This window comes from Cervus elaphus, chromosome 26 (genome assembly GCF_910594005.1).
Source record: "Cervus elaphus chromosome 26, mCerEla1.1, whole genome shotgun sequence".
NCBI lineage: Eukaryota > Metazoa > Chordata > Mammalia > Artiodactyla > Cervidae > Cervus > Cervus elaphus.
In genome coordinates this window covers 33129258-33409543 of record NC_057840.1, presented here as the reverse complement: position 1 = coordinate 33409543, position 280286 = coordinate 33129258, and the positions used below count along the sequence as shown (strand labels likewise).

At 48.0% G+C, this 280286-nt stretch overlaps 7 protein-coding genes, 1 non-coding gene and 8 pseudogenes across 14 annotated transcripts; 13 read left to right on the top strand and 3 right to left on the bottom strand.

Moving 5' to 3' along the window:
- The first annotated feature begins 12674 nt into the window (after nt 1-12674).
- LOC122684461 (UL16-binding protein 3-like) lies at nt 12675-23057 on the top strand. Its single transcript, XM_043888577.1, has 5 exons — nt 12675-12820; nt 19829-20092; nt 20328-20603; nt 21257-21392; nt 22556-23057. The coding sequence occupies exons 1-5, from the start codon at nt 12748-12750 to the stop codon at nt 22698-22700; spliced, it is 894 nt and encodes a 297-aa protein (XP_043744512.1). The 5' UTR covers nt 12675-12747; the 3' UTR covers nt 22701-23057.
- An 11823-nt stretch (nt 23058-34880) lies between these two features.
- LOC122684475 lies at nt 34881-44587 on the bottom strand (annotated as a pseudogene).
- Nucleotides 41892-43679, bottom strand: LOC122684083 (annotated as a pseudogene).
- A 6297-nt stretch (nt 44588-50884) lies between the features above and the next one.
- Nucleotides 50885-145006, top strand: LOC122684462 (retinoic acid early transcript 1E-like). Of its 6 annotated transcripts, XR_006338047.1 has the most exons (9): nt 137632-137801; nt 137979-138057; nt 138887-139019; nt 140275-140364; nt 140595-140661; nt 141404-141584; nt 142200-142463; nt 142789-142994; nt 143661-145006. XR_006338047.1 is itself a non-coding variant. In XM_043888580.1 (6 exons), exons 2-6 carry the CDS (start codon nt 51952-51954, stop codon nt 144236-144238), a joined length of 813 nt encoding a protein of 270 aa, XP_043744515.1. In that variant the 5' UTR covers nt 50885-51034; nt 51866-51951; the 3' UTR covers nt 144239-145006. The 6 variants fall into 6 exon arrangements, 2 of the variants coding, with proteins under 2 accessions (XP_043744515.1, XP_043744514.1); XR_006338048.1 differs by lacking the exon at nt 137979-138057; XR_006338050.1 differs by lacking the exon at nt 140595-140661.
- LOC122684487 lies at nt 63052-71811 on the top strand (annotated as a pseudogene).
- On the top strand, nt 78444-85822 carry LOC122684458 (annotated as a pseudogene).
- On the top strand, nt 106211-114179 carry LOC122684477 (UL16-binding protein 3-like). Its single transcript, XM_043888594.1, has 5 exons — nt 106211-106409; nt 111320-111571; nt 111812-112087; nt 112703-112835; nt 114004-114179. The coding sequence occupies exons 1-4, from the start codon at nt 106337-106339 to the stop codon at nt 112816-112818; spliced, it is 717 nt and encodes a 238-aa protein (XP_043744529.1). The 5' UTR covers nt 106211-106336; the 3' UTR covers nt 112819-112835; nt 114004-114179.
- LOC122684482 lies at nt 107371-108599 on the top strand (annotated as a pseudogene).
- Nucleotides 127844-137550, bottom strand: LOC122684476 (UL16-binding protein 1-like). Its single transcript, XM_043888593.1, has 5 exons — nt 137324-137550; nt 130472-130735; nt 129961-130245; nt 129233-129353; nt 127844-128373 (listed from the first exon to the last, which is right to left on the bottom strand). Exons 1-4 carry the CDS (start codon nt 137394-137396, stop codon nt 129250-129252), a joined length of 726 nt encoding a protein of 241 aa, XP_043744528.1. The 5' UTR covers nt 137397-137550; the 3' UTR covers nt 127844-128373; nt 129233-129249.
- A 10240-nt stretch (nt 145007-155246) lies between the features above and the next one.
- On the top strand, nt 155247-163550 carry LOC122684250 (annotated as a pseudogene).
- Nucleotides 163551-174218: 10668 nt separating this feature from the next.
- Nucleotides 174219-236332, top strand: LOC122684455 (low-density lipoprotein receptor-related protein 11-like). Its single transcript, XM_043888570.1, has 7 exons — nt 174219-175253; nt 190247-190404; nt 212638-212779; nt 219447-219572; nt 220370-220576; nt 232936-233255; nt 235188-236332. The coding sequence occupies exons 1-6, from the start codon at nt 174620-174622 to the stop codon at nt 232947-232949; spliced, it is 1281 nt and encodes a 426-aa protein (XP_043744505.1). The 5' UTR covers nt 174219-174619; the 3' UTR covers nt 232950-233255; nt 235188-236332.
- TRNAC-GCA lies at nt 179670-179740 on the top strand. Its single transcript has one exon. It is a non-coding gene; the product is annotated as a tRNA-Cys (tRNA).
- On the top strand, nt 233204-235156 carry LOC122684249 (annotated as a pseudogene).
- A 10226-nt stretch (nt 236333-246558) lies between the features above and the next one.
- Nucleotides 246559-251625, top strand: LOC122684468 (retinoic acid early transcript 1E-like). Its single transcript, XM_043888589.1, has 4 exons — nt 246559-246941; nt 247558-247822; nt 248070-248351; nt 251297-251625. Exons 2-4 carry the CDS (start codon nt 247558-247560, stop codon nt 251590-251592), a joined length of 843 nt encoding a protein of 280 aa, XP_043744524.1. The 5' UTR covers nt 246559-246941; the 3' UTR covers nt 251593-251625.
- A 3720-nt stretch (nt 251626-255345) lies between these two features.
- On the top strand, nt 255346-279369 carry LOC122684478 (UL16-binding protein 3-like). 2 transcript variants are annotated; one of them, XM_043888596.1, is made up of 6 exons: nt 255346-256116; nt 257499-257889; nt 262796-263047; nt 263274-263549; nt 264171-264303; nt 278505-279369. In XM_043888596.1, exons 2-5 carry the CDS (start codon nt 257817-257819, stop codon nt 264284-264286), a joined length of 717 nt encoding a protein of 238 aa, XP_043744531.1. In that variant the 5' UTR covers nt 255346-256116; nt 257499-257816; the 3' UTR covers nt 264287-264303; nt 278505-279369. The 2 variants fall into 2 exon arrangements, with proteins under 2 accessions (XP_043744531.1, XP_043744530.1); XM_043888595.1 differs by lacking the exon at nt 278505-279369 and adding an exon at nt 265472-266526.
- On the top strand, nt 257902-260241 carry LOC122684082 (annotated as a pseudogene).
- Nucleotides 279370-280286: the final 917 nt, after the last annotated feature.

Here is a 280286-nt window from a genome sequence, read left to right as displayed (position 1 = left end):
GTCTGGGACATGTCCGAAGGCGAGGGCATCACCCCGCCTCTCTAGGGACAGCCCCTCTCTGCTCCTCCCCACGGTGGTTCCACGTTCACTTTGAACCTCCAGGGTCCCAGGCACGGGGTCTTCCCCAGCACCCCTAACTTCACACTGCCTCCCACACGGAATGTCTGTTGTGTATTGGTTTGATCTGATTTCAATTCCGCTTGCTTTTGACTTAAATGAAGTCGATCTACTTCTTTATGACTTAAATGAAATGTTCTAGTCCACTTGTTTATAACAAAAACAAGAAAGTTAGTTTTTCATGGTAAAGTTATTTTGAGACTAGAATAGATGTGGCAGAGTGTCATTGAATCCGTTGTGGTTCATAAGCACTTTTTAGATCACCTGCTGGGAGCTAGTCCAGAGAACACACACATTATGGAGTGTGAGTTCTTTACCTATTCTAGATGTCAGTCACTTACCAGATATATATGTGCTTGTTCTCGTGTTCAGTCGCTTGGTTGTGTTTGACTCTTTGCGACCCTATGGTTGTAGACCCTCAGACTCCCCTGTCCATGGGATTTGCCAGGCAAGAATACTGGAGTGAGTTGCTATGTCCTCCTCCAGGGAATCTTCCTGATCCAGGATTGAACTTGTGTCTCCTGCGTTGGCAGGCTGATTCTTTACCAATGAGCCACCTGGGAAGCCCTACCAGACAAATGACTTGTAAATATCTTCTCTCATTGAAGATAGTCTTTTCACTTTTCATGGTATCCTTTAAAATGCAATTTTTTTTTAATTTTGAAAGTCTTTTTTTTTTCCTGTTGTCATTTGTGTCTATATTGTATTTTAGAAGATTTCTGCCAAATGCAAAGGCAAAGATTCACTCATCTTTTCTTCTAAGACTTTCATAGTTTTAGCTCTTCAATGTGTGTCTATGATCCATTTTGAGTTAATTTTTTATATGGTGTAAGGGGGAGGGTCAACCTCATTCTTTTGCATGTGACTCTCCAGTTGCCCCAGCACCTTTGGCTGAAAACACTCTTCTTTGCCCAGGACTTGACTTGGTAGCCCCTTGAAAATCAATTGACCCTTGTCAACTTAAAAAATAGTCACAACCTAAAAGTTGAGAGCTGTGTTATATTTGGTGGAAATTTTTAAGACATAAGTCCGGGAAGTAGCATCTGAAGTAGCGTCAAGAGAACTCTTCGAGAAGGCGGCGGGGAGGAGTCAGGTTATGTAGCAGTTTGCAACAAAGGGCAGGTAGTCTGAACATCAAAAGTATTTTTGTAAATTAAAGAAAACCAGATATCTCAAGTTAAGGAATTTAGTGCTTTCCTATATATGGGAAGATGCAAGAGTTTGGGCTCACTGAAATCATTGCTTTCATGTGCATCTCAGCTCTCTGAGGCCAATTGTCTGTGTTTTCACCTTCTCAGTTCCTCAGGGCTCCCAGTAGCAAGGGGCTGCAGCCTGATTCCTGCCATATCACACAGGTGTTCTTTTCCCTCCTGAGTACTCTGGAGGGCTGATGACTGTGACATCCTTGTGTACTGACATAGCAGGAAATATTTCATTTCAGTCCTTTCTCTTAGTCTGAAATTTGACCAATATTTGGGAGACACTTCATGACCAATTTTGGTCCCACGGTGCTGGGAGGCTCATCCCAGGTCTGGTGAAAGTTTTCGTTGATATATCACTCCAGGTATTAGTTTCTGAATTAGACCCATTGATAGACAAAAAAGATTTTCTGGATCCTCTGTCTTTTAGCTTATTGTGATCCAGGAGATAGTTCCCTTCTTTTCTTTTCCCACACCTAGAGTCACACTATTATAATTAGAGATCACATACAGAACTAAATATTTGATTGTTTTAAGTCACTGTTAATTTGTTGGAAGCCTGGTTATACATGCTAAGAGACAACAATCTTATAAAATAGACAGAATATATGTAATGTAGTAGAGACACCGGCATAAACAATTTGGAAACGAAAAATAAATTAAAACAAAGATTAGTATCACTAGTTGTAATCAAGTTGCAACAAACCATCAAATCCATAGGAGAGCCAGCTGGAGAATCCAAATTTTGCCAGAATCAGGTAGAGAGAAAAAGTTAAATGTTTCATCTTTGTTTACAAAGGCTTAATATATCAACTTGTGACAGGATTAGAGAGAAAGGTTTACTGGAAAACAGATTCAAGTTAGTGTGTTTCCTAAAATGAAAGTTATACATTATATTTATCGGTTTATTTAGTCTCATGTACTTAATTCCTATTGATCTGCAGGAATTAGTCAGGTTTTCTATTATAGTGTGTCATTGGTTACCCAATTTAGTGGCATTACCTAAAGGCTATCAGAAACTTACATTTGTTTAAACAGGTTCTTTTTATGAGTCTTTTTGAAAATCTCTATTTTGTACAAGCAATGTAAAATTATAATAGTCTATGAAGGACAAATTTAAAATAGTATAGTTAAAAATTTGAATACAATGTAATTAGCAGGAAACTTGGATATTTCTGTAACATGTAACCTTTTAGGATAATAACTAGAATTATGACTGATACCATTATATCAGGACATATCAGATGTTAGGGATAAATTTTGGAATATCTATATTAATGACATTTATCTATACATTACAACCTAAAGTTTACCTGCAATAACTTGACAATGTTTTTGAATTAAAAATAAACTTAATTTAGTATTTCTCTCTGAGATGTCTCAGAGATGTTTTTTTGAAGCATCCCTGAGTCAGCTGGAGACTAAAGGAGCTTTAGTTAGATTTTGCTATTTGGGAAGCTTGTTAGAAATATTTTAAAAAGTTTTAAAACACAGCAGGATCATAGGTGACTGAAACAGCACTTACTCACTTCACCAAAGTCACAAAGCAGTGACCGCAAACATGGCCCACGTAAGGGCGCAGACCCCGCGCGGTCTGCCCTCGAGCAGGAGCGCTCTGAGCAGAGAGAACGGACCCAGCCTCGCGTCAGCTTCCTCGACAGACCCGTTTAGGTAGCTTCTATCTAAGTGTTGTTCATCCTAGCTATGTAGAAAATGTTTTCCTCCTCAGGGTTCCTTTGCATAATCTCTCATCACTGTCTGTATTCATCCTGTCTCTCATTTTCCCATCTAAGTATGATCAACCAGCTAACTTTTTTCCTCCAGAAAATGTAATCTCATTTCTCATATGTTTTTGAACTGAAAACATATTTTACTTCTTCCTATATACTGAAATGTTACTGTATTATTCCTTATAGCTTTACTGACATGTTTAAATTAGAATCCTCAACACTTAAAACCTTAGTTTTTAGTAAAAGCTAAGAATTAAGCAATGAATTGTCTTTTACACTGGCATTTTATAGACTGGTTATCATAAACACCAGTGATAAGTTTTCAAAACTTTTGTTCTCCAATAGAGAACACCTCGATGTGATACCAACATTTTTATTGATATTTCTAAATACCTTTAGTTTTTGTAATTGAGTAATTGATGTCTCAGTATCTTTTATTCAATAAACTTTTGTAACTTAAATTAAACCAGTCCTGGGACTTTCAGTCAGTCAGTCATTTCAGTTGCTCAGTCGTGTCCAACTCTTTGCGATCTCAAGGACTTCGGCATGCCAGGCTTCCCTGTCCATCACCAACTCCTGGAGCTTGCTCAAACTCAGTTATCAAATATCTAAAAAGATTATTTTAGGTAGACATTTCTAAAATATAAGTATTTTAAAGAGTTTATCCCAATGATTTTATCTCATTCACATTTACTTTCAGATTTCATCATATCAAGTCATTTTTCTTAAAACAGATATAGTAAGGTCTTATGTATTAAATCTAGGTACAATAAGGAGTTACATAATTTTGATGACTCTTGACATATCTATATCAATTAGATAAACAAACATTAATACCAGATGTCAACTTAATATTGAATATTTCCCAGTTCACATGAACCTGAAAGTCACTTTAGCCACTGTCTTTAAATGTAAGTGCTTTTAATTAAAATTAAATAGCTATTTATAAATCTAATTTTGATAAAACATTTTAGAAGTAGAGATATCTCATATGTATAATGTGTACACAGAAATATACAGGCAAAACCACAGATCTCATAGCTTCACTTAAAAGCTTAACCATTAATCGGTTATTACAATGTAAACTTACTAGTTTACAAAGAACAGCTGAAATACATTTACATTGTTTGCTCAGATGACTAAGGCTTTGCTATCTGTAAGGTCTGGTTAAGAGAACATTCCCAGCACTTTTAATTTTAAAGCTGCCACTTTTCCCCCTTGGTTTCAGGTCTTGTCTGATGGAGCTAATCTGGCTCAGTCTCAGTCCTTGCAGCTTGTATTTACATTTTGGTTTGTAAGAGATTTCTAAGAGAAAGCAGTTGCTTTTATAGTTTTCCAAAGAACAGTTCTGTCACCTAAAGATATGAAAATCAGTGATAAGATCTTTAACGAAACTGAAATGTCTTTTACTGTCTGTTTTAGAACTTTAGAGTTTAACTTACCATGCCTTCAAAGGTTTATATAAAGTATTTAGCAAAGATCCTTTTGAGTTTACAAATTACACCCAAAGCAAAATCACTATTTTTATGAGTCCTTGTATGTTAGTTCCCAGTTTTGTTTTGTTTTTCTTCACTTGTACGGCTCAGGTAATATTATTGCTTAGTACGTTTAGTTGTTATCTCCTAGGTGACAATCTATATCTCTTAAAATACCAGGCAGAAGAACTATTCTCCAGTGAAACATGTCTATCCCATAGTATAATTAAACAAGAGATTTAACCATTTTCCATAAACCATTTAAATATACCAATTTTATCTAAATTCCATTAACTTTTATACCTTTTAACTTTAGTTTCTATCGTTATTGTTCAGTAGCTCAGTCGTGCCCGACTCTTTGTGACCCCATGGACTGCAGCCCACCAGGCTCCTCTGTCCATGAGATTTTCCAGGCAAGGATACTGGAGTGGGTTGCCATTTCCTTCTCCAGAGGATCTTCCCAACCCAGGGACGAACCCGGGTCTCCTGCACTGCAGGCAGATTCTCTACCAACTGAGCTACAAGGGGAGCCCCCTGGGTATCTCCCATATGTACATGAGGTGTACATGTTAATAAACTTAGCCACCTGATGCAAGGGAACTGACTCATTGGAAAAGACCCTGATGCTGAGAAAGAATGAAGGCGGGAGGAGAAGGGGACGACAGAGCATGAGACGGTAGAATGGCATCACCAACTCTGTGGACATGAGTTTGAGTAACCTCCAGGAGTTGGTGATGGATAGGGAGGCCTGGCATGCTGCAGTCCATGGGGTCTCAAAGAGTCGGACACGACTGAGCCAAAGAACTGAAATGAATTGAAGGAACAGGAGCGTGCGGTCTCCTGTAACCGGTGCCTTGGGCGCCCAGTGTAAACAGTTGGGTCGGCTGGTTTACAGGAAAGCGGGCGCGTGAATGAGGGCCCCCGGTGTGACCGCAAGAGTGCCCCTCCCCGACCCCGGCGCGGAGCCTCCTCGCGGTTACTTCTAGGAAACCAGGGGCGGGGCCTGTCGGCGTAGAGGCTGCCCAGGCAGTCAGCGCCGAGGCGGAGGTCCAGACGCAGCTGCGGGCTAGCGGGAGAGGATCGCGGGTTCTGACTTGGCAGCTTCGCACTCCTGCAAAATTGGAATCCAGGTGGCAAGGGGAGAGATGGGTGGCTCCAAGACCAGTCTTGGCTTCCTCGTTTTGCTTCTGATTGGCTTGTTGAGCGGGACGTCCAGCGGTGAGTTCGGGGATGAAGCTGCGCGGGGGATGGCGGGGGAACGCGAAGAGGTTGGATGGGTTATGACCCGGAAAGGGGATGCGGGTGGTGTACGCCGGGGTTCGCGAAACTTCTTGCAGGGTGTCGCCGCCGCCGCCCCCTCCTCTTTCCCTTCCCTCGGCCCCTTTGCTCCTCGGAGGCTCCTCCCGGCTTCTTGCCGGCTCTCCGGGCCAGAACAGGGGTCCCTTGGGTGAAGTAGTAATGCCGGGAGTTTGAGAGGTGACGCTGGGAGAAGAGGGGGCCAGGACGCGGCAGGAAATGCGGTTGAAATCCCCCAAGGTTCCAGACCGCCCCTGGGAAGTGGGAGCCCTGAAGCCGGGAGGGATGGGACCAGTCGGCCTTCCCGCGGAGAAGGGACCCAGACCCGCCCAGAAAAGCACACCCTCCCGCCCCGAGCTGTGCAACAGAGAGTCTTCTGGTCCCTACTTCTGCCCGGCCTTGAAAGACCAGCGCTCTTTTACGGCCACGTTAAGTTACAAACGCGGAGCGGACCCGGGTGCCCCGGAGGCGTCGGCGGCGCGCTCCTGACCGAAATGTGCTTGATTGCTCTTGTCTGAGCCGCAGCTGCTGTCTCCATCCCCAGCCCCCAGGCCCCGAGGCGGGGCTCCTCCCAGATCCCGGGGCTTGGCGGCGCGGCTCCATCCGCGATCGCCGAGGCTCCTTGCACGGCTACACTCGAGATCCCGGTGCTCCGCGGCTCGGTTCCTTCCCGATTCTGGGACTCCGCTGCGCGGCTCCAACCGGGGCCCCGGGGCGGGTGCGAGCCTCTTCCTGAGCAGGGACCGGTGCCCAGACTCATTGGTCTAGATGCAGAACTTTTTTTATTAGAGAAGTGACCTTGTTGGGCACTACGTCTATCCTTTCACCTGTTAGTACCCAGCGAGACAGCTGTCCTGCCTTTCACTTGGCCTGCAGAGTCCAAGCTGAATATAAGCAGGTTTCCAAGTAGACAGTTTCGTGGACCTGCCCCAGGTCAGCATTTCTGCTTGGTGGGGGTGGGGATGCTAGGGGCACGGGTGGGGGGGTTTCCACGCACTGTATCAGTGATTCGGAAAGTAGATAGTGAGGTTATGATACTAAATGCAGCTCAACTTGACAGTAAATTCTTCAAAACCCTTCTTCAAAAATTTGAAAGGAAGGAAAATGTGCTAACAAAATCTTGAAGTTAAAACTTCGGTCTTGGACGAAACCAGTAACAGAACTATCTGTGATCCTGTCCATGCAGCTCGGCTACTTCTACCCACGTGTTTTATATCAGCGCAGGGGTTTGCCGTGCAGTTATATTTCTTGTAGTGACAATATTAGCAGTTTTGCACCTTCATAGTGTGACAAGAATTGAACTGGAAGACAGCATCAGTGCACATTCCCAAGCATTGTCTCACCCCATCCCAGATGACTCAGGATCTGAGAGGCCACACACCCAACAGTGGTACTTCCGGCCGTTATCCTGCCTTGTGGGTGGGTGGAGGAGTGTCTTGAGAAGCGCCACTCCTTTGGAGGCCAGCGCTAAGGTGAAGGATATCGAAATATCCGAGGAGAGGATAACTGTATCCGCGGAGAGGATGTACTCCAAAAAGGTAGTTTTGGGCATATTTTCCATGGGATTTACGTAGATGAAAAAGATCCAAATAAAGAACAGCAATCATTTGTGAAAACAGAGATTAAGCTTCTGAAATTCAGGTGACAATGATACTCACTAAATGTTGTAAGCTATGAGATCTTCATCACAGAAATCTTCCTCCTATTTCCCTTGTGTGTATAGAAGAAAGAGAAAACCCCTTGTGATATTGCCTTACATGAATTGGGAGAATCCTAAATAGTTTTCACAGCATTGCAAATTGTGTGTCTGTGTGTGTGTTAGTCAGTCAGGCATGTCCAACTCTTGCCACCCCATGGACTGTAGCCCGCCAAGCTCTTCTGTCCGAGGAATTCTCCAGGCAAGAATACTGGAGTGGGTGGCCATTCCTTTCTCCAAGCGATCTTTCCGACCCAGGGAACAAACTCGGGTCTCCTGAACTGCAGGCAGATTCTTCACTGTCTGAGCCACCAGGGGAGCCTGCAGCACCAGTTAGTAGAGGCCAATAACCCGAAGGCGATTTCTCAACAGGACCTGGTCCACAAGGTCAGACTGCCTGTGGAATGAGTTACCTGGTCAGAAGAGAAGTCCTCCACAAAGACCTGGCTGCTAGGAGCTCTGCCGCTGATGACAGCCTCACGTTAAGAGTGCAGATAGCCCCTCTCCAGAGTCTTGTTCCCCATGGACTCTCACTGTCTGGGGGACAATGGAAGCGTGGGATCGATGGATGGCTCATGAACGTGTGGTTAAGAATGAGTTCTCCGGACTACCCTGGTGCTCTAATCACTAAGACTCCGCACTCCCAATGATGGGGCCCTCTTTGATCCTTGGTCAGGGAACTGGATCCCACATGCCGCCATTAAGAAGTCAGCATGTTGCAAGTAAGAGTCTTCATACTGCAAAAAGATCCCAAGTGCCACAAGTAAGACCCAGTACATCCAAAAAAAAAAAAAATAGATATTAAAAAAATAATTTTCTTTAGTTCTCCAGTGCTAGTGATGTGTGGGCCTTCAGAGCTCATGGCTCTGGGTCAAACACCCTACATGAATGTGGACTCTTTAGAGATCTGAAAGAAGGTTACCGTGCACCGCCATGATGGTGGGCAGACCACCTAAGCCATCCCTCAGGTCCTAACCCTTGACCTGCCCCTACCCTCACCCCATATAAGGGAACAGCCTGCCTCCCCCCACCACCCTACCCACCAAGGGAATGAGCAAGGAAACCTGTTGCTTGTGTTTGCTCCCTCACACTGCAGCCCGTGTCCCAGTGAAGCCTCGCCTGAATTTCTCATCTGGCCTCTTATCCACTTCTATTGATTAAGGTTCTCTTTGTGCCCTCCAAGAGTCTATTTCCCCAGTCCAGCTCTTTGGTGGGGTTAATGGTGACCTCTGCCAAGAGGACTTATGCCATACTCAAGTCTGCAGCACCCAGCCATACCCAAGTCTGCTGAACCCAGAGCCCCTGCCCCTGCAGCGTCACTGACTCAATGGGCATGAGTTTGAGTAAACACTGGGAGTCAGTGATGGACAGGGAGGCCTGGCATGCTGCAGTCCATGGGTTCACAAAGAGTAGGACACGACTGAGTGACTAAACTGAACTGAATGAACTGATTGATTCAGGAGGCCAAGAAGCCTGGTCGCTAACATACTCTGTGGCAACCATGAAGGGCTACTGTCCCCTTTCTGCCAGAGCATCTGGGCATCTCTGTGATCTTGGGATACAACTCCCCTGTGGTGACAAGTGGCCACCTGAACCTCGGCTCAGAGTCTCCATGTTTGGTTGCTCTGCCTTCCTGGCCCCTGGGGGCCTTGGGGTCCTCATTCAGGCATCGTGCTCCCCCTCACCCTTTGTCCCTTTCCCTCCTCTATTCTCTCTCCACTTCTCCTCTCTCTGTCCTCTTCTCCCTCTGTCCTATCCTTCTGAAAGAGTGAACCTCAGCAAGGACAGTATCACTCCTCTCAACTTAGGAGACAAAGCTCCCTCTGGCTGTCAATGGCTCACTTTGATGACAAGCTGGTGGGAGAGACCCACTTCATACCCTGCAGCTCTTGGTCCAGCAGGTTCTGCCTCCGAGGAGATTTGTGAGAATGATAGAGGTTCAAACCTCTTATTAGGTACTGGCTGCAAGTCTGATCATACCAATAGTCTCACTTCTATTTTTCTGCCACCAAGAAAAGTCTCGTTGGGAACTCAGTGAAGCGGCAGATTTCTATATGCTGGGTTACGCGTGGTGAGAACCTCATCTCTGGGCTGCAGTCCCACAGCCGATGTACAAGGGGCTGGTTTCTGGGCTTAATCACCCCAGTGGGCAGTGGACAGGGTGCTCCCACCCTCACTGGCCCTTTCTGGAAGCCTGCAGGTTGGTGCCTGAATAAATAGACACCCGCAGGGGACAAGGGTTGAAAAGGCAATGGCTCCCTTTCAGGTTTTCAGTCTTTTCTGCCCCTCCTCCCTTTGCTCTCCCTTGGTCCTCATACCTACACTCCTGTCTTTTTACATCCAACTGACTCCCTGCTGGGTCACCTTTTTCACCACCTGCAAATCTCTGCTACAGTTGTGGGCATCAGTTGCTTGTTGTTCAGTCACTCAGTCATGTCTGACTCTTTGCGACCCCATGGACTGCAACAAACCAGGCTTCCTTGTCCTTCACCATCTCCTGGAGCTTGCTCACGCTCATGTGCATTGTCAGTGATGCCATCCAACCATCTCGTCCCCTGTCATCCCCTTCTCCTCCTGCCTTTAATCTTTCCCAGCATCTTTCCCAGGTCTTTTCCAATGAGTTGGCTCTTCACATCAGGTGGCCAAAGTATTGGAGCTTTCACTTCAGCATCAGCCCTTCCAATGAATATTCAGGACTGATTTCCTTTAGGATGGACTGGTTTCATTTCTTTGCTGTCCAAGGAACTCTCAAGAGTCTTCTCCAACACTGTGGTGTTGGATGCTCAAAAGCCTCAAATCTTCAGTGTTCAGCCTTCTTTATGGTCCAACTCTCACATCCATACATGACTACTGAAAAAACCATAGCTTTGACTATAGGGACCTTTGTTGGGAAAGTTATGCCTCTGCTTTTTAATATGCTGTCTAGGTTTGTCATAGCTTTTCTTCCAAGGAGCAAGGACCTTTTAATTTCATGGCTGCAGTCACTGTTCACAATCATTTTGGAAGACTTTAAAAACAAAACAAACAAAAAAGGGAGCCTGCATTTCTCCCCTCCAAAATGTAAGTCTTCTGCGTGGGTTCTCAGGAACCATCTGATCCATCTGTGGTCCCCCAGAGAGGTGGGGGGGGGGGGCGGGAAATAGCATTTTTAAAACCGAAGCAGTAAAACAAGGAGATCTCTGGTTCTGTCTTTACATGAAAATGAATTTGTAACTGAGCTGGGTATAATTTGGTTAAGGGAAAGTAAGCACTATGTAAATAAACTCTCAGAAATATCAGTAAAGTTCACCAGAACACATTGCTGACACAAGGAAGGAACCTGAGTCAGAATGATTGGCCAGAGATGACTCAGAATCTAACTCCATCACCAAAGAACCTGAAACTACAAGCCATGTGTCAGAGCAGTTCTCCTGGGTTCCCTGACCCTGCCGCTCTCCACCCTGTAGCCCCTTCCCCCAAAAGCCTCTTCCTTGTCAGCATGTGTGTCTCCTGGAACAATTCATTTCCCAGTGTTAGACAAAAGCCCACCCTCAGACCCTGCAAGGAGTCCCCCTTTCTGTAACAGATGGCAACTCCAGTGGGATTTCCTCACTGTGACTGATGCCCTGACCATTCAGGTACTTAAGGACAAGCTTGTCCACTGACTAACCCGACCCAGTGGCAGGAGCAGGGATTTTCTTTTGTCCCTTGTCTCCTCCCAACTCCGAAGACTGGCCTGAGTGCCCCAATCTGAAAAGGAACCAGAGACTTAAGACTGATAAGGAGCAAGGTAAGGAAGAAGGATCATCGAAAAAGCAAGAGAGTCCCAGAAAAACATCTACTTCTGCTTTATTGACTACACCAAAGCCTTTGACTGTATGGATCACAACAAACTGTGGAAAATTTTTCAAGAGGTGGGAATACCAGATCGCCTGACCTGCCTCTTGAGAAACCGGTATGCAGGTCGGGAAGGAAGAGTTAGAACTGGACATGGAACAACAGAGTGGTTCCAAATTGGGAAAGGAGTACATCAAGGTTATATATTATCACCCTGCTCACTTAACTTTTATGCAGAGTACATCATGAAAAATGCTGGGCTGGATGAAACATAAACTGGAATTCAAGATTGCCTGGAGAAATATCAATAACCTCAGATATGTGAATAACATCACCCTTATGGCAGAAAGTGAAGAACTAAAGAGCCTCTAGATGAAAGTGAAAGAGGAGAGTGGAAAAGTTGGCTTAAAGCTCATCATTCAGAAAACTAAGATCATGACATCCAGTCCCATCACCTCATGGCAAATAGATGAAACAGTGGAAACAGTGGCTGACTTTATTATTTTGGGCTCCAAAATCACTGCAGATGGTGACTGCAGCCATGAAATTAAAAGATGTTTGCTTCTTGGAAGGAAAGCTATGACAAACCTAGACAGCATACTAAAAAGCAGAGACATCATTTTCCCAGCAAAGGTCCCTCTAGTCAAAGCTATGGTTTTTTTAGTAGTCATGTATGGATGTGAGAGTTGGACTGTAAAGAAAGCTGAGCGTGAAAGAATTGATGCTTTTGAACTGTGGTGTTGGAGAAAGCTCTTGGACTGCAAGGAGATGCAACCAGTCCATCCTAAAGGAAATCAGTCCTGAATACTCTTTGGAAAGACTGATGTTGAAGCTGAAACTCCAATCCTTTGGCCACCTGATGCAAACAACTTACTCATTTGAAAAGACCCTGATGCTGGGAAAGATTGAAGGCGGGAGGAGAAGGGGACGACAGAGGATGAGATGGTTGGATGGCATCACCGACTCAGTGGACATGAGTTTGAGTAATCTCCAGGAGTTGGTGATGGATAGGGAGGTCCGGCGTCCTGCAGTCCATGGGGTCGCAAAGAGTCGGACACGACTAAGTCACTGAACTTAATTAAATTGAAGGAACAGAGCGTTGTGGTCTCCTGTAACCAGCGCACGTTCACGCCCGGTGTAAACAGGCAGGTCGGCTGGTTTGCAGGAAGGCGGGGGCCTGAATGAGAGCGCCCCGTGTGACCGCAAGAGTGCCCCTCCCCCACCCCGGCGCGGAGCGGCCTCGCGATTACTGCTAGGAAATCAGGGGCGGGGCCTGTCGGCGGAGCGCTGCCCAGGCAGTCAGCGCAGAGGGGGAGGTCCAGACGCAGCTGCCGGCTAGCGAGCGGGAAAGGATCGCGGGTTCTGACTTGGCAGCTTCGCACTCCTGCAAAATTGGAATCCAGGTGGCAAAGGGAGAGATGGGTGGCTCCAAGACCAGTCTTGGCTTCCTCGTTTTGCTTCTGATTGGCATGTTGAGCGGGACGTCCAGCGGTGAGTTTGAGGATGAAGCTGCGCGGGGGGTGGCGGGGGAACGCGAGGAGGTTGGATGGGTTATGACCCGGAAAGGGGATGCGGGTGGTGTACGCCGGGGTTCGCGAAACTTCTTGCAGGGTGTCGCCGCCGCCGCCCCCTCCTCTTTCCCTTCCCTCGGCCCCTTTGCTCCTCGGAGGCTCCTCCCGGCTTCTTGCCGGCTCTCCGGGCCAGAACAGGGGTCCCTTGGGTGAAGTAGTAATGCCGGGAGTTTGGGAGGTGACGCTGGGAGAAGAGGGGGCCAGGACGCGGCAGAAAATGCGGTTGAAACCCCCCAAGGTTCCAGACCGCCCCTGGGAAGTGGGAGCCCTGGAGCCGGGCGGGATGGGACCAGTCGGCCTTCCCGCGGAGAAGGGACCCAGACCCGCTCCGAAAAGAACACCCTCCCGCCCCGAGCTGTGCTACAGAGACCCTTCTGGTCCCTACATCTCCCGGCCCGTGAAGGATCAGCGCTCTTTCCCGGCCGTAAGTTATAAACGCAGAGCGGACCCGGGTGCCCAGGAGGCTTCGGTGGCGCGCTCCTGGCCGAAATGTGCTTGATTGCTCTAGTCTGAGCCGCAGCTGCTGTCTCCATCCCCGGCCCCGGGCCCCTAGGCGGCGCTCCTCCCTGATCCTGGGGATCCGCAGCTGGGCTGCATCGGCGATCCCCTAGACTCCGCCGTGCGGCTACACCCGCGATCCCGGGGATCCGCGGCACGGCTCCTCCCGGATAACTGGGCTCTGCGGCGCGGCTCCACCATCGATCTCCCGGCTCCGCGGCGCGGCTCCTCCCCGATCCCGGGGCTTCGCGGCGCGGCTCTATTCGCTATCGCCGAGGCTCCTTGCACGGCTACACTCGAGATCCCCGTGCTCCGGCGTCTCTGTTCCTTCCCGATTCTGGGACTCCGCTGCGCGGCTCCAACCGGGGCCCCGGGGGCGGGGGCGAGCCTCTTCCTGAGCTGGGACAAGGTGCCCCGGCTCATTGGTCTAGATGCAGAACTTCTTTTATTAGAGAAGTGACCTTGTTGGGCACTACGTCTATACTTTAACCTGTTAGTACCCAGCGAGACAGATGTCCTGCCTTTCATTTGGTCTGCAGAGTCCAAGCTGAATATAAGCAGGTTTCCAAGTAGACAGTTTCGTGGACCTGCCCCAGGTCAGCATTTCTGCTTGGTGGGGGTGGGGGTGCGAGGGGCACGGGGTGGGGGGTTTCCACGCACTCTATCAGTGATTCGGAAAGTAGATAGTGAGGTTATGATACTAAACGTAGCTCAACTTGACAGTAAATTCCTCAAAAACTTCCCTTCTTCAAAAGTGAAAAGAAGGAAAATGTGCTACCAAAATCTTGAAGTAAAAACTTCGGCCCTGGACAAAGCCACTAGCAGAACTATCTGTGATCCTGTTCATGCAGCTCAGCTACTTCTACCCACGTGTTTTGTATCAGCGCAGGGGTTTGCCGTGCAGTTATATTTCTTTAGTGATAATATTAGCTGTTTTGCACCTTCATTGTGTGACAAGAATTGAACTGGAAGACAGCATCAGTGCACAGTAGTTCCCAAGGGTTGTCTCAGTCACGTCCCAGATGACTGAGGATCTGAGAGGCCACACACCCAACAGTGGTACTTCCGGCCGTTACCCTGCCTTGTGGGTGGGTGGAGGAGTGTCTTGAGAAGCGCCACTCCTTTGGAGGCCAGCGCTAAGGTGAAGGATATCGAAATATCCGAGGAGAGGATAACTGTATCCGCGGAGAGGATGTACTCCAAAAAGGTAGTTTTGGGCATATTTTCCATGGGATTTATGTAGATGAAAAAGATCCAAATAAAGAACAGCAATCATTTGTAAAAACAGAGATTAAGCTTCTGAAATTCAGGTGACAATGATACTCACTGAATGTTGTAAGCTATGAGATCTTCATCACAGAAATCTTCCTCCTATTTCCCTTGTGTGTACAGAAGAAAGAGAAAACCCCTTGTGATATTGCCTTACATGAATTGGGAGAATCCTAAATAGTTTTCACAGCATTGCAAATTGTGTGTCTGTGTGTGTGTTAGTCAGTCAGTCACGTCCGACTCTTACCACCCCTTGCACTGTAGCCCGCCAAGCTCTTCTGTCCGAGGAATTCTCCAGGCAAGAATACTGGAGTGGGTGGCCATTCCCTTCTCCAGGGATCTTTCCGACCCAGGGAACAAACTCGGGTCTCCTGAACTGCAGGCAGATTCTTCACTGTCTGAGCCACCAGGGGAGCCTGCAGCACCAGTTAGTAGAGGCCAATAATCCACAGGCGATTTCTCAACAGGACCTGGTCCACAAGGTCAGATTGCCTGTGGAATGAGTTACCTGGTCAGAAGAGAGTCCTCCACAAACACCTGGCTGCTAGGAGCTCTGCCACTGATGACAGCCTCACGTTAAGAGTGCAGATAGCCCCTCTCCAGAGTCTTGTTCCCCATGGACTCTCACTGTCAGGGGACAATGAAAGCATGGGATCGATGGATGGCTCATGAAAGTCTGGTTAAGAATGAGTTCTCCAGATTTCCCTGATGATCCAGTCACTAATGAAGGGACTCCCAATGAAGGGACCTGGTTCGATCCTTGGTCGGGGTACTGGATCCCACATGCCACAACTAAGAAGTTAGCATGTTGCAACCAAGAGTCTTCATGCTGCAAAAAGATCCCAAGTGCCACAACTAAGACCCAATACAGCAAAAAAAAAAAAAAAAGAAAAAAATATTAAAAAAATAATATTTTTTAGTTCTCCAGTGCTAGTGATGTGTGGGCCTTCAGAGTAATAGTGTAGGAACTCATGTCTCTGGTCAAACACCCTCCACAGATGTCAACTCTTTAGAAATATGAAAGAAGGTTATCAAATACCCCAGGCTATCAACTGTCCTGATGAACCATTTGCTGTGATGGCTTGTTGTGGGCCTGAGATTTGGAGGAGAAGCCCAGTTCCAGCAGCTGGCCCGGTGTCTCACAGAGGTCCATGAAGCCCTGGGGGCCTGTGTCTGACTCTCCTCTCTCAGTCCAGCATCAGGAGGACGGTGCCTGCTGAGGCCCACTTGGAGCCAGCCGGTCACATACATCACCCAGCACCGCAGAAGCACACTGTCTTCCAGAACACCGCCTTAGGAATGTCATAGCATCTCAACTCTCTAAGACAGACTTATTGATGTGGAATATTTTCTAGATATCACTTTCATTAGGTTGAACTAAAAATGTTTGTATAAATTTTTTGACCAAGAAAATTTTAAGCAATGTTATAAAATAAATAGTTTTTAAAGATTTTTAGACACAAATAGGTGGACTAGCTTAGTGCCACGAGCTTTGTAGTTTCACTTCCTCAAAGTAATGTAGCTGATTCACCCTAGAATGTGCTCTGCTTAGTTGCTCAGTCGTGTCTGACTCTTTGCAGCACCATGGACTATAGAGTCCATAGAATTCTCCAGGGTTGAATCCTGGAGTGGGTAGCCTCTCCCTTTTCCAGGGGATCTTTCTGACCCAGGGATTGAACTGGGGTCTCCTGCATTGCAGGTGGAGTCATTACCTGCTGAGCCACCAGGGAAACCCTTAAGTTTCTTTCTTTCTTTTTAAAATATTTATCACTAGTCTTGGGAATTATTTGTCTACAAGATGAAATAGTTTGTCTTAGAAATAGAAAAAATGCTGTTGCCTTGTACAGGGAAAGGCAGTGTTGGAGAAAGAAAACTTAAAAGCTAGAAGAAAAAAAGAGAAAAATACAATATAATAATAAAAAATACAATAGAAACAGAAACTGCTCTTTCATGGAAAATTGCCTTTTTAAATTTTTTTTTTTAATAAAGAGGAGTTCTGCCTTCTTACTTTGGGGAAAGTAGGAGTGGGATCCACTGAAACATCTTTAATTTGGCAGATCCTACTATTTCTGAGAGCCAGAAGTGGGTTGGGGGCAGGTCAGTAGTAAACAGTGGTGATTTTATTTGTTTTTACTTTCTGGAAAAGGAGACAACACAATTCCAGAAGGTGCAATCATGTTTTTAAGGTTAAGAATCCCTTTTACTGCACCTAGAATAGTGCTATGCACAGAATGGGCGCCTGAGTTGTGTTGCGTTTAAAAAAAAAGTAAACAGATTTTGTGCTTATCTTCAAGGCTGGCTTAAGTATAAAATGGATTTTTAAAAACACTTGAAAAAATTGAAGGATTCAAATAATTTTTTAAAAAAATTCCATATGCCTCCCCAGGAAGGCGCTCAATGCCTAGCCACTGATCAGCCCCTCCCTGGAGTCAAAGCTCCTCCCAGACAGCTCATGCTGTTGCTAATTGAAGCTGGTTATGACCCAGATACTGCCACTGATGAAGTTAACAAGCGGTGGAAAAGGAAAAGTTGGTTTGTTCAGGAGCCCTGGGAAAATAGTGACCTAACGTCCTCAGACCGTCTCCAAGTTTCCAGGTTAGAGAAGGGGGCGGAGGGGCTGCTGCGGGCGCGTCAGTGTCCTGTGCAGTCAGGTTGTTGGCACAAGGCGGACGTCTGAGCCTCACCAGGCTTATGGTTTCAGCCAGTCTGGGGGTATGTGTGCTTGCAGCCAGCAGTTTTTATGTGCTGGGGGTCTGCTTCCTGTAGAAACAACTTGAGACTTGTGTCAGATCTTTGTTATCTTTCAGGGAACTGGAAATTTCATGACACTGCTACCTGGCTGGTCACAGTCTAAATTGTTACCAGTTTCCCAGCCTAAGGGGTATTCCTTTCTCCATCTTCACATGTCCTAATCCTTAACTCTTAAACCACTGTTTTGAGACTCACAGGAGGCCTGGCTGACTAAAACTTTTCTACAAACAAGAGGCAGACAGAGGCCATGGGGGGATGGGTCTTTCCCTAGACCCATCACTAAGGCCCCCTATAGCCCTTTCAGTTACAAGACCATTTATTACCCATTTTTCCATGATCCCAAGAAGCCCAGGGCCTCCAGCAGCTTCCTATATATTGAAGAGAATCTAAACATGGCCTCTCTCAACTGGCATCTTATCCCTTTGTCTGATAACTCACCCAGCAAAACCCCCCGACCTGGCCCCCAGGACCTAACGTAGGAGGGACGGGAACAGGGTTTCCCAGAGTGTGACACAGGGCTCAAGGGTGAGGCTGGGCATCCCCACTTCTACCCTTTGGTCCCACACTCATATTGTCTAGGAATTGGGACAGTGGCAGCCTATAATGGTTATTGATTAAGACAGGAGTTGATAGATTTTTTCTATACAAGAAAGTAAATCTGGTTGTCTCTTTGGGCCATTTGGTATCTGTCTCTGGGTACAAAAGGAGCTTCCACATTTGTGGAGCACCAGCAGCCAAATATAATGTGTAAATCAACTGAGAACCAGACTTGTCCACTGTCCTGGTTTCTGACCCCGTAATGAGTGACCCATCCTCTAGAGAATCATCCAAGAGCTGCCTCAGTTGTCTGTTTAAGAACCAGAAATTTACCCTGTCCTGCCTTGTAGCTTCTGGTGGTGGGAATGTGATAGGAGGTGGGTCTGGCTGTTGTGAGCTAATGCGACCCCTCTGCTGTAGACTGGCTTCCTTGGTTCCAGGAGCGGTAGGGGACACTGCATGAAGCCACAGGTGTGAGCAGGGGATAGTGGCCCTGTATCAACTCTGGTGTCAGGCCTAGGTCACCTGCTGGTACATCTATGTGTTCCCTGTGGCCCTGCTTATGGCAAGCCACATAATCACATCTATCTTATGATGGCTCGTCTATCTGAACTAATGGTTAGGGGTTGATGAACCCAGATCATGATGGGCAACTCTGACATTCTATGACCAGAGGCCTCATCTCTGCCAGGCCCCAGGACAATACCAGGAGCCAGTTGGTAAAGAATCCGCCTGCAATGCAGGAGACCCCAGTTCAATCCCTGGGTCGGGAAGATGCTCTGGAGAAGGGAATACCCACTCCAGTATTCTTGGGCTTCCCTTGTGGCTCAGCTGGTAAAGAATCCGCCTGCAATGCGGGAGACCTAGGGTCGATCTCTGGGTTGGGAAGATTCCCTGGAGAAGGGAAAGGCTACCCATTCCAGTATTCTGGCCTGGAGAATTCCATGGACTGTATAGTCCATGGGGTCACAAGAGTTAGACACGACTGAGTGACTTTCACTAATCGCTTTGACCATTGTACCAACTTTGCTCCTGACTTAAAACACTCCACCTGGAATCTGATCTTCCCCCATTTTCCATCCCTGTTCCTGACGGAAGCCCACAGGAACACCACTTCTACAACCATCCCTGATCTTCCACAAAAGTCAACCTTGAACTGTTGGAGATGCTTCTCATCCACGCTTTCCTCTCGGGCTCCATAGAGTCCATCAGGCTTTCCCATGGTGCCTGGTGGCCTGGACACTTTCCTGCCCTTTCATACAGTGTCCGCCCTGGCAGATTCACTTCTCTGAGCCCTGGATCCCCTCCTCTACCACCTGCCTCGGAAGTTCTGGACTTTCTCTCTCATGCCATGTGGGCCAAGCCTTTTTCCAGGCTTCCAAGACCCATCCTAGTGGGAGATCACTAGTGTCTCCCCAGCCTTGAAAATCCTGTGACCCCTAATTATAAATTCTTCCTTCTCCAGCTTTGGGTTCTGTGCTCACCTGCCACCTCCTTGCCCCTCTCCCTGTGATCCTGCTTCCTCAGGAGCATCCCCACAGGCCCCCCATCTCTCACAGGACACGGGGTTAGATTCTGACAGTCCTCTGTCATCTAGACTTTTCCTGCATAGCAGCCTGGCCCATCTCTGCAAAGGTTATGATGCTGGGACCTGACCTGGTGGACACGGGGGCACACCCCGGATGAGTGACCTTTTCCAGGCGGGGGCCTCCTCCTTCTCCACGAGGAGGGGGCACTGATGTGTGGTGTTTGTGCGGGGGGGATCATTGCTCTGTCAGCCCAGCCCTGCTCTGTACTCTGCTCTCAAACTGGGGGAAGGGCCTGCGGGTCTTTTTTTCCCCAACCTCACCTTCACTGTGTTTTGCCTTCACAGACGCTCATTCTCTTTCCTATAATTTCACCGTTGATCCTCGGCCCAGAGATGGTCAGCCATGGTGTGCGGTTCAAGGCGAAGTGGATCAAAAGGTCTTTCTCTCCTATGACTGTGATAGAGCTGAGATCAGGTACACGAGTCCATTGGGAGAGGAAGTGAAAAGTATGAACGTCTGGGAAACACAGACAGACACACTCAGAGACACTGGAGACTTGCTCAAGGAGCAAATGCCTGATGTTATCCCGGAGAAAGACACAGACAAGGGTGAGTGAGAAAGTCCAAATGCAGGAGGAGCAAACTGGGGGCTCAGCTGCATCCACTGTTTTCGAGTAGAAGGAAAAAGTTGGATATTGTCCTTCGCTAGTAGTCCAGTGGAAAGAGCAGCTGTTGCAGGAGAGATCAGGGCCAGATTAGCTGGGCCCAGGGGAGGTGGACCCAGGTGGGCAAAGAATCTGTCAAGCCCAGAGGCTGAGCTCTTTCTTTTCTTTGATGGGGTCAGACGTTCTGACCCTGCAGGCCAGGATGACGTGCTGGAGTGAAGACAATGGACACACCAGTGCATCCTGGCAGTTTGGCTTCAATGGAAAACTGTGTCTCCTCTTTGATTCGGAGAATGGACATTGGACAGTGGTTCATTCTAAAGGGAGGCGGATGAAAGAGAAGTGGGAGAAGGACAGAGCTGTGACTGACTTCTTCAAGAAGGTCTCCATGGGAGACTGTCGGCGCTGGTATCAGAATTTCCTGCTGCACTGGGAGAAAATATTGAAAACCACGGGTAAGTGAGAAGGGAGGAGAAAGTGACAGTCCCCTCGTGGTGACATGGACCTTGTGTGTGTGTGTGTGTGTGTGTGTGTTTGAGAAACTGATCCATCAGAAGTGAGTTGTCCTGGGAGACCAATGACCCGGGGATGCTCTGTCATCCTCCTTCCTTTTCCCCCTCCTGACGTCTCTCTTCACAGCACAGGCCTTTCTGCGACTGAACATGGATTTTTGCTGATCCCAAACCTGGAGACATCTTTTTGATTTCTGGGATTTATTTCCCACTGTACCCTCTTTCCAGAGTCTTCTTTTCAATCTCACCAAAAATAAATAAATAAACCAATAAATATCACCAATCCTCCTCCTGGAAATCTGTCAACACCACCTCTGCTGTCAGCTCCTGAGGACTCCATCCTCACGTCACCGTCTCTGATGTCACAGCAGGACTGAGTGGCTGTGTTGGAAACCTTGCTCCCCCATTAGCTGTCAGAGCCCCTGAGGACTGGGCTCCTCCCTTCCCCCATCTCTCCTGAGGACCTGTCACTGGGGCCTCCATGTGATGGGTGTAAACTGTCTGCACAGTACGGGTACCTGAATCGGGGTGGGGGTGAGGAGGCATCTGCCGAGTTTGGGGTCTGGACAAGGGCGTCACTCTTGCTCTCCTTGCAGCATCACCGACCTCGGGCCCCCCTGCAGTCCAGCCCACGGCCACAGCCATCAGTCACACCGCCTGGATTGCTCCTGTGGCTCTCACCAGTTTCGTCATAATGGGCATCATAATAGCCTGTATCCTTTACAAGAAGAGGTACTGAGGGCAGAAGTCAGAGGGAAGGCAGGGGCACAGGGCCTGGTGTGAGGACAGGGAAGTTAAATCCCAGCCAACCCCTGACCCTCACTGAACCTCCTCATCCTGGAAATGAGCCGGTGAATAAGACCCCATACCACCTGAGAGAAAGAACTCAGACAAGCTCAGGCCTCAGTTCTGATAGCACCTCAGTGTGAGACGACACTGGGACGTGGGGGGTGACTGGGGGCCTGTTGAGGTTAAAGGGTTTAGCCACGTCCCCTGACTGAGCACAGACCACTGGCTGGCAGGGCCCAGGGTGGGTGGTGTGAGAACAGCAGGCGCTCAGGGCGAGGGCAGGACTCCCGGGGCTGAGAGCAGCATGGGGGCTCCTCATGACGTGTCAGCGGGGAGGGGACCCACCCAGGGGCCGAGATGACAGGGGCCGGGCTCTCAGCCCAGGAGAAAGGGCAAGAAGGCCTTTGCAGACTCAACTCCAAAGGCCTGTTCTCACTGGAAGTGGCTTGGGCCAAGCAGGCAAGGCAGGAGCCCCACAGGAGAGACTGTGGGAAGGGGCGAGGCCAGGCCTGTGCTCCTGGGGCAGCAGCAGTTCTGACTCAGCCTGTGGCCTGCCCGTCACTAGCCTCCTGGGACCCAGAGCCTCCATCACTGAGCGGCCCTGCCTTGAGCAGAGGTCCTGGGGATGGTGGGCCTGAGCTGGGGTGGAGGCGCCCAGCTGGGCGGGACCAGGAAGAGATGGGGGCAGGGACCCTGGTCCTGAGAGCTGTGTGTGCTGCTGGCTCAGAGGCTGGAGGGGAGCGAAGGGAGGAGGTTTGCCTGCAGCCCCCCAGGGCTGTCAGGAGGCAAGGCCCCTCCTCCAGGGACCTGCTCCCTGGTCCTTTAGGCCCCCTTCGGGGAGGATCCAGACCTGAGTAAAGGGAGCAGGTTGATTCCTCACTGGCTCCAGTCCTGAGCCTGAGCAGGGGGTGTCAGGGCCTGGGGTGACTCTGTGATGCAGGAAGGGAGGAGGAGGGGACAAGAGGCTGCTGGGCCTGGGGTGGGGGTGGGGGACATAGGAGCCCCTCAGTGAGGGCGGGGCTGGGGGGGGGCTGGGGAGGGGCAGCCCCAGGAAAGTGACAGGATTTCCTCAGCCTCCTGGACCACCACCTCTTTCTTTTCTGCAGGAAATGCTGCTCCCAGGAAGCCCCTGACAGGTGGGCTGTTGGCCTCAGGACTCAGTCTTTGCTTGGCCGCCTTTGTTCTCCTGCTGTTCACTTTAGAACCAAGAAGTCAGACCTTCAGAATCCCAAATCTGTCTACCAGTTATGATGACACAGTGGCTGCACCATCTCGTGTCTCTTGTCGCATCTGATGAACATCCTCCTCAACCTCTTTATTTTTTTTATATCTCCTTTCCCACTTTCTGTTGGTGTTGAGTGAAGCAGTCTCTGCACTGATGCTTTCAACTACTTGAACAAGAGATCGCCACAAACATAGCACTTTCAATCTTCTAGTTTTTGGAAAATTAGACATTTCCCTGCATCATGACCTTATTCTTAAAAATTATGATATTGCTGGAAAAATACATCTGCTATTACAGGACTCAGGGACTTTTTTTCTATATCCAGAGAAACAACTTTGTTATATTTTCAAAGGAATAAAATTTTACATTGGCTTGTTCCCTTCATAATTTATTACTCTCTTGGTGCTGAGTTGTGTTTGACTCTTTGCGACCGCAAGGACTCTAGGCCACCAGGCTCCTCTGTCCATGGGATTTCCCAAGCAAAAATACTGGAGTGGGTTGCTATTGCCTTCTCCAGGAGATCTTCCTGATCCAGGGATTGAACTCATGTCTCATGTGTCTCCTGTACCTCATTCGTTGGCAGGCTGATTCTTTACCACAAGCACCACCGGGGAAGCCTTTATACTGATTCTTAAATCAACATCTCTATATTGCAGAAATGTAAGTACTTCATGCCTGTTTTCTAATCCAGGATAAAAGTCACGGTATTTCACCTTTCCTCCACATTATGAGATTAAATAAAACCAATGATAATGCTTTATTTCTTGTGGAAACAGAGAATTTAAGGATCACTCCTAAAGTAACATGCAGTCTAGCTGTGAAGTGATCCTTACCTTCTCTGGATTTTTAAATGCATATTTCACCATATCCCAACAGTACGATTCATTAGGGAAAAATAATTTTGGCCCAGAACCCAACCGTCTTACCTCTGTTTATATGCCATTGGCCAGAGCTGAGTTACATGACCACCCCTAGCTGAAGGGAAGTCAGGAATTCGGTGACCAGATTGTCCTGACTGTCTTAGCCTTATGCCATACTTGATTCATCACCTGGGAGGGCAGCCTCACACAGAAGCAGGACTGGGTTAGTAAAGACATAACAGTTAAAGTTAACAGTGTGTTCAAATAACCTAATCTTCACCACAAGGCTGTGGGGTCAGTTCGACTGTTATACCCATTTTACAGGTGAGACAGTTAAGGCCCAGAGTAGTTAAGTAAACTGTGCAAAGTCACACAGCAGAGCCAGGATTCAGACCCATACAGTCTGACCCTGAAGCCCACACCATAACTGGTGAACTTCTGCTCCAAGGCTGTCTGGATGAAATCCAGTTACAGCTGCCCCTTGCCATAACTGGACATACAGAGAGGCATTTTCCTCAATCTGTATATATCCAAACAAGTTGGCCAGCAGGATTTCTGAGTAAGGGGCTGTAAGCAAGGGACGTTTAGGTATGTAGCCGCCTCCTCTGGAGAAGGCAATGGCACCCCACTCCAGTACTCTTGCCTGGAAAATCCCATGAACGGAGGAGCCTGGTAGGCTGCAGTCCATGGGGTTGCTACAAGTCGGACATGACTGAGTGACTTCACTTTCACTTTTCACTTTCACACATTGGAGAAGGAAATGGCAACCCACTCCAGTGTTCTTGGCTGGAGAATCCCAGAGACGGGGGAGCCTGGTGGGCTGCCGTCTATGGGGTCACACAGGGTCGGACATGACTGAAGTGACTTAGCAGCAGCAGCAGCAACAGTAGGTCACCCTAGTACGCAGCCATCCGAGTGTTAGTTCCAGGCTGGAAAACATAGACCAAAAGCCATGTAGATAGAGGCCAACCTCAGAGATATTGTGGGCTGGGTTCCAGACCAGGGCAATAAAGTGAATTTCACAATAAAGAGAATCACACAAATTTTTTCATTTCCACTGCACGTAATATTATGTTGACATGGAAGTCTGTTAAGTGTGCAATACCTTTATGTCTAAATAAACGATGTACAGACTTTAATACACAACACTGTTTGTAAAATAAAATACGTTGGGCATCATCTGAGCCTCCAGGGAGTCACCATCTTTTTGCTGGTGGAGGGTCCTGACTCAGTGTCTGTGGCTGCTGACTGATCAGGGCGGTGGTGGCTGAGGGTTGCGGTGGGTAGCGCAATTTCTGAAAAATAAGACAACAATGAAATTTGCCACATCATTTGACTCTTCCTTTCACAGAAGAATTCTCTTAGCATGCAATGCTCTTTGACAGCGTTTTTTTTTTTTTTTTTTTAATTTTTTATTAGTTGGAGGCTAATTACTTCACAACATTTCAGTGGGTTTTGTCATACATTGATATGAATCAGCCATAGATTTACACGTATTCCCCATCCCGATCCCCCCTCCCACCTCCCTCTCCACCCGATTCCTCTGGGTCTTCCCAGTGCACCAGGCCCGAGCACTTGTCTCATGCATCCCACCTGGGCTGGGGATCTGTTTCACCATAGATAGTATACATGCTTTGACAGCGTTTTACACATAGTAGAACTTCTATCAAAATTGGAGTCAATGCTCTCAAATCCTCCTGCCTTTTCAACTAAATTTATTCTAAACTTAGAATATTCTAAGTCCTTTGTTGTCATTTCAACAATCTACACAGAATCTTCACCAGGAGTAGATTTTATATCAAGAAACCACTTTGTTTGCTCATCCATTAGAGTCAACTCTCATTTATTCCAATTGTGTCATTAGATTGCAACAATCAGTCCCATGTTTACATCAGGCTCCACTTCTAATTCTAGCTCTCTTGCTATTTCCGCCACATCTGTAGTTACTTCTTCCAGTGAACTCTTGAACCCCTCAAAGTCATTTAAGAAGGTTAAAATCAACTCCTTCTAGATTTCTATGAATGTTGAAATGTCACCCTCTTTTCATGAATAACGAATGTTTTGGGTGGAACTTATAATCATGAATTCGCTTTAGGAAGTTTTCAATTGACTTTGCCCAGATCCATCAGAGGAATCACTAATTGTTTCAGCTATAGCCTTGCAGAAACTCTTTCCTAAATACCACGACTTGAACATCATGACTACTCTTTGATCCGTGGGCTACAGAATGGATGCTGTGTTAGCAGGTGTGAAAACAACATGAATATCATTGTACTTCTCCATCAGGGCCCTTGGGTGCTTTCTCAATGAGCAGTGATATTTTGAAAGGAATCCTTTTTTGTGAGCAGTAGGTCTCAACAGTGGATTTAATATTTTTGGTATTAGTGTTGTAAACATATGTCATCTCGACTTTGTTGTTCCATTGGCAGAGCACAGGCAGAGTAGATTTAGCATAATTCTAAAAGTCCCTAGGATTTTCAGAATGTAAGTGAGGCTTGGCTTCAACTTCAAGTCACCAGCTGCATTAGCCCCTAACAAGAGAGTCAACCTATACTTTGAATCTTTGAAGCCAGGCACTGACTCCTCTTTGCTAGCCATGCAAGTCCTCGGGGGCATCTTCTTCCAATAGAACACTCTTCTCTACACTGGAAAGCTCTCATTTAGGATAGCCGTCTTCAGAGATGATTTTATTAGATCTTCTGGATGACTTGCTGCAGCTTCTGCATCAACCCTCTCTCTTCCACTCTGCGCTCTATGTTAGGAAGATGGCTTCTTTCCTTAAACCTCATGAGCCAACCTCTACTGGCTTTCAACTTTTTTTTCTGCAGCTTCCTCACCTCTTTCAGCCTTCATAGAATTGAAGAGAGCTAGGGCCTTGCTCTGGATTAGGCTTTGGCCTAAGGCAGTGTTGTGATCTTTCGTCCAGTCCACTGAAAGATTCTCCATATCAGCAGTAAGGCTGTTTTGCTAGCTTCTCATTTCTGTGTTCACTGGAGGAGCACTTTTGATTTCCTTTAAGAACTTTTCCTTTGTGTTTACAATGTGACTATTTGGGGCAAGAGGCCTAGTTTCTGGCCCATCTTGGCTTTGACATGCCTTCTTCAAAAGCCTAACCGTTTCTACCTTTGGATTTAAAGTGAGAGAGGCGTGATTCTTCCTGTCAATGGGACATGTACAGGTAAGGTTATTAATTGGCCTAATTTTGATATTGTTGTATCTCAGGGACTCAGGAGTCTCAGGAGAGAGACGGATGGGTCAACGGAGCAGTCAGGATACACACACATATCGGATGGCAATGTGCACATGATTCCTGGCACCCCAAAACAATGACAAGACAAACAGGAAAGATCATTGATCACACAAAGGCAAAATCAAGATGGCCAAGTAGGAAGTCCTTAGCTTCGCTCTCCCATGAACACACCAAAACTACAACCACATATAAAATAGCTCTCTTTCCGAGAAAATGACCTGAATCCGGCAGAACATCCCCTCTACAACCAGCATAGAGAAAGAATCACACTGAGAAAGGCAGGGGCAGAAAAGAAGGGATCTAGTTGGGACACTTTGGCCAGCTACTCTCAAACGGAGGGGTCATCAAAAACTGGAGTGCCGGGGTCCAGCCCCAGCAGGATCCAGGGGAACCCTCAGGATGAACGGCGTCGGCGAGAGAGAGACACGTAGGACCGGCCTTGATAGGGCCAAGTCTGCTAGGGAGAGAGAGAGAGAGAAAGAAAGAAAGAGACCAGACCAGGAAGGTGCGGCAGAGTCTGGCAGTTGCTTTATTTTTCACCGTAGCCTTTATACCCTAAGTTGGTACATTTCTAAGGGGCAGATAAGCATACAGACTTAGTTTAACATTATATAGGCTCGTCCTTCACGAAACCCAGTGTGCTCTGTATATTTTTTGTTTATGAGCGTTTTTTCCCATAGATTTTTTGTACATTATCTTCTGGCCTTCAGGTTAGCAGAAAACAGAAAATTGGCAGTCTCATGGTATAGCAAGTCGCAATATAATAGAAATACAATCCTGTTAACATAAAGTCAGTCTTTTTGCAGAAATTCTCAGCTAAATTTATCTAAAAAGTTTAACACACAAAGACTCTGTGGCTCTGGTGAGGCAGCCCCTGTTTAGCACTCCTGGTTAAAATTAACAATTATCTTATTGTTATTACACTAGGGCTAAACTCTTATTTTACTATATCTTTAACTATACTAACAATAGTTTCCCCTGCACAACCTCAGCACATTAACATCAATCAAACATTGATCTAATAACAACTTTTAAAACAATATTTTTTGTATTCTCTAATAGGGCTTCCTCACCCCCCAAAGGGCTCTGTGCCTATTAGGGCCTTTTTTATTGTTAATCTCTATGTATAATATTTTTTGGCTTTCAGGCCTGTTAACAATTTATGGCTTGCACCTGGTGCAACTTTAAGCAACTTCAGTAGCCGACCCTGTCTTATTTGTGGTTAATCTATTTTCTTTCTATTAGGTGTCATCTCCAAGGGAACTAGATAGGATTACATTTTTTACAGAACAGAAATGCAAAGGATTTCAAAAACAGCAGATATGGCACAAAACAGGCTCTTAGTCTAAAAGTCAATTACCTGCAAGAAGTCGCCAGCTAATCTCTACCTAAACTATTTTCTATTAGGCACATTTGTGGCTATAATATTTGTGGAGCTTTTCTCACCCTGCGAAGGGGCCTATGCTTAATAGTTTCTTTTGTTAGCGTACTATGTTTAGGATGTTTAGAACAATCAGGAGCATTTTGTGCAATGAGAGCAGACATCTATCAAACAAGCCAGAATGCCAGCTAAAGGGTTTGAACTGAAGCATTTCCTTCATCCCTGGCCCCTTCATAGGGTACCAGTATCCAGGAGATTTATCTATTAGGGTTTTAAGTTGGTTCTCATTCAGTGAAAGAGGAGCAGGAGAGCTCTCGGCAGGCAACACAAGAATCCGCAGCAGGGCAAACAAGAACAAGAGCAGAAAAGGGGGGAGGATATAGGGTAGGGTAGAGGCTGAGGCCAACCTGGAGGGTCCCTTATCCTAGACGGCCTGGCCTGTCAGGTATTTTCCTCATGACCTCGTCATGGATGGGGTCCCGGACGGCCTTGCTGCCCGGTATTTTCTTCATGACCTCGTCACGGGTGCGACCTCCCATAATGGCTCCCGACACTGGAGCATTCTGCCTAAGGAGCAGGAGGTTTTGGCCCTACATCAGGCTCCCCAGCCCTGGTGCAGAGCTCAGAGAAGCAGCCCCATGACCCCACTCCCCGACTCCCATTTTGAAAACCAAGAGGATTTATGATCTGGAGCACTGGAGGACTGTGGGAAACGGAGATGCCACTCTTAGAGACCATGGGCACAGAATTGCTTGCTCCCTGTCCCAGCACAGAGTCAGCAGATTGCAGAATGTCTGGTGCTCTGGCCAGCATTTGGAGACCATGCCTAGCATTGGCTGGGTCTCACAGCCAACAGGGCCCCAGACAGGAGACTCTCTGCAAACCGCCACCCCCCCACCAACATACACACACACACACACACACACACACACACACACGTGCACACAGGCAGGAGCCGAAGCTTGGCTCCAGCCATCCCTCAGCCCTGCCCCGCCTCCCTGTGACCCCAGCCCAGGCTGAGACAATCGTCGCAGGTCCCCGGGGTCCTGATGAGCCGTGTGACTGCATGGCCACACGCAGGCTCATCTGGCAGAAGCCCTGACTCTCATCCCACCACCAGGCTCCACCTTGGGGTCACCCAGCTGCCGCCCTCGGAGAGCAGCAAACTCTGTGAGTCAACAGGTGCAAAGGAGGCAGGAAGGTTCTCAGCGGACTCACTAGACTCTCTGTGTGGGACGGACCTGTGCGGGGAGGCCAGTTGGAAGACAAGAGACCCACAAGGGTGGGCAGGACTCAGGGCTGGGTGGGACAAGAGCTTGGTGGGACAAGAGCTTGGTGGGACCAGGCGACCTGTGGGGGAGAAACTCCACTATGAAGGGCTGGGGGCGGGAGACTGAATTGAATCCCCCAGAGGAGGCAACCTGGAAGCCCCTGGTAGACCCAGACCACAGGGAAGAAGGACTGGGAGAACAGGAGGAGGTCAGAAGGCTGCCATCAGAGATGGGTCAGGTCGGCCCGGTGTGAGGAGCGTGGGCCCCAGGGATCTGGGCAACCAGACTCATCTCATGCATGCCCCTGATCCCCAGCCTCATCCCAGATCCCCAGACATGAGGTCAGAGTGGAGGGCTGGGGATGCTGGAATTAGCACCTGAAGCAGTTTCATGGATGTGGACTATAGATACCTCCAGAAACAGGAATCTGGACAAAATTCTGACTGTGCTAGTTTCTTCATCTTGCCATGCCTCAATTTACACATTTGTAAATGGGAAACGCTACCTAAGGGAATGAATAGAGGCAAAATATTCATTTAGGACCTGAGGCGATCATGCAGATAACCCAAATTTGTATATGCTGAGGACTCACCAACCCCTGTCTCAGGAGTTGTTGTTGTTTAGTCACTAAGTTGTATCTCTGTGATCCTGTGGACTGTAGCCCACTAGCCTCCTCTGTCCATGGGATGTCCTCAGGCAAGAATGTTGGAGTGGGTTGCCATTTCCTCCTCCAGGGGATCTTCCCCATCCAGGGATGGAACAGACATCTCCCACATTGACAGGTGGATTCTTTACCACTGAGCCACCTGGGAAGCCCCTTATCAGGTGTTTCTACCCCTAAAGATACACAAGGAACATGGGGATCCAGAGAAGGGGATGGACAGAAGAAAGGTGAGGCACAGATGATTGAAATTTTGAGGAACAACAGTCTCACAGAGGGTGTGGGGAGCCTGGGGGGAGCCCCCAGGAGAGATTCCGTGGGAGGACTCTGGGGACTCATCCCCTCCTCCACTGGCCAGCCAGGCTCCTCCCCACGGTGGGTCACCCCGGGCTCCAGGTGGCAAGGGCTGCTGGCACCAACATCAGTCTTGCTTCCTGGTCCTGCTTCTGCTGCCCAACTGTGTCCACGGAGCGCAGGGTGGTGAGCTCCTGGTGAACCTGCCGGGAGAAGGCGGGGTGATGACCAGAGAGCGGACCTAAGCTGGCCTTGGTTAGAGAGCCTACGGGAGCGGGGTTGCCTCCACCTCCTCCTCCCAATCCTTAGGTGAGCTCCTTTCCTTCTTGGCAGCTGCTGGGCTGGTTGGCCACTTTCAGGCCAGCAAAAGGGCAAATTGGTTGAAAAAGCAATGCTCAGACAGTGAGAGGTGGGGCGGCGAGAGGCCAACGAGAGAGCATGGAGGGAAGACTGCTATCCCCAAGCTCCCAGCCCCTCACCCACGCCCCCAGGAGTGCGAGCCCCCGTGACAGGGCTGGGCCAGACCACCTTCCGTGTGGGGGGAGCCCAGACACCCCTAAGAAGCACAGCACTGACTTCATCTGTTCACACAGACCCTTCTCCTCCACACGCCCCCCTGCCCTTGAACTCCCAGGCCGCTTTACCAGCCATAAACCACCCTTGCCGCCCCAGGCTCTCACTTCCCCAGACACATCCCCTTAGTGGTCACAGCTCCTCCCCTGCAGCTCACTAAGTTCATTCCACATTTCTGCATCCTGAGAAGCCCAGGGCCGCCAATACCTTCCCACCTGAGAAGGGACCCGAATCACACTCTCCACCACATGGCATCTTATCCCCTTGCCTGAGGACTCACCCCAGCAAAAGCCTCCCTGCCTGGTCCCCAGGAGGGTTGGGAGCCCAGTCCCCCAAAGTGTGACATGGGGCCTGAGGGTGAGGAGGGGCAGCCCCACTTCTACCCTTTGGTCCCACATTCATATCATCCAGAGACGGTGGAGATGGCAGCCTATAATGGTTATTGATTAAGACAGGAGCTGGAGAAATCTTCTACAGAAGATGAATCTGACCCACTGTATGGGTCTTCAGACACGGTGATATCCCTGTAAGCAGGACGCAGGCCAGTTATGTATTCAATTTCCTGCATCTCCTGCATACATTAATAACAGCAGGGCCGTGACGATGCTTCAGATCCCTGGACATGATGTCAGTCACACACTGGGTCCATAGGAATGTGGGGCTGGCTTCTGCATCCCAGTGTGCACTTACCTGAGTCAATGGCCATGTGGCTTCCAAGGATGAGGAAGGCCAGAGACTGCTGCACTACGCTTGCCATGGTGATAAGAGGGCCTTCCTGCTGGAAACTGGCATCTCTCTCTAGTCATGGATTCTGGGTTCTGATAACTGGCTCAGTTCTAGAAACTGGACCAAGTATCCAGACGAGCTGTGGCAATGGCTGTTTTCAGCATCCTGATCATCCAGCTTGTGTTTTATTTTCTTTTCATTTCTGGGGTTTTTTGTTTTTCGGTCGGCTGCCTGGATTTTGGGATCTTAGTTCCCTGACCAGTGATCAAACCCGGGCACCTGGCAGTGAGCCCGGGGTCCTGACCAGTGGGCCAGCAGGGAATTCCTTTGTTTCATTGCTTTCCATCGTGCAGGTGTATCTAGGTTGGCCGCCCATCCAGGCTGTCTGCCTCTAGGGTCACCGTGTGCTGTGAACCAGCATCATAGTCTCTGCAGTCAGGACCCGGCGGGCCTTCCCGTCTCTCTGCTCATGTCAGCCACTGCGCCTGCTCTGTTCCTGACACCGTGCACCCCACCTGGAATCTGCATGTGTTCAATCCCTGTTTTTGCTGGAAGCCCACTGGAGACACCATCTCCAGCCAGCATTCTGACCTTTAGCCAAAGTCCTCCTGTGTTACCCGCCAGAGTTCTTGGACTCGATCAATAGAAGTTGATAAAAGGCCAGACACAGATTCGGGGGGGAAAACAGATTTATTGGGACTCATGAGGGAACAAAAAGAAGTAACATGTTCCCTTGCTGGCTCCAGAGCATGGGGAATGCGGTCCCACATATGAGATGAGGGTGGGGGCGGGTCCTGGGTTCAGACCAGGGTGGTGACCTGGGTGGTTTGTTCCCCCTTGGTGGTGCTGTGTGCCGGGACCATGACCAAGTACCTGCTTTTGCTCCTGGCTGCTCTGAAATCGCCTTGGGTTTTTGGTCTTTTTGTGTCTTGGTGCTAATTATTTGCCCCAACTGCACATGAAAGCAATTATTTTTAGCCCCTTATAATTTCTTTATATTTTGATGCTTGATGTGACTTTTGTCCAGGTACACTCACTGCAGCAAACTGTCCCAGCCTGTCTCATTACCCACTGAGGGGTTCTACACCCTTATTCTGAAGGGTTAAGGGGCCAAAGCTTTCTTCTATCCAAACTTCTCCCTGCTGGACAGGGACCACTGACCTGAGCCTCCCCTCAAGGTGCAGAAGTCCCTCACAAGGACCTATATGGATCGATCTGGGCCACCCTCCACTGGAACAGGCTATATTCCTTGAGCCACCATGAGTGTTATTTCAAACTGGTAGATCCTACAGACACAAAGTCAATCAAAAGATTAAATAAACAAGGATTAGAAAGGAAAGAACAATAGCCATTAAAGGGCCTAGAGAGGGAAAGAACCAGGTTAACTTTGAGAGGACTTTCTTTTTTTTTTAAACTCTCGGTGTCATTTCCCATGACAAACCTGTGAAGCCCCTCTACCTGTAAATTTAAGGTGCATATTTACACCTTAATATAAGGTGTATAGCTCCTTAATATTGATCTCAGAGAGGCAGCAGTGAGCTGTGCTAAAGAGGGACCTTAGTTTCCTACTCAGGAATTGAATCTGGGTAGCTTGGTGTAAAACAAGGAATTCTAGACACTGAACACCAGGAGCGAGATGCAAAGTTCCCTTGGCTCTTACCATCTTTGACAGCAAGCATGTTTCAAGGAGGCAAAAACTTTAAAAACAGTACCAAAGTAATTACTGGAGACATACAGAGAAACAGTTTGTTTATTTAAGATGGAAGCAAAGTGGAAATATACACACAGGGAGGAGTGTAGGAGTCCTGAATGAGCAGCACAAAGAAGCTAGGCTAGGGATTTAACATACACATACATGTCTCTATCTTCCCTGGTGATTCAGCTGGTAAAGAATTTGCTTGCAATGCAAGAGACACGGGTTCGAACCCCAGGTTGGGAAGATCCCCTGGAGAAGAAAATGGCAACACACCCCAGTACTCCCTTGCCTGGAGAATCCATGGATAGAGGAGCTGGCAGCTTACAGTCCACAGGATCCCAAAGAGTCAGATATGACTGTGCAACTAACCTTTCACTTTCACTTCCATACATGCATCTATTCTTCCCCGACTCCCCTCCCATCCCCACCCAGGCTACCACATAACATTGAGTAGAGTTCTATGTGCTACACAGGAGGTCCTTACTGGTTATCCATTTTAAATAAATCAATGTGTACATCTTGATCCCAGACTCCCTAACTATCACCCCCCATCCGTTCCCCCTGGCAACCATAAATTCATCCTCTAAATCTGTGAGTCCCTTTATGATTTGTAAGTAAGAGCACTTGTGTTACGACTTTTTGGATTCCACGTATAAGTGATGGCAAAAGGTGTTTCTGCTTCTCTGTCTGATGTATGTCGCTCAATATGACAATCTCCAGGTCCATCCATGTTGCTACATATGGTGTTATTTCATTCTTTTTGACGCTGAGTAACACTGCACTGGATATATGTCCACATCTTCTCTCTCCATTCATCTGTCAGTGGACACTTCTGGGCATACACACTGAGGAAACCAGATCTGAAAGAGACACGTGCACCCCAATGTTCATTGCAGCACTGTTTATAATAGCCAGGACATGGAAGCAACCTAGATGCCCATCAGCAGATGAATGGATAAGGAAGCTGTGGTACATATACACCATGGAATATTACTCAGCCCTTAAAAAGAATTCATTTGAACCAGTCCTAATGAGATGGATGAAACTGGAGCCCCTTATACAGAGTGAAGTAAGCCAGAAAGATAAAGAACATTACAGCATACTAACACATATATATGGAATTTAGAAAGATGGTAACGATAACCCTATATGCAAAAGAGAAAAAGAGACACAGAAATACAAAACAGACTTTTGAACTCTGTGGGAGAATGTGAGGGTGGGATATTTCAAAAGAACAGCATGTATACTATCTATGGTGAAACAGATCACCAGCCCAGGTGGGATGCATGAGACAAGTGCTCGGGCCTGGTGCACTGGGAAGACCCAGAGGAATCGGGTGGAGAGGGAGGTGGGAGGGGGGATCGGGATGGGGAATACGTGTAAATCTATGGCTGATTCATGTCAATGTATGACAAAACCCACTGAAATGTTGTGAAGTGATTGGCCTCCAACTAATAAAAAATAAATAAATAAATAAATAAATAAAAGAAAATAGGCTGAGGTGATTTCTCCAGACACAGAAAGAATCCCTGAGTCCTATAATAGCAGATGGTATTTTTCTTGCAATATCATTTGCAAGAACGAGGTCACGAGGCAGAGTCTAATTATCCACAAACTAGACTATGATGAAAAATGTCCTGTTTGGGGAGATTTCTTCAAGTACCTGATTATTTCAGTGTAGAAATTCCATCGCTTAGCACCAGAAGAAAGTGGTGAAATAGTTTCTGTTTTTTTTTAAAGATGCTGAGTAGGATTTTGTCAAACGTGATAAAACCCATGAGATGATTCATCTACTGTGTCATTGTAACCGGAAAACAGACTCAGGATCCATGGGGTGTGATCTCCTGGATCTAAAGTGAAGAGCAGAAGAAAGGCAGACAGAGCACCTGTGGGCTTCTTGGGAGCACCGTCTCCTGCAGAAAAGAAAGAGGCCTTGGTCAAGGGGGTGGAGGAACTCCTGTCACTTTCCTGGGGCTGCCCCTCCCCAGCCCCCCTCCAGCCCATCCTCACTGAGGGGCTCCTATATCCCCCACCCCCACCCCAGGCCCAGCAGCTTCCTGTCCCCTCCTCCTTCCTTCCTGCATCACAGAGTCACCCCAGGCCCTGACACCCCCTGCTCAGGCTCAGGACTGGAGCCAGTGAGGAATCAATCTGCTCCTTTACTCAGGTCCAGATCCTCCCCAAGGGGGGCCTAAAGGGCCAGGGAGCAGGTCCCGGAGGAGGGGCCTTGCTTCCTGACAGCCTTGGGGGGCTGCAGGCAAACCTCCTTCCTTCCCTCCCCTCCAGCCTCTGAGCCAGCAGCACACACAGCTCTCAGGACCAGGGTCCCTGCCCCCCATCTCTTCCTGGTCCCGCCCAGCTGGGCGCCTCCAGCCCAGCTCAGGCCCACCATCCCCAGGACCTCTGCTCAAGGCAGGGCCGCTCAGTGATGGAGGCTCTGGGTCCCCAGGAGGCTGGTGACGAGCAGGCCACAGGCTGAGTCAGAACTGCTGCTGCCCCAGGAGCACAGGCCTGGCCTCGCCCCTTCCCACAGTCTCTGCTGTGGGGCTCCTGCCTTGCCTGCTGGACCCAAGCCACTTCCTGTGAGAACAGGCCTTTGGAGTTGGGCCCACAATTATTGCTCTCAGGTGATATGGGGTCTTATTCACCTGCTCATTTCCAGGATGAGGAGGTTCAGTGAGGGCAGAGGTCAGCTGGGATTCACCTTCCCTGTCCTCACACCAGGCCCTGTGCCCCTGCCTCCCCTCTGGATTCTGCCCTCAGTACCTGTTCCTAGAAAGGACTCAGCCCAGGAAGACAGTTATGATGAAACTGGTGAGGACCACGGGGAGGATCCAGGTGATGTGCTTGATGGCTGCGGCCGTGGACTGGACTGTAGGGGGGCCTGTCGTCGGTGATGCTGCAAGGAGAGTGAGGGTGAATCCCTTGTCCAGATTCCAAACTCGGCAGATGCCTCCTCACCTCCATGACCCAGGTACCCCTACCCCTCCACCCACACGTGGAGGCCCTTGTGACAGGTCCTCAGGTGAGATGGGGGAAGGGAGGAGCCCCTTCCTCGGGGCTCTGACAGCTGATGGGGGAGCAAGATTTCCAACAGAGTCACTCAGTCCTGTTGGGACATCAGAGATGGTGATGTGAGGATGGATTCCTCAGGAGCTGACAGCAGAGGTGGTGGTGACAGATTTCCAGAAGGAGGACTGGTGACATTTAACAGAAGATTCTGGAAAGAGGGAACAGTAAGAAGGAGATTGGAATCATAGAGATGCTCTCATGTTTAGGATCAGTGAGAATCTATGTTCAATCGTGCAAAGGCCTGTGCTGTGAGGAGAGACGTCAGCAGGTAAAAGAGGAAAGAGGATGACGGAGCATCCCCGGGTCACTGTTCTTTCAGGAGCAACTCACCTCTGATGGATCATTTTCACACACACACACACACACACAGAGGAGTGGGTCCATGTCACCATGAGAGAACTACCACTTTCTCCTAATCTTCTCACCTACCCGTGCTCTTCAACATTCTCTCCCAGCGCACCAAGAAAGCCTGATACCAGGCCCGACAGTCTCCCATGGAGACCTTCCTGAAGAAGTCGGTCACGGCTCTGTCCTTCTCCCACTTCTCTTTCATCTGTGTCCCTCCAGGATGAACCACTGTCCAGTGTCCATTCTCCGAATCAAAGAGGAGCCACAGTTTTCCACTGAAGTCAAACTGCCAGGATGCACTGGTGTGTCCGTTGTCTTCACGCCAGCATGTCATCCTGGCCTGTAGGGTCAGAGGTCCTGACCCCACCAAGAAAAGAAAGTGCTCAGTCTCTGGGCTTGACAGATTCTTTGCCCCACCTGGGTCCACCTCCCCTGGGCCCAGCTAATCTGGCCGTGGTCTTTCCTGCAACAGCTGTTCTTTCCACTGGACTACTAGTGAAGGACAATATCCAATTTTTTTTTTAATCCAAAAACAGTGGATGCAGCTGAGCCCCCAGTCTGCTCCTCCTGCATTTGGACTTTCTCACTCACCCTTGTCTGTGTATTTCTCTGGTGTAATGTCAGACACTTGCTGCTTGAGCAAGTCCCCAGTGTCTCTGAGTGTGTCCGTCTTATTTCCCAGGCGTTCATACTTTTCACTTCCTCTCCCAATGGACTCGTGTACTTGATCTTAGCTCTATCACAGTCATAGGAGACAAAGACCTTTTGATCCGCTTCGCCTTGAACCTCACACCATGGCTGTCCATATCTGGGCCGAGGATCGATGGTGAAATTATAGGAAAGAGAATGAGCACCTGTGAAGGCAAAACACAGTGAGGGTGAGGTTGGGGAAAAAAAGACCCGTAGGCCCTTCCCCCAGTTACGAGAGCCGAGTACAGTGCATGGCTGGGCTGACAGAGCAATTACCACCACCACCACCCCGACACAAACTAGTGCCCCAAGCCTCGTGGAGAAGGAGGAGCCCTGTCTGGCAAAGGTCACGCATCTTGGTGTGTCCCCGTGTCCACCAGGTCAGTTGCCAGCATCATAACCTTTGCAGAGATGAGCCAGGCTGCTATGCAGGAAAGGTCTAGATGACAGAGGACTGTCAGAGTCTAACCCCGTGTCCTGTGAGAGATGGGGAGCCTGTGGGGATGCTCCTGAGGAAGCAGGATCACAGGGAGAGGGGCAAATAGGTGGCGGGTGAGCACAGAACCCCAAGTTGGAGATAGGAGACTTCACAATTAGGGGTCACAGGACTTAACAAGGCCGGGGAGTCACTGCTGATCTCCCACTAGGATGGGTCTTGGAAGCCTGGAGAAAGGCCTGGCCCACACGGCACAAAAGTCCAGAACTTCCAATGCAGGTGGTAGAGGAGGGGATCAAAGGCTCAGAGAAGTGAATCTGCCAGGGCGGACATGGTGTGAAAGGGCAGGAAAGTGTCCAGGCCACCAGGTGCCATGGGAAAGCCTGATGGACTCTATGGAACCCGAGAGGAAAGTGTGGATGAAAAGTATCTCCAACATCTCAAGGTTGATTGCTGTGGAAGATCAGGGATGGCGGTAGGAGACCATGTTCCTGTGGGCTTCCAGCAGGAACAGGGATGAAAAATGAAGGAAGATCAGATTCCAGGTGGAGTGTTGTATGTCAGGAGCAAAGTTGGTATAATGATCAAAGTGATTAGTGAAAATCGCTCAGTCATATCTGACTCTTGGGACCCCATGGACTATACAGTCCATGGAATTCTCCAGGCCAGAATACTGGATTGGGTAGCCTTTCCCTTCTCCAAGGGAGCTTCCTGACCCAGGATTTGAACTGGGGTCTCCTGCATTGCAGGCGGATCCTTTACCAACTGGCTCCTGGAATGGTCCTGGGGCCTGGCAGAGATGAGGCCTCTGGCCATGGAATGTCAGAGTTGCCCATCATGATCTGGGTGCATCAACCCCTAACCATGAGTTCAGATAGACCAGCCGTCATAGGATAGAAGTGATTATGTGGCTTGGCATAACCAGGGCCACGGGGAACACATAAGATGTACCAGCAGGTGACCTAGGCCTGACACCAGAGTTGATACAGGGCCACTATCCCTGCTCACACCTGTGGCTTCACGCAGTGTCCCCTACCGCTCCTGGAACCAAGGAAGCCAGTCTACAGCAGAAGAGGCACATTAGCTCACAACAGCCAGACCCGCCTCCTATCACATTCCCACCACCAGAAGCTACAGGGCAGGACAGGGTAAATTTCTGGTTCTTAAACAGACAACTGAGGCAGCTCTTGGATGATCCTCTAGGGGATGGGTCACTCATTACGGGGTCAGAAACCAGGACAGTGGACAAGTCTGGTTCTCAGTTGATTTACACATTATATTTGGCTGCTGGTGCTCCACAAATGTGGAAGCTCCTTTTGTACCCAGAGACAGATACCAAATGGCCTAAAGAGACAACCAGATTTACTTTCTTCTGTAGAAAATTCTGTCAACTCCTGTCTTAATAAATAACCATTATAGGCTGCCACTGTCCCAATTCCTAGACAATATGAGTGTGGGACCAAAGGGTAGAAGTGGGGATGCCCAGCCTCACCCTCGAGCCCTGTCTCACACTCTGGGAAACCCTGTTCCCGTCCCTCCTACGTTAGGTCCTGGGGGCCAGGTCGGGGGTTTGCTGGGTGAGCTATCAGACAAAGGGATAAGATGCCAGTTGAGAGAGGCCATGTTTAGATTCTCTTCAAGAGATAGGAAGCTGTTGGAGGCCCTGAGCTTCTTGGGACCATGGAAAAATGGATAATAAATGGTCCTGTAACCAAAAGGGCTCTAGGCGGCCTTAGTGGAAAGACCTGCCCCCCATGGTCTCTGCCTGCCTCTTGTCTGTAGAAAAGTTTTAGTCATCCATGTCTCCTGTGAGTCTCAAAACAGTGTTTTAAGAGTTAAGGATTAGGACACATGAAGATGGAGAATCGAATACTCCTTAGGCTGGGAAACTGGTAACAATTTAGACTGTGACCAGCCACATAGCAGTGCCATGAAATTACCAGTTCCCTGAAAGATAACAAAGATCTGACACAAGTCTCAAGTTGTTTCTACAGGAAGCAGACCCCCAGCACATAAAAACTGCTGGCTGCAAGAACATGACCCCCAGACTGGTTGAAACCATAAGCCTGGTGAGGCTCAGACGTCCGCCTTGTGCCAACAACCTGACTGCACAGGACGCTGACGCGCCCGCAGCAGCCCCTCCGCCCCCTTTTCTAACCTGGAAGCTTGGAGACGTCTGAGGACATTAGGTCACTATTTTCCCAGGGCTCCTGAACAAACCAACTTTTCCTTTTCCACCACTTGTTAACTCTACCAGTGGTAGGATCTGGGTCATAACTAGCTTCAATTAGCAACAGCATGAGCTGTCTCGGAGGAGCTTTGAACTCCAGGGAGGGGCTGATCAGTGGCTAGGCATTGAGCGCCTTCCTGGGGAGGCATATGGAATTTTTTTAAAAAATAAATTGAATGCTTTAATTTTTTCAAGTGTTTTTAAAAATCCATTTTATACTTACGCCAGACTTGAAGACAAGCACAAAATCTGTTTACTTTTTTTTTTTTTTACGCAACACAACTCAGGCACTCATTCTGTGCATAGCACTATTCTAGGTACAGTAAAAGGAATTCTAAATCTTAAAAACATGATTGCACCTTCTGGAATTGTGTTATCTCCTTTTTTAGAAAGTAAAAATAAATAAAATTACAACTGTTTAGTATTGACCTGCCCCACGCCCACTTCTGGCTCTCAGAAATGCTAGGATCTGCCAAATTTAAGATGTTTCAGTGAATTCCGCTCCTACTTTCCACAAAGTAAGAACTCCTTACTTTGTGAACTCCTCTTTATTAAAAAAAACATTTTAAAAGGCAATTTTCCATGAAAGAGTAGTTTCTGTTTCTATTGTATTTTTTATTATTATACTGTATTTTTCTCTTTTTTTTTCCTTCTAGCTTTTAAGTTTTCTTCAATACTGCTTTATCCTGTATAAGGCAACAGCATTTTTTTCTTTTCTTAAGACAAAGTATTTCATATTATAGACAAATAATTCCCAAAACTAGTGATAAATATTAAAAAAAAAAAAAGAAACTTAAGGGTTTCCCTGGTGGCTCAGCAGGTAATGACTCCACCTGCAATGCAGGAGACCCCAGTTCAATCCCTGGGTCAGAAAGATCCCCTGGAGAAGGGAGAGGCTACCCTCTCCAGGATTCAACCCTGGAGAATTCCAGGGACTCTATAGTCCATGGTGTCGCAAAGATTTGGACACGACTGAGCAACTAAGCAGGGCACATACAAGGGTGAGTCAACTACATTACTCTGAGGAAATAGAAACTAAAAAGCACATGGCACTAAGCTAGTCCAAGTATTTGTGTTGAAACAATCTTAAAAACTATTTATTTTATAACATTGTTTAAAAATCCCTTGGTCAAAGAATTTATACAAACATTTTGAGTTCAACCTAATGAAAGTGCTATCTAGAAAATATTCCACATCATTAAGTCTGTCTTAGAAAGTTTAGATGCTATGGCATTCCTAAGGCACAGTGTTCTGGAAGACAATGTGCTTCTGTGGTGCTGGGTGATGTATGTGGCTGCCTGGCTCCAAGTGGGCCTCAGCAGGCACCTTCCTGCTGACGCTGGGGGACTGAGAAAGGAAAGTCAGACACAGGCCCCCAGGGCTGCATGGACCTCTGTGAGACACCGGGCCAGCTGCTGGAACTGGGCTTCTCCTCCGAATCTAAGGCCCAGCACAAGCCATCACAGCAAATGTTTCATAGGACAGTTGATAGGCTGGGGTATTCGGTAACCCTCTTTCAGATCTCTAAAGAGTCCACATCCATGTAGGGTGGTTTTTTTTTTTTTTTTGATGTACTGGGTCTTAGTTGTGGCACTTGGGATCTTTTTGCAGCATGAAGACTCTCAGTTGCAACATGCTGACTTCTTAGTTGTGGCATGTGGGATCCAGTACCCTGACCAAGAATCGAACAGGGCCCCATCATTGGGAGTGTGGAGTCTTAGCGACTGGATCACCAGGGAAGTCTGGAGAACTCATTCTTAACCACAGGTTCATGGGCCATCCATTTTCCCACGTTTTCATTGTCCCCCAGACAGTGAGAGTCCATGGGGAACAAGACTCTGGAGAGGGGCTATCTGGACTCTTAACATGAGGTTGTCATCAGTGGCAGAGCTCCTAGCAGCCAGGTCTCTGTGGAGGACTTCTCTTCTGACCAGGTAACTCATTCCACAGGCAATCTGACCTTGTGGACCAGGTCCTGTTGAGAAATTGCCTGTGGATTATTGGCCTCTACTAACTGGTGCTGCAGGCTCCCCTGGTGGCTCAGACAGTAAAGAATCTGCCTGCAGTTCAGGAGACCCGAGTTTGTTCCCTGGGTCGGAAAGATCCCTGGAGAAGGGAATGGCCACCCACTCCAGTATTCTTGCCTGAAGAATTCCTCAGACAGAAGAGCTTGGCGGGCTACAGTCCATGGGGTGGTAAGAGTCGGACATGCCTGACTGACTAACACACACGCAGACACACAATTTGCAATGCTGTGAAAACTATTTAGGATTCTCCCAATTCATGTAAGGCAATATCACGAGGGGTTTTCTCTTTCTTCTATACACACAAGGGAAATAGGAGGAAGATTTCTGTGATGAAGATCTCATAGCTTACAACATTCAGTGAGTATCACTGTCACCTGAGTTTCAGAAGCTTAATCTCTGTTTTTACAAATGATTGCTGTTCTTTATTTGGATCTTTTTCATCTACATAAATCCCATGGAAAATATGCCCAAAACTACCTTCTTGGAGTACATCCTCTCCGTGGATAGTTATTCTCTCCTTGGATATTTCGATATCCTTCACCTTAGCTCTGGCCTCCAAAGGAGTGGCACTTCTCAAGACACTCCTCCACCCACCCACAAGGTAGGATAACAGGAGGGAAGTACCACTGTTGGGTGTGTGGCCTCTCAGATCCTCAGTCATCTGGGACGTGGCTGAGACAACGCTTGGGAATGTGCACTGATGCTGTCTTCCAGTTCAATTCTTGTCACACTATGAAGGTGCAAAACTGCTAATATTATCACTACAAGAAATATAACTGCACGGGAAACCCCTGTGCTGATAGAAAACACACGGGTAGAAGTAGCTGAGCTGTATGAACAGGTCACAGATAGTTCCGCTAGTGGCTTTGTCCAAGGCCGAAGGTTTTACTTCAAGATTTTGGTAGCACATTTTTCTTTCTTTCAAGTTTTTGAAGAAGGGTTTTGAAGAATTTACTGTCAAGTTGAGCTGCATTTAGTATCATAATCTTATCATCTACTTTGCAGAAAAGGAAAGCCAGAGCCGAATCACTGATAGAGTGCGTGGAAACCCCCCCACCCGTGCCCCTAGCATCCCCACCCCCACCAAGCAGAAATGCTGACCTGGGGCAGGTCCACGAAATTGTCTACTTGGAAACCTGCTTATATTCGACGTGGACTCTGCAGGCCAAGTGAAAGGCAGGACAGCTGTCTCGCTGGGTACTAACAGATTAAAGGATAGACGTAGTGCCCAACAAGGTCACTTCTCTAATAAAAAAAAAAAGTTCTTCATCTGGACCAATGAGCCAGCGCACCTGGTCCCTGCTCAGCAAGAGGCTCGCACCCGCCTCCGGGGTCCCGGGTGGAGCCGCGCAGCGGAGTCCCAGAATGGGGAAGGAACCGCGCCACGGAGCACGGGGATCAGGAGTAGAGCCGTGCAAGGGGCCTCGGCGATCGCGAAGGGAGCCGCGCCGCGAAGCCCCGGGATCGGGGAGGAGCTGCGCCGCGGAGCCATGTTATCCGGGAGGAGCCGTGCCCCGGAGCCCCCGGATCGCGGGTGCGGCCGCACCGCGGAGTCTCGGGGATCGCGGATGCAGCCGCGCCGCGGATCCCGGGGATCTGGGAGGAGCCCCGCCTCGCGGCCTGGGGGCCGGGGTTGGAGCCAGCAGCTGCGGCTTAGACAAGAGCAGTCAAGCACATTTCGGCCAGGATCGCGCCGCCGACGCCTCCTGGGCACCCGGGTCCGCTCTGCGTTTATAACTTACCCGGCCGGGAAAGAGCGCTGGTCTTTCAAGGCTCGGCAGAAGGAAGGACCAGAAGGGTCTCTCTTGCACAGGTCGGGGCGGGACGGTGTGCTTTTCTGGGCGGGTCTGGGTCCCTTCTCCGCGGGAAGGCCGACTGGTCCCAACCCGCCCAGCTCCAGGGCTCCCACTTCCCAGGGGCGGTCTGGATCCTTTGGGGGGGAGGGTTCAACCGCATTTCCTGCCGCGTCCTGGCCCCCTCTTCTCCCAGCGTCACCTCCCAAAATCCCGGCATTACTACTTCACCCAAGGCACCCCTGTTCTGGCCCGGAGAGCCGGCAAGAAGCCGGGAGGAGCCTCCGAGGAGCAAAGGGGCCCAGGGAAGGGAAAGAGGAAGGGGCGGCGGCGACACCCTGCAAGAAGTTTCGCGAACCCCGGCGTACACCACCCCCGTCCCCTTTCCAGGTCATAACACATCCAACCTCCTTGCATTCCCCTGCCATCCCCCGCGCAGCTTCATCCCCGAACACACCGCTGGACGTCCCGCTCAACATGCCAATCAGAAGCAAAAGGAGGAAGCCAAGACTGCTCTTGGAGCCACCCATCTCTCTCTTTGCCACCTGGATCCCAATTTTGCAGGAGTGCGAGGCTGCCAAGTCAGAGCCGGCGATCCTCTCCCGCTAGCCGGCAGCTGCGTCTGGACCTCCCCCTCTGCGCTGACTGCCTGGGCAGCCGCTCCGCCGACAGGCCCCGCCCCTGGTTTCCTAGACGTGACAGCAGGGAGGCTCCGCGCAAGGGTCGGGGAGGGGCACTCTTGCGGTCACACGGGCACCCTCACTCACGCGCCCGCTTTACTGTAAATCAGCCGACCCAACTGTTTACACTGGGCGCCCGAGGCACTGGTTACAAGAGACCGCAACGCTCTTGTTCCTTCAATTCAGTTCAGTTCAGTGGCTCAGTCGTGTCCGACTCTTTGCGACCCCATGGACTGCAGCATGCCAGGCCTCCCTGTCCATCACCAACTCCTGCAGTTTACTCAAACTCATGTCCACTGAGTCGGTGATGCCATCCAACCGTCTCATCCTCTCTAGTCCCCTTCTCCCGCCTTCATTCTTTCTCAGCATCAGGGTCTTTTCCAATGAGTCAGTTCCTTGCATCAAGTGGCTAAGTTTATTAACATGTACACCTCATGTACATATGGGAGATACCCAGGGGACTCCCCTTGTAGCTCAGTTGGTAGAGAATCTGCCTGCAGTGCAGGAGACCCAGGTTCGATCCCTGGATTGGGAAGATCCCCTGGAGCAGGAAATGGCAACCCACTCCAGTATCCTTGCCTGGAAAATCTCATGGACAGAGGAGCCTGGTGGGCTGCAGTCCATGGGGTCACAAAGAGTCGGGTACGACTGAGCAACTGAACAATAACGATAGAAACTAAAGTTAAAAGGTATAAAAGTTAATGGAATTTAGATAAAAGTATATAAAATTGGTATATTTAAATAGATTTATGGAAAATGGTTAAATCTCTTGTTTAATTATACTATGGGATAGACATATTTCACTGGAGAATAGTTCTTCTGCCCCGTATTATAAGATAAGAGATATAGATTGTCACCTAGGAGATAATAACTAAATGTACTAACCAATACTGTTACCTGAGCCATACAAGTAAAAAAACAAACAAACTGGGAACTAACATACAAGGACTCATAAAACTAGTAATTTTGCTTTGGGTCTAATTTGTAAACTCAAAAGGACCTTTGCTAAATACTTTATATAAACCTTTGAAGGCATGGTAAGTTAAACTCTAAAGTTCTAAAACAGTAAAAGACATTTCAGTTTCGTTAAAGATCTTATCACTGATTTTCATATCTTTAGGTGACAGAACTGTTCTTTGGAAAACTATAAAAGCAACTGGCTTTCTCTTAGAAATCTCTTACAAACCAAAATGTAAATACAAGCTGCAAGGACTGAGACTGAGCCAGATTAGCTCCATCAGACATGACCTGAAACCAAGGGGGGAAAGTGGCGGCTTTAAAGTTAAAAGTGCTGGGAATGTTCTCGTAACCAAACCTTACAGATAGCAAAGCTTTGGTCATCTGAGCAAACAACGTAAATGTACTTCAGCTGTTCTTTGTAAACTAATAAGGTTATATCGTAATACCCGATTAATGGTTAAGCTTTTTTTTTTTTTTTAATCCATCATATTATTATTATTATTTTTTTCCAGTGGGTTTTGTCATACATTGATATGAATCAGCCATGGATTTACATGTATTCCCAATCCAATGGTTAAGCTTTTAAGTGAAGCTATGAGATCTGTGGTTTCACCTGTATATTTCTGTGTACACATTATACATATGAGATATCTCTACTTCTAAAAAGTTTTATCAAAATTAGATTTATAAATAACTCTATTTAATTTTAATAAAGAGCAGTTACATTTAAAGACAGTGGCTAAAGTAACTTTCAGGTTCATGTGAACTGGGAAATATTCAATATTAAGTTGCTATCTGGTATTAATGTTTGTTTGTTTATCTAATTGATTTAGATATGTCAAGAGTCATCAAAATTATGTAACTCCTTATTGTACCTAGATTTAATACATAAGACCTTACTAGATCTGTTATAAGAAAAATGACTTGATATGATGAAATCTGAAAGTAAATGTAAATGAGATAAAATCATTGGGATACAAAAAAGAAAAAAAAATCATTGGGATAAACTCTTAAAAATAATTATATTTTAGAAATGTCTGCTTAAAATAATCTTCCTAGATATTTGATAACTGAGTTTGTCAAGCTCCAGGAGTTGGTGATGGACAGGGAAGCCTGGCATGCTGCAGTCCATGGGGTCACAAAGAGTTGGACACGACTGAGCAACTGAAATGACTGACTGACTGAAAGTCCTAGAACTGTGTTAATTTAAGTGACAAAAGTTTATTGAATAAAAGATACTGAGACATCAATTACTAGATTAAAAAAAACTAAAGGTATTTAGAAATATCAATAAAAATGTTGGTATCACATCGAGGTGTTGTCTATGAGAACAAAAGTTTTAAAAACTTATCCCTGGTGTTTATGATAACCAGTCTATAAAATGCCAGTGTGAAAGACAATTCATTGCTTAATTCTTAGCTTTTACTAAAAACTAAGGTTTTAAGTGTTGAGGATTCTAATTTAAACATGTCAGTAAAGCTATAAGGAATAATACAGTAACATTTCAGTATATAGGAAGAAGTAACTTTCTGGAGGAAAAAAATTAGCTGGTTGATCATATTTAGATGGAAAAATGAGAGACAGGATGAATACAGACAGTGATGAGAGATTATGCAAAGGAACCCTGAGGAGGAAAAAAGTTGATACATAGTTAGGATGAACAACACTTAGATTGAAGCTACCTAAATGGGTCTGTCGAGGAAGCTGACACGAGGCTGGGTCCTTTCTCTCTGCTCAGAGCGCTCCTGCTCAAGGGCAGACCGCGCGGGGTCTGCGCCCTTACGTCAGCCATGTTTGCTTTCACTGCTTTGTGACTTTGGCGAAGTGAGTAAGTGCTGTTTCAGTCACCTATGATCCTGCTCTGTTTTAAAACTTTTTTAAAATATTTCTAACAAACTTCCCAAATAGCAAAATCTAACTAAAGCTCCTTTAGCCTCCAGTTGACTCAGGGATGCTTCAAAAAAACATCTCTGAGACATCTCAGAGAGAAATACTAAATTAAGTTTATTTTTAATTCAAAACATTGTCAAGTTATTGAAGGTAAACTTTAGGTTGCAATGTATAGATAAATGTCATTAATATAGATATTCCAAAACTTATCCCTAACATCTGATATGTCCTAATATAATGGTATCAGTCATAATTCTAGTTATTATCCTAAAAGGTTATAAGTTACAGAAATATCCAAGTTTCCTGCTAATTACATTGTATTCAATTTTTTAACTATACTATTTTAAATTTGTCCTTCATAGACTATTATAATTTTACATTGCTTGTACAAAATAGAGATTTTCAAAAAGACTCATAAAAAGAACCTGTTTAAACAAATGTAAGTTTCTGATAACCTTTAGGTAATGCCACTAAACTGGGTAACAAATGGCACACTATAATAGAAAATCTGACTAATTCCTGCAGATCAATAGGAATTAAGTACATGAGACTAAATAAATCGATAAATATAATGTATAACTTTGATTTTAGGAAACATACTAACTTGACTCTGTTTTCCGGTAAACCTTTTTCTCTGATCCTGTCACAAGTTGATATATTAAGCCTTTGTAAAGAAAGATAAAACATTTAACTTTTTCTCTCTACCTGATTCTGGCAAAATTTGGATTCTCCAGCTAGCTCTCCTATGAATTTGATGGTTTATTGCAACTTGATTACAACTAGTGATACTAATCTTTGTTTTATTTTTCGTTTCCAAATTGTTTATGCCTGTGTCTCTACTACACTATGACTCTGTCAATCTTGCTGTTAACAGCTACATTACTTATATTCTGTCTATTTTATAAGATTGTTGTCTCTTAGAGTGTATAATCAACAAATGTAACAGTGACTTAAAACAATTAATCAAATATTTAGTTCTGTATGTGACCTCTAATTATAATAGTGTGACTCTAGGTATGGGAAAAGAAAAGAAGGGAACTATCTCCTGGAACACAATAGGTTAAAAGACAGAGGATCCAGAAAATCTCTCATTGTCTATCAATGGGTCTAATCCAGAAACTAATACCTGGAGTGATATATCAATGAAAACTTTCACCTGACCTGGGATGAGCCTCTCAGCACCGTGGGACCAAAATTGGTCATGAAATGTCTCCCAAATATTGGTCAACTTTCTGACCAAGGGAAAGGACTGAAAAACGGAACATTTCCTGTTATGTCAGTAAACAAGGATGTCACAGTCATCAGCGATTCCAGCCCTCCAGAGTACTCAGGAGGGAAAAGAACACCTGTGATATGGCAGGAATCAGGCTGCAGCCCCTTGCTACTGGGAGCCCTGAGGAACTGGGAAGGTGAAAACACAGACAATTGGCCTCTGAGAGCTGAGATGCACATGAAAGGAATGATTTCAGTGAGCCCAAACTCTTGCATCTTCCCATGTATAGGAAAACACTAAATTCCTTGAGATATCTGGTTTTCTTTAATTTACAAAAATACTTTGGATGTTCAGACTACCTGCCCTTTGTTGCAAACTGCTACATAACCTGACTCCTCCCCGCCGCCTTCTCGAAGAGTTCTCTTGAGGCTACTTCAGATGCTACTTCCCAGACTTATGTCTTAAAAATTTCCACCAAATATAACACGGCTCTCAACTTTTAGGTTGTGACTATTTTTTAAGTTGACAAGGGTCAATTGATTTTCAAGGGGCTACCAAGTCAAGTCCTGGGCAAAGAAGAGTGTTTTCAGCCAAAGGTGCTGGGGCAACTGGACAGTCACATGCAAAAGAATGAGGTTGACCCGCCTCCTTACACCATATACAAAATTAACTCAAAATGGATCAGAGACATACACTGAAGAGCTAAAGCTATGAAAGTCTTAGAAGAAAAGATGAGTGAATCTTTGCCTTTGCATTTGGAAGAAATCTTCTAAAATACAATATAGACACAAATGACAACAGGAAAAAAAAGACTTTCAAAATTTTTTTTAAAAATTGCATTTTAAAGGATACCATGAAGAAAGTGAAAAGACTATCTTCAATGAGAGAAGATATTTACAAGTCATTTGTCTGGTAGGGCTTCCCAGGTGGCTCATTGGTAAGAATCAGCCTGCCAATTCAGGAGACACAAGTTCGATCCCAGAACAGGAAGATTCCCTGGAGGAGGACATAGCAACTCACTCCAGTATTCTTGCCTGGCAAATCTCATGGACAGGGGAGTCTGAGGGTCTACAACCATAGGGTCGCAAAGAGTCAAAGACAAAGGAGCGACTGAACACGAGAACCAGCGCACAGATATCTGGGAAGTGACTGACATCTAGAATAGATAAAGAACTCACACTCCATAATGTGTGTGTTCTCTGGACTAGCTCCCAGCGAGGACCCATGGCAGGTGATCTAAAAAGTGCTTATGAACCACAACGGATTCAATGACACTCTGCCACATCTTACATCATTCTAGTCTCAAAATAACTTTACCATGAAAAACTAACTTTTTTGTTTTTGTTAAAAACAAGTGGACTAGAACATTTCATTTAAGTCATAAAGAAGTAGATCGACTTCATTTAAGTCAAAAGCAAGCGGAATTGAAATCAGATCAAACCAATACACAACAGACATTCCCTGTGGGAGGCAGTGTGAAATTAGGGGTGCAGGGTCCCCCAGCCTGGGACCCTGGAGGTTCAAGGTGAACGTGGAACCACCGTGGGGAGGAGCAGAGAGGGGCTGTCCCTAGAGAGGCGGGGTGATGCCCTAGCCTTCGGACATGTCCCAGACTTGATCACAGACCTCCTGGAAGGGCGGTGGGAGTAATGGAACAGTGGGAAGAATAAATGGCCTGGTGCCATGTATTTTATTTACCTCATCTCTTTATTTAGCTGCCCTTATAAGGAATGCCATCCAAGAAGGACTGACTTGTGGCAGCTGGTCAGGTGGCCAGGGAAGAATCGCTTTCGGACCCGCAGGAGAGGATAGTAGAGAGAAGAGAGTGGCGGGGCCCGAGCGCCGGGAACCTCGGCCCCCGCAGGACCGAGAAGTCGCCCGTGGCTCCTCGGCCGGCACCCCCGTCCCAAGTCCCGCGTCCGAAGTCACTCCGGCTTACCGGAAAGAGCCTCGTCATCACCCCGCACCCCGGGCACTTCCTTACAGAGACTCACTCGCGGGCCGGGCGGGCCTCCCGGGGGCGCCGTCCCGCTAGCGCGGCACCTCCGCCGCGCCCGCCCGCGGATCCCCGCTCCAGCGACGCTGCTCCGAACGCCGCCGGCCGAGCTCCCTCGAGCCGGGGCCGCGGGGCGTCTGGCCGAGATTCAAAGAGCGATTCAAACAGAAAACCCCGAGGAGAGTTTCGGAACGTCTCTTGTGGTTGCGAACTGTAGAGTTTCAACCTGCGCTAGAGAGACCTTGGCTGGACCGGGCAAGCGAGAACCGCGTCCCGCCGATCGCAGGAGCCGGGTGCGGAGGAGGAGTGGGCGGTGAGAACGAACCCAGGGCGGCTCCCCCAAATGTTCTGTCTTCTCCCGCCACCCCGAAGCCAACACCCGGGAGAACGCGAGGTTGAGCCACCTGCGCGGCTGACATCCTGCGGGAGACGCGTAGCGCAGGGGAGGGGGCTGGGAAAGGCGGGAGGGGCCGCTGCTGCTTGACTCGGGAAAATCCGTCAATGTTTGGCGGTGAGCTTGCTCTTCCGGGGCCCTAGGAAGACTTTGCAACTTGCGGATGAGCAAACGGTAATAAATTACCGACTATTCTGGAGCTCGGCTCCAACAGGACGATTGGACTCTTGCACACCCTCCTCCGATATGGCAGACCTGGGGGGGATCGGCCGCTGCTGGTTTGATTAACAGAAGGGAATGACAAGCCACTCCAGTATTCTTGCCTGGAGAATCCCATGGACAGAGGAGTCTGGCGGGCTCTACAGTCCAGGGGGTCGCAGAGTCGGACACGACTGAGTGACTAACATGGAGTGAATCGTAATCATCACAGAGAAAGGTTAGGATGGAAAGTGGATGGAGGAGAAAAGAAGGGACAACTGAGCAGGAGACGGCAGCGGCGGTGGGGCGGGGGTGAGGAGGAAGTGAGTTCAAAGATGTGAGGAGGAAGTGGCTCATGGAGTGAGCAGGAGAGCCAACAAAACGTGGGCTTTTCTTGCTCACACCAGAAAAGGGCTTTTTTGGAGGCAGGATAGTTGTTCAAAGTGAATTTGGCTTTGTAATGTCATGAGTATGTTTTTTTTTAATGAGTAATTACATTTGAAACTTGAGAAATACTTCCTGGGCCTGAGTGTTACTTTTCTTGTTTTTCAGCAGGGCTTCCTCAGTCTAGGACTGAAGGCTTTGGGCGGTGCCAGGAGGCAGAGGTATAGACACACCCCAGGCTATGTTTTCTGGTCATGCTCCTAAAACTGCAGGGAGGAAAGTCACTGTCTCACACCACAGGTCATCTTTTGCTGATACTGCTGCTGACTGAAGCTGGGAAGACTCTGGGCAGTGAGTGTCCTGGATCTGGGGCTCTGGTGCGGGAGTGGGGGATGTGAGAAAACGGGGAGGGAAGGGGCTCCACCCTGGTGGGCGCCTGTCCACCTGCTCTTAGGATGGTGAGGGTGTGGTTTGGCTGGACTGGCTGCCCAGGAGGTGACACCCTGCCTTCCGGGACCCCGCCCAAGGCAGCGTGCCTGGGCCTGTTCTCCTGTAGCAGCTTTCCCTCTCCTGGCAAGTCCCACCTCCTACTCCAGTAAAACTTTCCCAATGCCTAGGGACCCATCGATAATGTGCAATGTGTCCTATGACATGTTTGTTCCCATTCTGTTGAAAGTCTTGTCTGTTCAGATAGATTTTAAGTCTCTAGAAAGCAGACACTGTCTTCTATTTTGCTACCTCACAAGCTGGCGTGTGCCTGCTTAGTCACGTAGGTGTGTCTGACTCTTTGACACCCTACGCTGGACTGTAGTCTGCCAGGCTCCTCTGTCCATTCTCCAGGCAAGAATCCTGGAGTGGATTGCCATTTCCTTCTCCAGGGGTTTGAACCTGGGTCTCCTGCATTGCGGGCAGATTCTTTACTGCCTGAGCCACCATATATCAGAGAAATCTTTCTACTACTAGTACATGGACAGAAAAGATCCACGGTGGCATCAAAGTGTTTAACTAAAGCTCAGACAGTTAAAGGTGAGACAGGACTGAGGATGCAGCAGAGGAGGGGGTCTGGGATAGAGACCCCTCCTTCTGCAACCAGGCCCTGGAGGGGAATATCCCAGACGCACCTGTGGTTTTCTCTCACAGATGCCCACTCTCTGTGCCTTGACCTCACTGTCAAAAAACAGTCCAGACCGGGCCAGCCCTGGTGTCAAGTCCAGGGCTCCGTGGACACAAAGCCTTTCCTCCAGTTTGACAGTGACAGGAACAAGGTCAGACCTTTGGGTTTCCTGGGGGAGGAGGTAAACGACACCAAAGCGTGGACTGAACTGAGCCAAATGCTGGGAGAAACAGGAAGAGAGCTCAGGATGGTCCTGCCTGTCATCAAACTGGACAAAAAGGAGATGAGGGGTAAGTATGGGAGGGGGTGGGGAGCTGGAGACAGCAAGAGAGGGGTAGGGGCGGAGTGCGTGCAGGGAGGTCCTTTCTGTGAAAAGACTGAATGTGATCCAGCCTTAGAGACCCGGTGGACCTGATGGGTAAGAGGGGGAGGTCATGGTCAGAAGACCACAGGCCGCTAGATGTGCAGACACACTTTACTGACTGGGGAGGATGGACTGTGGACAGTTCAGAAGGATTCACTGTGTGAGGGGTGCAGGTCCTCCCTCCCTGCAGGTCAGGCTGTGGTGTCAGCGTGAAGCCGAGCAATGCTCTGGTGGGTCCTTGCTCTTCAGCCTCAATGGACAGACAGCCCTCCTCCTTGACACCATGAGCATAACCTGGACAGTCATCGATCCTGGAGCCACAGGCCTCAAGGAGGAGTGGGAGAACAACCAGGAACTGGCAGAGTATTTCAGGAAGATCTCAACGGGAGACTGCAGTTATTGGCTTAGGGAATTCCTGGAACACTGGGAGAACATGCTGCTCCCAGAGCCACAGGTAACTGAGTTGGGTGTGGGGGAGGTGGTAGCTCTCTTCAAAGGTCTAGTGCCTTCATGTGTGGATATGAGCACATATGTTTGTGCAACTGAAAATATGATGGATGGAGAGAGTGACTGATCTCTTGGTGGACTTCCTGTCTGGAGAGTCAGTGATGGGCATAGCACAGAACTTGCCAGCATCCTCCTTTCCCAGCCCACCTCCCTCAGCACAGGAGCCCCCTTCCTCATTAACCAATGACCCAGACCCCCGGCACTGCTCAATGGTCCCCGAACTATATATGCATTATGTTTCCAGGCCTTCTCTCCCCTCGGTTGTACTGATACTTTAACCAACTCTAATGTCACTTAATGAAGCCCTTATCCCTTCCCAGACAGAATTAAATACCCCCAATGTGTCCTCCTCAAAAAGGACTCCTCACAATAAACATGTCCACCTGAAAGGTAATCAGATGGACATTTGCTGTCCCAGTGACTCAGACAGTAAAGAATCTGCCTGCAAGGCAGGAGAACCGGGTTCAATTCCTGGGTTGGGAAGATCCCCTGGAGTAGGAAATGGCAACCCACTCCAGTATTCTTGCCTGGAGAATCCCATAGACAGAGGAGCCTGGTGGGCTCCAGTCCATGAGCTCGTAAAGGGTCGGACATGACTGAGCAACTAACACAACTCAGGAGAAATATTAGCTCCACGATGACAGAGCACAAGCCCATTTGTCTTTCCACACCCGGACCTGCAGAGTGGCTTCACCTGAGTCAGTAACTATATGGGGAACGTGTGCTGTCTAAGGACAGCAGGTGCTGAGGAAGGTGTATTCTTAGATTTGACAAGGCTTTTGCTTTGTCATTTTAGAACCACTAATAATGGCCCCAGATATCAGCCAGTCTGCATCCATCCGTTTGGTCACTTGCATTATCCTATTGATCATCACCCAGTTAGTTCTAGTTGGTTCATCGTCATGAATCTTATGAAGAAATCAGGGACCACAGCAGGTGAGAAACTGGCTGGCCTCTGGCTCCTAGGCAGGTTTGTTCTGGTCAGGACTTGGGAGAGGTGAGCCTCGGGTCTCACCAAGGCCCTGTCCACTGGACCCATCTTTACCTAGATGATGTTCTCTCTTGGTCTTGGGCCCCCACACTTCCCTGTAGGGTTGGGAGCACTCTGTTGTTGGGGTGGAAGAGGCTGGTGTGGGCAGCAGGACAGTGCAGTGGGAGTGGGGATGAAAACAAGTGTCTTCTCCTGTGGGGGCACTGGGTACAAGATGTAGACATGGTGAGGTGGGGTGTTGTCCTGAGATCTCACTCAGGCTTTCCCAGCCCTTTGATGAAAAAAACCTTTTGTTCTCTGATGATAGCATTATCTAGTTCAACATTTCCCCCAATGTTCTAACAGCTATTCCATCATCTGGATGTTTCTCCCTGGACTATGAGAAGGTACAATATTAAACCAACTCTGGGTGGCAAAAACTGACCCTTGATGACAATCTGGCTGTTGATCTAATACATGACCTTCTGCTCAGAGTGGGGTTTAACAAGAAGCTAAAGAAGCTCATGCTTAAGAATTCCTTCACTTTCCACGACTGTTGATGGGCCTTTAAGATGTATTGACTTGGTCATTTTGAGGATTTGCGAAAAGTCAAATATTTGCTCAAAATCAGTTAAGACTTCTAGTTCTATTCTTTCCATCAGACTTCCCTTCATGTGGGGTGGAATCAGGGCGGGGGGCGGGGGTTGGCATTTTAAAAATTCTCTTAAGAGGGTAATGCATTAGGGATATACTTATGTGATTTAATGAGACATAATTTATGTGTTCACACTCACTTTCATGTATAGTTAAGTTACCACATGGTTTTATGGGCTGATTGTGTTCTTCTCAATTCATGTGATAAAATCCTCACTTCCAGGAAGTCTTGTTGAAACCACTCAATCGGTGGTGTGTGGTGACAGTCTGTATTGTGATACAGTAGGAAGTATACGTTTGGTTGGAGTCCTGGTTCCTGGAGCAGACTTTCTAAAACCCACATTTTGGTGTCATATTTCATGTTCTGAGTATAGAACAATAGCTTTTCTTTAGAGACCTAGCAGACTAATACATACGCAGAAACCATAGTCAAGTGCTAACTGCTTAGATGTATACAAAAGTATGAGTCTACCAGTTAAATTATCATGTAGATTAATATATGTATTAACATACTGACATGTTAATGCGTAAAAATGTATCCAGGACAAAAGAAAGGATAAACTGTGATATAGCCATAAATGGAACACTATAACCCAATAAACAAAGAATAAATTACCACAGTAAAACCATAGAAGCCTCATAAAAAAGATTTGAGAGGCAAGTGCTGGACACAAAAGAATACTCCTTTTTGTTGTGTTCCATTATTGTCAAGTTTAACTGAATTATTTTTTTAAGATGTATTTATTTCTGGCTGTGCTGGGTCCTCATTGCTGTGTGTTGGCTTTCTCTAGTTGCTGCTCTCTAGTTACGGTGCAAGAGCAGCTCCCTGTGATGGCTTTTCTAGTAGCAGAGCGCAGGCTCCAGGCTGCGGGCTTCAGGAGTTGGGCACACAGGCTCAGTAGATGCTTCCCCAGGCTCCAGAGCACAGCCTCAGGACTCGTGGCCCATGAGCTTAGTTGATTTGCAGCATGTGGGATCTTCCCGGACAGGGATTGAACTCACGTCTCCTGCATTGGCAGGCAGATTCATCACCAAGGAGCCACCAGGGAAGCCCCTTACTGAGTTATTAAAAAGACATTCTGAGCTCGATTCTAAATCTCAGTAATTTATGGATGAAGATTAGATGTTCCATGACTCACAACCAGGAAATTATGCATGCTGGAAAAGATATTATTTAAAGGACTATCCACCACCTAGATGGACCCTTATCAGGTGCTCTAAACTAGCTCATGCACAGCAAAACTGAAGAGAATTAACTCTTGGATTAATATTTCCCACTTAGAGTAACTACAGTGAACTTGCTAACAGAGAAGACTCCTGACCTCAGAAACACCTAAAACAATGCTTAAAACAAGGGGATGTTTGAGCTCATACATTCATACCAGGATGAGAAGAAAAGATCGGAAAAAATTTTAACCTTTCAGTTTTCATTAATGTCTGGACAAACTTGAAGTTTTCTCCTGTCAGGAATATATTCAGTGATGCAGATAATTCAATTATACATTGTACGTTTTTTGCCAAATGAGAATCACATGAATGTTTATGGAAGGTCCTTTATTTTAGGGGCTCAAATGTGTTGAAGTCCTTACCATTAGGTGAAGGAGACCTCACCTGGAAATAGGGTGTGTGCAGATGTAATCCAACCAAGGTGAGGCCAGGGTGGATTAGGGTGGGCTCTAATCCAGTGACTGGTGCCTTTACCAGGAGAGAGAAATGTGGACATGCAAAGAAGAGACGGATACAGGGAGACAAGACCCACGAGAAGAGTGTCATGGAAGGACAGAAATAGACACGAGCTCCGCAACGCCAAGGGTTTCCGGGAACCACAGAGCTGTGCACGGTCCCTCGGTCGTGTCCGCCTCTTTGCAGCCCCATGGACTGCAGCCCACCAGGCTCCTCTGTCCATGGGATTCTCCAGGCAAGAATACTGGGGTGGGTTGCCATTTCCTTCTCCATGCAACCACCAGTAGTCAGGAAGAGACAAGATGGAGCCTCCCTTAGAGCCTTCAGAGAGGGCCCTACTGACACCTTGATTTCTGACTTCTAACCCTCACAACCTTGAAAGAATAAATTTTGGTTGTTTCAAGCCATAGCGTTTGTGGTAATTCTTTATGACGACTTCACTGTCCCAGCCAAGCCTGCGGGGGCTTAGGCTGCATTCCCAGCGCAAAGGGAACTGGTGAGCAAGAAGGAAGGCAGGAGAGCAGTTTTAGAAAAGAGCCAAGAAACAGACCCAGGGACGTCTACAACATGACACCTAGTGGACGAGGTAGGAAATACCAGCGATGCAATACATGACACTGATGCAATATATGACAATGGAAGAAGTGGCTAATCCTGTAACTATAAAGGATTTCTATTTAGCACAATACACAAATGTTCATTTTAGGTCGATTAATGCATGAAGGTGACTGTTCGTGGGGGCTCGGGTCTGTATGCCAGTAGGGGCATGTTTGGTGAGTAGTTTTAGATATGGGGCTGGAGCATTAAAAAGGAGAAGGCACCTTTCCAGGTAGGACCCAGACAGAGACCTAAAATTTCTGGCTCAGCCCTGGGGCAGAGTCCTGGCAGCCAGCCCCTTCCCAGAACCACCCTGAGCTGTGTGTGGCTTTGGGGCAGCTGGAAGGCCCAGTATCTTGGGGAGAACTGGTCAGTGTGACTGTGTGTGTGTGTGAGAGAGAGACAGAGAGAGTGGGTAAGCGTGAGAGGAGGAGGGCAGAAGAGAGGAGTGACTGTGTTAGCTGCTCAGTCATGTCTGACTCTTTGCGACCCTGTGCACTGTGGCCCTCCCGGCTCCTCCGTCCATGGGATTCTCCACAAAGGAATACTGGAGTGGGCTGCCATTTCCCACTTAGGTGTGTGTGGGGCAGTGACACTAATTTGTGATAAGAAGGTGAATGTGAAGAGAGTGAGGGAATGCTGGGAAGAGTGTGTTGGATGTGTAGGGAGCAACCACAACTAGTGTGTGAGAATGTTGGGACCCTTGGTGTGTGTGTGTGTGTGTGTGTGTGTGTGTGTGTGTGTGACTGTGGACAGGTGAGCCTGGGACAGAAGGGGAGTGGACAGTATGCGTATGCAGAGGGCCTGGGAGGGGATCCCCTGGGGGACCCAGAGAGGAGGAGGAGAGTGAAGGGAAATGGCCATGAGGGGGAAGTTTCTGGATGGCAGCGGAAGTAGATGGGAGCCTTCTGTGTGGAATTTGTGTGAAGCAGTGTGTACAGACAGTGTGAGGAAGCCAGGGTCCCTGTGGGAGGGGAACGCGGTGTGACTTTGCAGAGAGTGGAGAGCCAGTGGGGCAGGCAAGCAGGCACTTGTGTGTGAAAGAAAGTGTGTGGGGGTGCGGGTGGGGTGTGCACAGAGGGAAGGGGGTGTGAGGAGACCTGCATGGACAGTTTCAGGAAGGGTGACGTGCGCAAGCGTGGAAGGATATGAGTGAGAAGCATGAAGCCTGTGTGGGGAGCACGTGTGTGTGAGGGGGGCTGTGTGGGAGGCTGGAGAGTCAGGGGGGCTGTGGGTGACAGAGGGCGCTGTGGACGCTGAGGGGGCTTGTGTGTGTAACTGGGGCTGAAGTGTGGGAAGACAGGTGTGCATGGAGAGTGTGGGGTGAACAGTGTGTTAGGACTGGTGCTGAAGAGGCCTCAGTGGTGACTGGCTCCCCAGCTTCTCCCTTCTCTGGGCCTGGATTCTCTGGCCTGCATATCATCACCCCGAAGTCTCAAGGGAACCAAACATTGGCAGGGACAGGGAAGAAGCTGTTACCCCTGTCATTTACTTTGTCTTTTTCTAGCTTGGAAACACCACACAAAGATATCTGCCTTGTGACAGGTGTCAACCGGGGTCACCAGCCTTCACCAGCTGATGCCTCCCCCAGGCCCAGGGGCTGAACTGCGTTCCCTCCCTCAGCATCTAGTCAGCCTGGGCCTCCCCTGATAGCTCAGCTGGTAAAGAATCCACCTGCAATGTGGGAGACTTGGATTCAATTCCTCGATTGGGATGATCCCCTGGAGAAGGGAAAGGCTACCCACTCCAGTATTCTGGCCTGGTGAATTCCATGGACTGTATAGTTGGACACAACTGAGTGACTTTCATTTTGGAGCCTCTGAGGAATAGGATTCCCTTCAATCCCCTCCTGCCTACTCAACTCAGGGGGAGGGATGCCTGTGGGGGGCCCAACCGGTTGGGGAGGGGACCCAACACTCTCCAATGCGCCCCTCCCACCTCTCCAGGCCCAGACCCCTCACTGTCCCCCAACTCCTTCCTCCCCACGTCGCCCTTCTCCGCACCTTCCCTCATCTCTTGTCGCTCATCACAGGTGTTCCCAGGTCTGTCCAGAAGCTCAGGTGGGAAGCTGAGTGCCAAAGAATAGATGCTTTTGAACTGTGGTGTTGGAAAAGAGTCTTGAGAGTCCCTTGGACTGCAAGGAGGTCAAACCAGTCAATCCTAAAAGAAATTAGTCCTGATTATTCTTTGGAAGGAATGATGCTGAAGCTGAAGTTTCAATACTTTGGCCACCTGATGTGAAGAACTGGCTCATTGGAAAAGACTCTGATGCTGGGAAAGATTGAAGGCAGGAGGAGAAGGGGACTACAGAGGATGAGATCATTAAAAAGCATCACCAACTCAATGGACATGAGCTTGACCAAGCTCCAGGAGTTGGTGATGGATAGGGAAGCCTGGTGTGCTTCAGTCCACGAGGTCACAAAGAGTCGGACATGACTGAGAGACTGAACTGAACTGAACGGAACACACACTTCCCACATACCCATCTTCCGAAACCATCACATTCAGGGCCAAGGTTGCAACAGACGAATTTTACAGGGCACATGAAGAGTGAGTCAGCACTCCCCATGCCAGCTAGCACCTGAGTTCTCTCACAGACACTTAACTTGGCTACAACTTCATTGTCACTCCAGCCCTGATGTGAGATGGAGGCTCCACGGGGGCACTGGAGAAATAGACTTTCCTTCATTGTGACAGTAACAGGCCCAAACCCTTGCTTCTCTTGGAGGAGAATTAATGCCTTGAAGGCCTGCTCAGAACAGACCCAGACCCTGGGGGAGACATGGGGCAAGGACTCAGAACCTGAGGCCATTCAGCTGGAGAATTGTGGGCCCAGGGTCAGAGGTGGGAACCCGGGCCTGGACACTCTCAGGGGAAGGAGAATGTGTGTGTGTGCTTAGGGGCTCAGTAATGTTCAACTCTTTGCGACCCCATGGACTGTGGCCCACCAGGCTCCTCTGTCCATGGGATTCTCCAGGCAGGAATACTGGAGTGGGTTGCCATGCCCTCCTCCAGGGGATCTTCCCAACACAGGGACTGAACCCAGGTCTCCCGCATAGCAGGCAGATTCTTTAAGGTCTGAGCTATTGAGACGCCATAAAAGCAGCTTAAATGACAATCAACAAATGAATGGATAAAGAAGATGTGGCGGGGGCTTTCCGGTGGGCCAGTGATAGGAATTGGCCTGCCAGTGCAGGGGACACAGGTTTGACCCTGGTCAGGGAAGGTCCCACTTGCCCCTGGACGACTGGACCCTGAGCTGTGGGAGCCCAGGCGAACCAGAGCCGGGGCTTTGCGACAGGAGAAGCCTCTGCAGCGAGGCCTGTGCGCACCAACCCTGCTCTGTCCCCAAAGTCTGTCCTTGTTGCCCACTAGGTTCCCTGGACCCTGGGGCTGAGACAGGTTATCTTTACTCCTCATTCTCTGACATTTGTTCTCCTTCCCCCTTCAGGGAACCTCACACTGGTCAGAATGGCCATGCTGAAAAGTCTAAGACTTTGAGGATGCTCCGGGACTTAGTGATGGACAGGGAAGCCTGGCATGCTGCAGTCCGTGGGGTCACAATATTCGGACATGACTGAGCAACTGAACTGAACTGAACAAACAATAAATGCTGGAGAGACTGTGGAGAAAAGGGAACCCTCCCACACTGTTGGTGGGAATGTAAATTGATGCACACACTTTGGAGAATGGTATGCACATTCCTTTCGAAACTAAAAACAAGGCTACCATGTGGTGGTGATTTAGTTGCTAAGTCCTGTCCGACTTTTTGCCACCCGAGGGACTGTTGCCCACCAGGCTTCTCCGTCCATGGAATTCTCCAGGCAAGAATACTGAAGTGGGTTGCCATTTCCTTCTCCAGGGGATCTTCCTGACCCAGGGATTAAACCCAGGTCTCCTGCATTGCAGGCAGGTTCAGAGCTACCATAGGATACAGCAGTCCCACTCCTGGGCATATATCCAGAGGTGATAGGTGATGGAGAGAGATAAACTGGGAGGTTAGGGTTGACACATACTCACTACTATACTTAAAATAGATAACCAACAAGGACTTATTCTGTGACATAGGGAACTCTGCTCAATATTCTGTAATAGCATAAATGGGAAAAGAATTTGTAAAGAAAATAGTCACATGTATATGTATAATTGAATCACTTTGCTGTACACCTAAAACTAACACACATTTTTTATCAACTATATACTCCAATATATAATAAAAATTTTAATTAATTAAAAATAATAAATATTGATATTGAGCATCTTTTCACGTGCCTACTGGCCGTGTGTATGCCTTCTTTGGAGAAATGTCTATTTAGATCTTCTGCCTATTCTTTGATTGGGTTCCCTGTTTTTATTATTGGGTTGTAAGAGCTTTTCATATATTTTGGAAATTAAGCCCTTGTCAGCTGCATCATTTGCAAATCTTTTCTCCCAGTCTGTAGTTTGCCTTTTTTGTTTTGTCTATGGTTTCCTTTGCTGTGCAAAGGTATATAAGTTAGATGAGGACCCATTTCTTTATTGCTTTTTCTCATCTTTTTGTTTTCTGTTTCTACCAGAGTAGAAGCCATCTTGAATTGGCCTTCTTTCAGGAAATTTAATTCCTCCTGGATGGTTGCTGGGAGGAAGAGAAAGTTGTTTTTTTTTTGTTTTTTGTTTTTTGAATGACAAATAATACTGGATCATTATAACCTATGTAATTTTCAAAGGTTGTACAATTATACAAAAAAAAGGGAGGGGCAAACAGCATGTGGAATTAAACAGAATCCTTCTTCAAAATGCACTGGCATGGAAATTTTGAAGGAAAAATAAACAAATGGGACCGAATCAAATTTGCAGAGTGATGAACTGGCTTAATTTCAATATTGTTGTGTCTCTGGGACTCAGGAAGCCCAAGGAGAGGGAGAGAGATGAGGGAAGAGCAGGTCAGTGGAATGGTCAGGACACAGAGGACATTTATCAAGTAAGTTTGCCACCTGAACTGGCACCGGAAACAGTAACTGGGCTGGCTGAAAAGTTCCTTCAGGTTTCCATAAGATGGTGTGGAGAACCCTGAGGAAACTCAGTACAGTGACAAGGTCAGTGATCATCCAAGGCAAGCTCAGGATGGGGAAGGAGGAGGCCCTGAGCTCTCCCCTCCATGAGCTTCTTGCCAGAAATTCTTTCCTGACCTCTGATCAATTTCTATTAATTAGGGAGAGCAAAATGACACAATGATCTAACTAGGAAGATTCTGGCTATCAGCCCAAGCACAGCTGAAGTACAGCTCCAAGGGTGGGAAGAGGAGGCAGTGGCAACAGCCAGGCGGCAAGCAAGCAGGGAAGTCCCGACCAGGCAGCGACGCCAGCGCAGGCCTCTGGTCAGAGGACCGCAGGCAGCCACAAGAAGTGCAGAGCAACCTCCCCTTAAAGCATCCGCTCTGCTGACCTGGCATCCTCCTCTCCTGCAAAATTGAGATCCAAGTGGCAAAGAGAGAGATGGGTGGCCCCGAGACCCGTCTTGGCTTCCTGGTCCTGCTTTTCATTGTCTGGTTCAGCGGGACGCCCGGAGGTGAGTTCGGGGATGAACCTGCGGGAGGGCACAGGGAAGATGGGTGTGTTACGACCTCAACAGGGTGGTGGTGTGCGCGGGGGTTCGCGAAACTTCTTGCGGGGTGGCGCCGCCGGCCCCTCCTCTTTCCCTTCCCCTGGCCACTTTGCTCCTCGGTGGCTCCCACGGGCTACTTGCCGGCTCTCCCGGGCAGAACGGGGGTGCCTTGGGTGAAGCAGTAATGCGGGGAGTTTGGGAGGTGACCCTAGGAGAAGAGGGGGCCGGGACGCTCCAGGGAAAGCTGTTGAGGCCCCACCGGGCCCAGCCCGCCCCTTGGGAAGTGGGAGTCCTGGAGCCCGGCGCTTTGGGACCCGTCGGCCTCCCCGCGGGGAAGGGACCCAGAGCCGCCCCGAAAAGCACAAGCCCGCGATCTGCGCACAGAGCCCCTTCTGGTCCCTACTGCTGTCGGCCCTTGAAGGACCAGCGCTCTTTATCACCAATCAGTTAACACCTGCAGGGCGGCCGGGTCGAGGAGAGCTCCGCGGCCATCCCGGGCTCAGGCGGGGGTGGGGGGCGGCGGGTGGCCGAGCTTCTCCTGGGCGGTGGAGACGGGAGCTCCGAGCTGGACGGATGTGCTGGCCCGTCTCCCGGGGACGCGCATCCCAAAGGCCGCCGCTGGTACCGCTCGGGTCCGCTAGGCTGCCTGCCGCCCGGCGCCCCCTATCCCTGGACTCCCACTCACTGTTATCAGTGTTGGGCTCGAGCTGTCCTGTTCTGGCAAAGTAGATTCTGAGGTTATGATAGTAAATGTAGTTCAACTTGACAGTAACTTTAAAAAGCTTCACAGTATTAGAGTTGAAAGGAAGGAAAAGTTGCCATCCAGAAATTGAGGAAGTAAAACTTCAGTCTTGGACAAAAGACCACCAGAGGAACCCATTTATGATCCTGTACATGCAGCTCCAGCCGTGTCTACACGTGTGTTTTGTATCAGCCTAGGGATTTGCTATCCAGGTATATTTCTTGTAGTACTAGTATTAGCTGATTTGCATCTTCATAGTGTGAAAAGGATTGAACTGGAACACACCATCAGCGCCAGCAGTAGTTCCCAAGGGCTGTCTCAGTCCCAGTCGTTCCCAGATGTCTCAGTATGTGAGAGGCAACACACCCAACAATACAGCCCCCATCTCCAGTTATCCTCCCTTATGAGTAGAGGAGTAGGACTTGAGAAGTGTCACTCTTTTCGAGGCCAAAGCTAAGGTGAATGATATCAAAATATCTATCCAGGGAGAGGAACTCAAAAGACGTACTCTAAGAAGGTACCTTTTGGTGTACTTTCCATCGGATTTATGTAGATGAAAAAGATCCAGATAAAGAGCAACAAGCATTTGCAAAAAGAGTTAGAGATCAAGCTTCTGAAATTCAGGTGACAATGATGCTCCCTGAAAGTTGTAAGCTAGGAGATCTTCATCACAGAAATCTTCCTATTACCTACATGTGAACAGAAGAAGGGGAAAAGTCCATGGTGGATTGCCTTACATGAACTGGGGGTACATTAAGTTGTTTTTATGACAGTGCAAATATGTAGAGGGCAATAGTCTGCAGGCAACTTCTCATAAAAACTAGTTCACATGGCTGCTCAGATTGCCTGTGGAATGAGCTACCTGGTCAGAAAGAAGTCATCCACAAAGACCTGGCTCCTAGGAGCTCTGTCATTGAATAACTTCAAGTTAAGAGCAAAGCCAGTCCCTCTCCAGAGTCTTGTTCCCCATGGACTCTCACTGTCTGGGGAACAACAAAAACATGAGATCGATGGATGGCTTTTGAAAGTCTGGTTAATAATGAGTTCTCCAGCCTTGCCTGGTGATCCAGTGGCTAAGACTCCACACTCCCAATGCAGGGGCCTGGGTTCCATCCCTGGTGGGGGAACTGGATCCTGCATGCCACAACTAAGAAGTCAGCATGCTGCTACTAAAGAGCCCAGGTGTTTATGACTCTGACCATTGCCCTAAGTGGACATCTACCCGTTTGATGTGGCCGAGTACCTGATAGAGGGTTACCAAATAGCCCAGCCTATCAACTGTCCTGATGAACCATTTATGTGATGGCTTGTGCTGGGCCTTCGATCCAGAGGAGAGGTGCAGTTCCAGCAAAGGGCCCAGTGTCTCACAGAGGTCCATGCAGCCCTGGGGGCCTGTGTCTGATCCTCCTCTAACAGTCCCCCAGCGTCAGGAGGAAGGTGCCTGTCGAGGCCCACTTGGAGTCAGCCAGTCACATGCATCACCCAGCACTGCAGAAGGACGTTTGTCTTCCAAAACACCATGCCTTAGGAATGGAGTAGCATCTCAACTTTCTAAGACAGACTTAATGATGTGGAATACTTTCTCAGTATCACTTTTATTATGTTTAACGGAAAATGTTTGTGTAAATTTTTTACACATAGTTGCCTTTGAGGTATAGGTATATTCTTACAAGAGTTTTAAAATTGTTTAAACACACATATTTGAACTAACAATGTTACTACCAACTGCTTTTTATTTTCTTAACTTCTACAAGGTAATGCAGTTGATTCACCTTTAAAGTTTTGCTTTTTTGGACTAGTTTTGGGAATGATTTATCTTCAACATGCAGTCCTTTTTCTTAGGAAAATAAAAACCGTCCAGCAGTTATGGGCTAATGCCCCCCTCTCCTTTATTACAGAGTAGCTACCTTGGTCCAAAGTGCCATAGGGGAAGCCACAGATGTGAGCAGAGGATAGTGGCCACATAACAACTCTAGTGTCACATCTAGGCCAGCTGCTGTTGGGTCTTGTTTGTTCCCTGTGGCCCTGCTTATACCAAAACACACAGCCACTTCTATCCTATGACGGCTGGCCTACCTGAACTAATGATTAGGGGTTGATGAGCACACATCACGGTGGGCAACCCCAGTCCATGACCAGAGGCCCCATCTCTACCAGGCCCCAGGACCACACCAGGAGCCACGTTTAAATGCTGTGACTTTCCCCACTGCAAGTGGCATGGCCTAGCTTCAGGACACTCGGGGTCTGTGTTATGAGCCTTCAAGTAGAAAATGGCACGTAGCACCTTTCTGACCACAGACACCTGTGATGTCACGGTTTCTGCTGGGTCATCTGCCCAGGAAGCAGCTCCAGCCATGCTCATTGTTCACCAATTGTGACTGCTTTTGTGCTGAGACAGCAGATTGCAGCAGAGACGTAGGGTCTGCGAAGCCCAAAATATTTCTTATGTACCATTCCAGGAAACCTAAGGCCACAGTGGTAGTTAAATGGAGATACGAGAGGGACCACACCCCTGCAGCCCTCGGGCTATTGTAGACTGGTACTTGTCTCTGTGTTTTTCCAGGATATTGTGTACACGGACTATTGGCGGATGGGAAGGTAGGGTCTGAAGTTTGAATCTGGAATTCACTAATACGGTAGCCTTCACCCCACGTTAATTTACTAGCTACTCAGGTCTCCATGAATGTCACAAGTCCAGGGCATGTGAAATGACTGCTGTGTGGTCTGTGGACTCAGTGGTAACCACTGTAAGCAGAACCTGGAGTGCTGTCCACTGATGGCCTGGTACTCCAAGCTTTGCTTCAACAATTGGGGGACCATGATGAGGCTACGGTTCCTGTGCATGATACTAGAAACACTAGGTGCAGTGTGAATGTGAGAGTAGTTTCTGCTTCTGCAGGTTCACTTACCCCAGCAAATAACCATGTGGCTCTTTGGGAAAGAATGGAAGGACTTTCACACTAGATGTGGTGATAAAGGGGCCCGCCTCTTTAGAACTTGGCTTCTCTCTTTGGTGGCTTAGATCTAAGAACTGGCTCAGATCCGGAAAATGGGCCTGGATCAGATGTTTGGTAGGGATGGCTGCTTTTGGCTTCCTGATCATCCAGCCTTGTGTTCTGTCTCTCTTTAATTCTTTCAATGGTACAGTTTGTATCTAGGTTCCTGCCCATCTGTTTGCCTTTAGGATCGCCCTGTGCTATGAGCCAGCATCATATTCTCTGCAGTCAGGCCCTGGCTGGCGCTGAGACTCTCTAATCACTTTGACCCCTTCACCTCTTTTCTGCTGACCTAGAGCACCCCCACCTGGAATCTGATTTTTCCGCAACTTCCATTCCTGTTCCTGATGGAAGCCCACAGGAACACCATGTCCTACCACTATCCCTGATCTTCTGCAAAAGTCATCCTTGAGCTATTGCAGATGCTTCTCATCCATGTTTTCCTCTCAGACACCATAGAGTCCATCAGGCTTTCCCATGGAGCTGGTGGACTGCACACACTCCTGCCCTTTCACACCGTGTCCGCCCTGCAGAGTCACTTCTCTGAGCCTTGGATCCCCTCCTCTACCACCTGCCTCGGAAGTTCTGGACTTTCTCTTTCGTGCCATGTGGGCCAGGCCTTTCTCCAGGCTTCCAAGTCCCATCCTAGTGGGAGATCAGCAGCATCTCCCCGGCCTTGCTAAGCCCAGTGACCCATAAGTATAAACTCTCCCTTCTCCAGCTTTGGGTTCTGTGCTCATCCTCCCCACCCACACCCCCACTGGCTGTGACCCACTTCCTCAGGAACAGCCCCCTTACCCTCTGCATCTCCCACAGGACACTCAGAGAGAACCTGACATCCTCTGGGTTTGGGCCTTTCCTTCTGAACCAGCCTGGCCCATCCCTGGAAACGTATGTGTCGGTTAATGCCCGGGTGGAGCTCGTGAGCAGAGTGGAAACGGGGCGTATCCAGGGCTGTGGGGTTTCTTGTCTGCCTGAGGCTTCGTCGCCTTCCTCAGTCGTGCCTGGTGAGGGGTGGGGGGCAGGCGGGGGTCCTGCTCTGTCAGCCCAGCCCGCAGCCTTCCTCTGCTGTCACAGACCTGGGGGAGGAGGCCTACGGGTCTTCTTCTCCCACCCTCACCCTCTCTGCGGTTTGCCTTCACAGACGCTCACTCTCTGTCCTGTAACTTCACCATCGATCCTCAGCCCAGACCTGGACAGCCGTGGTGTGAGGTTCAAGGCCAGGTGGACGGAGAGGTTTTCCTCTCCTATGATTGTGGTCATGCTAAGATCATATTCACAAGTCTGTTGGGAGAAGAAGTTAAAACCATAACGGCCTGGGGTACACAGATCGAAACACTCAGAGACATCAGGGACCATCTGCGTGACTTTACACTGGAGAAACCCACGGTCACAGGTAAGTTAGAAAGTCCAAGTACAGGAGGAGCAGATCAGGGCTTAAAAATGCTGTTGGATGTTGGTCTTTCCCTAATCGTCTATTGGAAAGAGCAAGTGTTGCATGAGAGGCCAGGGCCAGATTAGCTGAGGCCAGGGGACGTGGACCCAGGGGAGGTGGACTCAGGCGGGGCAAAGAATCTGTCAAGCCCAGAGGCTGAGCTCTTTCTTTCCCACGGTGGGAGCAGACCCTCTCACCCTGCAGGCCAGGATGACATGTCGCTGTGAGGATGACAGACACATCAGTGGATCCTGGCAGTTTGGCTTGAATGGACTAATGAGCCTCCACTTTGATTCGGAGAATGGACACTGGAGAGTGGATCACCCTGGAGGCAGATGGATGAAAGAGAAGTGGGAGAATGACAGAGCTGTGACCGAGTTCCTGAAGAAGGTCTCCATGGGAGACTGTCCGGCCTGGCTTCAGGATTTCATGGTGTGCTGGGAGAAAATGTTGAAGACCTCGGGTAAGTGAGAAGGGAGGTAAAGTGACAGTCCCCTCACGGTGACATGGACCCACCCCTCTGTGTGTGTGTGTGTCTGTGTGTGTGTGTTTGCAAAACTGATCCATCAGAGGTGAGTTGTCCTGGGAGACCAATGACCCGGGGATGCTCTGTCATCCTCCTTCCTCTTCCACCTCCTGACGTCTCTCCTCACAGCACAGGCCTTTCTGGGACTGAACATGGATTTTTGCTGATCCCAAACCTGTAGACATCTTTTTGATTTCTGGGATTTATTTCTCACTGTACCCTCTTTCCAGAGTCTTCTTTTAAATGTTACCAATCCTCCTTCTGGAAATCTGTCAACACCACCTCTGCTGTCAGCTCCTGAGGACTCCATCCTCACGTTACCGTCTCTGACGTCACAGCAGGACTGAGTGGCTGTGTTGGAAACCTTGCTCCCCCATTAGCTGTCAGAGCCCCTGAGGACTGGGCTCCTCCCTTCCCCCCATCTCACCTGCGGACCTGTCACTGGGGCCTCCATGTGATGGGTGTAAACTGTCTGCACAGTAGGGGTACCTGAGTCGGGGTGGGGGTGAGGAGGCATCTGCCGAGTTCGGGGTCTGGACAAGGGCATCACTCTTACTCTCCTTGCAGCATCACCGACCTCGGGCCCCCCTACAGTGCAGCCCACGGCCACAGCCATCGATCTCACCACAGGGATCGCCGTCGGGGTTCCAGCCAGTTTCTGCATAATGGGCATCATAATAGTCTCTATCCTTTACAAGAAGGGGTACTGAGGGCAGAAGTCAGAGGGAAGGCAGGGGCACAGGGCCTGGTGTGAGGACAGGGAAGTTAAATCCCAGCCAACCCCTGACCCTCACTGAACCTCCTCATCCTGGAAATGAGCCGGTGAATAAGACTCATATAACCTGAGAGCAAGAACTCAGACAAGCTCAGGCCTCAGTTCTGATAGCACCTCAGTGTCAGATGACAGTGGGAAGTGGGGGGTCCCTGGGGGTCTGTTGAAGTTAAAAGGGTTTAGCCACGTCCCCTGACTGAGCACAGACCGCTGGCTGGCAGGGCCCAGGGTGGGTGGTGTGAGAACAGCAGACGCTCAGGGCGAGGGCAGGACTCCCGGGGCTGAGAGCAGCATGGGGGCTCCACATGACGTGTCAGCGGGGAGGGGACCCACCCAGGGGCTGAGATGAGAGGGGCCGGGCTCTCAGCCCAGGAGGAAGGGCTGGGAAGGCCTTTGCAGACCCAACTCCAAAGGCCTGTTCTCACAGGAAGTGGCTTGGGCCAAGCACGCAAGGCAGGAGCCCCACAACAGAGACTATGGGAAGGGGCGAGGCCAGGCCTGTGCTCCTGGGGCAGCAGCAGTTCTGACTCAGCCTGTGGCCTGCTCGTCACCAGCCTCCTGGGACCCAGAGCCTCCATCACTGAGTGGCCCTGCCTTGAGCAGAGGTGCCTGGGGATGGTGGGCCTGAGCTGGGGTGGAGGCGCCCAGCTGGGCGGGCCCAGGAAATGATGGCGGGCAGGGACCCTGGTCCTGAGAGCTGTGTGTGCTGCTCAGAGGCTGGAGGGGAGCGAAGGAAGGAGGTTTGCCTACAGCCCCCCAAGGCTGTCAGGAAGCAAGGCCCCTCCTCCGGGGACCTGCTCCCTGGTCCTTTAGGCCCCCCTCGGGGAGGATCCGGACCTGAGTGAAGGGAGCAGATTGATTCCTCACTGGCTCCAGTCCTGAGCCTGAGCAGGGGGTGTCAGGGCCTGGGGTAGGGGTGGGAGTGAAGGACATAGGAGCCCCTAGTGAGGGTGGGGCTTGGAGGCTGGGGAGTGGCAGCCCCAGGAAAGTGATGGGATTCCTCAGCCTTCTGGACCAATACCTCTTTCTCCTCTGCAGGGGATGCTGCTCCCATCAAGCCCCTGACAGGTGCTCTGTCAGCCTCAGGATTCAGTCTTTGCTTGGCCACCTTTGTTCTCTTTCTGTACACTTTAGAGCCAGGAGATCAGACCAGTATGCAGAGTCTGCCTTCCAGTTGTGCTGACCCAGATGCTCATTGTCTTCTGACCGGCCATACGGTGAACAGCCTTCCCAGTCTCTTTTTTTCTTCCCATTCTCTTTTGCCTCTTTCTCTTGGTGCTAAGTGATGGAATCCCTGCACTGAAATATTCACCTTCCTGAATAAGAAATCTCCTCAAACAGGACACTTTCTGTCTTCTCCTAGTTTGTGAGAAATCAGATTCTTCTCTGTATGGCAATCTCTTTGTTGGAAATGATGATAATGGAAGAAAAATGCCATCTGCTATTACAGGACTCAAGGGTTCTTTCTACGGGCAGAGAAACAACTTCAGAGTATTTTCAACAGAATAAAATATTATGTCTGAATGTCTCTTTTAGTCATTTTATTTCATATAGTAATATTCAAGTCAGTATTTCGCTATTACAAAACATATAAATACTTCAAGCTTCTTTTTCTAATCAAGGAGGCAACTCAGGACATTTCACCTTTTTTCCACCTTCTGGGATTAAACAGAACTGATGATTGAGCTACATTTATTGTGGAAGCGGAGAATAAAAAGAAAGCTCTTAAAGTAACATGCAGTCTAGCTCTCGATCCCAACAGTATCCTGATAACCTGGATCCAAAGATCTATTCTGGAACTTGAGCAATAAAATCGTTGTTTATTTCATCGAGATCTGCACCCTCAGTGGTGACTCTGCTCTGTTCCTCTATGCCTCCTCCTCTGCAAGGAGGAGCCAGACTTCACCACACAAACTATGTCTGTTTTGAAAAGTAGGTTTATTTCCCCATTGTCAGAGGATCATATTCAGAATAGATCAGGAATTACTACAAATAAAGAAGATAAATTGTAACTTTTTGGCCACTGATTGAGCGGTTCACATATGGTGAATTGTTGTTCAGTCGTTAAGTCGTGTCCAACTCTTTGCGGCCACATGGCTGCAGCAGATGAGGCTTCCCTGTCTCTCAGTATCTCGAAGAGTACTGTCAGACTCATCTCCATTGAGTCAGTGATGCCATCCAACCATCTCATCCTCTGTTGTCCCCTTCTCGTCCTGCCCTCAATTTTTCCCAGCATCAGGGTCTTTTCCAATGACTTGGCCCTTCACATCAGGAATCAAAGTATTGGCGTTTCATCTTCAGCTTCAGTCCTACTAATGAATATTCAGGGTTGATTTCCTTTAGGATGGACATGTTTCATCTCCTTGCAGTCCAAGGGAATCTCAAGAGTCCTATCTAGCACTACAATTCAAAAGCATCAGTTCTTTAGCACTCAGCCTTCTTTACGGTCCAACTCTCACATACGTGCATCACTACTGGAAAATCCATAGCTTTGACTGGACAAACCTTTACTGGCAAAGTGATGTCTTTGCATTGCACATCCTACTCAGCATCTTTCTTTTTTCTTCTCAAACCAATTTTATCACTTGACTTTGATGGTCAGTTTTGGTTTCTTATCATGCATGTGTTCACTAGAGGACCATTTTGGTTTCCTTTAAGTACTTTTCCTTTGCTTTCACAACTTGACCAACTGTTTGATGTAAAAGGCCTGGCTTCTGGCCTGTCTTGGCTTTTGACATGTCTTTTTCCAAAGCTTCATTAGTTCTACTCTTGGATTTAAAGTGAAAGGTGTGTGATTCTTCCCCTCACTCAGACATGTAGAGGCCACTGTAAAATTATTTTTTTCTTTTCTTTAGCTTTTCATCCAAGGAGCAAGCACCTTTTCATTTCTTAATTAAAATTAATTTTCATTGAATGGCTGCAGTCACCTTTCACAGTGATTTGGGAGGCCAAGAAAATAAAATCTGCCTCTGTTTCCACTATTTCCCATATTATTGCCATGAAGTGATGGCCCCAGATGCCAAAATCCTAGTTTTTCAAAATTGAGTTTTAAGTCAGCATTTTCACTCCGTTCCTTCACCTTCCGTGAGAGGCTTTTTAGATCCTCTTCACTTTCTGCCATTCGGGTGCTATCATCTGCACATCTGAGGTTGTTGTTATTTCTCCAGGCAATCTTGATTCCAGCTTGGGATTCATCCAGCCCAGCATTTCACACAATGTACTCTGCATAGAATCTGAATAATCAGAATGACAACATACAGCCTTAACTTGCTCCATTTTTGAGCCAGTCCATTGTTCCATGTCTTGTTCTGACTATTGCTTCATGTCCTGCATATAGGCTTCTCAGGAGACAGGTAAGCTGGTCCCGTATTCCCATCTCTTTAAGAATTTTCCACAGCTTGTTGTGATCCACACAGTCAAAGGCTCTTGCATAGTCAATGAAGCAGAAGTAGATGTTTTCTGGAATTGCCTTACCTTTTCTGTGATCCAGCGGGTGTTGCCAATTTGATCTCTGCTTCCTCTGCATTTTTAAATCCAGCTTATACATCTGGGAATTCTTGCTTCGCATACTGCTGAAGCCTAGCTTGAAGGATTTTGGGCATGACCTAGCTGTGAGATGTGTATACTGCTATGGTAGCTTGAACATGAAAACTGACCATTTCCAGTCCTGTGACCATTGTGGAGTTTTCCAAATATTGAGTGCCTATTCAGTGCAGCATTTTAAGAGCATCATCTTTTAGGATTTTAAATCATTCACCTGGAATTCCATCACCTCCACTAGCTTTGTTCTTAGTAATTCTCCCTAAAGCCCACTTGACTTCACACTCCAAAATATCTAGCTCTAAATGAGTGACCACACCACCATGGTTATTGGGGTCATTAAAATCTTTTTTGTACACTTCTTCTGTCTATTTTTGCCACCCCTTTTTCATCTCTTCTGCTTCTGTTAAGTTCTTGCTGTTTCTGTCCTTTATTGTGTCCATCTTTACATGAAATATTCCCATGGTATCTCCAATTTTCTTGAAGAGATCTCTAGTCTTTCCCTTTCTATTGTTTTCCTCTATTTGCATTGATCATCTAGGAAGCCTTTCTTATCTCTCCTTGCTATTCTTGGGCATTCTGCATTCAGATAGATAGATCTTTCCTTTTCTCCTTTTCCTTTCGCATCTCTTCTTTTCTCAGCTATCTGTAAGGCCTCCTCAGACAACCATTTTGCCTTCTTGCATTTCTTTTTCCTGGGGATGGTTTTGGTCAGCACTTTCTGTATGACGTCATGAACCTGCATCCATAGTTCTTCAGGCACTCTGTGTACCAGATATAATCCCTTGAAGCTATTTGTCACTTCCACTGTATAATAGAAGAGATTTGATTCAGGTCATAGCTGAATGGCCTAGTGGTTTTTCCTACTTTCTTCCTACTTTCTTCAATTTAAGTCTGAATTTTACCATAATGAACTCATGATCTGAGCCACAGTCAGCTCCCGGTCTTGCTTTTGCTAACTGTATAGAGGTTCTCCACCTTTGGCTACAAGGAATATTACCTGTCTGACTTCAGTATTGACCACCTGCTGATGTCCATGTGTAGAGTCATCTCTCGTTTTATTGGAAGGGTGTTTTTCCTAGGACTAGCGTGTTCTCTTGGCAAACTCAAATAACCTTTTCCTTCCTTCATTTTATACACCTAAGCCAAACTTGCCTGTTCCTCCAGGAATCTCTTGACTTCCTACTTTTTCATTCCAGTCCCCTATGATCAAAAGGACATCTTTTTTGGTGTTAGTTCTAGAAGGTCATGTAGGTCTTCACAGAAGTGTAAACCTGTGAAAGGTTTGAACATATCCTGAATAGTCAACCTGACAAAAAAGCTGCTGGGATATCCTCACATATTGATATAAATGACAGCCTTTTTAATAAATCAGGATCAAGGGGTACCAGAAATGCAATAACAGGAATTTTCTCACATCGTTTGGAGGAGTAAAATTGAATAATGTCCTGAGATGTCTATTTCACTGTATCTCAACGGTAGATCATTCACTCATCCTACTACACAGTCAACCCAGTGTTAGTTCCAAATGGAAAATGTGGACCAAAAGCCATGTAGATACAGCAAAACCTCAGAGATAGTCCAGCTTGGGTTCCAGACCAGGGCAATAAATTGAATATCATAATAAAGAGAATCAAACAAACTTTCATTTCCCACTTTGTATATGGCTTTGTTGACACTGTCTGAGTCTGTTAAGTGTGCAATAGCTTTATGACTAGATAAATAATATACTGAGTTTAATCAACAATGCTGTGTTTCTAAAATAAAGTTGTTTGAGCATCATCTGTGCTTTCACGAGGTAAAATGTTTTTGCTGGTGGAGGGTCTTGTCTCAGTGCCGATGTCTGCTGCCTGATCAGGGTGGTGGTTGCTGAAGGTTAGGGTGGGCAGGGCAATTTCTGAAAAGAGGACAACAATGAGGTTTTCCACATCCTATGACTCTTCTTTTCACAGATTTATCCGTAGCATGCAGTACTCTTTACCAGTGTTGGCATCCATGAAAATAACATGGATCTCATTGTACTTCTCCATCAGATTCTTGGATGCTTTGTCAATCAGCAGTAATATCTTGAAAGGAATCTTTCTTTCTGAGCAGTAGATCTCCATCGTGGACTTGAAATATTTGGCCACCAATGTTGTAAACAGATAGGCTGTCATCCAGGCCTCATTGTTTCATTTACAGAGCACAGGCAGAACAGATTCAGCCTAACTCTAAAGGGTCTTAGAATTTTCCAAGTGATAAATGACCATCGACTTCCAGTAATCTGCTGCAAACAGTCCTTGTCAAGAGAATCAGCCTGTTCTTGGAATCTTTGAAGCCAGGCATTGACTACTCCTCTCCAGGTATCAAAGTCCTGGTGGGCATCTTCTTCCAATAGGTGGCCCTTTTGTCTGCACTGCAAATGTCTAACTTAGTAGGTCACCTTCATAGATTATCTCAGCTATATCTCTTGGATAACTTGCGGCAGCTTCTCTGTCAGGTCTTGTACTACACTCTGCACTTTATTTTATGGAGATAGCTTCTTTCCATAAGCTTCATGAACCACGCCCCTGCTATCTTCAAATTTTTGTTCTGCAGCTTTTTTACCTCTCTTAGCCTTCATAGAAATTAAGAGAGTTAGGGCTTTGATCTCAGAAAATATTGTTGCTGGTTGGATCTTCTATCCAGACCCACAAAACTTTCTTCATATCAGCAATAAGGATGTTTTGCATTCTCAGAAACAGACTCCCATATTTAAAGAGTGAACTTTCAGTTGCTGGGGGAAGGAGGCAGAAAGGGATAGTTAGGGAGTTTGGGAAGGTCATGTACACACTGCTCTACTTAAAATGGATAACCATCAAGGACCTATGTATGGCATATGGTGTGTCTGTGTGTGCACACTCTGTGTGTCCAACTCTTTCTGTCCTCATGGAGTGTACCCTGCCAGCTCCTCTGTCCATGGAATTTTCCAGCAAGAATACTGGAGTGGGTTGGCCTTTCCTTCTCCAGGGATTTTCCCAGTGCAGAGATCAAACCCACAACTCTGTTCAGTGTTATGTGGCTGCCTGTCAGGAGCGGAGTCTGGGGAGAATGGATACATGTATGTACACGGCTGAGTCCCTTAGCTGTTCACCTGAAACTATCCCAACACTGTTTGTTAATCAGCTACACCCAATAAAGCATAAAGTCTTTTAAAACTAGACTGTCTTTTAGTTGAGTATTTGGAGCAAATTCTGGGGAAAAGATGAAAGAGAGATGAAAAACCCAACTGCCACTTTTGAAGAGCCCAGAGCAAAAGCAGCATGCCTCACATGCCCCCAGCACACAACAACATTTAAGGGATCAGCAGGTCACCTAAGCCACCCCTCTGACTGACCCCTGGGCACACCCCTCCCCTCACCCCATAGAAGGAACCAGCTCGCCCCACCACCTTGGGGAGCGAGCAAGCAAGGAACCTGTCATTTGTTCTCGCTCCCCTCTGGTGCAGCAAGAGCCCCAATAAAGCCTTGCCTCAATTTCTTTTGATTAAGAAGTTTGATTTATTTCTATCGTCTTTCCTCTGATTGATTTCTATTGATGAAGGAGGCCAAGAGCCTGGTGTGTAACAATTTGGGGACAAGAGACACATGGGGGCTGGGAGGAGGACTGGACACAGGCTTGGGTGGGGCAGCAACTTGGTGGGTTCAGGTGATGGATGTGTCAGGGAAAGACTCTCATGCATAGGCCTGGGGGACAGGGGCCTGGGTTTAATCTCTGGAAGAGGCAACATGGGGAGCACGTAGCCCCAGTGGAGGAGGCTGGTGAAGAGGCAAGTGACTAGGAGAGCAGGAGAAAGACAGAAGGACAGCGTTAGAGTCCTGGTCAGGACAGCCAGGTGGGGGACGACGGGCCTCTCTGGACAGGCCTAGCCACCCCAACCCGTGCGGCTCCTGCCACCTGGACACAGAATAGACCCCAGATGGGAGTGGAATCAACAGGAGGTGATTTTAATGAGTGTTGACAAGGAGCATACTTCCAAGAACATGAAACTCCACCTGATTGCTCTTGTTACTTCCCTAAAACTCTGCTGGCATCCATTTCCACATCTGTCAATAGGGAAGCCAGCCTCACTCAGTGACAAGACATGAAATGGAGCATGCCCGTGCTGAGGGGTCAGCACGACCGTCCGAGGTCAGGGCTCAGTCACCCCTGAAGCTAGCAAAGGCCAAGAGCCCCATGATAACAGAGAGATGGGGCACTCTGTCACAGACGTTGACCTCTCAATGTTATTGGTAGACCCACTTCCCAAGAATTAGGAGGTCTTGTCAGTCCCAACGAGTGATGGATGATCTCACTCTTCATCAGCGGATAGCCCTGAGATTTGAACGTGAGATGCTCAATGCTGCTTGGACACTGCCTAAAAGTAAAGTATGAGGGGGAAGAAAATGGATCACACAGGCTACCAGTGTAGATCCCCTGGAGGAGAGCATTGCAGTCCACTCCACTATTCTTGCCTAGAGAATCCCCGTGGACAGAGGAGCCTGGCGGGCTAAAGTCCATGGGGCACTAGGACTCAGACAGCTGAAGCAACTTAGCTTGCAGAAACGCATCCGAGTAGAACAAGCAGCCGGAAGAGACCGCCAGGGGGCGCCCGGGGGCAGCACAGGCTCCCTGTCTCCACGGGAACCTGGAAAATCGGGTTCTGGCCTCAGTCCTCAAACTTCTTCTAATGAGCAATTACCTCGGCTCACAAAAGGTCTAGGACTACTCTGGGACAGAAACTACTAGAAAGTATATTGCTGATGACACGGCAGTTAAGGGCTGTCTCCAGGCCCTTTCAAGAGACCCGCAGAGTTCTCCGGTGGGGGTGGCGTGTTTGGGGCGGGGGCTGGAGGGGAATCTTGAGTCTTTGAAGAAAAGCAGGGCTTCCCTCGAAGCTCAGTCAGTAAAGCCTCTGCCTGCAATCCCAGGGTCCGGCCTCGATCCCAGGGTCAGGAAGACCCCAAGGAGGAGGGCATGGCGACCCACTGAAGGACTCTTGCCTGGAGAATCCCCACGGACAGAGGAGACGGGCGGGCTCCAGACCTCCGGGTCGCAAGAGTCAGACACGACTGAGCGACCACAGGAAGACTGCAGGCGGGAATGGGCAGGAGGGCTGAGGGGCCGGAAGGACTCGGGGGAGATAAAAAACGCTGAGGGACAGGAGGAGCAAGGAGTGCGTCAGGAGGGGGCGCTACTGCCGGCGTCAGTGACCCGGGGAGGAGGCCCGGGCGAAGAGTGGACTGAAATGCGGGGCGAGCTATACACAGCTCCTCGCGAAGTCGGATCCAGCCAGTTTCCAGGTGGGGATGGACTGGACGGCTGGACCCGGAGCGCCTCTTGGTTTCCCGGCTCTGGTTCTGCTCCTGCCTCTCATGTTCTGCCCGGCGGGAGGCGGTGAGTTCGGGGATTAACCTGCGGGGAGCGGACACGGGGCCTTAAGACCCGAGAGGGATGGGGGTGTCCGAGGCGGTTCGGGGAGCGCCGCGGCGGGGCCGCCTCCTGCTTTTAAAGCTCCGCGCGCTCCTTTCCCGCTGGGCTCCTGCTCCCCGCCCCCACTCGCGTCTGGTGCCGTCCCCCGGCAGGGAAGAGACAAGATCTGGGTGAAAAAGGAATCCCAAGAGGAAAGGAGGGGAGGCTGGAAGACGTGAGAGCCAGGGCGGCGTCACGGAATGCTGCTGCAGCCTCTCGACCCCCACGTGGAGAATTCGGAGCCACTGAAGCGGGTGCAGGAAAGGTGGCGGCCGCTTCCGAGGGACAGAACCCACGGGGTTCCAGGGAAGGCCGGGAGGAGTCTGACCAGTTGCGTTGGCCGCAGGGGAGGTGGGGGCAGAGATGGACAAGGGTCTATGGAGTCCGACACCTGGGCGGGGGAGGGGGGGTCAGTGCAGGAGGGAGGGGCGGGGAGATGGGTGGAGTCTGGCCTAGGAAGCCTCCTTAGAGTCCTGCTTGGTTACAACACTATTTTTTCATATCCCTCCCCGTCCCAAGAACTTCAGGGCCTCCAACAACTTCCCATCTGTGAAGGGATCCTAAGACTGCCCTCTGTCAACTGGCACCCTATCCTCTTGCCTGAGAATTCACCCCAGCAGAAGCCTCCCAGCCTGGCCCCCAGGACATAAAGCAGGAGAGTTGGGAGAAGAGTTTCCCAAAGTGTGAGACACAGGGCACCTTCTACCCTTCGGTCTGACATTCATCTTCTCTGAGACTATGGAGACAGTGGCCTATAATAGCTATTATTTAAGACAGGAGTTGGAGAACCTTTTCTTCAAAAGACAGTAAATCTGTTGGTATAGACAGGTTCTTTGGTGTCTGTGTGCATTATACATCTCCACATTTGTGGTACAAGAGTAGGCAAAGACGACATGAAAAAACCAAAAGAACCATGTGACTGCCCTGGGTCACAAAACAGTAACAGATGACTCATCCCCCACGGACTAGTGCAAGGGATGCCTTAGCTGCCTGTTGGGGAAACAAACACTTGCTCTGTCCTACCTTGTAGGTTCCGGGTGGTGTGAATGTGAAAGCGGTGTGCGTCCAGCAGATATGGGCTAATATCCCCTGACAGCCTCTGCTCTAGAGTGGCTTCCTTGGTCCATGGAGATACAGGAGACACTGCATGAAACCACAGGCATGAGCAGAGAGTAGTGTGTGCACGCTAAGTCGCTTCAGTCATGCCCAACTCTTTATGATCCTGTGGACTATAGCCCACCAGGATTCTCTGTCCAAGAGATTCTCCAGGCAAGAACACTGGAGTGGGTTGCCATGCCCTCCTCCATGGGATCTTCTCTCACCCAGGCATAGATCCCACCTCTACTCCAGGTCCGAAATTGCAAACAGATTCCTTACCGCTGAGCCACCAGGGCAGGCCCTGGAAAATATTAGTCCTAAACAATTCTGATGTCAGGGCTAGGCCACCTGCTGCTCTCTCTTTTTTTGCTGCCTCTGGCCCTTCTTATGCCAAACCACAATATCACTTCAATCCTATGATGGTTGGTCTATCTGAACTAATGATTAGGGATTGATGAACCCAGATCATGATGGACAATGATGGACATTTAATGACCAGAGGCCTCATCTCTACCAGCACCCAGGACCATACTAGGAGCCACATTTATATGGTGTAGTATTCCCCACTGCACATCGCTTGGCCTTGCTTCAGGACATAAAGGGTCTGTGTTGTGACCCTCCAAGTAAAATGCCATATTCGGCACATAGCGCCTTTCTGACCACAGATACCTCTGACGTCACAGGTTCTGCTGGGTCATCTGCCCAAGAAGCAGGTCATCGTTCACCAATTGTCTGTGACTGCTTTTGTGCTAGGACAGCAGTTGTAACAGAAAACTATGGTCTTCAGAGCCTGAATTATGTCATATGTACAATTATAGAAATCAATGGCCACACTGGGAATTAAATGGAGATAGGATAGGGATGATACTCCTGCAGCCCTGGAGAGGTTGTAGGTTGGTACTCCTCTCTGTCATTTTCTCCAGGATATGACATTGTTTACACATATTATTGGGGGATAAAGGTCAGTGTCAGAAGTGTGAACTTGGAAATCACTTCTATGTTAGCCCTCATGGTAATTTACTAACTGTGAAGATTTTTCATTCATATGAAATGCAGTGGATGTGAAATGAGCACTATGAGGATCGGTGGATGGGTGACACTCCTGTGGGCAGCACGTGGGACAGATGTGTATTCCTAACCACAGACCTCAGGCACCACAGTAATCACAGGCGGCCATGATGATGTTTCAGATTGCTGGACACGATGTCAGCCCCACTCGAGGTCCTTATGAACGTGGGGGTGGCTTCTCTGCCAGGTATACACTTACCCCAGTCACTGACCATGTGGCTTCCAAAGGCCAGAAGGACTTGTGCACTCGCTGTGGTGATAAGAGGGCCCTCCTTCCTGGTGCCTGGCATCTCTGTCTCTAGTAATGGATTCTGAATATAAGACCTGACTCAGTGCTGGATAGTGCACAAATGATCTAGACATTTTGTTGGGATGTCTGCATTCAGCTTCCTGAACATCCAGTCTTGTGTTTGTTTCTGGTTTTTGCTTTTTTTTTTTAATTTTTCCTTTCCATCGTGTAGTTTTAAACAGTACTCGCTGCTCATCCGTTTGCCTCTAGGGTCACCCTGTGCTATGAGCCAGCATCGCACTCTCTGCAGTCAGGCCTGGCTACACTGGGACTCTCTAGTCACTTTGACCACTGCATCTACTGTGTTTCTGAAATAGAGCACTCCCCCTGGCATCAGCTCTTTCCACCTTGTCCATCCTTACTCCTGTTGGAAGCCCACAGGTACACCATCTGCTACCACCATCAGTGACCTTCAGCAAGAGTCATCCTGGAGCTGTTGGAGATGCTTCTCATCCACTCTTTCCTCTCGGGCTCCATAGAACCTGGTGGACTGCACACCTTCCTGCCCTTTCATACCATGTCCGCCCTGGCAGATTCACTTCTCTGAGCCTTTAATCCCCTCCTCTACCACCTGCCTCAGAAGTTCTGGATTTTCTCTTTCAAACCAGGTGGGCCAGGCCTTTCTCCAGGCTTCCAAGACTCTTCCTAGTTGTAGGTCAGCAGCATCTCCCTGGCCTTGCTAAGTCCTGTCACCCCTAATTGTGAATTCTCCTTTCTGCAGCTTGGGGTTCTGTGTTGGCCTTAGGAGCAGAGTAGAGATAATGCTATGTGGTTTCTCTGCTTGCTCAGCCTGTAGGTGGTGTTGGGGGGCAGGGGGGCCATCCTGCTCTGCCTACCCAGCCCTGCAGCTGTACTCTGCTCTCATATAAGTGGGGGAGGAGGTAAGGGGTGTTCTTCTCCCAACCCTGCCCTCACCTGTGTTTTCCTTCACAGACGCTCACTCTCTTTGCTACAACTTCACCATTGATCCTCAGCCCAGACCTGGAGAGCCGTGGTGTGTGGTTCAAGGCCAGGTAGATGAGAATGTTTTTCTCTCGTATGACTGTGGTGGTGCCAAGATCCAATCCACAAGTCCATTGGGAGAAGAGGTGAAAGCTACGCACACTTGGGAAATACAGACAGAAACAGTGAGAGACATTGGGGACTTTCTCAAGGGGCAATTGTCTGACGTCATACTGGAGAAACACACAGCCAGAGGTGAGTTCAATTCAGTTCAGGTCAGTCGCTCAGTCGTGTCCCACTCTTAGCAACCCCATGGACTGCAGCATGGCAGGGTTCCCTGTCCTTCACCAACTCCCAGAAGTTGTTCAAACTCATGTCCATCAAGTCAAACTCATGTCCATTGAGTCCAGGGGTGAGTTAGGATGTCCACATACTGAAGGAGCAGACTGGGGGCTTAGCTGCATCCATTGTTTATGGGTGAAAAATTCAATTGGATATTGGTCCTGCCCTAGTAGTCCAGTGGAAGAAGAGGGCCTTGGAGGAAACAACAGGGCCAGATTAGGCGGGTCCAGGGGAGGTGGACCAAGGTGAGGCAAGGAATTTGTCAAGTCCAGAGGCTGAGCTGTTTCTTTTCCTTGGTGGGTCAGGCCCTCTGACCCTGCAGGCCAGGATGACATGCCAGTGTGGAGAGAATGGACACATCAATGGATCCTGGCAGTTTGGTTTGAATGGCCAAATGTGTCTCCTCTTTGATTCAGAGAATGAACACTGGACAGTGGTTCATTCTGGAGGGAGGCGGATGAAAGAGAAGTGGGAGAATGACAGAGCTGTTACCGACTTCTTGCAAAGGGTCTCCATGGGAGACTGTCGGGCCTGGTGTAAGAATTTCATGGTGCGCTGGGAGGAAATGCTGAAGAGCACAGGTGAGACGAGTATAAGGACGTGGCAGTCCACGCAAGGTGATGTGGACCAAACCTCTGTGTGTGTGTGTGTGTGTCTGTGTGTATGTGTGTGTTTTAGCAAAGTGATCCATCTAAAGTGAGCTGTTCCTGAAACATGGATGGCCCTAGAGAGTCTCATATTGAGTGATGTAAGTCAGAAAGAGAAGGAGAAATATCATATGACATGCCTTATATGTGGAATCTAAAAAGAAATAGTACAAAGGAACTTACAAAACAGAAAGAAACTCACAGACTTAGAAAACAAGCTATGGTTCCCCGGGCGAAGGCATAGTTAGGGACTTTGGGAAGGTCATGTACACAGTGCTATATGTAAAATGGATAACCAACCAGCTCCCACAATATAGCACATGGAACTCTACTCAATGTTATGTGCCAGCCTGGATGGGAGAGGGGTTTAGGGGAGAAGGGGCACATGTATATCTATGGCTGAATCCCTTCACGGTTCACCTGAAACTATCATGACATTGTTAATGGCTGTACCCCAATACACAATGTTTTTGGTGTTAATAAACATAAAATAAGAGAATGTAAAAAATAAATTAATAAAGTGAGTTGTCCTGGGAGAACAATGGCCCCGGATGCTCTGTCATCTCCTTCCTCTTCCACCTCCTGACGTTGGTCCTCAAAGCACAGGCCTTTGTACTACTGAACATGGATTTTTGCCGATCCCAAACCTGTAGACATCTTTTTGATTTCTGGGATTTATTTCTCACTGTACCCTCTTTCCAGAGTCTTCTTTTAAATGTCACCAATCTTCCTTCTGGAAATCTGTCAGTACCACCTCTGCTTTCAGCTCCTGAGAACTCCATCCTCATGTCACCGACTCTGATGTCACAGCAGGACTGAGTGGCTGTGTTGGAAACCTTGCTCCCCCATTAGCTGTCAGAGCCCCCTGAGGACTGGGCTCCTCCCTTCCCCCCATCTCGCCTGAGGACCTGTGACTGGGGCCTCCATGTGATGGGTGTAAACTGTCTGCACAGTAGGGGTACCTGAGTCAGGGGGGTGAGGACGCATCTGCCGAGTTCGGGGTCTGGACAAGGGCGTCACTCTTACTGTCCTTGCAGCATCACCGACCTCGGGCCCCCCTGCAGTCCAGCCCACGGCCACAGCCATCGGTTTCACCATAGGGATCGCCGTCGGGGTTGCAGCCGGTTTTGGCATTATCATCTTAGGATGGATCATTTACAAGATGAGGTACTGAGGGCAGAATTCAGAGGGAAGGCAGGGGCACAGGGCCTGGTGTGAGGAGGGGGAAGGTGAATCTCAGTCGACCTCTGCCCCTCACTGACCCTCCTCATCTTGGAAATGAGCAGGTGGATAAGACCCCATATCACCTGAGAGCAGAACTCGGACAAACTCAGCCCTGAGTTCGGAGAGCTCCCCTGTGTCAGGTGACATTGTGAAAAGGGAGGGGCCTCACTAGGCTGAGGGCCTACTGATGCTGAAAGGGTTGAGCCACGTCCCCTGACTGAGCACAGACCGCTGGCTGGCAGGGCCCAGGGTGGGTGGTGTGAGAACAGCAGGCGCTCAGGGCGAGGGCAGGACTCCCGGGGCTGAGAGCAGCATGGGGGCTCCTCATGACGTGTCAGCGGGGAGGGGACCCACCAGGGGCCAAGATGAGAGGGGCCGGGCTCTCATCCCAGGAGGAAGGGCTGGGAAGGCCTTTGCAGACCCAACTCCAAAGGCCTGTTCTCACAGGAAGTGGCTTGGGCCAAGCAGGCAAGGCAGGAGCCCCACAGCAGAGACTGTGGGAAGGGGCGAGGCCAGGCCTGTGCTCCTGGGGCAGCAGCAGTTCTGACTCAGCCTGTGGCCTGCTCGTCACCAGCCTCCTGGGACCCAGAGCCTCTATCACTGAGCGGCCCTGCCTTGAGCAGAGGTGCCTGGGGATGGTGGGCCTGAGCTGGGCTGGAGGCGCCCAGCTGGGCGGGACCAGGAAGAGATGGGGGGCAGGGACCCTGGTCCTGAGAGCTGTGTGTGCTGCTGGCTCAGAGGCTGGAGGGGAGTGAAGGGAGGAGGTTTGCCTGCAGCCCCCCAGGGCTGTCAGGAGGCAAGGCCCCTCCTCCGGGACCTGCTCCCTGGTCCTCTAGGCCCCCCTCGGGGAGGATCCGGACCTGAGTGAAGGGAGCAGATTGATTCCTCACTGGCTCCAGTCCTGAGCCTGAGCAGGGGGTGTCAGGCCTGGGGTGACTCTGTGATGCAGGAAGGAAGGAGGAGGGGACAAGAAGCTGCTGGGCCTGGGGTGGGGGTGGGGGTGGGGGACATAGGAGCCCCTCAGTGAGGGCGGGGCTGGAGGGGGCTGGGGAGGGGCAGCCCCAAGAAAGTTTCAGGATTCCTCAGCCTCCTGGACCAACACCTCTTTCTTTTCTGCAGGTGATGCTGCTCCCAGGAAGCCCGACAGGTGCTCTGTCGGCCTCAGGCCTCAGTCTTTGCTTGGCCGCCTTTGTTCTCCTTCTGTTCATTTTAGAGCCAGGAGATCAGACCCAGGAGTTCGGAGCCTGCCTTCCCGTTGTGATGACAAGTGGCTGCGCTGTCTCGTGACTTGTCACATCTGGTGAAAAGACTCCTCAGTCTTTTTTTTTCCCAAGCTCTTTTGCCTCTTTCTCTTGGTGCTAAGTGATGGAATCACTGCACTGAAATGTTCAACTACTTGAACAAGAAACCTCCACTAATAAGACACTTTCTTTCTTCTAGTTTGTGGAAAATTAAACTCGTCTCTGTATGGCAATCTCTTTGTTGGAAATGATGATAATGTGAGAAAAATACCATCTGCTATTATAGGACTCAGGGATTCTTTCTATGTTCAGAGGAACAACTTCAGACTGTTTTCAACAGAACAAAGTATTATGTCTGAATGTCTCTTTTAGTCATTTTTATTTCATATAGTAATATTTAAGTCAGTATTTCACTATTGCAAAAAAATATAAATTCTTCAAGTTTCTTTTTCTAACCAAGGAGGGAACTTGGGACATTTCACCTTTACCCCACCTTGTGGGATTAAATAGAACTGATGATTCAGCTACATTTATTGTGGAAGCAGAGAATAAAAAGAATGCTCTTAAAGTAACATGCAGTCTAGCTGTCGATCCCAAACAGTATCCTGATTACCTGGATCCAAAGATATATTCTGGAACTTTTGCAAAGACATCATTTTTTATTTCATCGAGATCTTCACCCTCAGTGATGACTCGACTGTGTTCCTCTATGCCTCCCCCTCTCCAAGGAGAAGCCAGATTTCACAGCACAAGCTATGTCTGATTTGAAAAGTAGATTTATTTCCCCATTGACAGAGGATCATACTCAGAATAGGTAATGAATTACTAAAAATAAATAAGATAAATGGTAACTTCTTGGCCACTGCTTGAGCGGTTCACATACATGAATTGTTGTTCAGTCGCTAAGTCATGTCCAACTCTTTGCAACCACGTGGTTGCAGCACACCAGGCTTCCCTGTCTCTCACTATCACCCAGAGTTGCTCAAACTCGTGTCCGTTGAGTTGCTGATGCCATCCAACCATCTCATCCTCTGTTGCCCCATTCTCCTCCTGCCCTCAATCTTTCCCAGCATCAGGGTCTTTTCCAAGGACTTGGCTCTTCACATCAGGAATCAAAGTACTGGAGTTTCATCTTCAGCTTCAGTCCTTCCAATGAATATTCAGGGTTTGTTTCCTTTAGAATGGACTGGTTTGATCTCCTTGCAGTCCAAGGGACTCTCAAGAGTCTTATCTAGCACCACAGTTCAAAAGCATCAGTTCTTCAGCACTCAGCCTTCTTTATCATCCAACTCTCACATAAGTGCATGACTACTTGAAAATCCATAGCTTTGACTGGACAGACCTTTATTGGCAAAGTGATGTCTTTGCATTGTACATCCTACTCAGCATCTTTCTTTTTTCTTCTAAAACCAATTTTACCACTTGACCTTGATGGTCAGTTTTGCTTTCTTATCATGCATGTGTTCACTGGAGGAGCACTTTTGATTCCTTTTAGTACTTTTCCTTTGCATTCACAACTTGACCAACTGTTTGATGCTAAAAGGCCTGGCTTCTGGCCTGTCTTGGCTTTTGACATGTCTTTTTCAAAAGCTTAACTATTTCTACCCTTGGATGTAAAGTGAAAGATGTGTGATTCTTCCCCTCACTCAGACATGTAGGGGCTACTGTGAGATTATTTTTTCCTTTAGCTTTTCTTCCAAGGAGCAAGCATCTTTCCATTTCTTAATTAAAATTAATTTTCACTGAATGGCTGCAGTCACCTTCCACAGTGATTTGGGAGGCCAAGATAATAAAATCTGCCTCTGTTTCCACTATTTCCCATATTATTACCATGAAGTGATGTCCCAGATGCCAAAATCTTAGTTTTTCGAAATTGAGTTTTAAGTCAGCATTTTCACTCTGTTCCTTCACCTTCCCTGAGAGGCTTTTTAGTTCCTCTTCATTTTCTGCCATTCAGGTACTATCATCTGCACATCTGAGGTGGTTGTTATTTCTCCAGGCAATATTGATTCCAGCTTGGGATTCATCCATCCCAGCATTTCACACAATGTACTCTGCGTAGAATTTGAATAAGCAGAGTGACAACATATAGCCTTAATGTACTCCTCACATTTTTGAGCCAGTGCATTGTTCCATGTCTTGTTCTGAGTATTACTTCTTGTTCTGCATACAGGTTTCTCAGGAGACAGGTAAAGTGGTCCAGTATTCCCATCTCTTTAAGAATTTTCCACAGGTTTGTTGTGATCCACACAGTCAAAGGCTCTAACATAGTCAATGAAGCAGAAGTAGATGTTTTGTGGAATTGCCTTACCTTTTCTGTGATCCAGTGGGTGTGCCAATTTGATCTCTGCTTCCTCTGCCTTTTTAAATCCAGCTTCTACATCTGGGAATTCTTGCTCCACATACCACTGAAGCCTAGTTTGAAGGATTTTGAGCATGACCTTGCTGTGAAATGTGTACACTGCTATGGTAGTTTGAATGTTCTTTATTTTGGGATGAAAACTGACCGTTTCCAGTCCTGTGACCACTGCTGACTTTTCCAAATATTGAGTGCATATTCAGTGCAGCATTCTAACAGCCTCACCTTTAGGATTTTAAGTCACTCACCTGGAATTCCATCACCTCCACTAGCTTTGTTCTTAGTAATTCTTCCTAAGGCCCACTTGACTTCACACTCCAAGATATCTGGCTCTAGATGAGTGACCACATCACTGTGCTTATCCAGGTCATTAAGATCTTTTTTGTGCACTTCTTCTATTTTTGCCACCCCTTTTTCATCTCTTCTGCTCTGTTAAGTTCTTGCTGTTTCTGCCCTTTATTGTGTCCATCTTTGCATGAAATGTTCCCTTGGTGTCTCGAATTTTCTTGAAGAGACCTCTCATCTTTCCCTTTCTATTGTTTCCCTCTATTTGCACTGCTCATCTAGGAAGCCTTTCTTATCTCTCCTTGCCATTCTTTGGCATTCTGCATTCAGACGGATAGATCTTTCCTTTTCTCCTTTTCCTTTCACGTCTCTTCTTTTCTCAGCTATCTGTAAGGCCTCCTCGGACAACCATTGTGCCTTCTTGCATTTCTTTCTCTTGGGGATGATTTTGGTCAGCACTTTCTGCACAATGTCATGAACCTGCATCCATAGTTCTTCAGGCACTCTTTGTACCAGATATAATCCCTTGAAGCTATTTGTCACTTCCACTGTGTGATAGAAGAGATTAGATTCAGGTCATAGCTGAAGGGCCTAGTGGTTTTTCCTACTTTCTTCAATTTAAGTCTGAATTTTACCATAATGAGCTCATGATCTGAGCCACAGTCAGCTCCCGGTCTTGCTTTTGCTAACTGTATAGAGGTTCTCCACCTTTGGCTACAAGGAATATTACCTGTCTGACTTCAGTATTGACCACCTGCTGACGTCCATGTGTAGAGTCATCTCTCGTTTTATTGGAAGGGTGTTTTTCCTAGGACTAGCGTGTTCTCTTGGCAAAATTCAAATAACCTTTTCTTTCCTCCATTTTATACTCCTAGGCCAAACTTGCCTGTTCCTCCAGGAATCTCTTGACTTGCCACTTTTTCATTCCAATCCCCTATGATGAAAAGGACATCTTTTTTGGTGTTAGTTCTAGAGGGTCATATAGGTCTTCACAGAAGCATAAACCTGTGAAAAGATTGAACATATCCAGGATAATCAACCTGTCAAAAAAACTGCTGGGATATCCTCACATATTGATATAAATGACAGCCTTTTTAATAAATCAGGATCAAGGGGTACCAGAAATGCAATAACAGGAATTTTCTCAAATTGTTTGTAGGAGTAAAATTGAATAATGTCCTGAGATGTATTATTTCACTGTATCTCAAGAGTAGATCATTCGCTCATCCTACTACACAGTCAACACAATGTTAGTTCCAAATGGAAAATGTTGACCAAAAGTCATGAAGATACAGCAAAACCTCAGAGATATTCCAGCCTGGGTTCCAGACCAGGGCAATAAACTGAATGTCATAATAAAATGAACCACACAAACTTTTCATTTCCCATTTTGTATATAGTTTTGTTGACACTGTCTGAAATCTGTTAAGTGCGCAATAGCTTTATGACTAAATAAATAATATACAGAGTTAAATTAACAATGCTGTGTTTCTAAAATACAGTCGTTTGACCATCATCTGTGGCTTCATGAGTTAAAATGTTTTTACCGGTGGAGGGTCTTGTCTCAGTGTCTAGATCTGCTGACTGATTGGGGTGGTGGTTGCTGAAGGTTGGGGTGGGCAGGGCAATTTCTGAAAAGAAGACAACAGTGAAATTTGTCACATCGTCTGACTCTTCCTTTGACAGATTTCTCTGGAGCATGCAGTGCTCTTTAACAGCGTTTTTACCCACAGTAGAAGATCTTTCAAAACTGGAGTTAATCCTCTGCAGTCTGCTGCTGCTTTTTTCAACCAAGTTTATGTTATGTTCTAAATCCTTTGTTGTCATTTCAACAGTCTTCATAGCTTCTTCACCAAGAGTAGCTTTTGTCTCAGAAAACCACTTTCTTTGCTCATGCATGAGAATGAACTCTCATTCACTTCAGCTTTATAATGTAATTGCAGCAATTCAGCCACATCTTCTGGCTCTACATCTAACTCTAGTTCCCTTCTTATTTCCACTACATCTGCAGTTACTTCCTCCAGTGAATTCTTGAACCCCTCAAAGTCATCTGTGAAAGTAGGAATCTACTTCTCCCAAACCTGCATTAATGTTGATATTTCAATCTATTCCCTTGATTCACTGTTTTCAGTGGAATCTAGAATCATGAATCCACTGTAAAGGGCTTTCCCTGTTGCTCCAGGGATGAAGAATACACCTTGCAATGCAAAGAATGTTGGCTTGGTCCCTCTTCAGGGAAATAAGATCCCACATGTTGTTGAGCAATTAAGCCCACATGTCTCAACTACTGAGTCCAGGCAACACAACTATTGTGTCTGTGTGCTGCGATGAAGTATCGTGCATGACCCAACAAAGATCCTGCGTGCCTCAACTAAGACCTGGGAAGCCAAAGAACTAAATATAAAAATTTTTATAAAAAGACTATATCCTTTTTTGAAATAATGAATTCAGTCTGGAAAGTTTTCAGTTGACTTCACCCAATCCAACAGAGGAATAACTATCTATGTAGTTATAACCTTAAAATGTATTTCCTAAATATTATGACTTGAACATCATAATTACTCCTTGATCCATGTGCTCCAGAACCGATGTTGTGTTGGCATCCATGAAAATAACATGGATCTCATTGTACTTCTCCATCAGATTCTTGGAAGCTTTGTCAATCAGCAGTAGTATTTTGAAAGGAATCTTTCTGAGCAGTAGACCTCCATCGTGGACTTGAAATATTTGGCCACCAGTGTCGTAAACAGATAGGCTGCCATCCAGGCATCATTGTTTCATTTAGGGAGCACAGGCAGAACAGAATCTGCCTAATTCTAAAGGGCCTTACAATTTTCCAAGTGATAAGTGACCATTGACTTCCAGTAATCTGCTGCATTAGTCCTTGTCAAGAGAATCAGCCTGTTCTTGGAATCTTTGAAGCCAGGCATTGACTACTCCTCTCCAGGTATCAAAGTCCTGGTGGGCATCTTCTTCCAATAGATGGCTCTTTTGTCTACACTGCAAATGTCTAACTTAGTAGGTCACCTTCATAGATTATCTCAGCTATATCTCTTGGATAACTTGTGGCAGCTTCTGTGTCAGGTCTTGTATTACATTCTGCACTTTGTTTTATGGAGATGACTTCTTTCCTTAAACTTCATGAACCACCCCCTGCTATCTTCAAATTTTTCTTCTGCAGCTTTTTCACCTCTCTCAGCCTTCATAGCAATCAAGAGAGTTAGGGCTTTGATCTTGACTAGGCTTTGGGTTCAGAAAATATTGTTGCTGGTTGGATCTTCTATCCAGACCCGTAAAACTTTCTTTTTATCAGAAATAAGGGTGTTTTGCATTCTCAGAAACAGAATCCCATATTTAAAGAATGTACTTACAGTTGCTGGGGGGAAAGGATGTGGAAAGGGATAGTTAGGGAGTTTGGGAAGGTCATGTACACACTGCTCTACTTAAAATGGATAACCATCAATGACCTATGTATGGCATATGGTGTGTCTGTGTGTGCACACTCTGTGTGTGTCCAACTCTTTCTGTCCTCATGGACTGTACCCTGCCAGCTCCTCTGTCAATGGAATTTTCCAGGCAAGAATACTGAAGTGGGTTTCCCTTTCCTTCTCCAGGGATTTTCCCAGTGCAGGGATCCCAAACCTGTAGACATCTTTTTGATTTCTGGGATTTATTTCTCACTGTACCCTCTTTCCAGAATCTTCTTCTCAATATCACCAATCTTACTTCTGGAAATCTGTCAATACCACCTCTGCTCTCAGCTCCTGAGGACTCCATCCTCATGTCACCGTCTCTGATGTCACAGCAGGACTGAGTGGCTGTGTTGGAAGCCTTGCTCCCCATTAGCTGTCAGAGCCCCCTGAGGACTGGGCTCCTCCCTTCCCCCCATCTCACCTGAGGATCTCTCACAGAGACCTCCATGTGATGGGTGTACACTGCACAGTAGGTGTACCTGAGTCAGGGGGGCGAGGAGGCATCTGCCGAGTTTGGGATGTGGACAAGGGCGTCACTCTTACTCTCCTTGCAGCATCACCGACGACATTTTCCCCTACGGTGCAGCCCAGGGCCACAGCCATCGATCTCACCACAGGGATCGCTGCTGGGGTTCCAGCCAGTTTCGGCATTATCATCCTCAGTTCAGTCAGTTCAGTCACTCAGTCGTGTCCGACTCTGCGACTCCATGAGTCGCAGCATGCCAGGCCTCCCTGCTCATCACCAACTACTTACCATCCTAGCCTGGATCATTTAAAAGAACAGGTACTGAGGGCAGAATTCAGAGGGAAGGCAGGGGCACAGGGCCTGGTGTGAGGACGGGGAAGGTGAATCCCAGGCGACCCCTGCCCTCACTGACCCTCCTCATCCTGGAAATGAGCAGGGGGATAAGACCCCATGTCACCTGAGAGCAGAACTCAGACGAGCTCAGCCCTGAGATCTGAGAGGTCCCCACTGTCAGCAGACATTGTGAAAAGGGAGGGGCCCTCCCTAGGCTGAGGGCCTATTGATGCTGAAAGGGTTTAGCCACGTCCCCTGACTGAGCACAGACCGCGGGCTGGCAGGGCCCAGGGTGGGTGGTGTGAGAACAGCAGGCGCTCAGGGCGAGGGCAGGACTCCCGGGGCTGAGAGCAGCATGGGGGCTCCACATGACGGGTCAGCGGGGAGGGGACCCACCCAGGGGCCAAGATGAGAGGGGCCGGGCTCTCATCCCAGGAGGAAGGGGCGGGAAGGCCTTTGAGACCCAACTCCAAAGGCCTGTCCTCACAGGAAGTGGCTTGGGCCACGCAGGCAAGGCAGGAGCCCCACAGCAGAGACTGTGGGAAGGGGCGAGGCCAGGCCTGTGCTCCTGGGGCAGCAGCAGTTCTGACTCAGCCTGTGGCCTGCTCGTCACCAGCCTCCTGAGGGCCCAGAGCCTCCATCACTGAGCGGCCCTGCCTTGAGCAGAGGTCCTGGGGATGGTGGGCCTGAGCTGGGGTGGAGGCGCCCAGCTGGGCGGGACCAGGAAGAGATGGGGGGCAGGGACCCTGGTCCTGAGAGCTGTGTGTGCTGCTCAGAGGCTGGAGAGGAGGGAAGGAAGGAGGTTTGCCTGCAGCCCCCCAGGGCTGTCAGGAGGCAAGGCCCCTCCTCCGGGGACCTGCTCCCTGGTCCTTTAGGCCCCCCTCGGGGAGGATCCGGACCTGAGTGAAGGGAGCAGATTGATTGCTCACTGGCTCCAGTCCTGAGCCTGAGCAGGGGGTGTCAGGGCCTGGGGTGACTCTGTGATGCAGGAAGGAAGGAGGAGGGGACAAGAAGCTGCTGGGCCTGGGGTGGGGGTGGGGGTGGAGGACATAGGAGCCCCTCAGTGAGGGCGGGGCTGGAGGGGCTGGGGAGGGGCAGCCCCAGGAAAGTGACAGGATTCCTCAGCCCCCTTGACCAAGGCCTCTTTCTTTTCTGCCTCAGACTGTGTTCCCAGAATGCCCCTAACAGGGCCTCTGCTGGCTGTGACTCAGTCGTGGCTTGGCCGCCTTTGTTTTCCTTCCGTTCACTTTAGAGCCAGGAGTTCTGAGCCTCCCTTCCTGTTATGATGACGCAGTAGCTGGGTTGTCTCACGTCTTTTGTCACATCTGGTGAACAGACTCCTCAGTCTCTTTTTCTTTTTCCAATCTATTTTACCTTTTTCTCTTGGTGCTAAGTGATGGAATCCCTGCAATGAAATGTTCAACTACTTGAACAAGAGACCTCCACACATGGGACACTTTCTGTTTTCTTCTAGTTTGTGAAAAATCGGACTCCTCTGTGTGGCAATCTCATTGTTGCAAATGATGATAATGCAAGAAAAATACCATCTTCTATTACAGAACACAGGGATTCTTTCTGTGTTCAGAGAAACAACTTCAGTGTATTTTCAACAGAAGAAAATATTATGTGAGTGTCTCTTTTAGTCATTTTATTTCCTAATACTAATACTTAAGTCTGTATCTTGTTATTGTGGAAAACATAAATTCTTCACCTTTTTTTTTCTTCAAGGTGGGAACTCGGGACATTTCACCCTTTTTGTTCCTTATGGGATTAAATAGAACTGATGATTCGGCTACATTTGTTGTGGAAGCAGAGAATAAAAAGAACAGTCTTAAAGTATGCAGTGCAGCTGTCGAGTTGGCAGCATGCCAAGAAGCTATAAGGTCTAGTTCAGGCCAAGGCAGAAAAGGAAAGACGACCTCAACAGAAGTAGGTTACCTTTATGCAGGCAAGGAGGGGCGACAGTCGGCCTAACTACCAGGCTGAGCGCCAAGAGGGATCAGAGAGGCTCCATATTTATAGGGAGGCTTGTGGAAGCGATAAGGGAAACGTTAATCAGGCGGGATATTTTGAGTATTCTTTAGTTGAGATTGCATTTGTGGTTGGGCAGGGGGTGATAAGTCTTCTGGGCAGGTGTAGGGGGTGGAAGGTTTCTGGACAGGGGGTGATAAATCCCAGATAGATGCAACCAGCCTGGAGCATCAGGGGGGAACTGAAGTTCTGTTTTGTTTTCTCCGAAGTTAGATGATTCAGCAAGGGCCTTTGAGACTGTTGTTTTCTTTTCTAGGGCCAAAAGACTCCTTCAAAAGCTATTTTAGTTACTGTCAGGCCTCTCTGGAGTCTTGGCTCCAACACGACTCTTGTACACACGCCTTCCATTGTAGACCACGTGTGGTCGCCTGCGACCAGTCGGATTAACACTGGGGTGCATTGGGTGAGAGTGGATCTTGATCACTGAAGACAAAGTCCGCCAGGTTAGGATGGAGAAGGAAGTAAGGGAAGTAAGGGATGACTGAGCAGAAGATGGAAAAAGAAGCAAAAGAGGCAACTGGGAGGCGGGGGTGGGGTGGGGGGAGCTGTTGTCGGAAGGAGGGGAGAAGCCAACATGACCCAGAGCATTTTGTTCACAAAAGTTAAGGGGTCTTTGAGGGTGGGGTATTTAAAGTGAATTTTGCTTTTAATGTCACCGCTGTTTTTCTGTGGTTGTTGTTGCTGTTTTTAATGAGGAATTACGTTTGGATACTTGCAAGATACTTCCTCGGTATAATTGTCCTTTGCATTGTTTTTCAACAGGACTTCCTCAGTCTCTGACTGAAGACTTTGGGTGGTGGGCGGAGGCGGAGGTGTAGACACGCTCCAGGCTATGATTTGCCCCTTACTCTTCTAAAACTGCTTGAAAGAATGTCTCTAGCTCACACCGCAGGCCATCTTTTGCTGATACTGCAGCTGATAGAACCCAGGAAGACTCTGGGCAGTGAGTGTCCTGGGATCTGGGGCTCTGGCAGAGGGAGTGGAGCAGGGGAGGAGGGGAAAGAAAGGGGCTCCACCCTGGTGGGGGCCTGTCTTCCAGCTCTTAGGATGGTCAGGTGTGGTTTAGCTGGACGGGCTGCCCAGGAGGTGACACCCAGTGTGCAGGGACTCCAGCCCAAGACAGGGTGCCTGGGCCTGTGCTCCTGGAGCACTTTTTCCTCTTCTGCCAACCCCACCTCCTTCTGCAGTAAAAACCTTCCTGATGATTAGGGGCCCATTATGAACATAGCTTGTGTTCTGTGGTCTTTTTTTCCATTCCTGTTGAAAGTCCTGTTTGTTCAGATGGATTTTTAAGCCACTAGAACACAGACACTGTCTTCTGTTTTTGCTGCCTCAGAAGTTGGTACATGATGGTAAAAAATGTCTCAGATAAATCTTCCTGCTAACAGTATTAGACCCAAAGGATCCACAGTGGCATCCAAGAGATTAAAGCTCAGACAGTTGAAGATGAGGCAGGACTGAGGATGCAGCAGAGAAGGGGGTCTGGGATAGAGACCCCTCCCTCTGCAACCAGGCCCTGGAGGGGAATCTCCCAGACACACCTGTGGTTTTCTCTCACAGATGCCCACTCTCTGTGCCTCGACCTCACTGTCAAATCTCAGTCCAGACCTGGCCAGCCCTGGTGTCAAGTCCAGGGCTCCGTGGACACAAAGCCTTTCCTCCAGTATGACAGTGACAGCAACAAGGTCAGACCTTTGGGTTTCCTGGGGGAGGAGGTAAACGACACCAAAGCGTGGACTGAACTGAGCCAAATGCTGGGAGAAGCAGGAAGAGAGCTCAGGATGGTCCTGCCTGTCATCAAACTGGACAAAAAGGAGATGAGGGGTAAGTATGGGAGGGGTGGGGAGCTGGAGACAGCAAGAGAGGGGTAGGGGCGGAGTGCATGCAGGTCCTTCCTGTGAAAAGACTGAATGTGATCCAGCCTTAGAGACCCGGTGGACCTGATGGGTAAGAGGGGGAGGTCATGGTCGGAAGATCACGGGCCCCTAGATGTGCAGACACACTTGAGTGACTGAGGAGGATGGACTGTGGACAGTCCAGAAAGATTCACTGTGGGGGGGGGGGGCAGGGCTCAGGTCTTCCCTCCCTGCAGGTCAGGCTGTGTTGTCAGCGTGAAGCCGAGCAATGCTCTGGTGGGTCCTTGCTCTTCAGCCTCAATGGACAGACAGCCCTCCTCCTTGACACCATGAGCATAACCTGGACAGTCCTCGATCCTGGAGCCACAGGCCTCAAGGAGGAGTGGGAGAACAACCAGGAACTGGCAGAGTATTTCAGGATGATCTCAATGGGAGACTGCAGTTATTGGCTCAGTGAATTCCTGGAACACTGGGAGAACATGCTGCTCCCAGAGCCCACAGGTAACTGAGTGGGGTGTGGGGGAGGCGGTAGCTTTCTTCAAAGCTCTAGTGCCTTCATGTGAGGATATGAGCACATATGTTTGTGCAACTGAAAATATGATGGATGGATGGAGTGACTGATCTCTTGGTGGACTTCCTGTCTGGAGAGTCAGTGATGGGCATAGCACAGAACTTGCCAGCATCCTCCTTTCCCAGCCCACCTCCCTTAGCACAGGAGCCCCCTTCTTCATTAACCAATGACCCAGACCCCCGGCACTGCTCAATGGTCCCCGAACTATATATGCATTATGTTTCCAGGCCTTCTGTCCCCTCTGTTGTACTGATACTTTAACCAACTCTAATGTCACTTAATGAAGCCCTTATCCCTTCCCAGACAGAATTAAATACCCCCAATGTGTCCTCCTCAAAAAGGACTCCTCATAATAAACATGTCCACCTGAAAGGTAATCAGATGGACATTTGCTGTCCCAGTGACTCAGACAGTAAAAAATCTGCCTGCAAGGCAGGAGACCCGGGTTCGATTCCTGGGTTGGGAAGATCCCCTGGAGTAGGAAATGGCAACCCACTCCAGTATTCTTGCCTGGAGAATCCCATGGACAGCGGAGCCTGGTGGGCTACAGTCCATGAGCTTGCAAAGGGTTCAGAATTGACTGAGCGACTAACACAACTCAGGAGAAAAATGAGCTCCACGAAGACAGAGCACAAGCCCATTCATCTTTCCACACCAGGACCTGAACAGTGGCTTCACATGAGTCAGTAACTATATGGGGAACATGTGCTGTCTAAGGACAGCAGGTGCTGAGGAAGGTGTATTCTTAGATTTGACAAGGCTTTTGCTTTTTCATTTTAGAACCACTAATAATGGCACCAGATATCAGCCAGTCTGCATCCATCTGATTGGTCACTTGCATTATCCTATTGATCACCACCCAGTTAGTTCTAATTGCTTCATCGTCATGAATCTTATGGAGAAATCAGGGACCACAGCAGGTGAGAAGCCAGCTGGCCTCTGGCTCCTAGGCAGGTTTGTTCTGGTCAGGACTTGGGAGAGGTGAGCCTTGGGTCTCACCAATGCCCTGTCCACTGGACCCATCTTTACCTTGATGATGTTCTCTCTTGGTCTTGGGCCCCCATACTTCCCTTTAGAGTTGGGAACCACTCTGTTGTTGGAGTAGAAGAGGCTGGTGTGGGCAGCAGGACAGTGCAGTGGGAGTGGGGATGAAAACAAGTGTCTTCTCCTGTGGGGGCACTGGGTACAAGATGTAGACATGGTGAGGTGGGGTGTTGTCCTGAGATCTTACTCAGCCTTTCCCAGCCCTCTGATTGAAAAAAACCTTTTGTTCTCTGATGATAGCATCATCTAGTTCAACATTTTCCCCAATGTTCTAACAGCTATTCCATCATCTGAATGTTTCTCCCTGGACTATGAGAAGGTACAATGTTAAACCAACTCTGGGTGGCAAAAACTGACCCTTGATGACAGTCTGGCTGTTGATCTAATATACAACCTTCTACTCAGAGTGGGATTTAACAAGAAGCTAAAGAAGCTCATGCTTAAGAATTCCTTCACTTTCCACGACTATTGATGGGCCCTTAAGATGTATTGCTTGGTCATTTTGAGGATTTGCGAAAGTCAAATATTTGCTCACAATCAGTTAAGACTTCCAATTCTATTCTTTCCATCAGACTTCCCTTCATGTGGGGTGGAATTGGGGCAGGGGGCGGGGTTTGGCATTTTAAAAATTCTCTTAAGAAGATAATGCATTAGGGATAACATTATGTGATTTAATGAGACATAATTTATGTGTTCACACTCACTTTCATGTATAGTTAAGTTACCACATGCTTTTATGGGCTGAATGTGTTCTTCTTAATTCATGTGATAAAATCCTCACCTCCAGGAAGTCTTGTTGAAACCACTTCGTCGGTGGTGTGTGGTTCCAGTCTGTATTGTGATACAATAGGAAGCATACGTTTGGTCAGAGTCCTGGTTCCTGGAGCAGACTTTCTAAAACCCACATTTTGGTGTCATATTTCATGTTCTGAGTATAGAACAATAGCTTTTCTTTAGAGACCTAGCAGACTAATACATACGCAGAAACCATAGTCAAGTGCTAACTGCTTAGATGTATACAAAAGTATGAGTCTACCAGTTAAATTATCATGTAGATTAATATATGTATTAACATACTGACATGTTAATGCATAAAAATGTATCCAGGACAGAAGAAAGGGTAAAGTGTGATCTCACCATAAATGGAACAGTATAACCCAATAAATAAAGAATAAATTACCGCAGCAAAACCATAGATGCCTCATGAAAAGGATTTGAGAGGCAAGTGCTGGACACAAAAGAATATGGACGCTGTGGTACTCCTTTTTGTTGTGTTCCATTATTGTCAAGTTTAACTGAATTATTTTTTTAAGATGTATTTATTTCTGGCTGTGCTGGGTCCTCATTGCTGTGTGTGGGCTTTCTCTAGTTGCTGCTCTCTAGTTACAGTACAAGAGCAGCTCACTGTGATGGCTTTTCTGGTGGCAGAGCGCAGGCTCCAGGCTGCGGGCTTCAGGAGTTGGGCACACAGGCTCAGTAGATGCTTCTCCCAGGCTCCAGAGCACAGCCTCCGTACTCGTGGCCCATGAGCTTAGTTGATTTGCAGCATGTGGGATCTTCCCGGACAGGGACTGAACTCATGTCTCCTGCATTGGCAGGCAGATTCATCACCAAGGAGCCACCAGGGAAGCCCCTTACTGAGTTATTAAAAAGACATTCTAAGCTTGATTCTAAATCTTAGTAATTTATGGATGAAGATTAGATGTTCCATGACTCACAACCAGGAAATTATGCATACTGGAAAAGATATTATTTAAAGGACTACCCACCAACTGGATGGACCCTTATCAGGTGCTCTAAACTAGCTCATGCACAGCAAAACTGAAGAGAATTAACTCTTGCATTAATATTTCCCACTTAGAAAGGGTGACTGCACTGAACTCGCTAACAGAGAACACTGCTGACCTCAGAAACACCTAAAACAATGCTCAAACCAAGGGATGTTTGAGCTCATACATTCATACCAGGATGAGAAGAAGACAACATCAGAAAAAATTTTAACCTTTCAGTTTTCACTGATGTCTAGACAAAACTTGAAGTTTTCTCCTGTCAGGAATATATTCAGTGATGCAGAGAATTCAATTATACATTGTACCTTTTTTTGCCCAATGAGAATCACATGAATGTTTATTGAAAATTCTTTATTTTAGGGGCTCAAATGTGTTGAAGTCCTTACCATTAGGTGAAGAAGACCTCACCTGGAAATAGGGTGTGTGCAGATGTAATCCAACCAAGGTGAGGCCAGGGTGGATTAGGGTGGGCTCTAATCCAGTGACTGGTGCCTTTACCAGGAGAGAGAAATGTGGACATGCAAAGAAGAGACAGATACAGGGAGACAAGACCCACGGGAAGAGTGTCATGGAAGGACAGAAATAGACACAAGCTCCGCAACGCCAAGGGTTTCCGGGAACCACAGAGCTGTGCACGGTACCTCGGTCGTGTCCGCCTCTTTGCGGCCCCATGGACTGCAGCCCACCAGGCTCCTCTGTCCATGGGATTCTCCAGGCAAGAATACTGGGGTGGGTTGCCATTTCCTTCTCCATGCAACCACCAGTAGTCAGGAAGAGAAAAGATGGAGCCTCCCTTAGAGCCTTCATAGAGGGCCCTACTGACACCTTGATTTTTGACTTCTAACCCTCACAACCTTGAAAGAATAAATTTTGGTTGTTTCAAGCCATAGCATTTGTGGTAATTCTTTATGACAACTTCACTGTCCCAACCAAGCTTGCGGGGTCTTAGGCTGCATTCCCAGCGCAAAGGGAACTGGTGAGCAAGAAGGAAGGCAGGAGAGTAGTTTTAGAAGAGTCAAGAAACAGACCCAGGGATGTCTAAAACTTGTCACCTAGTGGACGAGGAAGGAAACACCAGCGATGCAATACATGACAACGGGAGAAGTGGCTAATCCTGTAACTAAAAGAGGATTTCTATCTAGCACAACACACAAACGTTCAGTTTAGGTTGATTAATGCATGAAGTTGACTGTTTGTGGGCACTCAGGACTGTATGCCAGTAGGGGCATGTTTGGTGAGTAGTTTTAGATATGGGGCTGGAGCATTAAAAAGGAGAAGGCATGATTCCAGGTAGGACCCAGATAGAGACCTAAAATTCCTGGCTCAGCCCTGGAGCGGAGTCCTGGCAGCCAGCCCCTTCCCAGAACCACCCAAGCTGTGTGTGGCTTTGGGGCAGCTGGAAGGCCCAGTATCTTGGGGAGAACTGGTCAGTGTGACTGTGTATGTGAGAGAGAGACAGACAGAGAGAGAGTGTGTGCGTGAGAGGAGGAGGGCAGGAGAGAGGAGTGATTGTGTTAGCTGCTCAGTCATGTCTGACTCTTTGCGACCCTGTGCACCGTAGCCCTCCTGGCTCCTCCGTCCATGGGATTCTCCACAAAGGAATACTGGAGTGGGCTGCCATTTCCCACTTAGGTTGTGTGGGGCAGTGACACTTATTTGTGATAGGGAGGTGAATGTGAAGAGAGTGAGGGAATGCTGGAAAGAGTGTGTTTGATGTGTGGGGAGCAGTCACAACTAGTGTGTGAGAATGCTGGGAATCTTGGTGTGTGTGTGTGTGACTGTGGACAGGTGAGCCTGAGACAGAAGGGGAGTGGACAGTATGCGTATGCAGAGGGCCCGGGAGGGGATCCCCTGGGGAACCAGAGAGGAGGAAGAGAGTAACGGGAAATGGCTGTGAGAGGAAGGTTTCTGGATGGCAGCGGAAGTAGATGGGAGCCTTCTGTGTGGAATTTGTGTGAAGCAGTGTGTACAGACAGTGTGAGGAAGCCAGGGTCCCTGTGGGAGGGGAATGCGGTGTGACTTTGCAGAGACTGGAGAGCCAGTGGGGCAGGCAAGCAGGCACTTGTGTGTGAAAGAAAGTGTGTGGGGGTGGGGGGTGGGGTGTGCACAGAGGGAAGCGGGTGTGAGGAGACCTGCACGGACAGTTTCAGGAAGGGTGACGTGCGCAAGGGTGGAAGGATATGAGTGAGAAGTGTGAAGCCTGTGTGGGGAGCACGTGCATGTGAGGGGGGCTGTGTGGGAGGCTGGAGAGTCAGGGGGGGGCTGTGGGTGATGGAAGGGGGCTTGTGTGTGTAACTGGGGGCTGAAGTGTGGGAAGACAGGTGTGCATGGAGAGTGTGGGGTGAGCGGTGTGTCAGGACTGGTGCTGAAGAGGCCTCAGAGGTGACCGGCTCCCCAGCTTCTCCCTTCTCTGGGCCTGGACCCTCTGGCCTGCACAGCATCACCCCAAAGTCCCAAGGAAACCAAACATTGGCCGGGACAGGGAAGAAGCTGTTAGCCCCTGTCATTTACTTTGTCTTTTTCTAGCTTGGAAACACCACACAAAGATATCTACTTTGTGACAGGTGTCAACCGGGGTCACCCACCTTCACCAGCTGATGCCTCCCCCAGGCCCAGGGGCTGAACTGCATTCCCTCCCTCAGCGTCTCGTCAGCCTGGGGCTTCCCTGATAGCTCAGTTGGTAAAGAATCTGCCTTCAATGCTGGAGGCCCTGGTTCCACTCCTGGGTCAGGAAGATCCCCTGGAGAAGGGAAAGGCTGCTGCTGCTACTGCTAAGTCACTTCGGTTCTGTCCGACTCCATGGGATCCCTTAGACAGCAGCCCACCATAGACGGCAGCCCACCATAGACGGCAGACCACCATAGTCGGCAGGCTCCCCCATCCCTGGGATTCTCCGGGCAAGAACACTGGAGTGGGTTGCCATTTCCTTCTCCAATGTGTGAAAGGGAAAAGTGAAAATGAAGTTGCTCAGTCGTGTCCGACTCTTAGTGACCCCATGGACCACAGCCTACCAGGCTCCTCCATCCATAGGATTTTCCAGGCAAGAGTACTGGAGTGGGGTGCCATTGCCTTCTCCGAGAAAAAGGCTACCCACTCCAGTATTCTTGGGCTTCCCTGGTGGCTCAGCTGGTAAAGAATCCACCTGCAATGTGGGAGACCTGGATTTGATTCCTCGATTGGGATGATCCCCTGGAGAAGGGAAAGGCTACCCAGTCCAGTATTCTGGCCTGGAGAATTCCATGGACTGTATAGTTGGACATGACTGAGTGACTTTCACTTTGGAGCCTCTGAGGACTAGGATTCCCTTCAATCCCCTCCTGCCTACTAAACTCAGGAGGAGGGACTCCTGTGGGGGGCACAACTGGATGGGGAGGGGACCCAACACTCTCCACCGCGCCCCTCCACCTCTCCAGGCCCAGACCCCTCACTGTCCCCCAACTCCTTCCTCCCCACGTCGCCCTTCTCCGCACCTTCCCTCATCTCTTACCGCTCATCGCAGGTGTTCCCAGGTCTGTCCAGAAGCTCAGGTGGGAAGCTGAGTGCCGAAGACTTGAGCTTTTGAACTATGGTGTTGGAGAAGAGTCTTGAGAGTCCCTTGGACTGCAAGGAGGTCAAACCAGTCAATCCTAAAAGAAATTAGTCCTGATTATACTTTGGAAGGAATGATGTTGAGACTGAAGTTTCAATACTTTGGTCACCTGATGTGAAGAACTGACTCACTGGAAAAGACTGATGCTGGGAAAGATTGAAGGTAGGAGGAGAAGGGGACGACAGAGGATGAGATCATTAAAAAGCATCACCAACTCAATGGACATGAGTTTACCAAGCTCCAGGAGTTGATGATGGAAAGGGAAGCCTGGCATGCTGCAGTCCACAAGGTCACAAAGAGTCGGACATGACTGAGAGACTGAACTGAACTGAATGGAACATATCAATCACTTCCCACACACCCATCTTCCGATACCATCACATTTAGGGCCAAGGTTGCAACAGACGAACTTTGCAGGGCACATGAGGACTGAGTCAGCACTCCCCATTGCCAGCTAGCACCTGAGTTCTCTCACAGACACTTAACTTGGCTACAACTTCATTGTCACTCCAGCCCTGATGTGAGGTGGAGGCTCCACGGGGGCATTTGGAGAAATAGACTTTCCTTCATTATGACAGTAACAGGCCCAAACCCTTGCTTCTCTTGGAGGGAATTAATGCCTTGAAGGCCTGCTCAGAACAGACCCAGACCCTGGGGGAGACATGGGGCAAGGACTCAGAACCTGAGGCCATTCAGCTGGAGAATTGTGGGCCCAGGGTCAGAGGTGGGAACCCGGGCCTGGACAGTCTCAGGGGAAGGAGAATGTGTGTGTGCTTCGTAGCTCAGTCGTGTCCAACTCTGTGACCCCATGGACTGTGACCTACCAGGCTCCTCTGTCCATGGGATTCTCCAGGCAGGAATACTGGAGTGGGTTGCCATGCCCTCCTCCAGGGGATCTTCCCAACACAGGGATTGAACCCAGGTCTCCCGCATAGCAGGCAGATTCTTTAAGGTCTGAGCTATTGAGACGCCATAGAAGCAGCTTAAATGACAATCAACAAATGAATGGATAAAGAAGATGTGGCGGGGGCTTTCCGGTGGGCCAGTGATAGGAATTGGCCTGCCAGTGCAGGGGACACAGGTTTGACCCTGGTCAGGGAAGGTCCCACTTGCCCCGGGACGACTGGACCCTGAGCTGTGGGAGCCCAGGTGAACCAGAGCCGGGGCTTTGCGACAGGAGAAGCCTCTGCAGCGAGGCCTGTGCGCACCAACCCTGCTCTGTCCCCTAAGTCTGTCCTTGTTGCCCACTAGGTTCCCTGGATCCTGGGGCTGAGACGGGTTAGCTTTACTCCTCATTCTCTGACATTTGTTCTCCTTCCCCCTTCAAGGAACCTCACACTGGTCAGAACGGCCATACTGAAAAGTCTATGACTTTGAGGATGCTCTGGGACTTAGTGATGGACAGGGAAGCCTGGCTTCCAGTCCATGGGGTCACAAAATTCGGACATGACTGAACGACTGAACTGAACTGAACAAACAATAAATGCTGGAGAGACTGTGGAGAAAAGAGAACCCTCCCACGCTGTTGGTGGGAATGTAAATTGATACACACACAATGGAGAAAGGTATGGAGATTCCTTTCAAAACTAAAAACAGGGCTACCATGTGGTGGTGATTCAGTTACTAAGTCCTGTCCAACTTTTTGCCACCCAAGGGACTGTTGCTCGCCAGACTCCATCCATGGAATTCTCCAGGCAAGAATACTGAAGTGGGTTGCCATTTCCTTCTCCAGGGGATCTTCCTGACCCAGGGATTAAACCCAGGTCTCCTGCATTGCAGGCAGGTTCAGAGCTACCATATGATACAGCAATCCCACTCCTGGGCATATATCCAGAGGTGATAGGTGATGGAGAGAGATAAACTGGCAGTTCAGTATTGACATGTACTCACTACTATACTTAAAATAGATAACCAACAAGGACTTATTCTGTGGCATCGGGAACTCTGCTCAATATTCTGTAATAGCATAAATGGGAAAAGAATTTGTAAAGAAAATAGCTACATGTATGTGTGTAATTGAGTCACTTTGCTGTACACCTGAAACTAACACACATTGTTCATCAACCATATACTCCAATATACAATAAAAATTCTTAATTAAATAAAAAATAATAAATATTGATATTGAGCATCTTCTCACGTGTCATTGGGCCATGTGTCAGCCTTCTTTGGAGAAATGTCTATTTAGATCTTCTGCCCATTCTTTGATTGGGTTCCCTGTCTTTATTACTGAGTTATAAGAGCTTTTCATATATTTGGAAATTAAGCCCTTGTCACCTGCAAGGGTGACATCATTTGCAAATATTTTCTCCCAGTCTGTAGTTTGCCTTTGTTGTTTTGTTTATGGTTTCCTAGCTGTGCAAAAGCATGTAAGCTTGATGAGGACCCATTTATTTATTGCTTTTGGCTCATCTTTTTGTTTTCTGTTTCTACCAGAGTAGAAGCCACCTTGAAATGGCCTTCTTTCAGGAACTTTAATTTCCCCTGGATGGTTGCCACGGGAACTAGCATCAGAAACAGTAACTGGGTTGGCTGAAAAGCTCCTTCAGGTTTTCATAAGATAGTGTGGAAAACCCTGAGGAAACTCAGTACAGTGGAAAGGTCAGTGATCATCCAAGGCAAGCTCAAACTGGGAAGGAGGAAGCCCTGAGCTCTCCCCTCCATGACCTTCTTGCCAGAGATTCTTCCCTGACCTCTGATCAATTTCTATTAATTAGGGAGACCAAAATGACAAAATGATCTAACTAGGAAGATTCTGGCTATCAGCCCAAGCACAGCTCAAGTACAGCTCCAAGGAGTGGGAAGAGGCGGCGGCAACAGCCCTGGCAGCGGCGAGTGGGGCGGGGCAGAGTCCAGAACATAAGCGGTTTCACTAGGTGACGCCAGCGCCCGCCCGGCCCCGCCCCGGGGTTGGCCTCAGCGCAGAGGAACTCCCGGCTGCCACAGAAGTGCAGAACGTGCCCCCGAGGAAAGGATCCGCTCACCTGACCTGGCATCCTCCTCTCGTGCAAAATTGAGATCCAGGTGGCAAAGGGAGAGATGGGTGGCCCCGAGACCTGTCTTGGCTTCCTGGTCCTGCTTCTGATTGTCTGGTTCAGCGGGACGCCCGGCGGTGAGCTCGGGGATGAAGCTGCGGGGGGGTGCGGGGCGCGTGGAAGTTGGGTGAGTTACGACCTGAACAGGGGTGGTGACGGCGCGGGGGTTCGCGAAACTCCTTGCGGGGTGGCGCCGCGGCCCCCTCCTCTTTCCCTTCCCTTGGCCCCTTTGCGTCTCGGTGGCTCCCACGGGCTACTTGCCGGCTCTCCGGGGCAGAACAGCGGTGCCTTGGGTGAAGCAGTAATGCGGGGAGTTTGGGAGGTGACGCTAGGAGAAGAGGGGGCCAGGACGCTACAGGGAATGCTGTTGAGGCCCCTCAGGGCCCAGTCCGCCCCTTGGGAAGTGGGAGTCCTGGAGCCCGGCGAGCTGGGACCCGTCTGCCTCCCGGCGGGAAGGGACCCAGAGCCGCCCCGAAAAGCACCAGCCCGCGATCTGCGCGCAGAGCCCCTTCTGGTCCCTACTGCTGTCGGCCCTTGAAGGACCAGCGCTCTTTATCACCGATCAGTTAACATCTGCAGGGCGGCCGGGCGAGGAGAGCTCCGCGGCCGTCCAGGGCCCTGGGCGGGGGTGGGCCGCAGCGGGCGACCGAGATTCTCTTGGGCGGTGGAGGGTAGAGCTCCGAGCGACGGATGTGCGGGCGGGTCTCCCCGGGACGCGCATCCGAAAGGCCGCCGCCGGGACCGCTGGGGTCCGCTAGGCTGCCTGCCGCCCCGGCGCCCCCTGCCCCCGGTTCTCCCAAGCACTGTATCAGTGTTTGGGCTCCAGCTGTCGTGTCCTGGCAAAGTAGATTCTGAAGTTATGATACTAAATATAGCTCAACTTGACAGTAACTTCAGAAAGCTTCACAGTCTTAGAGTTGAAACGAAGGAAAAGTTTCCATCCAGAAATTGAGGACAGAAAACTTCAGCCTTGGACAAAACGACCAGCAGAGGAACCCATTTATGACCCTATACATGCAGCTCCAGCCGTGTCTACACGTGTGTTTTGTATCAGCCTAGGGATTTGCTGTCCAGGTATATTTCTTGTAGTACTAGTATTAGCTGTTTTGCATCTTCATAGTATGAAAAGGATTGAACTGGAAGATAGCATCAGCGCCAGCAGTAGTTCCCAAGGGCTGTCTCAGTCCCAGTCCTACCCAGATGTCTCAGTATGTGAGAGGCAACACACCCAACAATACAGCTCCCATCTCCAGTTATCCTCCCTTGTGGGTAGAGGAGTAGGACTTGAGAAGTGTCACTCTTTTGGAGGCCAAAGCTAAGGTGAATGATATCAAAGTATCTAACCAGGGAGAGGAACTCAAAAGATGTACTCTAAGAAGGTACCTTTTGGTGTACTTTCCATGGGGTTTATGTAGATGAAAAAGATCCAGATAAAGAGCAACAAGCATTTGTAAAGACAGTTAGGGATCAAGCTTCTGAAATTCAGGTGACAACGATGCTCCCTGAAAGTTGTAAGCTAGGAGATCTTCATCCCAGAAATCTTCCTATTACCCATGTGTGAACAGAAGAAGGGGAAAAGCCCATGGTGGATTGCCTTACATGAACTTGGGGGATCTTAAATTATTTTTATGACAGTACAAATATGTAGAGGCCAATAGTCCGCAGGCAACTTCTCAACAAAAGCTAGTTCACATGGCTGCTCAGATTGCCTGTGGAATGAGCTACCTGGTCAGAAGGAAGCCCTCCACAAAGACCTGGCTCCTAGGAGCTCTGTCATTGAACAACTTCAAGTTAAGAGCAAAGCCAGTCCCTCTCCAGAGTCTTGTTCCCCATGGACTCTCACTGTCTGGGGAACAGCAAAAACACAGATCGATGGATGGCTTTTGAAAGTCTGGTTATTAATGAGTTCTCCAGCCTTCCCTGGTGATCCAGTGGCTAAGACTCCACACTCCCAATGCAGGGGCCTGGGTTCGATCCCTGGTTGGGGAACTGGATCCTGCATGCCACAACTGAGAAGTCAGCATGCTGCTACTAAAGAGCCCACGTGTTTATGACTCTGGCCAAACACCCTAAGTGGACATCTACCCGTTTGATGTGGCCGAGTACCTGAAAAAGGGTTACCAAATAGCCCAGCCTATCAACTGTCCTGATGAACCATTTATGTGATGGCTTGTGCTGGGCCTTCGATCCAGAGGAGAGGTGCAGTTCCAGCAAAGGGCCCGGTGTCTCACAGAGGTCCGTGCAGCCCTGGGGGCCTGTGTCTGACTCTCCTCTCACACCCCAGCATCAGAAGGAAGGTGCCTGTCAAGGCCCACTTGGAGCCAGCTAGTCACATGCATCACCCAGCATCAGAGAAGCAGATTTGTCTTTCAGAACACTGAGCTTTAGGAATGCTTTAGCATCTGAACTTTCTAAAACAGACTTAATGATGTGGAATGCTTTCTCAATATCACTTTTATTAGCTTGAACTGAAAATGTTTGTGTAAATTTTTTACACATAGTTGCCTTTGAGGTATAGGTATATTCTTACAAAATAGTTTTTAAATTGTTTAAACACACATATTTGAAATAACAATCTTACTACCAACTCCCTTTTATTTTCTTAACTTCTAAAGACGATGCACGTGATTCACCTTTAAAGTTTTGCTTTCTTTCACTAGTTTTGGGAATGATTTGTCTTCAACATGCAGTACTTTTTCTTAGGAAAGTAAAAACCGTCCAGCAGTTATGGGCTAATGCCCCTGCTCCTTTATTACAGAGTAGCTACCTTGGTCCAAAGTGCCATAGGGGAAGCCACAGGCATGAGCAGAGGATAGTGACCACATAACAACTCTAGTGTCACATCTAGGCCAGCTGCTGGTGGGTCTTGTTTGTTCCCTGTGGCCCTATTATGCCAAACACATAACCACTTCTATCCTATGCTGGCTGGTCTAGCTGAACTAATGATTAGGGGTTAATGAGCCCACATCACGATGGGCAACTCTGACATTCCATGACCAGAGACCTCATCTCTGCCAGGCCCCAGGACCACACCAGGAGCCACGTTTCAATGGTGTGACTTTCCCCACGGCAAGTGACATGGCCTCACTTCAGGACACTCGGGGTCTCTGTTGTGAGCCTTCAAGTAGAAAATGGCTTGTAGCACCTTTCTGACCACAGATACCTCTAATGTCACTGGTTCTGCTGGGTCATCTGCCCAGGAAGCAGCTCCAGCCATGCTCACCGTTCACCAATTGTGACTGCTTTTGTGCTGGACAGCAGATTGCAGCAGAGACCTAGGGTCTGTGAAGCCTAAAATATTTCTTATGTACCATTACAGGAAACCTATGGCCACAGCGGTAATTAACTGGAGCTAGGATAGGGACCACACCCCTGAAGCCCTCCAGAGGTTGTAGCTTGGATACTTGTCTCTGTATTTCCTCCAGGATATTGTGTACACGTACTATTGGGGATGGGAAGGTAGGGTCTGAGGTCTGAATCTGGAGTTCACTAATACAGTAGCCTTCACCCCACGTTAATTTACTAGCTACTCAGGTCTCCGTGCATGTCACAAGTCCACGGCATGTGAAATGACTGCTGTGTGGTCTGTGGACCCAGTGATAACCACTGTAAGCAGAACCTGGTCTGCTGTCCACTGATGACTTAGTAGTCCGAGCATCGCTTCAACAATTGGGGGACGATGATCATATGGTTCCTGTGCATGATATCAGAAAACACACTAGGTGCAGTGTGAATGTGAGAGTAGTTTCTGCTTCTGCAGGTTCACTTACCCCAGTAAATAACCATGTGGCTCTTTGGGAAAGAATGGAAGCACTTTTGCACTAGATGTGATGATGAAAATGCCCTCCTCTTTAGAACGTGGCTTCTTTCTCTGTTGATACCTTCTGAGAAGTGGCTTAGATCCGGAAAATGGGCCTGGATCAGATGTTTGGTAGGGATGGCTGCCTTTGGCTTCCTGATCATCCAGCCTGTGTGCTGCCTCTCTTTAATTCTTTCAATGGTACAGTTTGTAGCTAGGTTCCTGCCCATCTGTTTGCCTTTCGGATCACTCTGTGCTATGAGCCAGCATCATATTCTCTGCAGTCAGGCCCTGGCTGGCATTGAGACTCTCTAATTGCTTTGACCCCTGCACCTCTTTTCTGCTGACCTAGAGCACCCCCACCTGAAATCTGATTTTTCCACAACTTCCATCCCTTTTCCTGATAGAAGCCCACAGGAACACCAAGTCCTACCACCATCCCTGACCTTCTGCAAAAGTCATCCTGGAGCTATTGGAGATGCTTCTCATCCACGCTTTCCTCTCAGGCTCCAGAGAGCCCATCAGGCTTTCCCGTGGAGCTGATGGACTGCACACCTTCCTGCCCTTTCACACCGTGTCCGCCCTGGCAGATTCACTTTTCTGAGCCTTGGATCCCCTCCTCTACCACCTGCCTCGGAAGTTCTGGACTTTCTCTTTCATGCCATGTGGGCCAGGCCTTTCTCCAGGCTTCCAAGTCCCATCCTAGTGGGAGATCAGCAGTGGCTCCCCGGCCTTGCTAAGCCAAGTGACCCGTAATTATTAACTCTCCCTTCTCCAGCTTTGGGTTCTGTGCTCATCCTCCCCACCCACACCCCCACTGGCTGTGATCCGCTTCCTCAGGAACAGCCCCCTTACCCTCTGCATCTCCCACAGACACTCAGAGAGACCCTGACATCCTCTGGGTTTTGGCCTTTCCTTCTGAACCAGCCTGGCCCATCCCTGGGAAACGTATGTGTTGGTTCGTCCCACGTGGGAAGCTTGTAAGCAGAGTGGAAACGGGGCATCTCCAGGGCTGTGGGGTTTCTTGCCCGTCTGAGGCTTCGTCGCCTTCCTCAGTCGTGCCTGGTGAGGGTGGGGGGCAGGCGGAGGTCCTGGTCTGTCAGCCCAGCCCGCAGCCTTCCTCTGCTGCCACAGACCTGGGGGAGGAGGCCTATGGGTCTTCACCCTCTCTGCGGTTTGCCTTCACAGACGCTCACTCTCTGTCCTATAACTTCACCATCGATCCTCAGCCCAGACCTGGACAGGTGTTGTGTGAGGTTCATGGCCAGGTGGACGGACAGGATTTTCTCTCCTATGACTGTGGTCATGCTAAGATCATATTCACAAGTCCATTGGGAGAAGAAGTGAAAACCATGAAGTCCTGGGACACACAGATCGAAACTCTCAGAGACATCAGGGACCAACTGCGTGACTTTACACTGGAGAAACCCACGGTCACGGGTAAGTTAGAAAGTCCAAGTACAGGAGGAGCAGATGGGGCTTAAAAACACAGTTGGATATTGGTTCTTCCCTAGTTGTCCAGTGGAAAGAGCAGCTGTTGCATGAGAGACCAGGGCCAGATTAGCTGAGCCCAGATGACCTGCAACGAGGGGACGTGAACCCAGGGGAGGTAGACCCAGGTGGGGAAAAGAATCTGTCAAGCCCAGAGGCTGAAGTCTTTCTTTCCCACGGTGGGAGCAGACCCTCTCACCCTGCAGGCCAGGATGACATGTCGCTGTGAGGATGACAGACACATCAGTGGATCCTGGCAGTTTGGCTTGAATGGACAAATGAGCCTCCACTTTGATTCGGAGAATGGACACTGGAGAGTGGATCACCCTGGAGGCAGATGGATGAAAGAGAAGTGGGAGAATGACAGAGCTGTGACCGAGTTCCTGAAGAAGGTCTCCATGGGAGACTGCCGGGCCTGGCTTCAGGCTTTCATGGGGCGCTGGGAGAAAATGTTGAAGACCTCGGGTAAGTGAGAAGGGAGGAGAAAGTGATAGTCCCCTCGTGGTGACATGGACTGACTCCCATGTGTGTGTGTGTGTGTTTGAGAAAGTGATCTGTCAGAGGTGAGTTGTCCTGGCAGACCAATGACCCGGGGGTGCTCTGTCATCCTCCTTCTTCTTCCACCTCCTGTCATCTCTCCTCACAGCACAGGCCTTTCTGCGACTGAACATGGATTTTTGCTGATCCCAAACCTGTATACATCTTTTTGATTTCTGGAATTTATTTCTCACTGTACCCTCTTTCCAGAATCATTTTTCAAATGTCACCAATCCTGCTTCTGGAAATCTGTCAATACCACCTCTGCTGTCAGCTCCTGAGGACTCCATCTTCACGTCACCATCTCTGTGTCACAGCAGGACTGAGTGGCTGTGTTGGAAACCTCGCTCCCCCATCAGCTGTCAGAGCCCCTGAGGACTGGGCTCCTCCCTTCCTCCATCTTATCTGAGGACCTATCACTGGGGCCTCCATGTGATGGGTACAAGCTGTCTGTAGAGGAGGGGTACCTGAGTCAGGGGGGGTGAGGAGGCATCTGCCGAGTTTGGGGTCTAGACAAGGGCATCATTCTCACTCTCCTTGCAGCATCACCGACCACGGTTCCCCCTACGGTGCAGCCCAGGGCCACAGCCATCAAGACTGAAGCCTGGATCCTCCCTGTGGTCCTCACCAGTTTCATCATAACTGTCTTCCTGGGCTGAGTCCTTTCAAAGAACAGGTTCTGAGGGCAGAATCCAGAGGGAAGGCAGGGGCACAGGGCCTGTTGTGAGGAGGGGGAAGGTGAATCCCAGGCGACCCCTGCCCCTAACTAAACCTCTTCATCCTGGAAATGAGCCAGTGGATAAGACCCCATGTCACCTGAGAGCAGAACTCGGACAAGCTCAGCCCTGAGTTCTGAGAGGTCCCCAGTGTCAGGTGACATTGTGAAAAGGGAGGGGCCCTCACTAGGCTGAGGGCCTATTGATGCTGAAAGGGTTGAGCCACGTCCCCTGACTGAGCACAGACCGCTGGCTGGCAGGGCCCAGGGTGGGTGGTGTGAGAACAGCAGGCGCTCAGGGCGAGGGCAGGACTCCCGGGGCTGAGAGCAGCATGGGGGCTCCACATGACGTGTCAGCGGGGAGGGGACCCACCCAGGGGCCAAGATGAGAGGGGCCGGGCTCTCATCCCAGGAGGAAGGGCAGGAAGGCCTTTGCAGACCCAACTGCAAAGGCCTGTTCTCACAGGAAGTGGCTTGGGCCAAGCAGGCAAGGCAGGAGCCCCACAGGAGAGACTGTGGGAAGGGGCGAGGCCAGGCCTGTGCTCCTGGGGCAGCAGCAGTTCTGACTCAGCCTGTGGCCTGCCCGTCACCAGCCTCCTGGGGACCCAGAGCCTCCATCACTGAGCGGCCCTGCCTTGAGCAGAGGTCCTGGGGATGGTGGGCCTGAGCTGGGGTGGAGGCGCCCAGCTGGGCGGGACCAGGAAGAGATGGGGGGCAGGGACCCTGGTCCTGAGAGCTGTGTGTGCTGCTCAGAGGCTGGAGGGGAGGGAAGGAAGGAGGTTTGCCTGCAGCCCCCCAGGGCTGTCAGGAGGCAAGGCCCCTCCTCCGGGGACCTGCTTCCTGGTCCTTTACGCCCCCGTCCAGGAGGATCCGGACCTGAGTGAAGGGAGCAGATTGATTCCTCACTGGCTCCAGTCCTGAGCCTGAGCAGGGGGTGTCAGGGCCTGGGGTGACTCTGTGATGCAGGAAGGAAGGAGGAGGGGACAAGAAGCTGCTGGGCCTGGGGTGGGGGTGGGGGACATAGGAGCCCCTCAGTGAGGGCAGGGCTGGGGAGGGCTGGGGAGGGACAGCCCCAGGAAAGTGACAGGAGTTCCTCACGCTCCTGGATCAACCTCTTTCTTTTCTGCAGGAGATGGTGCTCCCAGGAAGCCCAACAGGTGCTCTGTCTGCCTTTCTCTTGTTCTTCTCTTTAGATCCAGGAGATCAGACCCCATGAATCCTGAGTATGTTATCCGGTTGCTGTGACACAGTAGATGCATCATCTCATGGCCTTTATCACATTTGATGAAATCCTACTCAGCATCTGAAAAAACAAAAAAAGAAACAATTTATTTCACCACTTTTTTTTGGTGATACATGATGGAATACCTATACTTAAATATTCAAGTACTTGAAGAAATCTCCAGAAACAGGACATTTTTCATCTTATTCTAGTTTGTGGATAGTTAGACTCTTCTGTGCCTCGTTACCTCATTCTTGCAAGTGATATTGCAAGAAAAATGTCATTTGCTATTATACAACTCAGGGATTCTTTCTGTGTCTGGAGAAACCACCTCAGCCTATTTTCAGCTGAGCGAAGTTTTATTTATGACTGTCTCCCTTAATAATTTATTATGCTGAAAGTGAAAGTGTTAGTCGCTCAGTCCTGTCCGACTCTCTGCGACCCCGTGGACTGTAGCCCGCCAGGCTCCTCTGTCCATGGGATTCTCCAGGCAAGAACACTGAAGTGGGATGCTGTTTCCTTCTCCAGGAACCTCTCCAACTCAGGGATTGAACCCGCGTCTCCTGTGTCTCCTGTATTGACAGGCGGATTCTTTACCATCTGAGCCACTGGGGAAGCCCATTTATTATGCTGCTGCTTTTTAAATCAAAATCTCGGTACTCCAGAAAACTTGAAGTATTTAAGGTTCTCTCTCACGAGAGAAGTCATGATGTTTCACCATTTCTCCACCTTATGGATTAAATGTACCTGGTGCTTCTAAGAAAACGTGGTCTGAGCGGATGCATGCACCCTGTGTTCATGGCAGCGCTGTTCCCAGCAGCCAGGCCTGGAAGCCACCTCGTGTCCACTGACAGATGAATGGAGAGAGAAGATGTGGACATATATCCAGTGCAATGTTACTCAGCGTCAAAAAGAATGAAATAACGCCATATGTAGCAACATGGATGGACCTAGAGATTGTCATATTGAGCGACATACGTCAGACAGAGAAGCAGAAACACCTTTTGCCATCACTTATATGCGGAATCCAAAAAGTCGTGATACAAGTGCTCTTACTTACGAAAGAGACTCAGAGCCTTAGAGAGTGAATTTATGGTTGCTGGGGGAAAGGATGGGCGGAAGGGATAGTTAGGGAGTCTGGGATCAACATGTAGACACTGATTTATTTAAAATGGATAACCAGCAAGGACCTCCTGTGTAGCGCATAGAACTCTGCTCAATGTTATGTGGCAGCCTGGGTGGGGATGGGAGGGGAGCCGGGGAAGAATAGATGCATGTACGGAAGTGAAAGTGAAAGAAAATTAGTTAAACAATCATGTCTGACTCTTTGGGATCCCATGGACTGTAAGCTGCCAGTTCCTCTGTTCATGGATTCTCCAGGCAGGGGAGTACTGGAGTGGGTTGCCATTTTCTTCTCCAGGGGATCTTCCCAACCTGGGGTTCGAACCCGGGTCTCTTGCATTGCAAGCAAATTCTTTACCAACTGACCCACCAGGGAGGATAGAGAAATGTATGTGTGTGTGAAATCCCTCGCCTAGCTTCTTTGTGCTGCTCATCAGGATGCCTGAACTCCTCTCTGGGTGTATATTTACGCTTTGCTTCCATATTAAATAAACTGTTTCTCTGTATGTCTCCAGTAATAACACTGGTACCTATTTTTACAGTTTTTGCCTCCTTGAAACATTCTTACTTTGAAAGACAGTAAAAGCCAAGGGAACTTAGCATCTCGCCCCTGGTGTTTAGTATCTAGAATTCCTCATTTTACACCAAGCTACCCAGGTTCAATTCCTGGGCAGGAAACTAAGATCCTTCTTTAGCACCGCTCACTGCTGTCTCTCTGAGATCAATATTAAGGAAATATGCACCTTACATTAAGTTGTAACTATCCACCTCAAATATACAGGTAGAGGGGCTTCACAAGTTTGTCATGGGAGATTTTGCCTCTGCAGAGAGTTTAGAAAAAAAGAAAGTCCTCTCAAAGTTAACCTGGTTCCTTCCCTTTCTAGGGCCTTTAATGTCTATTGTTGTTCTTTCCTTTCTAGTCCTTGTTTATTTAACGTTGTGATTGACTTTGTGTCTGTAGGATCTACCAGTTTGAAATAACACTCATGGTGGCTCAAGAAATATAGCCCATTCCAGTGGAGGGTGGCCCAGATCCATGTAGGTCCCTGTGAGGGACTTCTGCACCTTGAGGGGAGGCTCAGTTCAGTGGTCCCTGTCCAGCAGGGAGAAGTTTGGATAGAAGAAAGCTTCGGCCCCTTAACCCTTCAGAATAAGGGTGTAGAACCCCTCAGTGGGTCATGAGACAGGCTGGGACAGTTTGCTGCAGTGAGTGTACCTGGACAAAAGTCACATCAAGCATCAAAATACAAAGAAATTATAAGGGGCTGAAAATAATTGTGTGCCTGTGCAGTTGGGGCAAATAATCAACAACAAGATACAAAAAGACCAAAAACCCAAAGCGATTTCAGAGCAGCCAGGAGCAAAAGCAGGTACTGGTCATGATCCCTGCACACAGCACCACCAAGGGGAACAAATCACCCAGGTCATCCCCCTGGTCAGAACCTAGGACCCGCCCCCACGCTCATCTCATATGTAGGACGGGATCCCCCACGCTCTGGAGCCAGCAAGGAAACATGTTACTGGTTTTTGCTTCCTCATGAGTCCCAATGAAGCTTCTTTTCCCCTGAATCTGTGTCTGGCCTTTTATCAGCTTCTATTGATCGAGTCCAGGAACCCTGGCTGGTAACACAGGAGGACTTTGGCTAAATAAAGGTCAGGAATGCTGCTTGGAGATGGTGTCTCCAGTGGGCTTCATCAGAAACAGGGATTGAACACATGCAGATTCCAGGTGGGGGCTCACTGTGTCAGGAACAGAGCAGGCGCAGTGGCTGATATGACCAGAGAGATGGGAAGGCCAGCCGGGTCCTGACCGCAGAGAGTGTGATGCTGGTTCACAGCACAGGGCGACCCTAGAGGCAGACAGCCTGGATGGGCGGCCAACCTAGATACAACCTGCACGGTGGAAAGGAATGACACAAAGGAGTTCCCTGCTGGCCCACTGGGCAGGACTCCGGGCCTTCACTGCCAGGTGCCCGGGTTTGATCACTGGTCAGGGAACTAAGATCCCAAAAGCCAGGCAGCCGACCAAAAAACAAAAAACCCCAGAAACGAAAATAAAACACAAGCTGGATGATTAGGACGCTGAAAAGAGCCATCCCAATAGCTTGTCTGGATACACTGCCCAGTTTCTAGAACTGAGCCAGTTATCAGAACCAAGAATCCATGACTAGAGAGAGATGCCAGTTTCCAGCAGGAAGGCCCTCTTATCACCATGGCAAGCGCAGTGCAGCAGTCTCTGGCCTTCCCCATCCTTGGGAGCCACATGGCCATTGACTCAGGTAAGTGCACACTGGGACGCAGAAGCCACCCCAACATTCCTGTGGACCCAGTGTGTGACTCACATCATGTCCAGGGATCTGAAGCATCATCACAGCCCCACTGCTATTAATGTGATGCATGAGATACAGAGTATTGAATACATAACCGTCCTGCATCCTGCTTACAGGGGTATCATGGTGTGTGAAGACCCACACAGTGGTTATTTCCCATTCTGTGGATTTGAACCAGTGATGGAAAAGTCTCTGTGGTTAGGAATGGGGTGAAGGCTGCCATAGTTGAGAAGTACGAGTACATTCTCATATTGTCTTTCCTTTGCTACAAATAGAATGTTGCAAGACCACCTTTTTCTGGGTAAAATGACAGAGATTCTTTAACAATCATAACCTGAAAGCATGCAGGGCTGTGATTCCTTCACATCTCTGTTTTATATCTGCCTGGTCTAAAGCATTTCTATCAATGGCCGAACTCTAAATATTTCATAATTTGAAGACCAGAGGCCTCTGCAGAGGCATGCTCAACTCAGCTGTGGAAGGTGTTCATGGAAAGGACATGAAGGCATGAGTGTGGTGGGATCTGCTACTAGGACACTAGGACCCTGTAGCACCCATGACACTGAAGTCCGTCAGCGGGGAAATCGTGCCGGGGGTAACCTGCCTGCCTGCTAAGTCACTTCAGTCGTGTCTGACTCTTTGTGACCCTATGGACTGTAGCCCACCAGGTCCCTCTGTCCATGGGATTCTCCGGGCAAGAATACCAGAGTGGCTTGCCATGCCCTCGCCAGGGACAGCTTGTGACATCCTAATCAGAGCATCACAACCCAATCCCACAGGGTCAGAGGCACAGCCACGCCACATGTAGTGGGGAAACCGATCATTTAAACATGGCTACTGATAGGGTCCTGAGTCTGGTGGAGAAGGGACCTCTGGTCTGGATGAACTGGTCTCATCCACTCGGTAATCGTTACAGAGAGGCCAGCTGTCCTAGGATGGAAGAGACTGTGTGGTTTGGCATAAGCAGGGCCACAGGGAACAAATAAGATGACCAGCAGGGGACTGAGCCCTGACCCCAGAACTGTCGTACCTCCCCTATCCTCTGCCACTTCTGCGGCCTCACACAGTGTCCCCGTGGCCCCTGGGACCTAGGAAGCCAGTCTACAGCAGAGGAGGGGCGCTAGCCTGTAACTGCAGGACCCACCCTCCTGTCACCTCCCCACCACCAGAGGCTACGAGGCAGGACTGGGCAGGGTTGAGATTCATGAACAGGCAGCCGAGGCAGCCACTGGATAATTAATTCCCCAGGTGATGAGTCACCCAGTGCTGGGGTTCGCAAACCAGGGCAGTGGTCAGAGGGATTCCTTTGGTTTTTCACATTGTCTTTGCCTGTTGTCACACCACAAACGTGGAGGTGCACAGAGACATTCGCCAAAAGGCCTGAAGAGACGAACACATTTATTGTTTTCTGCAGATTTCGCAGCTCCTGTCTTAATCAATAACCATTATAGGTTTCCATCTCCACAGTCTGTGGACGATATGAATGTGGAACCGAAGGGAAGAAGTGGGGGTGCCCCTCCTCACCCTCAGGCCCCATGTCACACTTTGGGGGACTGGGCTCCCGTCCCTCCTGAGGACCAGGCTGGGAGGCTTTTGCTGGGGTGAGTCCTCAGGCAAGGGGATAAGATGCCAGTTGGTGGAGAGTGTGATTCGGGTCCCTTCACAGGTGGGAAGGTATTGGCGGCCCTGGGCTTCTCAGGATGCAGAAATGTGGAATGAACTTAGTGAGCTGCAGGGGAGGAGCTGTGACCCCTAAGGGGATGTGTCTGGGGAAGTGAGAGCCCGGGGCGGCACGGGTGGTTTATGGCTGGTACAGCGGCCTGGGAGTTCAAGGGCAGGGGGCCGTGTGGAGGAGAAGGGTCTGTGTGAACAGATGAAGTCAGTGCTGTGTGCTTTTCAGGGGGTGTCTGAGTTCCCCCCACAGGAAGGTGGCCTGGCCCAGCCCTGCCACGGGGGCTCGCACTCCTGGGGGCGTGGGTGACAGGCTGGGAGCTTGGGGATAGCAGTGTTCCTTTCATGCCCATGCTTGGCCTCTCGCCGCCCTAGCTCCCATTGTCTGAGCATTGCTTTTTCAACCAATTTGTCCTTTTGCTGGCCTGAAAGTGGCCAACTAGGCCAGCAGCTGCCAAGAAGGAAAGGAGGTCACCTAAGGATTGAGGAGGAGGAGGTGGAGGCAACACTGCGCCCGTAGGCTCTTTAACCAAGGCCAGCTTAGGTCCGCTCTCTGGTTATAACGCATCACCCCGCCTTCTCCCGGCAGGTTCACCAGGAGCTCACCACCCTGCGCTCCGTGGACACAGTTGTGCAGCAGAAGCAGGACCAGGATGCAAGACTGATGTTGGTGCCAGCAGCCCTTGCCACCTGGAGCCCGGGGTGACCCACCGTGGGGAGGAGCCTGGCTGGCCAGTAGAGGAGGGGATGAGTCCCCAGAGTCCTCCCACTGGAGTCTCTCCTGGGGGCTCCCCCCAGGCTCCCCACACCCTCTGTGGGACTGTTGTTCCTCAAAATTTCAATCATCTGTGCCTCACCTTTCTTCTGTCCATCCCCTTCTCTGGATCCCCAGGTTCCTTGTGTATCTTTAGGGGTAGAAACACCTGATAAGGGGCTTCCCAGGTGGCGCAGCGGTAAAGAATCCGCCTGTCAATGTGGGAGATGTCTGTTCCATCCCTGGATGGGGAAGATCCCCTGGAGGAGGAAATGGCAACACTCTCCAACATTCTTGCATGAGGAAATCCCATGGACAGTGGAGGCTAGCGGGCTACAGTCCACAGGATCACAGAGATACGACTTAGTGACTAAACAACAACTCCTGAGAGAGGGGTTGGTGAGTCCTCAGCATATACAAATTCGGGTTATCTGCATGATCTTCTCAGGTCCTAAATGAATATTTAGCCTCTGTTCATTCCCTTAGGTAGCGTTTCCCATTTACAAATGTGTAAATTGAGGCATGGCAAGATGAAGAAACTAGCACAGTCAGAATTTTGTCCAGATTCCTGTTTCTGGAGGTATCTATAGTCCACATCCATGAAACTGCTTCAGGTGCTAATTCCAATCTCCCCAGCCCTCCACCTCTGACCTCATGCCTGGGGATCTGGGATGAGGCCGGGGGTAGGGGCATGCATGAGGTGAGTCTGGTTGCCCAGGTCCCTGGGGCCCATGCTCCTCACACCAGGCCGACCTGACACATCTCTGATGGCAGCCTCTGACTTCCTCCTGTTCTCCCAGTCCTTCCTCCCTGTGGTCTGGGTCTACCAGGGGCTTCCAGGTTGCCTCCTCTGGAGGACTCAACCCAGGCTCCCACCCCCAGCCCTTCATATGGCACCTGGCCCCACCAAACTCCTGTCCCACCCAGCCCTGAGTCCTGCCCACCCTTGTGGGCCTCTTGTCCTCCAACTGGCCTCCCCGCACAGGTCTGTCCCACACAGAGACTCTAGTGAGTCCGTTGAGAACCTTCTTGCCTCCTTTGCACCTGTTGACTCACAGAGTTTGCTGCTCTCCGTGGGCGGCAGCTGGGTGACCCCAAGGTGGAGCCTGGTGGTGGGATGTGAGTCAGGGCTTCTATCAGATAAGCCTGCGTGTGGCCATGCAGTCACACGGCTCATCAGGACCCAGGGACCTGCGATGATTGTCTCAGCCTGGGCTGGGGTCACAGGGAGGCGGGGCAGAGCTGAGAGATGGCGAGAGCCAAGTTTGGCTCCTCTGTGTGTGTGTGTGTGTGTTGGTGAGGGGGTGGCTGTTTGCAGAGAGTCTTCTGTGTGGACCTCTGTTGGCTGTGAGGCCCAGCCAATGCTAGGCATGGTCTCCAAATGCTGGCCAGAGCACCAGACATTTTGCAATCTGCTGACTCTGTGCTGGGACAGGGAGCAAGCAATTCTGTGCCCATGGTCTCTAAGAGTGGAGTCTCCGTTTCCCACAGTCCTCCAGTGCTCCAGATCATAAACCCTCTTGATTTCCAAAACAGGAGTGGGGGCGGGGGGCGAGGGGCTGCTTCTCCCAGTGCTGCACCAGGGCTGAGGTGCCTGATGTAGGGCCAAAACCTCCTGCTCCTTAGGCAGAATACTCCAGTGTTTGAGAGTAGCTCCTCTGTTTGAGAGTAGCTGGCGAAAGGGTCCCGACTAGATCCCTTCTTTTCTGCTCCTGCCCTTCTCAGTGTGGTTCTTTCTCTATGCTGGTTGTAGAGGGGATGTTCTGCCGATTTCAGGTCATTTTCTCAGAAAGACAGCTGTTTTGTACGTGGTTGTGGTTTTGGTGTGTTCATGGGAGAGCGGAGCTCAGGGCATCCTACTTGGCCATCTTGATTTTGCCTTTGTGTGATCAGTGATCTTTCATGTTAGTATTGTAATTGTTTGGGGGTGCCAGGAACCATGGGCACATTGCCATCCAATATGTGTGTGTGTCCTGACTGCTCCGTTGACCCGTCCATCTCTCTCCTGAGACTCCTGAGTCCCTGAGACACAACAATATCGAAATTAGGCCAATTAATAACCTTACCTCTATATGTCCCATTGACAGGAAGAATCATGCCTCTCTCACTTTAAATCCAAAGACAGAAATGGTTAAGCTTTTGAAGAAGGCATGTCAAAGCCAAGATGGGCCAGAAACTAAGCCTTTTGCCCCAAATAGTTAGTCAAGTTGTGAACGCAAAGGAAAAGTTCTTAAAGGAAATCAAAAGTGCTCCTCCAGTGAACACACAAATGAGAAGATAGCAAAACAGACTTACTGCTGATATGGAGAAACTTTCAGTGGACTGGACGAAAGATCACAATGCTGCCTTAGGCCAAAGCCTAATCCAGAGCAAGGTCCTAGCTCTCTTCAATTCTATGAAGGCTGAAAGAGGTGAGGATGCCGCAGAAAAAAAGTTGAAAGCTGGTAGAGATTGGTTCATGAGGTTTAAGGAAAGAAGCCATCTTCCTAACATAGAGCGCAGAGTCAAACATTGAGGGTTGATGCAGAAGCTGCAACAAGTCATCCAGAAGATCTAATAAAATAATCTCTGAAGACGGCTATCCTGAATTAGAGCTTTCCAGTGCAGAGAAGAGTGCTCTATTGGAAGAAGATGCCGCTGAGGACTTGCATGGCTAGCAAGGAGAAGTCAGCCTGGCTTCAAAGATTCAAAGGACAGGCTGACTCTCTTGTTAGGGGCTAATGCAGCTGGTGACTTGAAGTTGAAGCCAAGCCTCACTTACATTCTGAAAATCCTAGGGACTTTCAGAATTATGCTAAATCTACTCCACCTGTGCTCTGCAAATGGAACAACAAAGTCGAGATGACAGCATATCTGTTTACAACACTGATTACCAAAAATATTAAATCCACTGTTGAGACCTACTGCTCCCAAAAAAGGATTCCTTTCAAGATAACACTTCTCATTGAGAAAGCACCCAAGGGCCCTGATTGAGAAGTACAATGAGATTCATGTTGTTTTCACACCTGCTAACACAGCATCCATTCTGCAGCCCACAGATCAAGGGGTAGTCACCATGTTCAAGTCGTGGTATTTAGGAAATAGTTTCTGTAAGGCTATAGCTGCCACAAATAGTGATTCCTTTGATGGATCTGGGCAACATCAATTGAAAACTTTCTAGAGTGAATTCACGATTATAAGTTCCACCCAAAACATTCGTGATTCATGAGAGGTTGAAATAACAACATTAATAGGAATTTGAAGAAGTTGATTTTAACCTTCTGAGATGACTTTGAGGGGTTCAACAGTTCACTGGAAGAAGTAATTACAGATGTGGTGGAAATAGCAAGAGAGAATTAGAAGTGGAGACTAATGTAAAACGGGATTGATTGTACAATCTAACGATAAAATTGGAATAAATGAGAGTTGACTCTAATGAATGAGCAAAGAAAGTGGTTTCTTGATATAGAATCTACTCCTGGTGAAGATTTTGTGAAAATTGTTGAAATGACGACAAAGGACTTAGAATATTATAAGTTTAGAATAAATTTAGTTGAAAAGGCAGCAGGTAGGTTTGACAGGATTAAGTCCAATTTTGAAAGAAGTTCTAGTGTGGGTAAAACGCTGTCAAAGAGCATTGCATGCTAAGAGAAATCTTCTGTGAAAGGAAGAGTCAAACGATGTGACAAAGTTCATTGTTGTCTTATTTTCAGAAATTGCGCTACCCATCCCAACCTTCAGGACCACCACCCTGATCAGTCAGCAGCCATAGACATTGAGACAAGACCCTCCACCAGCAAAAAGTTGGTGACTCCCTGGAGGCTCAGATAATGCTCAGCATATTTTATTTTAGAAAAAAAGTGTTATATATTAAGGTCTGTACATTATTTATTTAGACATAAAGATACTGAACACTTAACAGACTTCCATGTCAACATAACATTATATGCAGTGGAAATGAAAAATTTGTGTGATTCCCCTTATTGTGAAATTCACTTTATTGCCCTGGTCTGGAACCCAGCCTCCAATATCTCTGAGGTCAGCCTGTATCTACATGGCTCTTAGTCCACATTTTCCAGCCTAGAGCTAACATTGGGAATGGCTGCGTAGTAGGGTAAACATATGACCTACTGTTGGGATATGGTGAAATATACATTTAAAAATTCAGAGAATTTAAGGATCACTTCACAGCTGGACTGCATGTTACTTTAGGAGTGATCCTTAAATTCTCTGTTTCCACAAGAAATAAAGCATTATCATTGGTTTTATTTAATCCCATCACATGGAGGAATGGTGAAATACCATGACTTTTCTCCTGGATTAGAAAACAGGCATGATGTACTTAACTTTTTGGCAATATAGAGATGTTGATTTAAGGATCACTGTAAAGGCTTCCCAATCCCTAAGAAAGGCAATCCCAAAGAATGCTCAAACAATTGCACTCATCTCACATGCTAGTAAAGTAATGCTCAAAATTCTCCAAGCCAGGCTTCAGCAATATGTGAACCGAGAACTTCCAGATGTTCAAGCTGGTTTTAGAAAAGGCAGAGGAACCAGAGATCAAATTGCAAACATCTGCTGGATCATCAAAAAAGCAAGAGAGTTCCAGAAAAACATCTATTTCTGCTTTACAGACTACACCAAAGCCCTCAACTGTGTGGATCACAATAAACTGTGGAAAATTGTGAAAGAGATGGGACTACCAGACCACCTGACCTGCCTCTTGAGAAACCTGTATGCAGGTCAGGAAGCAACAGTTAGAACTGGACATGGAACAACAGACTGGTTCCCAATAGGAAGAGGAGTACGTCAAGGCTATATATTGTCACCCTGCTTATTTAACTTATATGCAGAGTACATCATGAGAAACGCTGGGCTAGAAGAAGCACAAGCTGGAATCAAGATTGCTGGGAGAAATATCAATAACCTCAGATATGCAGATGACACCACCCGTATGGCAGAGAGTAAAGAGGAACTAAAAAGCCTCCTGATGAAAGTGAAAGAGGAGAGTGAAAAAGTTGGCTTAAAGCTTAACATTCAGAAAACTAAGATTATGGCGTCTGGTCCCATCACCTCATGGGAAATAGATGGGGAGACAGTGGAAACAGTGTCAGACTTTATTTTTTTGGGCTCCAAAATCACTGCAGATGGTGACTGCAGCCATGAAATTAAAGATGCTTACTCCTTGGAAAGAAAGTTATGACCAACCTAGATAGCATATTAAAAAGCAGAGACATTACTTTGCCAACAAAGGTCCGTCTGGTCAAGGCTATGGTTTTTCCAGTGGTCATGTATGGATGTGAGCATTGGACTGTGAAGAAAGCTGAATGCTTAAAAATTGATGCTTTTGAACTAGGTGTTGGAGAAGACTCTTGAGAGTCCCTTGGATCACAAGGAGCTCCAACCAGTCCATCCTAAAGGAGATCAGTCCTGGGTGTTCATTGGAAGGACTGATGCTGAAGCTGAAACTCCAATACTTGGGCCACCTCATGCGAAGAGTTGACTTATTGGAAAAGACCCTGATGCTGGGAGGGATTGGGGGCAGGAGGAGAAGGGGACGACAGAGGATGAGATGGCTGGATGGCATCATCTACTCGATGGGCATGAGTTTGAGTAAACTCCGGGAGTTGGTGATGGACCGGGAGGCCTGGCGTGTTGCGATTCATGGGGTCACAAAGAGTCAGATACGACTGAGCGACTGAACTGAACTGAACTGTAAAGTCTTCCCAGGTGGCACTAGTGGAAAAGAATCGGCCTGCCAAGGCAGGAGATACAAGAGACATGGTTTGACCCCTGGGTCAGGAAGATCCCCTGGAGAAGGAAATAAGAACCTTTCCAGTATTCTTTCTTGCCTGGAAAATTCCATGGACAGAGGAGCCTGGTGGGCTGCAGTCCACGGGATCAGAAAGAGTCGAACATGACTCAGCACCCATAGGGTAATAAATTATGAAGGGAACCAGTCAACATAAAATTTTGTTCCACTGAAAATACAGTGAAGTTGTTTCTCTGGAGATAGAAAATATACCTGAGTCCTGAAATAGCAGAAGTATTTTTGGAAAATTAGACTTTTCCCTGCATTGTGATCTTATTCTTAAAACTGATGATATTGCTGGAAAATACTTCTGAACTGAGCCTCCCCTCAAGGTGCAGAAGTCCCTCACAAGGACCTACATGGATCTGGGCCACCCTCCACTGGAACGGGCTATATTCCTTGAGCCACCATGAGTGTTATTTCAAACTGGTAGCTCCTACAGACACAAAGTCAGTCAAAAGGTTAAATAAACAAGGACTAGAAAGAAAAGAACAACAATAGCCATTAAAGGGCCTAGAGAGGGAAGGAACCAGGTTAACTTTGAGAGGACTTTCTTTTTTTAAAAAACACTTGGTGGAGGCAAAATCCCCCATGACAAACTTGTGAAGCCCCTCTACCCGTATATTTAAGGTTCATAGTTACACTTCAATATAAGGTGTAATAATATAAGGTGTATATTTCCTTAATATTGATCTCAGAGAGACAGCAGTGAGCTGTGCTAAAGAGGGACCTTAGTTTCCTGCCCAGGAATTGAATCTGGGTAGCTTGGTGTAAAATGAGGAATTCTAGACACTGAACACCAGGGGCGAGATGCAGTTCCCTTGGCTCTTACCGTCTTCGAAAGCAAGAATGTTTCAAGCAGGCAAAAACTGTAAAAATAGGTACCAATGTTATTACTGGAGTCATATAGAGAAAGAGTTTGTCTATTTAAAATGGAAGCAAAGTGGAAATATACACCCAGAGAGGAATGTAGGCGTCCTGAATGAGCAGCACAAAGAAGCTAGGATAGGGATTTAACATACACATACATGTCTCTATCCTCCCTGGTGGGTCAGTTGGTAAAGAATTTGCCTGCAATGCAAGGGACCTGGGTTCGATCCCTGGGTAGGGAAGGTCCCCTGGAGAAGAAAGTGACAACCCACTCCAGTACTGCCTTGCCTGGAGAATCCATGAACAGAGGAGCTGGCAGCTTACAGTCCACAGGATCCCAAAGGGTCAGACATGACTGTGCAACTAAGCTTCTTTCACTTTCACTTACGTACATGCATCTATTCTTCCCCGACTCCCCTCCCATCCCCACGCAGGCTGCCACATAACATTGAGCAGAGTTCTATGCGCTACACAGGAGGTCCTTGCTGGTTATCCATTTTAAATAAATCAGTGTCTACATGTTGATCCCAGACTCCCTAACTATCCCCCCATCCTTTCCCCCTGGCAACCATAAATTCATTCTCTAAATCTCTGAGTCTCTTTCTGTTTTGTAAGTAAGAGCACTTGTATCACGACTTTTTGGATTCCACATATAAGTGATGGCAAAAGGTGTTTCTGCTTCTCTGTCTGACATATGTTGCTCAATATGACGATCTCCAGGTCCATCCATGTTGCTACATATGGCATTATTTCATTCTTTTTGACACTGAGTAACATTGCACTGGATATATGTCCACATCTTCTCTCTCCATTCATCTGTCAGTGGACATGAGGTGGCTTCCAGGCCTGGCTGCTGGGAACAGCGCTGCCATGAACACAGGGCACACGCATCCACTCAGACCACGTTTTCTCAGAAGCACCAGGTACATTTAATCCCATAAGGTGGAGAGATGGTGACACATCATGACTTCTCTAGTGAGAGAGAAACTTAAATACTGCAAGTTTTCTGGAGTACTGAGATTTTGATTTAAATAGCAGCAGCATAATAAATGGGCTTCCCCAGTGGCTCAGATGGTAAAGAATCCGCCTGTCAATACAGGAGACACAGGAGATGCGGGTTCAATCCCTGAGTTGGAGAGGTCCCTGGAGAAGGAAACAGCATCCCACTTCAGTGTTCTTGCCTGGAGAATCCCATGGACAGAGGAGCCTGGCGGGCTATAGTCCACGGGGTCGCAGAGAGTCGGACAGGACTGAGCGACTAACACTTTCACTTTCAGCATAATAAATTATTAAGGGAAACAGTCATAAATAAAACTTTGTTCTATTGAAAGTAGGCTGAGGTGATTTTTCCAGACACAGAAAGAATCCCTGAGTCCTATAATACCAGATGGTATTTTTCTTGCAATACCATTTGCAAGAACGAGGTCACGAGGCAGAGTCTAATTATGCACAAACTAGAATACGATGAAAAATGTCCTGTTTGTGGAGATTTCTTCAAGTACCTGGACATTTCAGTGCAGAAATTCCATCGCTTAGCACCAGAAGAAAGTGAAATAAATTGATTCTGTGTTGTTTTTTTTCAGAGATGCTGAGTAGGATTTCATCAAATGTGATAAAGCTCATGAGATGATGCGTCTACTGTGTCACAGCAACCGGATAACATACTCAGGATTCATGGGGTCTGATCTCCTGGATCTAAAATGAAGAGCACCTGTTGGGCTTCCTGGGAGCACCGTCTCCTGAAGAAAAGAAAGAGGCCTTGGTCCTGGAGGCGGAGAAATCCTGTCACTTCCCTGGGGTTGCCCCTCCCCAGCCCCCCCCAGCCCCGCCCTCACTGAGGGGCTCCTATGTCCCCCACCCCCACCCCCACCCCAGGCCCAGCAGCGTCTTGTCCCCTTCGCCTTCCTTCCTGCATCACAGAGTCACCCCAGGCCCTGACACCCCCTGCTCAGGCTCAGGACTGGAGCCAGTGAGGAATCAATCTGCTCCCTTCACTCAGGTCCGGATCCTCCCCGAGGGGGGCCTAAAGGACCAGGGAGCAGGTCCCCGGAGGAGGGGCCTTGCCTCCTGACAGCCCTGGGGGGCTGCAGGCAAACCTCCTTCCTTCGCTCCCCTCCAGCCTCTGAGCCAGCAGCACACACAGCTCTCAGGACCAGGGTCCCTGCCCCCCATCTCTTCCTGGTCCCCCCCAGCTGGGCGCCTCCACCCCAGCTCAGGCCCACCATCCCCAGGACCTCTGCTCAAGGCAGGGCCGCTCAGTGATGGAGGCTCTGGGTCCCAGGAGGCTGGTGACGAGCAGGCCACAGGCTGAGTCAGAACTGCTGCTGCCCCAGGAGCACAGGCCTGGCCTCGCCCCTTCCCACAGTCTCTCCTGTGGGGCTCCTGCCTTGCCTGCTTGGCCCAAGCCACTTCCGGTGAGAACAGGCCTTTGGAGCTGGGCCCGCAATTATTGCTCTCAGGTGATATGGGGTCTTATCCACCGGCTCATTTCCAGGATGAGGAGGTTCAGTGAGGGCAGGGGTCGGCTGGGATTCACCTTCCCCGTCCTCACACCAGGCCCTGTGCCCCTGCCTTCCCTCTAGATTCTGCCCTCAGTACCTGCTCTTGGAAAGGACTCAGCCCCGGAAGACAGTTATGAGGGCCACGGGGAGGATCCAGGTGACGTGAGTGATGGCTGGGGCCGAGGACTGGACTGTAGGGGGGCCCGTGGTCGGTGATGCTGCAAGGAGAGTAAGGGTCAAGCCCCTGTCCAGACCCGAAACTCGGCAGATGCCTCCTCACCCCCCTGACGCAGGTACCCCTACCCCTCCACCCACACGTGGAGGCCCTTGTGACAGGTCCTCAGGCGAGATGGGGGAGAGGAGCCCCGTCCCCATGGGACTCTGACAGCTAATGGGGGAGCGAGGTTTCCAACAGAGTCACTGAGTCCTGCTGTGATGTCAGAGACGGTGACATGAGGATGGAGTCCTCAGGAGCTGACAGCAGAGATGAGGTTGACAGATTTCCAGAAAGAGGATTGGTGACATTTAAAAGAAGATTCTGGAAAGAGGGAAGAGTAAGAAGGAGATTGGAATCATGGAGATGCTCTCATATTTAGGATCAGTGAGAATCCATGTTCAATCGTACAAAGGCCTGTGCTGTGAGGAGAGACGTCAGCAGGTAAAAGAGGAAAGAGGACGACAGAGCATCCCCGGGTCATTGTTTTATCAGGAGCAACTCACCTCTGACGGATCATTTTCTCACACACACACACACACACACACACAGAGGGGTGGGTCCATGTCACCATGAGAGAACTACCACTTTCTCCTAATCTTCTCACCTACCCGTGGTCTTCAACATTCTCTCCCAGCGCTCCAAGAAAGCCTGATACCAGAGCTGACAGTCTCCCATGGAGACCTTCTTGAAGAAGTCAGTAACAGTTCTATCTTTCTCCCACTTCTCTTTCATCCATCTCCCTCCAGGATGAACCACTTTCCAATGTCCATTCTCTGAATCAAAGAGGAGGGACAGTTTTCCATTGAAGCCAAACTGCCAGGATCCATTGATGTGTCCGTTGTGTTTACTCCAGCACGTCATCCTGGCCTGCAGGGTCAGAGGGCCTGACCCCACTGAGGAAAAGAAAGAGCTCAGCCTCTGGGCTTGACAGATTCTTTGCCCCATCTAGGTCCACCTCCCCTGGGCCCAGCTAATCTGGCCCTGGTCTCTCCTGCAACAGCTGCTCTTTCCACTGGACTGCTAGCAAAGGGCAATATCCAGTTGTTTTTTTAACCCGAAAACAGTGGATGCAGCTGAGCCCCCAGTCTGCTCCTCCTGCATTTGGACTTCTTCACTCACCCTTGTCTGTGTATCTCTCCGGGGTAACGTCAGACACGTGCTCCTTGAGCAAGTCTCCAATGTCCCTCAGTGTGCCAGCCTGTGTTTCCCAGGCGTTCATACTTTTCACTTCCTCTCCCAAGGGACTCAAGTACTTGATCTCAGCTGTACCACAGTCACAGGAGACAAACACCTTTTGATCCACTTCGCCTTGAACCTCACACCATGGCTGACCAGGTCTGGGCCGAGGATTGATGGTGAAATTATAGGAAAGAGAATGAGCGTCTGTGAAGGAAAAACACAGCGAGGGTGAAGTTGGGAAAAAAAGACCCACAGGCCCTTCCCCCAGTTATGAGAGCCGAGTACAGTGCAGGGCTGGCTGTCAGAGCAATGACCCCCCCACACACACACACCACACACCAGTGCCCCCTCCTCGTGGAGAAGGAGGAGGCCCGCCTGGCAAGGATCACTCATCCGGGGTGTGGTCCCTCGTCCACCGGGTCAGGTCCCAGCATCATAACCTTTGCAGAGACGTGCCAGGCTGCTACGCAGGAAAAGTCTAGATGACAGAGGACTGTCAGAATCTAACCCCGTGTCCTGTGAGAGATGGGGAGCCTGTGGGGATGCTCCTCAGGAAGAAGGATCACAGGGAGAGGGGCAAGGAGGTGGCGGGTGTGCACAGAACCCAAAGCTGGAGAAGGGAGAGTTCACAATTAGGGGTCACAGGACTTAGCAAGGCCGGGGAGACGCTGCTGATCTCCCACTAGGATGGGTCTTGGAAGCCTGGAGAAAGGCTTGGCCCACAGGGCATGAAAGAGAAAATCCAGAACTTCCGAGGCAGGTGGTAGAGGAGGGGATCCAAGGCTCAGAGAAGTGACTCTGCAGGGCGGACACGGTGTGAAAGGGCAGGAGTGTGTGCAGTCCACCAGCTCCATGGGAAAGCCTGATGGACTCTATGGAGCCCGAGAGGAAAGCATGGATGAGAAGCATCTCCACAGCTCAAGGCTGACTTTTGTGGAAGGTCAGGGATGGTGGTAGGAGTGGTGTCCCTGTGGGCTTCTGGCAGGAACAGGGATAGAAAATGGGGGAAGATCAGATTCCAGGTGGAGTGTTTTAAGTCAGGAGCAAAGTTGGTACAATGGTCAAAGCGATTAGTTAAAGTCGCTCAGTCGTGTCTGACTCTTGTGACCCCATGGACTATACAGTCCATGGAATTCTTCAGGCCAGAATACTGGACTGGTTAGCCTTTCCCTTCTCCGGGGGATCTTCCCAACCCAGGGATTGAACCCAGGTCTCCCACATTGCAGGTGGATTCTTTACCAGCTGAGCCACAAGGGAAGCCCAAGAATAGTGGAGTGGGTAGCCTATCCCTTCTCCAGTGGATCTTCCCGACCCAGGAATTGAACTGGGATCTCCTGCATTGCAGGCGGATTCTTTACCAACTGGCTCCTGGTATGGTCCTAGGGCCTGTCAGAGATGAGGCCTCTGGTCATGGAATGTCAGAGTTGCCCATCATGATCTGGGTTCATCAACCCCTAACCATTACTTCAGATAGACCAGCTGTCATAGGACAGAAGTGATTATGTGGCTTGCCATAACCAGCGCCACAGGGAACAAATAAGATGTACCAGCAGGTGACCTAGGCCTGACACCAGAGTTGATACAGGGCCACTATCCCTGCTCACACCTGGGGCTTCACGCAGTGTCCCCTACCGCTCCTTGAACCAAGGAAGCCAGGCTACAGCAGAAGGGGGCGCATTAGCTCACAACAGCCAGACCCACCTCCTATCACATTCCCACCACCAGAAGCTACAGGGCAGGACAGGGTAAGATTCTGGTTCATAAACAGACAAGTGAGGCAGCTCTTGGATGATTCTCTAGGGGGTGGGTCACTCATTACTGGGATCAGAAGCCAGGACAGTGGACAAGTCTGGTTCTCAGTTGATTTACACATTATATTTGGCTCCTGGTGCTCCACAAATGTGGAAGCTCCTTTTGCACTCAGAGACAGATACCAAATGGCCTAAAGAGACAACGAGATTTACTTTCTTCTGTAAAAATCTATCAACTCTTGCCTTAATCCATAACCATTATAGGCTGCCACTGTCCCAATTCCTAGACAATATGAGTGTGGGACCAAAGGGTAGAAGTGGGGATGCCCAGCCTCACCCTCGAGCCCTGTGTCACACTCTGGGAAACCCTGTTCCCGTCCCTCCTATGTTAGGTCCTGGGGGTCAGGCCGGGGGGGTTTTCTGGGTGAGTTATCAGACAAAGGGATAGGATGCCAGTTGATAGAGACCATGTTTAGATTCTCTTCAAGAGATAGGAAGCTGTTGGAGGCCCTGGGCTTCTTGGGACCATGGAAAAATGGGTAATAAATGGTCTTGTAACTGAAAGGGCTAAAGGGGGCCCGTCCCCCCATGGCCTCTGTCTGCCTCTTGTCTGTAGAGAAGTTTTAGTCAGCCAGGCCTCCTGTGAGTCTCAAAACAGTGGTTTAAGAGTTAAGGATTAGGACATGTGAAGATGGAGAAAGGAATATTCCTTAGGCTGGGAAACTGGTAACAATTTAGACTGTGACCAGCCACGTAGCAGTGTCATGAACTTACCAGTTCCCTGAAAGATAACAAAGATCTGACACAAGTCTCAGGTTGTTTCTGCAGGAAGCAGACCCCCAGCACATAAAAACTGCTGGCTGCAAGCACACAGACCCCCAGACTGGCTGAAACCATAAGCCTGGTGAGGCTCAGACGTCCGCCTTGTGCCAACAACCTGACTGCACAGGACGCTGACGCGCCCGCAGCAGCCCCTCCTCCCCCTTCTCTAACCGGGAAGCTTGGAGACGGTCTGAGGACGTTAGGTCACTATTTTTCCAGGGCTCCTGAACAAACCAACTTTACCTTTTCCACACTTGTTAACTTCACCAGTGTTAGGATCTGGCTCATAAACAGCTTCAATTAGTAACAGCGTGAGCTGTCTAGGGAGAGCTTTGACTCCAGGGAAGCGCTGATCAGTGGCTAGGCAATGAGCGCCTTCCTGGGGATGCATATGGAATTTTTTTTTTTTTTATAAATTGAATCCTTTAATTTTTTCAAGTGTTCTTAAAAATCCATTTTATACTTAAGCCAACCTTGAAGATAAGCACAAAATCTGTTTACTTTTTTTTCTTTTACACAACACAACTCAGGCACACACTCTGTGCAAAGCACTGTTCTAGGTGCAGTAAAAGGGATTCTTAACCTTAAAACATGATTGCGCCTTCTGGAATTGTGTTATCTCCTTTTCCAGAAAGTAAAAATAAATAAAATTACAACTGTTTACTATTGACCTGCCCCAAGCCCACTTCTGGCTCTCAGAAATGCTAGGATCTGCCAAATTTAAGATGTTTCAGTGAATTCCGCTCCTACTTTCTGCAAATTAAGAAGGCAGAACTCCTCTTTATTAACAAAAAAAATTTAAAAAGGCAATTTTTCATGAAAGAGTAGTTTTTGTTTCTATTGTATTTCTCTCTTTTTTTTCCTTCTAGTTTTTAACTTTTCTCCCTCCAAGACTGCCTTTTCCTGTACAAGGCAACACCATTTTTTTCATTTTTCTTTTCCTAAGACAAAGTATTTCATCTTATAGACAAATAATTCCCAAGACTAGTGATAAATATTAAAAAAAAAAAGAAGAAGAAGAAAAGAGGAAGAAGAAAGAAAAGAAAGAAACTTAAGGGCTTCCCTGGTGGCTCAGCAGGTAATGACTCCACCTGCAATGCAGGAGACCCCAGTTCAACCCTGGGTCAGAACGATCCCCTGGAGAAGGGAGAGGCTACCCACTCCAGTATTCTTGAGCTTCTCTGGTGCCTTGGATGGTAAAGAATCCACCTGCAATGTGGGAGACCCGGCTTCGATCCCTGGGTTGGGAAGATCCCCTGGAGAAGGGTAAGGCTATCCACTCCAGTATTCAACCCTGGAGAATTCCACAGACTGCATAGTCCATGGGGTCGCAAAGAGTCGGACGCGACTGAGCAACGAAGCAGGGCACATTCAAGGGTGAATCAACTACATTACTTTGAGGAAGTAAAAACTAAAAAACACGTGGTACTAAGCTAGTCCAAGTATTTGTGTTGAAACAATCCTAAAAACTATTTATTTTATAACATTGTTAAAAAAATTTCTCAGTCAAAAAAATTTATACAAACATTTTCAGTTCGACCTAATGAAAGTGATATCTAGAAAATATTCCACATCACTAAGTCTGTCTTAGAAAGTTGAGATGCTATGGCATTCCTAAGGCACAGTGTTCTGGAAGACAGTGTGCTTCTGTGGTGCTGGGTGATGTATGTGACTGGCTGGCTCCAAGTGGGCCTCAGCAGGCACCTTCCTCCTGACGCTGGGGGACTGAGAGAGGAGAGTCAGACACAGGCCCCCAGGGCTGCATGGACCTCTGTGAGACACCGGGCCAGCTGCTGGACCTGGGCTTCTCCTCCAAATCTAAGGCCCAGCACAAGCCATCACAGCAAATGGTTCATCATGACAGTTGATAGGCTGGGCTATTTGATATCCTTCTTTCATATTTCTAAATAGTCGACATCCATGTGGGGTATTTGACCCAGCGCCATGAGCTCCTACACTATCACTCTGAAGGCCCACACATCACTAGCACTGGAGAACTAAAAAAAAATATTTTTTAATATCTTTTTTTTTTTTGCTGTATTGGCTCTTAGTTGTGGCACTTGGGATCTTTTTACAGCATGAAGGCTCTTAGTTGCAACATGCTGAGTTCTTAGTTGTGGCATGTGGGATCCAGTTCACCAACCAATGATCGAACTGGGTCCCTTCATTGGGAGTGGGGAGTCTTAGCGACTGGATCACCAGGGAAGTCCGGAGAACTCATTCTTAACCAGACGTTCATGAGCCATCCATCGATCCCACGCTTCCCTTGTCCCCAAGACAGTGAGAGTCCATGGGAACAAGACTCTGGAGAGGGGCTATCTGGACTCTTAACTTGAGGCTGTCATCAGTGGCAGAGCTCCTAGCAGCCAGGTCTTTGTGGAGGACTCTCTTCTGACCAGGTAACTTATTCCACAGGCAATCTGACCCTGTGGACCAGGTCCTGTTGAGAAATTGCTTGCGGATTACTGGCCTCTACGAATTTGTGCTGCAGACTCCCCTAGTGGCTAAGACAGTAAAGAATCTGCCTGCAATTCAGGAGACCTGAGTTCGATTCTTGGGTCGGAAAGATCACCTGGAGAAGGGAATGGCCACCCACCTTAGCGCTGGCCTCCGAAAGAGTGGCGCTTCTCAAGACACTCCTCCACCCACCCACAAGGCAGGGTAACGGCCGGAAGTACCACTGTTGGGTGTGGCGCCTCTCAGATCCTGAGTCATCTGAGTCATCTGGGAAGAGGCTGAGACAGCCCTTGGGAACTACTGTGCACTGATGCTGTCTTCCAGTTCAATTCTTGTCACACAATGAAGGTGCAAAACAGCTAATATTATCACTACAAGAAATATAACTGCACGGCAAACCCCTGCGCTGATACAAAACACGTGGGTAGAAGTAGCTGAGCTGCATGAACAGGATCACAGATAGCTCTGCTAGTGGCTTTGTCCAAGACCAAAGTTTTTACTTCAAGATTTTGGTAGCACATTTTCCTTCCTTTCAAATTTTTGAAGAAGGGAAGTTTTTGAAGAATTTACTGTCAAGTTGAGCTGCATTCAGTATCATAACCTCATCATCTACTTTGCAGACAAGGAAAGCTAGAGCCTATATAGTGCGTGGAAACACCCCACCCCGTGTCCCTCGCACCCCCACCCCCACCAAGCAGAAATGCTGACTTGGGGCAGGTCCACGAAACTGTCTACTTGGAAACCTGCTTATATTCGACTTGGACTCTGCAGGCCAAGTGAAAGGCAGGACATCTGTTTCGTTGGGTTAAAGGATAGACGTAGTGCCCAAGAAGGTCACTTCTCTAATAGAGTTCTGTCTAGACCAATGAGCCGGGGCAACTGGTTCCCGCTCAAGAAGAGGCTCGCCCCCGCCCCCGGGGTCGCGCGTGGAGCCCAGAGGCCGGGGGTGGAACCCGGAGGCCGGGGGTGGACACCTGCCCCGGAGGCCAGGGGCCGGGGCTGGAGCCGTGACGCGGCGCCCCGGGGGCAGTGGGGGAGCCCGGGGGCCGGGGGTGGAGCCGTGCCGCGGCGGCCGGTGGCCGGGGGTGGAGCCCGAGTGCGGGGGGTGGAGCCCAGGGAAAACCGTAGGAGCCGCGCCGCGGAGCCCGTGGGCAGCGGCTGGAGCCAGCAGCTGCGGCTCTGACAAGACCAACCCAAGCACGTTTAAGCTGGGAGCGCGCCGCCGAAGCCTCCTGGGCACCCGGGTCCACTCTGCGTTTATAACTTACGGCCGGGAAAGAGCGCTGGTCCTTCAAGGGCCGGGAGATATAGGGACCAGAAGGGTCTTTTGCACAGGTCGGGGCGGGAGGGTGTGCTTTTCGGGGCGGGGCGGGTCCCTTCTCCGCGGAAGTCCGACTGGTCCCTTACCGCCCGGCTCCAGCGCTCCCACTTCCCAGGGGCGGTCTGGACCCTTGGGGGTTTCAACCCTATTTCTGCCGCGGCACGGCCCCCTCTTCTCCCAGCATCACCTCCCAAACTCCCGGCATTACTACTTCACCCAAGGCAGCCTGCTCTGGCCCGGAGAGCCGGCAAGAAGCCGGGAGGAGCCTCCGAGGAGCAAAGGGGCCGAGGGACGGGAAAGAGGAGGGGGCGGCGGCGACACCCTGCAAGAAGTTTCGCGCACCCCCACGGACACCACCCCCCTCCCCTTTCCGGGTCATAACCCATCCAACCTCCTCGCGTTCCCCCGCCACCCCCCGCGCAGGGTCATCCCCGAACTCACCGCTGGACGTCCCGCTCAACAAGCCAATCAGAAGCAAAACGAGGAAGGCAAGACTGCTCTTGGAGCCACCCATCTCTCCCTTTGCCTCCTGGATCCCAATGTTGCAGGAGTGCGAGGCTGCCAAGTCAGAACCCGCGATCCTCTCCCGCTAGCCCGCAGCTGCGGTCTGGACCTCCGCTCCTGCGCCGAGTGCCTGGCCCGCCCATCCGCCGACAGGCCCCGCCCCAGGTTTCTCAAGTAACCACTAGGAAGGCGCGCGCCGGGGCCTGGGCGGGGCTCTGTTGCCAGCTGGCTCGCTTTCTCGCCAGGTTTCCCTGTGTACTCGCCTGCCCACTTGCCTACGCGGTGCCCGACTTGCGCTGGTGATAGGAGACCGCCGAGTTCATGTTGCCGAAGATGAAACTCCAATACTTTGGTCACCTGATGCGAAGAACTGACTCACTGGAAAAGACCCTGATGCTGAGAAAGATTGAAGGCGGTAGGAGAAGGGGACGACAGAGGATGAGATGGTTGGTAGGCATCACCAACTCGATGGACATGAGTTTGAGTAAACTCCAGGAGTTGGTGATGGGCTTGCAGTCCATGGGGTCGCAGAGTCGGACACGACTGAGCGACTGAACTGAAGGCTCTAGCTCCTCACTCTGTTCCTTATCAGATCGGGCACCCAGGCCAGTCATCTGAGTTGGGAGGAGACAAGGGACAAAAGAAAATCCTTGTTCCGGCCACTGGGTCAGGTCAGTCAGCCGACAAACTTGTCCCTAAGTACCTGAATGGTCAGGGCATCAGTCGCAGTGTGGAAATCCCACCAGAGTCGCCATCTGTTACGGAAAGAGGGACTCCTTGCAGGGTCTGAGAGTGGGCTTTTGTCTAACACTGGGAAATGAATTGTTCTGGAGACACACATGCTGACAAGGAAGACGCTTTTTGGGGAAGGGGCTACAGGGCGGAGAGCATCAGGGTCGGGGAACCCAGGAGAACTGCTCTGACACATGGCTTATAGTTTCAGGTTCTTTGGTGATGGAGTTAGTTTCTGGGTCATATCTGGCCAATTAGTCAGACTCAGGGTCCTTCCTGGTGTCAGAAGTGTGTTCTGGTGAGCTTTATTGATAATTCTAAGAGTTTATTTATATAGTGCTCACTTTCCCTTAACCCAATTAAATCCAGCTCAGTTACAAATTCATTTCCATGTAAAGACAGAACCAGAGATCTCCTTGTTTTACTGCTTCGGTGTTAAAAATGCTATTCTCCCCACCCCACTCTGGGAGACCACAGATGGATCAGATGGTTCCTGAGAACCAGGGGAAAGACTTATATTTTTGGAGGGGAGAAATGCAAGCTCCCTTTTTTATTTGTTTTGTTTTTAAAGTCTTTCCCGCCATTAGCTGTCAGAGCCCCGTGAGGACTGGGCTCCTGCCTTCCCCCCATCTCGCCTGAGGATCTATCACAGAGGCCTCTATGTGATGCGTGTAAACTGTCTGCACAGTAGGGACCTGAGTCGGGGGGCGAGGAGGCATCTGCCGAGTTTGGGGTCTGGACAAGGCTTCACTCTTACTCTCCTTGCAGCATCATGGACCATGGACGCCCCTAGATTCCAGCCCAGGGCCACAGCCATCAAATCCAAAGCCTGCATCCTCCCCGTGGTCCTCACCAGTTTCATCGTAACTGTCTTCCTGGGCTGAGTCCTTTCCAGGACCAGGTACTGACGGCAGAATTCGGAGGTAAGGCAGGGGCACAGGGCCTGGTGTGAGGAAGGGGAAGGTGAATCCCAGCTGACCCCTGCCCTCACTGAACCTCTTCATCCTGGAAATGAGCAGGTGGATATCGCCTGAAAGCAGAACTCGGACAAGCTCAGCCCTGAGGTCTGAGAGGTCCCCAGTGTCAGGTGACATTGTGAAAAGGGAGGGGCCCTCCCTAGGCTGAGGGCCTATTGATGCTGAAAGGGTTGAGCCACGTCCCCTGACTGAGCACAGACCGCGGGCTGGCAGGGCCCAGGGTGGGTGGTGTGAGAACAGCAGGCGCTCAGGGCGAGGGCAGGACTCCCAGGGCTGAGAGCAGAATGGGGGCTCCACATGGCGTGTCAGCAGGGAGGGGACCCAGGGAGGGGACCCACCCAGGGGCCAAGATGAGAGGGGCCGGGCTCATCCCAGGAGGGAGGGCTGGGAAGGCCTTTGCAGACCCAACTCCAAAGGCCTGTTCTCACAGGAAGTGGCTTGGGCCAAGCAGGCAAGGCAGGAGCCCCACAGGAGAGACTGTGGGAAGGGGCGAGGCCAGGCCTGTGCTCCTGGGGCAGCAGCAGTTCTGACTCAGCCTGTGGCCTGCTCGTCACCAGCCTCCTGGGGACCCAGAGCCTCCATCACTGAGCGGCCCTGCCTTGAGCAGAGGTCCTGGGGATGGTGGGCCTGAGCTGGGGTGGAGGCGCCCAGCTGGGCGGGACCAGGAAGAGATGGGGGGCAGGGACCCTGGTCCTGAGAGCTGTGTGTGCTGCTCAGAGGCTGGAGGGGAGCGAAGGAAGGAGGTTTGCCTGCAGCCCCCCAGGGCTGTCAGGAAGCAAGACCCCTCCTCCAGGGACCTGCTCCCTGGTCCTTTAGGCCCCCCTCGGGGAGGATCTGGACCTGAGTGAAGGGAGCAGATTGATTCCTCACTGGCTCCAGTCCTGAGCCTGAGCAGGGGGTGTCAGGAACTCTGTGATGCAGGAAGGAAGGAGGAGGGGACAAGAAGCTGCTGGGCCTGGGGTGGGGGTGGGGGACATAGGAGCCCCTCAGTGAGGGCGGGGCTGGAGGGGCTGGGGAGGGGCAGCCCCAGGAAAGTGACAGGATTTCCTCGGTCTCCTGGACCAACATCTCTTTCTTTTCTGCAGGAGACTGTGTTCCCAGGAAGTCCCTTACAGGGGCTCTGCTGACTTTGACTCAGTCTTTGCTTGGCCACCATTGTCCTCCTTCTGTTCACTTTAGAGCCAAGAAGTCACAGCCAGGAGTTCTGAGCCTGCCTTCCTGTGATGGTGACACAGTAGCTTCGTTGTCTCATGTGTCCTGTTACATCTGGTGAGCAGACTCCTCAGTTTCTTTTTTTTTCCAACCTGTTTTACCTTTTTCTCTTGGTGCTAAGTGATGGAATCCCTGCAATGAAATGTTCAACTACTTAACAAGAAACCTCCACACATAGGACACTGTCTGTCTTCTTCTAGTTTGTGAAAAATCAGACTCTCCTTTGTATGGCAATGTCATTGTTGCTAATGGTGATAATGCAAGAAAAATACCATCTTCTATTACAGGACTCTGGGGTTCTTTCTATGTTCAGAGAAACAACTTCAGAGTATTTTCAATGGAAGAAAGTATTATGTGAGTGTCTCTTTTAGTCATTTTATCTCCTAATACTAATACTTAAGTCAGTACAGTGCTATTGCAAAAAACATAAATTCTTCAGCTTTCTTTTTCTAATCAAGGAGGGAACTCAGGACATTTTACCCTTTTTCCACATATTGGGATTAAATAGAACTGATGATTCTGCTACATTTATTGTGGAAGTAGAGAATAAAAAACACTCTTAAAGTAACCTGCAGCCTAGCCATCGAGTTGGCAGCGTGCCAAGAAGCTATTTTTGTTACTGTCAGTGGAATCTTGACAGCAACACAACTCTTGTACACACACCTTCCATTGTAGACCACGTATGGTCGCCTCGGCCAGTCGGATTAACACTCGGGTGCATTGGGTGAGAGTGAATCTTGATCCCTGAAGACAAAGTCCGCCAGGTTAGGATGGAGAAGGAAGTAGGAAAAAAAATGCAGGATGACTGAGAGGAAGATGGAAAAAGAAGCAAAAGAGGCAGCTGGGAGGCAGGGGTGGGGTGGGCGGAGCCTTTGTTGGAAGGAGGGGAGAAGCCAACATAACGCTGAGCATTTTGTTCACAAAAGTTAAGGACTCTTTGAGGGTGGGGTATTTAAAGTGAATTTTGCTTTTTAATGTCACTGCTGGTTTTTTTTTTTTTTTGTGGTTGTTGTTGCTGTTTTTAATGAGGAATTACATTTGAATACTTGCAAGATACTTCCTCGGTATAATTGTTCTTTGCATTGTTCTTCAACAGGGCTTCCTCAGTCTCTGACTGAAGACTTTGGGCGGTGGGCAGAGGCAGAGGTATGGACACACTCCAGGCTAGGATTTGCCCCTTACTCTTCTAAAACTGCTGGAAGGAATGTCTCTAGCTCACACCACAGGCCATCTTTTGGTGATTCTGCAGCTGATAGAACCCAGGAAGACTCTGGACAGTGAGTGTCCTGGGATCTGGGGCTCTGGCAGGGGGAGTGGAGCAGGGGAGGAGGGGAAAGGAAGGGGCTCCACCCTGGTGGGGGCCTGTCTTCCAGCTCTGAGGATGGTCAGGTGTGGTTTAGCTGGACTGGCTGCCCAGGAGGTGACACCCAGTGTGCAGGGACTCCAGCCCAAGACAGGGTGCCTGGGCCTGTGCTCCTGGAGCAGCTTGCCCTCTCCTGCCAACTCCACCTCCTTCTGCAGTAAAAACTTTCCTGATGATTAGGGGCTCCTCCTGAATGTAGCCTGTGTTCTGTGGTCTTTTTTTCCCCACTCGTGTTGAAAGTCCTGTTTGTTCAGATGGATTTTTAAGCCACTAGAAGGCAGACATTGTCTATTTTTGCTGCCTCAGAAGTTGGTACATGATGGTAAAAATATGTCAACTAAATCTTCCTGCTAACAGTATTGAACCCAAAGGATCCACAGTGGCATCCAAGAGATTAAAGCTCAGACAGCTGAAGATGAGACAGGACTGAGGATGCAGCAGAGGAGGGGGTCTGGGATAGAGACCCCTCCCTCTGCAACCAGGCCCTGGAGGGGAATCTCCTAGACACACCTGTGGTTTTCTCTCACAGATGCCCACTCTCTGTGCCTTAACCTCACTGTCAAATGTCAGTCCAGACCTGGCCAGCCCTGGTGTCAAGTCCAGGGCTCCGTGGACACAAAGCCTTTCCTCCAGTTTGACAGTGACAGCAACAAGGTCAGACCTTTGGGTTTCCTGGGGGAGGAGGTAAACGACACCAAAGCGTGGACTGAACTGAGCCAGACGCTAGGAGAAGCAGGAAGAGACCTCAGGATGGTTCTGCTTGTCATCAAACTGGACAAAAAGGAGATGAGGGGTAATATGGGAAGGGGGTGGGGAGCTGGAAACAGTAAGAGAGGGGTAGGGGCAGAATGCATGCAGGGAGGTCCTTCCTGTGAAAAGACTGAACACGATCCAGCCTTAGAGACCCAGTGGACCTGATGGGTAAGAGGGGGAGGTCATGGTCGGAAGATCACGTACCTCTGGACGTGCAGACACACTTTACTGACTGGGGAGGATGTACTGTGGACAGTCCAGAAAGATTCACTGTGTGGGGGTGGCGCAGGTCCTCCCTCCCTGCAGGTCAGGCTGTGTTGTCAGTGTGAAACTGAGCAATGCTCTGGTGCATCCTTACTCTTCAGCCTCAATGGACAGACTGCCCTCCTCCTTGACACCATGAACATAACCTGGACAAACATCGATCCTCGAGCCACAGGCATCGAGGAGGAGTGGGAAAACAACCAGGAACTGGCAGAGTATTTCAGGAAGATCTCAATGGGAGACTACAGTTATTGGCTTCGGGAATTTCTGAAACACTGGGAGAACATGCTGCTCCCAGAGCCCACAGGTAACTGAGTGGGGTGTGGGGGAGGTGGGGGAGGTGGTAGCTCTCTTCAAAGGTCTAGTGCCTTCATGTGTGGATATGAGCACATATGTTTGTGCAATTGAAAATGTGGTAACTGGATGGAGTGACTGATCTTTTGGTGGACTTCTTGTCTGGAGAGTCAGTGATGGGCATTGCATAGGATTTCCCAACATCCTCCTTTCCCAGCCCACCTCCCTTAGCACAGGAGCCCCTTTCCTCATTAACCAATGACCCTGTTCCATAACCCTGCTAAATGGTCCCCAGATTTATATACATACTGTGTTTCCAGACCTTCTCTCCTTCCTGTTGTCCTGACCCTTTAACCAGCTCAAATGTCACTTAGAGAAGCCCTCACCCCTCCCCAGACCGAATTAAGCACCTCCCCAGCTGTGTCCTCCCTAAAAAGGACTCCCCACAGTAAATGTGTCCACCTGCAAGATTGTCAAATAAACGTTTGCTCTCTCCCTCAGTAGAAATAGGAGCTCTGTTATGAGGACAGAGCCCAACTCCATTCATGTTTCTGCCCCAATGGCTTCACGTAATGAGCCAGCATCTATGTAATTGGACAGGTGCTGTCTGGGGACAGTAGATGCTGAGGAAGGTGGACTCTTAGATGTGACAAGGCTTGTGCCTTTTCGTTTGTTTTAGAACCACTCACAAAGTCCCCGAACAACCACCAGCCTGCATCTATCCTGTTAAATAAATGCATCCTCCCATTGATCTTCATCTTCATCATCTTCATCTGCCTAATTGTCATCATCGTCAAGAAATGTATGAAGAAATCAGGGACCACAGAAAGTGAGAATCAGGCTGGCCTCTGGTTCCTGGGCAGGTTTGTTCTGGTCAGGACAGCAGAGAAGTGAGCCACGGGTCTAACCCAAACCCCTCTCTACTGGTACCTAGGAGGGTGCTCTTTCTTAGTCTTGGGCCCCCACGCTTCCCAGTAGGTCTGAAATTACTCTTTTGTTGGGGTAGAAGAGGCTGTGTAGGCACTAAGATAGTGCAGTGAGCAGAGGGAAACCAAGTATCTAATTCTGTGGCAAGGAGGGGAGAGGCAGGGTCTAAACTTTAAAAGTCTGGGGTGGAGTGTTGTCTTGTTGAGATCACACCCAGGGTTTCCCCAGTTCTTTGACGAAAAAAAAAAAAAATGTTTCTTTTCTGACAATACCATGATTCAGTTCAACAGTTTACCTAATGTTCTAACAGCTCTTCGTTCCATCATCTGATGTTTCTTCCATTGATCATGAGAAGGTGGAAATGTTAGATGAGCCCTTGGATGAAGAATCTGATCCTTACTGACAGTCTGGCTGCCAGTCTAGTATATTCTCCTCTACTCGGAGTTGTGTTCACCAAGAAGCTAGAGAACTCCTGACTTTCCACAGCTGTTGATGGGCCCTTCCTATGTATTGACTTAGTCATTTTGAACAATTTGCTAAATAAGATATTTGCTCCTAATCAGTTAAGGATATCAGCTTTACCTGATGCTTTTCTATGAGTTCCCTCCATTTTAGGTGGAATTGGAGAGTTTGTTGGCACTTTTAAATTCCATTAAGAGGAAAATGAGTTAGGAATAAATATATGTGGTTTAATGAGATATACTTCATGTGTTCATGTGTTCTCACTTTTATGCACAGTTACTTCATGCTTTTATGGCCAGAATTGTATTCCCCTGAATTCATGTGCTAAAACCCTAAACCCCCAGGACCTCAGAATATGACCATATTTAATGACAAGGCCTTTATAGAAATAATAAGGTTAAAATGAGGCCATTAGGGTCTACCCCTAATCCAATCTGATTGGTATCCTTATTAGAAAATGGAACAGACCTGGTATGTTACATGGAGGGCCATGTGAAGACATGGGGATGAGATGTCCGTCTGCAAGCTTAGAGAGTCAATTCCTAGGCAGGATTAAAAGAATTCCAGGGACCCTGAGGAGGAGAAAGGGGTCTGGCGCTCTCAAGGAGGAGATAGGGGTCTGGAATTCTCAAGGAGGAGGAAAGAACAAACTTTTTTTCTACATTCCTTAATAAGGACAGAGGATGAGATGGTCCGGGAGTTGGTGATGGACAGGGCTATCTTCTCACAGCTGCTCCAGTGCATACCATCTTACTGGGGTTTCTCTGACCTTGGACGTGGGGTACCTCCACATGGCCGGTCCAGCAAAGTGCAGCCAATGCTCCTGACCTTGGACGTGGAGTACCTATTCACAGCTGCTTCAGTGCCAAGCAGCCGCGGCTCAACCAAGATTGCTGGGAGAAATATCAATAACGTCAGATATGCAGATGACACCACCCTTATGGAAGAAAATGAAGAAGAACTGAAGAGCCTCTTGATGAAAGTGAAAGAGGAGAGTGAAAATGTTGGCTTAAAGCTCAACATTCAGAAAACTAAGATCACAGCATGTGGTCCCATCATTTCATGGCAAATAGATGGAGAAACAGTGGAAACAGTGGCAGACTTTATTTTGGGGGGCTCCAAAATCACTGCAGATGATGACTGCAGCCATAAAATAAAAAGACGCTTACTCCTTGGAAGAAAAGTTATGACCAACCTAGACAGCATATTAAAAAGCAGAGACATTACTTTGCCAACAAAGGTCCATCTAGTCAAGGCTATGGTTTTTCCAGTGGTCATGTATGGATGTGAGAGTTGGACTATAAAGAAAGCTGAGCGCTGAAGAATTGATGCTCTTGAACTGTGGTGTTGGAGAAGACTCTTGAGAGTCCCTTGGACTGCAAGGAGATCCAACCAATCCATCCTAAAGGAGATCAGTCCTGGATGTTCACTGGAAGGACTGATACTGAGGCCGAAACTCCAATACTTTGGCCACCTGATGCGAAGAGTTGACTCATTGGAAAAGACCCTGATGCTGGGAAAGATTGAGGGCAGGAGGAGAAGGGGACGACAGAGGATGAGATGGTTGGATGGCATCACCAACTCAATGGACATGAGTTTGAGTAAACTATGGGAGTTGGTGATGGACAGGGAGGCCTGGAGTGCTGCAGTCCACAGGGTCACAAAGAGTTGGACATGACTGAGTGACTGAACTGACTGACTGACCATTTATTGAGATTTGTGCACTCAACTGTAGGGGTGTCATTTTTCAACAATAAATTAATATCGCAGTTTTCACTATATCTAGACATATTGGAAGTTTTCTCCTTCCGGAATAAAATCAGTTAATTCAATTATGAAGATGCTGTACATTTTCTTTTCTGATGAGAATCACAAGTTTTTATTAAAACTCCTGTATATCAAGGACACAAATTATTTCAGACTTCTATTTTCCACAGCTGCCAAAGAATAAATTTTGATTGTTTTAAGCTGTCGGGTATGGTAATTTTTTATGAAAGGACTTCACTTCCAACCCAGTCCGCATCGGCTTGAGCTGTATTTCCAACACCAAAGGTAGTTGGTGAGTCATAATGCAGACAGGAGACCAGTTTTAGAAAAGAGCAAAGAAATAGACCCGGGGATGTCTAGACACTTGACATCTAGTACATGTGGCAAGAAATACCAGTGAAGGGTGTACTGATCAGTACATAGGGAAGGGATAACTGGTTAATGATGTAAATAGAAAGGAATTTCTATTTGACACAATATACAAAAATTAATTTTAGGTTGATTAGTACATGAATATGACTGTTCATGGGGTCTCAGGGCTGTACGCTAGTAGGAGTGGATTTGGTGAGTTCCTTTAGGTATGGAGCTGGAGCATTAAAAAAGAGAAGGCACTGTTTCAGGTAGGATCCAGGTTGTTGTTGAGTCACTAAGTCATGTCCGACTCTTTGTGACCCCATGGACTGCAACACACCAGGCTTCCCTGTCCTCCGCTATCTTCTGGAGTTTGCTCAAACTCATGTCCATTGAGTCAGTAATGCTATCCAGCCATTTCATCCTCTGTTGCCCCACCCTCAATCTTTCCCAACATCAGGGTCTTTTGCAATGAGTCGGTTCTTTGCATCAGGTGGCCAAAGTATTGGAGCTTCAGCTTCAGCGTCAGTCCTTCCAATGAATATTCAGAGTGACTTAGTTTAAGATTGACTGATAGAGACCTAAAATTCCTGGACCAGCCTGGGGGCAGAGTCCTGGCAGCCAGCCTCTTCCCAGAACTACCTCGAGCTGTGTGTGGGCTCTGAGGCTGCTGCAGAGCCCCCTGTCTTGGGGGAGGACTCATCAGAGTATGAGTGTGATTGTGTGTGTGTGTGTGTGTGTGTGTGATAGAAAGGAGGTAATGCCTGAGAGGAGAAGGGCAAAAGAGAGGAGTGTGTGTGTGGCGGTGACACTTATGTGTGATGAGGAAGGTAAGTGAAGAGAGTGAGGGACCACTGGGGAGAGTATGTTGGGTGTGAGGGGAGTAACTACAACTCATTACTATGGCAGGATGTTGGGTGTTTGATGTGTGTGTGTGTGTGTGTGTGTGTGCCTGTGACTGTGGACAGACAGGTGAGCCTGGGACTGAAGGGGAGTGGACAGTATACATATGCAGAGGGCCCAGAGGGGGATTCCCTGGGGGACCCAGAGAGGAGGAAGACAGTGAAGGGAAAAGGCTGTGAGGGGAAAGTTTCTGGATGGCAGTGGACGTAGACGGGAGCCTTCTGTGTGGAACTGTTAGGTAGTTAGAATAGGGAAAAAGAGTCCAGAATGGCTGTGGCTAAAAGACCTGGAAGGGAAAAGCCAGCGAAAATAGAACAAAGGAAGGTCGAGGACCGGAATGAGAACCTCAGGTAAAACAAACAGCCCTCCTGGCTGGCCCAATTTACATGGGATAGGCCCAGGGAGAGAAAAACATATAAAAAGAGGAGCCATAGCTAGCTCTCTCTCTCCCGCGCGCTGGGGCGCTCTTCTCTTTGTGTCTTTGGGTCAACATGGCCTCACACCTCGAAGATGGATTTTCCTGCTATCTTCTAAATGAAATAGAGCTGTAACACGGAGCTGTAACACTGATTTATCTAAGAGCTGTAACACGGTCCATTCAAGACTGTGAGCTATAACACGGTCTGTCTAAGACCCGAGAGCTGTAACACGCCGAGGGGGCTTTAATGTCCGTCACTCCAAATCTTTGTTGTGACGAGACAGAGAACCGAGGAGCATACACTTGCCTGACATCTATGGTGCCGTGACTCGGGTTTAACCTTGCTGAAACAACCTCCACGCGGAAGAGGCCAAGCGCCGCAGTAACCCAACTCAGCGAAGCTCCCGCGTTAGAAGCAGAAGGCGAAGAAAACCCAGTGCAGGGGAAGGCCCGTCGTGCTGGAAACCGGGGCTGCGAAAAACGAACTCAGCAGAAAGCCCACGTGGCTCAGCCTCAGATTCCAGAAGACCTCTGGTTAAGGTAGGAGGTCCTCGCTCCTATGGCTGGAGGGACATATGCCTAACAAAATCTTAACTCCTTTACAATCTCTCGTTTCTTGTTTCCTCGAATCCCCTGTGAACAGGCGGGCGGCAGTGGGTGCAGTTGAGGGACTCTGGAGAGGCTATTCTTTGGTATGTGCCAAAGGCACTATCTGCTGGGCCCCAGTAGCTGTTACAAAAGCCGGTGGGGGTTCTTCTGTCCTTACTCTTTGTGTCGAAGATCAGACCAATGAAAACTGAGCACCAGTCAGATATTTAGCAAATTTCCTAGCAGGCTATGAAGGGGATTCCTTGGTACGTTTTTCCCACTGCTTTTTCCTCCTTTCCTTCAGCTCTTTCTCCCGGGACTCAAGCCCAACCAAAACTCAGGATGCCTGGCTTCAGGACCTAATGAAGCTTAGGCTCTGATATCTCATTGCAAAAATTCAGTGACAGACAAAGCTATAGGTAGCAATGAGGTGGATTTGTTAGGATTCAGAGAGAAGTGCCCATTCTACAGGGTACAGGCCATGGAATGTGGCCTGGCTAGGTTTTTCCAGCGGGGTTAATTCATACGCTAATGAGTGGAAAGATCATCCCAACCATTGGGGAACCACCCACTCCTCCATCTTTCAACAGTGCCTTAGAGCTGTCCTGCCACTTCTGGGTTTGTCTTTTGGCTTACAGATTGGGGATTAAGGTTTACTTGAATTTGACTTGTCATCTTGGACCCAACTGATTTTAATCGGTTTATGTTATACCCTCCTGCTATGTCACTCTTTCAAAGGTTCTGCTCTGTCTCCCCCCTTCCCCCCTCCTCCCCGGTTTCATGCTCCTCTCCTAAGCCCCATCTGGGCCCACAATGTTGCCTCTACAATCTTCTAGAGGGATAACCAGAAAATAGCTGGCCTTGGGAGGGAAGTACTATATAACATCCAACCCCTTAATCCTACCAAGCACTGGTCACGCTGGAGACCTTGGGAATGTCCAAGCTCCAGCCCGGGGGTCCCAGGAGGTCATCACGCCTTGACCTGCCTAGGGATCTGGTCCTCGAAATGTTGTCATGCCTCAACCTGCTCAGAGATCCGCCAGTCCCACGGGTCCCAGGAGGCCGTCATGCCTCGACCTGTCCGGGGATCTGCACCCTAACCGGGGACACCTGGCTCTCAGGTTGCAACAGTACTGGGTAGGATAAACTTCAGAAAGCCTATTAGTTTTTTGTTTTTGTTTTTGTTTTTCTTCGTTTTCCTCCCTAACATGACTGTATTTCAGACGGGAAATAACCGATCCACTTCCCGGCAGATGCCCTTGAGATGCATCCTTGATAACTGGATGATCCTGAACACATCTGGGAAGGAGATCATTTTCTAATCTGTGTGAAGACAGGACTAAAAACAGCTCAACAAAAAGTAATTAGCTATGCCTGGGTCTCAGCAATAACTCAGGAGCCCAATGAGAACCCCATTGCCTTTCTGGAAAGGCTAAAAGAGGCCCTCCAAAAGTTTACCATTTGGACTTAGACGCTTACAAGGGACAGGTGATTTTAAAGGACAAATTCCTGTCCCAATGTGCATCAGATATCAGAATTAAGTTACAACAGCTACAGCAGCAGGACTCTGCTGCCTCTTTAGATGAGATGATCCAGACAGCCACCAATACCTTTTATAGCAGAGAACAGGAGAAAGAGGCCAAGGCCCAGGAGAGGGAGAAAAAGAAAGAGACAAGGCATGCCCGGGTGCTGGCCGCCCTCCAGGGAAGCCCTAGGGCACACCCTGATTCCTTGAAGGACAAGGCACGAGGCAAATGCCTCATCTGTAGACAGGCTGGGCATTGGGCCAAAGAGTGTCCTAACCGTGACAGATCTAGAACGGCTTGCCACAAGTGCCATCAACTGGGACATTGAGTGGCACTCTGCCCTGGGGACCCAAGAGCCTCAAGGTCAAGCGGCAAGCCTTCCCTCACGATGGTTCAAGAGGACTGAAGCGGCCCGCTCCAGCCAGCCCACCTGTCACAGATAACCATCATGGGGCTGGAGCCAAGGGTGCAATTGGATGTGGCAGGTAGGTCCAAGAATTTCTTGGCTGACACAGGGGCTACCTACTCTGTCTTGATCTCCTACTCCAGAGCCTTCTCCTCCCAAACCTGTACTATTTTGGGTGCTACAGGAAAAGCAACTACTAAAAGATTCACCCAAGCACTTCTTTGTTGCTGGGATGGACAGATATTCTCCCACCAGTTCCTGGTGGTCCCTGAGTGTCCTACTCCCTTAATGGGAAGAGACATACTCACTAAACTGTGGACCACCCTTGTGATGGGAAGCTTTTCAGCCCCTAGGGCCCTACAGCTTCTGGTTACTACTGAAGAACCCATTACACCTTCTTCAATAGACAGGGACCAAAAACTATGGGAAGACAAAATTAATCCCCAGGTGTGGGACCAGGGGATTCCTGGACGAGTCCACCTGACTGAACTAGTCATCATTGTCTTCCAAGATCCCACACGGTTTCCTAACTGAAAACAATATCCCCTCAAAACAGAGGCTCGAGAGGGACTACAGCCTTTAATAAATAAATTCCTTGCTTGTGGGCTATTGGTCCCCACCAGTTCGCCATGTAACACCCCAATCCTCTCAGTAAAGAATAAGGACGGAACCTGGTGAATGGTTCAAGATCTCCGGATCATAAATGAAGCTATAGTCCCCCTCCATCCCACAGTACCCAATCCCTATGTAATCTTGGGAGAGATCCCACCCAGTGCCAAGTAGTTTACAGTCTTGGATCTCAAAGATGCATTTTTTTGCATACCACTGGCTAAAGAATCCCAGTATCTTTTTGCCTTTGAGTGAGAGGCCCCAGGAGAAAAACACCAACAGATGACTTGGACAGTATTACCTCAGGGATTCAGAGATAGCCCCCACTTGTTTGGACAGGCCTTTAGCCGGGATCTCCTAGATATGCACCTGGGACCTAATGGGGAAATACAACAATATATAGATGACCTACTAATCTGCTCTCCACTTGAGAAAAGTGCCCAACAATATGCAATTCAGGTTCTAAACTTTTTGCCAGAATGGGGATATAAAGTATTGTGTGCTAAGTCACAGATGGTCGAGACAAAGGTCACTTACTTGGGAGTTCAGAATACACACGGGTCTAGGAGGCTGTCCTCTGAGCCGGTACAAGGAATCCTCCAGTTGCCCTCCCCCATGACTTGAAAACAATTGCGAGCTTTCCTGGGGCTAACTGGGTATTATAGAATCTGGATACCCAACTATGGTCTAATTGCCCAGCCCTTATATGAAAGCTTGAAGGGACGAGATGATTCAATCCCACTGATGTGGGGAACTCCTCAAAAGAAGGCAGAGGCTACACTAAAACAGGCCTTAACTCAGGCACTTGCCTTGAGGCTGCCAGACCCAGAAGAAGCATTCCAAATTTATGTCCATGAAAGAGAGGGAATAGCCTTGGGAGTGTTAACTCAAAGGTTGGGATCTGAGCCCCAGCCTGTAGCTTATTTATCCAAGAGACTCGATCCAACCACCCAAGCCTGGCCCCCCTGCCTTCGAAGTCTAGCAGCTATTGCAATCATGATAGAAAATGCTTTAAAACTCTCCTTTGGGGGCAAACTAACTATTTTTACCAGCCACCAAGTAAAACAACTCCTAAATGGGAGAGGCCATTTATGGATATCTGGTTAAAGAATCCTCAGATATCAAATAATGCTGATGGAAAATCCAGACCTCACTATATTCCCTTGTGAGGTTCTTAACCCAGCCGCCCTCCTGCCTACCCCCGAGGGCTCTCTCCCCTTTCACTCCTATCTAGAAACCTTGGACCCCTGGACAAAACCCCGAGATGGGATGGATTGTCGGAAGATCCTCTGAACAATCCTGAGGAAATCTGGTACACTGATGGAAGCAGCTTTGTCTTGGATGGAGAAAGAAGAGCCGGGTATGAAGCCAGGTCTCCAGTTTTGAGACCATAGAGGCTAAGCCTCTGCCACCAGGTACTTCAGTCCAATTAGCTGGGCTCATAGCCCTGACTCGAGCTTTAGAGCTGGGAAAAGGAAAAAGAAGAGCCATTTACACTGACTCCAAGTATGCCTTTCTGGTGCTACATGCATATGCTGCTATTTGGAAAGAAAGGGGCCACTTGACCACCTTAGGGTCCCCAATCAAATATGGTGATCAAATCCTTAGGCTTCTGGAGGCAGTCCATCTGCCCACTGAGGTTTCAGTCTCCCACTGTAAAGGACACCAAAAAGGGAGCACAGAAGTGGCACGAGGGAGCCAAGCAGCTGACCAGGCAGCTAAGAGAGCAGCATTACAGAACCATGACCTAGTAGGGGTTGCCACTTTAGTTCCACAGACTAATTTGCCAGAAACTCCTTCATATACTGACGGTGAGACTCTTAAAGCTAAGAGTGAGGGCTTTCAAGAAGATCATATGGGGTGGTTTCAAAAGGAGGGACTCCTTTTTCTGCCTGGGAACCTCCAATGGAAGTTGGTTAACTCCTTACATGCCACCACTCATTTAGGAGAAAAGGCCCTCCAAAGATTACTAGAAAGGTCCTTCAGAGGAACAGGCTTCCAAACAACTATAAGACAAGTGGCCTTCTCTTGTCCCACTTGCCAATTAAACAACCCCCAAGGAGCTCGAAGATGCCAGCTGGCCCAGTCCGTCCAATGACGTGGGGCCTATCCAGGAGAGGACTGGCAGATGGACTTCACCCAGATGCCAGTTTCTCAAGGGTATAAATACCTATTAGTCATGATAGATACATTCATAGGATGGATTGAAGGCTTTTCCACCAGGACTGAGAAGGCTAAGGAGGTGGTAAAAAAAAAACTGCTCCATGAAATCATTCCAAGATTTGGTCTGCCCAGGTCATTACAAAGTGACAATGGGACATCATTTACTTCTAAGGTCACCCAAGAGGTCTCTAAAGCATTGGGCATTACTTATTATCTCCATTGTGCCTGGAGGCCTCAGTCTTCAGGAAAAGTAGAAAGAGCCAACCAATTCTTAAAATCAGCAATAAAAAAGATAACCCAGGAGACCTCCCTGGGATGGAAGGAGGCTCTGCCAATAGCTCTCTGTACCCGTATTGCCCCTAAAGAACAGGTTGGTCTTAGTCCTTATGAGATGCCATATGGGAGGCCTTTTGTTTATGTCAATGACTTCTTCCTAGATTCAGAGGTTCAGACCCTCCAGCCTTATACCATGGCCATTGGGCATTTCCAACAGGACATACGCTTGTGGGCTATGAACCAGGACCCAAAAGACTCTAAGGAGTCACCACTATATGCTCCAGGGACTCAAGTCCTAATTAAAGTCTGGAAAGATGGGTCCCCAAAGGCTCAACTCCAGCCCACATGGAAGGGCCCCTACCCTGTAATACTTTCTACCCCCATAGCAGTCAAAGTGCCAGGACATGGCTCCTGGATTCACTACTCACGAGTCAAGCCATGGGAAAAAAACAAAAGAGGACACTCAATACAACTGTGAGCCCCTGGGAGATCTCAGATACCTATTCAGAACTACAAATGAGTACCATTCTAATGAACAACCCCAAAATCTGGTCTCTGGGGATAAGATTTCTCAGGACAGCTCTAAAGAGCCAACACAGCTTGACAGGGATAGCACTCCAAAACAGACAGGAGATAGATCTTCTAATCCCTAAACAAAGAGGGACTTGAGCCATCCTGGCAATGTAAATTTGAAATTGGCTAACGCCCCCACTAGTCCTCGTCATGCCATGCTGCTGCTGATGATGACTGTCCATGTACTGTCAGGTGTCTAACCTGTCTTGTCTCTGCCCAGGTCGAGCTGCAACATGCAGCGCCAGTTCAACAAAGGTGTAAAACTACAGCCGACCACGGATATCACTCACCCTTGGATGGACACTGCTATGAGGACTCTGAGTCTTGAACTAGCAAGAGGGGGAGGCCCAATGCCCCTCGCCATCCCAGTTCAGCAGGAAGTAGCCAGAGAGACCTCGACGTCCCTATTCCCCAAGAATTGGGCCTTCCATCTCTTGAGGGGGGAACGTTAGGTAGTTAGAATAGGGAAAAGGAGTCCAGAATGGCGCTGGCTAAAAGACCTGGAAGGGAAAAGCTCACGAAAGCAGAACAAACGAAGGTCCGAGGACCAGAGTGAGAACCTCAGGTAAAACAAACAGCACTCCTGGCTGGCCCAATTTACATAGGACAGGCCCAGGGAGAGAAAAGCATATAAAAAGAGGAGCCAAAGCTAGCTCTCTCTCTCTCTCTCCCGCGCGCAGGGGCGCTCTTCTCTTTGTGTCTTTGGGTCGACATGCCCTCACACCTCGAAGATGGATTTTCCTGTTATCTTCTAAATAAAATAGAGCTGTAACATGGAGCTGTAACACTGATTTATCTAAGCGCCATAACACGGTCCATTCAAGACCTGAGAGCTATAACACGGTCTGTCTAAGACCCGAGAGCTGTAACACGCCGAGGGGGCTTTAATGTCTGTCACTCCAAATCTTTGTTGTGACGAGACAGAGAACTGAGGAGCATACACTCGCCTGACAGAACTTTGTGTGAAGCAGTGTGTACAGACAGTGTGAGGAAACCGGGGTCCCTGTAGGAGGCGAGCCCGGTGTGTCTTGGCAGAGAGTGGAGAGTGTGGAGGGCAGGCAAGCAGGCACTTGTGTGTGAAAGAAAGTGTGTGGTGGGGGTGGGGTGTGCAAAGTGGGGAGAGGGTGTGCGGAGACCTGCACGGACAATTTCTCGAGGGCTGGTGTGCACAAGGGTGGAAGGATATAAGTGAGAAGCATGGAGTGTATGAGGGGTGTATGAGTGTGTGGAGCTGGAGAGTCAGGGTGGAATATGAGGGGGCTTGTGTCTGTGACTGTGGGGGCTGTGAGAAGAAACATGGATGGGGAGTATGGAGCCAAGGCGGGTGATGGCTGTTGTTGGAGTGGTTGCCATAACGACCGACTCCCTCTGGCTGTCCTTTCCTTGGCCTGGACTTTGGAATAAATTAACAGGCTTATTCCTGGCCTGGGCCTTAACTGAAGTTGTAAGGGAGCCAAAATGGGCGGGGATAGTAAAGAAACTGACACCCCCGTGTCACTTCCTTTCAATCTTTTTTTCTTTTAGCTTGGAAATGCCACACAAGAGTAGCTGCCTGGGGACAGGTGTCAGCTGGGGTCACCAGCCTTCACCTGCTCATGCCTGCCCCAGGCCCAGCGGCTGAACTGCATCCCTCCTTAAGTTTCCAATCAGCCTGTAGCCTCTGAGCAATTGTATTCCCTTCAATCCCCTCCTGCCTACAAAGCTCAAGGGGAGGGACTACTAGGGGTGCAACAGGTGGGAGTGGGGACACCAATGGAATTGGTTTTTGTGTGTGGAGCGGGGTTGGCCCCAAGGGATGGGCAGTGTGGGGCAAAGATGGGAGGTGGAGAGAAGCAGAAAGAAGAGGCGGGGTGGGGCGTGAACCCTCTACCACTCTGCCGTGCCCCTCTCCAGGCTGGGTCGCCCTCACTGTCCCCTAATCGCTGCCTCACCTTCTCTTCTCCCTTCACCTTCCTCCTCACCTTTCCGCCTTTCCTCTTACCCCCCCCATCCCAGATTTTTCCAGCTCTCCCCCGGGTCTGTCCAGCAGCTCAGGCAGGAAGCAAGGAACCTGCACAGCGACACCCACCCCACACCGGCCCCACCCTTAGACACCCACGGCCACATGTGTCCTGAACACTTTCCAGCAGCAGCAGAAGCAGTTTCAGGGGCAACAGAGCTCAGGAGCCCGATCCAGTTTCCTGGAAAACACTCCACCCCACCCACAGCATTGACTCCAGGAATTCTCTACTTCCAGACTCTTCTACTCCTGGTATCCTCCCAGGCTCCATACAAGGACTTTATCTTGACCAGAGGCCACCCTACAACTGATCGTATCATAATGTTTCCTTCCCACAGATGGTTTTTGTTTTTTCAGCTGGGTTGTTAACTGCAGAACTCAGACAGGATCAGACAGGATCGTGTGTTTTTTGTCTCAGGTCACTTGGCAATCTCCTCTTCACACGGCTGACACCCTCCCCAATATGTTAGGGTTACTGTACTGGCATCGGCATGTTCCCTGGGGAAGTCCTCAGCCATCCATGTGGCTGTGTCTACAGCACATCAGGGGTTAAATGGAGACACCAGTGAGGATGGGGGAAGGCGAGGGAGGTTGTAAGGGAACCAAAGAAGGGCAGGGACAGGGGAGAAACTGACAACCCCTGTCATTTCCTGTCAATGTTTTTTTTTCTTTTAGCTCGGAAATGCCACACAAGAATAGCTGCCTGGGGACAGGTGCCAGCTGGGGTCACCAGCCTTCACCTACTGATGCCTCCTCCAGGCCCAGGGGCTGAACTGCTTTCCCTCCCTCAGTTTCTAGTCAGAAAATAGTGGCTGCTTGTGGTAGAGGAGCAGTACATTTGCAAAGAACTAATATTTTTATTAATACCTGATGCTGGGAAAGATGGATGGCAGCAGCAGAAGAAGACATCAGAGGATGAGATGGCTGGATGGCACCATCGATGCAATGGACATGAACTTGGGCAAACTTCAGGAGATGGTGAGGGGCAGGGAGGCCTGGCTGCAGCCCATGGGGTCACAAAGAGTCAGACATGACTGAGCGACTAAACAACAGCAGTACTTTTATCAGTGGTTCGGCAGTAAAGAATCCACCTACAATGCAGGAGACATGTGTATGAGACACTGGTTCGATCCCTGGGTCAGGAAGATCCCCTGGAGAAGGAAATGTCAACCCACTGCAGTATTCTTGCTGGGAAATCCCATGGACAGAGGAACCTGGCAGACTGTATCCTCGGGGTCACAAAGAGTCAGACACCACTTAGTGGCTAAACAACAACAAAATATTTTTATTAAACTGAAGACAACAGCATCTGGGAACAACATCTGCTCAGAATAGAGGTAAAGATGAGGATTTTTATCTTCTATTCCTTTTTCAACAGTATCACACACCTCCACCAACCACTTTATGGTGGAGTCATAGACTCCACGAAGTCATCTCAGCAAGCCTCTCTCACCTGACTTCAACTTGGTCACAGTCATTGGGAGGGCAGCAGGTACTCTGGGCAAAGACAGGAGGGCAAGCAAGGGAGGGATCCCTGCCTGCTGGAGAGTATGACCTCATTTAAGAATCAAGACATTTTTTTTCCTTTCTCTAGATTGGGCTGGTCTCTCCTGTTATCTGACAGTTGATTCCATTCATTCCATCTTCTTAATTCTTTTACACCTGGAGATCTTCACCTTTCTCTAAGCTCTTCTACCTAGATTCTTAAGCCTGGACTCTTCCTACCATCTAGCTCACAGGTTTTTTTTCCTCTCTGCTTCAACTCCACAACATGAGTGTGGACCCAGCCTGCTTGGTCCCAAAGCATCCAATTCCAGGGACTCTTCACCAATTTCTGAAATTTCTGGGCCTGAAGGAAACCAGGTGTCCTTGCAAGGATCATCTGCTGGGACCCTCAACAAGGAGACTGGACAGTCCTGATTCTTCCACAAGCCCCAGAGTAAAACTATTGCCCAAACTTGCAGAGAAGAGTGCAGCGAAGAAGGAAGAGACAGACCTAGGTAAGAAACAGAAGATCAGAACCATGTTCACTCAGACCCAGATGTCTGTGCTCAACGACAGACTTCAGAGGCAGGAATCAGTCTCCAGCAGATGCAAGAACTTTCCAATATCCTGAAACTTAGCTACAAATGGGTGAGGCCCTGGTTCCAGAATCAGAAAAACAACTGACTGAGGAACAGTGACTCTGTGACTCAGGGCTCAACAACCACAGAATTACTGGGTTTCTATTCCTGGCACAGGACTGCTTGGTGACCTCTTCTGGAAACCTGCCTATATGGAGTGAACGGACCTAGGATATCCCACCTGGGAGCAGCCAGAGCTGGAACAGTTGGTCTTGAAGCAACCACCCCAGAAAGAGTCAGAGCTGGTATCCCCAAGCCTACAAGAGCCAGACTTGGAACAGTCAGTTCAACAAATGTGTCGAGGAATTCCTGCCGCCCCAGATCCAGGTCCAGCAAAACTGTCCTGTCAGCGATGTGGAAGGCACTTTGGAGACTGCTGGAGAAAGCTATAGCGTAACATAGCAAACTGCTAAGTATTTGAGTTCCCAGCAGCAAATCATGGATTTATTCCCAAATTACACTATAAATGTAGAGTCAGGATTTTTATAGATAGCTATATTACTCTATCTTTAATATGAGCAGTGACTGTATTCTCTGGAATTTTTCTTCTTTTAGAATTTTGTACCTTTCTACCTTGGAGTTTCCCAGGTGACTCAGTGGTAAAGGACCCATCTGCCTGTGCAGGAGACACCAGTTTAAGCCCTGGGTTGGGAAGAGCCCCTGAAGAAAGAAATTGCAACCCACTCCAGTATTCTTGCCTGGAAAATCCCATGGACAGAGGAGCCTGGCAGACTACAGTCCCTGCAGTCACAAAAGAGCTGGTCGGGACTTAGTAATTAACATACACAAGAGACAACTTTACACATGGGCATCACCAGATGATCAATACCAAAATCAGATTGATTATATTCTTTGCAGCTGAAGATGGAGAAGCTCTATACAGTCAGCAAAAACACCACCAGGAGCTGACTGTGGTTCGGATCATGAACTTCTTACTGCAAAATTCAGGCTGAAACTGAAGAAAGTAGGAAAAACCACTAGATCATTCAGGTATGACCTCAACCAAATCCCTTATGATCCTACAGTGGAAGTGACAAATAGATTCAAGGGATTAGATCTGATAGATAGAGTGCCTGAAGAGCTATGGACGGAGGTTCATGACACTGTATAGGAGGCAGGGATCAAAACCATCCCCAAGAAGAAATCCAAAAAGGCAAAATGGTTGTCTGAGGAAGCCTTACAAATAGCTGAGAAAAGAAATGAAAGGTAAAGAAGAAAAGAAAAGATATATCCATCTGAATGCAGAGTTCTAAAAATTAGCAAGGAGAGATAAGAAAGCCTTCATAAGTAAGAAAATAAGCAAAGAAAACTTCTTTGCTTCATAAGCAAAGAAAACTTCTTTGCTTCATAAGCAAAGAAATAGAGGAAAACAATAGAATGGGAAAGACTAGAGATCTCTTCAAGAAAATTAGAGATACCAAGGAAATATTTCATGTAAAGATGGGCACAATAAAGTATAGAAACAGTATGGACCTAACAGAAGCAGAAGATATTAAGAAGTGGCAAGAATACACAGAAGAACTATACAAAAAAGATCTTCACAACCCAGATTACCACGATGGTGTGATCACTTACCTAGAGCCAGACATCCAGGAATGTGAAGTCAAGCGGGCCTTAGGAAGCATCACTACAGACAAAGCCAGTGGAGGTGACGGAATTCCAGATGAGCTATTTCAAATCTGAAAGATGATGTTGTCAAAGTTTGTTCAGTTCAGTTCAGTCGAGCAGTCGTGTCTGGCTCTTTGCAACCCCATAGAACACAGCACACCAGGCCTCCCTGTCCATCACCAACTCCCAGAGTTTACTCAAGCTCAGGTCCATTGAGTCGGTGATGCCATTCAACCATCTCATCCTCGGTCATCCCCTTCTCCTCCTGCCTTCAGTCTTTCCCAGCATCCGGGTCTTTTCAAATGAGTCAGTTCTTCACATCAGGTGGCCAAATTATTGGAGTTGTTGTCAAAGTATTGAACTCAATATGCCAGCAAATTTGGAAAACTCAGCCATGGCCACAGGACTGAAAAAGATCGGTTTTCATTCCAAGCCCAAAGAAAGGCAATGCTAAAGAATGTTCAAACTATCACACAATCGCACTCATTTCACACGCTAGCAAAATAATGCTCAAAATTCTCCAAGCCAGGCTTCAATGGTACATGAACCATGAATTCCCAAATGTTCAAACTGGATTTAGGAAAGGCAGAGGAACCAGAGATTAAATTGCCAACATCTGCTGGATCATAGAAAAAGGAAGAGAATTCCAGAGAAACATCTACTTTGCTTCATTGACTATGCCAAAGCCTTTGACTGTGTGGATCACAACAAACTGTGGGAAATTTTTAAAGAGATCGGAACACCAGACCACTTGACCTGCCTCCTGAGAAATCTGTATGTAGGTCAAGAAAAAACAACCAGACATGGAACAGACTGGTTCCAAATGGGGAAAGGAGTACGTCAAGACTGTATATGGTCACCCTGCTTATTTAACTTATATGCAGCGTATATCATGCAAAATGCTGGGCTCAGTGAAACACAAGCTGGAATCAAGATTGCCAGGAGAAATAACAATAGCCTCAGATACGCCGATGACACCACCCTGATGGCAGAAAGTGAAGAAGAACTAAAGAGCCTCTTGATGAAAGTGAAAGACGAGAGTGAAAAGGCTGTCTTAAAACTCAGCATTCAGAAAAATAAGATCACGGCATCTGGTCCCATCACTTCATGGCAAATAGATGAGGAAACAATGGAAACAGTGAGAGACTTTATTTTTCTGGATTCCAAAATCACTGCAGATGGTGACTGCACCCATGAAATTAAAAGATGCTTGCTCCTTGGAAGAAAAGCTATGACCAACCTAGGCAGCATATTAAAAAGCAGAGACATTACTTTGCCAACAAAGGTCCATCTAGTCAAAGTTATAGTTTTTCCAGTAGTCATGTATGGATGTAAGAGTTGGAACATAAAGAAAGCTGAGCGCAGAAGAATTGATGCTTTTGAACTGTGGTGTTGGAGAAGACTCTTGAGAGTCCCTTGGACTTCAAGGAGATCCAACCAGTCTATCCTAAAGGAGATCAGTCCTGGGTGTTCATTGGAAGTACTGATGTTGAAGCTGAAACTCCAGTACTTTGGCCAGCTGATACAAAGAGCTGACTCATTTGGAAAGACCCTGATGCTGGGAAAGATTAAGGGCAGGAGGAGAAGGGAATGACAGAGGATGAGATGGTTGGATGGCATCACTGACTTGATGGACATGGGTTTGGGTGGACTCCAGGAGTTGGTGATGGACAGGGAGGCCTGGCGTGCTGCGGTTCATGGGGTAGCAAAGAGTTGGACATGACTGAGTGACTGAACTGAACTGAGGACATTCTGCTAAGCAAAATAAGACCGTCACAAAAAGACAAATATTGTGTTATCCCACATGTACAAGATTCTTAGAGTATACAAAATCACAGGACAGAAAGTAGAATGGTGGTTTTCTTGGGTCAAGGAGAAGGTGAAATGGGCAGTTAATGTTTGATGGGTACAGAGTTACAGTTTTGCAGTGATAAGATCTATGGAGGAAGATGGTAGTGATGATTATACAACAGTGTGAATGCATTTAATATCACTGGACTGTACACTTAAAAATATTTAATAGCTAAGATGGGATTTCCCTGTTGGTACAGTGGATAAGAAGCCAGCTGCAAATGCAGGGGATATGGGTTCAGTCCCCGGTCCAGGAAAAGTCCATGTGCTGCAGAGCAACTAAGCCCATGCGCCAACAACTATTGAGCCTGCATGCCACAACTACTGAAGCTGGCATGCTTTAGAGCCCTCACCTGGCAACTACTGAAGCCTGTGTGCCTAGAGCCTGTTCTCCACAGCAAAAGAAGCCACTTCAATGAGAAGCCCATAGCCCATGCACTGCAACAAATGTTCTAGAGAAAGCCAGTGTGCAGCAACCAAGACCCAGCATAGCCAAAAATAAATTAATTCATTAACTTGAAAAATTAGCTAAGATGGTAGATTCTGCTATGTGTATTTTAACACACACAAAACAGTTAAGGGTGCACAATTCTGGCTCATCACTGGTCCTACACTCCCGGCAGCAGGCCTCAACCCTGACCCCTCCTGCACCTGATTTCTGCTCTGAGTACCAACTGGTTTACAGCAGGAGCAGCTGCAGAGAGAGGCCATGCCCAGGTGATGATGACGTGGGTGTTTGCCGCTGAGCTGGGCTGGAAGGGTAGGGAAGGATGGGGGCAGCTCTGAGAGCCAACAACAAGGATCTGAAAACGTGGACCTGGGACATTGCCTAAAGCTGGAAGACCCCTCTTCCTGGTGTGAGTTGCCCAATAGTTTGCCCTGCTCTTCAGGGCCTGAGAAAGGGTAGAAGATTGTGTACTGACACTTTACCAGAACTCCCCAAAACTTTTTGCAGGGACTGGAATTAACTCCTGATGGAATGGAAGAGAAAGAAGGTACAAGCCAATGAACAGAGAGGCAATGGGAAAACAGAAGAGTCAACCCTCTCCACAGAGAGGTGAAGAGTCCACCTCTGGGCTGAAAACCTGTGTGACCTTTCTGGCTGGCCTCACGTGGAGAGCTGCCCTCCTCACCCCAGACTGCTGACAGCTGGGCACTGCAGCCTCTCTCAGGGCCCGGGCCTGAGAGATGTTCTCACTCCTCGCACTTTCTTCCTTCCTAGTCTCGTTTTCTGAGGCCCTGGGCCAAGGTTCCCTTGTGGTACCTCTGCTAAGGCCTCCATAAGAGAAGAGAATGGAGAAAGCTTGAAGACCCCTGTCCCCACCCGACTCAGGCCCAGGGCTCTCTACACTGAGTTCCTCCCCTACCCCCACCTCAGGGTCCTTAAAGCTGCTGGAGCCTTTTGCCCTGGGCTCTCTGAACAGGGAGGCGGGCTCCACGCAGGCCATCGCACTGGGGAAAGTGAATGACAGCCGCACTTCCTCTGGGTTCAGACTCCGGCCTGTGTTCTCACATAAGGGTGTTAACTTGGGTGTCTCTCAGCTCAGCTGAGCTCCTAATAAGGAGAGATGGGGGTGTGGTCACGGATCAGGAGAGCCTGGGGACTGGGCTAATCTTGACCAGATCCAGGTTGCCTCAGGTTGAAGAAGCCAACAGGCGAGGTCAAGTAAGGTGGTGTGAGCCACTGCGGGGATTGCCTCAGTTTCAAAACACCCACAGGAAGCAACACTCAGCCTGGTATGAGCCACGTGTGCCCCAGGAGCTGAGGGTTTTGCCTGGCAGCCGCTGCTCTCTCCCTCACCCTCACCCTCGACCAAGAGGACGTGCACACCCCAAGCCCATGGCAGAGGGCGCCATCAGCCAGGCGAGCTGGGCGGGCGGCCAGGCTGCCGCCTGGGCTGTCGTGGCTGCTCCGCGGGGCTCACCCAGAGCTTCCGCGGTGTCCAGAGAGATTTCTCCCTGAACTACCCCCAACTTCACCCTCTGCGGACGCTCCTCCACACTCATCTGCAGCGCTGACTCCACTTCCTACTGTAGTGAGTGTCCTGTGTCAGAGGTGCAAAGCGCGGAGGTGAAACAAAACTCAAGCCACAGTCGGAGCTGCCCACCCTTCCCCTCATGACTCCTTTCTGACTGCTGAGCTGGGTGAGTGGGCAGCCTCGCTTCACCTCAGTTTCTTCCTCAGTCGCTCAGGGAGAGAAGCAGGACCACTCTCACCAAGGAGTGAGGAAAAAGCGAGGTCACATTTGCCAAGCCCTGGGTGCCCAAGAGCGGGCTTCCCTGATAGCTCAGCTGGTAGAGAATCTGCCTGCAATGTAGGAGATCCCGGTTCAATTCCTGGGTCGGGAAGATCCGCTGCAGAAGAGATACGCTACCCATTCCAGTATTCTCGGGTGTCCCTTCTGGCTCAGCTGGTGAAAAATCCGCCTGCAATGCAGGACACCTGGGTTCGATCCCTGGGTTGCGAAGATCCAGGAGAAGGGAAAGACTACCCACTCCAGTATTCTGGCCTGGAGAATTCCGTGGACTGTATAGTCCACGGGGTTGCAAAGAGTCGGACGAGACGTTCGCTTTCTCTAGGTGTCCAAGAGATGCTCAACAAATATCAGCTCTCCTCCTTGACTGAAGAAGCTTCAGTTACTTTTAAACTCTCCAGGATCCCCCAGAGAGAAGCCCTCTACTCCCTTCTGACTAGAGAACCCCAAATCTCTCCCTTTGCAGAAATGCTGACTTCCTTTTCTTAAGCAATTTTTTTCTTTATTCACCTCGGCCCTTTTTCTTCTTGATGGACTCAAAATACTTTATTATAAACATCATATTTTAAAATACTAAATATGCACATGGTAACACAATGCACTGTTTCTTTGTGCTAATAGTAACTTATATTTTATTTTTAATTTAACAATGTTATTGAAGTGTAGCTGATTTATGATCTTTTGTTAGTTTCAGGTATACAGCAAAGTGATTCAGTTGTACATTATACATACGTATACATACCATATAGATTATTACAAAATACCGGGTAGAGTTCCCTGTGCTCTACAGTAAGTCCTTGTTGTTTATCTACTTTATATATAGTAGTGTGTGTATGCAGTAGCTTATATTTTAAATGCAAACTCTGAGCTCCACATAAAGGAGACATGGACATTTTTTTTTTCTTTCTTTGGTTGCACCTTGTGGTTTGTGGGATCTCAGTTACCTAACCACGGTTTGAAGCCGAGACATGGCAGTGAAAGCCTAGGAACCTAACCACTAGGTCAGCCGGAAACTCCAAAGAAAAATACATAATATTTTATATATAAAATATTATATATTTATATATAAAATAGATATATAATAAATATATTATTTTATATTTTAATATATATTTTATATATATTATATATATACTTTTTAGCTAAACTCAGATTTAATAAATTAATACATTATTTACTCAAAAAAAGAATAAGTCGATGACAAATTCACACTCAAGTAGTTTTGACTGTTGAGGGAAGTAAGTAGCCTATCATTTGAAACCTTAGCAGCAAACATAGCATACACATAGGTTACACACATTTTGCTATTTGTTAAATATATAGGCGTATAGATAAATATATTTACATCCTTCAGTAAGCTGTAAGAGCACAAAACTAGAGAATAGATCTTTCCCATATTCAACTTATTTGACCTGAAAATAATATACTTTCCAGCTTTTAACATATATTCTAATTTCTTACCATGCCTTAGAAAGTAAATTTACACAGTTCAACCTGTATTATTTCCATGCTAAATACTAGTTGCATGCGTTTATTAAACAGGAGCATCCTTATGAGGGGATTTATGAATTTGTTCTGGGACAGAAAATGAGAACCAGATAGTGATTTCATCACCTTAAACTGAATTCCTTAGCATCCCCTCATGATAATGTATGGCAAATCTTTAACTATAAAGTACATTCTGGGCCTTGTGTAGTTCAAAGTGCTAGGACAAAATCATACCATTCTCACTACCTTTGAAAATAAACAGAATTCTTATACTTACCTTAGATCTTGTTTGAACATTCCATTCAATTTATTGGAATTTTAAAAAATGCTGCATTACAAATGTAATACCGAATGAAGAAAACAAATCTTATTAAATTTAATCTTATTCAAAGCAATTATCAGTCTAATAACATCAGTAAAAAAACAGAACAAAATGGTACTTTTAGTCAAGGCATGAAATACACATAAAATCTAGCTATTTTCCTATTATTCTTTGAGCACTTTCAAGTTAGAAAATACATTATAAAAAACTGAAAGATTCTGCTAAGTTTACTCATTGAGTACTTTTGACACTGAAAATAAGAGAAAGATTAATACCACAGTTATAACCACTGGGACACAAGAATCACTAAATGATAGGATTGAGGACTTCTCTGGAGGTGCAGTGGTTAAAATCCGCCTACCAGTGCAGGGGACACGGGTTTGATCCCTGGTCCAGGAAGATCCCACATGCAGTGGGGCAACTAAACCCATATGCCACAACTACTGAAGCCCTGGCTCCTAGATCCCACGCTCTGCAACAAGATAAGTCACCACACTGAGAAGCCAGCACACAACTAGAGGGTAGCCACTGCTTCTCACAACTAAAGAAAGCTGGCATGCCACAATAATGATCCAGTGTAGCCATAAATAAATCAATAAAATGAAAGTTTTTTAAAGAATGATTTTTTTTTAATTTGGGATTTTTTATTTTATTATTTAAATTTATTTACTTTTGTTTTAATTGGAGGCTAGTTACCTTACAATATTGTGGTGGTTTTTGCCATACATTCACATGAATCAGCCATGGGTTTACATGTGTTCCCCATCCTGACCCTCCCTCCCACCTCCCTCCCCATCCCATCCCTCAGGGTCATCCCAGTGCACCAGCCCTGAGCACCCTACCTCATGCATCAAACCTGGACTGGCGATCTATTCCATATATGATAATATACATGTTTCAAAGCTATTCTCTCAAATCATCCCACCCATCCTGACCCTCCCTCCCACCTCCCTCCCCATCCCATCCCTCAGGGTCATCCCAGTGCACCAGCCCTGAGCACCCTACCTCATGCATCAAACCTGGACTGGCGATCTATTCCATATATGATAATATACATGTTTCAAAGCTATTCTCTCAAATCATCCCACCCTCGCCTTCTCCCACAGAGTCCAAAAGTCTATTCTTTACATCTGTGTCTCTTTTGCTGTCTCACATATAGGGTCATCGTTACCATTTTTCTAAATTCCATATATATGCGTTAATATATTGGTATTTTTCTTTCTGACTTACTTCGCTCTGTATAATAGGTTCCAGTTTCATCCACCTCATTAGAACTGATTCAAATGCATTCTTTTTAATAGCTGAGTAATATTCCATTGTGTATATGCAATACTACTTTCTTATCCATTCATCTGCCGATGGACATCTAGGTTGCTTCCATGTCCTGGCTATTGTAAACAGTGCTGCAATGAACGTTATTTACATGCATACATACATACAAGAGTCAGGGCTCATTAAAATTATTTCCTTGATAAAAATAGGGGTACCTGCAAACCAGTCTTTCTTTCCATTGTGGTTTTCAAATATACCTATTTTCCCACCCTGAATAGAAAAACAAACTTAATATAGGTTGTAGCATGCAATTTTTCCTTTAACAAAGGAAGGAGAGTAGGTATGTTTTCAACACATAAGGTTTCACTGTACATACGCTGCTGCCTCATCTGTGTGTCACTTGATGATGTACTTGGGAGACACACAGTGCTGAGTATTCCAAAACATGTTTCTACCAAAATTTATTTAAGCATCTCTCACTTGGGTATATTCAGGGTGTTTCTAGCTATTGCTTTCACAAAAAAAAAAAAAAGAAAGGAAAGAAAAAATCCTGCAATAACCATCTGTACATACATCTTTCCAAACTTATATTAATATATTTGCAGAATAACTTCCTGGAGTTAGAATTACTGGGAAGATGAGAATATTTTTAATTTCAACAATTTCAAAAACTTTTCCAAATTGACCAAATATTATAAAATGTGAGTCCTCAGTTTGGCTGGGTATGGAGGACCTAAGGTTAGCAGGAGTAAAGCCTGGTTCTGGAGGATATTTTGGCAAAGTGTATGAAAAAACCTCTAAAATGTCCAAGCCTAACCAACAGACTCTAGGGTAATAGTCTCTTATTTTGAGTCACTACACTTTGTGCTAATTTATTACAATAGCAATAGAAAACTAGACAGACACTATCAAAACTCCTCAGACAACAGAAATGGACAAAAGATAGATTTTGCAAAACTTGTACCTAAAAACAACCCTGGATTAAGAAAGATTGTACAAAGAGCTTTTCTGGGCCTATTGGAGAACTCACAGGAAAACGGTGCTCATCAGGATGGTAAGTCGCTTACTGCATTTTCCAAGGACTTGTATCCATCTGTTTAACTTGGCGTTGTAAACTGGAAAGTATGCAAATACAGCGTACTGCAATTCCAAGTCACTTGACAAGCTCTCATGATATGTTTGGAGAAAAGATGGAGAAATTTGGCTGAGCAAGGGCACCTGGGTGGATGAGTAACCTAATAATCATAGCCAAAGGGTTCAAATTAGTGAATCCATGTTAACCTTGGGGTAGGAGTACCTCAAGCCTTCCTCCTTAGCTTTCCTACAGTCCATCATTTAAATCAATTTCTTGGATAAGGACGTAGGACACTTTACAGATGATTCAAAGCCAGGTGGGATAGAAGGTGTTAGGTTTCAGGATCAAGATCTAAAGGGTTCATGCTAGGATGTATGGATCTGTGGACGGACAGCAGGACTGAGTAGCCAACAGGTACTGACCCTCTCTCTCTAGGGCTGGCCGTTGTGGCGGGTGTTTTCACTTAAACGTCTGGACAACCCTGGGAAGTAAGGTTACACAATCACTTGCCCCAGGCTCACAGTGCTTTTAACACTGTTGAATCTCACAGGCAGAGTTGTTTGCAGGCTAAAATGGCAGCTTTTAAATATATGAAGAACCATCACTTGAGACAAATTATAGATTGCTCAAACAGACCTCAAGAAAATAAACTACAAAAAGTGTGTGGAAACTACACAGCCGACTGTAACTGAACATAAGGAAGAGCATCTAGTGAAGAGAAAGGCTGACCTGAGGATGGACTCCCCGGACGTGTGAAGTCTTGCGCTCCCAGCCAGGACGAGATGGGGACAGTACTGGTACATGGTGTGTGAGGCTGTGGTAAGTCAATGATCAATGTTTGTGCTGAACTCAGAGTATTGACTGGCCGTCCGAGCACAGGCCTTTTTAAAGTGTCTCTTAAATTTGCAATAAAAATGAATAGAAGTGTTTAAGCAAACGCTAGGCATTGCCTTAGTCAAGTAGAAGACAACCTCTGGGGCCTCCCCTGGCCCCTCACTGCTCTTTTCTCTCACTCTGCCCTCAGCGGGGAGAGGCAGTGCTCCTAGCCACGCTTGTGGCTCATGCCCTCTGCACCTCATGCCCTCTGCACCTCATGCCCTCTGCACCTGGGCACCCAGGACCCAGCTGGACTCCTAACAGCTTCTCCTGAACCACAGTCCATGGGCGCAGTTTCTGTGCATTGCGGGAAATTAATGTATGGTAACCACAGGCTTTGTATATGGAGGGCAGAAAACATCAGCCATTGAGAGAAACAGGACTTCTGTGTTCAGGGGGATGGAGATGCAAGACCACCGGCCCAGGAGGAAAGCAGCCTCTGGGGACCAGCTGCCTGGCTGAGGGTTTCCGCCCTGGGATCCCGGCCCCCTTTCTGGCTGGCGACGCTTCCTGCCCTGCCCATAAGTGGCATCTCTCACATGCCAAAGCTCCCTGGTGCTTTTCCTCAGGCCACTGTGCAGTAGGCTTCTGTTGTTTGCAACTCAGAGAGATTTGTTTTTTCCTGGCTGCGCTGGTCTTCACTGATGTGTGTGAGCTTTCTCTATGTGTAGGGAGTGGGGCTACTCTCTGATTTGGGCTTCTCGTTTTGGCGGCTTCTCTTGCTGCCGAACACCATTTCTACCCTGCTCAGGCTTCAGTAGTTGCGGCCAACGGGCTTAGCTGCTCTGTGGCGTGTGGGATCTTCCTGGACCAGGAATTGAACCCATGTCCCCTGCAATGGTAGGTGGATTCTTAGCCATTGGACAACCAAGGAAGCCCAATCTACAAAGATTTTACCATGACAAACCCCATCACTAAGCAATGATATATACAAGTTTGTGCAGAGAATCCAAGGAGGAGGCCAGGGAGGTGCCCAGGGAAGCTGCTGGGATGAGAAAGTTGTCAGGCAGCCCCTGCCTTCACTCTCTCAGGACTGCATGTACCCCATGCTCTACAGGTGCCCCCTGCACCCCCTCAGCTGAGCAGATTCTCTGCTCCATCACCCCACACAGGACCATGTGCCCCCCACCACCACTGGCCTCCCAGCTTCACTTCCCTCACTGACTCCATTGTTCCTGGATTCTCTGCCCTTGGGAGACAGTGTTGGTTGCTGGGCTCGGGCCAGGAATTCATTATGGTTCCATCAGCAGTGGACGAGCTGGGTCACCTGGGAGCTGGGGCTGCCCCTCTGGGCATGTGCCCAGAGCAGACGCTGTGAAGGGAGTGAGGATGGGGACGAACCTTAACGATATAACTACTGGGCGGCAGGTTGTAGGGGATTCAGGCTTCAGCTAGTTGCACATCTTCTAATCTTGGGGAAGCTCCCTCATTTCTCTGGGACCTGGTTTTTTCCTGTAAACTTAAAAGGTAGAACAAGAAAGAATAATTATTATTATTTACTGAGCATCTTCCATGTGCCAGGTGCCCTTGTAAAGATCTTACATGCACTAGTTTAACTTGTTTATTGCCTGTAAAGCATTTAAGACAGTCACTAGAATGACAACCTCGTTCCAACCTTCAATAAATTGATGCATAATGTGCAACTCTCAATTTGCTGGACTTATACCCTTAATGATCTTATAAAACAGAGAAACATCTCCATCTATTCAGATCACAGTCCTGACATCTATATCCTCACATAAAATTTCTTCTGTCCATTCATAAGGATTTGTTTAGGCTTTCAAATCAAAGCTATCTTATTTCCAAAATAATGGAAATGAGTTTATTTATTTTAGAAATGATAATTTATAAATATGTTTATGAATGATAAATACATTACTTCTGTTATAGTTCAGTCGCTCAGTCACGTCCGACTCTTTCCAACCCCAAGGACTGCAGCATGCCAGGCCTCCCTGTCCACCACCAATTCCCAGAGTTTACTCAAACTCATGTCCACTGAGTCAGAGATGCCATCCAACCATCTCATCCTCTGTCGTCCCTTTTTTCTCCTGCCTTCAATCTTGCCCAGCATCAGGGTCTTTTCAAACGAGTCAGTTCTTCACATCAGGTGGCCAAAGGATTGGAGTTTCAGCTTCAGCATCAGTCCTTCCAATGACTATTCAGGATTGATTTCCTTTATCACAAGTCATAGCAAAAAATTCAATCAATACAAAACCTTATAAAGTAAGAAAGTGAACATTCCCCTTCACTGCTCCTATCTTGACCCTAGAAATAACCATTCTTAGTGGTAAAAAAAAAAAAAAAAGAAATAGAAAAAGAAAAGTCATTTCCACTTTTCTCAAAAATATTGAGAAGTTAGCAACGGGGGAAACTATGTGGGTGCTGTAAGGGCTTGGACTTGATGCCACTGAGCAATGCGGTCCCACCGCCCTCCCCCTCCTCATCCCACCACTCTCCCCCACCACGGTGGAGCAGGTGAGCTAGGGGGGTCGCACTCTGTGCTGACTCTCACTGTCTCCAAGACGAGTGGTGTCACCTGTCCAACTAACAGTTTCGTGAAGGCTGTGTGATATCGTGTGTTTGAAAGTGTTTTCAAACCAAGAAATCATATACAATTATTAGTTATTATATCATACATGTTGATATATTATATCATACATGTTGGTTTTTAATACTAATCATTATAATAATAGTTTTAGAAGGTTTGATGATACTTCTGGAGCCATTCTTATTACATGTGGAATGTTCTCCTCATAGCAAGCTTTTTCAAGCTCTGAGGTTTAAACAAAACTGGAATTTATGTGACTCTCAGGGCATCTGAAAGTGGCTGTGGTCATGTGGGGTAAATATCTCACAATGGAAGAAACTGCAGCCCAAAGTGCTCCAGCCCAGACACAGCCTTTGGGGCTAAGAGATTTTTTTTTTTAAGCTTCAACATCACTCAAATATGCATACACACACACAATTTTAAAATTTCTCCTTTTCGTCAAATGGCAAAAAAATACTAGATTAATTTTTTTTTCTTTTTTTCTCTATGTTTAGTTTCCGATTTCACCTCCTACTCTGTTCTTTATTTGAAAGCAATAGGTTCCTAACTGTCAGCTGTGAAAATAAACTACAGCAGAGACCTATTTTCCTATCCAGTCATTTATTCATACCCTCCTAAAAATCTAGACATTTAAAAATGTAAAATTCACGATCCTCAAGTTTCTAGTGAAAAAAAAAAAAATTTCTGGATGTGCTAGGAACAAGAAAGTGTGATTCATAATCATGAGAAAAATGAATCAATAGAAACAGACTCAGAAGTAAACAGCACAGCAGCAGCTTACAGGCAGCTAGAACTTTCAGGTGTAGCCTTTCTTGGGTTGGACTTTTTCACAGGGGTATAGGTCATAAAGTAGCCCATACTTTACTAGGTCACATAAAACAATTCCTCTCAGTCTTATAACACCTCAGCCAAAGGCCTCTGTGCGCACCGTAGAGTGAACTTTGTAGCTCCCCTAAGTGACTGTGCTCAGGTTTCTAGTTAAGTTTGTAGAACATTGAATGAATGGGACCACTGTTTGTGTCTTTTCACAGCACTGCCTGTCTTCTCTTACCAAGTGCATCTTGGGGAGCTAAGGTGAAAACAGTCATGGACACGGGAGGTGAAGGGCTGATGATGGTGCCAGATGGTTCTCCAGTGGAGCACATCCCTTCTCTAGAGTGGCCCTGAGGTCACAAGGATTTGTGGAGACACCCCCTCCCCTCCTCTCCAGGAGCCCGCGTCGCATTGAGAAGACAACAGAGCAGGTCTGGATGGTTAATAATGATATTATAATGTGATATTTATTCTTAATATAATATATGATACTTATTTTTCACATATGATATTTATTTTTCTCTTTTTGACTTACTTTACTCTGACAGACTCTAGGTCCATTCACATCTCAAAAATGATCCAGTTTTGTTCCTTTAAATGGCTAAACAATATTCTCTTATATATATGCACCACATCTTCCATTCATCTGTCAATGGACACTTAGGTTGCTTCCACGTACAGACATATAGCTGATTCACTTTGCTGTGTATCAGAAACTAACACAATACTATAAAGCAATTATACCTCAAGAAAAAAAAAGGTAAAACATAAAATAAAATCATGTCTTCTCCCTGCTACTAGAAAAAAAGAATAATGATTTAAAAGAATACCTGTGTTTATCTCCGAGGGTGTACTGAAATGCACCTGGAGTCAAAAGGCAATAAATTACTAACTGACAAAAAGATTTTTTTAATTAAAAAAAAAAAATAATAAGCCCAGCATGCTTGGACCAGAATGTCCGCCCAGAAGTGGAGGCCGGTGGGAGAGGCGCTAGACCCCTCTGGGGCACCACCTTCTTTCCATGGCTACCTTCAGTTCAGATCAGCTCAGTCACTCAGTCGTGTCTGATTCTTTGCGACCCCATGAACCACAGCACGCCAGGCTTCCCTGTCTGTCACCAACTGCCAGAGTCTACCCAAACCCATGTCCATTGAGTCGGTGATGCCATCCAACCATCTCATCCTCTGTTGTCCCCTTCTCCTCCTGCCCTCAATCTTTCCAGCATCAGGGTCTTTCCAAATGAGTCAGCTCTTCACATCAGCTGGCCAAAGTGTTGGAGTTTCAGCTTCAACATCAGTCCTACCAAAGAACACCCAGGACTGATCTCCTTTAGGATGGACTGGTTGGATCTCCTTGCAGTCCAAGGGACTCTCAAGAGTCTTCTCCAACACCACAGTTCAAAAGCATCAATTCTTTGGCGCTCAGCTTTCTTCACAGTCCAACTCTCACATCCATACATGACCACTGGAAAATCCATAGCCTTGACTAGACGGACCTTCGTTGGCAAAGTAATGTCTCTGCTTTTTTTTTTTTTTTTCTATTTATTTTGATTAGTTGGAGGCTAATTATTTTACAATATTGTAGTGGTTTTTGTCATACATTAACATGAATCAGCCATATGTCTCTGCATTTTAATATGCTGTCTAGGTTGGTCATAACTTTCCTTCCAAGGAGCAAGAGTCTTTTAATTTCATGGCTGCAATCACCATCTGCAGTGATTTTGGAGCCCAGAAAAATAAAGTCAGCCATTGTTTCCACTGTTTCCCCATCTATTTGCCATGAAGTGATGGGACCAGATGCCATGATCTTAGTTTTCTGAATGTTGAGCTTTAAGCCAACTTTTTCACTCTCCTCTTTCACTTTCAAGAGGCTCTGTAGTTCTTCACTTTCTTCCCTAAGGGTGGTGACATCTGCCTATCTGACGGCTACCTTTCCGGCCGCCCACAAAAAAAAAACAAAAAAAGAATGCGGGCGGGCCCGAGCTTGCGGGGGGCGGGGCCGAGGCTGCAGGGGCGGGCCCGGAGGGGCGGGGCGGGCCCGGAGGGGCGGGGCGGGTCGGGGCTTGACACGCCCCACCCCCCGCGGCCGCTGTTCACCACGGAGTGCTGATCCGTTAGACGCGGCCTCCTTCTCGCCCTCGATCTGACCCGGGCCCCTGGCAGAGAGACGCCGTCGCACCCGGGCTTCCGGGAAGGGACGAGGAGCGGCGCCAGGGCGACGGGCCGGCTATGCCTCCAGCCGCTACGATTCCAGCCGGCGACCGCGAGCCTGCGGCCTCGGGGACGCAGCGGGGCCCCGGGGAGGCCGCGCTTTGAGGTCCCCGGCTCCCAGCGCCCGCCGCGGCAGCGCCGGAGCATCCCAGGGCCGGCGCTCGCCCGTTTCCGTCTCCCTCGCACTCTGACGCCCAGCGTCGCCTCACTTCCTCCGCCGCCGCCCGCCATGGCCTCCGCCGCCCGGGAGGGCGCTGGCTCCGGGCGCAGGCGCCCGCCGCCGCGCCGGGCCCTGCCCGGCCTGTTGCTGCTGTGCTTGTGGCTGCCCGGTGGCCGCGCGGCCGGCTCGCCCTCCGCGCCGCTGTCCGAGCTGCACGCGCAGCTCTCGGGAGTGGAGCAGCTGCTGGAGGAGTTCCGCCGACAGCTGCAGCAGGAAAGGCCGCAGGAGGAGCTGGAGCTCGAGCTGCGCGCGGGCGGCGACCCCCAGGAAGGCTGCCGAGGCCCCGGGGGCGGCGGCTACAGGGCCAGGCCCGACGCCATCATCCGCACCAAGGACTCGATCGCGGCCGGCGCCAGCTTCCTGAGCGCGCCGGCGGCCGTGCGGGACTGGCGGCAGTGCCTGCAGGCTTGCTGCCTCGAGCCGCGCTGCTCCGTGGCCGTGGTGGAGCTGCCCCGGAGACCAGCGCCCCCGGCCGCCGCGCTCGGCTGCTATCTCTTCAACTGCACCTGGCGCGGCCGCAGCGTCTGCAAGTTCGCGCTGCACCGAGGTTACAGCAGCTACAGCCTCAGCCGCGCCCCAGAGGGCGAGCAGGAAGGCCTGGAAGCCGGAGCCCTGGCCCTCGCCCGGGCCTCGCCTCGGCTGGGTAAGCACTCCACCCGAGGCCCGGGCCTGGTCGCTCGGGCCCTGCTGTCTGTCCTTGTACCTATTGGTGGCTGCGTCTGGCAGACCTACCTAGGCAGGACCGCTGGGCCCTCCTCAGTCAAGTCAGAAATGAAACATCCGGCTTTGATATCTCAGTCCTAGGGATGGTTTTTGAGAAACCCCCAGTAGATTGGGTGGAAGCGGGCAGAGTGGACTGCTTCTGGAATTTTTCTAAGTTTAGGGAGGAATACTGATCTGAAAGGATTCACGGAAATTCGCTTTAATGGAAGAGAAAAGTTCAGGGGGGAAAGTCTATTTTAGTCTCAGAGGTTCTTATAAGGTATGGTTTGTGTCAAGTAATTACAAGAGCAAAATCTAATTAGATGCCAGATTGCTCACAGCACACCCTTATTTCTTAGCTTGGCTCTCAGGATTCATGATTCCACCTAAAGTTGCTTTCATCAGACAAAATTGGGAAGGGAACAGGTCAGGTTATTTTGAAGTGGGTCTAACTATTTTCTATGAACTATGGTTCTCTTTTTTAAGGAGTCGGGAGAAAAGGAACTCGATTAATTGAAAATAAAGTTTAAAGCACCTCTCTTCGAAGAGGAGCTAAGAAGGATGCTTTTCGTTTGATGGTTTTTATTCTGGGGATGATCAGAATGAGAATTAAGACCCAAACAGGAGGCAAAAAAGAAAAAAAAAAAAATGTGGCAGTTGGAGACAAGGTCTCAGGAAATAAAAGCTTGATTGGGCCTGCCTGTGTTCAGCTGCGTGTGTTTGATTGCAGTCTGTTGCTGTTTGCTTTATGATGATGCAAGAGTGAAACCAAAACAAGACTAGAGGGGCGTAGCCTCAGCCACTTTGGAAAGCTGGAGTCTCCATGACCTTTAGGTCCAAAGAGAAGGGTCTGGAAATCTGTGTCCACAATGGCCCACCTCCCTTCCCACCTCCAGTGGAATAAACATCCAAGGTCACCCGAGATTTCTAGGCCTTGAGGCACACACTGCAAAGGACCCCAAAGTTTTCTCCCTGAAGTGGAGGCGGGAGGCACTTTCACCATGCATCCCATGGCTGTTTCACACACATCTTTCCTCTGCCCAAGCAGGGACTCAAAAACAAATTCCACCACCAATGAAACAAAATCCCTTTCCCTTCTCACTGCACAACTGGAGGAAACCATCATTGCCAAATGGAGCTTTCTCCTAAGCCAGTGAAACAGAAAGGAAAGTGGAAACCAGGAAAGAATATATCCACCATGGAGGGTAGGGGGGACTTTAGTTTACTGTAGAAGTTTCTGAATCATTTTTTCTTCTACTTCCTTTTTTGAACTTCCTTTCTCTGGGCGAGGGGGGCGGGGGTTGTCTAGTAATTCACTTTGGAGATGCTCCAGGGTACACCCAGATGACCACTGGGCTTGGTCCTTATTCAGGAAAAGAGCTGCTCTGCTCACAAGTTCTTTGGATCCCAGGAATGTGGACACATGGAAGGGTGCTGCTTGGCCCAGATGCCCTCATTCTGTCTGCAGAGAGGGCAAAGGTCACCCTACCCGATGTCTTGTGTTTTTCCTGCCCAGATCCTTAACCTCCTGAAGTTCTCTGTGCTTCTGAGACTAAGTGGTTCCTTCATGAATGTTTTTTTGCTTTTCCGAAGCTCATGAGCACATGTCGTTTAAGGCTAAAGGAGCATGAAAGTGGTTTCAAATTTACAGAAAATGTTTTAGGGTCCATTTGAGGTGAATACAAGGATCATGAAAAAAGAGCAGGGGGCCAGGTGGAATTACACAGTACACACTTTCAGCGGACCCATCAGCCATTTGCTGTTACAGTGATCCCCGTCAGCCCTGTTTTTTTCGGACATTTATTGAGTTTGATAAACAGCACTGCTATAAGCTCCTTAGACACGTGAACTCACTGTGTCCTCACAAATCTGTCCTTTCCAAATCTAGGTTCTCTTGTAATCCCCAGGGTACTTGAAGGCTTGGTGAGAGAAAGTAACCTGCCCAAAGGTCTCATAGCACCTGCTTTGTGGAGCTATGCATTGTAAGTTGTGAGCTGTGCTTTGTGAGTTGTGACCTGTGTTTTGTGGAGCTGTGAGCTGTGAGCTGTGCTGTGTGAGTCGTGAGCTGTGCCCTGTGAGTTGTGGAGCTGTATTGTGGGGCAGCTTGAATGCTTTCTCCAACAGCATCAGGCCACCTGGAAGTAGAGATGCCCGCTGTCGAGTTTCCAGGGTGAGACTGACCAAGCAGCCACCTGGGATGATGGGAGAAGGTGGGAAGGAGTGGAGGATGCTGGAGAGAGAGGCGTGCTGACTTGACACAATCTGCCTGCAGTTGTGTGCAAAAGGCAGGGCAGGGGGCTTTTGGCCTCAGTCCTGAATTTGAAAGCCAGCTCTTCTCCATGAGGGTCTCTGTTCATCCTCTTAGGACCTGAGTGCTGGCCTTGCCTCCCAGCTGGGCTGTCATGGGATCAAGGGTGGACATGCTTTGTGAATTAGAACGGTGGTTCCCACGCACCCGATGTCACTATGGGCCCTTGGCTGGGTTGTGTGGCTGACTGGAGGGACTGGGGTCTATGTTTTCTGATGAAAGTGAGGAGCAGCAGGGAGGAGGGAGTGCAGCAGTTAGGACCTCAGAGGACCCGGAGAATACGGTCTCCAGGAGCCCAAGGGCCCGCACCTTTATGCTCTTTCCACTGGATATTCAGCCTGAAAACCAGGATCTCTGGGCAAATGCAGGGTGATCTGAGAAGTCAGGCTTGCGTCTGTATCAGGGAAAGTTGGTGTTGGACAGCACTCTGCCGTCCCCTCTGCAAACCCATGCATAACTATCCCTGGCCTCTCTCTCATCTACTCCAAGGGCAAAGGAAAGAACTGACCTGGGAAGGTTCAAAGCTCATCCCTCCATGAGTGCCTGACCTATTGCATGTTTCTCACATTTTCAACCTCTCCCTTTTGTGGTATAAATAAATATCACAAAAGAGTTGCAAATAATTATGTAATACTATTGAGATAACCAGTGAGACTATATTGAGACCTGCAACTCTGATCACACAGAAATTCCAAATGGGTAAAAGAATTAAATAGTTTTTTAAAAAATTAGGCCATAGGTTACTCCATACATAGAAGATTTGAAGAAAATAAATTCACTATTACACGTCTGGGGGGAAGATAACTTTAATCAATTAAAGAGATCACAAAGAGAAAGGATGTAGTATACACATGTTTCTTAAAAACTTCATTATGTCAAGAAACAAAAGAAATTGCAAATAGGAGTCTGGGAAGATATGAGACCAATGTATTTATTATATTAATAGTAAGCTTATGTGAATCAGGAGCTTCCCTGGTAGCTCAGCTGATAAAGAATCTGCCTGCAATGCAGGAGACCTGGTTATGTGAATTAGTAAGAAAAACAAAAAGAAGTAGGCAAAGGATATGAACAGTTTCCAGAAGAGGATATTTAATTGATAAACATGGAAAAATGCTCAACCTTAGAAGTAATCAGAGAAATGCAAATAATACCAGATTACTGTTCCCAGGTGGCACTAGTGGTAAAGAACCCTCGTGCTAATGCAGGAGACCTTAGAGACTCTTTCAGTCCCTGGGTCAGGAAGATCCCCTGGAGAAGGGCATGGCAACCCACTCCAGTATTCTTGCCTGGAGAATCCCATGGACAGAGGAGCCTGGCAGACTACAAGTCCATCGGGACACAAAGAGTCAGACAGAACTGAAGCAACTTAGCACACACACATGCACTGTTATTACATTGGCAATAATAAGTTTACTTAAGAGTTACATTGGTATGCATGTGGAGAACTTATAATCATACATGGTCACTGAGAGTGTACATTGAAATGTCTCTTTTGGAAATCAATCAAGAAAGATATCAGAGAACATTAAAATATTCATTCTCCTGAGATATGTTTTAAGGAAAATGATCCATGCTAAAGAAAAGTATAAGCAAAAAAATTATTGTGGCATTATGTATGATGATGAAGAAAATTGGTAACAAAGTAATGTCCAGTAGTAGAGGCTAGGGACTTAAAATGACAACTGTGAAGTTTATACAGTGACACAAGCAATGGTAGGATATATGAATAAATATCAATAAGTAAGAATACATCAATAAGTTAGGTTAAATTCAGGATGTAACTTTATATTTACTGTAACTAGAATACATGTGAGTGCTCCCAAAGTATAGTGGGATGAGTGGAGCCTTTCAGTTAGACAGATCTGAGCTGATATCTCAACTGACAAATTTATCACTTGTGTGGTCTTAGGCAACTAAGTTAGCCAATCTGACCTAGTTTCCTGAGAGCCTTGTGAAAATTGGGTGAATTGATGGCTCAAAAATGCTTCGTGTGATGCCTGGTACAAAGAAATCACCCAATAAACAGTAGCTGTTACTTATTATTGGGCTTCCCTGGTGGCTCAGTGGTAAAGAATCTGCCTGCAATGCAGAAGGCCCAGGTTCGATCCCTGGGTGGGGAAGATACTCTGGAGAAGGGAATGGCTGCCCACTCCAGTATTCCTGCCTGGGAAATCCCATGGACAGAGGAGCCGGGCGGGCTACAGTCCATGGGGTAATAAAGAATTGGACGCGACCGAGCAGCTAAACACTACCATCACCAATATTAATTACTATTATCGGCAGCTCAGATAGGGAAAGACAAACAATACATGCCGAAAATGAAGATAATTATATTGGGGTTGTATATAATTTTTTCCTGACATGTTGCAATTAAGAAAAACGCACAATGAAGAAAACAGATCACAAAAGCAAACAAACCAAAAAAACCAAGATGGATTTTGACCTTTAATATCTAAGCCTCCTCTCTTAGTCTGGCCCCACTTCCATATCCTCAGCCTTGGCTATTATTGGCGCCCACGCAGTAAGACCCAGATTCCTATTTCTTGTCATTAAGGCATTGTTCAGAGCAACATGTCGAAAATCAGAGTAGTTAATATACTTCTCTGCGTAGAGTGCCACCTTGATATGCTCCATCAAGATGGGTATGAGTTTTATTTCATCTCTGTGGATCATACCAAATATGCTTAATCTTCAAAAGAAATCAGTGTTTCCAGAGTACTGCACGTTGGCTTATTACCTCTGATTAACAAAAATTTAAAGTGACATTTATGCTTGTTTTTGATCAAGTCAAATTTTTTTTGAATGACGGCATACTCCTTTCCTCTTTTTGTTGTCATTTGTTTATTTTTAAGACCTGTTTCTGGCCTAAGTCGCCTAAGCCAAATCGCTCTGGGTTGTCTTATTTCTAAGATTTTATTTATTTATGTGTTTGTTTATGGTTGCATTAGTCCTTCGTTGCTGCACGCGGGCTTTGTCTAGTATCCATGCACAGGCTTCTCATTACGGTGGCGTCTCTTGTTGCAGAGCTCGGCCTCTAGCGCATGGCGGCTCAGTTATGGTTCACGGGCTTAGTTGCCCCACTGCTTGTGGTGTGGTAGCCACGTGTTCCGGGACACAAACTCACTCAGAAGGACAATGCAGATAGTGGAGTTCAGTTTATTACACCAGCGGGCCCCAAGGCAGAGTCTCCTCTTAGCCAAGGACCCCGACCAGTTTTTGTGAAAACCTTACATACCCTAAGTGTACGTGCCCAAACCCACCTCCCCAAATTCCCTGAAACTAGTCTGAACAAAGGAAAAGAAAGACACAGAGTTAACCTGTCATTCATATGCCTTAGGCCTCCGTAGTTAACAGCCGACAATTATCAATAGGCCTGTGGTCATACCTGATAAGTGTAATAGAATTTATGTTTCTATTCAGTTACACAGACAATTAGGGTATTCTTTTAGGCGATGGAGAGTCTAGGTACGAGCCCTGGGGCTCTTCCATGGGGGGGGGGGGGGGGCAGGTCTGGTTTTCCAGTTGGTATGTCCTTTCCAGAGATACCGGGCACATAGCTCAAAGTCCACAGTCCAGCCCGAGATGGAGTCCTGCTTTCAAGACAGAGCCTGTTGTGTCTGTTTCCTCCTTCTGTGGGATCTTAGTTTCCAGACTAGGGATCAAACAGTGTCCTCTGCCTTGGCAAGCGGATTTTTAACCACTGGACCACCAGGGAAGTCCCAGCTCTGACTTATTTTTAAATACATTATGCAGTGTAATTTGCCTGGACTTAAACCGAGTAGGAAATACAGCTCCATTATTTCTGATACAGCGACCAATTTAGGGGACATGAAGATTTCACTGCATTCATAAACCATATCTTTAAGCTTCCCTAAAGAAAAGTAAATGACTGGAGTGATGATTTTTTTTTCTTCCAGGAGGGCAAGGATTAGTTTTACAATATATGCAGTATTTCCAGGCATACCTGGTTTTTCCATCTGAAATATTTTTGGTTAAATCTTTGAGGGCCTGGGACTTCCCTGGCAGTCCAGGGGTTAGGATTCCGCTCTTCTTCCACTTTGCAATGGGCGAGTGTTCAATCCAGGTCGGGGAACTAAGATCCCACAAGCTTTGCAACAAGGCACAAAAGATTCCAGAATTGTAAAGTAGTAAACCATTGTGTCAAAAGTGATGAACCTTGCAGAAGCAAAGGAAAGTTCTCTATAAAACTAAAGGAGGGCCTATTAGTAATGCAGTTGTCATCTCTCTGCTTCCCTGGGAGAAGCAGAATAAAGTCTTCAGGCCCTGGACCTTTGCTCAAGGGGAAAGAAAGAGACCAATTGTCTTCTAAGGCAGAGGTTGCTTGTGTGGCATAATTTGATTAGCAGTCCTCATTGTTTTACATGACTGTGAACATGGGACTCATTTTCTCAGTAGGAATATGTACCCTTCGGCAACAGCAAGTGTGCAGATTCCTTGTGTTAGTCACTGAGTCATGTTCAGCTCTTTGTGATCCCATGGATTGCCACACGCATCCATGCATGCAGTGGTGGGATGTCCTCCACCATCTCCTGGAGTGTGCTCAAACTAATGTTCACTGAGTCAGTGTTACTATCTAATCATCTCATCCTCTGCTGTCCGCTTCTCCTCCTGCCCTCAACCTTTCCTAGCATCAGGGTCTTTTTCAATGAGTCAGCTCTTCGCATCAGGTGGCTAAAGTTTTGGAGCTTCAGCTTCTGCATCAATCCTTCCAATGAACATTCAAAGTTGATTTCCTTTCCGGTTTGCTGGTTTGATCTCCTTGCAGTCTGAGAAAATAATAGGATTACCGCTAGCTTCAAATGTCAGGCTGTTGCAGAAACCAGTACTCGAGAAAACAAGCACCACACTTGGACAGTTGGAGAACCCAGGTTTATTATGCCAGCGGGCCCAGAGGAGTTAACACTCTAAGCTCTGAGCCCTGAACAAAGGGATTACAGAGTTTTTATAGACAGACTGTAGTGGGCAACACTAGCTGTTAATAGGCTGGTTTAAACTAAGGAGTTTCACACATGGGGGAACAGTGGTCAAGATGGGGAGGGGGATGCCTGACCTGGACAGGCATGATTAAGCAGGTTTGCAGGGCCTGGGTGAATGCAAAGAGCAGGACAAGGGTGAGTGAGATAAGCTCCAGTTCCTAGCATTGCAAGTCCCCACTTTCTGAGACTATGTGACCTACATGATCTAGACTTTGCAAGGGGCAAGCTGAGTTACAGAGGCTGAGTTATAGAAGGAGGTTATGTAAAATTTTAACTTTTCCTCTTCAAGGCAGTGAGTATCTGGATTGGCCCTTAGATGTTTACTTTAGAGGCAACTTCAGCTGTGCAGAAAGAGAGCACTGTCTTAGCAACATCATTTAAAATAAGTTAAGGTAATCCAGGCCAAAATTTTGATGAAGTTTTGGTGCTAGAGTGTTATAGCCACGCTTTCTGGGAAACAGACTCACTCAGAAGGACAATGCAGATAGTGGAGTGCAGTTTATTACACCGGCGGGCCCAAGGCAGAGTCTCCTCTTAGCCAAGGACCCCGACCAGCATTTGTGAAAATCTTTTATACCCCATGTGTACGTGTCCAACCACCACCCCAATTTCCTTGAGACTTACATAAACAAAGGAAGGGTAAATACAACTACAATAACCCCATCATTCACATGTTATGTGTTCAAACAGTTAATAATCAATAAGCCCGCAGTTACATTCCAAACAGTTAATAATCAATAAGCCCGTGGTCACGTTCAAACCAGTTAATAATTGATAAGCCTGTGATTACATCTTGATAGATATGGGGAAAAATTTATGACCTGTCCGGAGACAGGGGTGATTACGGCATGTTTCCTCTTAGGCGATGAGTAACATGGCTGTGATCTTCAAGATTCCCCTGCCCAGAGGGGGTCTTATCCTTCCACTGTCATTCCCACAGGCGCTAAGCACAGAGTTCAGAGTCCACTGGAGAGGCAGCCGCGCACGCCCAGCAGGACAGGCCCGAGATGGAGTCCAGGCCTTATGGATTCCGTCTTCATTCCCCCCTCTTGGTGCTCTTAGTTTCCGTAAGGAGCATCATTCATTGAGATATATTGTACCTTAGCCCTCCTGCCACCCATATGAGAGAATGCTATCAACCTCTGGGTTACAAAATTCACAAGGCATCGTAGGAAGCAGGATGATTAAGCTGTATGATTAAGATTACTATAACAACAGTTACAATGGTTTTCCACCAGTCTCCCTTTACCCAGGAGAGGACTGAAGTCCAAAAGGGAATATTTTCATTAGACATGGCTTTTACCTGGTTTTTCATGTCATCTAAAGCAGTTGATACATTGTCAGATAAGTCAGGAATGTATACACAACATTCAACCTTAATTATAGCACAGGTCCCTCCTTGAGCAGCTGTGAGTATGTCCAAAGCCATTTTATTATGAATTACTGCTTTTCTCATTTAGATTTGCTCTTCATTTAAGGCTTGGATGGCTTCTGTTTTATCTAGGAGGGCCCGTTTGTGAAATTAGTCAAGGCCTCTACTTTAATCATAATATTTGTTGTCCATATAGAGGGTACCAAAAAGGCAGCAATATACTCATACCATTGAAACACAGATCTTGTCCACCTAGAATGTAAATAAGGTAGATTTACTGGCCCTTGTTGTAGGTTAGGCTTTTGTTACACTGGCATTTATATCAAATGTAACCCCATGACCCGAGTCTATTGACTGTAGGTCTTACACCAAGACAGCAAGGAGAGGTTATGATTGACAAGAGAGAGGAAAGTCTCTTTTTCTCATCCCAGAAAAGAGCAGAGTGGTTTAAAATCTCCTTGGCAGAGTGGTGACACCCACCAAGGAAGTCCATCCATCACAGACAGAGGCATAACCCCACATACCCAGCAGTTGTAGGTGTTGTGGAAGTCCGCGTAGGAATGTGCCCATGAGATGAAAACATTGTCGGAAGTTAAATTCAAAATCACGTTGATGAGGCCAAGCAGCAGGAGTTGATTGTGCGGCTTCATCCTGAGGTGGGGCTCGTCCGGGATCTTCTTTTCCCTCTTCTTAAGGATGGTCTTAGTCTCTCGAGGGTCAGTGGGGTCCCTCTGTGCAGTCCACTCAGCGTTTTCTGGGCCTGCATTGTGTGCTGTCTTCACCATCGTATGATGGATCCAAGGGACAATACCTGCAACTTTAACTGCAGTAGGGGTAGTTAGAATAACATAAGGGCCCTTTCACCAAGGGGCTAGCAAATCATGTTTCTAATCTTTGACCCCTACTTGGTCACCAAGTGTAAACTCATGAATCTGTTCCCCAAGGGGGAACAGCACCCTTTCTTGTATAAACTTAGTTACCCGATTTATTACCTTACCCATTTCCATCTGCTGTGAAATCCTATCCCCCCTTACCTGAGGCAATTTTGTTGACACCTGTTTTATTATGGGAGGAGGCCTCCCATACACAATTTCATATGGAGAATAGCCTTGGGTCTGTGGGGTCATCCTGAGTCTGAGCAGAGCCGTCGGAAGCAAGTCCACTCAGGAGCAGTCAGTCTCTATGATCCACTTGGAGAGTCTCTTTAAGTGTCTGGTTGGTTCATTCCACCATCTCAGAACCCTGGGCCTATATGCAGTGTGCAGTTTCCATTTGATGTTTAAAGTTTTGCTTACTTGTTGTACTAAATCAGCTACAAAAGGCGGGCCATTGCCTGATCCAATGGTGGTAGGAAATCCAAATCTGGGAACTATTTCCCTAAGCAGGCACCGGGCTACTTCTGATGTTCTTTCAGTCCAGGTAGGAAAAGCTTTTGCCCATCTCAGGAACGTACATACCATGACCAGCAGGTAACGGTAGTGTCGGTGAGGTTTCATTTCAGTGAAGTCCACTCCCAGGTGTTCAAGAGGCAGTGTGCCTTTCAGCTGAATACCTGGAGGTTTTTGTCTGAATACCCGAGAGGCAGCATTCACCTGTGAGCAGGCAGCATGGTCTAGGTGGGTCGCTAGGTGTGTTTGGCTCACCAGAGTGTGTGCCAGGTCCTCCGGTACCAATAATTTGCCACTTGGCAATTCCCACCATCTCTTTTCAGTCTTGATGGCCCCTTCCGCTCTGGCTAACCTGACAGCCATTGTCCCTGTTGTATCAGGCGAGTGCCATCAGTATATAGGACCCAATTAGGGTCTGGAACCTTGAGCCCGTCCTTAAAACAAACCCCAGATACCTTACCTCCTCTTTGTAGATCTGTTCCTTTTTCTTCTACACCGGGTAACCTGCTTCCATCAACAGCTGGAGCAGTGCATTTGTCCCTTTCCAGAATGTTTCCTTGGTCTCAGGCAGCCAGCAGCAGGTCATCCCCATATTGTAGGAGCTGACATCCATACTCTTCCAGATGGAATCAGTCCAGGTCAGAAGCCAAGGCTTCCCCAAAGATGGCTGGGGAGTTTTTAAACCCTTGTGGGGGAGTCCAGATGAGCTGTTGTTTGGTGCTCCCGACTGGATCTTCCCATTCAAAGGCAAAGATGGGCTGTGACACTGGGGCAAGGCTTATGCAGAAGGCATCCTTGAGATCTAGGCAAGTGTAAACTTTAGTCCTCGGCGGGAGGAGGCTAAGTAAGGTATAGGAGTTTGGAACAGTGAGGTGTAAAGTCACAGTAGCCTGGTTGACTAGCCTGAAATCTTATTCAGGCCTATAATCCTGTCCTCCTTCCTTTTTGACTGGCAGGATTGGCGTATTCCAAGCCGACTGGCACTCTACGAGAATGCCTGCTTGTTTCAGTCTATTGATGTGGGGCAGTATGCCGGCCGAGGCCTCTATCGGTAGCGGGGTCTAGTTTGAGTTCTATTATCTCTGGGGCGTGATGTTTAGCCATACTGGGGGGAGGGGGGGTTGCCTTCCACCCAGACCTCAGGGAATAATTGAGTTAGCTCTCTCATGCTCTTCTGGCCCACCCAGTTCTTCCTTCAGAGGCTCATGCAACCTCCACTCACCTTGGGTGGGTGGGGGGGGGGAGGTATTGAGAGAGAGGGCAAATAAGCCATAGAGTCCGTCCAGAAGGTGGGCCTCTCCTCAGGGGAGAAAGTCACTTGTGCTCCTAGTTTGGAGAGCAAGTCTCTTCCCAACAGGGGTACTGGGCACTCAGGAATGCAGAGGAATTCATGAATCACTTGGTGCCCCCCCATTCTGACATTTTCTGGGCTGGCAAAACGATTTAATCATCTCTTCTCCCGATACCCCAGTTACAGCGGTAGTCTTTTTGGACAGTGGTGCCACAGGTTTTGTTACTACCGACAGTTCTGCTCCTGTATCCACCATGAAGTCAATGTTTTGGTCCCCCACTTTTAAGGTCACCATGGGCTCTCGGGGACCTGATATCTCTGAGCCCTGGCAGCCCTAGTTAATTTCCAAATCAGCAAGCCCCACAACTGTGGGAGCTTCCTCTTCCTTCCTTGCCTTAGGGCATTCATTCTTTCAGTGGCCAAAAGCTTGCACCGGGCACACTGGTTTGGTGGTAATGGGCCCGGGGCCTCCTTTGGGACCGGCTGAAGGACTGTCCTGTCCCTGGGGCAGATGAGGTGTTCTGGAGGGCCCGAGATAGACTTTCCCAGAGCAGCAGCTAGCACTGTAAGTCTCTTGTCTGTTCTCTTTCGTTCCCTCTGGCTCTCTGGCAGAGCACAGTCTCTGCCTAATTCCAACGTCTCCCTCCCCTTCTTGTCAGTACTCACCGGGAGAGGCGGGTATAGCTTGGACAGTTCGGTTGGAGCTGGATCCGGGAAGTGTTGGCCAGAGGCTTCTGTCACCGGGATCGGGATCGAGCCTGCCAAAACGGCGACTCTATGAACTCCGGGAGAGCTAGCGGAAGAGCAGCGGCTGCTGCAGGAACTTCACCTGGCCCTGGATCGGGCATTAAGGCGGCCTCCGGTCCTGGTGGAGCACTGGGAGGCAGGCACATCATTATCCAGTATGGGGGAGGGGTCAGGTCATCCCCGTCCAAATCCTGTAGAACTTTCTTTTTTATCATCCGTCAATTTTTGTGCCAATAATATTTTTCCCTTTCCCTTCTGGATACAGAACCTTGTCCAAGTAGGAGGGTCTCAAGCTAACCCTAGCCATGAGTCAATAGATGGATATTGATCCAGGTGACCTGGCTCTCCTGTGACTACTGTATAGATTGCTTCCACTATTTTTGAGTTCATGGTGTTCTCTGGTGGCCATCCTACTCCCATAGGGAGCCATTCAACCTCACAGAGTATGTGGAGGTGGTTAGGCTTCATCTTCACCCCATAGCCTCTTTTTAATCTCTTCTTTAAATTTTTAATCATGCACTCCAATACAGTTGCCTTAGATTCACTTCCCCACATCTTGCTTACCTTCTCGGACCTTCTTCTACGTTTCCTTTTCGTTCTGTCTACAAAGTTCTCAGTACCCTATGTACTTCTGATATTTCCACTCCGTGACACTTAAATTGCCATTCTGCCTCCTTCCTAATTGGGGTGAGAAGAGCCTTACCTGCCAGATCCCAGAGGGAGAAGGGGGATCGGCCTGTCTTCACCCGCCGGTCAGCACAGCTGAACCAGAACATCACATGGTCCAAGTCTGTTCTGCCTTGGTGGGCTTGATCAGGTGCAGATGAAAACACAGATGGGTTAAATATCCCATGTCCCAGGCCATCTCTGGAAAAGCCAATTTATACTCACTTCTGTATCCCCCTCCTTCTAGCCTAACAATTTCGAGAGGGTCAAGAATTTCACAGCAGACGGGACACCTCCTGGGGGAGGGCAGAATACGAGCATACAAGGACCAGTTTCCTATCCTAAAAATCCCCTGGCGATCGCTTGGTAATAATTTTCCCCAAGATGGCGTGGACACACCTCCTAAATGACCTTCACCAATTTCCTTCCTAAACCCTAGCACTCTCCTCGACCTGTGTACCAAGCAATCGCTGCTGCCTGCCTATTCCAGGCTCCTGTGGGTCCCTGCTCCTTCTAGTCCCTCCCAGGGGGGTGATCAGGCCCCTCTTCCACTGTGCCGGGTGGGTTCCTCCTCACCTGAGTGCTCAGTTCCCTGCTGCCGTTCACTATCTGCCAAAGCGAAGAAACCGCTTTGAAAGGCTGAATTCTTTCAGAGGGGCGAGGCGCCTTCCCCCCTCTAGGAGATTCAAGCCACAAAGCCTTGGCGTGGCCTCAAATGAGCCCTGTCTCCTCAAAGTGAGGAGTTTCCCGGCCCATGCACCAAATGTTATAGCCACGCTTTCCGGGAAACAGACTCACTCAGAAGGACAATGCAGGTAGATAGTGGAGTGCAGTTTATTACACCGGCGGGCCCAAGGCAGAGTCTCCTCTTAGCCAAGGGCCCCGACCAGCATTTGTGAAAATCTTTTATACCTCATGTGTACGTTTTCAAACCCACCACCCCCATTTCCTTGAGACTTACATAAACAAAGGAAGGGTAAATACAACTACAATAACCCCATCATTCACATGTTATGTGTTCAAACAGTTAATAATCAATAAGCCCGCAGTTACATTCCAAACAGTTAATAATCAATAAGCCCGTGGTCACGTTCAAACCAGTTAATAATTGATAAGCCTGTGATTACATCCTGATAGATATGGGGAAAAATTTATGACCTGTCCGGAGACAGGGGTGATTATGGTATGTTTCCTCATAGGCAATGAGTAACCTGGATGTGATCTTCAAGATTCCCCTGCCCAGAGGGGGTCTTATCCTTCCATTGTCATTCCCATAGGTGCTAAGCACAGAGTTCAGAGTCCACTGGAGAGGTGGCCGTGCAGGACCAGCACAGACAGGCCTGAGATGGAGTCCAGGCCTTAGGAATTCCTTCTTCAAGAGGAGGAAGAGATAGTGGATGCCAACAAGGATGTATTACAAAAGCCTGCAGAGTTTTTTCCCAGCTAAATTACTGTTTCTGGGACTTCCCGGGTGGCCCAGTGGTTAGGACTTCACCTTCCAGTGCAGCAGTGGGGCCGGGGGGTGCAGGTTTGATCCTTGGTTGGGGAGCTAAGATCCGACATGCCTCATGGCCAAAAAACCAAAACATGAAACAGAAGAAATACTGTAATAAATTCAATGGAGACTTTAACAATGGTCCACATCAAAAAAGAAATTACCAAGCTTCATCAAAATATATGTGGATATGCATAAGTTTACTAATAACATGCTTAAATCAAGTAAAATATCCACAATTCTGATCTTAAGAATGTTTTCTGTATCTGATGGCGTTTATCAACCATCCCTGGAGCAGCTGTTAATCATGTTTAATATTTAGTGGACACAGTGAGACTTACCATGAAGGAGAAAAGCTAAATATCAGTACACACTTGTTTGCTATTAATATTTTAGGATATCTCAAATTCTCTGTCAGATTCCCTTATAAAAACTAGTAAGAAGCTGTGAACTTCTATTTTCCTAGATGAAAATTAGATTCCAAGAATTTCTATGTGAATTTTATGTGAATCCAAGAACTTGCCTTAACTTTCCAGATTTAATTTATTGCAATGAAAATAAGAAAATAATTTTCAGTTGCTATACATCCTCTTGGCAAAAATACCTCTCATAATAAATGAGAAAAAATAGGGAATCATCTCGCTTATGAATTATTTATTTTCTTTCACAGAAAAGGACGAGCCTCCACTCAGCAAGGCAGGGCAGGATGTGGTTTTGCATCTGCCCACAGATGGCGTGATTCTGGATGGCCGAGAAAGCACAGATGACCACGCCATCGTCCAGTATGAGTGGACACTGCTGCAAGGTGACCTGACAGTGGACATGAAGGTAATTCATGTTGTAATTGTAAAGAAAACTAATGTTTCAGCAAAATGATCTTTCTACTTACTTTCCCCAAATGTCTGTAAATTGGCAGAAGTGTAAAATGAAGAAAGCATAAAAATGATTGTTGAAAAGGTGTCTTATTATATGAATTTACTTTTCTTCTGAGTAAACAGTGATCCTGACCATGTGTTTTGTTCTTATTTTATTTATTTATTTATTTATTTTTGGCCACACCATTCAGCTTGTGGGATCTTAGCTTCCCAACCAGGGATGGAACCTGGGCCCTGGACCACCAGGGAAGACCCTGGCCATGTGTTTTAAAGCTTACCTTCATTCTTGCTTTTTTGTCGACTTCTCCAGTGCACATAAAAGCTGCTTCAAGGGAAAAGACTCATGCTTTGTTTTGTTGACTCAGAATAAAACATGTTTTTAAAACATTTAAGAAATGTTAAAAGCATTATATGTTTTCCTTTCTTCTTTGTTTCAGTTTGGAGCCCAAGCAGAAATTATGAAAAATACAAAAGAGCATAAAGGGGAAAAGAACAACAAAATGAACTTACTCTTCATAGGATCCAGAAAGCAAGCGTCTCACTTAGCATTAGGCCTACCTGAGTTAGTTGAGTTAATTAAGTGAGGGGAGTTTGACATCAAGGGCTCCTAATCAAGTGCTCCTCACTGATTTTCATAAGGCTTACCTGCGCTGGAATTGCAGCCGATGGGAATGAGCCTCTTGTCCACTGGCTACCTACACTCAGTTAAGATGTAACTGACATGCAACATTATATCAGTTTCAGATGTAGGACATAGTGACTTGATATACGTATATATTGTGACATGATCATCACAGTAAGTCTAGTTAACATCTGTCACCACACAAAGTTGTAAGTTTTTTTCTTGTGGTAACAACTGTTATGATTTACTCTCTTAGTAACTTTCAAATATGAGACAGTGTTGTTGACTAAAATCACCATGCTGTACATTACATCCCACGACTTATTTATTTTATAACCGGAAATGTATACCTTTTGAATCCTTGCACCTAGCCCTACCCCATGCCTCTGGCAACCACCAGTCTGTTCTCTATATCTCTGAGCTTGGTTTGGGCTTTTTTATTGGTTTTAGATTCCATGGAAGTGTGAGATCATACAGTATTTAATTTTTCTGTCTGGTTTATTTCACTTACCATAATGACCTCAAGGACCGTCCATGTTTTTGCAAATGGCAAGATGTCCTTCTTTTTGTATTCCGTATTTTCTTTATGCTTTTATCAGTTGATGGACGTTTAGCTTGTTTCCATATCTTGGCTATCATTAAGTAACACTGCAGTGCATATGGGGTGCATATATCTTTTTAAAACTTTATTTATTTTATTTTTGGCTGCTCTGGGTCTTCCTCGCTGTGCACGGGCTTCCTCTAGCTGTGGCAAGCAGGGGCTGCTCTCTAGTTTTGGCGCGAGGGTGCTCCTTGCAGGGGCTTCTCTTGTTGTGGAGCGCAGGCTCTAGAGTACCCGGCTTCAGTAGTTGTGGGGTGGGCTCAGTTTGTGGCCGCATGGCACGTGGAATCGTCCTGGACCAAGGATCGAACCCTCGTCCCCTGCATGGCAGGCAGATTCTTAACCACTGGACCACCAGGGAAGTCCTATATGTCTTTTCAAGTTAGTGTTTTTGTTTCCTTCAGATAAATACCCAGACATTGAATCGCTGTATCAGCAGCGTCTACAGTTGTTAGGAAAGTGACTTTTTGTTTTTTTTTTTCCTGCCGAGCCTCTTTGTAGATAAGAGTATTTCCTGGCTTAGGCAGATAAACTTCATCCAAATCACTCCACTCAGAGAAGGTGGAGAAAAATCTGTGTTGGTTTGCCAGGGTTGCCATAGCAGAGTACCACCGACTGGATGGCTTAAACAATGCATTTCTCACAGTCCTAGAGGCTGGAAGTCCAAGGTCAAGGTGTCAGCAGTTCTGCTTTATTCTAAGGCCTCTCTCCTTGGCTTGCAGGCAGCTGTCTTCTCTTTCCTACATGTTCACAGGCTCTTCCCACTGTGAGGAAACACTGATTTCTGTTCTCTTAGGATGAAAACAAGAACAGTAATCAGCTAGCCCCTCGAGACTGATATAAGCACGTTGACTTTTCCAAAGACTATATAGTCTTAGAATTGGACCGGACCTTCGACCAGCATCTTACCCAGTCTCCTATCCATACAAGAGCCCCTGCTTTCGCCTCCCTTCTAGTGGTCATCCAGTCTGCCTGGTATTTCAAGAGATGAAAGCTCGCTAGTTCGCATCATGTCCTGTGACATCTTTAATCAGCTCTCATTACTGGGCCAATAGGATGTGCCTCCCTGTTATTTCAATGCATCTATATTGGGTCTTCCTTTTGGAAAAGCACATCTTATTTCTATGCAGCAGCAATTAAACTTTGTTGTTGTTTTTTATGAATGTCACCACTGAAAATGGTCTTCTCAGAACTCAACACTCCCAGTTCTTATAACATTCCTCATATGAATTGGCTCTTAGACTGTCCACCATCCAGCTGTTTTTAGATTTTCTCAGGTTCATCCATGCCGCTCTTAAAATCTGACCCCCCCCCCCCCAATTGAATCCCATACTTAAACTGTGGTTCTTCCTGACAGACTATTACCTCCTGTGATCCAGGCATTGTCTCACTTCTATTAATGAAGACTCATTTACAGAAACTATTTTAGTATCTGCTTCTCACTATAGGTTCATGTTGAGCTTTCCATCAGAAACTACAAATATGCATGCTGAGTCATGTCCAGCTCTTTGTGACACCACGGACTGTAACCCACCAGGCTCCTCTGTCCATGGGATTTTCCGAGCGAATGCTGGAGTGGGTTGCCATTTCCAGCTCCAGGGTAGGTTCATGTTGAGCTTTCCAGTAGAAGGAACACCTAAAGCCTACTTTATCTTTCCACACAAATTGCCATCTTGAGGTCTCCCCCATTCTATGTTTGTGTAATTGATTTATTGAACCTGACTGCAAGGCCATATGTTTATCCTTTTTATACTTCAGTGTAGTTTTCAACTACAACAGAAATAATTTTTGAACTTTGAGTATCATCCATTATATTGGGCTTGGAAAAAAAGTTTGTTCATGTCTGGCTGAGTCCCTTCACTGGTCAGCTGAAACTATCACATTGTTAACTGGCTAATTACCCCAATACTAAATTAAAAGTTTAAAAAAATTTTTTGTTTGGGTTTTTCTGTAAGATGTTAAACCTGATGAAAAACTCAAATGAACATTTTGCCAACCCAGTGTTTATTATTCTTCTGTGCACTGTGTCAGCTGCAAAATTAATACATTTTTACTGAAATTTCTGAGAATTAAGATTGATCAGAGGGCTTCCCTGGTAGCTCAGATGGTGAAGAATCTGCCTGCAGTGCAGGAGACCCAGGTTCAATCCCTGGGTCAGGAAGATCCCTTGGAGAAGGGAAGGACAACCCACTCCCACATTCTTGCCTGGAGAATTGCATGGACAGACCATGGGGTTGCAGAATTGTACACAACTGAGTGACTAACACTTTTCACTTTTACTTTCAAGATTGATCAGAAAAGGTGCATGAACAAGCCACTGATCAGACCTCTGTGAGAGTTACGGCACTCATGGATATATTTGTTCAAGCAATTGCAAATCTGTCTCTATGATCACCTAGATTTTCACACTTGCTATGAAAAGCTTTATTCTGTAGATTATGAATTGTGTGTATGAATGCTAAATAAAAATAATGCTTATGATTCAGTATTAAATTTACTGAAGGTGTTTATAAAGAAGTAACAAAATTAGGCTTTTAAGGCTGACTGAAGAGGAAAATGTGTGGGGCTTCCCTGGCAGTCCAGTGCTTAAGACTCTGCACTTCCACTGCAGGAGGTGGGGATTCCATCTCTGGTCAGGAGAACTAAGGAAAGAAAAAAGAGGAAATTGTGGACCAATTCTCCAGCCAAGTTATAACAGTGATAGCACATAGACCTAAAACTATAAAGCCACCATCTAGCAACAAATCCTGCAATAGGGGAGCGATTTGCTCTCAAACTGCAATTGTCTTATAGTGGTTATTAATAATTATTTATAAATAATTTTATATAAATATATTATATATAAATATAATAATATATTAATAATTTTATTAATTTATACAATAAATTGTTTATATAATTTATATAATATAATTTAATATAATTATATTATTAATTATATAATTATAATATAAATTATAACATGGTTTATAATAATCAGTTATGAATATAATATATTGATAATATTAATATATCACATAATAAGTATAATAAGTATATTATATATAAATAATATATAAATATATCTTATGTTTCATATCATAATATTAATTAATTAATATAATTATTATTATATTATTATCATTACATATTATATATTATAATATATTATTATAATATATTAATATATTTATCAATAATTATATATATTTATATTTTATATTTTATATATGTATTATATATTAATATAAATATAATATATATTATGTATTAATATACTGTATATATAATATAATGTATTATATATATTATTTTATATATGTATATATTTATATATGTATAGAATATGTTTATGTATATATATTTATATATGTATATAAATATGTATATGTATATATATGTGTGTAATATGTATATATACATATATAAATAGATATAAATGTATAATGTATATTATGTTTATATACTATATAAATATATACTAATATATTAATATATTGATATTTATAATTATATATTATGTATAAATATATAAGTATTTATATAATATATAATATTAACATATAATATATAATATTTCATATATTATTATAATGTATATTATATATAATATAATATAGGTATTATATATTGTATTTTATTATATATTTTATATATAGACATTCACGAATGCCCTCAAAGTTAACTCAACGCTCATTGGTCTGGCTTTCCGCTGAGTGCCTATCCCCACCCCTTCTTGAGCCCTCCCCTCTCCTCTCTTCATTATCTGCAGAATCCTCACCCCCTTCTCTCATCTTCCATGGTGCACTAGTCAACCTCACTTTGTTTTGCAATATTTTATGACCAGTTTCTAAGACCTATCCTTTCATATCCAAATCACCCATTCAGGTCTCCAAAAAACAAAAATAGATGAGGTTCTCCATCTTAAGAAGAATTATGCTGCCACCTTAATTATGGTAAAATTAATAGCTAACCTTATTTTAGCATCTAGGGTGTGCCCAGTATTGTTCTCAGGAACAATCAACTAAGCATCAGGAAAAGCTCATGCTCTTATGGAAAAGCTCATATGGTTTCCTCATTTATGAAGGAAGTGAGTAAGAGATGACCGGCCATGACCAAGAGGATCTGTTTGTTTTGTTTTGTGCTTTGGCTGACCCATGCGGCTTTCAGGATCTTAGTCCCCTGACCAGGGATTAGACCCAGGCCACAGCCGTGAATGTGCCAAGCCCTAACCACCGGACCACTAGGGAATTCCCAAGAGATTTCTGATTTTAAAGTCACATATTTTCTGTGCTCTAACAGGATATTCTACATCCATTTAACTGAATAGTATTCTATAACACATTCTCAAATGTAAGAAGACACTTTTTTCAGATAGTCTATTATATGTTGCTGAGTTTCATGACTATTTAATGTAATACGTTAAATCTGAAGTCAGAATGTAAAATATGATACAGAGTATGACAATGTTCAGGGAGATTTGAAATTCATAAATCTGTAGATTGATTTCCATTCATCAGATGTGGAAAATTGAGCTAAACTGTCTTAAAATACCATGTGTGAAAGTTAGTCGCTCGGTCGTGTCTGACTCTTTGTGACCCCATGGACTGTAGCCCGCCAGGCTGTCTGTCCATGGGGATTCTTCAGGAAGAATACTGGAGTGGGTTGCCATTCCCTTCTCCAGGGAATCTTCCCCACCCGTGTCTCCTGAATTGGAGGTGGAGCCATATGTAACGGAAGCCTACTAAAGGATGGATATTGTTTACACTAATAACTTCATTATTAACTTAAAACCAGTTGCACACAGGTGTGTCTGCTATAAATAATTAATTTTTACAAACAGATAGGTGTATTATCATTGAAACATGTTTGGGAAGTGGAAATAATTACACCAGGACCAGAGATACACTGAGACTGTCTTGAGCAAACAGATACATAGGTCCCTCTTGATAAAACTCAAGTTTCGTGAGACTGAATGATTGGTCTCCTCATTAATCTCATTTTTAGATCCCCTTAAATGAATTAAAATAGTATTTTAAAACTGAGGCTTAGAGAAAAGGTTTTCTGGGAAAGGAACATAAATAGAAGAACACTGATTTTTTATCCTAGGGGAAAGAGAACGCAAAATAAATGTTGAATTTCAAGTTGCCTTATGTCTTATGTAGGAGATGTTTTGTGGTTTACCCCTCCTCAGTCAGATTCCCTGGGATATAATCTGGGTCAATACTGAAAATGACCACAAAAGAAAAGAATCATATATATTAAGGAGAGTATTAAAAAACATATTGAAAGACTTTCTAAACATTTAGTTAGCAGGGTTTTTAAGGCAGCCTGGGTTGTTTAACCAATACACAAAGTTCCAGAGAACCCATGTGATCTTTGAAGAGTAAAGGCTATTAATAACTATATTTGTCTTCTGTTTTTCATTTATGTTTGTTGATAACAGGTCAAGAAAACATATAAAATATATACTATCACAACAGAATTTATAAGGATTATGAAGGATTCCTTTAGAGTTATTTTCAATGAGGGACCGAGTGATGAATGGAATAGGGATTTCAATCGTCTGGATGCTGCCAGGATTTCTCCCCCTTCCTCTTTCCCTCCCCTCACTCCTCTCTTCCTTCCTCCATTTCTTCTTCCTTCTCTCCTTCCTCTTCCTTCTCATCTTTCTTTCTTCCTTTATTAATATTTTTTCCCTTTATCTCCTGAAGCCTAGAACTATATATACCTTATACTCACTAGGATGCTAACACTCACTGATTGATCTTTTTATTTTAAAAAAAAAAAAAGATTGACTATTTTGCTAACCTTTGAAAAACTTCCATTTTAACCCTCAAATTTTTATCATCCTTCCTAGCAAGACGAGCAGGTCAGCATTGTCCCACACTCTGGCCTCACACTGATGTTAGGAAGGGCCGCTAAGAGCTATCTAACAATTACTTTGCATCTCATCAAAGGAGATCCTAGACACATATCACCTATTGTTTTTTCTTGGCTACTGGACAATATCTTGTCTTCATGAAACAAACTGTAAATCCCTTTAATAAAAGTTACCCGAGATATTCTAGGCCATGGGGTAGGGGTAGAGAAGTGTAGTAGACTTTCTAAATTTTAAAAAGAGAAAGGATATTAATAACTGAGAAAGCTTCCTATCACATTTCAACTATTTCCTTCCTCCCTGAGTGATTCAACAACAGTGAATGAAAGAGAAAATCTAACACAGCCTCTGCTTGGCTTTGGTTTTTGAATCCTCGATTTGCCACTTCCCTGTGCCAGATGGGGTAACAAAAGCCCTCTTTCAAGGTATTGCTGTTGCATGAACAGGGACAGCCTTCCATGGCCCAAGGCTGGGCTCTTGTCTAACACTCGGGCAGAAACGTTCCAAGGAGACACGGGTGCTGACCAAGTAAGAGAACTCCCTGGGAGGGCGCCCGGGCGGAGAACAGCAGGATGAGGGGCGCCGGGAGAACTGCTCTGCCGCTTGGCTCACAGTCTTGGCCTTTATGGTGATGGGATTCGTTTCCAGGTTGTCTCTGGCCAATCATGCCGACTCACCGGCCCTTCCTGGTGGCGCACGCATTTCTCAGCCAAGATGGATTCCAGCGAGAAGGATTCTGGGAGGTTGGGAGGACATAGTGGTGAAGAACCTGCCTGCCGGTGCAGGAGGCATAGAGAGACACTGGTTGGATACCTGGGTCAGGAGGAGCCCCCGCAGGAGGGCATGGCAGCCCCTCTAGTGTTGTTGCCTGGAGAATCCCAGGACAGAGGGGTAGGCAGGCTGCCGTCCGCGGGGTCACACAGAGTCGGAGACAACTGAAGTGACTTGGCGAGCGCGCGTGCACACACACACACACCACACACACACACACACACACACACACACACAGTGGGACATGTGGACTGGCATCTGCTCTCTCCTTCTGACCTGTGCCGAATTCTCTCAGTTGGAGGTAGTTCAGTAGGTTCCACGTTCCTTACTACCGCAGGGAACTCATGCAAGTGCTTACTGTGAACACGGCCAGAGTGAGTGGGCAGTTTTAGTCAGTGGTTCTCCTAACATTATTACTGTGATGAAAGGATGAAATGCAAATGCAAATAAGACCCCTGGACCAGTGAGCAGCAAGAGTAAACAGTCAAAAAGCATGTTATTCTGAGATCGTCTTTCCTTCGATGGTATCCACGTGGTCTCTGGTAGCCCTGTCTTGCACCCAGACAGACTATGTTGGTGCCTGGGTAATGTTCTCTTAGAGATTCTCCCAAGGAACCCCAAATACTTACTCCCTGTGTTCAGCAGTGCCCAGAAGGCCTTTAACAGGGAACAAAACCTCATACCTCCAGTGCCTGTGGAGGAAATCCTCCAAACTCTGGTCTTGAGGTAGGAGATAGATGGACGCCCCACCTCATGCCCCCCACCCACACCCAAGGTGAGCGTTGGAGTTTGTTCCCTGTGGGCAGAAACTCGAAAATATCATAACGGGACCATCGAGAGAGGAGGCTGGGCCCCTGCTCAGATAAAAGATCAAAGACCACATATTACATATTTCTCATTCTCGAAATTAAGGAGACCCTCCTGACTAGAAAGCTCCTTGGAGGTCAAAAGCGGAGTGATGTCAAGTCTACCCATACTCCTCTTTAGTGGAATCCATCTTGCCTGAGAGATGTGTGTGCATGCATTGGAGGATACTGAAATATTCTTAATACGGATTCTGAACCAGGCAAATCAAAATGATCGGCCAAAGGACACCCAAAGGAAGAAATGTCTCATAAAAGTGATTCAGACTGCCACTAGGGCCTGACTCTCTCTCTCTGAATCCACCCCTGTGTCTGTCCACATATACTGTATTCTTTTTCCTCCTAATAAACACTTGTTTCACTACTTCCTCTCTTTGTGGGAGTTCTTTTCTGCCAAGCCAAAGGGCCAGGGCCTTGTCCCTGACCTCTGGTCTAGTGTCTAGGATTCAGCTCTCACTGCCATGCCCCGACCTCAGTCTCTGGAACCAAAGCCCCCGATTGCAGGTGGAAGCCACCCCAGATCAGTCTGGGTCAAAACAGTGTGGTGTTTCACCCCCTCCCCTTTCAGAGATACAGGATAATGTGTTTATTTCAGAATTACTTAAATTTAGTAACCTTAACAAACAGTGAGTTTGAATGTAACAGTGACACTTTTGTAAGTCGCATTCAGGCCCTATTTGTATTGACTCAAGGAAACAGTTACAGTTCCACTGATTCATTTCCTGGGCACCACCAGTTTTCCACTGGTTTCCAGACACTCTCCCCGACCGCCCCACACACACACACACACCCCTCTGGGGATCCAAGGATAATATGTTTCTTTTGGAATTACTTAACAGATTTGGTAAGTTTAGAAGTAACAATGGCACTTTTAAAGCCCCACACAGTCCCCTTTTGTAATCACCCAAGGAAACAGAGTTCTACTGATTCGTTTCTTGAGGACCGTCATTTTCCCACTGGTTTCTGGACAGTGTTTCTCTCTCTCTCTTGTTTCTAAACAGGACTTTTTTGAAAAGTGCAGTTCTGTTTTTTTTAAGACATTTATTTTATGTGTGGGCTCCTCTTCCTTGCGGTGCTTGGGCGTCTCATTGCGGTGGCTTCCCTTGTTGCTGAGCATGGGCTCCAGGGTGTGCGGGCTTCAGTCGCTGATGTGTGTTCTCAGTAGTTGCAGCCTGCAGGCTCTAGACATGGGCTTAGTAGTTGTGGCACACAGGCCAATTGCTCTGAGACATGCAGGATCTCCCCAGACCAGGAATTGAACTCGTGTCCCTTGTATTGGCCCTGGAGAAGGGAATGGCAATCTACTCTAGTATTCTTGCTTGGAGAATCCCATGTACTGAGGACCCTGGGTCCATGGGGTTGCAAAGAGTTGGATACGACTGAGCGACTAAGCACCCTTGCACTGGTAGGCAGATTCTTAACCACTGGATCATCAAGGAAGCCCCCCAGAAGTGCGGGTTTTAACAGTGAAAAACCAGAGAATAGTGGTTTCCTGGGGGTGAGAGCAAAGACAGAGGGGAGGACAGGGAAGCAAAAAAAAAAACAAACCACCATATGTCAGGGCACCAAAACAGATAGGGACCTCGGCAAAATTTCTTCTACATTACTGCCTCTCAGCTATTTTATTCACCTGAAGATTTTAATAAAGGACAAAAAAAGTTACAGCAGCCCACAGGGCATTTTTGAGACACAGCAGATTATCAAGGCTGCAAATTTCCTAAGAAACGTCTGGGGTTAAGTTGGTGTACATGTATGAATAGTCTGTGGTGGCTTTAAGGATTTCTTTGTATCTTATTTCAAGAATGAAGGGTGATGTCAGTCAGTTAAAAAAAAACCACATCCTACCCCCAGTGCACAGCAAATCCTAGGATTTACTGTCCCAGTTAAATAGTAAGATACATGAGAGCATGATAGATGAATAATTCATACCTGTTTTGTTTCAAAGTTAACTTGGAGCCTTGAGGTAGACTACTCTTTAGGCATGAATTTTTTTTACACAGTAGCTCAAGGCCTTCAATATTTAACTGCTTTTTATTTTTTCTTTAAGAAAAAGTACTTATTAGGAAAGGTTGAAAAATAATCTCCCTGGGGGAAAAAAAGCCCTCATGAAAAATAAATCTGAGTAAGCTGAGTTGTGAAAGCGCTACTCCGATAGCAGCAGGAGCTTTGAAGTCTCTTTCCTGTTCAGGAACACTCAACTTCGGAGACAATAAATTTACAGCACAGTAGGCTTCCGGCATCACAAAATCTGCAGTCAATCTGGGCTTCCAGGTCCTCTTGCATTTAAACCCGACTTCCTGTCACTCTCCCTTCAAAGGTCCTGGCACTTCTATTTTGGGATGGGTAGTGGGGTGAGGGTGGGGGTGGGTGAGAGCTTTCAGAGGTTTTAAAGGACTATGTGTGTGTGTGTGTAAGGAGTATGTGACTTTTTCAGGCCACAACAGGTAGCTGCTTTGTGCATGAGCTGTGGTTCAGGTCTTTCTAAGAAAATGATTCTGGAATAATAACCCAGAAGGCTTAAAGCTCTGCTAACTGGGAGGTAGGAGTCTCCAGTGACTCCGAGCATGGACTTTGGAATCATATGCTGTGTTGTGCTGGGCTCAGTCGCTCAGTCATGTCCAGCTCTTTGTGACCCCCATGGACTGTAGTCCACCAGGCTCCTCTGTCCATGAGGATTCTCCAGGCAAGAATACTGGAGTGGGTGGCCATGCCCTCCTCCAGGGAATCTTCCCAACCCAGGGATCGAACCCAGGTCTCCCACATTGCAGGCAAATTCTTTACCATCTGAGCCCCCAGGGAAGCCCCAGAATACTGGAGTGGGTAGCCTATCCCTCCTCCAGGGGATCTTCCCAACCCAGGGATCAAACCCACATTGCCTGCGTCTCCTACATTGGCAGGCAAACCCTTTATTTTGGGCTACGCTGGGTCTTCATGGCTGCACAAGGGCTTTCTGCAGTTGTGGCAAGTGAAGCCTGCTCTTCGTTGTGGTGCCCAGGCTTCTCACTGCAGCGGCTTCTCTCATCTTAGAGCATGGGCTCTAGGGCTCATGGGCTGCTGTAGTCACGGCATGAGGGCTCAGTTGCCCCGTGACAAGTGGAATCTTCCCGGACCAGGGATGGAACCTGTGTACCCTGCATTGACAGGCAGATTCTTAACCACTGGACCACCAGAGACATCCCCATTTCCTCTATTTCTATGTTTGCATGTGTTTTTACACACTGTCACCAGCTAACTTTGCTCAACCCCTTAGATTTATATGCTGCTTCTTCGCACCCCTAGCCCTAAGTTTTTAAGAAGATGATTCTTCTCTGATTGGGCTGAGATAGAGGCAAAGAGTTGGACACGACTAGGCAACTACCACTTTCACTACTCTTTTTTTGACTAGGAAAATCCAGACAATTGAATTCATTTTGCTTCTTTTATGAAATTTTGGGTCATATCTGTGATGAAAAGTAAATAGAAAGAGGAACACGTAACTAAAGAACAGAACCTAAGCATGTTCACCTGAAATACCTAGACAATTGTATTAATAATAGCAGTATATGTTCTGGCCTCTGTTGGTCAGTTTAGCTGCCCCTGTGTCTCCTTCAGCCTGTGTGTGTGCTGGGAGATGGCATTGGATTACAACAAGGATCTTAATGGTAGCCTTCAAACCACTAACAGAGTTCTCAGTTTTGTAAGTTGACACGAGGCAGAAAGCTAGCATGCCTTTGGGTTCATTGGTTCAGTGGAATTTCTTACTGAAATATTTTGTGTGATGTTGTCGTATCTTGTCACTGCTTATGACAATATGCCCAATGCCTTATATACTTTAGAAGCAACTGTGGGGGTGAGGGGAATAGAGAGGTAGTACTCATTTTGTAACCAAGTGTTCTACTGATAATCATGTATGTATATATGTGCGGTATATAAACAAATGCAAATGTATGTTCCTTGCCACTAAATTACTATTTTAGGGAGGTGCAGTGGAGCCAGAACAACAGACTGAGTTATACATTGATTTAGCCATGTTATAGCCATGCTTTCCGGGAAACAAACTCACTCAGAAAGACAATGCAGATAGTGGAGTGCAGTTTATTACACCGGCGGGCCCAAGGCAGCGTCTCCTCTTAGCCAAGGGCCCCAACCAGCATTTGTGAAAATCTTTTATACCCCATGTGTACATTTTCAAACCCACCACCCCAAATTCCTTGAAACTTACATAAACAAAGGAAGGGTAAATACAACTACAATAACCCCATCATTCACATGTTATGTGTTCAAACAGTTAATAATCAATAAGCCCGTGGTCACGTTCCAACCAGTTAATAATTGATAAGCCTGTGATTACATCCCGATAGGTATGGAAAAAATTTATGACCTGTCCGGAGGCAGGGGTGATTACAGTATGTTTCCTCTTAGGCAATGAGTAACCTGGATGTGATCTTCAAGATTCCCCTGCCCAGAGGGGGTCTTATCCTTCCATTGTCATTCCCATAGGCGCTAAGCAGAGAGCTCAGAGTCCACTGGAGAGGTGGCCGTTCATGACCAGCACGGACAGGCCTGAGATGGAGTCCAGGCCCTATGAATCCCTTCTTCATTCCCCCCCTTGATGCTCTTAACTCATATTATGAGCATCATTTATAGGGATATATTGCACCCTGGCTCTCCGACTGCCAATTTGGGAGAATGACATCAACCTTCGGGTTACAAAGTTCATAATACATTGTAAAATTCAGGATCCAGAAAGCAGAACTATCAAGGCAACTATAAGTGGTAAATATAGTTTTCACCGATCGCCCTTCACCCAAGGTAGGACCGAAGTCCAGAAAGGAATGTTTTCATTTGACATTGTTTTTACCTGGTTTTTCATGTCATCTAAAGCAATGAATACATTGTCAGATATATTGTCAGATAAGTCAGGAATGTATACACAACATTTAACCTTAATTATAGCACAGGTCCCTCCTTGAGCAGCTGTATGTCCAAAGCCATTTTATTATGAATTACTGCTTTTCTCATTTAGATTTGCTCTTCATTTAAGGCTTGGATGGCTTTTGTTTTACCTAGGAGGGCCTGTTTTGTGAAATTAGTCAGGGCCTCTACTTTAATCATAATATCTGTTGTCCCTATAGAGGGTACAAATAAGGCAGCAATATACTCATACCACTGAAATACAGATCTTGTCCACCTAGAACGTAAATAAGGTAGATTTACTGGGGCTTGTTGTAAGTTAGGCTTTCGTTACACTGGCATTTATATCTAATGTTACCCCATGACCCGAGTCTATTGACCGTAGGTCTTACACCAAGACAGCAAGGAGAGGTTATGATTGACATCTTTGTCATCCCAGAAAAGAGCAGAGTGGTTTAAAACTCCTTGGCAGAGCGGTGACACCCACCAAGGAAGTCCATCTATCACAGACAGAGGCATAGCCCCACATACCCAGCAGTTGTAGGTGTTGTGGAAGTCCGCGTAGGAATGTGCCCATGAGATGAAAACATTGTCGGAAGTTAAATTCAAAATCACGTTGATGAGGCCAAGCAGCAGGAGTTGATTGTGCGGCTTCATCCTGAGGTGGGGCTCGTCCGGGATCTTCTTTTCCCTCTTCTTAAGGATGGTCTTAGTCTCTCGAGGGTCAGTGGGGTCCCTCTGTGCAGTCCACTCAGCGTTTTTTAAGTCTGCGTGGTATGCTCTCTGCACTCTCGTATGATGGATCAAGGGACAATACCTGCAACTTTAACTGCAGTAGGGGTAGTTAGAATAACATAAGGGCCCTTTCACCAAGGGGCTAGCAAATCATGTTTCTAATCTTTGACCCCTACTTGGTCACCAAGTGTAAACTCATGAATCTGTTCCCCAAGGGGGAACAGCACCCTTTCTTGTACAAACTTAGTTACCCGATTTATTACCTTACCCATTTCCATCTGCTGTGAAATCCTATCCTCCCCCTTACCTGAGGCAATTTTGTTGACACCTGTTTTATTATGGGAGGAGGCCTCCCATACACAATTTCATATGGAGAATAGCCTTGGGACTGTGGGGTCATCCTGAGTCTGAGCAGCGCCATCGGAAGCAAGTCCACTCAGGAGCAGTCAGTCTCTATGATCCACTTGGAGAGTCTCTTTAAGTGTCTGGTTGGTTCATTCCACCATCTCAGAACCCTGGGCCTATATGCAGTGTGCAGTTTCCATTTGATGTTTAAAGTTTTGCTTACTTGTTGTACTAAATCAGCTACAAAAGCCGGGCCATTGCCTGATCCAATGGTGGTAGGAAATCCAAATCTGGGAACTGTTTCCCTAAGCAGGCACCAGGCTACTTCTGATGCTCTTTCAGTCCAGGTAGGAAAAGCTTTTACCCATCTCAGGAACGTACATACCATGACCAGCAGGTAACGGTAGTGTCGGTGAGGTTTCATTTCAGTGAAGTCCACTCCCAGGTGTTCAAGGGGCAGCATGCCTTTCAGCTGAATACCCGGAGGTTTTTGTCTGAATACCCGAGAGGCAGCATTCACCTGTGAGCAGGCAGCATGGTCTAGGTGGGTCGCTTGGTGTGTTTGGCTCACCAGAGTGTGTGCCAGGTCCTCCGGTACCAATAATTTGCCACTTGGCAATTCCCACCATCTCTTTTCAGTCTTGATGGCCCCTTCCGCTTTGGAATACCCGAGAGCTGTTGTCCCTGTTGTATCAGGCGAGTGCCATCAGTATACAGGACCCAATTAGGGTCTGGAACCTTGAGCCCTTCTTTAAAACAAACGCCAGATACCTTACCTCCTCTTTGTAGATCTGTGCCTTCTTCTTCTGCACCGGGTAACCTGCTTCCATCAACAGCTGGAGCAGTGCATTTGTCCCTTTCCAGAATGTTTCCTTGGTCTCAGGCAGCCAGCAGCAGGTCCTCCCCGTATTGTAGGAGCCGACATCCATACTCTTCCGGATGGAATGAGTCCAGGTCAGAAGCCAAGGCTTCCCCAAAGATGGCTGGGGAGTTCTTAAACCCTTGTGGGGGAGTCCAGATGAGCTGTTGTTTGGTGCTCCCAACTGGATCTTCCCATTCAAAGGCAAAGGGGCTGTGACACTCGGGCGAGACGTATGCAGAAGAAGGCATCCTTGAGATCTAGGCAAGTGTAAACTTTACTCCTCAGCGGGAGGAGGCTAAGTAAGGTATAGGGGTTTGGAACAGTGAGGTGTAAAGTCACAGTAGCCTGGTTGACTAGCCTGAGATCTTGTCCAGGCCTATAGTCCTGTCTTCCTTTTTTTTTCTTCCCCTCTTTCCTTTTTGACTGGCAGGATTGGCGTATTCCAAGCCGACTGGCACTCTACGAGAATGCCTGCTTGTTTCAGTCTATTGATGTGGGGCAGTATGCCGGCCGAGGCCTCTATCTGTGGCGGGTACTGGCGCTTTCTAACCGGGATGGTGCCTGGTTTGAGTTCTATTATCACTGGGACATGACGTTTAGCCAGCCTGGGGAGAGGGGGAGTTGTCTTCCACCCAGACCTCAGGGAATAATTGAGTTAGCTCTCTCATGCTCTTCTGGCCCACCCAGTTCTGCCATCAGAGGCTCATGCAACCTCCACTCATCTTGGGTTGGTATTGAAAGAGAGGGCAAATAAGCCATAAAGTCCGTCCAGAAGGTGGGCCTCTCCTCAGGGGAGAAAGTCACTTGTGCTCCTAGTTTGGAGAGCAAGTCTCTTCCCAACAGGGGTACTGGGCACTCAGGAATGCAGAGGAATTCATGAATCACTTGGTGCCCCCCCATCTGACGTTTTCTGGGCTGGCAAAATGATTTAATCATCTCTTCTCCCAATACCCCAGTTACAGCGGTAGTCTTTTTGGACAGTGGTGCCACAGGTTTTGTTACTACCGACAGTTCTGCTCCTGTATCCACCATGAAGTCAATGTTTTGGTCCCCCACTTTTAAGGTTACCATGGGCTCTCGGGGACCTGATATCTCTGAGCCCTGGCAGCCCTAGTTAATTTCCAAATCAGCAAGCCCCACAACTGCGGGAGCTTTTTCTTCCTTCCTTGCCTTAGGGCATTCATTCTTCCAGTGGCCAAAAGCTGGGCCCAGGGCCTCCCTTGGGACCCGCTGAAGGACTGTCCTGTCCCTGGGGCAGATGAGGTGTTCTGGAGGGCCCAAGATAGACTTTCCCAGAGCAGCAGCTAGCACTGTAAGTCTCTTGTCTGTTCTCTTTCGTTCCCTCTGGCTCTCTGGCAGAGCACAGTCTCTGCCTAATTCCAACGTCTCCCTCCCCTTCTTGTCAGTACTCACCGGGAGAGGCGGGTATAGCTTGGGCAGTTCGGTTGGAGCTGGATCCGGGAAGTGTTGGCCAGAGGCTTCTGTCACCGGGATCGGGATCGAGCCTGCCAAAACGGCGACTCTATGAACTCCGGGAGAGCTAGCGGAAGAGCAGCGGCTGCTGCAGGAACTTCACCTGGCCCTGGATCGGGCATTAAGGCGGCCTCCGGTCCTGGTGGAGCACTGGGAGGCAGGCACATCATTATCCAGTATGGGGGAGGGGTCAGGTCATCCCCGTCCAAATCCTGTAGAACTTTCTTTTTTGTCATCAGTCAATTTTTGTGCCATTAGTATTTTTCCCTTTCCCTTCTGGATATAGAACCTTGTCCAAGTAGGAGGGTCTCAAGCTAACCCTAGCCATGAGTCAATAGATGGATATTGATCCAGGTGTCCTGGCTCTCCTGTGACTACTGTGTAGACTGCTTCCACTATTTTTGAGTTCATGGTGTTCTCTGGTGGCCATCCTACTCCCATAGGGGTCCATTCGACCTCACAGAGTATGTGGAGGTGGTTAGGCTTCATCTTCACCCCATAGCCTCTTTTTAATCTCTTCTTTAAATTTTTAATCATGCACTCCAATACAGTTGCCTTAGATTCACTTCTCCACATCTTGCTTACCTTCTCAGACCTTCTACTTTTCCTTTTCGTTCTGTCTATGAAGTTCTCGGTACCCTATGTACTTCTGATATTTCCACTCAATGACACTTAAATTGCCATTCTGCCTCCTTCCTAATTGGGGTGAGAAGAGCCTTACCTGCCAGATCCCAGAGGGAGAAGGGGGATCGGCGTGTCTTCACCCGCCGGTCAGCACAGCTGAACCAGAACATCACATGGTCCAAGACTGTTTCTCCTTTAAAGTCCATTCTGCCTTGGTGGGCTTGATCAGGTGCAGATGAAAACACAGATGGGTTAAATATCCCATGTCCCAGGCCATCTCCAGAAAAGCCAATTTATACTCACTTCTGTATCCCCCTCCTTCTAGCCTAACAATTTCGAGAGGGTCAAGAATTTCACAGCAGATGGGACACCTCCTGGGGGAGGGCAGAATACGAGCATACAAGGACCAGTTTCCTATCCTAAAAAATCCCCTGGTGATCGCTTGGTAATAATTTTCCCCTAGACGGCATGGACACACCTCCTAAATGATCTTCACAAATTTCCTTCCTAAACCCTAGCATGCTCGTCGACCTGTGTACCAAGCAATCGTTGCTGCCTGCCTCTTCCAGGCTCCTGTGGGTCCCTGCTCCTTCTAGTCCCTCCCAGGGGGTGATCAGGCCCCCTCTTCCACCCTGCCGGGTGGGTTCCTCCTCACCTGAGTGCTCAGTTCCCCTGCTGCCGTCCACTACCTGCTGACATGAAAGGTCTGGGCGTTGAGAAGCAGAATCCTTCCACAGGGGCGAGGCGCCTTCCCACCTCTAGGAGATTCAAGCTACAAAGCCTCGGGTGGCCTCAAATGAGACCTGTCTCCTCAAAGTGAGGAGTTTCCCGGCCAATGCACCAAATGTTATAGCCACGCTTTCCAGGAAACAAACTCACTCAGAAAGACAATGCAGATAATGGAGTGCAGTTTATTACACCGGCGGGCCCAAGGCAGCGTCTCCTCTTAGCCAAGGGCCCCAACCAGCATTTGTGAAAATCTTTTATACCCCATGTGTACATTTTCAAACCCACCACCCCAAATTCCTTGAAACTTACATAAACAAAGGAAGGGTAAATACAACTACAATAACCCCATCATTCACATGTTATGTGTTCAAACAGTTAATAATCAATAAGCCCGTGGTCACGTTCCAACCAGTTAATAATCGATAAGCCTGTGATTACATCCCGATAGATATGGAAAAAATTTATGACCTGTCCGGAGGCAGGGGTGATTACAGTATGTTTCCTCTTAGGCAATGAGTAACCTGGATGTGATCTTCAAGATTCCCCTGCCCAGAGGGGGTCTTATCCTTCCATTGTCATTCCCATAGGCGCTAAGCACAGAGTTCAGAGTCCAGTGGAGAGGTGGCCGTGCACGACCAGCACGGACAGGCCTGAGATGGAGTCCAGGCCCTATGAATCCCTTCTTCAGCCAGAGGCCAGCCATCAAAGCCTCTGTTACTACAGAACAGATCCTGGGCAGAGATTAGATTTCTTTGTTTTGTTAAAGGTAATGTACCTTTCAAGTTACAAATTGGGTGTGTTGTGGCACTTCCCAGCAGCTAAGACTCAGAGCTTCCAATGCACCAGGTGTGGTTTGATTCCTGGTTCGGGAATCCCAGATGCCCAGGGGCTTGGCCAAAAAAAACAAACAAAAATAGGATATGTTGCATATAATCTGTGTGTATGTCTGTGTGTGGTAAAAAAAAAAAAAAAACAAGATTAAAAAAATAATCAAATCAAGTTATTGTTTTTGCCTTTTATGGCTTAAAAACCTGAAAGAATTTTCTGTATCCGGGAAATAAAACCACAGAGCGAAAAAAACAACGTGAAATGAGGAAATCCAAAAGTCAAAGTGTTTGCTTCCTTTTCTCTCTGGGTCTGGGAGAACAGGTGAAACAGCAAACTCTTTAAACAAATTCCTGCACAAGAAGGGGCAAGAAGCCTTTTGTAGAAGGATTTTCACAGGAGACTAACAGGAGCTTGTTGACTTTTGCAGTTATCAAAATAAATCTCACACAAAGTCCTTGGCATTAAGTTACTATACTTAGTTTCTGCTCACAGAGGAAAGGCCTGCAGGTGTGGACTGGTGCCAATTGCAAAGCCTTCTTGGGAGGCCCTTCAGGCAAGACCCACTCTCTATTCGCAGTTGTCAGCATCTCCCTTTTCTGTTGGTGTCCAAACCCAGCGGCTCTCAGAGCTTTCCCATGGAAATAGTCAATCGTCATCACGCCTGTGGATAGCTAAAGTGCAAAATCCGACAGACCTATCCTTCCCGTCTAAGCAGATTTTTCAAACTCTATTTATCTGAAAAAGTTTTTGAGACAAACTTCTACATACCTCGGCTATGTTTGCTAGAGTGCTCTGGCCCCATAAGGGCCAGAGGGAAATTTGGGTCATTAAAAACCGTATTAAGGGGCTTCCCAGGTGGCTCAGTAGTGAAGAATCTACCTGCCAATGCAGTAGACACAAGTTCGATCCCTGGTCTGGGGAGATCCCACATGCCATGTGTTAGAAAACGCTGCGGGAAGAAAGGGCCACCTCTAAGGACCGTTGACGAAGGCCTTTATTGAGCGGTCGCTCTCAGGCAGAACTCCCAGGGGCGGGTGAGTGAGGAGACAAAGGGAGTCTGTGAGGTATGAGGGGTGGGGAGAGGTTTTATAGCCAGGGCCAGCGTCCAAGCCAGGTCTTCCCATATAAGGAAGAAAGCGCGGGCTACAGCGGCGGTTGGTGTCCAAGGGCTCCGTGTCGGCACCTGATTGGACCGGGCTGCAGGGGGTCGGCCCCCGGAAGTTTAGCCAGCTTCTGGAACTCATCTGCGACACTTTTCTGGGGCATGCCTCAACATGCCCGACCTTTCACCATGCACCACGGCTCCTGAGCCTATGTTCGAGAGCCCCGGGGGAGCGATGTGCAGCTACTTAGCCCTCGAGCTGCAAGTACTGAAGCCCATGCGCCTTAGAGCCTTCGCAGGGAGAAGCCCGGGCACCACCTCTAGAGAAAAGCCTGAGTGGCAACAGAGACCCAGTTGTTGTTGTTGTTGTTTAGTGACTAAGTGGTGTCCGACCCTTTGCGACCTCACGGACTGCAGCACGCTAGGCTTCCCTGTCATTTGCTATCTCTCAAAGTTTGCTCAAACTCATATCCGTCAAGTCAGTGATGCCACCCAACCATCTCATCCTCTGACCTCCCCTTCTCCTCCTGCCTTCAATCTTTCCCAGCATCAGGGTCTTTTCCAAGGAGTCAGCTCTTCACATCAGGTGGCCGCGAGAACCCCACGAACAGTACAAAAAGACAAGAAAAAGACCCAGTACAACCAATATATAAACAAAATTACTTTGAAAAACCATATTAATCCTGCCAAGTGAATAAGGACAACTAGAGCTGCGTTTAATAAAGAATGTCAACTCACACACACACACACACACACACACACAAAGAAAGCAAGCAAGCAGGGAAGGGATATTTCATTTGAAAAGATCAAAATTCGAGTGCACCCAGGTCTGGATCTGGATCCAGTCTTTCCTGCCTCAGAGAGGAGGTACCTTAGAAGGCCAGAGGGAGGCTTCAGAGCCCAGGTGGATGGACTGGCCCCTTAGAGGGGGGTGCTCTGTCCTTCCAGACCCAGCGTTGGGAAGAGGCTTCCCGGAGAAGGCCCAGCCCACTGAGGTGTAGTTGGACACTGGCACGCTGCGTGTTGACATCCAGAAGCCCAGTACCTTACTCACCTTCACAAAAATCTGACCAGGGCTTGGGTGAGGCTGATGTCTGTGTGGATGCCCCACCCAGCGCCCAGCCTCAGTGCCTCCCTGGTCTCTTAAAATCCCCACTAACTTCATCTGGGCCTCACTCGGCGTCCCCCAGTCACAAGTGCACTGACTCTGTCCTCCCATCTACCCGGTGCACTCGGGGCAGCAAACCCCCTGGCTGCTGGCCTTCCGCAGCCTTAGGTCTGCGCTCGGGCAGACCAGCTGGGGCGGAGGGCAGAGCCTCTCTCTCACACACCTTGCTCAAGGCTGCGGGGCTCCCGTCAGCACGCTCCCGTGTGGTCATCACCCGCCCCCGAGTCCCCCTGCGTTCCTGTCTAAGTCCCAAGAAGCAAAAAACAGTGGTGTCACCTGCTGCGTGGCTGCCGCCTGATGAGGCCTGCCTGATTCCGAGCCAGAGTCGGAGAGGGCGAGAGTCTGCCCGGCCACCTCCTCCGGGCAGATCCGCCCTTCACCCCCTGCCTGGCCACCCGCTCCCCTTGGCTTAGCCGCGCCCCTGTGGCCACAGGGAGGGGTCATAATGACCCTTCCTTTGCAACCACGTGGGTGGGAGTGGGAGGGAAGTTTCCCAAAGAAAGGGAGTGTCAGGCCCCAAACCCACCGGAACTCAGGTCTCCTGGCCAGCCTGCCAAAATTGTGTGTGATCAGTATTCTGAGGCCCAGGACCAGGAGTGGAGAAGGGGGTCACAGGACTGCTCCAAGGATGGCACTGATTTCCAGCTCAGGAGGACGTCAGATTCTGTGCTTCGGGTTCTTAACTGTGACGTTTCCTGTCTGGGTATCAGGTGCCTCAGTCCGGAACCCTGAAGCTGTCCCACCTGCGGGAAGGAACATACACCCTTCAGTTGACAGTGGTGGACACTGCTGGGCAGAGGAGCTCCGACAACGTGTCAGTGACCGTGCTTCCCGTGGCCTTCTCCATAGGAGGTGAGAAGAAAGCCCTTCCCTCGCGTTCACGGTGGCCAACACAAGCCAGGCTGTGGATGGAAGGGTGGTGTTAAACTGGCATTTTAGGGGCTTCCCTGGTGTCCAGTGGTTGAGGCTTCATCTTCCAGGGCAGGGATTGCAGGTTCCCTCCCTGGCCGGGGAGCTAAGATGCCCACAGTGCTTGAGGGCAAAACACCAAAACACAGAACAGAAGCAAGGATTTCCCTGGTGGCTCAGTCAGTGGTAAAGAATCCATCTGCCAATGCAGGGGACACAGGTTCTATCCCTGGTCTGGGAAGATTCCCACACGCGGCAGAGCAACTAAGTTGCGCCCAGGAGCCACATCCACCCAGCACACATGCAGCAGCTACTGAAGCCTGCGTGCCCCAGAGTCCGTGCTCCACAGCAAGGGAGGCCGCTGCAATGCGGAGCCCTCACACCGCAGCTAGAGAAAAAGCCCGAGCAGCAGTGAAGACCCGCCCAGTCAAAAATAAGTAAATAAAATTATTTTTAAAAACCACCAGAAGCAATATTGTAACAAATTCAACAAAAAACTTAAAAGGGTCCACATAAAAAAAAATTTGCCATTTTATATTCTAACTGTGCAATATAATGGGCCCTTCCATTTTATTTGTGGGAAATGCTGAGTGGGAAAATCTTAACTAAAAATATGATTACAAAACTAGGCTCCACTATATTTCATGTTAAGCGACACTGGAACAGAGGAGCACTTCACACTCCAGGGATGACAATAGGCTGTGTGAGTCACAGGACCTTAGAGATGCCCCATCTTTCCTTGATTCCGTTTCATAAAAGACATCTGGGTTTCCCAGGAGAGGGTGGGGTAGTTAATACTATGTTCAAAGAATGCAGCTAAGAGGTAAATTTAAAACAAATTAAAAAAATAATAAAACACGTATAGTGCATGTGTCAATTTCAAAGGACTGTTGACAACTTTTCATGGACACTTTACAGAGAAGCACAGATACGTTGATTACAGAGAAGCACAGACACGTTGATAATATAGCTCGACATACATACAATGGTTCCCACATCCTGCTGGTCATTGTAAGCTCATTTCTCTCTGTTTCTTGCTGTCCCAAACATCTACATTTCTAAGATTAGCTCATCAAGTTAAAAAAAAAAAAATGTACTTGGAACTTGGCAGCACTAAAGCTATAGAGGTTTTGCAGAGATCGTGTGTGTGTGTGTGTGTGTGTGTGTGTCTAGAGTCCTGTGGCTCGATCGGGGGATACTTTCTCGGCATCTGCCCTGAATGGTAACTGTGTGCAAGGAAGCGAGCATGGGTGCTGAGTTCCACAGACCTGATCCCCAGACCTGATTAGTGCCCCTTCACTAACCCTGGCTCTAGCAGACTTGTAGCCTGTCTCCTATATCTTCAGTTCCTCCATATTTGGATCGTAATCAAGCGAGCAGTCGGGAGAAAGAATAAAATCATTGGATTTGCTTGTACTTTGGCTGACCTTGTCTTCCATCAAAGAGACCGGTCCGTGTACATATTAGAAATGAAGGAAGGAGACTTTAGAATTCTAAGAACTCTGCCACCTTGGTAATTTGCCTTCCACAAAGAAACAGTGCTAGCAAGATACAGATACTAGCAACATTCAAAATGAGGTCGGCTGGCTTTCCCTGGAGTCTAGCAGTTAAGAATCCACCTGCCAATGCATGGTACACAGGTTCGATCCCTGGTCCAGGAAGGCTGCTCATGCCTCGGAGTAACTAAGCCCCATATGCCACAACTACTGGAGCCTGTGTGCCCTAGAGCCCATGCTGGGCAACAAGAGAGGCCAGCCCAATGAGAAGCCCTCACACCGCAGCTGGAGAGTAGCCCCCGTTCTCTGAAACTAAAGACTGAGCACCGCAATGGAGACCTAGTGCAGCCAAAAACAAACAAGTAAATCTTAAAAACAAAAAATCAGGTTGGTTCACTGCTGTTCAACCATGGTTCAGTTTGACCTGGAGGAAGGAAGAGCGGCTGCAAATGGTACCCCAAACTCCGGTCCAGTAGACGACCATGAGTAGGCGATGGGGAATGAGCCGGCAGCATCCCAGTCCGTACTGGAGCAAGGCCCTGTTTGTGGACCTACTGCAGCGATACGGAAGGGCCAGTTAAAACAAACCTGGCAATGCTGACTGTGCACTGGGGCAGGTGGGAGTAGAAAACAATGGCACCCGGTCCAGCTGAGGTCACGGCCAGTGGGGACCTGGATTTGCTTGTACTTCCAAGCACCTGGCCAGTGCTGAGCTGGAGGGCTGTGCTCCTGGGAACAGGGCTCCCTAGCCAGGGACCGAAGTGCTCCTGGGCAGCTGTCAGCCCTACAGAAATTAGCAAAGGGAGAAATGGCCTGAGCTGATGGAGGCAAAGGGCTGACATCAACCAGCTACTTGTTGCTCTGATTTATTCACTCTGGCCAGTCTTCTGGGCTCCCAAGGCAACTAGAGAGTAGCCAAGTTGCCGGTTGTACATTTCTGGCCTTTCTCAATGTGACGGAAGTGTGTTTGAAGCTGCAGAGGGTGATATGATTCACCTCTTATTACTGAAAGGCCAGTCGGGTGTAATTGGTCTTACGTAGGGATTCCCTGGTGGCTCAGATGGTAAAAAAAAGAATCTGACTGCAATGTGGGGGACCAGGGTTTGATCCCTGGGTCGGGAAGATCCCCTGGAGAAGAGAATGGCAACCCACTCCAGTATTATTGCCAGGATAACCCCATGGACAGAAGAGCCTGGCGGGCTACAGCCCAGGGGGGTCACAAAGAGTCTGATACAACTGAGCAACTTTGAGAGAGAGAGAGATCTTATGTATGCAACTTTATACAGCAAATAGAAAGAATTATGTTGTGTTAACTGCCTTCTGGAATCACTCACTGGTTAGATTGGAATAGCAAACTGAATTAAAGTTAATAAGACACCACATGCTGCTGCTGCTGCTGTTTCGTCACTAAGTCATGTCTGACTCTGCGAACCCATGGACTGTAGCCGGCCAGGCCCCTCTGTTCACGGGATTCTCCAAGCAAGAATACAGGAGTGGGTTGCCATTCCCTTCTCTGGGGGATCTTCCCAACCCAGGGATCAAACCTGAGTCTCTTGCATTGGCAGGTGGATTCTTTACCACCAAGTCACCTGGGAAGCTATAGGACACCACATGGAGACGTTGAAACTGAGAGATGGGGATTGAGAGGGCTTCTTCCCCTTGATTATATATACGAATCTTGCTGCTAGCTTGCTTTCTGGTAATCAAAGATGCAAGTTCTATAGTAAACAGACAAGCATATACCCTTGTTTCTATGATAACTTGATTCAGATTTGGATGTAGAGTCCACATGTTTTCAAGCTTTGCAAAAAATGATCTAGTCAAAATGAATAAAAAACAAACAAACAAGCAGTAATCTACTCAGAGAGCAAGCCAACAGACACTTCCAAGGTAACCCAGTTGTGTGATCTCCATACAGGATCCCCCACAGACAGTCAAGACATTTTTTTAAAATGGACAAGAAAATATCAGAACTTATATTTGTATTCATTTTTAGTCCTCTTTAAATTGTCAGTCTATTTTGTAACATGTATTAAAATATGTTACTACAGTGGGACATACATATGATTTATAGATGGGAGATATACATGGTCAAAAGAGTCCGGAGACCACTGATCCAGAAATACATGGATAAATTGTTCGTATGGATCTGTCTCCATAGTGACCAAGGAGTCAGGAAAGCCTTGAGGTGGTTAGGATTTTCATGTCATGCATTTAAAAGGTGTGAGCAGAGGCTGCATCCTGGCTTGCTGTCTGCAGTTTCCCTTTACTTCTCCTCCCAGCCCCTTCCCCGTGACCGAAGCAGATCCTCCTTTCTAGGCCCACGTGCTCAGCCAGAACTGCTGATTCCCTTTGTCCCCTTCTTTCTGCCACTGTTTCTTAACAAGTGTTTGCTTATTTATTTGTTTATTAGGGCTTCTGTATTGGCTCAGCGGTAAAGAATCCACCTGTAAGGCAGGAGACGCAGGAGACCCGGGTTCGATCCCTGGGTTGGGAAGATTCCCCTGGAGGAGGAGATGGCAACCCACCCCCGTATTCTTTCCTGGGAAATCCCATGGACAGAGGAGCCTGGCAGGCTACAGTCCAGAGGGTCGCAAGGAGTCAGACACACTGAGAGACAGCACACACGTTCATGTATTTAGGCCGCGCTGGGTCTGTGTTACTGAATGAGGGCTTTCTCCAATGGCAGAGAGTGAGGGCTACTCGAGCTGCGGGGCACAGGCTTCTCTTTGCGGCGACTTCGCTTGCTGCAAAGGACAGGCTCTAAGCCAGGGGCTCAGTGGTCATGGCTCCGGGGCTGTAGGGCACAGCCTCAGTAGTTGAGGCGCATCGGCTTAACTGCTCCACGGCAAGTGGGATCCTCCCAGGCCAGGGATCGAACCCTTGTCCCCTGTTGGCAGGCGGATTCTTAACCGCTGGACCACGAGGGATGTCCCTGCCACCATTTATTTTCTTCACCTCTTCTTCCTCCAGAATCTAGGTATCCTCAAATTGCCTTCCACCCAGATGGACTCTTTTCCCAGCATTTTTTTTTAAGTGTTAAAATACATGTTTTAATTTTCTAATTAGTAACAATTTATATTGAGAGAGCATAAAAACAGTTCAGGAAAAGGACTTAGAACTTAATGGAATTTCAAATGAGGAAATTATAGTTAAGAAGGGTTATGTACTATGCAACTAGTTAAGAGCTAAAAATTAAAAATACAACTACCGTATTACCCAGCAATCACACTGCTGCTGCTGCTAAGTCGCTTCAGTCGTGTCCGACTCTGTGCGACCTCATAGACGGCAGCCCACCAGGCTCCCCCATCCCTGGGATTCCCCAGGCAAGAACACTGGAGTGGGTTACCATTTCCTTCTCCAATGCATGAAAGTGAAATGTGAAAGTGAAGTCGCTCAGTCATCTCTGACTCTTCACGACCCCATGGACTGCACCATACCAGGCTCCTCTGTCCATGGGATTTTCCAGCCAAGAGTATTGGAGTGGGGTGCCATTACCTTCTCCATTTTCCCAGCATTTTAACTGAACTTCTTTCCAGTAGAATGCTTCCAAGACCCACTTGGACGTGTATTCTATGCTCAGAAATATCATCATGGTTGCTCTCCTGTGTTCTGAGACAGTTATCTAGTCCATCTGTCCCTGGAGAATATAGACTCCTTGTGACTCCTTTAGCCTGATACCTTTAGTCTGTATCACCAGTGTCAGCGGTTATTAGTTGGCTTACTCCAGAGCTGGGGGCACAGGGAATGCCTTTCAAGAAAATACTTGTAGCTCTGAGGGTTAAAAGCTCTTGAGCACTCCAAAATGGAGAAGGAAATGGAAACCCACTTCAGTGTTCTTGCCTGGAGGATCCCACGGACAGAGGAGCCTGGCGGGCTACAGTCCATGGGATCATAAGAGTCGGACATGACTTAGCGACTAAACCACCACCACCGCTCCAAAATGGAGGGAATTTCATTATTTGGAGATAATAAATTCTCACTAGCTAGTAGCTAAAGATTCTATTTTTTCTTTACAGCACCACGGATCTATGATGGCCAGCAAACAGGGTTCAACAGTAGAAAGTTGATCTCAGTAAAAATTATTATTTAGGAAACATGAATGCAAGACACACGCAGCATGTAAAAAGTGGTGTCTCTGGGCTTCCCAGGTGGCTCAGTGGCAAAGAACCCACCTGCCAAGGCAGGAGATGCTGGTTGGACCCCTGTACAGGAGGGTCCCACATGCCGTGGACCAAATAAGCCCATGGACCACAACGACTGAGCCTGTGCTCTGGGGCCCGGGAGCCGCAACTGCTGAAGCCCTGACGCCCTAGAGCCCATGCTCAGCAACAAAGAAGCCCTCAGTGAGGAGCCCAGGCCCTGAAACTAGAGAAAAGCCTGAGCAGCACGGAAGACCCAGCACAGCCAAGAATAAATAAATTAATTAATTTAAAAAATTTTAAATCATTAAAAATGACCAAAAAAATAGAAAACCCCACAGGGACTTCCCTGGCGGTTCAGATTTCAGGATGAGACTTCACCTTCCAATGCAGGGGGCACAGGTTTGATCCCTGGTTGGGTAGCTAAGATCCCACATACGTCGGGGCAAAACACCAAAACATGAATCAGAAACAATATTGTAAAAATTCAATAAAGACTTTAAAAATGGTACACTTTAAAAAAAAAAAAAAACAAACTAGTGTCTCTGATAAAATAGGGTCAGCCAGCCAAGTGCTGTGCAGAGGATGGACCAGTGTTAGGGGCCTGCTGAGGATGTGATGGGGGAGCACGTGAATGCAGAGTGAGTCTCCTGAAGGAGGACACCCAGAGCTGGGTGGGGAAGACCGCAGCTGCTGCTTCTCTGCTCCCACCTCTTTAGCTCTGTTGGCTTGGACAAGGACCCTGAGACGAAAAGCCCATGGTGATTCCTGAGAGTTCAGTCAGGAAGGTCAGGAAGAAACCCCCTAACCTTCCAGAACCTACTGCTGCCGCGCAGCCTGTCAAGTGTCCCCTCATTACCTGCATCTCCTCACCCAAAGCCATCCATCGTTCACACAGTCTCGGTTGATCCTGACGCGGTGGAAGCACTTTCCTTTCTGCACTCCTGTGACTTGAGACTTGTTTACAAACAGGATGCTCGAGTGTCTGCTCACGCTACCACTTCTTTTGTGACGACGGCTGTTGCATTGACATCACGCTGGCTTGTGACGGAGTGGAGCAGTGTCCTGATGGGTCTGATGAAGCTTTCTGTCAAAATCGTGAGTCACCTGCATCACATTTTGGGGGTAGAAGGGATGTCTGTATTCTGACAGTAAATGCACACTCAGCAGTGTTCTTTTTCTGCCTGGTTTCAGTATAACTTCACATGAAAAAGCTATGCCTTAAATTCAATGGGCATTTACTGTAAATCTTTAATGCAAATTACAAATGTCAAAGTTTGGTATTACTTAACATTTTAAGAGATAGTTTTTAATTTTCTAAAAGAGTCTTCCTCATCCTAAAAAGTTTGTTTAGCATATGCTTTTTAAGAAAACTAAAATGAGTTAATGTTTTGTTTTGATAGATTTTTTTTAGAAAAGTTATGACATTAGGGTGTTGCTAGGTCAGAGCTATAAATCATTCTTATGAATCTGAGCAAACTCAGGGTGATAGGGAAGGACAGGGAAGCCTGGCATACTGCAGCTCATGGGGACATAAAGTCAGACATGATTTAGCAACTGAACAACAGCAATGTGTACATAAACACCGCAAGAAAGGAAGAAGGGCTGTGAACAGTTTACTGAAGAACTGAAAGTACTTGAATGAAGAACTTGAGGAAGGATGACTGATCTCAGAACCTTAGGTTGAAGGGAACTTTGTCTATTTCTTTATGAGAAATTTCAGAAAGCTAATTCTTGGAAGAGAACTGATGACTTACTTGGAAACAAGAGCTAGTAGTTTGTCAACGAGGCTCTGAAATATCTTAGGTGATATGTTTTGAATCTATTGCAAATGTGGTGGTTTTAGGTAAAGGTCAGGGGAGGAACCTAACTGACAGCACCTCTTTCACCCTCAGTGAGCGCTGGCCGGGAGATGGAGACCCACACCACCCCGGCACAGCCTAGAACCCCGGGGCCAGGCGCAGAGGCAGGCCGGAGCGCATCGCCTGAAAAGTCGGAGAAACCTGCCACCCCAAAACAGACACCTGAACTATCAACCACAGAGAAGAAGAATCATTCCACCTTTGGGGGACCAGAAAGTCACATTGATCTTGAGATGCCAGGTAAGGACTTGAAGCCGATTTTCTCAAAGAGTCTCATTTTCTACAATGACTCTTGGCTCAAAGTGAGCTTCTATTTGAAGAGTGTTAAGGAAATATCTTAAAAGAAAGGACAGATTTAAAGCAAATGATTTGGCCAAAAAGAAAAAAAACCTGACATTTTTGCTGATTATTTATAGCAAGGAACACCTATTAAATACATTCATAAATACGCATAAATATAGCAAAGAGATCAAACAAGTCAGTCCTAAAAGAAATCAACCCTGACTATTCATTGGAAGGACTGATGCTAAAGCTGAAGCTCCAATACTTTGGCCACCTGATGTGAAGAGCTGACTCATTGGAAAAGACCCTGATGCTGGGGAAGGTTGAGGGCAGGAGGAGAAGGGGACGACAGAGGATGAGATGGTTGGATGGCGTCACTGACTCCATGGACATGAGTTTGAGCAAACCTCGGGAGATAGAGAAGGACAGGGAAACCTAGCTGCCCTTCATGGGGTTGCAAGGAATAGGACACGACTTAGTGACTGAACAAAATACATACTCCAGAGGTATCAATACATTTATTGTAAATAAGGTGGAGTTTAAAAGTTTTAATGCCTATGTTAAAGGAAACTAATGCCCTAAGTGCTAAACTTTAGGTTATTTTGAGGTGAAACAGTATAACCCTTACATGTTTAAGTAAATCCTCTTCACACTAAGCAAGTGAATGTAAAGAAAATAATGTACTGTATTGAAAAAGTAGCATGTGCTGGTAATTCAGTGTCATGCCTCCAATTTAACTAAATCTATCATCTTTTTTTTAAGAGATGGCTAATAATGTTTTAAAATACATTCATACTCCTAAAGCATTACAGGATTCTCTTCTAAAAATGTTTACACTTTTATATTTGGATACTTATATGACATAGGAGAGAGAAATATAGATGAACACATTTCTGTGTGCTTTTGTAAATGTCTTTAAGAACTCAAACTCTGCATACATTTTACCAAAATCTGTTGTTTCGTTGCTAAGTCATGTCTGATTCTTTTGTGACCCCATGAACTGTAGCCTGCCATGCTCTTTTGTCCATGGGGTTTCCCAGGCAAGAATACTGGAAAGGGTTGTCATTGCCTTCTCCAGGGGATCTTCCAAGCCCAGGGATCAAACCTGTGTCTCCTGCATTGGCAGGCGGATTATGTACCAGCGAGCCACCAAGGAAGCCCAGAAAGGGACAAACCAAGGACTGAGCTTCAAACTGAGGGCAGGGTCAACACCACAACTGACCAGAGTAGGTTGTGTGGAGAAAAAAGAAAGTAGCAAAGGCCTTTGCACACGTGCGTGCTAAGAAACTTCAGTGGTGTCCAACTCTCTGTGACCCCATGGACTGTAGCCCACCAGGCTCCTCTGTCCATGGCATTCTCCAGGCAAGAATACTGGGTTACCATGCCCTCCTCCAGGGGATCTTCCTGACCCAGGGATCGAACCAGCGTCTCTAACTTCTCCTGCATTGGTAGGCGGGTTCTTCAGCACTAGCACCACCTGGAGAGCCCACAGCAAAGGCCTTTGTGTGAGACAGACCCCACTATCGTTTTACCAGGTGGGCCAGGATCTGGACTAGAGGGTGCTGGGTGGGCTAGGTTCTGCTCCTGAGGGCCAAAGGCTGGCGACGCTGGCAGCACAGTGGGGATCGCACTGCGGGCAGGGCTCCTGTCGCCTGAGTGCCAAACAGCCCCCACACATCCGCTCTCCCAGCCGTTTCCTTTATAACCTTCCCAAAGACCTGTGACTGACAGAGAGACGGAAAGCACCCAGCACCTGAGCATCAGACCCCCATGAGCACACCCTTCATATTTAAATAAGAGACAGTATCAGGGCCTGCCTGTCTCCTTTCTCTTCCACGCTGGTCCATTGTCTTCTCTCAATCAGACAAGAGGCCGAACTGCGCAGACAAAATATTACCAAAATAATCTCTCACTATTTCAGTAACTTCTTTATGAAACCATTTTGTTCATTATAGAAGATCCAGAAGATGCAAATAGTGAAAACGGAAATAACGTAAAATACCACCCTTTTATTGACATTAACTTTCAATATTTCCTTCTAATCTACTTTGTAAATTTATCTACAAGGTTATCTGCTTTGTAAAATTTAAGGTGCTTTGATACAAATATATCTACAAAATACTCTACAAAGGATTTACAAAAACAAAACAAAAAAGCAAAACCTTGGTCATACCACAGATATCTTTGTTCCCCAAATAAGGATTGAAGCCACAGCCTCTGCACTGGAAGGGCAGAATCTTAATAACTAAACCATTAGGCAAGTGCCCTTCAAAGGCCTGCTTTATCTATTCCTTGCTGGTACCGCCACCTAATGGGAGAACTTTGTCACTTCATCCAATGCTTTGACTGTCTTAATCCATTTTCTCCGTATGAAAATGGAGAACCTAAGAGCAGAGCTGGGGGGACCAGGTGTCTTTGGCAGCAGGGATGAAGTTGACCGACCTCACGAAGTTCTCAGAGGCCACAGCGGGTGAACTCCTGCTCCGTCACTTTGATGGAGAGGCACACGTGAACTTGAGTGAATTAGCTGAAAGCAGAGTGGAGACCCAAGGCCAGTCTCCTTCCTGAGGTCTAGTCCCAGCTCTGTGTTTAGAACCCCGAGGAGTTGCTTCATGTCTCTGAGCCTCAGTTTCCTCATTGATTAATTCGGGCTTCATTGGTAACCCCGAAGGCTCTGTCTAGCCTGGTGTCTGTTTCAGGGAAGATAAATAACCGTAGACTCATGCAGGCCTCCATCAGCCCTTATCCATGCTAGATCCTGCTCTGTGATCTCAGTTCTGTCTCCTGTGGGGGCAGCGGGGTGAGGGAAGACAGCTTCAGAATCCTTTTGCAAGTAATGCTCCAGGCTGCCACCACTGTGAATGGGAGTTGACACCCAGTCTGAGATGTATTTGCAGCTCTCCTTATTTGGGGGCTGGGGGCTGAGTCATCCATCCCATGACTCAGCAGCACGGGGATCTTTTTTCCCAACCTGGGACGGAACCAGTGCCCCCTGCCGTGGAAGAGCAGAGTCCTAACCACTGGAACACCAGGGAAGTCCCTGCATCTCTGTTTCTGTCCTTTTCAATAATAAACCTTTGACTTGGGCTGTGAAGGTGTAAAGAATGGAGTTTCATAGATGCAGTGAGATGATATGCAGTTATTATTTCTATTATATATTATTTTTCCTAATCACTCCAGTAATATGTATTTACTGTAGAAAATTTGGAAAATACAGAAAAATATGAAGAAGTAAAATCATCTAGCAAAACTCACCATTAACAATTTGTTGCATTTTCTCCCAGTTCAGTTCAGTCACTCGTGTTCAATTCTTTGCAACCCCATGGACTGCAGCACGCCAGACTTCCCTGTCCATCACCAACTCTCAGAGCTTGCTCAGACTCATGTCCATCGAGTCCGTGAGGCCATCCAACCATCTCATCCTCTATCATCCCCTTCTCCTCCCACCTTCAATCTTTCCCAGCATCAGGGTCTTTTCCAATGAGTCAGTTCTTTGCATCAGGTGGCCTAAGTATTGGAGCTTCAGCTTCAGCATCAGTCCTTCCAATGAATATTCACAGTTGATTTCCTTTAGGATGGACTGGTTTGATCTCCTTGCAGTCCAAGGGACTCTCAAGAGTCTTCTCCAACACCACAGTTCAAAGCATCAATTCTTCTGTGCTCAGCTTTCTTTATAGTGCAACTCTCACATCCATACATGACTACTGGAAAAACCATAGCTTTGACTAGACTGACCTTTGTTGGCAAAGTAATGTCTCTCCTTTTTAATATGCTGTCTAGGTTGGTCATAGCTTTTTTTCCAAGGAGCAAGCGTCTTTTAATTTCATGGCTGCAGTCAGCATCTGCAGTGATTTTGGGGCCCCCCCAAAATAAACTCTCTCACTGTTTCCATTGTTTCCCCATCTATTTGCCATGAAGTAATGGAACCGGATGCCATGATCCTGGTTTTTTTAATGCTGAGTTTTAAGCCAGCTTTTTCACTCTCCTCTTTCACTTTCATCAAGAGGCTCTTTAATTTTTCTTTGCTTTCTGCCATAAGGATTGTGTCATCTACGGATCTGAGGTTATTGATGTTTCTCCCAGCAATCTTGATTCCAGCTTGTGCTTCGTCCAGCCCAGCATTTCGCGTGATGTACTCTGCATGTAAGATAAGCAGGGTGACAATATACTCCTGACATACTCCTTTCCCTATTTATTTGGAACCAGTCTGTTGTTCCCTGTCCAGTTCTAACTGTTGCTTCTTGACCTGCATACAGATTTCTCAGGAGGCATGTCAGGTGGTCTGGTATTCCCATGTCTTGAAGAATTTTCCACAGTTTTTTGTGATCCACAACAAAATGTATATACAGACCCACGTACATTTATTCACTTATAACAAAATTAGGATATCATTTTACAAAACATTTTTCTCACTTATGAACATTTTCATGTTATGAAATGTCCATCAAAGTCACAAAATTATTACATCCAGGGTAGAAATTCCCTGGCAGTCCAGTGGTTAGGCACAAGTTCAGTCCCTGGTCTGGGTACTAAGATAGCCAAAATATTTTTTTTCAAGTCCAGGGTAAAGAAAATGGGAAGAAAAGAACAGAGCCTTGAAAGTGTTAGAAAGGGCCTCCCACAGTGTGTGGTTTCTGTTTGGACAGCTGCCCCCATTTCCTTCCTCTTCCGTCATCTCTGAACCACCAGACTGGAATCCGCAGCCTCTGACCTTCCTGTGATTTGAAATTATGTTATACTCAGCATAACATCAGTAGATTTAAAAATGCACTGTTGGGGCTTCCCTGGTGATGCCGTGGATAAGAATCCACCTGCCAGCACAGGAGACATGGGTTCGATCCTTGGTCTGGGAAGATCCCACTCGCCGCAGAGCAACTAAGCCTTTGAGCCACAACCACTGAACCTACTCATCTTAAAGCCCAAGAGCCACAACTCCTGAAGCTTTCACGCCTAGAGCCTGTGTCCCACCACAAGAGAAGCCGCTGCAGTGAGAGCCCACCCACCACAACAAAAAGTAGCGCCCACTCACCACACCCAGAGAAAGCCTGCACAAAGTGACGAAGACCCAACCCAGTCATTAAAACAAATTTTAATGCATTATGGTTTGTGACCAATGCCAGTGTTTTACAAGGATGATCAACTAGTACAGTCATATAGACAAGTTGCTTTTTCGGCTCCCTCATTCCCGCACAGGCTTGGGAGGATAAATAAGACTTAGCTCACTGAAGACGTGCTAAAGAGATACTAAGATTAATACTAATAATGTAGTATAGAAAGTAATGAGATGAAGTTTGTTAATCTACCACATTGGCAAAGGTGAAAGCATAATAATAATAATAATATTTATAAGTGTATAGAGAAGTGTCTCACCTACATTTGGTGGGATTCAAATTAGTACAGTCTTCCAGAGGGCAGTTTCTGAAGCCTTGTATGTATGCCTTGACCCAGTTAGCTTGCTGTTAGGAATTTATCCCAAGCATGTTCCTAAGGATGAAGTTAAGGGCGTGGGCGAATATTCAGTCCCACCGGTGAACGCATGCTCTGTACTCAGAGCCGCAGTGGGGCTGGCGTTTGCTCGTGATGCAGAAGCACAATGGCTGGACTGTTTCCCGGGGTGGCTGCAGCTGTGAGGCCTGTTCTCTGTGTGGTCCAAGGCGTCTGTGAACAAGGCTGTCCTCTTGTGTGGACCCAGCTGAAGGAAAGAAATCTGGTTACAGTTCTGCAGATTAGCTAGAAAAATGGTCAGGTATCCCCATTCACACTGAATCTGGGTTGTTGTTGGTTTTTTTATTTTTAATAATTAAATTTTTTATTCCACACTCTAACAAACTTCTTCCATTTTCTGACTAATCTAATAACTTTTTAATTGGAGAATAATTGCTTTACAATATTATGCTGGTTTCTGCCATACATCAACATGAATCAGCCACAGGTACACAGATGTCCCCTCCCTCTTGAGCCTCCCTCCTGACCCTGAACCTGGATTTCTTTTTATAACTAGAATACATGTTCATCCCCGCAGGTTAGCCACATTTTTTAAGGTTCCAGATTGAAGCATGGATTTAGGAGAATGCACAATTTCTGTATGGGGCTGAGGGGGTTTGCCTGTACTTTCTCAAATTCCCATGCTAAATATGCCAAAGCCTCACTGTTGGACTTACCTCTGGAGGTAACGAGTGAGCAACTTCGACCTTCGGGTTATCATGGACAGTATTTTATTCAGAGAGGACATTCTCACAAAGGATATTTAAAGGGTTTCTTTCTTCCTTTTTTAACATGCCCCATATTTCATGTTTTCGTTCTGAATAGTCTGTTGTCTTCCTGCCTGGTGGTGGGAATCAACTGGATTCTCAAATGAATGGAATATTTAGTTAAAGAAATGTACTTGTCACAAATGAAGATAATCAAATGGCTATTTCTACAAACTTATTTTGAAGGGAGTAGGTCCTCTTTCATTGACCTAACTTCTTTGGAAAATATCATCTAATGAGCTATAATCAGCAGACACCTTTAAATATACCCAAGTATTCTGGTACATTCTTTGGCATTGCCTTTCTTTGGGATTGGAATGAAAACTGACCTTTTCCAGTTCTGTGGTCACTGCTGAGTTTTCCAATTTGCTGGCATATTGAGTGTAGCACTTTCACAGCATCATCTTTTAGGATTTGAAATAGCTCAACTGGAATTCCATCACCTCCACTAGCTTTGTTCATAGTGATGCTTCCTAAGGCCCACTTGACTTCACATTCCAGGATGTCTGGCTCTAGGTGAGTGATCACAGCATTGTGGTTATCTGAGTCATGAAGATCTTTTTTGTATAGTTCTTCTGTATATTCTTGCCACTTCTTCTTAATATCTTCTGCTCCTGTTAGGTCCCATACCATTTCTGTCCTTTATTGTGCCCACCTTCGCATGAAACGTTCCCTTGGTATCTCTAATTTTCTTGAAGAGATCTCTAGTCTTTCCCATTCTATTGTTTTCCTCTGTTTCTTTGCATTGATCACTAAGGAAGGCTTTCTTATCTCTCCTTGCTATTCTTTGGAACTCTGCATTCAAAGGGGTATATCTTTCCTTTTCTCCTTTGCCCGTTACGTCTTTTCCTTTCTCAGCTGTTTGTAAGGTCTCCTTGGACAACCATTTTGCCTTTTTGAATTTCTTTTTCTTGGGGATGGTCTTGAAGGCAGCTGGAAGGCCCAGTATCTTGGGGAGAACAGATCAATGTGACTGTGTGTTTGTGAGAGAGAGAGAGACAGAGAGAGAGGGTGTGCGTGAGAGAAGGAGGGCAGAAGAGAAGAGTGACTGTGTTAGCTGCTCAGTCATGTCTGACGCTTTGCGACCCTGTGCACTGTAGCCCTCCCAGCTCCTCCGTCCACGGGATTCTCCAGGCAGGAATACTGGAGTGGGCTGCCATTTCCTACTTGGGTGTGTGTAGGGCAGTGACACTAATTTTTGATAGGAAAGCAAATGTGAAGAGAGTGAGGGAATGCTTGGAAGAGTGTGTTGGATGTGTGGGGAGCAGCCACAACTAGTGTGTGAGAATGCTGGGAACCTTGGGGTGTGTGTGTGTGTGTGTGTGTGTGTGTGTGTGTGTGACTGTGGACAGGTGAGCCTGAGACAGAAGGGGAGTGGACAGTATGTGTATGCAGAGGGCCCGGGAGGGGATCCCCTGGGGGACCCAGAGAGGAGGAAGAGAGTGAAGGGAAATGGCCATGAGGGGGAAGTTTCTGGATGGCAGCGGAAGTAGATGGGAGCCTTCTGTGTGGAATTTGTGTGAAGCAGTGTGTACAGACAGTGTGAGGAAGCCAGGGTCCCTGTGGGAGGGGAACGCGGTGTGACTTTGCAGAGAGTGGAGAGCCAGTGGGGCAGGCAAGCAGGCACTTGTGTGTGAAAGAAAGTGTGTGGGCGTGTGGGTGGGGTGTGCCCAGAGGGAAGGGGGTGTGAGGAGACCTGCACGGACAATTTCAGGAAGGGTGACGTGTGCAAGGATGGAAAGATATGAGTGAGAAGCGTGAAGCCTGTGTGGGGAGCACGTGCATGTGAGGGGGGCTGTGTGGGAGGCTGGAGAGTCGGGGGGGGCTGTGGGTGATGGAAGGTGGTGTGGACGCTGAGGGGGCTTGTGTGTGTAACTGTGGGGGCTGAAGTGTGGGAAGACAGGTGTGCATGGGGAGTGTGGGGTGAGCGGTGTGTCAGGACTGGTGCTGAAGAGGCCTCAGAGGTGACCGGCTCCCCAGCTTCTCCCTTCTCTGGGCCTGGACCCTCTGCCTGCACAGCATCACCCAGGGTTCCAAGGGAACCAAACATTGCCCAGGACAGGGAAGAAGCTGTTCAGTTCAGTGCAGTTCAGTTCAGTCGCTCAGTCGTGTCCGACTCTTGCGACCCAATGAATCACAGCACGCCAGGCCTCCCTGTCCATCACCAACCCCCGGAGTTTACCCAAACTCATGTCCATCCAGTCAGTGATGGCATCCAACCATCTCATCCTCTGTCATCCCCTTCTCCTCCTGCCCCCAATCCCTCCCAGCATTAGGGTCTTTTCCAATGAGTCAGCTCTTCGCCTCAGGAGGCCAAAGTATTGGTGTTTCAGCTTCAGCGTCAGTCTTTCCAATGAACACCCAGGACTGATCTCCTTTAGGATGGACTGGTTGGATCTCCTTGCAGTTCGAGGGACTCTCGAGAGTCTTCTCCAACACCACAGTTCAAAAACATCAATTCTTCTGTGTTCAGATTTCTTCACAGTCCAACTCTCACATCCATACATGACCACTGGAAAAACCATAGCCTTGACTAGATGGCCCTTTGTTTGCCAAGTAATGTCTCTGCTTTTTAATATGCTATCTAGGTTGGTCATAACTTTCCTTACAAGGAGTAAGTGTCTTTTAATTTCATGGCTTAAAACTGGCTTAAAACTCAACATTCAGAAAATAAAGATCATGGCATCTGGTCCCATCACTTCATGGCAAATAGATGGGGAAACAATGGAAACAGTGACAGACTTTATTTCCTTGGCCTCCAGCCTCACTGCAGATGATGACTGTAGCCTTGAAATTAAAAGATGCTTGCTCCTTGGAAGAAAAGCTATGACCAACCTAGATAGCATATTAAACAGCAAAGACATTATTTGGTGACAAAGGTTCATCTAGTCAAAGCTATGGTTTTTCCAGTAGTCATGTATAGGTGTGAGAGTTGGACCATAAAGAAAGCTGAGTGCTGAATAATTGGTGCTTTTGAACCGTGGTGTGGAGAAGAGTCTGAGAGTCCTTTGGACTGCAAGGAGATCAAACCAGTCAATCCTAAAAGAAATTAGTCCTGATTATTCATTGGAAGGACTGATGCTGATGCTGAAGTTTCAATACTTTGGCCACCTGATGTGAAGAACTGACTCATTGGAAAAAACTCTGATGCTGGGAAAGATTGAAGGCAGGAGGAGAAGGGGACGACAGAGGATGAGATGGTTAAAAAGCATCACCAATTCAATGGACTTGAGTTTGACGAAGCTCCAGGAGTTGGGGATGGAAAGGGAAGCATGGCGTGCTGCAATCCATGAGGTCACAGAGTCAGACATGACTGAGAGACTGAACTGAACTGGACTAAACTCACCCATCACTTCCCACACACCCATCTTCTGATACCATCACATTCAGGGCCAAAGTTGCAACAGACGAATTTTGCAGGGCACATAAAGAGTGAGTCAGCACTCCCCATGCCAGCTAGCACCTGAGTTCTCTCACAGACACTTAACTTGGCTACAACTTCATTGTCACTCCAGCCCTGATGTGAGGTGGAGGCTCCACGGGGGCATTGGAGAAATAGACTTTCCTTCATTATGACAGTAACAGGCCCAAACCCTTGCTTCTCTTGGAGGAGAATTAATGGCTTGAAGGCCTTCTCAGAACAGACCCAGACCCTGGGGGAGACATGGGGCAAGCACTCAGAACCTGAGGCCATTCAGCTGGAGAATTGTGGGCCCAGGGTCAGAGGTGGGAACCCGGGCCTGGACACTCTCAGGGGAAGGAGAATGTGTGTGTGCTTCGTAGCTCAGTCATGTCCAACTCTGCGACCCCATGGACTGTGGCCCACCAGGCTCCTCTGTCCATGGGATTCTCCAGGCAGGAATACTGGAGTGGGTTGCCATGCCCTCCTCCAGGGGAGCTTCCCAACACAGGGATTGAACCCAGGTCTCCCGCATAGCAGGAAGATTCTTTATAGTCTGAGCTATTGAGATGCCATAGAAGCAACTTAAATGACAGTTGACAAATGAATGGATAAAGAAGATGTGGCAGGGGTTTTCCGGTGAGCCAGTGATAGGAATTGGCCTGCCAGTGCAGCGGACACAGGTGTGACCCTGGTCAGGGACGATCCCACTGTGCCCCGGGACGACTGGACCCTGAGCTGTGGGAGCCCAGGTGAACCAGAGCCGGGGCTTTGCAACAAGAGAAGCCTCTGCAGCGAGGCCTGTGCGCACCAACCCTGCTCTGTCACCAAAGTCTGTCTTTGTTGCCCAGCAGGTTCCCTGGATCCTGGGGCTGAGACACGTTAGCTTTTACTCCTCATTCTCTGACATTTGTTCTCCTTCCCCCTTCAAGGAACCTCACACTGGTCAGAATGGCCATACTGAAAAGTCTATGAGTTTGAGTAGGCTCCGGGAGTTGGTGATGGACAGGGAAGCCTGGCGTGCTGCAAACCACGGGATCATAAAAAGTCAGACACTACTGAGTGACTGAAATGAACAAACAGTAAATGCTGGAGGGACTTGGAGAAAAGGAAACATTCCCATGCTGTTGGTGGGAATGTAAATTAATACACACACTATAGAGAATGGTATGGAGATTCCTTTAAAAACTGAAAACAGAGCTACCATGTGGTGGTGATTTAGTTGCCAAGTCATGTCTGACTCTTTGCCACCCCAGGGACTGTTGCCTGCCAGGCTCCTCTGTCCATGGAATTCTCCAGGCAAGAATACTGGAGTGGGTTGCCATTTCCTTCTCCAGGGGATCTTCCTGACCCAGGGATTAAACCCAGGTCTCCTGCATTGCAGGCAGGTTCAGAGCTACCATATGATACAGCAATCTCACTCCTGGGCATATATCCAGAGGTGATAGGTGATGGAGAGAGATAAAATGGGAGTTTAGTATTGACATGTACTCACTACCATACTTAAAATAGATAACCAACACAGACTTAATTTGTGGCATAGGGAACTCTGCTCAATATTCTGTAATAGCATAAATGGGGAAAGAATTTGTAAAAAAAAAAAAAAACTACATTTATATGTATAATTGAATCACTTTGCTGCACACCTGAAACTCTCATTTTTAATCAACTACATACTCCAATATAAAATAAAATTTTTAACTAATTAATTAAAAAAATAAATATTGATATTGAGCATCTTTTCACATGCTTATTGGCCATGTGCAAGCCTTCTTTGGAGAAATGTCTATTTAGATCTTCTGCCCATTCTTTGATTGGGTTCCCTGATTTTACTATTGAGTTGTTAGAGCTTTTCATATATTTTGGAAATTAATTCCTTGTCAGCTGCATCATTTGCAAATCTTTTCTCCCAGTCTGTAGTTTGCCTTTTTTGTTTTGTTTATGGTTTCCTTTGCTGTGCAAAAGTATATAAGTTTGATGAGGACCCACTTCTTTCTTACTTTTTCTCATCTTTTTGTTTTCTGTTTCTACCAGAGTAGAAGCCATCTTGAACTGGCCTTCTTTCAGGAACTTTAATTCCTCCTGGATGGTTGCTTGGAGGAAGAGAAAGTTGTTTTTTTTGTTTGTTTTTTGAATGACAAAGAATACTGGATCATTGTACCTTATGTAATTTTCAAAGGTTGTACAATTATACAAAAAAAAAAAAAAAAGGAGGGGCAAAGTGTAGAATTACACAGGATCCTTCTTCAAAATGCATCAGCATTGAAATTTTGAAGGAAAAATAAACAAATGGGACCGAATCAAATTTACAGAGTGATGAACTGGCCTAATTTCAATACTGCTGTGCCTCTGGGACTCAGGAAGCTGAGGAGAGGAGAGAGATGAGAGAAGGCCAGGTCAGTGGAAGGGTCAGGACACAGAGGACGTTTATCAAGTAGGTTTGCCACCAGAACTGGCACCGGAAACAGCAACTGGGCTGGCTGAAAAACATCCTTCAGGTTTCCATAAGATGGTGTGGAGAACCCTGAGAAATTCAGTACAGTGACAAGGTCAGTGATCATCCAAGGCAAGCTCAAGATAGGGAAGTAGGAAGCGCTGAGCTCTCCCCTCCATGACCTTCTTGCCAGAAATTCTTTTCTGACCTCCGATCAATTTCTATTAATTAGGGAGACCAAAATGACAAAATGATCGACCTAGGAAGATTCTCACTATCAGCCCACGATACGCCTCCAAGAAGAGGAGGAAGCAAGAGGAGGAAGTGGCAAAACCAGAGCGACCCTGGCAGTCTAATAAACCTCAGGTTTATCCCTCCGCCGGCCGCTGCCTGGGGCGGGGCCTCCGGGCGGAGGAAGGGCCGGCCACGTGGCCAGAGGTGCAGTGTACCTCACCGGAAAGGGTCCGCTCCTCTGACCTGGCATCCTCCACTCCTGCAAAATGGGCTTCCTGGTCCTGCTTCTGATTGTCTGGTTCAGCTGGACACCCGGCGGTGAGTTCGGGCGGGGAACCTGCGGCGGCGGGGGGGGGGGGGGGGGGGGGGGGCGGGGGGGGGGCGGGGGGAGCGTGGAAGTTGGATGAGTTAGGACCTGAACAGGGGTGGCGGTGTGCGCTGGGATTCACGAAATTTCCTGCCGGGTGGCGCCGCCGCCCCCTCCTCTTTCCCTTCCCCTGGCCCCGTTGCGCCTCGGTGGCTCCCACCGGCTACTTGCCTGCTCTCCAGGCCAGAACAGGGGGGCCTTCCTGAAACAGTAATGTGCGGAGTTTGGGAGGTGAAGCTAAGAGAAGAGGGGGCCAGAACACTACAAGGAATGCTGTTGAGGCCTCCCCAGGGCCCGGCCCGCCCCTTGGGAAGTGGGAGTCCTGGAGCCCTGCAGGCTGGGACCCGTAGGCCTCTCCACGGGGAAGGGACTCAGAGCGGCCCCGAAAAGCCCAAGCCCGCGATCTGCTCACAGAGACCCTTCTGGTCCCTTCTTACTACTGCTGAAGGGAAGTAGGTCCCTTCCCTACTGCTCTCGGTCCTTGAAGGACCAGCACTCTTTATCACCTATCAGTTAACACCTGCAGGAAGGCAGGGCGAAGAGAGCTCGGCGGCCATCCAGGCCTCGGGGTGGGGGTGGGCAGGCGGCCTAGTGGGAGGCGGGGTGGGAGGCGGGGTGGGAGGCGGGCCCTCAGGGCGGGACGGATGTGCCGGGGTCTCCCGGGGTCGCCCATCCCAAAGGCACCCGCCAGTACCACTCTGGTCCTCTGGCTGCCTGCCGCCCGCGCCCCTCTGCCCCGAGAACTCCCACACACCTTATCAGTGTTTGGGCTCCAGCTGTCCTATCCTGGAAAAGTAGATTCTGAACTTATACTAAATGCAGCTCAACTTGACAGTAACTTCAGAAAGTTTCACAGTCTTAGACTTGCCACCCAGAAATTGAGGAAGGAAAACTTCAGCCTTGGACAAAACGACCAGCAGAGGAACCATTTATGACCCTGTACATGCAGCTCCAGCCGTGTCTCCACGTGTGTTTTATATCAGCCTAGGGATTTGCTGTCCAGGTATATTTCTTGCAGTACTAGTATTAGCTGTTTTGCATCTTCATAGTGCGAGAAGGATTGAACTGGAAGATAGCATCAGCGCCAGCAGTAGTTTCCAAAGGCTGTCTCAGTCCCAGTCGTTCCCAGATGTCTCAGTGTGTGAGAGGCAACACACCCAACAATACAGCCCCCATCTCCAGTTGTCCTCCCTTGTGGGTAGAGGAGTAGGACTTGAGAAGTGTCACTCTTTTGGAGGCCAAAGCTAAGGTGAATGATATCAAAATATCTATCCAGGGAGAGGAACTCAAAGGATGTATTCTAAGAAGGTACCTTTTGGTGTGCTTTCCATGGGGGTTATGTAGATGAAAAAGATCCAGATAAAGAGCAACAAGCATTTGTAAAGACAGTTAGAGATCAAGCTTCTGAAATTCAGGTGACAACGATGCTCCCTGAAAGTTGTAAGCTACGAGATCTTCATCACAGAAATCTTCCTATTACCCATGTGTGAACAGAAGAAGGGGAAAAGCCCATGGTGGATTGCCTTACATGACCTGGGGGTATCTTAAATTGTTTTTATGACAGTGCAAATATGTAGAGGCCAATAATCCACAGGCAACTTCTCAACAAAACCTAGTTCACAAGCTGTCCACATTGCCTGTGGAATGAGCTACCTGGTCAGAAGGAAGTCCTCCACAAAGACCTGGCAGCTAGGAGCTCTGTAACTGAACAAGTTAAGAGCAAAGCCAGTCCCTCTCCAGAGTCTTGTTCCGCATGGACTCTCACTGTCTGGGGAACAACAAAAACACGGGATCGATGGATGGCTTTTGAGAGTCTGGTTAATAATGAGTTCTCCAGCCTTCCCTGGTGATCCAGTGGCTAAGATTCCACACTCCCAGTGCAGGGGCCTGGGTTCCATCCCTGGTGGGGGAGCTGGATCCTGCATGCCACAACTGAGAAGTCAGCATGCTGCTACTAAAGAGCCCACGTGTTTATGACTCTGACCATTGCCCTAAGTGGACATCTACCCGTTTGATGTGGCCGAGTACCTGAAAGAGGATTACCAAATAGCCCCGCCTATCAACTGTCCTGATGAACCATTTCTGTGATGGCTTGTGCTGGGCCTTCGATCCGGAGGAGAGGTGCAGTTCCAGCAAAGGGCCCAGTGTCTCACAGAGGTCCGTGCAGCCCTGGGGGCCTGTGTCTGACCCTCCTCTCACAGTCCCCCAACGTCAGGAGGAAGGTGCCTGTCGAGGCCCACTTGGAGTCAGCCAGTCACATGCATCACCCAGCACTGCAGAAGGACATTTGTCTTCCAAAACACCATGCCTTAGGAATGGAATAGCATCTCAACTTTCTAAGACAGACTTAATGATGTGGAATACTTTCTCAATATCACTTTTATTATGTTTAACAGAAAATGTTTGTGTAAATTTTTTACACATAGTTGCCTTTGAGGTATAGGTATATTCTTACAAGAGTTTTAAAATTGTTTAAACACACATATTTGAACTAACAATCTTACTACCAACTGCTTTTTATTTTCTTAACTTCTACAAGGTAATGCAGTTGATTCACCTTTAAAGTTTTGCTTTTTTGGACTAGTTTTGGGAATGATTTATCTTCAACATGCAATCCTTTTTCTTAGGAAAATAAAAACCGTCCAGCAGTTATGGGCTAATGCCCCCACTCCTTTGCTGCAGAGTAGCTACCTTGGTCCAAAGTGCCCTAGGGGAAGCCACAGATGTGAGGAGAGGATAGTGGCCATATAACAGCTCTAGTGTCACATCTAGGCCAGCTGCTGGTGGGTCTTGTTGTTCCCTGTGGCCCTGCTTATACCAAAACACAGCCACTTCTATCCTATGACGGCTGGCCTACCTGAACTAATGATTAGGGGTTGATGAGCACACATCACGATGGGCAACCCCAGTCCATGACCAGAGGCCGCATCTCTGCCAGACCCTAGGACCACACCAGGAGCCACGTTTAAATGCTGTGACTTTCCCCACTGCAAGTGGCATGGCCTAGCTTCAGGACACTCGGGGTCTGTGTTATGGGCTTTCAAGTAGAAAATGGCACGTAGCACCTTTCTGACCACAGACACCTGTGATGTCACGGTTTCTGCTGGGTCATCTGCCCAGGAAGCAGCTCCAGCCATGCTCATTGTTCACCAATTGTGACTGCTTTTGTGCTGAGACAGCAGATTGCAGCAGAGATGTAGGGTCTGCGAAGCCCAAAATATTTCTTCTGTACCATTCCAGGACACCTAAGGCCACAGTGGTAGTTAAATGGAGATAGGAGAGGGACCACAACCCTGCAGCCCTCAGGCTATTGTAGACTGGTACTTGTCTCTGTGTTTTTCCAGGACATTGTGTACACGGACTATTGGCGGATGGGAAGGTAGGGTCTGAAGTCTGAATCTGGAATTCACCAATACGGTAGCCTTCACCCCACGTTAATTTATTAGCTACTAAGGTCTCCATGAATGTCACAGGTCCAGAGCATGTGAAATGACCACTCGTGGTCTGTGGACCCGATGATAACCACTGTAAGCAGAACCTGGGACTACTCTCCTTTGATGGCCTGGTACCCCAAGCTTTGCTTCAACAATTGGGGGACCATGATGATGCTACGGTTCCTGAACCTGATACTAGAAACACACTAGGTGAAATGTGAATGTGAGAGTAGTTTCTGCTTCTGCAGGTTCACTTACCCCAGTAAATAACCAGGTGGCTCTTTGGGAAAGAATGGAAGGACTTTCGCACTAGATGTGGTGATGAAGGGGCCCTCCTCTTTAGAACATGGTTTCTTTCTCTGGTGATACCTTCTGAGAAGTGACTCAGATCTGCAAAATGTGCCTGGATCAGAAGTTTGGTAGGAATGGATGCTTTTGGCTTCCTGAGCATCCAGCCTTGTGTGCTGCCTCTCTTTAATTCTTTCAATGGTACAGTTTGTATCTAGGTTCCTGCCCATCTGTTTGCCTTTAGGATCGCCCTGTGCTATGAGCCAGCATCATATTCTCTGCAGTCAGGCCCTGGCTGGCATTGAGACTCTCTAATCACTTTGACCTCTGCACCTCTTTTCTGCTGACCTAGAGCACCCCCACCTGGAATCTGATTTTTCCACAACTTCCATCCCTGTTCCTGATAGAAGCCCACAGGAACACCACTCCTACCACCATCCCTGATCTTCTGCATAAGTCATCCTGGAGCTACTGGAGATGCTTCTCATCCACGCTTTCCTCTCGGACTCCATAGAGTCCATCAGGCTTTCCCATGGAGCTGGTGGACTGCACACACTCCTGCCCTTTCACACCGTGTCCGCCCTGCAGAGTCACTTTTCTGAGCCTTGGATCCCCTCCTCTACCACCTGCCTCGGAAGTTCTGGATTTTCTCTTTCATGCCATGTGGGCCAGGCCTTTCTCCAGGCTTCCAAGTCCCATCCTAGTGGGAGATCAGCAGCGGCTCCCCGGCCTTGCTAAGCCCAGTGACCCGTAATTATAAACTCTGCCTTCTCCAGCTTTGGGTTCTGTGCTCATCCTCCCCACCCCCACCCCCACTGGCTGTGATCCGCTTCCTCAGGAACAGCCCCCTTACCCTCTGCATCTCCCACAGACACTCAGAGAGACCCTGACATCCTCTGGGTTTGGGCCTTTCCTTCTGAACCAGCCTGGCCCATCCCTGGGAAACGTATGTGTTGGTTAGTGCTACGTGCGGAGCTCGTGAGCAGAGTGGAAACGGGGCGTCTCCAGGGCTGTGGGGTTTCTTGCCTGCCTGAGGCTTCGTCGTCTTCCTCATTCATGCCTGGTGAGGGTGGGGGGCAGGCGGGGGTCCTGCTCTGTCAGCCCAGCCTGCAGCCTTCCTCTGCTGTCACAGACCTGGGGGAGGAGGCCTACAGGTCTTCTTCTCCCACCCTCACCCTCTCTGCGGTTTGCCTTCACAGACGCTCACTCTCTGTCCTATAACTTCAACATCAATCCTCAACCCAGACCTGGACAGCCGTGGTGTGAGGTTCAAGGCCAGGTGGACGGAGAGGTTTTTCTCTCCTATGATTGTGGTCATGCTAAGATCATATTCACAAGTCCATTGGGAGAAGAAGTGAAAACCACAAAGGCCTGGGAAACACAGATCGAAACACTCAGAGACATCAGGGACCAACTGCGTGACTTTACACTGGAGAAACCCATGGTCACGGGTAAGTTAGAAAGTCCAAGTACAGGAGGAGCAGATGGGGCTTAAAAACACAGTTGGATATTGGTCCTTCCCTAGTAGTCCAGTGGAAAGAGCAGCTGTTGCATGAGAGACCAGTGCCAGATCAGCTGGGCCCAGGGGACGTGGACCCAGGGGAGGTGGACCCAGGTGGGGCAAAGAATCTGTCAAGCCCAGAGGCTGAGCTCTTTCTTTCCCATGGTGGGAGCAGACCCTCTCACCCTGCAGGCCAGGATGACATGTCGCTGTGAGGATGACAGACATATCAGTGGATCCTGGCAGTTTGGCTTGAATGGACAAATGAGCCTCCACTTTGATTCGGAGAATGGACACTGGAGAGTGGATCACCCTGCAGGCAGATGGATGAAAGAGAAGTGGGAGAATGACAGAGCTGTGACCGAGTTCCTGAAGAAGGTCTCCATGGGAGACTGTCGGGCCTGGCTTCAGGCTTTCATGGTGCGCTGGGAGAAAATGTTGAAGACCTCAGGTAAGTGAGAAGGGAGGAGAAAGTGACAGTCCCTTCATGGTGACATGGACCCACCCCTCTGTGTGTGTGTTTGAGGAAGTGATCCTCCAGAGGTGAGTTGTCCTGGGAGACCAATGACCCGGGGATGCTCTGTCATCCTCCTTCCTCTTCCCCCTCCTGACGTCTCTCCTCACAGCACAGGCCTTTGGACGGTTGAGCATGAATTTTTCCTGATTCCAAACCTCTAGACATCTTTTTTATTTCTGGGATGTATTTCTCACTGTACCCTCTTTTCAGAATCTTCTTTTAAATGTCACCAGTCCTCCTTCTGGAAATCTGTCAATACCACCCTGCTGTCAGCTCCTGAGGACTCCATCCTCACGTCACCGTCTCTGATGTCACAGCAGGACTGAGTGGCTGTGTTGGAAACCTTGCTCCCTCATTAGCTGTCAGAGCCCCATGAGGACTGGACTCCTCCCTTCCCCCCATCTGGCCTGAGGATCTATCACTGGGGCCTCCATGCGATGGGTGTAAACTGTCTGCACAGTAGGGGTACCTAGGTCAGGGGGGCTGAGGAGGCATCTGCTGAGTTTGGGGTCTGGACAAGGGCTTCATGCTTACTCTCCTTGCAGCATCACCGACCACGGACCCCCCCTACAGTGCACACCATGGCCCCAGCCATCGACCTCATCACAGGGGTCTCCGCTGGGGTTCTCGCCAGTTGTAGCATGAGCATCCTAGCCTGGATACTTTACAAGAAAAGGTACTGCGGTCAGAATCCAGAGGGAGGGCAGGGGCATAGGGCCTGGTGTGAGGACGGGGAAGGTGAATCCCAGCCAACCGCTGCCCCTCACTGAACCTCCTCATCCTGGAAATGAGCAGGTGACTAAGACCCCATATCACCTGAGAGCAGAACTCAGACAAGCTCAGCCCTGAGATCTGAGAGGTCCCCACTGTCAGCAGACATTGTGAAAAGGGAGGGGCCCGCACTAGGCTGAGGGCCTATTGATGCTGAAAGGGTTTAACCTCGTCCCCTGACTGAGCACAGACCACTGGCTGGCAGGGCCCAGGGTGGGTGATGTGAGAACAGCAGGCGCTCAGGGCGAGGGTAGGCTGAGAGCAGCATGGGGGCTTCTCATGACGTGACACCCAGGGGCCAAGATGAGAGGGGCCGGGCTCTCATCCCAGGAGGAAGGGGTGGGAAGGCCTTTGCAGACCCAACTCCAAAGGCCTGTTCTCACAGGAAGTGGCTTGGGCCAAGCAGGCAAGGCAGGAGCCCCACAGCAGAGACTGTGGGAAGGGGCGAGGCCAGGCCTGTGCTCCTGGGGCAGCAGCAGTTCTGACTCAGCCTGTGGCCTGCCCGTCACCAGCCTCCTGGGGACCCAGAGCCTCCATCACTGAGCAGCCCTGCCTTGAGCAGAGGTCCTGGGGATGGTGGGCCTGAGCTGGGGTGGAGGCGCCCAGCTGTGCGGGACCAGGAAGAGATGGGGGACAGGGACCCTGGTCCTGAGAGCTGTGTGTGCTGCTGGCTCAGAGGCTGGAGGGGAGTGAAGGAAGGAGGTTTGCCTGCAGCCCCCCAAGGCTGTCAGGAGGCAAGGCCCCTCCTCTGGGGACCTACTCTCTGGTCCTTTAGGCCCCTCTCGGGGAGGATCCGGACCTGAGTAAAGGAGCAGATTGATTCCTCACTGGCTCCAGTCCTGAGCCTGAGCAGGGGGTGTCAGGCCTGGGGTGACTCTGTGATGCAGGAAGTAAGGAGGAGGGGACAAGAAGCTGCTGGGCCTGGGGTGGGGGTGGGGGTGGAGGACATAGGAGCCCCTCAGTGAGGGTGGGGCTGGGAGGGGGCTGGGGAGGGGCAGCCCCAGGAAAGTGACGGGATTCCTCAGCCCCCTGGACCAAGGCCTCTTTCTTTTCTGCAGGAGACGGTGCTCCCACGAAGCCCCTGATATGTGCTCTGTTGGCCTCAGGACTGTCTTTGCTTGGCTGCCTTTGATCTCCTGCTGTTTGCATAATTTGCATATTTTTTGATAGAAATGTTTTAATAGAGATAATGTATTATTTTTGTTTCATATTATGTTTTGAGAGTGAGTATGATGAAAAAAGTGCTTCCCTGGTGGCTGAGATGGTAAAGAATTCACCTACAGTCCAGAAGACCTAGGTTGATCCCTGGATTGGGAAGATCCCCTGGAGGAGGGCATGGCAACACTCCAGTATTCTTGCCTGGAGAATCCCCGTGGACAGGGGCGCCTGACGGGCTGCAGTCCACGGGGTCACGAAGAGCTGGACATGACTGACAGACTAAGCACACACAGCACGTGATGAAAAGACTGTGGTTTATCTTTGTAGAATTGGTCCCATTGTGTCTCAGTGGGCACTCTGCCTCATTCAGCGATGAATCCATTACTGCACGATCCTGCTGGTGTGGCTAATCAACTACCACTGGAAGATCCTGGGACCGTTTCAGTTTGACAGTTTCACACAAGGCTGGCTCAAAGTTATACGGGTCCTGAAGCTATTTCTCCCTTGGAATGTAGTTTTCTAACTTCAGAAATTATTCACCAGTTATCTTCTTAGTGATTGGAACTGATTTTATTTTATTTTAAAAGCTGTCGGTTTACTGACACATAATTTGTTGTTCATAAAATGAGATGGCAGAGAATGCTGTTCACTTCGGACCTCAGGAGTCCAGACCCTAGGCATCCCAAAGCTGGTGCCCAGTCACAGTGACACAGATGTACCATATCATGTCTGTTACCACATCTGATGAACATCCTACTCAGGATCTTTTTTTCCACCAATTTTACCATTTTCCCTTGGTGGTAAGTTTTGCTTTCTTATCATGCATGTGTTCACTAGAGGAGCACTTTTGATTTCATTTAAGAACTTTTCCTTTGCATTCACAACTTGATTAACTGATGCAAATGTCCTGTCTTCTGGCTTGTCCTGGCTTTGGCCATGTCTTGGATTTAAAGTGAGAGCCATGTGATTCTTCCTTTCACTAGGACACTTTGAGGCCACTGTAAAGTTATTTTTGGCCTAATTTCAGTATTGTGTGTCTCAGGAACTCAAGAGGTCTGAGGACACAGAGAGAGATGAGGGAAGGGAAGGTCAGTGGAGCAGTCAGAACACACAGCATTTATGCATTACGTTTGCCATCTCATGTGGGCACAGGTCCTGGCCCACAGAACAATTCCAATAAGAGCATCAAAGATGGTTGATCACACAAAAACAGGAACAAGATGGACGAATAGGAAGCCCTGAGCACCCGCTTCCTATGAACACACCTAAAGTACAACTTCCCTGGACTTCCCTGGTGGCTCAGATGGTAAAGCATCTGCCTACAATGCAGGAAACGTGGGTTTGATCCCTGGGTTGGGAAGATCCTCTGGAGAAGGAAATTGTGATCCACTCCAGTACACTTGCCTGGAAAATCCCATGGACGGAGGAGCCTGTTAAGCTACAGTCTGTGGGGTCTCTAAGAGTCGGACACTACTGAGCGACTTCACTTTGCTTTTTACTTTACTTTTAAAGTACAACTTCATACAAAATCACTCTCATGCTCTCTCTGTGAACATTCTCTTGCTAATGTCTGGCAGAAACCCCCTCACAGACAAACCCAGAAATCATGTGTTACCAGCTCTAAGGGCAATCCCTCAGCCTTGTCAAGGTAACAGAGAAAAGGAAGCAGGACAGGGTGGGAGGGGGGTTCAGGAGGGAGGGGCTGTATGTATACTTATAGTATGTATATGCTTATTTATATATACAGACACTTATGGCTGACTTGCATTGTTGCACAGAGAAACCAACCATTGTAAAGCAGTTGTGTGTGTGTGTTAGTCACTCAGTCCTGTCTGACTGTTTCTGACCCCATGGACTATAGCCTGCCGGGCTCCTCTGTTCATGGAATTCTCCAGGTTGTCTTCCAATTAAAAAAAATTTTTTTTAATTAACCAGGAAAAGGGCCCCATATTGCATGATAGCAGTTACTAGGCAAGCTCAGTGTTGAGTTCTGATAATTCCTCACCTCCAACAGCCTGTGGGAAAGGACAGAAGTCCACACCAAGTCCAGATTTATGGCCTGTTGACACTAAAGGGATTTAGCAAAATCAGGCTTGACTCAAATCAGACTCTCACTTTGGGAGGGGCTCATGTGGGGTGGGGTGGAGACAGCAGAACCCAAGGCATGAGCAACAGACAAACTGGAGTGAGGGCAGCACTAGACATGGCGCGACCTAAGTCTCCATCAATGGCTGAGTGTCGAGGAAAAGTGAGGTAGATATATATATTCACACAAGGGAATATTACTCCTCCACACAACAGACGGAAATCCTGTCGTTTGTGACAACAATGAATGACTTTGAAGGCACTTTGCTAAGTGAAATAAGCCAGAAAGACAAAGGCAAATATTATATTATCATACTTGTGTGGAACCTAAAAATAATTTTTTAAGAAGCCTCAAATATTATGGAACAGAGTGGTGATGATTGTCAGAGGTGGGGCTTGGGGAGGATGGGAGGACGGGGTGAAGGCAGCAAAAGTACAAAATTCCACCTATAAAGTGAGTAAGTCCTGGGGATGTAATGTATATCATGGTGTACAATACTGTACAGTTGACCCTTGAACAATACTGGTTTGAACTCTGTGGGTCCACTTGAACTCAGATTATTTTCAATAAATGCAGTACTACCCAATCTGCCATTAGTTGATTCTGGAGTTGGTTGAGTTCTCCAATGGGGACCCATGGATACAGAGGGCTGGCTACGGGACCCAGGCATCAGAGGACTGAGGTATCCTAGGTGGCTCTGGAACCAATCCCCAGCAGACGCCGAGGGACAACTGGATTGTATCAGCATATTTGAAAACTGCTAAGAGTGTAGATCTTAGATGTTTTCCCAAAAGGATAAAGAAAATTGTAACTATGGGTGTGGCGATGGTTGTTACCTGGTCGGTTATGGTTTTCACATCACAATATATACAAATATCAGATCATTATAACATGGAGGGAGAATGATAGCAGACGCCCTAACGAGTTAGATTTCTCATGTGTGCCTGTGCTAAGACTCCTCAGTCGTTTCCGGCTCTTTTCAATCCTTTGGGCTGTAACCTGCCAGGCTCCTCTGTCCATGGGGTTCTCCAGGCAAGAAGACTGGACTGGGTTGCCATTTCCTCCTCCAAGGGATCTTCCTGACCCTGGGATCAAACCCACATCTCTTAGGTCTCCTGCATGGGCAGGTGGGTTCTTCACCATGAGCACCACCTGGGAAGCCCAAGAGTTCTCATGGAAACAAACGATTTAAGGAAAAGCTAGATCAGCTTTTCCCCAGACTGGAACTCTCAGACACTCCTCACAAACTCTTGGTATTTATAGGCTAAATGTCCCTTTGCCATGAGGAAGACGTGGCAGCCCACTGCAGTATTCTTGCCTGGAGAATCCCATGGACAGAGGAGCCTGGTGGGCTACAGTCCATGGGGCCTCAAAGAGTCGGACATGACTGAAGCAACTTAGTACCCTTTGCCGTAGTGACTTCACACATTCTCAGGACAAGCACCCAGCGGTGCCCCAGGACAGATGATCTAGAAAGTGATTACGAACCACAACAGAGGAAATGGCACTCTGACACGTCTTACATCATTCGTGTATGGAGCCAAAAACACAACAGAGAGTCAGTGTGGGAGGCAGTGTGATGTGAGGGGTGCACGTGGGCTGGGGAAGACCTGTGTGCCTGGGACCCTGGAGGCTCCAGGTGAATATGGGGGCAACTCTGGGTGAGGGGCAGCGAGGGATTCTTACTAGAGAGGCTGGGTGGTGCCCTTTGCCCTCTGACTTGTCCCAGCTTGATACAGACCTCCGAGAAGATTGGTGAGATGAATGAATGAATGAAATGAGAGGTGGGGAGGGACAGTTTACTCAAACTCATGTCTATCGAGTTGGTGATATCGTCCAGCCATCTCATCCTCTGTCATCCCCCTCTCATCCTGCCCCCAACCCCTCCCAGCATCAGGGTCTTTTCCAATGAGTCAACTCTTCACATGAGGTGGCCAAAGTATTGGAGTTTCAGCTTCAGCCTCAGTCCTTCCAATGAACACCCAGGACTGATCTCCTTTAGGATGGACTGGTTGGATCTCCTTGCAGTCCAAGGGACTCTCAAGAGTCTTCTCCAACACCACAGTTCAAAAGCATCAATTTTTCAGCTCTCAGCTTTCTTCACAGTCCAACTCTCACATCCACACATGACCACCGGAAAAACCATAGCCTTGACTAGATGGATCTTTGTTGGCAAAGTAATGTCTATGCTTTTCAATATGCTATCTAAGTTGGCCATAACTTTCCTTCCAAGGAGTAAGCGTCTTTTTATTTCATGGCTGCAATCACCATCTGCAGTGATTTTGGAGCCCAAGAAAATAAAGTCTGACACCGTTTCTGCTGTTTCCCCATCTATTTCGCATGAAGTGATGGGACCAGATGCCATGATCTTAGTTTTCTGAATGTTGAGCTTTAAGCCAACTTTTTCACTCTCTTCTTTCACTTTCATCAAGAGGCTGGGTGGTGTCATTTGCATATACACGCTTTCAGGTACGGACAAAAAAAGGAGAGAGAGAGAAGTCTCCAGTCGCATAGGCGAAGTCCTGTCCTCCCAGTTTCGCCAGAGGCCAGAACCGCGCGGTCGCCGGGCATCACGGCGCTGCTGGGCTGAGACCTCGCTTGCGCGGCTCCGCGGCCCGGGTGCTCCCGCCTCTCCCGGGCGCTGTCCGTTCCCCGCCCCGGGGCCCCTCTTTGTCACCAACTGGACGCAGCCGACGGAGCTCTGGAAGAGCCGGGACCACGCGGCGCGTCGGGCGAGAGCGATTCAAGCTGGAATCTCCGTTTCGGACTTCTCTTGTGATCTCAAACATCGACCATCTCAACCTGCGACCTCGGATGGAGCGCGCAGGCGAGGACCGCGCCCCTCCGATCACAGGCTTTCGACACGGGAGCCGGGTGAGGAGGGAGGAAGGGGCGGCGAGTGAGACCCCAGGGCGGGTCTCCCCACCGAGGGCTCCGTCGTCTCCCGCCACCCCGAAGCCACCACCCCTGAGGCCGCGGGGTTGAGCCACTTGCTCGGGCCACGGGAGGGGGTGGGGACGAAGAGGGGTGCGGGGGGAGATGCGAAGGCTGGGGGAAACTATCGGTCAGGAGAGGTTGCCTTTGCGGACTGCTGGTTGATAAGAAAGGACTGAGATCCCCACAGCTCCGCTTTCAGCTTTCAGCTTGCTGCTCAAGTGGTCTTAGGAGTTGGCAGCATGCCAAGTTAGAGCACTTCGTTTGGTGCTATAGTTATTTCGTTACAGCGTCCCGGCCTCTCTGGAGTTTCGGCTCCAACGCTTGTACACCCGCCTTCCATTGCAGACCACGTGCGGTCGCCTCGGCCAGTCGGATTAACGCTGGGGTGCACTGGGGGAGAGAGAATCTTGATCACTGAAGACAAAGTCCGCCAGGTTAGGATGGAGAAGGAAGAAGGAAGTAGGGGGAAAATGCAGGATGACTGAGCAGAAGATGGAAAAAGAAGCAAAAAAGTCAGCTGGTCGAGGCGGGGGTGGGGTGGAAGGAGCCTTTGTCAGAAGGAGGGGAGAAGCCAACACAACCCTGAGCATTTTGTTCACAAAAGTTAAGGGGTCTTGGAGGGTGGGGTATTTAAAGTGAATTTTGCTTTTTAATGTCGCCGCTGTTTTTTGTGGTTGTTGTTGCTGTTTTTAATAAGGAATTACGTTTGGATACTTGCAAGATACTTCCTCGGTATAATTGTTCTTTGCATTGTTTTTCAACAGGGCTTCCTCAGTCTCTGAATGAAGACTTTGGGCGGTGGGCGGAGACAGAGGTGCAGACACACTCCAGGCTACAATTTGCCCCTTACTCTTCTAAAACTGCTGGGAGGAATGTCTCTAGCTCACACCGCAGGCCATCTTTTGCTGATACTGCAGCTGATAGAACCCAGGAAGACTCTGGGCAGTGAGTGTCCTGGGATCTGGGGCTCTGGCAGGGGGAGTGGAGCAGGGGAGGAGGGGAAAGGAAGGGGCTCCACCCTGGTGGGGGCCTGTCTTCCAGCTCTGAGGATGGTCAGGTGTGGTTTAGCTGGACGGGCTGCCCAGGAGGTGACACCCAGTGTGCAGGGACTCCAGCCCAAGACAGGGTGCCTGGGCCTGTGCTCCTGGAGCAGCTTGCCCTCTCCTGCCAACTCCACCTCCTTCGGCAGTAAAAACCTTCCTGGTGATTAGGGGCCCCTCCTGAATGTAGCCTGTGTTCTGTGGTCTTTTTTTTCCAATCCTGTTGAAAGTCCTGTTTGTTCAGATGGATTTTTAAGCCACTAGAAGGCAGACATTGTCTTCTGTTTTTGCTGCCTCAGAAGTTGGTACATGACGGTAAAAATATGTCACATAAATCTTCCTGCTAACAGTATTGGACCCAAAGGACCCACAGTGGCATCCAAGAGATTAAAGCTCAGACAGTTGAAGATGAGGCAGGACTGAGGATGCAGAAGAGGAGGGGTCTGGGATAAAGACCCCTCCCTCTGCAACCAGGCCCTGGAGGGGAATCTCCCAGACACACCTGTGGTTTTCTCTCTCAGATGCCCCACTCTCTGTGCCTCAACCTCACTGTCAAATCTCAGTGCAGACCAGGACAGCCTTGGTGTCAAATCCAGGGCTCCACGGACACAAAGCCTTTCCTCCAGTATGACAGTGACAGCAACAAGGTCAGACCTTTGGGTTTCCTGGGGGAGGAGGTAAACGACACCAAAGCATGGACTGAATTGAGCCAGACGCTGGGAAAAGCAGGAAGAGAGCTCAGGATGGTCCTGCCTGTCATCAAACTGGACAAAAAGGAGATGAGGGGTAAGTATGGGAGGGGGTGGGGAGCTAGAGACAGCAAGAGAGGGGTAGGGACGGAGTGCATGCAGGGAGGTCCTTCCTGTGAAAAGACTGAATGTGATCCAGCCTTAGAGACCCAATGGACCTGATGGGTAAGAGGGGGAGGTCATGGTCAGAAGACCATGGGCCCCTAGATGTACAGACACGCTTGACTGGCTGGGGAGGATGGACTGTGGACAGTCCAGAAAGATTCACTGTGTGAGGGGTGCAGGTCCTCCCTCCCTGCAGGTCAGGCTGTGTTGTCAGTGTGAAGCTGAGCAATGCTCTGGTGGGTCCATGCTCTTCAGCCTCGATGGACGGACAGCCCTCCTCCTTGACACCATGAGCATAACCTGGACAGTCATCGATCCTGGAGCCACAGGCCTCAAGGAGGAGTGGGAGAACAACCAGGAACTGGCAGAGTATTTCAGGAAGATCTCAACGGGAGACTGCAGTTATTGGCTTAGGGAATTCCTGGAACACTGGGAGAACATGCTGCTCCCAGAGCCCACAGGTAACTGAGTGGGGTGTGGGGGAGGTGGTAGCTCTCTTCAATGGTCTAGTGCCTTCATGTGTGGATATGAGCATGTATGTTTGTGCAACTGAAAATATGATGGATGAATGGGGTGACTGATCTCTTGGTGGACTTCCTGTCTGGAGAGTCAGTGATGGGCATAGCACAGAATTTGCCAGCACCCTCCTTTCCGAGCCCACCTCCCTCAGCACAGGAGCCCCCTTCCTCATTAACCAATGACCCAGTCCCCCGGCACTCTCGATGGTCCCCAAATCTATATACGCATTATGTTTCCAGGCCTTCTCTTCCCTCTGTTGTACTGATCCTTTAACCAACTCCAATGTCACTTAATGAAGCCCTTATCCCTTCCCAGACAGAATTAAGTACCCCCAATTGTGTCCTCCTCAAACAGGACTTCTCACAGTAAACATGTCCTCCTGAAAGATAATCAGATGGACATTTGTGTCTCGGTGACTCAGACGGTAAAGAATCTCCCTCAAGGCAGGAGACCCTGCCTTCAATCTCTGGGTAGGGACGATCCCCTGGAGTAGGAAATGGCAACCCACTCCAGTATTCTTGCCTGGAGAATCCCATGGACAGAGGAGCCTGGTTAGCTACAATCCATGAGCTCGCAAAGAGTCAGACATGACTGAGCAACTAACACAACTCAGGAGAAATATTAGCTCCACAAAGAGAGAGCACAAGCCCATTCGTCTTTCCACATCCAGACCTGAAGAGTGGCTTCACCTGAGTCAGTAACTATATGGGGAACGTGTGCTGCCTAAGGACAGCAGGTGCTGAGGAAGGTGTATTCTTAGATTTGACAAGGCTTTTGCTTTTTCATGTTAGAACCACTAATAATGGCCCCAGATATCAGCCAGTCTGCATCCATCCATTTGGTCACTTGCATTACCCTATTGATCATCACCCAATTAGTTCTAATTGCTTCATCGTCATGAATCTTATGAAGAAATCAGGGACCACAGCAGGTGAGAAGCCGGCTGGCCTCTGGCCCCTAGGCAGGTTTGTTCTAGTCAGGACTTGGGAGAGGTGAGCCTCGGGTCTCACCAAGCCCCTGTCCATTGGACCCATCTTTACCTAGATGATGTTCTGTTTTGGTCTTGGGCCCCCACACTTCCCTGTAGGGTTGGGAGCACTCTGTTGTTGGGGTAGAAGAGGCTGGTGTGGGCAGCAGGACAGTGCAGTGGGAGTGGGGATGAAGACAAGTGTCTTCTCCTGGTGGGGGCACCGGGTACAAGATGTAGACGTGGTGGGGTGGGGTGTTGTCCTGAGATCTTACTCAGGCTGTCCCAGCCCTTTGATGAAAAAAACCTTTTCTTCTCTGATGATAGCATCATCTAGCTCAACATATTCCCCAATGTTCTAACAGCAATTCTATCATCTGGATGTTTCTCCCTGGACTATGAGAAGGTACAATGTTAAACCAACTCTGGGTGGCAAAAACTGACCCTTGATGACAATCTGGCTGTTGATCTAATATATTACCTTCTACTCAGAGTGAGGTTTAACAAGAAGCTAAAGAAATTCATGCTTAAGAATTCCTTCACTTTCCATGACTGTTGATGGGCCCTTAAGATGTATTGCTTGGTCATTTTGAGGATTTGCAAAAGTCAAATATTTGCTCACAATCAGTTAAGACTTCCAGTTCTATTCTTTCCATCAGACTTCCCTTCATGTGGGGTGGAATTGGGGTCGGGGTCGGGGGTTGGCATTTTTAAAATTCTTTTAAGAAGATAATGCATTAAGGATATACTTATGTGATTTAATGAGACATAATCTATGTGTTCACACTCATTTTCATGTATAGTTAAGTTACCACATGCTTTTATGGGCTGAATGTGTTCTTAATTTATGTGATAAAATCCTCACCTCCAGGAAGACTTGTTGAAACAAACCACTCAGTCGGTGGTGTGTGGTTACAGTCTGTGTTGTGATACAATAGGAGGTATACATTCCTGTAACAGACTTTCTAAAACCCACATTTTGGTGTCATATTTCGTGTTCAGAGTATAGAAAAATAGCTTTTCTTTAGAGACCTAGCAGACTAATGCATATGCAGAAACCACAGTCAAGTGCTAACTGCCTAGATGTCATGACACAAAAGTATGAGTTGCGGCTCCCAGGCTCCAGAGCACAGCCTCAGGACTCGTGGCCCGTGAGCTTAGTTGTTTTGCAGCATGTGGGATCTTCCCGGACAGGGATTGAACTCGTGTCTCCTGCGTTGGCAGGCAGATTCATCACCAAGGAGCCACCAGGGAAGCCCCTAACCAAATTATTAAAAAGACATTCTAAGCTTGACTCTAAATCTTATTTCAATAGTTTATGGAGGAAGATTAGATGTTTCATGACTTAAAACCAGGAAATTATGCATACTGGAAAAGATATTATTTAAAGGGCTATCTACAACCTAGATGGACCCTTATCAGGTGCTCTAAAGTAGCTCATGCACAGCAAAACTGAAGAGAATTAACTCTTGGATTAATATTTCCCACTTAGAGAGGGCGACTGCACTGAAATGGCTAACAGAGAACACTGCTGACCTCAGAAACACCTAAAAACAACGCTCAAACCAAGAGGATGTTTGAGCTCATACATTCATACCAGGAGAAGAGGAAGGCAACACTCGGAAAAAATTTTAACCTTTCAGTTTTCAGTAATGTCTAGACAAATTTGAAGTTTTCTCCTGTCAGGAATATATTCAGGGTTGCAGAGAATTCAATCATAAATTGTACCTTTACCCAATGAGTATCACATGAATGTTTATTGAAACTCCTTTATTTTAGGGGCTCAAATGTGTTGAAGTCCTTACTATTAGGTGAAGGAGACCTCACCTGGAAATAGGGTGTGTGCAGACGTAATCCAACCAAGGTGAGGTCAGGGTGGATTAGGGTGGGCTCTAATCCAGTGACTGGTGCCTTTACCAGGAGAGAGAAATGTGGACATGCAAAGAAGAGACAGATACAGGGAGACAAGACCCACGGGAAGAGTGTCATGGAAGGACAGAAATAGACACGAGCTCCGCAACGCCAAGGGTTTCCGGGAACCACAGAGCTGTGCACGGTACCTCGGTCGTGTCTGCCTCTTTGCGGCCCCATGGACTGCAGCCCACCAGGCTCCTCTGTCCATGGATTCTCCAGGCAAGCATACTGGGGTGCGTCGCCGTTTCCTTCTCCATGCAACCACCAGTAGTCAGGAAAAGAAAAGATGGAGCCTCCCTTAGAGCCTTCAGAGAGGGCCCTACTGACATCTTGATTTCTGACTTTTAACCCTCACAACCTTGAAAGGATAAATTTTGGTTGTTTCATGCTGTAGAGTTTGTGGTAATTCTTTATGACGACTTCACTGTCCCAACCAAGCCTGCGGGGGCTTAGGCTGCATTCCCAGCGCAAAGGGAACTGGTGAGCAAGAAGGAAGGCAGGAGCCAGTTTTAGCAAAGAGCCAAGAAACAGACCCAGGGACGTCTAGACACATGACACCTAGTAGACAAGGTAGGAAATACCAGCGATGCAATACATGACCCTGATGCAGTACATGACAACGGGAGAAGTGGCTAATCCTGTAACTAAAGGAGGATTTCTATTTAGCACAACACGCAAACGTTCACTTTAGTTTGATTAATGCATGAAGGTGACTGTCCGTGGGGGCTCGGGTCTGTATGCCAGCAGGAGCATGTTTGGTGAGTAGTTTTAGGTATGGGGCTGGAGCATTAAAAAGGAGAAGGCACGATTCCAGGTAGGACCCAGACAGAGATCTAAAATTCCTGGCTCAGCCCTGGGGCGGAGTCCTGGCAGCCAGCCCCTTCCCAGAACCACCCTGAGCTGTGTGTGGCTTTGGGGCAGCTGGAAGGCCCAGTATCTTGGGGAGAACTGGTCAGCGTGACTGTGTGTGTGTGAGAGAGAGACAGAGAGAGAGGTGTGCGTGAGAGGAGGAGGGCAGGAGAGAGGAGTGATTGTGTTAGCTGCTCAGTCATGTCTGACTCTTTGCGACCCTATGCAATGTAGCCCTCCCGGCTCCTCCGTCCATGGGATTCTCCAGGCAAGAATACTGGAGTGGGCTGCCATTTCCCACTTAGGTTGTGTGGGGCAGTGACACTAATTTGTGATAGGAAGGCGAATGTGAAGAGAGTGAGGGAATGCTGGGAAGAGTGTGTTAGATGTGTGGGGAGCAGCCACAACTAATGTGTGAGAATGTTGGGAACCTTGGTGTGTGTGTGTGTGAATGTGTGTGTGAGACTGTGGACAGGTGAGCCTGGGGCAGAAGGGGAGTGGACAGTATGCATAAGCAGAGGGCCTGGGAGGGGATCCCCTGGGGGACCCAGAGAGGAGGAGGAGAGTGAAGGGAAGTGCCGTGAGGGGGAAGTTTCTGGATGGCAGCGGAAGTAGATGGGAGCCTTCTGTGTGGAATTTGTGTGAAGGAGTGTGTACAGACAGCGTGAGGAAGACAGGGTCCCTGTGGGAGGGGAACACGAAGTGATTTGGCAGAGAGTGGAGAGCCAGTGGGGCAGGCAAGCAGGCACTTGTGTGTGAAAGGAAGTGTGTGGGGGTGGGAGGTGGGGTGTGCCCAGAGGGAAGCGGGTGTGAGGAGACCTGCACGGACAGTTTCAGGACGGGTGACGTGCGCAAGGGGGGGAGGATATGAGTGAGAAGCGTGAAGCCTATGTGGGGAGCACGTGCATGTGAGGGGGGCTGTGTGGGAGGCTGGAGAGTCAGGGGGGCTGTGGGTGATGGAGTTGGCTTGTGTGTGTAACTGGGGCTGAAGTGTGGGAAGACAGGTGTGCATGGAGAGTGTGGGGTGAGCGGTGTGTCAGGACTGGTGCTGAAGAGGCCTCAGAGGTGACCGGCTCCCCAGCTTCTCCCTTCTCTGGGCCTGGGCCCTCTGGCCTGCACAGCATCACCCCAAGGTCCCAAGGGAACCAAACATTGGCAGGGACAGGGAAGAAGCTGTTACCCCCTGACAATTTACTTTGTCTTTTTTTAACTTGGAAACACGACGCAAAGATATCTGCCTTGTGACAGCTGTCAACCGGGGTCACCCGCCTTCACCAGCTGATGCCTCCCCCAGGCCCAGGGGCTGAACTGCGTTCCCTCCCTCAGCGTCTCGTCAGCCTGGGGCTTCCCTGAGAGCTCAGTTGGTAAAGACTCTGCCTTCAATGCTGGAGGCCCCAGTTCAACTCCTGGGTCAGAAAGATCCCCTGGAGAAGGGAAAGGCTGCTGCTGCTACTGCTAAGTGATTTCAGTCGTTTCCGACTCCGTGTGATCCCATAGACGGCAGCCCACCATAGACGGCAGCCCACCATAGACGGCAGCCCACCATAGTCGGCAGGCTCCCCCATCCCTGGGATTTTCCAGGCAAGAACATTGGAGTGGGTTGCCATTTCCATCTCCAATGTGTGAAAGGGAAAAGTGAAAATGAAGTTGCTCAGTCGTGTCCGACTCTTAGCGACCCCATGGACCGCAGCCTACCAGGTTCCTCCATCCATAGGATTTTCCAGGCAAGAGTACTGGAGTGGGGTGCCATTGAGGGAAAGGCTACCCACTCCAGTATTCTTGGGCTTCCCTGGTGGCTCAGCTGGTAAAGAATCCACCTGCAATGTGGGAGACCTGGATTTGATTCCTCGATTGGGACGATCCCCTGGAGAAGGCAAAGGCTACCCAGTCCAGTATTCTGGCCTGGAGAATTCCATGGACTGTATAGTTGGACACGACTGAGTGACTTTCACTTTGGAGCCTCTGAGGACTAGGATTCCCTTCAATTCCCTCCTGCCTACTAAACTCAGGAGGAGGGACTCCTGTGGGGGGCACAACCGGATGGGGAGGGGACCCAACACTCTCCACCGCGCCCCTCCCACCTCTCCAGGCCCAGACCCCTCACTGTCCCCCAACTCCTTCCTCCCACCTTGCCCTTCTCCGCACCTTCCCTCATCTCTTACCGCTCATCGCAGGTGTTCCCAGGTCTGTCCAGAAGCTCAGGTGGGAAGCTCAGTGCCGAAGAATTGATGCTTTTGAACTATGGTGTTGGAGAAGAGTCTTGAGAGTCCCTTGGACAGCAAGGAGGTCAAACCAGTCAATCCTAAAAGAAATTAGTCCTGATTATACTTTGGAAGGAATGATGCTGAGGCTGAAGTTTCAATACTTTGGCCACCTGATGTGAAGAACTGACTCATTGGAAAAGACTCTGATGCTGGGAAAGATTGAAGGCAGGAGGAGAAGGGGACGACAGAGGATGAGATCATTAAAAAGCATCACCAACTCAATGGACATGAGCTTGACCAAGCTCCAGGAGTTGGTGATGGATAGGGAAGCCTGGCGTGCTGCAGTCCACGAGGTCACAAAGAGTCAGACATGACTGAGAGACTGAACTGAACTGAACGGAACATATCAATCACTTCCCACACACCCATCTTCGATACCATCACATTCAGGGCCAAGGTTGCAACAGACGAACTTTGCAGGGCACATGAGGACTGAGTCAGCACTCCCCATGCCAGCTAGCACCTGAGTTTCCTCACAGACACTTAACTTGGCTACAGCTTCATTGTCACTCCAGCCCTGATGTGAGGTGGAGGCTCCACGGGGGCATTGGAGAAATAGGCTTTCCTTCATTATGACAGTAACAGGCCCAAACCCTTGCTTCTCTTGGAGGAGAATTAATGCCTTGAAGGCCTTCTCAGAACAGACCCAGACCCTGGGGGAGACATGGGGCAAGCACTCAGAACCTGAGGCTGTTCAGCTGGAGAATTGTGGGCCCAGGGTCAGAGGTGGGAACCCGGGCCTGGACACTCTCAGGGGAAGGAGAATGTGTGTGTACTTCGTAGCTCAGTCGTGTCCAACTCTGTGACCCCATAGACTGTGTCCCACCAGGCTCCTCTGTCCATGGGATTCTCCAGGCAGGAATACTGGAGTGGGTTGCCATGCCCTCCTCCAGGGGAGCTTCCCAACACAGGAACTGAACCCAGGTCTCCCTCATAGCAGGCAGATTCTTTATAGTCTGAGCTATTGAGATGCCATAGAAGCAACTTAAATGACAATCGACAAATGAATGGGTAAAGAAGATGTGGCGGAGGCTTTCCAGTGGGCCAGTGATAGGAGTTCGCCTGCCAGTGCAGGGGACACAGGTTTGACCCTGGTCAGGGACGATCCCATGTGCCCCGGGACGACTGGACCCTGAGCTGTGGGAGCCCAGGTGAACAGAGCCGGGGCTTTGAGACAGGAGAAGCCTCTGCAGCGAGGCCTGTGCGCACCAACCCCGCTCTGTCCCCAACGTCTGTCCTTGTTGCCCAGCAGGTTCCCTGGATCCTGGGGCTGAGACACGTTAGCTTTACTCCTCATTCTCTGACATTTGTTCTCCTTCCCCCTTCAAGGAACCTCACACTGGTCAGAATGGCCATACTGAAAAGTCTATGAGTTTAGGATGCTCCGGGACTTGGCGATGGACAGGGAAGCCTAGCTTCCAGTCCATGGAGTCACAAAATTCAGACGTTACTGAACGACTGAACTGAACTGAACTGAGCAATCAATAAATGCTGGAGAGACTGTGGAGAAAAGAGAACCCTCCCACACTGTTGGTGGGAATGTAAATTGATACAGACACAATGGAGAAAGGTATGGAGATTCCTTTCAAAACTAAAAACAGGGCTACCATGTGGTGGTGATTCAGTTACTAAGTCCTGTCCAACTTTTTGCCACCCAGGGGACTGTTGCTCGCCAGACTCCGTCCATGGAATTCTCCAGGCAAGAATACTGAAGTGGGTTGCCATTTCCTTCTCCAGGGGATCTTCCTGACCCAGGGATTAAACCCAGGTCTCCTGCATTGCAGGCAGGTTCAGAGCTACCATATGATACAGCAGTCCCACTCCTGGGCATATATCCAGAGGTGATAGGTGATGGAGAGAGATAAACTGGGAGGTTAGGGTTGACATGTACTCACTACTATACTTAAAATAGATAACCAACAAGGACTTATCCTGTGGCATAGGAAAGTCTGCTCAATATTCTGTAATAGCATAAATGGGAAAAGAATTTGTAAAGAAAATAGCTACATGTATGTGTGTAACTGAGTCACTTTGCTGCACACCTGAAACTAACACACTTTTTTCATCAACCATATACTCCAGTACACAATAGAAGTTTTTAATTAATTAAAAATAATAAATATTGATCATCTTCTCACGTGTCACTGGCCATGTGTCAGCCTTCTTTGGAGAAATGTCTATTTAGATCTTCTGCCCTTTCTTTGATTGGGTTCCCTGTCTTTATTACTGAGTTATAAGAGCTTTTCATATATTTGGAAATTAAGCCCTTATTACCTGCAAGGATGACATCATTTGCAAATCTTTTCTCCCAGTCTGTAGTTTGCCTTTTTTGTTTTGTTTATGGTTTCCTAGCTGTGCAAAAGTATGTAAGCTTGATGAGGACCCATTTATTTATTGCTTTTGCTCATCTTTTAGTTTTCTGTTTCTACCAGAGTAGAAGCCATCTTGAATTGGCCTTCTTTCAGGAACTTTAATTCCTCCTGGATGGTTGCTGGGAGGAAGAGAAAGTTTTTTTTTCTTTTTGAATGACAAATAATACTGGATCATTATAACCTATGTAATTTTCAAAGCTTGTACAATTATACAAAAAAAAAGGTGGGGGGGGCAAATACCCTGTTGAATTATACAGAATCCTTCTTCAAAATGCATTGGCATTGACATTTTGTAGAATTATACAGAATCCTTCTTCAAAATGCATTGGCATTGACATTTTGAAGGAAAAATAAACAAGCAAACTTGCAGAGTGACGAACTGACCTAATTTCAATACTGTTGTGTCTCTGGGACTCAGGAAGCCTGAGGAGAGGGAGAGATGAGAGAAGGCAAGTCAGTGGAATGGTCAGGACACAGAGGACGTTTATCAAGTAAGTTTGCCAAGGGAACTAGCACCGGAAACAGTAACTGGGTTGGCTGAAAGGCTCCTTCAGGTTTTCATAAGATGGTGTGGAAAACCCTGAGGAAACTCAGTACAGTGGAAAGGCCAGTGATCATCCAAGGCAAGCTCAAGATGGGGAAGGAGGAAGCCCTGAGCTCTCCCCTCCATGACCTTCTTGCCAGAAACTCTTCCCTGACCTCTGATCAAATTCTATTAATTAGGGAGACCAAAATGACACAATGATCTAACTAGGAAGATTCTGGCTATCAGCCCAAGCACAGCTCAAGTACAGCTCCAAGGAGTGGGAAGAGGCGGCGGCAACAGCCCTTGGGGCGGCGAGTGGGGCAGCGTCCAGGATGTAAGCGGTTTCAACCTGGTGACGCCAGCGCCCGCCCGGCCCCGCCCCGGGGTTGGCCTCAGCGCAGAGGATCTGCCGGTTGCCACAGAAGTGCAGAACGTGCCCCCGAGGAAAGGATCCGCTCACCTGACCTGGCATCCTCCTCTCGTGCAAAATTGAGATCCAGGTGGCAAAGGGAGAGATGGGTGGCCCCGAGACCTGCCTTGGCTTCCTGGTCCTGCTTCTGATTGTCTGGTTCAGCGGGACGCCCGGCGGTGAGCTCGGGGATGAAGCTGCGGGGGGCGGGGCGCGTGGAAGTTGGGTGAGTTACGACCTGAACAGGGGTGGTGACGGCGCGGGGGTTCGCGAAACTCCTTGCGGGGTGGCGCCGCGGCCCCCTCCTCTTTCCCTTCCCCTGGCCCCTTTGCGCCTCGGTGGCTCCCACGGGCTACTTGCCGGCTCTCGGGGCAGAAGCGGTGCCTTGGGTGAAGCAGTAATGCGGGGAGTTTGGGAGGTGACGCTAGGAGAAGACGGGGCCAGGACGCTACAGGGAATGCTGTTGAGGCCCCTCAGGGCCCAGCCCGCCCCTTGGGAAGTGGGAGTCCTGGAGCCCGGCGGGCTGGGACCCGTCTGCCTCCCCGCGGGGAAGGGACCCAGAGAAGCCCCGAAAAGCACCAGCCCGCGATCTGCGCGCAGAGCCCCTTCTGGTCCCTACTGCTGTCGGCCCTTGAAGGACCAGTGCTCTTTATCACCGTTAAGTTAACACCTGCAGGGCGGCCGGGCGAGGAGAGCTCCGCGGCCGTCCGGGGCCTGGGCGGGGGTGGGCGGCGGCGGGCGACCGAGCTTCTCCTGGGCGGTGGAGTCCGGAGCTCCTAGCGGAAGGATGTGCGGGCTGGTCTCCCGGGGACGCCCATCCGAAAGGCCGCCGCGGGGACCGCTAGGGTCCTCTAGGCTGCCTGCCTGCCCCGGCGCCCCCTGCCCCCGGAACTCCCACGCACTGTATCAGTGTTTGGGCTCCAGCTGTCCTGTCCTGGCAAAGTAGATTCTGAAATTATGATACTAAATGCAGCTCAACTTGACAGTAACTTCAGAAAGCTTCACAGTCTTAGAGCTGCGATCCAGAAATTGAGGAAGTAAAACTTCAGCCTTGGACAAAACCACCAGCAGAGGAACCCATTTATGACCCTGTACATGCAGCTCCAGCCGTGTCTACACGTGTGTTTTATATCAGCCTAGGGATTTGCTGTCCAGTTATATCTCTTGTAGTACTAGTATTAGCTGTTTTGCATCTTCATAGTATGAAAAGGATTGAACTGGAAGATAGTATCAGTGCCAGCAGTAGTTCCCAAGGTCTGTCTCAGTCCCAGTCCTTCCCAGATGTCTCAGTGTGTGAGAGGCAACACACCCAACAATACAGCCCCCATCTCCAGTTATCCTCCCTTGTGGGTAGAGGAGTAGGACTTGAGAAGTGTCACTCTTTTGGAGGCCAAAGCTAAGGTGAATAATATCAAAATATCTATCCAGGGAGAGGAACTCAAAAGATGTACTCTAAAAAGGTACCTTTTGGTGTACTTTCCATGGGGGTTATGTAGATGAAAAAGATCCAGATAAAGAGCAACAAGCATTTGTAAAAAGAGTTAGAGATCAAGCTTCTGAAATTCAGGTGACAACGATGCTCCCTGAAAGTTGTAAGCTACGAGGTCTTCATCACAGAAATCTTCCTATTACCCATGTGTGAACAGAAGAAGGGGAAAAGCCCATGGTGGATTGCCTTACATGAACTTGGGGGATCTTAAATTATTTTTATGACAGTGTAGATATGTAGTGGCCAATAGTGCACAGGCAACTTCTCAACAAAAGCTAGTTCACATGGCTGCTCAGATTGCCTGTGGAATAGCTACCTGGTCAGAAAGAAGTCCTCCACAAAGACCTGGCTCCTAGGAGCTCTGTCATTGAACAACCTCAAGTTAAAAACAAAGCCAGTCCCTCTCCAGAGTCTTGTTCCCCATGGACTCTCACTGTCTGGGGAACAGCAAAATCACAGGATTGATGGATGACATTTGAAAGTCTGGTTAATAATGAGTTCTCCAGCCTTCCCTGGTGATCCAGTGGCTAAGATTCCACACTCCCAATGCAGGGGCCTGGGTTCGATCCCTGGTTGGGGATCTGGATCCTGCATGCCACAACTGAGAAGTCAGCATGCTGCTACTAAAGAGCCCAGGGGTTTATGACTCTGGCCAAACACCCTAAGTGGACATCTACCCGTTTGATGTGGCCGAGTGCCTGAAAGAGGGTTACCAAATAGCCCAGCTTATCAACTGTCCTGATGAACCATTTATGTGATGCCTTGTGCTGGGCCTTCGATCCAGAGGAGAGGTGCAGTTCCAGCAAAGGGCCTGGTGTCTCACAGAGGTCCGTGCAGCCCTGGGGGCCTGTGTCTGACTCTCCTCTCACAGTCCCCCAGCATCAGGAGGAAGGTGCCTGTCGAGGCCCACTTGGAGCCAGCTAGTCACATGCATCACCCAGCATCAGAGAAGCAGATTTGTCTTTCAGAACACTGAGCTTTAGGAATGCTTTAGCATCTGAACTTTCTAAGACAGACTTACTGATGTGGAATGCTTTCTCAATATCACTTTTATTAGCTTGAACTGAAAATGTTTGTGTAAATTTTTTACACATAGTTGCCTTGAGGTATAGGTATATTCTTACAAAATAGTTGTAAAATTGTTTAAACACACATATTTGAAATAACAATATTACTACCAACTGTTTTTTATTTTCTTACCTTCTAAAGACAATGCACGTGATTCACCTTTAAAGTTTTGCTTTCTTTCACTAGTTTTGGGAATGATTTGTCTTCAACATGCAGTACTTTTTCTTAGGAAAGTAAAAACCGTCCAGCAGTTATGGGCTAATGCCCCCCACTCCTTTGCTGCAGAGTTGCTACCTTGGTCCAAAGTGCCGTAGGGGAAGCCACAGGCGTGAGCAGAGGATAGTGACCACATAACAACTCTAGTGTCACATCTAGGCCTGCTGCTGGTGGGTCTTGTTTGTTCCCTGTGGCCCTGCTTATGCCAAACACATAATCACTTCTATCCTGTGCTGGCTGGTCTAGCTGAACTAATGATTAGGGGTTAATGAGCCCACATCATGATGGGCAACTCTGACATTCCATGACCAGAGACCTCATCTCTGCCAGGCCCCAGGACCACACCAGGAGCCACGTTTCAATGGTGTGACTTTCCCCACGGCAAGTGACATGGCCTCACTTCAGGACACTCGGGGTCTCTGTTGTGAGCCTTCAAGTAGAAAATGGCTTTTGCACCTTTCTGACCACAGATGCCTCTGATGTCACGGGTTCTGCCGGGTCATCTGCCCAGGAAGCAGCTCCAGCCATGCTCACCGTTCACCAATTGTGACTGCTTTTGTGCTGGGACAGCAGATTGCAGCAGAGACCTAGGGTCTGTGAAGCCTAAAATATTTCTTATGTACCATTACAGGAAACCTATGGCCACAGTGGTAATTAACTGGAGCTAGGATAGGGACCACACCCCTGAAGCCCTCCAGAGGTTGTAGCTTGGTTACTTGTCTCTGTATTTCCTCCAGGATATTGTGTACACGTACTATTGGGGATGGGAAGGTAGGGTCTGAGGTCTGAATCTGGAGTTCACTAATACAGTAGCCTTCACCCCACGTTAATTTACTAGCTACTCAGGTCTCCGTGCATGTCACAAGTCCAGGGCATGTGAAATGACTGCTCTGTGGTCTGTGGACCCAGTGATAACCACTGTAAGCAGAACCTGGACTGCTGTCCACTGATGACTTAGTAGTCCGAGCATCGCTTCAACAATTGGGGGACGATGATGCTACGGTTCCTGTGCATGATATCATAAAACACACTAGGTGCAGTGTGAATGTGAGAGTAGTTTCTGCTTCTGCAGGTTCACTTACCCCAGGAAATAACGACGTGGCTCTTTGGGAAAGAATGGAAGGACTTTTGCACTAGATGTGATGATGAAAATGCCCTCCTCTTTAGAACGTGGCTTCTTTCTCTGTTGATACCTTCTGAGAAGTGGCTCATATCTGGAAAATGGGCCTGGATCAGATGTTTGGTAGGGATGGCTGCCTTTGGCTTCCTGATCATCCAGCCTGTGTGCTGCCTCTCTTTAATTCTTTCAGTGGTACAGTTTGTATCTAGGTTCCTGCTCATCTGTTTGCCTTTCGGATCACCCTGTGCTATGAGCCAGCATCATATTCTCTGCAGTCAGGCCCTGGCTGGCATTGAGACTCCGTAATCACTTTGACCCCTGCACCTCTTTTCTGCTGACCTAGAGCACCCCCACCTGGAATCTGATTTTTCCACAACTTCCATCCCTGTTCCTGATAGAAGCCCACAGGAACACCAAGTCCTACCACCATCCCTGACCTTCTGCAAAAGTCATCCTGGAGCTACTGGAGATGCTTCTCATCCACGCTTTCCTCTCAGGCTCCCTAGAGTCCATCAGGCTTTCCCATGGAGCTGGTGGACTGCACACACTCCTGCCCTTCCACACCGTGTCCGCCCTGGCAGATTCACTTCTCTGAGCCTTGGATCCTCTCCTCTATCTCCTGCCTTGGAAGTTCTGGACTTTCTCTTTCATGCCATGTGGGCCAGGCCTTTCTCCAGGCTTCCAAGTCCCATCCTAGTGGAGTCCCATCCAAGTCTCCCCGGCCTTGCTAAGCCCAGTGACCTATAATTATTAACTCTCCCTTGTCCAGCTTTGGGTTCTGTGCTCATCCTCCCCACCCCCACCCCCACTGGCTGTGATCCGCTTCCTCAGGAACAGCCCCCTTACCCTCTGCATCTCCCACAGACACTCAGAGATAACCTGACATCCTCTGGGTTTGGGCCTTTCCTTCTGAACCAGCCTGGCCCATCCCTGGGAAACGAATGTGTTGGTTCGTCCCACGTGGGAAGCTTGTAAGCAGAGTGGAAACGGGGCGTCTCCAGGGCTGTGTGGTTTCTTGCCTGCCTGAGGCTTCATCGTCTTTCTCAGTCGTGCCTGGTGAGGGTGGGGGGCAGGCGGGGGTCCTGCTCTGTCAGCCCAGCCTGCAGCCTTCCTCTGCTGTCACAGACCTGGGGGAGGAGGCCTATGGGTCTTCTTCTCCCAAACTCACCCTCTCTGCGGTTTGCCTTCACAGACGCTCACTCTCTGTTCTATAACTTCACCATCGATCCTCAGCCCAGACCTGGACAGCCGTGGTGTGAAGTTCAAGGCCATGTGGACAGAGAGGTTTTTCTCTCCTATGATTGTGGTCATGCTAAGATCATATTCACAAGTCCATTGGGAGAAGAAGTGAAAACCATAAAGGCCTGGGAAACACAGATCGAAACACTTGGAGACATCAGGGACCACCTGCTTGACTTTACACTGGAGAAACACACGGTCATGGGTAAGTTAGAAAGTCCAAGTACAGGAGGAACAGATTGGGGCTTAAAAATACAGTTGGATGTTGGTCCTTCCCTAGTCGTCCAGTGGAAAGAGCAGCTGTTGCATGAGAGACCAGGGCCAGATCAGCTGGGCCCAGGGGACGTGGACCTAGGGGAGGTGGACCCAGGTGGGGCAAAGAATCTGTCAAGCCCAGAGGCTGAGCTCTTTCTTTCCCATGGTGGGAGCAGACCCTCTCACCCTGCAGGCCAGGATGACATGTCGCTGTGAGGATGACAGACATATCAGTGGATCCTGGCAGTTTGGCTTGAATGGACAAATGAGCCTCCACTTTGATTCGGAGAATGGACACTGGAGAGTGGATCACCCTGGAGGCAGATGGATGAAAGAGAAGTGGGGGAATGACAGAGCTGTGACCAAGTTCCTGAAGAAGGTCTCCATGGGAGACTGTCCGGCCTGGCTTCAGGCTTTCATGGTGCGCTGGGAGAAAATGTTGAAGACCTCAGGTAAGTGAGAAGGGAGAAGACAGTGACAGTCCCTTCATGGTGACATGGACCCTGTGTGTGTGTGTGTGTGTGTGTGTGTGTGTTTGAGAAACTGATCCATCAGAGGTGAGTTGTGCTGGGATAACAATGACCCGGGGATGCTCTGTCATCCTCCTTCCTCTTCCCCCTCCTGACGTCTCTCCTCACAGCACAGGCCTTTGGAAGATTGAACATGGATTTTTGCTGATGCGAAGCCTGTAGACATCTTTTTGATTTCTGGGATTTATTTCTCACTCTACCCTCTTTCCAGAATCTTCTTTTAAATGTCACCAATCCTCCTTCTGGAAATCTGTCAATACACCTCTGCTCTCAGCTCCTGAGGACTCCATCCTCACGTCACCATCTCTGATGTCACAGCAGGACTGAGTGGCTGTGTTGGAAACCTTGCTCCCCCATTAGCTGTCAGAGCCCTGTGAGGACTGGGCTCCTCCTTTCCCCCCATCTCTCCTGAGGATCTATCACTGGGGCCTCCATGTGATGGGTGTAAACTGTCTGCACAGTAGGGATACCTGAGTTGGGGGCGAGGAGGCATCTGCTGAGTTTGCGGTCTGGACAAGTGCATCACTCTTATTCTCCTTGCAGCATCACCGACCATGGGCCCCCCTACAGTCCAGCCCACGGCCACAGCCACCAAGTCCAAAGCCTGGATCCTCCCTTTGGTCCTCACCAGTTTCATCATAACTGTCTTCCTGGGCTGAGTCCTTTCAAGGAACAGGTACTGAGGGCAGAATCCAGAGGGAAGGCAGGGGCACAGGGCCTGGTGTGAGGACGGGGAAGGTGAATCCCAGCTGACCGCCACCGCTCACTGTACCTCCATGTCCTGAAAATGAGCAGGTGGATAAGACCCCATGTCACCTGAGAGCAGAACTCAAACAAACTCAGCCCTGAGATCTGAGAGGTCCCCACTGTCAGGTGACATTGTGAACAGGACGGGGCCCTCCCTAGGCTGAGGGCCTATTGATGCTGAAAGGGTTGAGCCACGTCCCCTGACTGAGCACAGACTGCTGGCTGGCAGGGCCCAGGGTGGGTGGTGTGAGAACAGCAGGCGCTCAGGGCGAGGGCAGGACTCCCGGGGCTGAGAGCAGCATGGGGGCTCCACATGACGTGTCAGCGGGGAGGGGACCCACCCAGGGGCCAAGATGAGAGGGGCTGGGCTCTCATCCCAGGAGGAAGGGCAGGAAGGCCTTTGCAGACCCAACTCCAAAGGCCTGTTCTCACCGGAAGTGGCTTGGGCCAAGCAGGCAAGGCAGGAGCCCCACAGGAGAGACTGTGGGAAGGGGTGAGGCCAGGCCTGTGCTCCTGGGGCAGCAGCAGTTCTGACTCAGCCTGTGGCCTGCTCGTCACCAGCCTCCTGGGGGCCCAGAGCCTCCATCACTGAGCGGCCTGCCTTGAGCAGAGGTCCTGGGGATGGTGGGCCTGAGCTGGGGTGGAGGCGCCCAGTGGGCGGGACCAGGAAGAGATGGGGGGCAGGGACCCTGGTCCTGAGAGCTGTGTGTGCTGCTGGCTCAGAGGCTGGAGGGGAGCGAAGGGAGGAGGTTTGCCTGCAGCCCCCGAGGGCTGTCAGGAGGCAAGGCCCCTCCTCCAGGGACCTGCTCCCTGGTCCTTTATGCCCCCCTCAGGGAGGATCCAGACCTGAGTGAAGGGAGCAGATTGATTCCTCACTGGCTCCAGTCCTGAGCCTGAGCAGGGGGTGTCAGGGCCTGGGGTGACTCTGTGATGCAGGAAGGAAGGAGCAGGGGACAAGAAGCTGCTGGGCCTGGGGTGGGGGTGGGGGTGGAGGACATAGGAGCCCCTCAGTGAGGGCGGGGCTGGAGGGGGGCAGCCCCAGGAAAGGGACAGGATTCCTCAACCCCAGAGGACCAAGGCCTCTTTCTTTTCTGCAGGTGATGCTGCTCCTAGGAAGCCCGACAGGTGCTCTCCGGCCTCAGGCCTCAGTCTTTGCTTGGCCGCCTTGGTTCCCCTTCTGCTCACTTTAGAGCCAGGAGGTCAGACCCAGGAGTTCGGAGCCTGCCTTCCCGTTGTGATGACAAGTGGCTGCGCTGTCTCGTATCTCTTCTCACATCTGGGGAACAGACTCCTCAGTCTCTTTTTATTCCCCCAACTGATTTTACCTCTTTTTCTTGGTGCTAAGTGATGGAATCCATGCACCTAAATGTTCAGCTACTTGAACAAGAAATCTCCACAAATAGGAAACTTTCTGTTTTCTTCCAGTTTGTGAAAAATCAGACTCTTTTCTGTATGGCAATCTCATTGTTGCAAATGGTGATAATATAAGAAAAATACCATCTGCTATTACAGGACTCAGGGATTCTTTCTATGTTCAGAGAAAAAACTTCAGAGTATTTTCAACAAAACAAAATACTATGCCTGAATGTCTCTTTTAGTCATTTTATTTCCTAATATGAATATTTAAGTTAGTATCTCGCTATTGCAAAAGACATGAATACTTCAAGTTTCTTTTTCTAATCAAGGAGGGACCTTGGGACATTTCACCCTTTTTCCACCTTTTGGGATTAAATAGAACTGATGATTCAGCTACAGTTATTGTGAAAGCAGAGAGTAAACAGAACCCTCTTAAACTAACATGCAGTCTAGCTGTCGATCCCAATCCTGATACCTGGATCCAAAGACATATCCTGGAACTTGTGCAATGAAATCATTTTTTATTTCATCAAGATCTGCATCCTCAGTAGTGACTCTGCTGTGTTCCTCTGTGCCTCCCCCTCTCGAAGGATAAGCCAGACTTCACAGCACAAACTATATCTGTTTTGAAAAGTAGATTTATTTCCCCATTGACAGAGGATCATATTCAGAATAGATAATGAATTACTACAAATAAAGAAGATAAATTGTACCTTTTTGGCCACTGATTGAGCTGTTCACATATGGTGAATTGTTGTTCAGTCGCTAAGTTATGTCCAACTCTGTGACCCAATGAACTGCAGCCCACTGTCTCCGGAGTTTGCTCAAACTCATGTCCATTGAGTCGCTGATGCCATCCAATCATCTCATCCTCTGTTGCCTTATTCTCCTCCTGCCCACAGTCTTTCCCAGCATCAGGGTCTTTCCAGTGACTTGGCTCTTCACACCAGGAAGGCAAAGTATTGGAGTTTCATCTTCAGCATCAGTCTTCCAATGAATATTCAGGGTTGATTTCCTCTACGATGGACTGGTTTGCTCTCCTTGCAGTCCAAGGGCCTCTCAAGTGCCTTAACTAGCACCACAATTCAAAAGCATCATTTATTCAGGGCTCAACCTTCTTTATGGTCTGATTCTCACATACGTGCATGACTACTGGAAAATCCATAGCTTTGACGGGATGGACCTTTATCGGCAAAGTGATGTCTTTGAGTTGCACATTCTACTCAGCATCTTTCTTTTTTCTTCTCAAACCAATTTTACCATTTGACCTTGATGATCAGTTTTGCTTTCTTATCATGCTTGTGTTCACTGGAGGACCACTTTTGATTTCCTTTAAGTACTTTTCCTTTGCATTCACAACTTGACCAACTGTTTGTAGCAAAAGGCCTAGCTTCTGGCCTGTCTTGGCTTTTGACATGTCTTTTTCAAAAGCTTAACTATTTCTACCCTTGGATTTAAAGTGAAAGGTGTTTGATTCTTCCTCTCACTCGGACATGTAGAGGCCACTGTAACGTTATTTTTTTCTTCTTTTAAGCTTTTCTTCCAAGGAGCATCTTTTCATTTCTTAATTAAAATCAATTTTCATTTAATGGCTGCAGTCACCTTCCACAGTGATTTTGGAGCCCTAGAAAATAATATCTGCTTCTGTTTCCACCTTTTCCCCGTATTATTGCCATGAAGTGATGGCCCCGGATGCCAAACTCTTAGTTTTTAGAATGTTCAGTTTTAAGCCAGAGTTTTCATCCTCCTTCACCTCCCCCAGAAGGCTCTTTAGATCCTCTTTGCTTTTTGCCATGTGGGTGGTATCATCTGCACATCTGAGGTGGTTGTTAATTCTCCCGCAATCTTGAATCCAGCTTGGGCTTCATCTAGCCCAGCGTTTCACATGATGTACTCTGCACAGAAGTTAGATAAGCAGAGTGACAACACACAGCTTTGACATACTCTTTTCCCAATTTGAACCACTCCATTGTTCCATGTCCGGTTCTGACTATTGCTTCTTATCCTACATGCAGGCTTCTCAGGAGACAGGTCCGGTGGTCCGGTATTCCCATCTCTTTAAGAATTTTCCACAGATTGTTGTGATCCACACAGTCAAAGGCTCTAGCATAGTCAGTGAAGCAGAAGTAGATATTTTTCTGGAATTCCTTACTTCTTCTGTGATCCAGCACATGTTGGCAATTTGATCTCTGTTTCCTCTACCTTCTAAATCCAGTATGTACGTTGGGAAGTTCTTGGTTCATGTACTGCTGAGGCCTAACTTGAGGATTTTGAGAATGACCTTGCTGTGAAATGTGTACACTGGTATGGTAGTTTGAACATTCTTTACGTTGGAATGAAAACTGACCATTTCCAGTCCTGCAACCATTGTGGAGTTTTCCAGATATTAAGTGCATATTGAGTGCAGCATTTTAACAGCATCATCATTTAGGATTTTATTTTTATTTTTTATAAAGAGTATTTTATTTATTTTTTTAGTTGTGTTTTTTCTCTATTTTATTTTTAACTATTTATTTTACTTTACGAAATTGTATTGGTTTTGCCATACACTGACTTGAATCCGCCATGGGTGTACATGTATTCCCCATCCTGAACCCCCCTCCCAACTCCCTCCCCATCGCATCCATCTGGGTCATCCCAGTGCACCAGCCCCGAGCATCCTGTATCATACATCAAACCTGGACTGGTGATTCGTTTCACATATGATAATTTACATGTTTCAAGGCCATTCTCCCATATCATCCCACCCTCGCCCCCTCCCACAGAGTCCAAAAGACTCTTCAACACATCTGTGTCTCTCTTGCTGTCTCGCTTACGTGGTTATCGTTACCATCTTTCTAAATTCCATATATATGCATTAGTATACTGTATTGGCATTTTTCTTTCTGACTTACTTCACTCTGTATAACAGGCTCCAGTTTCATCCATCTCATTAGAACTGATTCAAATGGCTCCTTTTTAATGGCTGAGTAATATTCCATTGTGTATATGTACCACAGCTTTCTTATCCATTCGTCTGCTGATGGACGTCTAGGTTGCTTCCATGTCCTGGCTATTATAAACAGTGCTGCGATGAGCATTGGGGTGCATGTGTCTCTTTCAGTTCTGGTTTCCTCGGTGTGTATGCCCAGCAGTGGAATTGCTGGGTCATATGGCAGTTCTATTTCCAGTTTTTTAAGGAGTCTCCACACTGTTCTCCATAGTGGCTGTAATTGTTTGCATTCCCACCAACAGTGTAAGAGAGTTTCCATTTCTCCACACCCTCTCCAGCATTTATTTCTTGTAGACTTTTGGATAGCAGCCATTCTGGCTGGCCTGAGATGGTACCTCATTGAGGTTTTGATTTGCATTTCTTTGATAATGAGTGATGTTGAGCATCTTTTCATGTGTTTGTTAGCCATCTGTATGTCTTCTTTGGAGAAATGTCTGTTTCATTTAGGATTTTAAATCACTTAGCTGGAATTTGATCACCTTCACTAGCTATGTTCTTAGTAATTCTTCCTAAGGCCCACTTGACTTCACACTCCAAGATATCTGCCTCTAGATGGGTGACCACATCATCCTGGTTATCCAGGTCATTAAGACCTTTTTGTACACTGCTTCTATTTTTGCCACCCCTTTTTATTTATTTATTTATTTTTTAAAGAAGAGTGATTTTATTATTATTTTTTTCCTCTCTCTTTTTTTTCCCCCTTTATTTATTTATTTATTTTTTCAGTGGGTTTTGTCATACATTGACATGAATCAGCCATAGATTTACACATATTCCCCATCCCGATCCCCCCTCCCACCTCCCTCTCCACCCGATTCCTCTGGGTCTTCTCAGTGCACCAGGCCCGAGCACTTGTCTCATGCATCCCACCTGGGCTGGTGATCTGTTTCACCATAGATAATATACATGCTGTTCTTTCGAAACATCCCACCCTCACCTTCTCCCACAGAGTTCAAAAGTCTGATCTGTACTTCTGTGTCTCTTTTTCTGTTTTGCATATAGGGTTGTTGTTACCATCTTTCTAAATTCCATATATATGTGTTAGTATGCTGTAATGTTCTTTATCTTTCTGGCTTACTTCACTCTGTATAATGGGCTCCAGTTTCATCCATCTCATTAGAACTGGTTCAAATGAATTCTTTTTAACGGCTGAGTAATATTCCATGGTGTATATGTACCACAGCTTCCTTATCCATTCATCTGCTGATGGGCATCTAGGTTGCTTCCATGTCCTGGCTATTATAAACAGTGCTGCGATGAACATTGGGGTGCACGTGTCTCTTTCAGATCTGGTTTCCTTGGTGTGTATGCCCAGAAGTGGGATTGCTGGGTCATATGGCAGTTCTGTTTCCAGCTTTTTAAGAAATCTCCACACTGTTTTCCATAGCGGCTGTACTAGTTTGCATTCTCACCAACAGTGTAAGAGGGTTCCCTTTTCCCCACACCCTCTCCAGCATTCATTGCTTGTAGACTTTTGGATAGCAGCCATCCTGACTGGCGTGTAATGGTACCTCATTGTGGTTTTGATTTGCATTTCTCTGATAACGAGTGATGTTGAGCATCTTTTCATGTGTTTGTTAGCCATCTATATGTCTTCTTTGGAGAAATGTCTGTTTAGATCTTTGGCCCATTTTTTGATTGGGTCATTTATTTTTCTGGAATTGAGCTGCAGGAGCTTCTTGTATATTTTTGAAATTAATCCTTTGTCTGTTGCTTCGTTTGCTATTGTTTTCTCCCATTCTGATGGCTGTCTTTTCACGTTACTTATAGTTTCCTCTGCTGTGCAAAAGCTTTGAAGTTTCATTAGGTCCCATTTGTTTAGTTTTGCTTTTCTTTCCAATATTCTGGGAGGTGGGTCATAGAGGATCCTGCTGTGATTTATGTCGGAGAGTGTTTTGCCTATGTTCTCCTCTAGGAGTTTTATAGTTTCTGGTCTTACATTTAGATCTTTAATCCATTTTGAGTTTATTTTTGTGTATGGTGTTAGAAAGTGTTCTAGTTTCATTCTTTTACAAGTGGTTGACCAGCTTTCCCAGCACCACTTGTTAAAGAGGTTGTCTTTCTTCCATTGTATATCCTTGCCTCCTTTGTCAAAGATAAGGTGTCCATAACTTTGTAGATTTATCTCTGGGCTTTCTATTCTGTTCCATTGATCTATATTTCTGTCTTTGTGCCAGTACCATACTGTCTTGATGACTGTGGCTTTGTAGTATAGTCTGAAGTCAGGCAGGTTGATTCCTCCAGTTCCATTCTTCTTTCTCAAGATTACTTTTTGCCACCCCTTTTTAATCTCTTCTGCTTCTGTCAGCTCCTTGCAGGTTCTGTCTTATATTGTGTCCATCTTTGCATGAAAGTTCCCTTGGTATCTCGAATTTTCTTGAAGAGAGCTCTAGTCTTTCCCTTCCTATTTTTTTCCTCTATTTGCATTGATCATCTAGGAAGCCTTTCTTACCTCTTCTTGCTATTCTTGGGAATTCTGCATTCAGATGGATAGATCTTTCCTTTTCTCCTTCTCCTTTCACGTCTCTTCTTTTCTCAGCTATTTGTAAGGCCTCCTCAGACAATCATTTTTTCTTCTTGCATTTCTTTTTCTTGGGGATGGTTTTCGTCAGCACCTTCTGTACAGTGTCATAAACCTCCGTCCATAGTTCTTCAGACACCTTATGTACCACATACAATCCCTTGAATCTATTGGCACTTCCACTGTATAATCATAAGAGATTTGATTTAGGTCATAGCTGAATGGCCTAGTGGTTTTTCCTACTTTCTTCAATTTAAGTCTAAATTTTGCAATAGGGAGCTCATGATCTGAGCCACAGTCAGCTCCTGATCTTGCTTTTACTGACTGTATAGAGGTTCTCCACCTTTGGCTACAAGGAATATAATCTGTCTGATTTCAGTACTAACCATCTGGTGATGTCCATGTGTAGAGTCTTCTCTTGTTTTGTTGGAAAAGGGTTTTTGCTATGACTAGTGTGTTCTCTTGGCAAAACTCAAAATAGTCTTTTCTTGCCTTCATTTTATACTCCAAGGCCAAACTTGCCTGTTCCTTCAGGAATCTCTTGACTTGCTACTTTTTCATTCCAATCCCTTATGATGAAAAGGACATGATTTTTGGTGTTAGTTCTAGCAGGTCATGTAGGTCTTCATAGAAGCATAAACCTGTGAAAAGACTGAACATATCCCGAATAATCAACCTGACAAAAAAAATGCTGGGATACACTCACATATTCATATAACTGACAGCCTTTTAAATAAATCTAGATCAAGTGGTGCAGGAAATGCAATAAGAAGAGTTTTCTTACGTTGTTTGTAGGAGTAAAATTGAATCGTGTCTTGAGCTGTCTATTTCACTATATCCCAACATTAGATCTTTAGTCCATCCTACTACACAGTCAACCCAATGTTAGTTCCAGATGGAAAAAGTGAACAAAAAGCCATATAGATACAAGACAACCTCAGAGGTATTCCAGGCTGTGTTCCAGACCAGGGCAATATATTGAATATCATAGTAAAGTGAATCACACAAACTTTTCATTTCCCAGTATGTATATAGTTTTGTTGACACTGAAGTCTAAGTGTGCAATAGCTTTATGACTAAATAAATAATATACAGAGTTTAATTAACAACTCTTTGTTTCTAAAATAAAGTAGTTTGAGCATCATCTGTGCCCTCACGAGTCAAAATCTTTTTGCTGGTGGAGGGTCTTATCTCAGTGTCTATGACTGCTGACTGATCAGGGTGGTGGTTGCTGAAGGTTGGGGTGGGCAGGGCAATTTCTGAAAAGAAGACAACAGTGAAGTTTGCCACATCGTCTGACTCTTCCTTTGACAGATTTCTCTGGAGCATGCAGTGCTCTTTAACAGCGTTTTTACCCATAGTAGAACTCCTTTCAAAACTGGAGGTAATCCTCTGCAGTCTGCTGCTGCGTTTTTCAACTAAGTTTATGTTATGTTCTAAATCCTTTGTTGTCATTTCAACAATCTTCATAGCTTCTTCACCAAGAGCAGTGTCTGTCTCAAGAAAATGCTTTACTTCCTCATGCATAAGATGAACTCTCATTCTTTCCAGCTTTATGATGCAATTGCAGCAATTCAGCCACATCTTCAGGCTCCACGTCTAATTCTAGCTACCTTCTTATTTCCACTACATCTGCAGTTACTTCCTCCAGTGATTTCTTGAACCCCTCAAAGTCATCTGTGAAGGTAGGAATCACCTTCTCCCAGACTCGCCTTAATGTTGATATTTCACCCTATTCCCATGATTCAGTGTTTTCAATGGAATCTGTAATGATGAATCCACTGTAGGGGGACTTCCCTGGTGGTCTAGTGATGAAGAATCCCCCTTGCAATGCAAGGAATAGTGGCTTGATCCCTGTTCAGGGGACTAAGGTCCCACATGCTGCCGAGCAACTAAGCCCACGTGTTTCGACTACTGAGCCCAGGCACCGAAACTAGGGAGTCTGTGTGCTGCGATGAAGGATGATGCATGACCCAGCAAAGATCCTGTGTGCCTCAACTAAGACCCGTGCAGCCTAAGAGATAATTTTTTTTTTTTTTTTTTAGAAAAGACTGTAGACTTTTTTTAAAAATGAATTCAGTCCAGAAAGTTTTCAGTTGACTTGGCTCAGATCCAGGAGAGGAATAACTATCTATGCAGCTACAGACTTATAATGTATTTCGTCAGTACTGTTACTTGAGCATCAAAATCACTCCTTGAGCCATGTGCTGCAGACCGGATGTTGTGTTGGCAGCCATGAAGACAACATGGATCTCATTGTACTTCTCCATCAGATTCTTGGATGCTTTGTCAATCAGCAGTAATATTTTGACAGGAATCTTTCATTAGGTCTCAACACTGGAGTTAAAATACTTGACCACCAATGTTGTGAACAGACGTGCTATCATCCAGGCTTCATTGTTTCATTTACAGAGCACAGGCAGATCAGATTCAGCTCAATTCTAAAGGGCCTTAGAATTTTCCAAGTGATAAATGACCATCGATTTCCAGTAATCTGCTGCAAACAGTCCTTATCAAGAGAATCAGCCTGTTTTGGGAATCTTTAAAGCCAGGCATGGACTACTCCTCTCCAGGTATCAAAGTCCAGGTGGGCATCTTCTTCCAATAGGTGGCTCTTTTGTCTGCACTGCAAATGTCTAACTTAGTGTGGTCACCTTCATAGATTATCTCAGCTTGGATAATTTGCGGCAGCTTCTATGTCAGGTCTTGTACTACACTCTGCACTTCATTTTATGGAGATGTCTTCTTTCCATAAACTTCATGAACCACCACCCTGCTATCTTCAAATTTTTCTTCTGCAGCTTTTTCACCTCTCTTAGCTTTAATAGAAATTAAGAGAGTTAGGGCTTTGATTGCAACTAGGCTTTGGTCTCAGAAAATATTGTTGCTGGCTGGATCTTCTACCTAGACCCATAAAACTTTTTTCATATCAGCAATAAGGATGTTTTACGTTCTCAGAAACAGACTCCTGGAAAGGGATAATTAGGGAGTTTTGGAAGGTCATGTACACACTGCTCTACTTAAAATGGATAACCATCAAGGACCTATGTATGGCATATGGTGTGTCTGTGTGTGCACACTCTGTGTGTGTCCAACTCTTTCTGTCCTCATAGACTGTACCCTGCCAGCTCCTCTGTCCTTGGAATTTTCCAGGCAAGAATACTGGAGTAGGTTGCCCTTTCCTTCTCCAGGGGATTTTCCCAGCGCAGGGGTCGAACCCACAACTCTGCTCAGTGTTATGTGGCTGCCTGTCAGGAGGGGAGTCTGGGGAGAATGGATACATGTATGTACACGGCTGAGTCCCTTAGCTGTTTACCTGAAACTATCCCAAAACTGTTTGTTAGTCAGCTACACCCAATAAAGCATAAAGTCTTTCAAAACTAGACTGTTTTTAGTTGAGTATTTGGAGCAAATTCTGGGACAAAAATGAAAAAGAGATGAAAATCCCAACTGCCACTTTTGAAGAGCCCAGAGCAAAAGCAGCATGCCTCACATGCCCCCAGCGCACAATAACACTTAAGGGACCAGCCAGTCACCTAAGCCATCCCTCTGACTGACCCCTGGGCACACCCCTCCCCTCACCCCATAGAAGGAACCAGCTCACCCCACCACCTCGGAGAGTGAGCAAGCAAGGAACCTGTCATTTGTTCTCACTCCCCTCTGCCGCAATAGGAGCCCCAATAAAGCCTTGCCTCAATTTATTTTGATTAAGAAGTTTGATTTATTTCTATTGTCTTTCCCTTGATTGATTTCTATTGATTAAGGTGGCCAAGAGCCCTGGTGTTTAACAATTTGGGGACAAGAGACACATGGGGTCTGGGGGGAGGACAGGATGCAGGCTTCGGTGGGGCACAAGTTGGTGGGTTCAGTCGATCGATGTGTCAGGGAAAGACACATGCATAGGCCTGGGAGACAGGGGCGTGGGTTTAATCTCTGGGAAGAGGCAACACCCGGTGGAGGAGGCTGGTGAAGAGGCAAGTGACTGGGAGAGCAGGAGAAAGACAGAAGGACAGCGTTAGAGTCCTGGTCAGGACAGCCAGGTCGGGGACGACGGGCCTCTCTGGACAGGCCTGGCCTTTCTCCAGGCTTCCAAGACCCATCCTAGTGGGAGATCACCACATCTCCCCAGCCTTGCTAAGCCCGGTGACCCGTAATTATTAACTCTCCCTTCTCCAGCTTTGGGTTCTGTGCTCATCCTCTCCACCCACACCCCCACTGGCTGTGATCTGCTTCCTCAGGAACAGCCCCCTTACCCTCTGCATCTCCCACAGGACACTCAGAGAGAACCTGACATCCTGTGGGTTTGGGCCTTTCCTTCTGAACCAGCCTGGCCCATCCCTGGGAAACGTATTTGTTGGATAGTGCCACCTGGGGAGCTGTGAGCAGAGTGGAAACGGGGCGTCTCCAGGGCTGTGGGGTTTCTTGCCTGCCTGAGGCTTTGCCGCCTTCCTCAGTCGTGCCTAGTGAGGGTGGGGGGCAGGCGGGGGTCCTGCTCTGTCAGCCCAGCCCGCAGCCTTCCTCTGCTGTCACAGCCCTGGGGGAGGAGGCCCACGGGTCTTCTTCTCCCACCCTCACCCTCTCTGTCATTTGCCTTCACAGACGCTCACTCTCTGTCCTATAACTTCACCATTGATCCTCAGCCCAGACCTGGACAGCTGTGGTAACTTTGAAGGTGATGTGGACAGAGAGGTTTTTCTGTCCTATGATTGTGGTCATGCTAAGATCATATTCACTAGTCCATTGGGAGAAGAAGTGAAAACCATGAAGTCCTGGGAAACACAGATCGAAACTCTCAGAGACATCAGGGACCATCTGCGTGAATTTACACTGGAGAAACCCAGGGTCATGGGTAAGTTAGAGAGCCCAAGTACAGGAGGAGCAGATCGGGGCTTAAAATGCAGTTGGATGTCGGTCCTTCCCTAGTCGTCCAGTGGAAAGAGCAAGTGTTGCATGAGAGACCAGGGCCAGATCAGCTGGGCCCAGGGGACGTGGACCCAGGGGAGGTGGACCCAGGTGGGGCAAAGAATCTGTCAAGCCCAGAGGCTGAGCTCTTTCTTTCCCATGGTGGGAGCAGACCCTCTCACCCTGCAGGCCAGGATGACATGTCGCTGTGAGGATGACAGACACATCAGTGGATCCTGGCAGTTTGGCTTGAATGGACAAATGAGCCTCACTTTGATTCGGAGAATGGACACTGGAGAGTGGATCACCCTGGAGGCAGATGGATGAAAGAGAAGTGGGGGAATGACAGCGCTGTGACCAACTTCCTGAAGAAGATCTCCATGGGAGACTGTGGGGCCTGGCTTCAGGCTTTCATGGGGCGTTGGGAGAAAATGTTGAAGACCTCGGGTAAGTGAGAAGGGAGGAGAAAGTGACAGTCCCCTCGTGGTGACATGGACCCTGTGTTGTGTGTGTGTGTTTGAGATACTGATCTGTCAGAGGTGAGTTGTCCTGGGATAACAATGACCCGGGGATGCTCTGTCATCCTCCTTCTTCTTCCCCCTCCTGACGTCTTTCCTCACAGCACAGGCCTTTCTGCGACTGAACATGGATTTTTGCTGATCCCAAACCTGTAGACATCTTTTTGATTTCTGGGATTTATTTCTCACTGTACCCTCTTTCCAGAATCTTCTTTTAAATGTCACCAATCCTGCTTCTGGAAATCTGTCAATACCACCTCTGCTGTCAGCTCCTGAGGACTCCATCCTCATGTCACCGTCTCTGATGTCACAGCAGGACTGAGTGGCTGTGTTGGAAACCTAGCTCCCCCATTAGCCCCTGAGGACTGGGCTCCTCCCTTCCCCCCATCTCGCCTGAGGATCTATCAGAGAGGCTTCCATGTGATGGGTGTAAACTGTCTGCACAGTAGGGGTACCTGAGTCAGGGGGGCAAGGAGGCATCTGCCGAGTTTGGGGTCTGCACAATGGGTTCCTCTTACTCTCCTTGCAGCATCACCGACGACGGGCCCCTCTGCAGTCCAGCCCAGGGCCACAGCCATCAAGTCCAAAGCCTGGATCCTCCCCGTGCTCCTCACCAGTTTCATCATAACTGTCTTCCTGGGCTGAGTCCTTTCCAGGAACAGGTACTGAGGGCAGAATCCAGAGGGAAGGAAGGGACACAGGGCCTGGTGTGAGGAGGGGGAAGGTGAATCCCAGCCGACCCCTGCCCCTCACTGAACCTCCTCATCATGGAAATGAGCAGGGGGATAAGACCCCATATCACCTGAGAGCAGAACTCGGACAAGCTCAGCCCTGAGGTCTGAGAGGTCATCACTATCAGGTGACATTGTGAAAAGGGAGGGGCCCTCCCTAGGCTGAGGGCCTACTGATGCTGAAAGGGTTTAGCCACGTCCCCTGACTGAGCACAGACCGCTGGCTGGCAGGGCCCAGGGTGGGTGGTGTGAGAACAGCAGGCGCTCAGGGCGAGGGCAGGACTCCCGGGGCTGAGAGCAGCATGGGGGCTCCTCATGACATGTCAGCGGGGAGGGGACCCACCAGGGGCCAAGATGAGAGGGGCCGGGCTCTCATCCCAGGAGGAAGGGGTGGGAAGGCCTTTGCAGACCCAACTCCAAAGGCCTGTTCTCACAGGAAGTGGCTTGGGCCAAGCAGGCAAGGCAGGAGCCCCATAGGAGAGACTGTGGGAAGGGGCGAGGCCAGGCCTGTGCTCCTGGGGCAGCAGCAGTTCTGACTCAGCCTGTGGCCTGCCCGTCACCAGCCTCCTGGGACCCAGAGCCTCCATCACTGAGCGGCCCTGCCTTGAGCAGAGGTTCTGGGGATGGTGGGCCTGAGCTGGGGTGGAGGCGCCCAGCTGGGCGGGACCAGGAAGAGATGGGGGGCAGGGACCCTGGTCCTGAGAGCTGTGTGTGCTGCTGGCTCAGAGGCTGGAGGGGAGCGAAGGGAGGAGGTTTGCCTGCAGCCCCCCAGGGCTGTCAGGAGGCAAGGCCCCTCCTCCAGGGACCTGCTCCCTGGTCCTTTAGGCCCCCCTCGGGGAGGATCTGGACCTGAGTAAAGGAGCAGATTGATTCCTCACTGGCTCCAGTCCTGAGCCTGAGCAGAGGGTGTCAGGGCCTGGGGTGACTCTGTGATGCAGGAAGGAAGGAGGAGGGGACAAGAAGCTGCTGGGCCTGGGGTGGGGGTGGGGGTGGAGGACATAGGAGCCCCTCAGTGAGGGCGGGGCTGGAGGGGGGCTGGGGAGGGGCAGCCCCAGGAAAGTGACAGGATTTCCTCAGTCTCCTGGACCAAGGCCTCTTTCTTTTCTGCAGGAGATGGTGCTCCCAGGAAGCCCGACAGGTGCTCTTCGGCCTCAGGACTCAGTCTTTGCTTGGCCGCCTTTGTTCTCCTGCTGTTCACTTTAGAGCCAGGAGGTCAGACCCAGGAGTTCGGAGCCTGCCTTCCCGTTGTGATGAGAAGTGGCTGCACTGTCTCGTGTCTCTTGTCACATCTGGGGAACAGACTCCTCAGTCTCTTTTTATTCCCCCAACTTCTTTTACCGCTTTCTCTTGGTGCTAAGTGATGGAATCCCTGCAATGAAATGTTCAGCTACTTGAACAAGAAATCTCCATAAATAGGACACTTTCTGTTTTCTTCTAGTTTGTGAAACATCAGACTCTTCTCTGTATGGCATTCTCATTGTTGCAAATGGTGATAATGCGAGAAAAATACCATCTGCTATTACAGGACTCGGGGATTCTTTCTGTGTTCAGAGAAACAACTTCACTGTTTTGCACATAACAAAATATTATGTCTGAATGTCTCTTTTAGTGATTTTATTTCCTAATATGAATATTTAAGTCAGTATCTCACTATTGCAAAAGACATAAATACTTCAAGTTTCTTTTTCTAATCAAGGAGGGAACTTGGGACATTTCACCCTTTTTCCACCTTACGGGATTAAATACAACTGATGATTCAGCTACATTTATTGTAGAAGGAGAGAATAAAAAGAACGCTCTTAAAGTAACATGCAGTCTAGCTGTCGATCCCAATCATGATACCTGGATCCAAAGTCATATTCTGGAACTTGTGCAATGAAATCTTTTTTGTTTTTTTTTCATCAAGATCTGCATGCTCAGTAGTGACTCTGCTGTGTTCATCTATGCCTCCCCCTCTCCAAGGAGAAGCCAGACTTCACAGCACAAACTATGTTTTGAAAAGTAGGTTTATTTCCCCATTGACAGAGGATCATATTCAGAATAGATAATGAATTACTACAAATAAAGAAGATAAATTGTACCTTTTTGGCCACTGATTGAGCTGTTCACATATGGTGAATTGTTGTTCGGTCGCTAGATCATGTCGAACTCTGTGACCCCATGAAATGCAGCACATCAGGCTTCCTTGTCTCTCACTATCTCCGGAGTTTGCTCAAACTCACATCCATTGAGTCGCTGATGCCATCCAACCATCTCATCCTATGTTGCCCTATTCTCCTCCTGCCCTCAGTCTTTCCCAGTATCAGGGTCTTTTCCAATGACTTGGCTCTTCACATCAGGGAGGCAAAGTATTGGAGTTTCATCTTCAGCATCAGTCTTCCAATGAATATTCAGGGTTGATTTCCTTTAGGATGGACTGGTTTGATCTCCTTGCAGTCCAAGGGACTCTCAAAAGTCTTATCTAGCACCATATTTCAAAATCATCATTTATTCAGGGCTCAACCTTCTTTATGGTCTGACTCTCACATATGTGCATGACTACTGGAAAATCCATAGCTTTGACAGGATGGACCTTTATTGGCAAAGTGATGTCTTTGAGTTGCACATTCTACTCAGCATCTTTCTTTTTTCTTCTCAAACCAATTTTACCATTTGACTTTGATGGTCAGGTTTGCTTTCTTATCACGCATGTGTTCACTGGAGGACCACTTTTGATTTCCTTTGGGTACTTTTCCTTTGCTTTCACAACTTGACCAACTGTTTGGTGGGAAAGGCCTAGCTTCTGGCCTGTCTTGGCTTTTGACATGTCTTTTTCAAAAGCTTAACTATTTCTACCCTTGGATTTAAAGTGAAAGATGTGTGATTCTTACTCTCACTCAGACATGTAGAGGC

What these genes read in the sequence shown, in the direction of transcription:
- LOC122684468 (XM_043888589.1), top strand. Translation starts at nt 247,558, where the DNA reads ATGCCCCACTCTCTGTGCCTCAACCTCACTGTCAAATCTCAGTGCAGA. An exon ending in GGACAAAAAGGAGATGAGGG is followed by an intron (nt 247,823 to 248,069) that starts GTAAGTATGGGA and finishes TGAGGGGTGCAG; the next exon opens with GTCCTCCCTCCCTGCAGGTC. An exon ending in GCTGCTCCCAGAGCCCACAG is followed by an intron (nt 248,352 to 251,296) that starts GTAACTGAGTGG and finishes TGCCTTTACCAG; the next exon opens with GAGAGAGAAATGTGGACATG.
- LOC122684455 (XM_043888570.1), top strand. Translation starts at nt 174,620, where the DNA reads ATGGCCTCCGCCGCCCGGGAGGGCGCTGGCTCCGGGCGCAGGCGCCCG. An exon ending in ACCTGACAGTGGACATGAAG is followed by an intron (nt 190,405 to 212,637) that starts GTAATTCATGTT and finishes TCTGGGTATCAG; the next exon opens with GTGCCTCAGTCCGGAACCCT. An exon ending in CGTGGCCTTCTCCATAGGAG is followed by an intron (nt 212,780 to 219,446) that starts GTGAGAAGAAAG and finishes GTTTACAAACAG; the next exon opens with GATGCTCGAGTGTCTGCTCA.
- LOC122684477 (XM_043888594.1), top strand. Translation starts at nt 106,337, where the DNA reads ATGGGTGGCCCCGAGACCTGTCTTGGCTTCCTGGTCCTGCTTCTGATT. An exon ending in GTTCAGCGGGACGCCCGGCG is followed by an intron (nt 106,410 to 111,319) that starts GTGAGCTCGGGG and finishes TTGCCTTCACAG; the next exon opens with ACGCTCACTCTCTGTCCTAT. An exon ending in GGAGAAACCCACGGTCACGG is followed by an intron (nt 111,572 to 111,811) that starts GTAAGTTAGAAA and finishes CGGTGGGAGCAG; the next exon opens with ACCCTCTCACCCTGCAGGCC.
- LOC122684461 (XM_043888577.1), top strand. Translation starts at nt 12,748, where the DNA reads ATGGGTGGCTCCAAGACCAGTCTTGGCTTCCTCGTTTTGCTTCTGATT. An exon ending in GTTGAGCGGGACGTCCAGCG is followed by an intron (nt 12,821 to 19,828) that starts GTGAGTTTGAGG and finishes TTGCCTTCACAG; the next exon opens with ACGCTCATTCTCTTTCCTAT. An exon ending in GGAGAAAGACACAGACAAGG is followed by an intron (nt 20,093 to 20,327) that starts GTGAGTGAGAAA and finishes TGATGGGGTCAG; the next exon opens with ACGTTCTGACCCTGCAGGCC.
- LOC122684476 (XM_043888593.1), bottom strand. Translation starts at nt 137,396, where the DNA reads ATGGGTGGCTCCAAGAGCAGTCTTGCCTTCCTCGTTTTGCTTCTGATT. An exon ending in GTTGAGCGGGACGTCCAGCG is followed by an intron (nt 130,736 to 137,323) that starts GTGAGTTCGGGG and finishes TTTCCTTCACAG; the next exon opens with ACGCTCATTCTCTTTCCTAT. An exon ending in GGAGAGATACACAGACAAGG is followed by an intron (nt 130,246 to 130,471) that starts GTGAGTGAAGAA and finishes TCTTTTCCTCAG; the next exon opens with TGGGGTCAGGCCCTCTGACC.
- LOC122684478 (XM_043888596.1), top strand. Translation starts at nt 257,817, where the DNA reads ATGGGTGGCCCCGAGACCTGCCTTGGCTTCCTGGTCCTGCTTCTGATT. An exon ending in GGAGAAACACACGGTCATGG is followed by an intron (nt 263,048 to 263,273) that starts GTAAGTTAGAAA and finishes TGGTGGGAGCAG; the next exon opens with ACCCTCTCACCCTGCAGGCC. An exon ending in GAAAATGTTGAAGACCTCAG is followed by an intron (nt 263,550 to 264,170) that starts GTAAGTGAGAAG and finishes TTCTCCTTGCAG; the next exon opens with CATCACCGACCATGGGCCCC.
- LOC122684462 (XM_043888579.1), top strand. Translation starts at nt 51,952, where the DNA reads ATGCTCCTAAAACTGCAGGGAGGAAAGTCACTGTCTCACACCACAGGT. An exon ending in AGCTGGGAAGACTCTGGGCA is followed by an intron (nt 52,049 to 96,007) that starts GTGAGTGTCCTG and finishes TTTCTCTCACAG; the next exon opens with ATGCCCACTCTCTGTGCCTC. An exon ending in GCTGCTCCCAGAGCCCACAG is followed by an intron (nt 142,995 to 143,660) that starts GTAACTGAGTGG and finishes CGTTTGTTTTAG; the next exon opens with AACCACTCACAAAGTCCCCG.